Here is a 288358-nt window from a genome sequence, read left to right on the forward strand (position 1 = left end):
CTGGCTAACACAACTGCGCGTCAACGGTAAACATCTTTGGCTAATATTTTAAAGCCTACAAGAATTGTAATCGATCCACTCTCATTTGCTTACACCTACGCCACACACCAGGCCAGGCCCCGCCTTTTAAAGCCACACACATCCAAAGTCATAGATACTACAGCATGGAATTGTCATCCCAAGTGAACTCAAATTTTAAAAATAATACCTAGACCTCACATTCATATTTTGTGTTGCTATTATGCATAAAGCTTGAAAATACATATACATCTCAATAATAATATAAATAAATAATTATCAGATTGAGCCTGTGAATTTTTGTAGCTTTGCACAAGACGTAACGTATTCGCCACGTGTCATTCTTGGAGCCGACAACATCAACCATCCATCCATCCATTTTCTGAGCCGCTTCTCCTCACTAGGGTCGCGGGCGTGCTGGAGCCTATCCCAGCTGTCATCGGGCAGGAGGCGGGGTACACCCTGAACTGGTTGCCAGCCAATCGCAGGGCACATAGAAACAACCAACCATTCGCACTCACATGCACACCTACGGGCAATTTAGAGTCTCCAATTTATGCATGTTTTTTGGGATGTGGGAGGAAACCGGAGTGCCCGGAGAAAACCCACGCAGGCACGGGGAGAACATGCAAACTCCACACAGTCGGGGCCGGGGATTGAACCCCGGTCCTCAGAACTGTGAGGCTGACGCTCTTACCAGTCGGCCACCGTGCCGCCCAACATCAACCATTTCTCTTAAATAAGGCCATGGATGGGGAATACTTTGCGTCTCCGAATCTGTTGCATCATCGTTAATGCTCCTTAGATCTCAACCGCCGTTGACGTTACCTCTCTCTGTTTCAGATGTTGTCATCTGTGAAGCTTGGGGGGGAATAATAATAATTGACCCTGCCTATTTTGACCAAGTAAGTAGTAGAAAGTACACACATATTTTCAAATGCAGGGAGTAAAAAAGTCATCACAAAAATAAGTATTTATGCTTGATTACTTCCCACCACCAGACGTATGCAGGGACACACCACCACATGCACTTTGCACAGACACACATACTCACACACGCACACACTTCCTCATCCTGTGGCGCTGTGGGTAGGTATGAAGAGGAATACCAACACACACTCATACACACATAAACTGTGCGCAGGCAGGACCAAGGCCATCAGCCTGCTAGTATTTTTATAATCTTCATCCTCTCTGACCTGTTGCTCCCCTCCTGGCGCCAGTGGTCTCAGCCCTCCCTCTGTGATGCCTCAATCTTTCGCACGCACACACACACATACACGGTGCTGTACACTCAGCGGCCCCTGCAAGGGTAATTGAGACCAGCTGTTGCAAGGTGCCTCTTCCCTCAACTCTGCACCCCCCCGCAACCACAACCTCCCCGATGCTGCACTTGCCTAGCTTCCCCCCCCCCAAAAAACATGCCCATCCTCTGCTATTTTTTTTTTTTGCTTTGACTTGCAAGCGCAAACTTGAGATACAAGTCCTGTGCGGTGGCAGTAAACTCAATTCAACTCGCTTCACAATGTATGCAGCAATTTGGCAAATATTAAACAATTCTTCCAAAAAGTGGCTTCGAGCTGTTTCTTGCCACTCCCAGCTGAAGTTTATCAAACTAAACATTAAAAAAAGAGAATTAAACATTGTGTATTTAAAACAACTAAATAGCTTTGCCTTATGAAATCTGCTTAGCTTAATGCTAACAAACAATGCAAAACGCCATTGACATGCTAACGGTTAGCAGCGATAGTGGCAACTGAGAAGCAATGGATATTTGAAAACAAACCGATGACACGACACATGCAGACAGATAAGAGCAATACTTGCAGGCATATATTATTTATCAGATACAAAAAAATGACTAATATTCAGAGGTGTGCAAAGGGTGGCCCCTGCCTCCCACCCCCCCAGTCAATGATTGTTTTTCATGGGTCATCACCAAAGCAGCAACACAACTTTGCATGCCACTGCTAATATTACAGCATCTTACAGAGTCACTTAAATGGTAGTAATAGTACTATTTCTCTTCGTTTGTGTCTGCATGACTGTGTTATACTGCCCCCCCCCCCCAGTGGGCAAGGCAGGCACAACAGTAGGAGCAGCACAATGGATTGGATTACAGCATTAAATCGTGATACAGACTGTTTGATTCTTTACATTCAAGTTAATTGTTATTAGTGTATTCTTTTTTTAAATAAAGCACTATTTTATAGACTGCTTTTTCCCTTATTATTATTAGTTTTTTTTTTTTACATCTAGTGACAGGCAAGAATATGTAAATGCTCTTCCACTAGATGGCAAAAGCAAGCTGTGTGCATAATACACATGTTGCAATTCATACCACAGAATAATCGATTTGTGTTCAACTAAACCAGATCTCACATTGAGTGAATACAATTTGTGAGTAAAGTGAGATGAGACCATTATTTCAGGTGACACGACGCGCAAAACATTAGGGATATTGGTCTACTGGGCAAAATTTCTGGGTGATCCTAAAATGTCAAAATCCTCAACAGATGCTTGAACCGTAACTGGACCGATACACTTTCAAGGATGAATAAAATAAAATAACCTTTCGTCAATAAAAATTGGGAAACATTGCTGTAATCCACCATCTTGTGACGGTGTGAGCGAGGTGCACCATGGCGTCGGAATGTGTGAAGTTTTTTTTTGTCGGAACCGGTATGTCAGACTCTCTTTTCCAGCTGGTCTGGGGTTAAACTGTTTGTGGCTGTGTGTGTCACGGCCTCTCATTAGGGGGTGAGACGCTGCGGCTCCAGACCCCCATAGTAGGATTGCTGGATGAGTCTGCAGTGATCCTGCTACTTTGATGCCCCTGACCCCCAGTCCCTCCAGTGGGAGGTTAATGAGCCACAGAGCGCTCTGCGGGCCTGTTGTTGTTGTAAGGTTGGAGGTGGGAGCATTAAGAAGAGCTACAAGGAGCCTCCAAACCACAGAAATGTGTGAGGCGGTCGCTCGCTCTCGTGGGATCAGATGACCTGGCTGTTTAGGTGTGGGGATGGGAGAAAGGATATTAAAATACTCACAATGGCACCTGCACCTCATGCTGGCTTTGCAAATGTTACCGTAAAAGCCAACGCATTGGCGTGAGATGGTTTGAATCTTAAACCATCTCACACCAATGTTTCTCTTTAAACTTTAAGACAACGCGAGTAAAAAAATCAAAAGACTGTTGCAAATGTGTCAGTTTTTATGTTTGAGTAAAACTGTTTTTATAAAATTATTTTATTTTGTTAATAGCCGCCCCCCCCCCCAAAAAAAAAAAATAAAAAATTGTGAATCCGTTTTTAATAGCACTCTTTAATATTTGACTTCGTAGTGAAGTAATATTAGTCATTATTTGCATATTGTAAAAAAAAATACATGCCTGTGAGTGTTGTTATATTGTCTGTCTTCATGTTTGTGTTCAAATGTCCGTTTCCTGCAGCGTGATAACACCGCTACATAGATGCTATTTCTTAGTCCGTCGAGGGAGGTCGCTCCAGCACGGGCGTGTTCTTGGCCAAGAAGTGTCTGATGCTCAATTGTGAGCAGGCACGTTGTCAGTCCATAGAGTGAAATATTTCCACCTTTCATTTCTTATCCACGTGAGTGATAGCATTGTATTCTGAAAATTTGGAACGCCTAGTCTAAATAAATCTCCAGGCAGTCGCTCCCACTTTTCAGTCATGGGAGAATCTTCCCCAAAGCGCCGCTCAGTTTAATGAAAGCGTGGTTAAATTACAGCAGCCATCACCATAAATCAAACAGAAAAGGAAAATTTTAAATCTGCAGGGCCTACAGTTGCGTTCTATCTATTGCCATCTGTAATTACCGACCCTAATTACTAGCCTGTCTTGACTCTTTCTGGTGTCTGTTTGCCTCCGTGGCCTGAAAATTGACCTTCGCACTCGGGCGCATTGCTGAGCAGACGTGTTGATCCGAGCGAGGCCGAGCAAGCCTCGGCCCGCAGGAGGAAAAAACAGGTGCTCGTGCTTTCTTTCCTTCGTTTTCTTATTCTCATCATCATTTCCGCGTCTTTTCTCTGCGCACGCGTTGGAGTGAAAGGAGTCGTGCTGGCTGATCGCACCAGCGTTGAATAAAGCGAAGAACTGGTGTCAATCAATGTGGGTAATTTCCGAACAAGTACAGTGCAACATTTGTCATTTCTTCTATGTTTACATGACTACAGGAAAAACAAACAATTGTGAAACTGAAAATTTCAGATGCAGGAAAACACCTTGACCGGGGATGCACCTTACCACTTTTTTTCAGACCAAATACAACCCTAATTCCAATGAAGTTGGGACGTTGTGTTAAACATAAATAAAAACAGAATATAATGATTTGCAAATCACCTTCAACCTAGATTTAATTGAATACACTACAAAGACAAGATATTTACTTGATTGTTTTTAGCAAATAATCATTAACTTAGAATTTTATGGCTGCAACACGTTCCAAAAAAGCTGGGACAGGTGGCAAAAAAGACTGAGAATGTTGAGGTATGCTCATCAAACACCTGTTTGGAACATCCCACAGGTGAACACGCTCATTGGGAACCGGTGGGTGCCATGATTGGGTAGAAACGGAGCTTCCCTGAATTGCTCAGTTATTCACAAGCAAAGATGGGGCGAGGTTCACCTCTTTGTGAACAAGTGCGTGAGAAAATAGTCGAACAGTGTAAGGATAATGTTCTTCAACGTACAATTGCAAGGAATTTTGGGATTTCATCATCTACGGTCTATAATATCGTCAAAAGGTGCAGAGAATCTGGAGAAATCACTGCATGTAAGTGGCAAGGCCGAAAACCAACATTGAATGCCCGTGACCTTCGATCCCTCAGGCGGCCATGCATCAAAAACTGACATCAATGTGTAAAGGATATCACTACATGGGCTCAGGAACACTTCAGAAAACCAATGTCAGTAAATACAGTTCGGCGCTACATCCGTAAGTGCAACTTGAAGCTCTACTATGCAAAGCAAAAGCCATTTATCAACAACACCCAGAAACGTCGCCGGCTTCTCTGGGCCCGAGCTCATCTAAGATGGACTGATGCAAAGTGGAAAAGTTTTCTGTGGTCCGACGAGTCCACATTTCAAATTGTTTTTGGAAATTGTGGACGTCGTGTCCTCCGGGCCAAAGAGGAAAAGAACCATCCGGACTGTTATGGACACAAAGTTCAAAAGCCAGCATCTGTGATGGTATGGGGCTGTGTTAGTGCCAATGGCATGGGTAACGTACACATCTGTGAAGGCACCATTAATGCTGAAAGGTACATACAGGTTTTCGAGAAACATGTGCTGCCATCCAAGCAATGTCTTTTTCATGGACGCCCCTGCTTATTTCAGCAAGACAATGCCGAACCACATTCTGCACGTGTTACAACAGCGTGGCTTCGTAGTAAAAGTGCGGAGTACTAGACTGCCTGCAGTCCAGACGTGTCTCCCATTGAAAATGTGTGCCGCATTATGAGGCGTAAAATAGGACAACGGAGACCCCGGACGGTTGAACAGCTGAAGCTGTACATCGAGCAAGAAAGGGAAAGAATTCCACCGACAAAGCTTCAACAATTAGTGTCCTCAGTTCCCAATCGTTTATTGAATGTTGTTAAACGAAAAGGTGACTTAACACAGTGGTAAACATGACCCTGTCCCAGCTTTTTTGGAACATGTTGCAGCCATAAAATGCAATGATTATTTTCTAAACACAATAAAGTTGATCAGTTTGAACATTAAATATCTTGTCTTTGTAGTGTATTCAATTAAATCTAGGTCGAACATAATTTGAAAATCATTGTATTCTGTTTTTATTTATGTTTAACACAATGTCCCAACTTCATTGGAATTGGGGTTGTACAAGTCAAAGACTGACAGGAGAGTACTCGCTGATAACAAGTACCAGTAGGGTTCTTGATAATGCCATTACGTCTTGCAATTGTAATGAAAATGTGTTTTATTTTAATCAAATATATACAAACATTTATTCAACATGGCATAAGTTTCACTCAGATATAACACATCTTATACACACATATCACAAAGCCTCTCGACACCATCTGCTGTGAGCACTTTACCGCACTTTATTGACCCCCGCCCCCAGTATTGCAGGATGTTGTCTTCTCGAGCAGTCGTGGTCCCTAAATGCCTCTAGCTGCATTTCGTTAGATGTTTAACCAAATTGCTCGAGTTGAAATGACTAGTCTTCACCACTCCTCTCGACAATTTTGCTGCGCATAGTTTACAGTTGGCTTTAGTGTTGTCATCCGTGTTTCCCTTAAAGTATCCTAAAGTATCCGTGTTTCCCTTAAAGCCAAATGGCTCCTGGCAGGATATGTGCTGCTTCTGTTGTGCGCACCTTGGCCTCCAGTCGCACGCATGCAGATACAGTGGAACCTCGATACAACGCACGCCAATATAACAGATGTCAGATAAAACGGACCGTCGGTGCAGTAACTGTTTTTTTTTTTTTGTTTGATTTGTCAAGCCGTTCTCCTCTGCCAACTGATTTGGAACTAGGAAGCGCACTTATTCCTCGCCGCTCATGAAAGCAACTCGCCTATGATGAGTACTGTACATCAACAATGTCACCATGACCAAGTACACCGGCGTGGTAAGTTTGGATAAAATGTTAAACTTTCAAACATTTTCAAGCTTTTTTTTATATATATTTATTTACAAAAACTTTGCACTTTACTGGGCGTTTTAGGCCACCAAAAACCTACAAAACAATAATTTTGTACTGTACAGTAACGGGTGCATATGGCCACAAAAAAGTGCTTCAATGTAATGGAAAATCGGCTATAATTGACGACCCCCCCAACCCCTATTAGTCCGTTCTATTGAGGTTCTATTTGATACTTTGATTTGATGAAAAGACACAAAGAAGACCGTTGGGACCAATCTGCAGCAGCCTCCTATAGTTAATTTGTCAAAGATTACAGGGAATAGCTGTTTGTGGGAATTTTATATCTTTCTGAATATGTTGTTGTACCTTTTTGTGTTCAAATATTTGTTATATAATGGTTTATAGCGAAACATTAATGCTAATTTGTTAGGTCATTATAGTGTTCCACATTATATGTTAGCATTAGTGGGCTCTTGTAAGAGAAAGTTATGTGTTTGATGAAATATACAACTTACAGTAGAGTCAACTTCAACTGAGTGTATCAAGAATAACTTGAACCAAGCACACATGGCTTATTTTTGGAGAACTGTTCACAATCTCCCAAACAGCACACCACACTCCCAGGGAGGGCAGAATAGTAATATCGGTCTAGTAAATTAGTATCTGTGTTGTAGTATCGAGTATGAGTACTGACGGATAGTATCAGCATCAATATCGATACAGGATTATTTTATGAGTTTTTTGCGACAAAAGAAGAAGCTGTCTCATCAAGGTGCAGAAGAAGAATTTAGTTTACTTTCACATTCACACCTGTGCACAGTTTACAGTCTGCAATTAACCTAACATGGATGGTTTTGGACCGTGGGAAGAAACCGGAATACCTGGTGAAAACCATCGCCAGTTCAAGGAGAAAATGGAAATGATAGCCACACCCACCACAGTACTGCCCCGGTTGACAGGTTCATTTTGAAGATACTTGTACAGTTTACAAAAGCTTTATGATAGTGGAAGTTTAACCCTGGAATGGATTAATTCGGTTTCCATACTTTAAAACTTGCCCTGAGGAAAGTGGCAAAAGAGACACCGGGATCTGATGCGACAGATCTCAGCGGCGACAGCTGTTGGAGCACCTTTCTGCGCCTCATCCCAGCAGGGATCAACCCTGCTGGGATTACCCAGCTGTTTAAGATCTGGGTGTGATACTTTTTTAGTACCTTTGCTTTGACTTAAACGTTGATGACAAGAGAAGGTTAATCATTAGTATGTTTTTTTCCCCCCCACCTCCTACTAAAAGGAGGATTTTGGAAAGCTCCACAAATATACAGCTTCTCATTTTACACTAGACTGTGATGTGATGACACAACACAGATGATGTTTAAAAACAGAAGGTTCACATGATGCAATGTTCAGTGGTAACTGTGTTCCATATAAACCCAGGTTTGCTTTGAAATTCGAAGACAAAATGCATCCTATGTATGGAAAGTATTTATTTGGTTTAGGGTTTGGGCCATCAATAGGCAAGAGCATTGTGCTTTTATATCCCCAGTCATCGCAAACATCCCTTTTGGCAGACTCAAACGTGTCAGAGATGGAGCTGTCTAGGTTCAGTAGATATTGTTCCGGTACTGTACTGTCCATGAGTTCAGAGTATTTCTTATCGGAACATCTGTTCCTGACAATTGGTGTTCCTCAAGGGTGGACATTGGGCCTGATTCTATTGCAAATCTAAATCGACATCACTTGTTGTTGGAAGCTGACACGTTCATGTACAGTATAGACATGAAGACGCAGCTCTTCTCTGACTTCATAAAGCGTTGTGAAAAAGTATTGGCCCCGTTCTCAAATTCTTAGATTTTTGCATAGTCTCCCCACTTTAATGTTTAAGATCGTCAAATACATTTTAATATCAGACAAATATAACCCGTGAACTTTTTAAACGGTGATTTCTTTTATTAAAGAAAAAAAGAATCAACATTACCTGGCCCTGTGTGAAAAAGTAATTACCCCTCTTGTTAAATCATGAATTAATTGTGGCTAATCACAATTTTTGGTTAGTTTTCACTGAAAGCACCCAAGCCTGATTACCTCCAAACCTGTTTAATCAAGAAATTGCTTACACTGAATCTGTCCCGACAAAATCATGTTGGACAAAAGATCTAAAAAAGCTGCAACAATATGACCCAATCCAAACAAATTCCAGAAATAAAGTAATTGACATCTATCAGTCTGGAAAGGTTTACAAAAGCCATTTCTCAACCTTTAGGATTCCAGTGAATCATAGGGAGAGCGATTATCCTCACATGGAGAAAACATGGAACAGTGGTGAACCTTCCCAGGAGCGGCCGCCCTACAAAGATCACCCCAAGAGAACAGCAAAGACTCATCCAGGAGGCCACAAAGGAACTCAGGACATCTTCTAAAGGACTGCAGGCCTCAGTTAAGGTCAGTTTTCGTGACACAACAATAAGGAAGAGACTGGCCAAAAATGGCATCCATGACCGAGTTCCAAAGCGAAAACCACTGCTGACTAAAAAGAACATCAAGGCTCATCTTTTGCAAAAAACATCTGAATGATTCCCAAGACTTTGGGGAGAATATAATGTAGACTGGTGAGATGAAAGTTGAGCTTTTTGAAAGGTGTGTGTCTCGTTACATCTGGTATAAACGTAGCGCGGCATTTCAGAAAAAAACATCATACCAACAGTCAAACATGGTGGTGGTTGTGTGATGGTCTTGGGCTGCTTTTCTACTTCAGGACCTGGACAACTTGCTGTGATTGATGGAACCATGAATTCTGCTCTTTTACAAAATTACTTAAGGAAAATGTTCATCCATCGGTTTGTGACCTCCAGGTTCTGCAGCTGGATAACGATCCAAAACACACAAGCAAGTCAACATTTGAATGGCTTAAAAAAACAAAATTAAGGTTTTGTAGTGGCCTAGTTAACATCCAGACTTGGATCTGTTTGAAATGCAGTGGCATGACCTTCAAAAGGCACTTCATGCTCTGCAAGGGAGAGTGACGCCAAACATCTCCACAGAGATGTGAAAGACTTATTGCCACTTCGAAAAAAACGCTTGATTTCAGTTGTTGATGCTGAGGATGGCCCAATCAGATATTAGGTTTAGGGGGCCATTACTTTTTCACACAGTGCCAGGTAACTTTTCTTTTTTTTTTCCCGCCCTTAATAAATAATTTCAAAACAGCATTTTAGGTGTACTGGGGTTATATTTGTGAGATATTTACAATTTGAGAAGGGAGCCAATACTTTTTCACGCCACATAAACGATCCTACATCCCAATAAATAGTCCCTCACGTACTTTGTAAGACACACCCTGGTCAAAATGACAATACTACTTATTTTAGTTTCTGGAAATGGTATCTAATGTAGTCTCCAAACCGTACGTTGTAGCAGCACCATGCTTTTACGTTTTTGTTTTCATCGGCCATAATAGTGAAAGACACATCTGGAAGGGCTTTAATTGGAGGCTTCCAACAATTATGAATTGTGTGTGTGTGTGTGCGTGTGTGTGTGTGTGTGTGTGTGTGTGTGTGTGTGTGTGTGTGTAGCACTGAATGGGTGCTGATGTGTGTGAATCCTCTCAGCATTCTCCATAGGGGGGGTTGTTTTCATAAGGTTTAAAAACAATACACAGGAAATGACTTCAGTATGTGCAGTTCGTCGCCTTCAGTGTGTGTGGCTCGGCTTGTGTTTTCACCGACGTACACGACCACGCACGCCACAGCTGTAAGGAAATGCATGTCGACAAACAATGTTGTGTGCGCGCGTACTTGGGCCCATGTGCGTGCATGCATGCATGCATGCATGCCACTCTTCTGGTTCTCTTGTCATCTGGTCAGGCCCTCTAGCTGGTAATCTGAGCATTGAGATTAGAAAGAAAAACAGCGGAGAAGAATGTCTTTGGTTGAGCCAACGAGGAATTTACAATGGCCTTCAGGCTGCTATGACCTCTCCCTCCCGTTCCCTCTCCCTCTCCCACTCTCTCTCTATCTCTCTCTCTCTCTCTCACACACACACACACACACAGAGAGATGACAGTTTCATTTATTTTTATAACAAAGGTCTCGTTTCATCATTCTGGCCACCATTGTTCTCAGTGTGATAACATTAGACTCGTCGAGTGTAAACAGTGATGTCAAAAAGGAGTCCGACTCAACAGTTTGGACACTCATTTGTCAACGCGGCCACCTACTGTCTGCATCTCATTTGATTTTCTCATTTTACTTTCATGTCTTTTTTTGTTCTTGAAAATACTGAAAGCGTAAAGGTCTGATAAGAACGTGGATGAAATTAAGATAAAAACAAAATCATCATGATTGATTTTGAATCATCATCGGCATCATGAAAGACCACCAGGAGTTCTGCGTCTTCCAGTAATTGAATGCTGTAATTTTGACATGGTCACTTCAATGCAGGAAAGCAACCGCTGACTCATGGCTCACACACAAAGCATGATTCAACAGAACGCCGGCATGTTTACGTACAACCGTTAGTGCTAGCACTAGCTTGCTAGGCTAAATAACGTTTTGTTGGCCGCTTGCTAGCTGTATCGTATTAAAAGTATGTGAACATACCTCAAGAAATCCTTAAATGAAAGTCCTCTCCCGAGCACCGGTGTCCACCACCACCACACGTTTTTCCCCATTTTGGTCTTATAATACACGTGGCACGATCCATTGTTGTCGTCGTCGCCATGGTAACGAGTGTATCCTGTCGAGTTTGAGTTGACAAGATAAAGCCCAGTGATCGTAAAAGACGCGATGCGGTGGTATCGGAATTTATTGCACTAGTCTGGCATAGTGCAATCATGAAAGAGCAAATTTGTCTTGTAGTCTGATCAGGGCATTACGTGTTCTCTGTCTCAAATGTGTCTGTCCCACACCGCCAACATGTTGTTTTTTTAAATAACTTTATTGGCAGTCAGATATTTACAGTACTACATCAAAAGGCTAAAAATAAACAAGCTTTTGGATTCAAATATACTGTACATGGTGCAGACGCGCATGTCTTTTGCCGAGACATCATTGATCGGGGCGGCACGGTGGCCGACTGGTTAGAGCGTCAGCCTCACAGTTCTGAGGACCTGGGTTCAATCCCCGGCCCCGCCTGTGTGGAGTTTGCATGTTCTCCCCGTGCCTGCGTGGGTTTTCTCCGGGCACTCCGGTTTCCTCCCACATCCCAAAAACATGCATTAATTGGAGACTCTAAATTGCCCGTAGGCGTGACTGTGAGTGCGAATGGTTGTTTGTTTCTATGTGCCCTGCGATTGGCAGGCAACCAGTTCAGGGTGCCCGATGACAGCTGGGATGGGCTCCAGCACGCCCTCGACACGAGTGAGGAGAAGCGGCTCAGAAAATGGATGAATGGATGGATGGATCATTGATCGGATCGGCGAATGATGACATTAAAGCCGATCAGCATAAAATGCTAATTATCGGCCAGTACCGATCGAGCCGATCAGATCGGTGTGAAGTCTAAAAGAAACATGAACAGATTTAACTTCTGTCCATTTTTTGTGACATAATGTAAAAAAAAAGTGTTTTCCTTGGATACTGGACAGTTCGAGATAATTTGATAAAGGTCAGTTGAGAATTGTGACAAGATGGGCGCAAAGACAGACTTCAAAGTGTTTTAAGAAAATAATAATGTCACAAGTATGTTTTGCTTTTTCTTTGGCTTTGTTGTGACGTCAACACAGTAGGGCACCAGTAATAGCGGTGCAGCGAGATTTGCTAACAAGCCAAAGAGTCAGCATCAACATTGATGATCAAAAAAATGAATCAAATCATGCTTGTTTTACTGTTTTACTTTCAACTTCACGTCAAGTCGCTTCACGCTATTATGTCATTTAGCTGGCGCTCAAGATCAGCAAAAGTTTCACAAAGTAGTCCAGAAATGTAAAATGGAAGGATTTGACAGCTTTGCACTCATTAGCTGTGTTAGCATGTTGGCCAAATGTTTGCACACTTGATGTGTCCTTAATTTAATCGTCATTGGCTGAAAGTTTGCAAAGACATCTCCGGGCTTTCTCCTTTGCCTTCGTCCTTATCTGACAACCATTTAAGCTATAAATCATATTGTTGTTTCTCGAAATATGTCTATCTTTGCAACAGTAATGTTAGTCGCTGACTGATGACGCTTAATGGTAAGTCACGTCATGTCCGAAAAGATGAAAAATGAACTGTCGCTTATGGAAACGAGATGTTTGATACGCTCCCATCTGTTTCTCCGACTACCTCCAGCTTGAATGGATGGTACCGCATAGACATTCATTGGAGTTTTAATTTCAAGATGGGACAGCTGTGTGGATACACAAGCCGGACCCGATCCCCCTGGCTCCGTCACAGCCGAGCAACCTGCCTTCCTGCCGCAGCACTAAGTGTACGTTGGGGGGGAGGCAGACGAAGGGGACAGGTGTTGGGGACAGGAGGTGCCGTGTGGCCTGGGGGTGTGGTCAGGTGGTTGCACACCTGTCCCTACTTGCACAAGGGAGTCCAGTTACACGCATGCACCGACAAGTGTGCACATGACTCGGGTTCAGGAAACATGCGTGATGCTTGTAACTAACTCGGGGGGGGAAAAAAAGAAGTGTGGTTTTCTTTCTTTGTCAGCACAAAACCCTAATTTGTATTGCTTAATCCTGAGGGACAAACTCAAAAAGCTCTTTTCAGCCCATTTACTGTGCTGATCCAAATACAGTGGTACTTTGAGATACAAGTTGAATTTGTTCTCAAATACTTACAGTGGGGACAGAGTTTTTCAGACCCCCTTCAATTTTTCACTCTTTGTTATATTACAGCCAGTTGTTAAAATCATTTAAGTAATTTTTTCCCCCCTCTTTAATACACACAGCACCCCATATTGACAGAAAAATAACGTAATTGTTGACATTTTTGCAGATTTATTAAAAATCACACAGCCATAAGTATTCAGACCCTTTGCTGTGACACTCGTATATTGATCTCGGGTGCTGTCCATTTCTTCTGTTCATCCTTGAGATGGTTCTACACCTTCATTGGAGTCCAGCGGTGTTTGATTATACTGATTGGACTTGATTAGGAAAGCCACACCCCTGTCTATATAAGACCTTACAGCTCACGGTGCATGTCAGAGCGAGAGAATCATGAGGTCAAAGGAACTGCCTGAAGACCTCAGAGACAGAATTGTGGCAAGGCACAGATATGGCCAAGGTTACAAAAAAAAATTCCGCTGTACTTAAGGTTCCTAAGAGCAGCGTGGCCTCCATAATCCTGAAATGGAAGACGTTTGGGACGACCAGAACCCTTCCTAGAGCTGGCCGTCCGGCCAAACTGAGCAATCGGGGGGAGAAGAGCCTCGGTGAGAGAGGTAAAGAAGAACCCAAAGGTCACTGTGGCTGAGCTCCAGAGATGCAGGCGGGAGATGGGAGAAAGTTCTAGAAAGTCAACCCGACGGAAGCCTCTCCTCGGTGCAAGACACATGAAAGCCCGCATGGAGTTTGTTTAAAAAGCCCGCATGGAGTTTGTTTAAAAAAAAATAAAAAAAATAAAAAAAAAATAAAACTGAAGAACTCCAAGATGGTGAGAAATAAGATTCTCTAGTCTGGTGAGACCAAGATAGAAATTGTTGGCCTTAATTCTAAGTGGCATGTGCGGAGAAAAGCAGGCATTGCTCATCACCTGTCCATTACAGTCCCAACAGTGAAGCATGGTGGTGGCAGCATCATGCTGTGGGGGTGTTTTTCAGGACAACCGGTTCCAATCGAAGGAAAGATTAATGCGGCCAGCCGGAACGATGGACGACTAGTTAGCACACCTGCCTCACAGTTCTAGGGACCGGGGTTCAAATCCCGGCCCCGCCTGTGTGGAGTTTGCATGTTCTCCCCGTGCCTGCGTGGGTTTTCTCCGGGCACTCCGGTTTCCTCCCACATCCCAAAAATAGGTGTGGTTTGTTGATTGAAGACTCTAAATTGCCTGTAGGTGTGAATGTGAGTGTGAGTCAATATGGAGTGCTGTGTGTACATGAATGTTTTTTTTTTTAGCAAATGGCTGCAATATAAAAAATTTTTTACGGGAGTCTGAATACTTTTCATTCCCACTCTGTATCTCAAATAATCTTTAGCCATTCAAATGAATGGAAATGCCATTAATCCGTTCCAGCCTCCAGAAGCAACAACAAATGTGTTTTTAATGAGATAAATAGCATTCTATAATATTGTACTTTGTTACAAAAACACGCAGTAATGATATAATTTCATAGGACTAAAATTAATTAAATATTTGTTGTCAGACTTTACATCAATTGAATGTCCTTGTTGCTGCTGCCCGCCTTGTCCACCTTGGGGCAGTATAAGACAAAAAGACAGATATACTGTACATGGACGTCTGCACAGTATAGTTGCTCAGGTCCTGGCAGAGGATAAAGAATATATTACTGTGAGTACTGTTATATTGAATCTCTAAATGTTTTGCTGCAGCCATTTCCCATTACGTGTTAGCATTAGCATCAAACTCGCTGACTTAAGGCTAAGCTATGTTGTTGTTGTTGTTGTTGTACTATATATTTTTTTTCTGCCACGCTGAAGTGATCTCAATTTACATTTGTATTATTTGAGGTTAAATATATCTGAGGGGAAATCGTGTGCCCCTTTTAAAGAGTGTAAGCGGACACCAGAGTGTGTGGCACATGCTGGGTTTGTGTAAAACGGCCGAGACGGAGGAGACGGGCGTCTGGCCCTGGGGTGTGGATTTCAAGCAGGTGCATTTGCCTGCCCCGCAGCTCCTCAAGGGAAAGGATGGAACGAGACCAGGCGGGAGGAGAGAGGGAAGACGAATCTGTGCTTTCCGCGCTCACACACACACACACACACACACACACACGTAACGGCAAATTCAAAGGTTGATCTGCACCCGCCCCGGCACCTCTATTGAACACCCCTCCACTCACTCGCGACCGTATTCTTGGATGAGTGGAATGTGTCAGGACAATAGAACCGTCCCCCGTCTTTCGGTCGCCGCCCCCTCGGGCCCACACAGGTCCTGACAGGAGAACAAAAGTGCACCTTGCAGCTCTCAGCGCCACCATTAGCACCTCAGGGGCAAATACCGAAATACCTGCAAGTAAATAAGCAGGAGAGACGGACTGACAGAATGACACAACGCGGGGGTGAAAAGCAGGAGGGGGCGAATAAAAACATTCAGCTCAGACGCTTCTCTGCTACGAGCTGCCAAGTGTAACACAGACTCACTCAGAGGTCCAAACTAAACACAGGCCAGCCTCTGTCCCTCCTCCTCTTTGCATCATAACAGAACCATCATCTTTATTGTGCATTTACTGTGAAATGAAATCATTCACATCCGTTTGTCCTGTTAATGTTTTAAAAGGTTCCGGACGGTATAGAATTCTGGTATACTGTAGGATGCGCTGGGGTCGATGTCGCTATCAAGTGCCTTTGGTGTCCTCATCGCAATTACACAGTCATCGTGAAAGTGAAGCAAAAAGAATGAAACTCTGAAGTCTTCTCATAAGTTGACAAACATTTGCACACATACCTATACAATAACAAGTCCCTTAAAATGTGTTTCTTCATTAAAAAAAATTTTTTTAATTTTTTTTTTTAATCGGACGTGCGTCATTTTTAAGAAACCTTCACCAGTGGAAACATCCATCCATCCATTTTCTTAAGTCTCCAATCAACCTACATGTTTTTGGGATGTGGGAGGTAACCCGAGTGCCCGCAGAAAACCCACGCAGGCACGGCGAGAACATGCAAACTCCACACAGGCGGCGGCGGGTTTCGAACCCCGGTCCTCAGAACTGTGAAGCAAATGCGCTGAACCAGTCGCTCACCGCGCCGCCCAAGTGGAAACAAAGAGAGTTAATTTAACATTTCTTCTGGCTGAATTTGCCTTATTTTATGTTAGTTTAGAAAGCTTTAATTGGTTATTGTTTTAATTAAAGTGATGCCATTGAGCAATAGCTGAAGGTGTCGGAATCTATTTGAGATTTTTGTCTTTTTGATGTTTATGCTCTGATTAAAATTAATAACAAATCGGAAATTACCAGTCACTCAGTACTTGAGTAGGACTTACTCACGTAATTATTTGGAGGACTCATTTTTACTTGAACTTGACTCATATGATTGTAAAGAAAATTTTGCCTACTCTCCCAACCTCTTGTTTTATCAGACCTATGCATTTATTTGTCTATTTTACATTAAAAATACACTATTCGGACAAAGATAACGCCAAACAAACTGCGTACTCGACTGGGAAGAATTTCTACAGGATTTTGGCACGTGTGTGGGGGGGGGATTTCTGGCCATTCATTTATAATTAGAGGTCAGAGGTCACTGACGTTGAACATGAAGGCCTGCACAAGCATGTTTGGATAATTGAAGGCCCCAACTTGACCCTCGGTGCGAATATGACTTTCTTTCTACATGTCTCCTGCGGAACAAAAAAAAAAAAAAAAAAAGAATTGTCCAAAGGAAGATTTGGTGCAAACTAAGAAGTCTTCACTAATCCCCGACTGAAGAATTCATTATTTCGGTGTTATGTCACCTTGACCTAAATAGTGTGTCTCCCTTAGATTGCAATGCAGCGAGTTGTTGGAGACAATTCAATGGAAATACAATTCTGCACTGACACGAGGTTCCTCCTTTTCACACATCATCTGTTTACTATCACGGCCAGGCTCGTCGTCTACCCTTTGACCCTATGGGACAGAAGAGGCCTGTATTGAGAAGGAAACAGCACACACACACACACACACACACACACACACACAGCCCGTTGAAGGGGACAGCAGGAGTGCAGAGGTGGACAGGAGATGGTGTGTACCCCCTCCGTGAGGCCATATCCTGTGCTTGGGTGGAACTATTCTGGATTGGTATACGTGGGTTCGAGTTTGTATCCAGGTTTTCACGCATGCATATCAGCGCCATCAATGCGTGCTTGTTAATGCTTTATCAAGTCCAGAATTCAAATGGACCCTCGCGAGGACGACGCGCCAACGAGCATCTAGAGCATCATTCGTTGCAGCGTTGTAAACGCTTTAAGAAACAGATATTTGACCAAAAACAGTGCGGCAACTCGTAAACCCAATATTATAATACTCGCAGGGATGCATCTATATTTCATCCGCTGCAAAAGAGCGATTAATACTACTGGAGATTATTGAGTCACTTGCAGTCGTTGAGTAAAACTCTTCGTTGGCGTGCGTGAGTGCATTATACTGCTGCCTGGTGGCCGAGCCTCACACACCAAAAGGAGCGCCAATGAATTACTCACAATGCACGAAATGTTTCAGTTTTGACATTCTATTTAATTTGGTTATTACTACAGTGGACCCTTGATAGTGTCGGGGGGGGGGGGGGGGGGGGGGGGGACCGGGCCGGAAGCACGAATCGCGAGAATCCGCAGAAAATTGATGCCCATTATAATTCCGTTGATTGATTAATTTTATTTCGACCCAATCAATTCTTGAATATGTGGGGATATAAGAGAAAAACAATTTTGAAAAATAAATGGGGTAATTTGCGGCGGGGGAATAAAAACAATCAGCAGATAGGAGAATGCACGGGTGCCGAGCTGCGAGTATGAAGGAGTCCACGCTATATGTTTTTAGAACGTACAATATTGTAGAGTGATATTTTCTCATTAAAAAAAAAAAAAAAAAGCACCTTACAAAAATGTTTTTGGGGGGAGGCTGGGACTGATTAATGTCATTTCCATTTCAATGCCGAAAGGCGATTTGAGTGTTTTGAGTTACAAGCGTGTTTACGGAATGAATTAAAAATCATATCTCAAGGCCCCACTGTACACTGAAAAAGGGGGCCAATGGGAGGGGGAGGGGGGGGGGGGGGGGCTGGCACGGAATCTTCAGACAGTGACATTGTGTGACAGCACTACAGCTTGGAAAGAAAGCTTGAAACTTTAACCCAGTGACTTAACAGCCCCCCCCCCCCCCCCCCCCCCAGGTCGAATGTGATCCTGCAGTCAATCAGTGCCACAACCCTGCCTGTCGTGCAACATACTGTACTCTGTGGGCAATCGGCTCAGCATCCCTCCAAAAAAAAAAAAAAAACATTATTTAAAAAAATAAATAAATCATCCAGCGTGTGCACACGCATCCACAACAGCAGCCGCACCCAGGTGCTTCATATCAGCACTTTTTGGGGAAGCGCTGTGTCCAAACACTGCTGACAGACCACTTCCTGTGATGCAAACATGACCACGAAGTATGAAGACTGAGTGGAAGTAAAAGTGCTCAGAAAAGTTAGTGTCATCGGAGTTTACGGTTTTGTGATTCGGGTTGTCGCTTACATGCAAAAGCTTGCTTAACGACTTGAGACAATTGAGGAGTTCCAATGCAAAAGCTGACGTTTGCATTTTTTTGTGAAGTGAGTGAAATTAGTTTGATCCGTTTTTTGTTTTCAGATTTTACGCTAATATTTTTACGTTCAGGGGTATTCGAAGTTCATCTAAAATTCAGCAATTAAGAGGCTAATTTGGCCAGGGGGAAAAAAAAACTAAATGTTTATAAAATCTCTTGAACACTTATCCTCAAAAACTTACAGGAACCCTTCATCGTATTGACAGTATTTGTTGTATCTTCATGTGGATGTTAAATTAATTGAAGACTTTAAATTAGTGTGAATGTGAGTCGTCTGCCTTAATATTGGTTCTGTGATTGACAGGCGATCGTCTCAGCGTGACCCCGTAACCCCCGCAGAGGTTCAATGATACGGCTGGCCGGTGATTGCAATCCTTCATTGCGAACATTCTCAATGAACGGCAATCCCCTTTTTTTTTTTTTTTTTTTGTCACAACCGCTTCTGCGCAACGTGATTTCGTGTTTGGGGAAAATCACCTTGTTACTTTTGACTCAAGCGCAGCAGACGGAGCGGCGGTTCTCTGTGTGACGCAGCGGTATTATATGTCTGTCACTAATGGCTCGGGAATGTCACATTCGTCGGGGGGGGGGTTGCCAACAATAAAGCACTTTGAGGCAGACGACACGATATTCCAAACGTGGCCGCACACCCACACGGCGGTGACTTCATCGCCTCAAAGCGACAAGGTGATAGATTCCCTCTTATTGCGCGTTTCGAAGTGTCAAGAGTACGATTCTGGTTTTCATTGGAAAAGATGGCACTCAGATAATGCAAGAAATTGTTTTTTTTTTTTTAATTTTTATTTTAAAGTTCATGACGATCAAGTCAAGCACTTGCTTCAGCTGTGAGTGTTGCATGCGCCCAGCCAGGCACATGCATGTATAATCTTTCCGGGGGGGTGTTTACATTGGGCAAACTAAGTCATGCAATTTGAGAAGCAGCTTTCTGACTGTGAAGACACACACACACACACACGCATCCACCTCTCATCAACTGGCCGCTATTGCAGGAAACACATTGTTACCTCACCAAGACACGCTGGCGTCAGTGTGTGAGGGTCAGGAGGGCAGCGGGGGATCGCAGACACATTGCTGCCATATGTGCAGCTCGCATGTTCGCCCTCAGTGTGCACGTCCTCCCGAAGTTCCTCTAAGGTTACGTGAGTTTGTGGAGCAGTGTTTTCTCTAGTGAATGCTTCACCTTACACATTCTGCCAGGGTGTGTAAACTTGTAAATAATCATGCACGAAGCAGATTATAATCACGCTTTCAACACGTTTGTACTTGGTATAACGTGGCGGATGGATCATTTGACGGATTGTGCTCTTGGTTTCAGCGAGTAGCTGCATCTAACCGTTATTGTAAAATGTCTTATTTTTGAGCTGAGCCTTAAACTGAATCTTTTTTTTTTTTTTTAGATTTAAAAAAAAAAAAAAAACATAAATCAGTCATGATTTCAGTTTTTGGCATTTGATTGAAAATGGAAAGAACAAATTGCACCATTTACGCAAAAATATCTCCTTCGCTCACCCGCTCCTCTCGTGCGCGTTGCCCACGACGTGTGCCTCGAGGTGCATGCTGACAGCCCAGCAGGTGCGTGCAGGTGTTCCCCCGATCACTCACCATCACGCAAACCCATCCCCCCTCTCCCACTAGCGCACACAACGCCATTGAGAACCTGTCGCCTCCGTCCTTGATCGACTCATTTGGAGCCAATAGAGTCAATACAATGCTTGGTGAAACGTTCATTAATATTGGAGCATGTTGAAATAAACAGGATGACAGGAAGGAGGTGTTTTTTTTTTGTTTTTTTTTTCTTCCCCGTACAGCAAAGCTTTTATTTACTTACATGTGGCAAGGGGGTGCACAAATGTGACTGACAAAATTAAAAAATGTGATGTCAAAATATTAAAAAGTTACACAGCAGTAAGACACCAGAGAAATATTGGGGGGAAACAAACTAGGTCCTTTGGTCAAGCTATAGTGGTCAGGTCATTTGGCGCAGAGGAGGTGGGCGAGTGGAGGTCACCCGTCACCCACCTGCACAGGCAGCTGTCTCAACACACACACACACACACACACACACACACATCTTGCCTGCATAACAAGGAATGGCATCCACACGTATGCACGAAAACACACTCAAGCAGCTGCAGCGTAGCCAGAGTCCCGGACCGGCCGGCACCGATGGGAGTTTCCTGGGGTTCAACCGCACGTTCAGCTCCTCTCGTGTCATACATGCACTCACTGTTGACGATTTTGAATCTCAGCTCTGAAATTGGGAAAAAAAAAAAAAAAAAAGAATGGAGCCAACGGGGAGGCTCCTGGGAATGGGGGCGAGGGGGGTCGGTCTACGAGGCGACGTCGCCGCATCCGGCGGCGTTGTGTTTGTGCAGCAGAGACATGCGGCTGAAGGTCCGCGAGCAGGAGCCGCACTGGTACTTCTTGACTTCCGAGTGCGTCTGCAGGTGCGCCCGGAGGTTGGAGCGGTCGGCGAAGGCCCGGTTACAGTGTTGGCAAGCGAACGGACGTTCACCTGAAGGGGGGCCGGGGGCGAAAGGCTTGAGCTAAGAGGACAACATGTTCTGATGTACAACAAAGAAAAAAAGACCAACCTGTGTGTGTGCGGATGTGTCCCCTGAGCAGCCACGGTCTGGAGAAGGCCTTGCCGCAGGTGGGGCACACGCACGGCAACGTGTGGGAGCGGATGTGCATCTTCAGGGCGCCCAGGCTGGTGTACTCCTTGGGGCAGTGTTTGCAACGGAAGGCCGGCCGGGACGCCGACGCCTCGGCGCAGATTCTGGGCGTCTGGTGGCGGGACAGCGCCGAGACGCTGCCGTAGCTCTTACCGCAGTACACGCAGCCGTAGACGGGTTGGAGGACATCCGGGCTGGGGGGGTCGGAAGAGCGGCCGTTGTCTTCCTCTTCCTCTTCCTCGCCGCCGCTGCTGCTGCTGCTGCTGCTGAGGTCCAGAGGCCCGAGCGGGGATGGAGGGAGGGACGCCGGGGCCTCGGGGGTCAGTGTGCGCGTGGATGGATCCGAGGGGGGGCAGGTGAGGGCTGAGCTCAGGTTCTGCGTGGGAAGGTCAGCGCGTGGGAAGCTTTCCGGGACAAACGCTGCCAACGCGTACAGGAAAGAGATTGTGAAATTCATTTCATTTGAGAGCAAAATAACACACAACCGAGCATGATAACACAGTACAAAGAGCGCCTTGCAAGGAATCTAACAACAAACTCATCTCGTTTGCATTCTTCTGCGACTTTCCCCCCCACCCCACAAGTTCAAACATACCACTTTGGCTCTCCAGGAGGCTATCTCGGTAGCAAGCTTTCTTGCTGGAAAAGTACTTCTTGACAAGGAAGGAGCGAGGCATGTTGTCGTTTTCAATGCAGAAGTAATTCCCACGGAGCGCGCTCAGGTGCCGCAAGCGTCCTCTTCTACTTTGGGAGGCTTGTTGTGGAGTCACACACACACACACACACACACACACACACACACAAAGAAGGAAAAAAAAACAAAAAACAAAAAAGGGGGCCACGCCAACATCCGTGGAAGTTCACAAAGTGTGATCAGGAATCACTGCACGGACGCCTCCTCAAATAGTTGACCAGGGAGGAGAAGCTGCAGCGTGGTGGGTGGGCACGCCCCCCCCCCCTCCCCCCAAAGACACACCCAGTTGTGTCGGGGTAGGCCACCAGCGGCCCCCCCCCCTAGACTGCTGCAAATGGCGAATCGAATTACGCATTTCACGCTCGCACCCTCGGGCTCAACGAATACGGGCAACAATTGAGCATTGAAAGAAAAAAGAAAAAAAAACAAACAAAAACAAAAGTAGTTGCAATGAGTTGCAGCTGGTGGACACGATCCAAGTTCCGTTTAAAGTTAGTTGAAGTTGGAGCGCCCCCTGTCGGCTGCTTTGCTGTAACAACAACAACAACAACAACAACGTGACCGCAACAGGCTGTCGGTGTTTGAGTTGAGTTTTGAGGTTTTTGTTGTTGTTGTTGTTGTTGCTGCTTTTTAAGATGCGCATTTAATGGCGGCTTTTGGAATACATAGCGTGTAATAAACGAGCATTGATTTCTCCCGTAATTTGCAGTCCAAATCCTGAGCCAATCGGAGTCGCTGTAACCTCGCATTTCTGTTAGGGCGCAGCATTGTAAACTTGCAATCGGGTGCTAATGTTGTTGGAATGCCCCAATGGTCGTTGGTCCTGCGTGGCATTGCAAAGGGAGCCCAAAGCTGGTGGTAGGCTGAGCAGTGGGTGAGGGGTTCGGTGGTGGGGGTTAGCACCTGTCCATGGGTCTAAACTTTTCTCGCCTGTTCATATACAGGAAAAAAAAAATGGAAGAATGAGGGCACTTCATCTTGTGTTTAGGAAAAATGCTAAAAGCAATTCCGAATACGACAGGTCAACATTCGCTAAGTACTTAAACATCAATCCATGCATTTTCGCTTATTTTAAGGAGCAAAAAAAAAAAAAAAAAACAGTCTTAACCTCAGTTTACTGGTGACAAAGCACATTGTTAGTGTGATATTTTCAGTAAAAAAATTTTTAAAATAAACTGGGATATCTTGTAACATTCAACTTTTTAAAAAAATAAATAAAGAAATAAAATCTCGTGTGATATCATAAAAATAAGGAATTATATGAATGCTGTAGATCCAGTTCATTTCCACTTTTACATTTAAAAAGATTTCCATTAAACTTTTTTCCCCCCATTTAAAAAAAATGTTCAAATCCGTTATCTTGTAACGTGCAACAAAAAAAAAAAAAATTAGAAAAAATAATGTGATACCTTCTAACAGTCAAATTTATTTCCACTTTTAAATAATAAAAAAAAAAAGTGTCACAAAGAAAAAGTTTCCATTCAACTTTTTTTTTACATTTAAATAAAATGCAAAATAAAAATCAATTGTTTTTTTGTTTTTTGCTGCAGTTTTATTTTCTATTAAAAAAAAAATTGTGCGCTACATTTCAACATTTGTACTTGGTCTCGGAGGCAGGTCGTGTTTAATTGCTGTGCGTCTAAAAAAAAAAAAAAAAAATGTGCAGCAGGTTACTCATGGTCCGCAGACCAAACTTTTAACACCAATGGGCGCTGCTTTTAACACCAAAGCAGCAGTCTTCAGTTGCATTCAAAATGTGTTTTCCTCGCGAATACTGTATGGGATTTTTCTCAATAAGGAGAAAAGTCAAAGACAAAGTGGATCGTTGGCAGGAAGTTGCACCCAATCATTTGAACCGATTTCCCATGCAAAACAACGGATGGCTCTTGAATAATCAAGTGCATCGTTAGCATTCGGCGCATTCAGGTAGATGACCTTTCAGCTGCATTTACATTTGCCAATTTGTCTCTCAGATTGCAGCAACGTGATTGCCCCGTTGAATCTGAAAGAAGACCAAGTGAGCCCGGGAATGTTTTCATCTTCCGGCCTTTTCACGGGGGGTCAGTCTGAAGACTTCTCATTGTTGACTGTGTGTTCAACTGTAGCTCGGTTGGACGCCACCTAGACTGAGCCAGAGCTTGACTACTGTATTATTACGATGCTGATTGCTCGCTGGTTTTGCATATGCATGTCTGAGTGCGGGTCTGCGATTGCGAGGCGTGTAAACCCAGCAGGAGCAAGATAAGGTTATCCCCGAGGAACGCCGTGCACACTCCCACATGCAGAGTGTAACCATCGCTCTCGTCCAGTGATTTCCAACTTTTGTCTAGACACAGGGGTGTCAAACTCATTTTAGTTCACCCCAATTAGATCTCAAGCAGGCCGAACCAGAATATATATATATTTTTTGAGGGGCTTAAAAATCCATAAATAGCAACTATTCCAAATGTTCCCCATTCGTTTTGTGCGAATGATTACAAGTACTTTCGGAAAATATTCACATTTGTTCATTATTATCTTGTTGCAAATCATCAACAGTCTGCAATTTGTTTTGCAATTTGTTTGCAGTCTGCAATTTGTTTTTCACCAAAAATGATCTCAACAGTGTTATGAATCCTGCAATTTGGCAGCGTTTGTCCTTCACAGGTGCGTCAATGCACCCTCAGTCAGTGCACCCTCCAGTCGACAAAATTAGCAACAAATGTTACTTTTATTGAGAAATAGCACTGAATGTGTTCTCCATCCCCTCGGGCCGGATTGGAACCCCTGACGGGACGCGGGCCGTATGTTTGACACCTTAGAGTCCCCCCATACATACAGTATGTGTGAGCGCGTGTGCGTGCGTGCGTTGTCTGAATTAACGTCGATCGGAGATTATATACCATCAACACTATTGAAAGCAACGCAGAATAATGTTGTCTAATCGTATATGCAGTGGTGCCTTCATTGGCCATTGACCATGTAAATGCGGGTCTTTTTGGGGGGAAAAAGGAAAAAAAAGAAAACAATGAAAAAAAAAAAAAAAACTGCTGTTTTTTTTTTTTCGGACCCAAACCTGATGTTGTAATTTTACAAAGGTGGCCTTACAATATGTGTTTTCTCTATAAATAGATTGTGTGACACTAATGCACCCCTTGAAAGGCAAAACGTGGCCTTTATAGTGTCGTGGTACCATATGATACTAGTTCAAGTGCAGTAGAGTGGTTAGATTTGTGCACATTGTACCGCTAAATTCTCGACAGGTGCGACATACGTTGCGCTGTGAATTCAATGAACTCCATTTGGACAAATGTCACAGTCACTAAAGGAGATTCCGCTTTGTATTTCGTCACATAAAACATTTAACCTACCATGCATAGACAACATTCGGCCACAATGACATGTTTCAACAGTCGAGACGAGCGCACGCCGCCTGCTAACTTTTACAGTGCATACAAATAGATGAGCATATTTATCTCCAAATATGTCCGTCAGCAGCAGCTCATTAAACGGCCCTGTGTCATGTTTGCTATTTGCTCGTTCTGCCGCTTCGCCGAGGCCTAAAACAAACAGTCTGCGGGAATATTGATTGTGTTGCGTACGTCGCAGCAATCATCACACTTCAACTTTGTCCCCCAAGGAAAAAAACCTTTTTAGAACACGATGACGGTTATTTCTGTTATGAAGGACTTGCAAATAAAAAGTAATAGTGTCTCGCACCTTAATCTTAACACATTGGTATGTCCTATTATTGTAGTTGGCTTATCTGTACACACCCCTGGAGTCAAACCACAGCACTCCCTGGATGTTAAAGGTCATCTAGTGGTCACTTCGGTCTATCTATCCATAGATCTCCAAACCACCTGCAAACATATCCAGCTTGGAAATTCAGTTATAACAACAATTTCCAGCTTCAAAGTATAGCATGGGCTTGTCTGTGTGCTTGAGTCCCTTGCAGGTCAACCAGATTGGGGTTAGTAGTCATTTGGTGCGAAAACACGAATTTCACAAATTATAAAGATATTTTATTTCATATATTCAATTTCAAAAATTCATTTGAACAGACAAAGGTTGTTCCTATTTTCAATTACCTATTGTCATTATTTCTTTTGCTTCTGACATGCATGCCACGTGTATAAATTGTTCAGTGTTGAAGGTAACGAAATAAACGAACAATCAAAATAAAATAGATACATATGTTTTCATTTGTTTTAGGTTTCTTATTGTTCGTAGACCCCTCCGTATTTTGTTGTCTGCCTAAGTGGCGTCATCTAGTGTTCGGAAAGGGTAGCGCATCCACAGAAACAAATAATAGGTAAACTAACCACAAGAGAGCAGCAGAAGACCGCGTTTTTTTTTTTTTTTTTTTTTTTTTTTTGTTTTTTTGTTTGTTTTTTTTTTGGTCCTTTTTTTAAATTTTCTGATAAGTTTTTTTTTTGGGCAAGCTGTCGAGTTCAGCACTACTGATAATTAGAATCACTTTTGGATCCATATGTACGGAAGCGTATTGCATTCACCTGGATAAAAGTTTTTTCTGAGTAATTTTTTTGAGGGCTTTGTTTTTCTGACCATTTTTTCGGTTTTTCTGACAATTTTTTTTTACACCTGTTTTTCTGACATATGAAACAAATTCAACACCATTTCACAAGTGAGCTCTTTGAAAGTTAAGACATTATGAGATTATTTATAAGCATCATCCAAAAAGTGAAATTGCGTTAGTGTGGACTTGCTTATTTAAAATAATAATAATAATAATAATAATAGCAATGTATTTTTGGGCCAGTGACGATGGATGTTCTTATTTGTAGGGGGGGAAATTGTGAATAATCCAACTCTGAGCAGATGACACATAATAACATCTATCATTTAACCAGAGATATTTTATTAATATGATTTTGCTGAACTACTTTTGTGTTTCAGCTTCAGCTTTTATTGTGGATGGATAACTTTACTGGATGGCCATATTTCCTTTTGTGTTGTATAAGTAGCGTACTGCAACAACTAAATTGTCTTCACAAAATCTCTTTACAAAGATAATGTTTAGTTTTGATTGGCTCTATTAAAGACGCATTCATGTATGAATGTTTAAGATAGGTAATATTAAAATAATAAGAACCACCTGACAACCACAATCATTTTGCATTTTGTAAATTAATAGCCCTCTGATCATGTCAATCAAAACTAGTGATAACTACAAAGTATTAGAAAAGCATTTTCTTTTCTTTTCTTTTCTTTTTTTTAATGAATTAATTATTGATCTTATCAACCCTTTTTACTGGATATTGTTACACTGAGGAAAAGGTGCTTCATTTTCGGTTGCAATTAATAAAATGTGGTTAATTGATGTACCTCTCCCCTCTATTCCTCAAAAGTTAAAAAAAAAACTATATATGTTAGTTTTACATATTTTAATCACGGACTAAAGACTTTTTTTTCAGTGTGGACTTGCTTTACTTGGTGCGAACAGTGAAATAATTTGTAAATGTAAAAAAAACATGGAGAAGCCGGGGATTGAACCCGGGGCCTCATACATGCAAAGCATGCGCTCTACCACTGAGCTACATCCCCTTCAGAACTGTATTTGAGTAGCCGGAACCCATGTTTGGGTTACTGTACTGTATTTATTGCAGACGGACACAGTGTTGGCCCATTGATAAACTTTGCCAAAACGACAAAGGAGCACCTGTAAGTGATTTTTAAGACACTGTCACGTTTAATGTACATAATTAACACATGTTAAGAACGAGTGAGCTGAATGGTAGGTAGTGTTTTTTTTTTGTGGTTTTGTTTAAGTTAGCGTTAATGCTAATCGCGATTGCTAACCATTTAGCATTTTGCTGTCTCAAATTCTGTGCGCTACATTTATAACACTCATTACCAACATATGCAGTTTGAGGATTGAAGTCCTTCCCTCATAAATGAGAATAAAATGCATGTTAGTAATAAAAAAAAAAAATCTTTCTTTTTTAATATTTTAGTAATGGTGGGGGAGATTATAATTCGATTATTTGATCAATGATCAACAGGAGAATCGATTCTAAAAAATAGTCGATCATGACACCCCTAGGAGCTCCTGCACATGTCAAATTTAACACGAGTCAATGGGCAAATATTTCTGCGTCCAAGAGCGAATCTTAGTTCACTAAAACAGACAATAGTGATAAATGAAACAACTTCATCCATTCAATACCTCTATAGACCATTTATGCCGCTCAACCTAAGATCTTTTCTAAATAGTAGCATTATACTATCAGTAGTGACCAGCCGCCACTGGTTTGAATGACAAACAAAAGCAGAATATTTTCCAGATCGAGACCCGATGCGTTCTCATAATCCAAAAGGACCTCATCCTTTGGGAAACTGAAAATAGCTCCCTTGTCAAGTTTTATGGTATCCTCCTGGGGACTATGAATTAGAGGCTGCGTTCCCCCTCTGCACAGCCTGTCCTCACTTTTGCAGTGTTTATCAGCTCCCCCTTGCCAAGGACACCTCCGGACCCTGTCCGCTCTAGCCTTGTAGGGACAGACCGAAGGGATGCATGGGGGCTCTGGGAGAGCTCTGGGAGGGGGTATGAAGACGGAAAGGAGAGAAGGTGGGAAAAGCTGACACGTTCCTTTTGCTTCCCTTCAGTCTGCCAAATGAACTGCGAGGGAATCTCCCAGAATATGAGTAGGGGAGTGTTGTGGAGGGGGGAAGGGTTGTACTTACCTTATGCCAGCTTTGTTGTGTAATGTGTAAAGAGGACAGGAAGCTATCATATGGAGTCTGGCTAAGTGTTATGTGTATTTAGGGGTTATCTTAGGACCACGGAGTGCAGTTGAGGATAACCTTTAAAGAAGAAACTGTATGTAACATGATGCCCAGAGCAGTGCAGTGCAGCGCGTCTGTTGGACATCATGGACATCACTTTAACGCAAAATGCGGGTGAAAAAAAAAAAAAAGAATCAAGCTTCTAAATGTTCCCCTTTTGCGTGTCCTATTTCATTAAGCGTATGCTGAACGTTCACTCATGTAACTGGTACATACTCAGACGATGTGGCCTTCTATACAGTTGATCTAAAAAGTCAACACGCCACTGTTGAAATCTCTTTCTTTTTTTTTTTGTGATATAAAAATATGAGATGAATATAAATCATTTTCCAATCGTTTTCCATCATTAACGTGATCTTTAACATGTATAACTAAAGTTAAACATTTGAATCTTTTTCGACAGGGATAGTAGAAATAAACAACTGAAGTAATGTGGTTGCATAGGTGTGCACACCCACTTAAAACTGGGATGTGGGTGTGGTTCAGATGTTTTAGTAGGCATTTCCTGACATTTATTTTTCTTTCTAGCAGAAGTCTGATAACGCTGACTGACATCTTGAACTGTTCACAATTCCTTCTATCTTCAGGTCCATCTGAAGAACTGTAGCTACGGTGTTCTTTTGTTGACGAGCAGTGTTGTTTCCACACTGTATGTACCTTTTTGTAATTTTGGCAACAAAGTCCAAGCTTGGTTTCACTGGAACTGTAACAAAATCTCTCCAAAACATGTGAGAAATTGTGTTAAGGTCTGATGACCGAGATTGAATTTTTGGCCATCATTCCAAAAGGTATGTTTGTCACAAGCAGAACACTGCTCATCACCAAAAGAACTACAGTGAAACATGGTGGTGTTTTACTTTTTTTAGTTGGAACTGGGACCTTAGTCAAAGTGGAAGGAATTAGGAACAGTTTGAAATAGCAGGCAGTGTTAGCACAAAACCTTCAGACTTCTGATAGCAAGCAACCAAAAAGTGCTAGTAAAAAAAGCTATTAGAACAGCTGAAATATATTTGGGGTATAAAAAGAGGCACTTTAAATGGTGGCAGCAGTTGTGTCCCGACTCCCGTTTAAAAATGAGTTTTAATGTGATTGTTCCATTGGGAACACAGCCACATCCCACTTATAAGAGGGTGTGCACACTTGTGCAACTATAATTTTTTTGTTTGTTTTTTTATTTCTCCTTTGGAGTTGTACAGACTACAGGTCATATTAACGGTTGAAAACGTTTTGAAATGAACCTGCCATTTGAACAGGGGTGTGTAGACTTTTGATATCCACTATATGTTGTGTCAGAATTCAAATCGTTTGCCTCTTGGCATCCAAAATTGTGTCACATGCAGCCCCTCGACACGGGTTCGGGCACTTCAGGGCGCATCTAGCTCACCACACTTGACACACGCTCATCGTACGCCACAACAGAGAGGCCAGGGTGGAAAGGAGAGGCACTAAAAATAAAAGCTGCAGAAGATGGTGGAATCAAAACACACGACAAGGTCACCATGGTCAAAGGGACGTACAGTGCTGTTCCATTCATGGTGCCTTTTGTTACATAACATGGTCAAAGAGGGGCAGTGCTTTTTTTTTTCTTTTTTTTTAATTGGCATGTTTCCAAATAGTCTCTATTAAAAATACACTACCACAAACACTTCTCCTCATCAGACACAACAGCCATAACAATATGTTTAGATGTTTACGCTTCAGGAAGGGCAATTAAAAGAGCAATTAAAAAGTGCCAAACAAGAAAGGACCAAGTGTTAACATGCAACAAGTCTGGAAGTCTGAGTGAACCTTTTATTGGCAACACTTCAACCTTCAAGCACTCACAAGCAGTGCTTTTGTTTTTTAAGCAATTAGCTGTGTCGGCTGGGGCAGGGACAGGCATGCCGGTAGAGTGGCGTGTCACATTTGTGAACATCAAATTGCGTGCGGGGAGCAAGGCCGGCTCTGAACTTTCACCTATTCCTTCAGCCGGCTTGGGGAAACTGTGAGAATCCTGTCAAAGCTCTGGCTTTGTGTTGTGGAGACTTTCAAAAAAGAAGCCGTAAACCAAACTTGTATTTTACACGGATTAAAAGAAGGTTTTGCAATTATTTGTTAGGGTAACTCCACCACAGCTAGGCTTTGTGATGAGTTTGAGAACAAACTCAAAATTAAAATTGAGCGCATGCACAAACTCTTCTTGTAAAACACGTCACTCACGTAATAATCTCTGTGAGGTGAATGCGCGTGTTTGAGTGTCTGCGTGAGTTGCCTAGCACCTGGTAACCGTATACGCCGAAACCTTATCATCTTGCTTTAACGAAGCTCAAACAGTACAGCACCCTTTTGCTACCGTCTCTCAGCAGACAGATAAAAGCATAACAACAACTAGCAGACAAAAAGAATCTTAGTTCAGAGTCGGAATGGAAGTCGGGCGCTTGTAGACACAACCATGCTGGGTGTGGTTCATTTGTTTCCATTTTGAGACTTCCGCTCATGATGCGGCCAGGTGTAATTACTCGCATTCTCACAGATCCTCACACCATGCTTTGCCTATGCGTCAAGTGTTTATATTTGACCATTAAGTCCAATGCAGTCTTGACTTTGCACACACAAAAAATAAAATAAAAAATATTATACAATAGTACAGTGTCAGCTAATTTTTTATTATTATTTTTTTTTATGATTGGTGTTCTGTATCGGCTTCAAAGCTTTAGAAATACAAGTATGATGCATAGATGGCGGGTGTTTGAGTTCATAAGTATAGTCACCACTGCAACACAAACGGTGGGTTTAAACATATATCATCAGATAAGCGTGAGATCTGTTATTTAAATGTTGACTTTTAGTAGCAAGTAAATACTAGGATTTAAAGACCCATTAAACAAATTGTCATGTTTTCTCCCCCCCTAAATACATTAAATATGTTTGAAGATAAGTGCTGAAAACGTGCAAAGACTGAGAAGAATTTAGTACTGAATTGCTGAGATATTACCTTAAACTCTTTTTCACCTTCTCAGTTGACCGGATTTTTTTGGGGCGGGGCTAAAAAAAGGCTAGATGACGCAAGCAGGCCTCTGGCATGAGTCGTCCCACCCCTGACTATATACTGTAAGTACACAGTGCCCTTATTCCAAGCAGTGGCTATTATGTGCTATTGCCAGATTGATAATAACATAGGTCATTTCTACCACTGTTGTTGGCCATCAAGCTATCTCTGCAACGCGAAAAAAATACTGTACATCTTTTCTGAAGTGCTGTGTTATTTGGGCTACATTGTGTCCGCCGTATGCACCCACGCGTGGCACGTAGCGAGGCAGCGACGAACCGGATGGCTTCGCCGCCGCGCGCCAGTCCCCACGGGACCTCACACTTCAGAGCAAACGAGCTCGCCAGTACGGCGTCGGCTCATCCAATGTCACCGCCTCGCCTTTTGATTTTGGAACCTTATTTTTAGGCTTTACACGATCAGGATTTTTGGGGCCGATCACCAATCAGCAAGTTTAAAAAACTGATAACCGATCACAAGATGGAGGAATGTGTATATTTAAATGACCCTTTCATTTACTGTATATACTTGTGTTCTTAATTGCTCCAAAAATTATAGTTACAATAAATAATGTATCTTTGTTCCTCGATTTATGCCAGTGAGGCATAATGACAGACAGAACAAATGAATGGTCTTCAATTAGATGGCAGGAAGTAAATAAAGTAATTAATATATCCACTTTTTTGTGACATTTTTGTTCGTTGGTGTGACGTGACATTTTTCAATTGTAAAATATGTTCCTTGGCTCCATAAATTTTGGAAATCACTGCGCTAGTCAGGTCATGTATTCTAATCAGTCAGGTCAAACCAACATTACAACATGACAGAAATAATGGGTGCTAAGTTACTGTAATTAAATTACTTTATTTTTAATTAAATGACTTCACCCACCCTGAAACCTTAGAGCATGACGGCGGCATGTTTACGTCCAACCGTTCGCACTACCACTCGCTTGCTAGGCTACATAACGTTTTTGTTGCCTGCTTGCGAGCCGTATCGTATTAAAAGTACATGAACATACCTCAAGCAAGCCTTTAACGAACGTCCTCCCCTGTCCTGCGCACCGGTGACCACCAACGCACGTTTTCCCCCCATTTTGTCCTCACAATATAGTCGCCGCGATCCACTCTTGTTGTCGTTGCCACGGTAACGAGTGTATACGGTCGCATTTGAGTTGACAAGCTAAAGCCCAATGATCGTAAAACATGGGATGCGGTGGTATCGGAATACAAGATTTTATTGCAGTAGTCTGACAGGGTGCAATCGTGAAAGAGCAAATTTGTCTTGTCGTCTGATCCGGGGAATTACGTGTTGCCTGTCTCCGACGTGCTGTCTGTTCCACACCGCCGACATGTTTTTTGTTGTTGTTTGTTTTTTAAATAACTTTATTGGCCCTCAGATATTTACAGGACTACGCCAAAAGACACGCGACAAGGCTAAAAATAAACTAGCTTTTGGATTCAAATATACTGTGCACGATGGCAACATGGAGTAAATGTCTTTTGCGGAGCCGATCAATCGGCGAATTCTGACATTGAAGCCGATCAGCATAAAATGCTAATTATCGGCTGATACCGATAAGGCCGATAAAATCGATGTAAAGTCTACTTATTTTATATACTTGCGGATTTTTTTTTTTATTCATTCAAATTTGACAGACTTGTTAACAACACTCTTCTCTGTGGTGTGTCAAATTTACAATACATTTTTGGGGTCAGTTTACTGGTTCTTTCAAGCTATAATACCCAAGTTATGTCGCCCCCTATGTTGGAATTCAGTATTACAACAACAGAACCAACACTTTGACATAGGCAGCCCCTTGTATGTGATGATTCTACAACATTCTGCAACAGTTTTATTCTGTTTTGAAGGCGAGATGGGGATTCTTCGGAATAGGCAATTGTTTTAAATTCCATATTATTGCTGCTTCATTTATTTTACGTCAGGCACCTTGTTGGGCAACTAAGGGGTCCTCGGAAAGAAATATTTTTTTCAGTCTTTATTGAACATATCAGAATCATCTTTATTTGCCAAGTATGTCCAAAAACACACAAGGAATTTGTCTCCGGTAGTTGGAGCCGCTCTCGTACGACAACAGACAGAAAGACATTGACAAAAAGAACAGTCACTGAGCAGCAAAGGGTTGCTAGTTATCTGGTAATGCCGGTACATTTTGATTTTATTTTTTTGACAATTGTGCAAAAAGATGCAGAGTCCTCTAGCACTTAGAGCAGTTCGAATGACTAACATTGCAATAGTCCGGTGCAATGACCATTGTGCAAAGGGCGCTGAGACTTCAAGGAGTGTATGCGGTTTAAAGTGACGAGTAGTGCGATCATCTGGGACAATGTTGGTTGGGCAAATGTTACAGGAATCAGTGTGCAAATGGAGCAGATGCTACTCTGGCATGAGTGGCCAGTATATGCAAATAGTGCAGCATGGCGAGACAACTACAGTGAGTGCACGAGTAATACTTAATTGGCCCGAACTCAAGTCAAAAAATTGCCAGCATGTTGTAATGGAATTGTAGGTTAGGTGTTTAAGAAGTTGATCGCAAGAGGTAAGAAGCTGTTGGAATGTCTGCTAGTTTTAGTTTGCATTGCTCGATTAGCGCCTACCTGAGTAAAGGAGCTGGAAGGGGTGGTGACCAGAATCTGGATGGTCCAAGTGGATTTTGCATGCTCTTGTCTTAGTTCTGGCAGCGTGCAAGTCCTCAAGGGTCGGTAGGGGGGTACCGACAATCCTTTCAGCAGTTCTGATTGTCCGTTGCAGTCGGAGTTTGTCCTTTTTTGTAGCAGCACCGAACCAGACTGTGATGGAAGAACACAGGACTGATTCGATGACCGCTGTGTAGAACTGCCTCAGCAGCTCCGGTGGCAGGCCGTGCTTTCTCAGAAGCCGCAGGAAGTACATCCTCTGCTGGGCCTTTTTGAGGACGGAGTTGATGTTGGTCGCCCACTTCAGGTCCTGAGAGATTGTAATTCCCAGGAACTTGAAGGTCTCGACGGTTGACACAAGGCAGCTGGACAACGTGAGGGCCAGCTGTGGCGAAGGATGCCTCCTGAAGTCCACGATCATCTCCACAGTCTTGAGCGTGTTCAGCTCCAGGTTGTGTCGGCCGCACCGCAGCTACAGCCGCTCCGCTTCCTGTCGATATGCAGACTCGTCACCGTCCTTGATGAGGCCGATGACAGTGGTGTCATCTGCAAACTTCAGGAGTTTGACAGTCGGGTGCGCTGAGGTGCAGTCGTTCGTGTAGAGAGAGAAGAGCAGCGGAGAGAGGACACAACCTTGGGGCGCCCCAGAAATGACATTGAAATGACAAAAATCAAAACCAGACAAAAAGACACCATCGGAAAGACATGTTGAGTTTGTTAGCAGCAATTGTTTTTGTTTGTTTACGCTGTAATTATTGTATGATTATTTTGTGCTCCAAAAATGCAAAATGATGTTTGATAGCTTTTTACAAACGGGAGACAAGGGGAAGCGCTCCACCGACTACTTGGTAAAGTGCGTAATTTCCGTACATCATTTCTGCTACGTCATTTCCGGTGCGCCATCAAGTGGACCAGCGCAGGAATGACTATGGTAGTCACTAAATATAAAAGATCAAATACTGAGCTAGAGGAGCTGATAGGCTTAATCAGCATTGTGTCATCTCCTCTGTAATTGCTTGGGTGAACATTACTTGTTTTTAAACAAAGAAATAGTTACATCTTCTAGCTTTAAACTGGTACATATTTCGCAACACTAGCTGCAGTGTATATAGGAGCGTTTCTAAAAATAATATATTTTTTTTAAAAACAGTAGTGTGTTTGAGAGAATTTCTGGAAATTGTATTTTATCTTTTAAAATCAGTTTGCTGTAGTTCGAGGTCAGTACCTGAATTGTGTCCCTCGCAGGCCCTCGTCGTAGCTGGCGTGTACGTCCAGACTCAGAGTCAGTTTACCATCCCCCAGCTTTATATTGTGAACAGTGGCCGCGGGGAGAGCTGCTGCTGATCAGGGATCAGTCAGTCAGTCAAAGTGCTCCTTTCTCTTTGTGGTGCACGTTGACGTCTCCGTGGCCCCGCCCCCCACCCAGCCCAGTTTGTGGCTTGTGTACGATTCTGATTGGCCCGCTGGCGCTTGTGGGCGGGGAAAAGGCGTGTCTCTGGGTATTGCGACCTCACAATCAGCTGTTTTGTACGTTCTACATACTGATCTGAGGATCAGCTGGACGCAGCAATAAACAGGAGGCCAAACGATCGGAGAGGCTCTAAATGATCTGAATGATCTGAAACATCGGTGTAATATTTTTACACCAAAGCCCTTCTTCTGAGAAGAAAGCCTTTTATTTTTGATACGATGGTGTTTTAACTACCTCTCTTAAAGGCTATTTAAAGCTATGCTTTAAGAATTGTCGTTCCTACTGTGTGTGATCTCGTTTACAACTTGAATATTGCAAAGGCAGGTAAGCAGGATTCCGTTGTTGTTGTTGTTGTTCCCCCCGATCCCATTCTCTGCCTCCATCTGGCGACAGTAACCATGTTAGATGCCGCAAAATGAAATAATCCCGTCGCGCATCGTCACAGACTACTTGTGTTTCAAAGTGTTTCGCGACGCCCTTTCGCTCGGAAAATGACACCAATCTTCATTGTGCAAAACTGCACCAAATGCTCGCAGTGGAGCCGATGGCGGATGTTGATGTTTTTCCGAGAGCTCGGGGGCCTCAGGTTGCCGCTAAACATCGTCGTTTCTATTTTCCCGATCGACGTCTTGTTGTGGGCGCCGCTGTCATTGCTTTGACCCTTCAGCTGGAGGAGCTTACACGGATAATTAGTCTGTAGCCCGGATACCATAACCCACACAAAGTCAGCCGCCGGCTCTTCTGCCGTCGAGTTTGACTCATTTTACGACGTTTTCGCGGAACATCGTCGTGGCGTTCAGAATATTTAAAATTCAAGTCTTTCTTGTGGCGTCACTGTTCTGCGGCTGGGTGCCCGAGATGTGACGTCACGGTGTCTTGTTTTCATTCCTAGACCACGCCCACACACTGGGCCCCGCCCCCTACAGGCAAACGCTCTACTTGACATCATGATAAACGTTCTGTGGGGATAGTCACTGTGGAATTGTATTTTTAATCACGTCAGTCATCAATTTTACCGGTGCGTCTCAATAAATTAGAATTAGAAAACGTCGTGTTTCTCCAGTTTAATTAAAAAAACCCCTCATAGATTTTAAGATTTTATCCTTTTTGAGGATTTTAGCTTACAGTTAACAAAAACACACATTTTCCCACATCTCGATGAAATCACAATGTTCCAAAAGAAACAGTCAAAAAGATTTTAATATGGAAATTTGGTTGGAATTGACCTGAAAAGAGTTTCATTTTGGAATTGCAATGCTGAAATACAATTAATTCTCTGAGAGAATTCAGTTATTTAGATGCAACTGTAAGTGCACAGTGACTTTCTGAACACCTTGTAGAACAAGTATAGGGGTGGGCAAACGTTTGTGCTCAAGGGGCACAGTCGATTTTTTTTTTGTAAACCAGACAGCTGAGCCAGGTCAGAGATGAGGTTAAAAAAAAAAGTTAAACTAAATATCTAAAACAATAATGATTAATAATATTAATAACATTTATTTTATCCTAAAATACAGAGGTACCTTGATTTATGAGTGGACCCGACGTCCAAGTTATTTGAGATACAAGCCGTCTTTTGCCCAAGTCTTTGCTTTGTCTTGCGAGCAAACATTTGAGACGCACACGCTGTATGGTGGCAGCAGGGAACTCAACTCGCTTCACAAACAGCACGAATATCAAAGCTAGTGCAATGAATACTATAATACAAACACCTCATTCAATGAGTAGATATGATTGTTATTGTTGCAGAAATAATGAAAACCACAAAGTACACGTCATCCTAAGCTCTCTGTTCTGTGTGATTAGGTGTCCTCTGTAGTTAATTTTCAGCATTATGTTCTCCAAATAAGGACAGTGCGTCATACCTCATGAATTTGCACCCTTGTCAGCAGACTTATTCAACTTCAGTTGAATGTTATTACATCATTGTTACAATTTAGGCCAGGCCTCATCCCTTCTGCAGTATTTTCCATTTAATGTTCTGTAAATCTTGTGCTTTCTAGGTGTTGACCAATTTCACCACCTCCTCTTTTTCTGTTCCTAACACCCGCATACATTTATTGTCACATTTCAAAACCTCCAAACGTAACGAGATCCAGTACAAGAGCTGAATCGAAGCTTCCTTTCTACAGATTATATTGCTCTGGAGTGACACAAGGAGGCAATAATTTAACAATTTACTGTATATGTCATAGATTGCAATGGTATTGAACTACTGAAATGGGTTGCATAATTTTGTCAAAAGTTTGGACACACTCTCTCATGCTCTTAAATGAGGAACCTTGTCCAAACGTTTGACTGCTAGTGTAAATGAGAGATGCTAAATATTGGAAAAAGCTCTGCACAGGAACGTATCATTTTACATGTTTCTTTTTGTTCGGAGGAGGTCACAAATTTAGATTATTTGGAGAAAATATGTATTGCCAGTGAAGACTTTTTAAGCAATTATCTAATACCTACCTACCTCTCTGCTCTCTTTTAGGCCTTTGCTTCAAACCAAGTGAAACCTTACATTTGCACGACTGAAGCCCACCCTCCCCTTGTCCAAACCAAGATAACCGCAAAGGGCTCAGATTGAAAGCAAACAATAATAACATACAGCTACAAGTCCTACCTTAAAAACTAATACCATTCAAAGGCAGCTACAGCTTCTTTCCCTTTTTTTTGTTAATCAATTTAAAAAAATTTAAGGCCAAGCCGTCATGTTTCAACGTCTGAGCAACTTGCTGTTTGGGCAAGTAGAAGAAGTGGCATCTGAGCTGAAGGGACCTAATCCCTGCGTGACAGAGGCCGACGAAGAAGGATGGATGCTTGTCAACCTGTCTGGTGAGTCTCAATCGGGAGTCTGACTGACTAATAGCTCGGAGAGTTAAATAAAATACATATTGAAATCAAGTTTAAAGAGTGAGTGCAAGTGCTGTCCCCACTTGCGATGAACTAATAATAATGCTATGAAGTGAAATGAAGGGCATGATGAGGTGGAGTCAGGAATTGATCAGGTACAGGCTGACCTAACCTGAGCTGTTTTCTGCCAGACAATGGAAAGACGCAATTCATTTTGAACATACAACTCACTCCTCCTCGTTTATGATCTCAATCACAACAAAGTGGATTGTTTAAAAAGAAAAAAAGTCAATCAAAGACAGAAAAATAGGAGAAACAGTCAAAACCCAAGAGGGTCAACACAACTAATGATGTGACTCTTTTATGTTTTGTGTCTCCTTGCCCCTTCTTCTCCCCCTCCCCTCCGATTTTTGTACACACCCTTACATTTCCCACACTGGTATGCGTGCGCGTGCGTATGTGGTGGCCACAAAATGATCCCTTCTACCTGCATGGCATTTTGAAAATGTACCATATTTGCATCAAAACCTGCCACCTCCACCATATTGGCATCCCAATCCCTGATCTCATGTGTGCCATGCGCTTAGATGAATCTGGCTGCATGATGCAGGCTGACGATGAGACACAGGCCCAACTTCTAATTGCACATCCATTTCCAGACAGTAACCAATCAAACCTTGAAGACACTCATACACGGACCCAATGCCAAACTTCTATTCCCCGCCCACCAAACAAGCGACGGAGGACACGTAGCGGCCGCACGCAAGGGGCAGTATTATTGCCGGACCCCGTGGCTAGTCCAAACCCATCAAACACGGGTGTCACTACATTGTCGAGACGGGCCAGACTGTCCGCAGCCTCCTCCACCCAGTCGACCTCCCCTGCTGGGAGCGAGTGTGGGGGCAGCGGGGATAGCAGTAGGGCAGGCTCAGAGAGAGGCTGCATGGATGAGAGCTGGTTTGTCACCCCTCCCCCCTGTTTCACTGCAGAAGGAGCCACGGCAGAGGCCAGCCCGATGGAGGATCTGCTCATTGAGCACCCCAGCATGTCTGTGTATGTCTCGCCAAGCAACCTGTCCATGGTCTCCAACAGCAACCTCTCCGTGGTGGGCGAGGAAAGCATTGTGAGCATGACGAGCAGCGTGAGGTGAGAAACACAAAACATTTTTTTATCTCCCCCCCCCCCCCCCCCCAGCACCATCTCAAAAAACACTGTTTTGCAGAGTGGCTGAGCCAGCTGCTGCTCCGGCCACTCACACCCCTGGGCCATTCAGGGTGAGTTTTGGACCTCATGTCCAGCCTAAGGTTGCCCAAGTGGCCAGAGTCCAGCGTAGCAAAGCTCGCATCGAGAGGCGCCAACTGAGCCGCAACCGCATCCAACGCCAAAATCGCACCAGGGAGCAGATTCCTCGCCACGCAAGTCACGCTCGAAACACCTTCCTGCACCAGCCAAGCAAGCGTAACTTCTGCCACTAGACCCCAAGAAAATGGGGGGCATTGTTTACTCTTGAGGGCATTACAAGAGCATAGTCAGCTTAACACGCATTCAGTGCATTTAAGCATCTGGGTTATTTTCGGCACATTCTGTTTCATTGAATTTTTAGTAAAGACAAATTGGATTTTCCCTATTCTGCTATTAAGCCCTCAGAGTAAATCTGAATAGAACTTAACTATACTTTTCTGCGGTGCCCAAACAACAACAAAAACAAAACAAAAAAATTGCTATTCATTTTCTCTTCTTTAGTAAAATATCTTGGACTCTTTCCCAAGGTGTGTTTGGTTGAACCATAACCAAATGACAACCCTGACATCAATTACAATACATTGGTGAACTTCATGACAGTCATTTTACATTAATAAGCGATCTTCTCTGACTGAACAGAAAAGAAAATTGTGGGAACTTTGTGGAGCTGCGACATGGCTTAACTTTATTTACAGAGAAAGCAGCTCATCATTTCCTCACAGCTTTATGTTACGTTAATACGTCCACATGAAACTAAAAAAATGGGATGGAAATACCGTGTGTGTTGACGATGATGATCATGATGATGAAAAGCACAGTAACCAATTGCATTTATTTGCATCGGGGCAAACAATTTTATCATAGGAACTCAACATTGTGTGATTCCTCACATTTCACTTTAAGGATGAGAGCAAGTAGATGATGGTGTGAGGATGAGAGCAAAACAGACTAAAGAGTAAATGAAACGATCTTCGTAGCAATGACTGTGATTAAGAAGAATAGCGTGACGGAAACTGTTAAGTGACCCACAAATGCAGGCTGTGTTTTCTAACATCAGTCATTAAAAAGCATTCAACATTTCATCTTATATGTACGATAATGGTAAGTTATGTTTTGTAATATGAAAACATGTAGAGGTTCATGAATGCAAGCGAAATAATTAGAAACAGGCCTTGTGTTTGGGTCACATGATAGGATAGGATAAAGTAAGTGTATCGAGCGGTATTGATGGTATAGCTCTTTATTTTGTTTTGTTGATTTTATAGTCTCTGCACAGTTCCACCAATATCAAATCTGTTCATAAAGAGAAGGTCAATCCATTCAAAGTTGCTGGTTGCAAATTGCACACCGCATGATAATGAGCATTAAATTGTGCGATCTGCCAGCGGAAGCAATGTGCCCAGCGCACACCAGCCAGAGTGTGTGCTGTGATTCTCCCCATTTACGAAACAAAAAAAAAAAAAAAAAGGAAGAATGATGGTTTTATACATCAGCCCTTTTCTTTAAAAAAAAAAAAAAACAAAAAACAACAACAACTCTGAAGCAGTTGGAACTTCTAGTTGAGTTTTCTTAAAACTCAACTAGAAGTTCCATCACATCTTTTGAACATCAACATCCGCTGTTTGTTCCTGTATGCACACCAAACTCTTAACATTGTCCAATTAGAGGTTCAGCTTCATGATATGTATTAAACAACAATAGTAAACAATGGTGCTGAAGTGTAAACTAATGTTTGTATATTATTGGAGACATGGATGTACGTTTGCACTGTCTTACATTTTTGTGAGTCGAAAGTTTTAGCAGTGTGCTGTGGGCTTGTGTGTTTTATTTTGTGACCCTTTCCCTTATTTTTTGCTCCAAAACATTCATTATGATACTCCTGTATTATTCCTGTAAATATTCTCAAAACAAACTTATAGTACTCTGTTAGATGTCAAACCCTCTCAAGACCCGAGTCCACACTTATGAGTTCAGCGGGACTGCGGTGAATCCTCTCTCTGCCTCGTTTCGGTGCTCCTTCTCAATTTGCCAAGATGGCATTTTGCCCCATTTTGAGTCACATCTTAGTGAGGAGCACAATGAAAAATCACACCAGGCTCAAGAGTCGATGTGGCATAGGCTTACACTGCCTCCCAGGGCGTCCGTCCACTCGGACTCTCGTGAGGACATTGACATGGTTGTAATACAGTCTATACTGCTGTGTTGAAAAGAAATTGTGGCGAACTGGTGATGCTTTCACAATGGAATGATGAATGAGAGTGTTTTTAAACCATCCATCCATGTAATTGATTTTTCTTTCTTTTGATTTACAAACCAAAATTGTTTTGCTTCTCTAAGTAATCATGAAAGTCAATGTTTTATTAAAATATCTATTAATTTATGATGTTATCCCCCCCCCCCCCCCTCTGTTTTCTATATTTGTGTTGTGCAGGGTAGACATGAAATGACGCGCACAACTGAATTGTTGATTGTGGGTGGGTGTATGTGTATGCATGCAAAATGCAAAGATCAAGCTGCAAAACTGTCCTGTTTATTTAGATTTTTCTCCTCACCTGTGTCATATAAGAAGGAAATGTACTACTCTCAGTGTGTTGTGTGCAGCATTGGAAAGTGTGCGTTCAGAGTAAAAGATTTACAACTGTGTGGTGACATAGTGGTCGTACTATGTGTTGAACACTTAAGATGAAAGCAAGTGGACAGGTGAATGATGAGGCAGGAGACAGTTTATATTGAAAGAAATCAAATGATGTATCTTATCATAACACAATATGCTTGTATTTTCCTGGTCTAGTAATTAGCGCTGGGTTGTTTAAATGAAAAACATTGAATGTCTGGGGAGCTTCTGATGTTTATGTTGTGCCCTGAAATGATGGCAGCTTACCAACACATGGGGTTTGGCTCATGTTACATCTCAAGTTGTACTCACCTCCCCATGAAATGAAATATTTAGACACATAAAATGTGGTGTATCTGATATCTGTGGTGATTGTGCCTTTCACTTTTCCTGCATGGTTTTTGTGATTTGTTTTCCATCCCGAATGTGGACAGTTGTCCACAGACAGGCGAAACCTATGCAAAACGAACTGATGGGTATTCCAGCATCCAATCAGAAAACACAGGTACCCACCCACCAACCCACTCTCAAAACAAGACAATAAATGCTCAGGTTAATGCCTGAATCTATGTGTCATTTTTTACATGAGAGGGAGTCAGATTGAAGAGTGCAATAGGAAGGGTGGAAGAAAATAAACCACCTTTATGAGTGTCACCTATTTACACTGCAAGGTCAATATTGACATAGACTAGAAATGCATGTGTGCACAACCATGATCCCATGTACATCTTTGGATAGTCTGCTGGCATGGTCGCGTTAGAGTGCCCTTGTTACGAGCAAAGCAGAGTGAGGGGCGGGGGAGTCCGACTTGACAGCCAGCATGTGGCGAGCTTGCGTGGCCGCTTTAGAGTGCCTCGTGGTGGTGGTGGTGGTGGTGGTGTGGAAAGCCCACAAAAACCCAGTGGGATGTGTTCCAGCCACCGGAGGCTTTATGCTGATACATGTAGTTATGTGTAAGTACAACCCCAATTCCAGTGAAGTTGGGACGTTGTCCATCCATCCATCCATCCATCCATTTTCTGAGCCGCTTATCCTCACAAGGGTCGCGGGAGTGCTGGAGCCTATCCCAGCTATCATGGGCCAGGAGGTGGGGTACACACTGAACTGGTCGCCAGCCAATCGCAGGGCACACATAAACAAACAACCATTCGCACTCACATTCACACCTACGGGCAATTTAGAGTCTTCAATTAACCTACCATGCATGTTTTTGGGATGTGGGAGGAAACCGGAGCACCCGGAGAAAACCCACACAGGCACGGGGAGAACATGCAAGCTCCACACAGGCGGGCCCGGGAATTGAACCCCGGTCCCCATAACTGTGAGGCAGACGCTCTAACCAGTCGTCCGCCGTTGGGACATTGTGTTAAACATAAATAAAAACAGAATACAATGATTTGCAAATCATGTTCGACCTGTATTTAATTTAATCCACAACAAAGACAAGATATTTAAATGGTCAAACTGATCAACTTTATTGTTTTTAGCAAGTAATCATTAACTTGGAATTTTATGGCTGCAACTCGTTCCAGAAAAGCTGGGACAGGGTCATGTTTACCACTGTGTTACATCACCTTTTCAATTAACAACATTCGATAAACATTTGGGAACTGAGGACACTAATTGTTGAAGCTTTGTAGGTGGAATTCTTTCCCATTCTTGCTTGATGTACAGCTTCAGCTGTTCAACAGTCCGGGGTCGTATTTTACACTTTCAATGGGAGACAGGTCTGGACTGCAGGCAGGCCAGTCTAGTACCCGCACTATTTTACAACGAAGCCACGCTGTTGTAACACGAGCAGAATGTGGTTTGGCATTGTCTTGCTGAAATAAGCAGGGCCCATGAAAAAGATGGCAGCATATGGTTCTCCAAAACCTGTATGGACCTTCCAGCATTAATGTTGCCTTCACAGATGTGTAAGTTACCCATGCCATTGACATTAACACAGCCCCATACCATCATGCTGGCTTTTGAACTTTGCGTCCATAACAGTCCGGATGGTTCTTTTCTTCTTTGGCCCGGAGGACACGACGTCCACAATTTCCAAATACAATTAGAAATGTGGACTTGTCGGACCACAGAACACTTTCCCACTTTGCGTCAGTCCATTTTAGATGAGCTCGGGCCCAGAGAAGCCAGCGGTGTTTCTGGGTGTTGTTGGTAAATGGCTTTTGCTTTGCATAGGAGAGTTTCAAGTTGCACTTACGGATGCAGTGCCAAACTTTATTTACTGACATTTGTTTACTGAAGTGTTCCTGAGCCCATGTGGTGCTATCCTTTACACGTTGATGTCAGTTCTTGATGCAGTGCCGCTTGAGGGATGGAAGGTCACGGGCATTCAATGTTGGTTTTCGGCCTTGCCGCTTAAATGCAGTGATTTCTCCAGATTCTCCGAACCTTTTGATGATGATATGGAGCGTAGATGACGAAATCCCTAAATTCCTTGCAATTGTACGTTGAGGATCATTGTCCTTAAACTGACTATTTTCTCACGCACTTGTTAACACTTCTTTGTGAACAAGTGCCCATCTCAACCCTCGCCCCATCTTTGCTTGTGAATGACTGAGCAATTCAGGGAAGCTCCTTTTATACCCAAGCATGGCACCCACCTGTTCCCAATTAGCCTGTTCACTTGTGGGATGTTCCAAACAGGTGTTTGATGAGCATTCCTCCACTTTCTCAGTCTTTTTTGCCACCTGTCCCAGCTTTTTTTGGAACGTGTTGCAGCCATAAAATTCTAAGTGAATGATTATTTGCTAAAAACAATAAAGTTGATCAGTTTGAACATTAAATATCTTGTCTTTGTCGTGTATTCAATTAAATATAGGTTGAACATGATTTGCAAATCATTGTATTCTGTTTTATTTATGTCTAACACAACGCCCCAACTTAATTGGAATTGGGGTTTTACAAGAAAGAGGCTCGACGAAGTAGCAGCTATTTCGTCGTCGTGGTATTTCATTAAATTCGTGCGGGCTGTGGTTTCCGTGCGTTCAGCCGAAAATCACACGGCAAGAGCGGCTTCATTCTTTACTATTTTGAAGCGTCAAATTTTTTTAATCATTTGTATTTGCAAGGGTCGTTAACACAGTCAACCCCGAAGATTTATTTTCACTTCACAGGGACTTTAAAAAAAATCTAAATGTTTGCATATAATTTTGGGCGACTATAACGTAGTTATATTTTGTCTTCTGGGTGTCGTCGGAGGATGGGAAAGACACAAGAGGATGTAAGCGACCGGAGCAGGTGATCACTTGACATTTTCCATCCAGTTTGCTCGCTTAAGCTTGTTCTTCCCCGGACCTCGACACGACGCGCAGGACTCGCGGCTGCTGTTGTGTTTCAGAAACAGAAAGGTGTGACGTTTAGCAAGACAATTCCTGTGCCTGCGTGTGACCATCCCGGCGCTGCTTTGGCAGCCCTGTGGTTGAATGCTGGACATGTACGGGCTTTAATTGTAAAGCAATAACGTCAATAGTGAGGCATTGTTCCGAACCAGTTGTGCCGGTTGGGCACCTTCTTCTTCTCCTCCCCACCCGTGGAAACCGATTGTGACCGAGAAGGACGACGACCGCGACACTTGAGCTCTTAAAAACGGGTAACATCCCCATAAAATAATATTTTATGCTTCCTAATAAACTCACCGGGGCGCTATGTAAAAATGGAGTACGCTTGTCTTGTTTTCGGGCCCGTGGTTTCACAGAATTAGCCGGAGGCGAGAGCTAGCTTGTGCGAGGTCCGCAGTCAACAATTAATGTTAGCACCTTCGGACCACTGACGTCCTAGCAATGATAATCGTTGAGATCCCAGTTGGATGACAAAGCGTACAACGTTAATTGTTATGGCAGCGAAGATGACAAGATGACCTGCACGTATTGTTTATGTTCTGCAGGTTCCTGTTCGCGCAGTTGTCGCAAAATGCACCAGCATCGGAGCAACGCACCCATTTGATCAAAACAACTGGGGGCGTAGAAAGGTCAAAGCTGTGACCTAATTTGATAGACAAGTCAGCAACAGAAGTGGGCCTCATATTTTTCACCCAGTATACACAGTAGTCTTGTCCCTTAAATGTTTTATTTAAAGATAGCACAGGCTGAGTGTGTGGGACCCACGATCAAGAAGAATGGCCATGCACAGTCCATCCCCTGAAGTAGGGTCAGGGTACCCTGACGGGTTCGCGGTAACTAAAGATGCCACTCCCGAGACAACGCTGGGCAGTGCCTATTCTCCGGTGGACTACATGAGCATCACAAGCTTCCCCAGGCTGCCAGAGGACGAAGTGACGCAGGGGGACAACAACGTTGTCAAATCTCGCAAAAATGATGACAACAACTTGGGCGAGCAAGAGACTGGTGAGTACAATTGTGTCACATGGTTTCTCCTTTGAATGCTCGCGATAGGACGATATGTTATTTTCAGGGACGTTTATTTGTTGTCGTGGAGGCCGATAACCGTTATTTGGCGCCGATAATCATTTGCTGTAAAAGGGAAAAAACTGGTGTCAGAACTCCAAACACTTTTTGAATACCTTCAAGCCAAGTTATTAAACAGCTTTTCAGATTTGCAACATGTAATGTTTTCTTTTTTTTTTGTAATCTTAGACAGTAGGCATCTTTGTAATAATATTCAAACAGAAAGTCCAGGGAGCTCCCAGGCTCAGCAGCGTGTCGTATAAAGTTACATAAACACGTAATCAAATAAATAGCTCGCTAAAGTTTTCTGCAGCAAATAAAGTTTTCAAACATTTCAATAAAAGTGAAAATTTAAATAAACAAGTCTCTAAAGTTTACCCTGTTTTAAATTGATCTCATCTGCCGTTGGATTTAAAAAAAAAAAAAAAAAAAAAGATTTTTAAAAATATTAAAAAAACGGATGCCGATATGCGTCAAAATGCCGAATATATAATACTGGATACATAATCAGTCTTTACCTATTGTATACCTTCATAAAGGATGTTTTAAAGTCACTTTGGGTTTTGCATGGATTAGGAATTCCGAACGTGTGTTGGTAAATATGTTCTTTATATTTGATATTCCAGACCCAGATGTGTTTTTGAAGTCTGCACGTCTCCAGCGTCTCCCGTCCTTGACGTCTGACCTGGCCTACCACGACGCCGTGTCCTTGAGGGAGACCACCCGAGACCCTTTTACGCAAGATTGTGCTTGCCAGCGGGACGGGTTGACAGTCATCATCACAGCCTGTCTCACCTTTGCCACGGGCGTCACTGTTGCTCTCATCATGCAGATCTACTTTGGAGACCCCCAGGTGGGAATTTGCATTAGCATATGCGAACACAGCGTCGATGGTCTTACGAGTGATGTCGGCAGCTCTAGCGCTCTCACAAAGCGGCTCATGTTTCTTGCTAGGTCTTTCACCAAGGAGCGGTGGTGACAGATGTGGCACGGTGTACATCCCTTGGGTTTGAAGTTTTGGGGAAGCAGGGGTCCAGTGTTGACGCTGCCATCGCTGCTGCCTTCTGTTTGGGCATTGTACACCCTCATACCTCAGGTTTAGGAGGGTGAGTTGTCTGATGAGAAATCCTGTATGCATTGGGGAAACCTTTGTAAGACATTTGTCTCTATATACCAAGATGTCTTGTGATATCTTCAGAGGGGGAGTTATGTTGGTGCACGATATCCGGAAAAACGAGACAAGGGTCATTGACTTCCGAGAAACAGCGCCAGCTGCCATTCGGGAAGAGTTACTTCAAACAAACCTTGATCTCAATGTGAGGCATTTTATCCTAGTTAGCTGTTATACAAGCCATACTTTTAAGATTATTTAATGATATGATTCATGTGCCTTTCAGCCTGGTCTGCTTGTTGGAGTACCAGGAATGCTCAGTGGGATGCATCAGGCACACCAACTTTATGGCAAGTATGTAGAATGCATTTAAGACTGAATTCAACCTCAACACCTTTATAAGTTTCCATCCTTATGCGGTGTCCTCACAGCTTCTGCGTTCTTCTCTGTAACATGCTTTTACTGTCCTGTTATTCTTAGTTGAGGCAGAACTATAATTGGTCGTAATACCTTATTATTTATCTCGCAAGCTACGTGTTGGACAGGCCTGTTATCTGAGGCCGAAGCAGACAAGCGTTTTATTACGATGATAAGACCCTGTAAGGTTTAGCTCTCCAAAGCAGTCAAGCCACACGGTATGTTTGACGCAAACTTCTGTCATCAGCCAAACTGAAATGTTAACCAAATGAGGGTGCAGTGTGCTGATTTCTGCCCCTCTGACCTCGGCAAGTTTATTTACGTATAGAGCGCATTTGGTACACAAGGGGACTCAATGGGCTTCACATGATTCAAAGCATTTAAAACAAAACAAAGTAGATTCAAAGCATTTAAAACAAAACAAAGTAGAGAAAAGAGACAGCTTACTAAAACTACCGAAAAAGTACAGTGCAAGAAAGATAACAAGAACATGGAAGTGCTCAGTCATAAGCGTAAGTAAAAAAAAAAGAGTTTTTAACCTGGACTTAAAGACATTCACACATGGGACTGACTTTGCTTCTGTTGGCAGCTTATTCCATTTGTGTGCAGCATACTAAATAAACAAAACAAAACTGTACCACTTAATGTAAATTTTGGTACTCCCTGTATTTTTGCCTTTGGGGAGAGTATGCACACAGCGGCCAATTCAGGCACAGCACCAGAGGCCACTATTTGAGAATTTTTACGTATTGTTTCCATTTGTCATAAGGAGCTTGTAGTCAACATGTTGTCTTGCTGAGGTTTTGTAGTGATAAAGATGAAGAATGTTTTTTGTTGTTGTTGTCATGGACCTAAATGTATGAAACTGAATTCATCATTGTAGTGAACACAGCAAGCAGACAACATTAATAAGCTGTAATTAGCACCTCAAAAGAGCTGCTGTCTTACTAGCGTCTACTAGGGAACGCAGCATAGATGACAAATGGCTGAATCGTTTTGTAGCCTTTTAAACCTTGGAAAAAACAGTCTTTCATGACATGAATCTCCTAGAATAACATGGAAGGAAGTGATTACCATGGCAGCAGACGTGGCCAGAAATGGATTTAATGTCACTCATGAGTTAGGTAAGTAATGATATTGTATCATATAATTCACTGAAATGAAATGAGATTTAATGTCTTCTGTTATCGTCTTGCATCCCTAGCTGAAGCGCTTGCTAATGTTAAGGACCAGAACATTTCGGATGCATTTCGGGATCTGTTCCTCCCCAATGGTCAGGCTCCCCTCTCTGGGTTGTTGAGCAGACGACTGGATTTGGCCAGTTTCCTGGATGCTGTCGCAGTTAAAGGGATATCAGAGTTCTACAGTGGAAACCTGACACAGGAAATTGCTTCTACGGTAAACATTTTTTACTAGACCAGACTACAGGATTTTAGCCCCGATATTGGCCCAATTAGCTATCACGGGTGGTTTCCCAGATCAAGCTCAACATATTTTGTTGGGAACGACAAAACCTCTTCTAGTGTGACATAATCCACGACCAACGATTTGCCCCTACGATAGCCCTACGACGCCAAAATAAAAACTCAAATATGTTTGATTTTTGGGGGGGGATATCTTCCACGTAGTGTGACATATCAGCGACAACTCTCCGACAGCGCACCTTGATGTCGACCAATTGGATTGCGTATTGTGACCGGCGATTCGCCTCTCGTACTTGCCGTTGTCAACATACTCGATTACTGTTGTCACCATTTATTCATGTGCGTGCACCAATGTTTACCAAAGCTTTAGAGCATGACTCGACAGAATGCCAGCTTGTTTACATACAAACGTTAGTGCTAGCACTCGCTTGCTAGGCTACATAACATTGTTACCTGCTTGCGAGGCGGATTGGATCTCTTTTTGTTTTCGTCGCCATGGTAACGGGTGTATCCGGTCGTGTTGACCGGTGACATGCTTTCTGGTTCCGCCTCGCCGACAGTTTTTGATTTGACAAGATAAAGCCCAGTGATCGTAAAAGACGGGGATATGATGCCCTCAGATTACATGTCGTGTTGTCTTGCCACTCACTGTCTGCCCAAGATACGGCAAGATTTTATGGCAGTAGTCTGACAATGCAATCATGAAAGACCAAATTTGTCGTCTGATCCAGGCATTACCCATCTCCAGATATGATGACATAAAAATGCATTCAGTCTTCACATGCTCCCAGAGCACTCGTACTGCCCTAATTTATGAAGAAATTTCTTTTTGCATTCACAAAAAGGCATTTTGGGAGAAATGTGTGACTATACACTGCACATCAAAACTACTCATACGAAGGATAGTCTAAAACGGAATACAGTGGTTCCTCGAGATGCGTGTTTAATGTTCCATCAAATAGTTCCCTGTTGAAATGAATGGAAATGCACTTAATCCATTCCAGCCTCCCCCCAAAAAAACAACATAAACATTTGTAATGTATTTTTTTCCATCCATCCATCCATTTTCTGAGCCGCTTCTCCTCACTACGGTCGCGGGCGTGCTGGAGCCTATCCCAGCTATCATCGGGCAGGAGGCGGGGTACACCCTGAACTGGTTGCCAGCCAATCGCAGGGCACATACAAACAAACAACCATTCGCACTCACAGTCACGCCTACGGGCAATTTTAGAGTCTCCAATCAATGCATGTTTTTGGGATGTGGGAGGAAACCGGAGTGCCCGGAGAAAACCCACGCAGGCACGGGAAGAACATGCAAACTCCACACAGGCGGGGCCGGGGATTGAACCCGGGTCCTCAGAACTGTGAGGCTTACGCTCTAACCAGTCGGCCACCGTGCCGCCTAATGTATTTTTTAATAAAGAAAATATAACTATAATTGTACTTTATAAAAACATAGTAAGAACATAAAGAGAATGTAAAGTAACAAATAGTTTGTGCACCATGATTAATTACTTGTGCTTCCTTCTGGTATGGGCGACTGTCATTGGGCGGAAATATAAACAAAGAAGAACTTTGCTCAACTACTATAAGGAATCAGTAATCTGCAGTAATATTAGTCTTTTTCCAGAGGATAAACTATAGATGCCGGTAAGTATTATGGGTCTGTCCACATGTGTTGCTGCACTGTTTGTGTTCAAATATCGGTTCCTTAAAGCATTATAACACTGCCACTTAGGTTCTATTTGTTAGCTCCTCTATGGCATTTCGCATCATGTGTTAGCATTAAGCTAGCGGACTTAAAGACAAGTTATGTGGGTGGAATTGTACTGTTCACATTGACATGAAAAATGTCACATTGGGCGAAAAAGTTGGCATTGATTTGCAGTCTGAACATACAATAGTCTGTTGTACTCATTTCTAAAGGTGCAAGCAAGTGGTGGGGTGTTAACAGAAGATGACTTTGGTAACTACAGCACAGTCCTACAGCAACCAGAACACATCAACTATCAGGGTAAATACTAGTTTAAGTCCCCATTTCCTTTATTAACTTTTGCCACCCAATTTCATGACAGCAATGAATAAAATAGACATTATTGTTCTTTGTGGATGTTTCTGAAGGACACCATGTGATGGTGGCGCCAGCGCCTCATGCAGGTGTTGGCCTGATCGCAGCACTCAATATCCTGGAAGGTTACAACATTACCAACCAGGTGCCCAGGAACAACACGTATCACTGGACTGCAGAGGTGATATAGTGACCCTTTCACTAAATCTTGTTTCATGTACAGTACAGTAATTCATCTATTGTTGTCTTCCAGTCTGTGAAAATCGCTCTGGCTCTGGTGAGTGGCCTCGGGGACCCCATGTATGACACTTCAGTCTCAGAGATGGTCACCAAGATGTTGAGGTATACATTGCATTGCCCTGTTTTTGCATTCAAATATGTTTTCTCTTGGGGTCAAAATAAAAAAAAAAAAAAAAAAAAAAAACCTGCCATGTCCAATCTCTAAGCAAACAACAAGCATCCTCGCTCCGCCAAATGATCAACGACTTTCAGGCCTTTCCTGCCAGCCATTATGCGCCCTCGTTTAGTTTGGAGGACGGTGCAGCAGCTGCCCAGGTCATGGTGATGGGCCCAGATGACCACATTGTCTCAGTTGTAAGGTATGCTTTCATACATCTACATGCACGTAGATGTTTGATTTTAGCTAAGAGAAAATAGTTACATAACGTATTTTGGTATTTAGCTCCCTAAATAAACCATTTGGCAGTCGGATAGTGACTCCTTCTGGAATCCTGTTGAACAGCCAAATAATGGCCTTTTCCTGGCCTAACAAAACCCAAAGCTTCACACCTAATCCTGTAAGTATGTGTTATGCTTATATTTTGTAATGTTGGATGTTGTTGATGTTTATTTTCCCCTTCTGAACCGTGGTTGATGTCATTAGCATAACACCCTCCAGCCTGGGAAAAGGCCGTTGTCCTTCCTGATGCCCACTGCAGTGAGGCCATCTAATGGGTTTTGCGGTACATACATTGCGGTTGGATCCTCCAATGGAGCGAAAGCTCTTAGTGGCATCACACAGGTGATTAGCTTACATGACAAGTCTGAATTTTTACAACCGGGGTGTCAAACTCATTTTAGCTCGCGGGCCACATTTATCCCAATTAGATCTCTAGCGGGCCGGACCACAATATTTGTGACTTAAAAATCCATAAATAACAGCTATTCAAAAATTTCCCCATTGTTTTGGCGCAAATAATTACAAGTACTTTTGGAAAATATTCACATTCATTCCTTATTAGCTTGTTGCAAATCATATGAGCAGTTACAAATTTTTATCCAAAAATTATTTCAACAGTATTATGAATCAGTGAGCGTGCACCATTCAGTTATGCATCCTTTGTACAACCCCAATTCAAATGAAGTTGGGACGTTGTGTTAAACATAAATAAAAACTGAATACAATGATTTGCAAATCATGTTCAACCCATATTTAATTGAATACACTACAAAGACAAGATATTTAATGTTCAAACTGATCAACTTTATTGCTTTTAGCAAATAATAATTAATTTAGAATTCTATGGCTGCAACATGTTCCAAAAAAGCTGGGACAGGGTCATGTTTACCACTGTGTTACATTACCTTTTTGTTTTAACAACATTCAATAAACGTTTGGGAACTGAGGGCACTAATTGTTGAAGCTTTGTAGGTGGAATTCTTTCCCTTTCTTGCTCGATGTACAGCTTCAGCTGTTCAACAGTCCGGGGTCTCCGTTGTCGTATTTTACGCTTCATAATACGCCACACATTTTTAATGGGAGACAGGTCTGGACTGCAGGCAGGCCAGTCTAGTACCTGCACTCTTTTACTACGAAGCCACGCTGTTGTAACACCTGCAGAATGTGGTTTGGCATTGTCTTGCTTAAATAAGCAGGGGTGTCCATGAAAAAGACGTTGCTTGGATGGCGGCATATGTTTCTCGAAAACCTGTATGTACCTTTCAGCATTAATGGTGCCTTCACAGATGTGTAAATTACCCATGCCACTGGCACTAACACAGCCCCATACCATCACAGATGCTGGCTTTTGAACTTTGCATCCATAACAGTCCGGATGGTTCTTTTCCTCTTTGGCCCGGAGGACACGACGTCCACAATTTCCAAAAACAATTTGAAATGTGGACTCGTCCGACCACAGAACACTTTTCCACTTTGCATCAGTCCATCTAAGATGAGCTCGGGCCCAGAGAAGCTGGATGCGTTTCTGGGTGTTGTTGATAAATGGCTTTTGCTTTGCATAGTAGAGTTTAAAGTTGCACTTACGGATGTATAGGTTGAACATGATTTGCAAATCATTGTATTCTGTTTTATGTTTAACATAATGTCCCAACTTCATTGGAATTGGGGTTGTAAATGTATACATAAAAATATAAGTAGTGGCAGTGCATGAAAAGAAAAAAAAAGTTCCAACAAACCAACCTCTTTTGAAGTGAAGCTTTTGAATGAAATTTTGTAATATCCAATGTCTTAAAACATTTCTACAGGAGGTATTTATTTTCACAGTTTGAACATGGCTCACCGTTTTATATTAGTGGGCTCCTGAAACTTGGCATTGTTTGGCCTTCACAAGTGCATCAGTCATTTAAGTGTTGTCAGTGTACTCTCCAGTGGACAAAATTAGCAACTGTTACTTGTATTGAAAAATAGCAGCGAATGTGTTCTCCATCCCCATGGGCCGGTTCTGGCCCGCGGGCCATATGTTTGACACCCCCGTTTTACAATACATTTGGGTATTTCAAACCAGTCAGGATATACCGTGGTGTTTACTTTTTATGGTTTGGTGTTTGTTTGTGATTTTATTCATGCAATGGCCTCGTTCTCTTATTCTTCACAGGTGCTGCTGAATGTTTTGTCCTCACGTAAAAACATGAGTGATAGTTTAGCATATGGTAGACTCCACGCACAGCTGGAGCCAGACATCCTACTCGTGGACTGTAAGTTTTTTTTTTTTTGTTGACTCTTCAAAAACTCTGCAATGCATTTTGTGTGTGTGGTTTTTTTTGTTGTTGTTGTCATTTTCAAGTTCAGTCGCAGTTGTCACTGTTGAATTTAAACATATTTTACAACCTCATTTGTACATTTCCCACCATCCTCTCTTGCAGCTGAATTTCTAGATGAAGATGTTGAGATGCTGCAGGCCAAAGGTCACAAGATTGAGAGAACAGATGTTTTGTCATTGGTGGAGGGGACCCGGAGAAGTAATGACCTTATTATTGGAGTGGCGGACCCCCGTAGTGCTGATGCCTCAGCCCTCACAATGTCCAGGACTTAGCAGTTGTCCTAAAACACTGCCGCTGATTAATTTGGACACTGAACAAGTTGAATAGCTATGTACTGTTCCCAGCGAAACCAAACTACACAGATGTGCAGTTTGAGATCATTTTGGACCTGTTGCGAGACAGATTATTTTAAGGCAACAGTCGAAGAGACCATTGTTGGCACACCTATCACAGTGGAATACCATCTGTTCTCCCCCACACAATGACATTCATCAATGTCTGCTAGGCGGATACTACAAAGAAAAATGCATGTATCCAATTAGATTCAGACCAATACATTTAATCTGAAATTCATCTCAGACTGCAGAAAATAAATGTGTAATTTTGCAGATATGAAACATTTTGCGAACAGGCTTCTTTGAAACCGCATGAGCCTCTCTCTCTCTCTCTCTCGCTCGCTCTCTCTCTATATATATATATATCCATCCATCCATCCATTTTCTGAGCCGCTTCTCCTCACTAGGGTCGCGGGCGTGCTGGAGCCTATCCCAGCTGTCACCGGGCAGGAGGCGGGGTACACCCTGAACTGGTTGCCAGCCAATCGCAGGGCACATAGAAACAACCAACCATTCGCACTCACATTCACACCTATGGGCAATTTAGAGTCTCCAATTAATGCATGTTTTTGGGATGTGGGAGGAAACCGGAGTGCCCGGAGAAAACCCACGCAGGCACGGGGAGAACATGCAAACTCCACACATTGAACCCGGGTCCTCAGAACTGTGAGGCTGATGCTCTAACCAGTCGGCCACCGTGCCGCCTTCATATATATATATATATTTTTTATATATATACATATATACATATATATATATATATATATATATATATATATATATATACATATACATATATATATATATATATATATACATATATATATATATATATATATATATACACACACACACACACACACACACAACATTGATGCTGTCCAATGCTCCTCCCTGTCTTTGACTATTCTTTTTAAAAGTATTTGACCCCTTGAGATGCTAAAGAAGCTAATAGGTTTTTGTTTTTTTGTTTTTTTTAAAGCCAAGCGGTTCAGAATTGTTGCACCATCGGTTGAACACACTAAATACAACCCTACACTTCTGCTTGTTACAGTGCTGTGTAACATTGGTTCGTTGTTTGACTCACAGAATTAACAGAAAATTTTAATTCAAACAAGTTACTATATGTAGATGTACACTTTTTTTTTTTTCAGTCTATGCGACCAGAGATGATATTTATGTTTTACAATTATTTCAGGTTCCATACTTGAAGTTAGAATCAACACCTGTTGTAAATTTCTTTCAAGTGGTTTTATATTAGTGTGCACTGGTGATCAACTTAAATTGTGCAATATGGCTTTGTTGCTTGTTATGTTCTGGAGAGTGCCACACACTCATTTGAACAATAGTTCAATGATTTTTGTGTGATTTTATTGTTTATACAGATAAACAATCAATCATTCTGATAATAATAAAATTGCATGTGTGTCATTTACATATATTTTACATATAGTTAACAATGATTCTGTAGTTTTCTGTTCTGAAGATTCTTTTGTGAACATTCCTGAAAACTTGTGTACAGTATGTTTTGTACATTGACACATTACTATTATTTCGTTTACATTGATGATTTAGCACCTTTGAATAATATCCATATAACAATTAAATGCTCATGCAAACGGCCAAACTTGGGGAAGTGTGCTTATTTTATTAAATTTAAAAAAATGTATTTATTCTGAAAAGTCTCGCCGGAAACGCTTACCGTGCTTAATGCCGTGTCTTTCGTTATCCCTGTTTTGTTAGCTAATTTAGCTAGCAGATGTCGACAGGACAATTTTATTTTAGGATAACTATGTGCGGTAAGAGGTTTTCTCAACTTAAAAGTAACTTGCCATGAATAACACACAACTGATGTGCGAGCCTAACAAGCATGGTGAAGTCATTATGTGCCGTTTCAAAGCATCCGTGGTGAATTACCTGCATGTCGCTAACGTTTGCTTATTGAAGCTCGCCTCGATGTCCGAAGGATCCGCCTGGTTATAAATGTGATCCCTTCTTAATGTAAACATAATCTTCCAGAATCTGTTACCTTTGTCGTTAAGCAATACAAAATAGATGAACGCAGGATATATATTCTCATTGAACTGTTTTTGACCTGTACCGAGGCTTTGCGCCAAGGCCCGCAGGGCCGATCATGTCATCCGAGCTATACATTGTTTTAATTTACTGCTTGCCTTCGACAATAATGTCTGCCTTTGATTAGTTAGTATCACCTCAGCGTTCCACCCACTACAGTGCAACAACTCGCCGCTTACGCTCCACAATAGTTCATGTTTCCGAATGTCAAATGACGCAAGGAAAATATTCTGTAACCCTTCTTTATTATGAGTGCTCGAATATGTCATACTGGAGCCTTTGGTGTATGTATATGTACACACGTGGACTAAATTGTTATTACCCATTTGTAAGGAAAGAAGAAAAAAAAAAACAATGATCACTTGAAACTGACAAAAGTAATGGTAAATTAAAAAAAAATACTGAAAATTAACCAATGAAAAGCAGGCATTGCTTTGTTTTCTTATCCAACGGAATTATCTTTAAAAAGCAAACTAATGTAAATGGCTTGGACAAAAAATGAGAGTACCCTTAAATTAGTGTTTTATTGTAAAAACATTTGAGGGAATGATTGCAATCAAACGATTCTAATTTGATTTAACACGTCTCAACGGCTCTTTGTGAATACTGTTTGACATCTGCGAAAGAAGATAAAACATACACTGAATGAACAGTGGGCCAAAATACCTCTCGAAACGTTAAAAGAAATCGTTTAATTGCAGTGATTGTGCAATAAAATATTACATTATAAGGTACCATCAGTTTTTACAGACCATTTTCAGTAGTTTTGTTGTTATTTAATCCTGTAGGACCACAAAAATATTACAGTACCTGATTTTCATTGTTGTTGTTTTTTAAAGTATTTACATGATTAATTATCACTTTTGTCAGTTTCAAGCTATTTCAGTGGTCATCGTGTCATTAACGGGGGGGGGGGGGGGGGGGGGGGGGGGGGAACCAACAATTTTGTGCATGTGTGTATGTCTATATTTTATTACTAAGCTATATGACGTTAGTTTGGAGCCCAGGTGACAATACCAGTGATCCACAGGACTGAGTCATAATCTCAGGTTTTTTTTCCCCCTCGTGTGGAATTTCAGCATAAAACCGTTCCAACCCCACTCCCAGACAAAGAGGAGAATGGCTCACCGAGTCACTCCACCTCAGCTGTCCCAACGGACGGAGGACCTGGAGCTTGACAGCGACTCCGACTGGGACTCTGGTGTCGGCGATGACGCTGGCAGTTGCCATGGAAGCCCTGAGACTGAAGAAGGCAACCACCGAGAAGGCACAGAAGACAGCAGTGGGGCGGGAGCACATTTTACCGTTTTTGTCGCTTTTCAAGGGAGCATGGAAGATGAAGACTTCTTGATTAAACTTGACACTGTCCTCAGTGGTATACCCAACATGCTTGATATGGGTTAGTACACTTTATTCATTTAAACCCATCTTTCTGATCAAACAATGCACTTGTCTCCTTCCACCTTCTGGCCATGACACCTTAAAATGACTGCATGTGAGTGATCAATAATTGGATGTCATTACATTGTGTCCATGTACAATTCCATTCATCATACATCTCTAAACTGGCTTAATGATAGTCATGCTCACTGAAGGTGGTGGTTGCACAATATTTTCCTCGTCTTATGTTTAAACAAAAGTCACAACGGAACTCCACTTGCGATATACTGAAATTGCAAGATGTATTCTGCCCTCTTCCAGAATCAAAGACGCTTCAGCCACAGCATGTAGAGCCGTGGAACAGCGTGCGTGTTACCTTCAACATTCCACGGGATGCCGCTGAGCGACTGAGGCTGCTGGCTCAGAACAACCAGCAGCAGCTCCGAGAACTGGGAATTCTTTCAGTGCAGATCGAAGGTGGAGCACATTGATCTTATAACACAGTCATTGTACATAGGTTTAATCCATCAAACAATCTGAATATGAATAAAAAGTCTTCATAAATAAATGTTTCCTCTATTGTTTAGGAGAGGGGCCCATCAATGTTGCGGGGGGACCAAATCGAGGACAAGAAGTCCGAGTTAATGGACCAATTGGAGTAGCTGGCCAGATGAGAATGGATGTGGCTTTTCCAGGTCAGCCTGGTCCAGGTATTGAAACATTGTGAGAATTTTGTTTCAGACGTTCCTGTTGAGCTCAGTTATGGAATTCCCCCTCAAGACTTTTACTGAATTCATTTTCTATTGGCTTGAATTAATTGTTATGCGTAGTCTATATAAAAAGACGACACGCCCCTTTTGAAATGCCAGGTTTTTGTGATCATAAAAAAAATTAGACCACCATAAATCCTTTCAAAACTTTGTCCACCATTATGACCTATAACCTGTACAACTCAATTGGAAAGAACAAAATCTTTTAGCGACGGGAAGCAAAAAATAAACAACTCAATAGCGTGACTGCACATCCTCCTTTAATTGGGGATGTGCCTGTCTCCATAATTAACCAATCACATTCAAAATCGTGTTAAATGGCAGTCAGCACACATCTGCCACCATTTAAAGTGCTTCTAATTAACCCCCAAATAAAGTTGAACTGTTCTCGTCTAGCCTTTTCCTCACATTTATTTCTGTTTCTAGTAGGGATGCGTGGTAACGTTTTTTATTTTTTTGCCACCGCTACCAATAACTTGCTACTTTTTCAACTCAACACCAATAACCGATATATTCTGAAGGGACAAACTGAATCTGTACATAATGTGTGTCACGTTAACTAATGCACTCTAATATAGAATACATATGTTAAAAGATGCCTATCTAAAACAACAGATTGATGAGAAACAACTGAGTAGTGTTAGGAATGTGCTAATGGATATACATTACGTACTACTGTATAACTGGACATGAAATGAAATTATTTTAACTTAAAATCCGGCAGGACTATTAATCTGCTCAATACTACTGTACATTGATATACAGGTAGACCTCAGTAAACAACTGAACAATTTATTTTCGACTGAAGCTAGTATAAACTGTCAAACGAATAAATCGGAGAGGGAAAAACAGAAATGTGTCCTGCTTTTCACATGTTTCAGATGTTGTTATGTTTTCCTGTATTTTTTTTCATACCGCAATATATATCGCCGGGTAAAAAAAAAATTAAAAAAAATCAGTCATTTTAAATAATTTGATTCCTCGGATGCTGTGGAAGCTTTCTGCGGACTGAGACTTGTGCTGTAAGATGTGAATACAAAAATGTCAGGAAAAGCATACTATAACTTTACTTGGGGTTAATCAGAGGCACTTAAATGGAGATCGGTGGATACTGACTCCCATTTAACATGAGTCGGTTCGTTCATTCTGAAAACAGCCACATCCCCACTTATAAGATGGTGTGCAGACTTTTGCAACCGCATTATCACAGTTGTTTATTTTTACTTGTCCTCCCGAAAATATATTTTTCTTCCCCCACCCCCCACCCCCCCAAATTGTGATATACAGGTTATTGGTCACCTTAATGGTGGAAAAATCTTTAAATGATTTATCTTAGTCTCATATTTTTATATCACAAACAAAAAAACACTTTCATTTGAACAAGGAGTGTGTAGACTTATATCTGCTACAATTTACTTAAATATGCAACTTTTCCGCAAGGAGGGGTAAGGATTGCAAATCCTTCGATGGTTCCCCAAGGCTCAGGCATGACAGGCCAAGCTCTAGTGCCGGGCAACAGTGGACAGATGCATCCACGTGTTCCAAGACCATCTTCACAGACAGGTTTTCAGTCTTTAAACTTCTTCAATGCCAAATGAAATGTATGTCTATTATATAAGGCACATTTTATGTACAGAAGTAAAATTGGTCAAATCATATATTCTCTCAAAGATGTCATGGATCCAATGATGCCAGGCATGTCAGTTCAGCAACCTGGCATGTCAATTCAGCAGCAGCAACTTCAACACCAACAGGCTGGTCCCCATGGCCCCATTCCTGCCCAGGCTGCCCATCATATGCAGGCTCTGCAGGCAGGTAGACCAATCAACCCGGCTGCTTTACAGCAACTGCAACAACAACATCACCAACAGCAAGCTCAGCTCTCTCAGCTTGGACCCAGACCTCCATTCAACCCACCGGGCCAGATGGCTGTGCCTCCTGGCTGGAACCCCTCCGGAGTCCTCCAGACATCAGCCGCTCAAGGAGGCCCTGCCTGGAGGAAGCCTCCGCCTCAAGCCCAGATGGTTCAACGCCCTCCTTCCCTTACTACAGTTCAGACCCCTAGTCACCCTCCACCCCCTTATCCATTTGGTAGCCAGCAGGCAGGTCAGGTATTCAATACAATGGGACAAGGACAATTGCAGCAGCAGCAACAGACAGGTATGGGTCAGTTTGCTGCACCCCAGCCGAAAGGTCCACAAGTTGGCCCCGGTGGGGTAGTAGGAACACCTAGACCTCCTCCGCCCCTTCCACCGACAACAGGGCCACAGGGAAATCTCACTGCCAAGTCCCCAGGATCGTCGTCATCTCCTTTTCAGCAGGGTTCACCGGGAACTCCACCCATGATGGCTCAGAGACCTACAACTCCACAGGGTTTTCCACAGGGTGTTGGCTCACCGGGAAGAGCTGTCCTCAATCAGCAAGGTAACATGCAACAAGGATTTATTGGAATGCCCCAACATGGACAACCTGGAACACAAGTTCATCCAGGTTGGCAACTTTTTTTTTTTCTGTGGGTATAATTGCATGTCTAAATAAAGAAACTCCTATACTACTGTTTACCATCAGAAATATTCAGCATTGCTTTATATGAGATATCAAGTCAATGAATCTTGACCACAGGTATGCCAAAGCGGCCAATGGGCTTTCCAACCCCAAACTTTGCCCAAGGTCAGGTGGGCACCAGCACGCCAGGAGCCACCAGTGGAGGATCCGGTCAGCAGCTACAGAGCAGCCAAACATTGACTCACACAGGTAAAATGCCCTCAGTGGAGAACTGAAATAAAACAGCAGTTTTTAGTCTGAATTGCAGATGACACTACAAAGTGCAGAGTTATATTCTGAAAAAAAATATATATACACCCTACGCATATGACTAGTGGTTCTGTTTTAATCTGTTTTTGAAAATGAAACTTTCTCAAATTTGACTAAATTTATTTATATAGCGCATTTCATCCACAATGTGCTCTACATGAATAAAAGCATTTAAAAACAAAGAAAAAAAACATCTTATAAACATTTAAAACAAAGAGAGGGAGAGAAAAATCCATAATGTTTGAATTATCCATCTTTCCAATGATATTTAGTTGTTGTTCAATAACATGCAAAATGTTGCCTTTGCGGTGATAACCTAATGCATATGTGCAACTGCATTCCTATAATACAAAGTATTTTCACTCATTGTGTCCCACTTTGTGGCCACTTGGATTTTCACATGTTCAAACAAGCACAACTTAACATTCCGGTAGGTGGAGGCAGCCTACTAGCTACGGTTAATATCATATATGTAAACTGTCTATGTTTTCCTTCTCTCTTTGCACCAGGAGTCCAGCAGTCATCTTCCACACCCAATTCAATCCATGCCCAACCCAATGTGATGAGTGTACAAAGTGGCATGCCAGGTCAGTCTCCTGGCACAACTACTGGGCCTAGCATGACCCAGCAGCAGCAGCAGCAGCCAGGCCTTCAGACCCCGATGATGGGCCTCCAGCATCAGGCCCAACCCGTGTCCTCCTCCCCCAGCCAGATGGTTCAAGGCCAGGGTGGAGGTCAGACTGTCCTCTCAAGGCCCCTCAGTCAAGGGCAGAGAGGAGGGATGACCCCACCCAAGCAAATGATGCCTCAACAAGGCCAGGGGGTGATTCATGGGCAGGGTCAGATGGTTGGAGGTCAAGGGCACCAGGCAATGCTCCTGCAGCAGCAACAGCAGCAGCAAAATTCCATGATGGAACAAATGGTTGCCAGCCAAATGCAAGGCAACAAACAGCCGTTCGGGGGAAAAATACCTTCTGGGGTCATGCCTGGCCAGATGATGCGTGGCCCCTCACCAAACGTTCCAGGTAACATGACTCAGTTCCAGGGTCAGGTCGGCCCACAGCAGATGACGCCACAACAACAGCAGCAAATGGCTCATCTTCAACAACAACAATTACAACAGCAACAGCAGCATCAACTGCAGCAACAGCTTCAGCAGCAGCAACAACAGCAGCACCAACACCAACAACAGCAGCACCAACAACACCAGCAGATGAATCAGCAGCAGTCTCAACAGGTTCCACTTACTGGCAATCCAAATCAAATCATGGGCATGCATGGGCAACAGTTGAGGCTCCCTGCTGGTCACCCTCTTATCCAACAACAGTTGCAACAGCAGCAGTTACAGCAACAGCAAAAACAGCAAGTAATGTTGCAACAGCAGCAGCAGCAACAACAACAACAGGCAGCTCAACCACACCCACATCCATTGGGGGATCCCAATAGTGGAACAGGCGATTTGGGGGTCCAACAGATGGTCCCTGATATGCAGGTACAGCAGGCACAAGGCATGATGGGGGGCCCTCAGCACATGCAAATGGGAAATGGACACTTTGCAGGTCAGGGCATGAACTTTAACTCCCAGTTCCCAGCTCAGGTTCCAATGGGGGGACCTTGTGCACAGGCAGGTGGTTTTCCTGTCAGTAAAGATGTAACATTGACAAGCCCCCTGCTGGTAAATCTGCTGCAGAGTGATATCTCAGCCAGCCAGTTTGGACCAGGAGGAAAACAAGCAGGTGGGGGCAATCAGGTCAAACCAAAAAAAAAGAAACCTGCACGAAAGAAGAAACCGAAAGATGGAGACGGACCCCAGCAAGTTGAGGGACATGGGTAACCAGTTTTATTGGAAAAAAAAAAGAGCCAGTTCTCAAAAGCAAGTTGTATATTAACATTTTCAATGATCTACGAGTTGATTAATTTATTTTAATTTTTTTAGTGGTCTGGATGTTACTGGTACTATGGAGGATTCTGAACTTCAAAACTTTGGTGGTGAACAGAGTTTGGGCCTGGATAACCCGGGCCCAAAGATTGCTGACTTTCCCAACAGGCCTGCAGGTATTTAGGAATTGTTTTGTTCGTATTAGTAGCAACATTTTAAATTCACTTTATGGAGTAAATATTAGTAATTACAACACTGCCTTGTAAACACATTTTCTAACTACCTTTAAAAGGTGTATATGGATTGAGATATGATCTGATGTAACTGCTCCAATCGCAGTTGCGTTTTTTGCAGACACACAAATGAATCGTGTGCCTAATTGGCTTTTTTTGTACTGTCCATTGAGTTTAGCAACATCTCGAAGCAGTGAATAATAAGTGGCTTGATTGCTAAAATTAATGCATATTTGGGATGAATGGTTGTAGAGGAAATGCTAGGTTTGCTCAGTTAAATTATAGTTTTTATAGTTTTATTTTTCAGATAAGTCCTAGGGTTGTTGCTCTTCATGTAGTCAGTGATGTTAAGTTTCTTACTATGTGCAGTTGTAGCAACTTTCTTTGCTTCAACAAATGTTGACATGTTTCTTTTTGCTCCAAGTATTCCCTGGTCAACCTGGTGATCAAAGGATATTGCAGCAGGTACCAATGCAGTTCATTCAACAGCAGCAGCAGCAGCAGCAGCAGCAGCAGCAGCAGCAACAGCAGCAGCAACAACAACAGCAGCAGCAGCAGCAGCAGCAACAACAACAACAGCAACAACAGCAGCAGCAGCAACAGCAACAACAAATTCAGCACATGCAACAACAACAGATACAACAACAGCAAATTCAGCAGCAACAACAAATGCAACAACAATTGCAACAGCAGCAGATGCAACAGCAACAGATTCAGCAGCAGCAACAGCAGATGCAACAGTTGCAGATGCAAGGTCTCCAAAATGCGCAAGGGCAGCAGGGCATGACAGGACCACAGACCGCAGGGCAAGGCCAACCCCAGGTACACCATCAGCTGCAACAGCAGCAGGGGCAGCAGCAGCAGCAGCATCTCCAGCAGCAGGTCATTTTATTAAATTACTACAACATTTGTCAATATGCAGTAGAGATCCAATTTTCTAATCATGCTTTATTTAAACCACAAACCACACCAACAGCAGCAGATGTTGATGATGCTTAAGATGCAGCAAGAACAGAAAAATCGCATGTCCATCGCTACTGGAGGTCAACTCCCTCCACGTGCCGTTGGCAATCAACCTGAGGCACAGAGACTCCCAGTCTCACAGCAGGGGAACGTGCCTGTCATGATCAGCCTTCAAGGACATGCAGGATTAACACCATCGCCCGACAAAGCTAGAGGGATGCCCCTGATTATAAATCCTCAGGTGAGGGCAAGTGGTGAACTCATGAGAATTGTAATTCAATAAAAGAGGAGACTGAACTATTTTAAAAAAAGCTACATTTTGTACTTTCATTTTTAAAATATCATATTGACATTTAGAGCTAATTATATTGTGAGTGCATTTTTTTAATTGAGTAAACTCAACTGTATTTTGCCTTTTAGCTGGCAAGTGCTGCACGACGAATGTCCCTTCCAGATTCAGGGCAGGCTCCCCAAGGCAATGGCTCTGATGAGACAACTTCTGGGATCCACCCAAAGCCGGATAGGCCAGGTGGTGCAGAAATCGGCATGCAGCCTGGAAATGGTGCCCAACAGATGATGGCCAATCAGGGTTCGACTACACACGTGATGAAGCAAGGCCCTGTTTCGTCATCAGTGGCCCAGCACACTGGAGCCAGTCCCCAACAACAGTTGCCCACTCAACCTCAACAAGGAGGACCCATGCCCGGCATTCATTTCCCTAGCGTTCCCACAACTTCACAAAGTTCCAGACCAAAAACTCCCAACAGGGCCAGCCCCAGGCCATACCATCACCCCCTTACCCCAACTAATCGTCCACCGAGTACTGAGCCCTCAGAAATCAACCTTTCACCAGAAAGGCTTAATGCTTCAATTGCAGGGCTATTTCCACCTAAAATTAACATTCCTCTGCCACCTAGGCAGACAAATTTAAACAGAGGATTTGACCAACAGGGCCTTAACCCAACAACTTTGAAAGCCATTGGACAGGCCCCTCCGAGCTTAACTTTACCAGGCAACAACAGCAACAATGGAAGTGGCGCAAATAACACTAGCAACAGTCAACAACCTTTCTCTACTGGTATTGGAGGGGGAGGCACTAAACCGGACAAGCAGTCTGGAGGACAGAGCAAAAGGGCAAGCCCGAGCAATAGTCGTAGGTCAAGCCCAGCTTCTAGTCGCAAATCAACCACACCAAGTCCTGGAAGACAAAAAGGGTCAAAAGTGACTATCACATGCCCTCCCCAAACTCAACAGTTAGTCAGTGCTCAGGGGCAAAGTATGATGCTAAGCCCTACCACAGTAACACCAAGTCCAGTATCTTTGGCATCACAATTAAGTGGCAGCATGGAAACACAATCGACCCAGAGTCCCTTTCATGGCTTACAAGGTAACCCTCCTGAGGGCACCAGAGAGAGTCAGATAATGATGACAGCAGAGCAACGTCAGATATCTCAGCCTCAACCACATCATCAGCCTTTGCGGGAGTTATCGGCTCCAAGAATGACAAGTCCTCATCTGCCCACTCCTCAGCAGCCAAAATCTGACTTGGAGTTGCAAGCTGGGGCAGTCGATAGGCAGCCAACACACAAAGCACCGCTGCAGGACTCTGGAGGATCAGTTGCTGTCAGGCCTGCTCCCACTTCCCTCAACCAGCTTCTAGACGTCCCGAACAAGCCTCTTCGGCCTGTGCATGGTAATATGGTAAGGGATGTTGTGGGAAAAGACAGCCACAAGTCTGCCATGAATCCAGAGAAACAACTTCACTCTAATACTCAGAGTACAGACATGTCAGCCCCTGTTGCTACGTCTGCCACTCTTAATGAATCAGAAGCCAAACCCAAAACTCCTGTTTCAACCTCTATTAGCAGTCACAGCATGCATCCGAATGTGACCCTCAATACCACTCCCGGCAGTAACCAAAACCCTTTACCCTCTCCTGTGATCACTTCCAGTCTAAATACAACTACTACCCTTTGTTCTACCTTCACTAACACTAATGTTGTCCAGAGTGTAAGCCCTAACCCAGTTACTTCAACTCAGGGCAGTCATTCTTTAGCTGTTAGCAGCAACTCTAATATCAGCAGTAGTCCAAGCCAAGCCAGTGTGACGCTCAAGCCCGGCATGGCCCCGAAACCAATAACAAATGTTCACTCGGTCATACAGATTCCTGCTTCATCTAGTTCGATTTCTCCCAACCAGATCACCGTATTCGTCACGCCAAACCCAATGACCTCTGCACCCACAGCTCAAGTTCCTGCATCTAGGGTCTCCACAATGGTGACTCTTCCCAACAAGAATATTCGGGCACAGGATATTCGGCATCAGACACCCGTCACTAGACCACCTCAGTTCATCACCACCACCCCTGTTTTTATCAACCCGATTTTTCAAGTCCCAAGTACATCTGTGTCGCCCAATACCACAGTAGTATCTCAGTCTGTCACCATGGTGGGACCTATCCAAGTATCTTCGACAAACATCCAACTTTCTACTGCCCCGAGTTCCACACAGTCCTCAGGGGCAAACAATAGCACATCTCAACTTGCTCGAAGCACTGTTGGGCATCTTCAGACCGTCACCAGTGTGTCCTCATCCAGCCCAATTGGCGCTCATTCAGCTCCTCAGCAAATCAACCATGGGGTAAATGTAGTTCAAGCTCAAAAATCAAGTCCCCCAGTCAGCCAGCCATCTCTTCCAAGACCTCCAACGTCCTCCTCCTTTCAGTCTCCCATTCCGTCTCCTCCTTGCTCAAGTCCTAGCAGTATGAACGCACTTCGAAAAGGCCTCACATATCCAACTCCCACTGCCCAGTTGAAAAGTAAGCCGACGCAGGTAACCACAGCTGTCTCTGGAACAGCTGATTCACAGATCACTGCTCAGGCATCCAATGTGGCTACTCCACCACGTGTCTTCCACCCTTCTGCTAGTCCTGTTATTCCAATTGAAGCAGTAGCGGCCCACACCACTATTGCCACTCCAAACCTTACTACACCAGCAATCTCCTCTTTTATCTCAGTTCCTAGTCAGGTTACTGTTTCTACCCAGCCTCCATTGCCGTCTACAGCTTCATTGTCAAACTTCAGCCAGGCTGCAATGTCTCAAAATCCCGGTGTCACTGTAGTTGGTACCACCACTGCAGTCTCCACTTCGACCTTGCTCTCTACAGTCAGTCCGGTTCAAAATCCAGTAACATCCGTGGTTCCAATTGTTGCCATGCCTGGACCGATTCGGGAGGCCCCACCCACAAATTCGTCCGTTGCTCACGTCAGCAGAGTTGCTCTTTCTCAGACTGGACCTGTGTCTGCCGTTACACAAGCAGTGGCTCCTGCTGAAAATATTCAGATCATGCCAGGTAAATACACGTCTTAAATTAATTGTACCGGACACTAGGTACCTCTACATCCACAAATTATAGCCCACATTTTGGTGTAATTAATTATAACTCCTATATGAATATGTTGTGACTCCATGTATCCATCTTCCCTTAGAATCTGTTCAGCAAGATGTTTCACAAGAGCCCGTTGCTGGTGACAAGACGAGTAAGTGTCATTTGAAATATCCATGGTTATTAGGATGAAGGAATTTGATGTGCTCCTCTTTGAAATTAGGTGGAATACATTTTTTTTCTTTCTATCCCTTCCAGGTGAAGAGGTCTTGACAAGTCCTGACCAGGGGTAAGATTCCTCATACCATAAGTGTTGTTGTTGATACCTCGATAATTAGCTGAATACTTATGGAACTGGGATTTACTATGATATTGCTTATTAATGATCATCTAAGTTGGTCGAAGACATGTGCTCTTGAAAAAGAAATGCTTAGACATTTCTAACTCTGCTGAAACTCAGGTAGGTCATGTGTTGGCCAAGGGGGTACATGGTGAAAATCAGTGAGCCTCGTATCCTCGGCACTTGGTATGTATGATGTGCATGTAACAATTTACTTATACTACAGTAATGCATGTCTCAGGTTGAACCAAATTGCAGGGTATCTCCAAAGGAGTTGTACAACTCCGCTGACTTTCATGGCCTCATCTCTTTTCTGGGGATTGTATTAATATGGTTTGGAAGTGAAGCCATGTTTGTTCAGCACAGTTGATAGTTTACAGCTGTTTTTCCACTTGTATCACAGATGGGCAAAGAAAAGAAAGACGCCCATCAACTTAGTTCCAAGGTATGTATTTGAACATGTTTGCGCTGCAAAGACACAAGCAGTGGTCATGTTGATGTAGTGGAGCTGTACGGGATGAAGATGGACAGTATCTGTGGTAGATGAGGAAAAACAGCAGAGTCCTGCGCGGTATTTTATCTTCCTGAGTAGTGCAGTTTAACTCACCCGCTCTTTAATAATGCTGTATTTTATTGTCTTCTCTCTCTCGTTCGTTCGCTCTTCTTTCTGCTATTCCCAGGGCTGCTGTGGAGAAACCCAAGGGGCCGAGTAGACGCAGCTCCCGAGCAGAGAAGGAGGTGGAGGAAGAGCCAGTAGCAGAAAGCGGTGCTAGGAAGAGATCATCACGGCCTGCAACAACAACTGCCGCTGCTGTTAAAGGTAACGCAAGTAAATAAATACCGTGAACTAACATGAAATCTGAATGTTCACCGCCACACTACGCCTAAACTACATGGCATGTATTATTTAAATTTCAACAGAAACTGGAGCCAGCCCCACCCAGGCGAAACGAAGAAAATCAAAATAGGAACCACTGTTTTGACCACTTACGAACTATACTGTTATGTGTCTATTTTCTGCTGTAAATCACTTGATTTTAATTTCTGTCTCCCAGCTTATGATTTTTTTAATTGGGGAGGAAATCATGTACAGATTGTTTTAAAAAGAGTAATGAGGTATTGTCCATCCTGTACTGTGAGATTGTAGTTAAATGTGTGCATATATGTGGTTGTTTTTTATTTCGTGCTGGATTAATTATGTTTAGACTGATAATGGAGCTTGTCATCTTTGCAAAATGTTGTTAAAACTGAAATAAATTTTCTACTGCTTTAGCCAGCGTGACAAATGCTAGTGAACAATCTGCGTTTAAGCCACAACAAATGTTATCTTGGCATTGCTGGGAGCAGGTTGGCTCATGAGTGGATGCTCCTTATTCTACATTAAAGCCACTCCTCTATAGAATGTTCAGATGCAATTGCTTTACCCCCTATCGAGACTCCGGTCAGAATACTGTGCCGTCTGTATTTTTTTTTTCAAGGATCTCCAAAGCAGTCTCTGGATTGCAGCAACAACGCTTTGATAAACTCAGCCGTTATGTAGTTTTGGAGGCGCATGCGCAAACAGTGCCCTAAACCATTACGTAGTATTGGAGGCGCATGCGCAAACCGTGCCAGGTAGGACATAGGGAACCTTCGCGTCACAGCTGTTTGCACTCACAACTTCTTCACCTGTTTTACTAGCAAAAACAAAAGCGGACCATGAGCGAGAACAATGTGCGTGGAGACACACAGGTACCACTCGTTTAAAAATATACGATGTAGGGAGTGAGTGTAGACCCTCCGTTACTATTATTTGCTAAAAAGCTATGTAATAACGACAAATAAACGCTTAAAAAAAGACACGAGATGCCCATAGCTAGCCAATTAAGGGCCTACCTTCTATGCAGTGGTGTTATAATAATATTGTTATGATCCACATGACACGTGCAACTTTAAAAATTCCCCTATTAAAACTGGGTTTCCACAAATTGCAGGTCAATTCAGCCTCTAAAGAAAGCGGTAGGTCCTCGTGTTTTATTGCCCCCCCTCCCTCCACACATACACACACAACTGCTTTTGATTTCATCTGCTACTTTTGAGCTGTCTTCCATTCAGTTTAATATGTAGAAATACCACAAACTAAGTCTCCTCTCCTCTTATGCAGTTTTTTTTATGTTCAAAAAGGGGGTCCTAAGAGCACATTTCTAAACCTCGGCTTTCCGATAGCGCACGACGTCGCGTTTATTATACTTGCCTCGAAGCGGCAACGGCTAATTTGGGAGGCAAAAAAATGTGTACTAAGCACTGAGGACGTAAGTCGATGCGCCATTTTCTTTTCCGGAACGTTGCAACCCGAGCGCCGACCAGCGGCCCGACTCAGCCGGGTTGGAGTGCTTATAGTCGGCTGTACGGTGCATCTGTCCCCCCCCCTGGCTGCCTTCCAACTTTGATTGTTGAGTACACGTCACACTAAATAAAGTTGAGTAAGTTACACATCACATGGGTCATTCTTGGTTATCCGTGACTTATCAATGTATAAATAATAAAAACAAAATTGTAGGTTTTGAGAGTTTCGACTAATTAACGAGATGACATGTTTAAGCTTCAAGAAATTGTTGTGTTGGTAGAGCTCAACCACCCCCACAAAAAACCTTGATAAAATAATTCTGTGATAAAATAAGGTAAGCCTAACTTTTTCATTTTTTAGCTGGTTATCGCTACCGTAGTGTGGGCTTATATATCAAAGTTTGAGATTTTTTTTTTTTTTTTAAAAGAGTACTTTAATCTTAAAGTGGAATTTGAAGTAAAGGACATACAGGTTAAGATCCTAAAACTTAGCAAAAAGCTAACTATAGTTCCCTCCAAAACAGTGATCTCACATCTAGAAGGTGAACTTTTTTTTTCTTTTTTTTAGAGAGAACAGGTGGAAATTCGATATTAATTAAATCTAATCAATAGTGGTGTCTCTTTGAAACTGAGAACTGTTCCATACATGGTATGGTAAATGGAGTGAACTTACTTCGTGTTTTATCCACAACATACGGTGCCCAAAGCACTTTACAGGTTCACATTCACCTATTCACGTACATTCATATGGACAGCCTTCCCCTGTGGCGTGTGGTGCCCGAGGACACTTTGACAGCACCCAGATTTGAACCGACAACCCTTCGGTCACCGGATGACCCACTCTACCGACTGAGCCACAGCCGCCCTTATATGGTGGCATTGACTAGTATCACTAATTACTTTTCGCATGAAGGCCCAATTCATTGCCCGGTGTGACTGCAATGGTGATGAATAATAAAATAGAATTAACAATATAATCAAAATATTTATCTGTAATTCTATAATATAATAACAAATATTTGTCATTTCGTATTACATATTCTATACTGCTTTCCTGTACTTTATGAGTCATTGTTGTCTCTTAGGAAATTATAGACATACGGACAAGCATAAAAACAAGGAACACAGACATAAAGTCCACAAGAAAGACAGGGAGCGAGAGAAGCTCAAGCACACACACAGGTAAGATCCTTCAACTGCTTACTTTGACGACAAATAATTGAACAACACAAGACAAGAAAATGTGACTGACGGGAAAATAAAATAGAAGAAAATAGTACAACCCCAATTCCAATGAAGTTGGGGGGTTGTGTTAAACATAAATAAAATCAGAATACAATGATTTGCAAATCATGTTCAACCTATATTTAATGGAATACACTACAAAGACATTTAATGTTCAAACTGATAAACTTGATTGTTGTTAGCAAATAATCATTAACTTAGAATTTTATGGCTGCAACATGTTCCAAAAAAGCTGAGACAGGTGGCAAAAAAAAGACTTGAGAAAGTTGAGGAATGCTCATTAAACACATGTTTGGAACATCCCACAGGTGAACAGATTAATTGGGAACAGGTGGGTGCCATGATTGGATAGAAAAGGAGCTTCCCTGAATTGCTCAGTCATTCACAAGCAAAGATGGGGCGAGGTTCACCTGTTGGTGAACAAGTGCGTGAGAAAATAGTCAAACAGTTTAAGGACAATGTTCCTCAACGTACAATTGCAAGGAATTTAGGGATTTCATCATCTACGGTCCATAATATCATCAAAAGGGTCAGAGAATCTGGAGAAATCACTGCATGTAAGCGGCAAGGGCGAAAACCAAAATTGAATGCCCGTGACCTTCGATCAGGCGGCACTGCATCAAAAACCTACATCAATGTGGAAAGGATATCATCACATGGACTCAGGAACACTTCAGAAAACCAATGTCAGTAAAAACAGTTCAGTGGACGTTGTGTCCTCCGGGGCCGACGAGGAAAAGAACCATCCGGACTGTTATGGACGCAAAGTTCGAAAGCCAGCATCTGTGATGGTACGGGGCTGTGTTAGTGCCAATGGCATGGGTAACTTTACACATCTGTAAAGGCACCTTTAATGCTGAAAAGTACATATAGGTTTTGGAGAAAGATATGCTGCCATCCAAGGAACGTATTTTTCCCAGGACGCCCCTGCTTATTTCAGCAAGACAATGCCAAACCACATTCTGCATGTGTTACAACAGCGTGGCTTTGTTGTAATAGAGTGCGGGTACTAGACTGGCCTGCCTGCAGTCCAGACCTGTCTCCCATTGAAAATGTGTGACGCATTATGAAGCGTAAAATATGACAACGGAGACCCCAGAATGTTGAACAGCTGAAGCTGTAGATCAAGCAAGAATGGGAAAGAATTCCATCTACAAAGCTTCAACAATTGTCTCCTCAGTTCCCAAACGTTTATTGAATGTTGCTATAAGAAAAGGTGATGTAACACAGTGGTAAACATGACCCTGTACCAGCTTTTTTGGAACGTGTTGCAGCCATAAAATTCTAAGTTAATGATTATTTGCTAAAAACAATCAAGTTTATCAGTTTGAACATTAAATATTTTGTCATTGTAGTGTTTTCAATTAAATATAGCTCAAACATGATTTGCAAATCATTGTATTCTATTTTTATAGATGTTTAACACAACGTCCCAACTTCATTGGAATTGGGGTTGTATTTTCAATTTGCGGCATTGAAGTGATATTTTTTCCAAGTTGCACCAGATCCCTTGGCACATACAACAAGAACGAGTACAACCGTTACATAGTAAGTAAGTCAGTAAGTAAGTAAGTAAGTCAGTCATTGTAATGCATACTGTACGACATACACAGTATATGCCTCTGGACCACTGTTTGTTGTCAACAAACAGACCTCACTGACCTTTGCGGTGTCTGTTCCAGTGAACCCAAGGAGCGGACTGAGAAGAAACACAGAAACAAAGAGAAGATGAAACACACAGAGAGTGGATCAGACAAGCATGGGGGCGAAAAACACAAAGAGAAGCAGAGAGAAGAAAAGGTAATAAGTACAGTACTGATTATTTTTAAGATACTATTTTCTGTTGTAAATGCTTTCTCATGGTTATTATAGAGTGAATGTATTTATATATATATAAAGACAAACAATGTTGTAACTCTTTCTGTCAGATCAAATCATCCCAAACAGACAAACCTAAAAAAGAGAAACGGAATAGACACATAAGGTGAGCAGCAGCACTGAATGGTATATACTTTATTATAGCGTAGCCCTACCTCAAGTGTCCTTTTCTGTGCTCTTAACAGCTGTCTTGTATTTAATGTTTGATTCAGAGATGAAAGCCATACAGTCATTAAGAGTGAGCCGGAAGACAACAATGGCTTCTACACGTCCACCCACCTCCAGAACACACCCAAACAAGAATATGACGTAGAAGAGTATGTGTCGTACAAACTCATCCAGATTTTATGATTATGTTTTTTTGGGCACTGAATTTACATTTTCTACAATTCTCAAATTTGATATACAGTATCTTATTTCTTGAAGATATAAACGCAAACCCCAAAAAGTCAAGACAGAAGAAGATAAAAAGGTCAAGAAGAGGAGACATGAGTACAAAGTCGATGAGGATGATGAAGTATTTACAGTTCTGAATCTATGAATTGTCTGAATGCGCACATTCTCCAAACTGAAATGACTGTGGTTGTTACCACTTCATTTCAGGACTTGAAGCCCAAAAAGAAGAAAGTAAATCATAAAGTATCTGGAGGAAAGAAAGTTGAAAAGGAGGAAGAGGAGAAGTGGAAATGGTAATTCCAGAGGAAATGATTTCTTTATTCCTTAAGCTGTGCACGGAGGCAGTTGTCACAATTTCTTCGTTTTGGTGTTTGCTGTCGTTTTGAGGTGGGAGGAGGAAAGATACACTGATGACTCCAAATGGCGCTTTCTTGAACATAAGGGGCCAGTGTTCGCTCCCCCATATGAACCATTGCCCAGCAATGTCAAACTTTACTATGATGGTGAGCCTAGGAGCAAACAAAACTTTAAACGTTTTGTTGGCCAACATTTACTAAGCTATAATCCACTATAATGTGCCTATTTATGTTTCTAGGTAAACCAATGAAACTTAATGCCCCCGCTGAAGAAGTAGCTACATTCTTTGCCAAAATGTTGGACCACGAATACACTACAAAGGAGGTCTTCCGAAAGAACTTCTTCAAAAACTGGAAGAAGGTTTGGCCAAGAAAAATGTTGATGCAACAGATTTTTTTTTTAAGTAGTCTTAAGTTGAGCTTTTATTTTAGGAAATGACATCCAAAGAGAAATCAAAGGTCACTGACCTGAACAAGTGTGACTTTAGCCAGATGCACGAGTACTTCAAGGCCCAGGCCGAAGCACGCAGGCTGATGTCAAAAGCGGAGAAACAAGTACAGTAGGCCTGCGTCAATGCACAGTCCACCAGACGCGAAGCACAGAATAATGAGCGTCATGTTAAAAAAATATTCGCAGAAAATCAAAGAGGAGAACGAAAGGGTCGTGCAGGCGTATGGGTACTGCATCATGGACAACCACAGAGAGAGGATCGGAAATTTCCGCATCGAACCTCCAGGCCTCTTCCGAGGGCGAGGCGACCATCCAAAGATGGGCATACTGAAACGACGCATCAGACCTGAAGATATCATTATTAACTGCAGCAAGTGAGTAACATCAACATTAGCGTCATTTAGGGTTGGGCATCATTTTAATTTGAGCGATTACGGTCCCGATTACGGTTCCAAGGGATTCTCGATTCTGATTCTTTTTAGGGGGCTGGGTCAAAAATGTTTGGATGGTTTAAATAAAGGGTCCAAATTATGAACATCCATTTTCTTAGGAGCCCGCAGCATCGACTAAAATGAACATTTGACTCGTGGTTCTTTATAACAAGTGTCAATATGTGAACTAAAAGGCAATGTGTGTGGAACTAACCCAATTGACATATTATTTATTAAGTAATGTTGCAGCTAAAAGTTAAATGCAGCATTGTTAAAATCGTTATTGGGGACTGTTTTATCACGTCCAATGGTTTATATGTTCAAGTTTTAAATTGACCTCCTGTTTTAAAGCTTGTAGCCTTATATTTTGAAGGGTAAGCACCGGAACGCAGCATTTTGACACGAAAAGTAACTTCACAAGGCACCAGGGATTTATGTATTTTTTATTTTTTTAATGCTATAAAACGTTGATTCCTTTCCTTACCCCCGATGAGGCACAAGGTTCGTGATAGTGTGAGAGAACGTTTATGTGAACTTTGTCCCAATTCATTGTGATGTAAAGTCTTAGCTCAATGTTAACGTTAAGCTTTTTATTTATTTATTTATTTATTTTTGTCATCGGCTCTTATGTTGGTTTGAAGACTAAAATAAACGCTAAAAGCCATCAGTGCAAACGTGCAACCAACCGTTTGCCTTGATAGCTGTCTCAATGTTGGCATACACGTGTTTCACTCACCCAATTGGCTAAGAGTTGACTTCACTGGTGCTCCGCGCGTTGCAGGCTGAAGCTCAGAACACGTCAGACACGACACACCGTGAATTATATTGTGAAAAGGATGTTTGCACAATATAATCTTATTCCAAGTGTTGCACTGAGGTGACTGGTCATCAATTTTAACAAAGTCAAGACACACTTTTGTCCGCCACTGCCGCCGTTGGGCACAAGCATGTCATCGTGCGCTTTCTTCTTTGTTGGTTTTCGCTACTTCTTCTTCGGGGTCGGCCGACTAGGCATCGAAACTAGGAACCGAAATGTTTAAATTTGAACCATTTCGGGATTTCAGTTTCCAATCGGTTCTCTATTCATTGATGCCCAACCCTGGCGTCGTTCTCTTCGCCGTGCATACTTTGAACAGGAAACCGTCAAGCCATCTGAAGAGTCTCCTTTTTGTACATCATTCTGCTATTTTTAGGACTCTTTGACTTTATGATGGGTTATTTCTAGTCTTTGTATTTTTTTTTGGTGTACACAGAGGTGGAGGACCAATTGCATGAATGAAATGACACGTACCTCGCCCGCCTGTATGTGCACTTTGACAATATGGTCAAAAGTATTGAGACATACCTTAATCAGTTAATCATTGTATTCATCAGTTAAGTCAGTGTGCGAGTTCTGCCAGAATCTTCTTAAGACTTACTGGATCTCTCCTTCCAAATTTTGGGGAAGAGTATGGGGAAAGGCCCTTTTCTGTTTCACTGGGGACAAATAAACAAACTTCAAAATCCAGAATAGTGTGGTCTGACTTCCTATCTTTCAACTTTTGTCAATTCTGTCGGTCTGATGGACAGGTGTCTGGAAACATTTACAAATTTAGTGTATTCAAAATTGGTTCAGGTGTGAATGATTGTTTAACACGACATGTTTTATTCCTCTATAAAGCTGCGTTTTCTCCTTTAGGGACTCCAACCATCCTAAACCTCCCCGGGGAACCAAATGGAAAGAGGTTCGCCATGACAATAAGGTAACCTGGCTTGTATCTTGGACAGAGAACATTCAAGGCTCCAACAAGTACATCATGTTGAACCCAAGCTCCAGGATCAAGGTATCTGTCCTTCCAGCTTCAATCTTGATTCACATGAACTTCATCGAGACTTACACAATGACGTGTGTGCAGGGTGAGAAGGACTGGCAAAAATATGAGACAGCTCGCCGTTTGAAAAAATGCGTGGATCAGATTCGGAACCAGTACAGAGACGACTGGAGATCCAAGGAGATGAGGATCAAACAGAGAGCAGTCGCCCTTTATTTTATTGATAAGGTGAGACCAAATGAAGGTAAATGAGCTTTTTCATTTCAACAATTTTGGACACAAATCAAATAAAGTAAAACGGAGCGTCAGAGAAAGTTTCCACTCAAGTTGCGGAATTACAGAACTAAATATGATACAGCAACTGTTCCACTCGCAAGCGTCGACGTTGGTGATAATATGTTCCGTCCCCCGTAGCTCGCACTTAGGGCAGGTCACGAGAAAGAGGAAGGCGAGACCGCAGACACCGTCGGCTGCTGCTCACTGCGGGTGGAGCACATCAACCTGTACCCAAAGATGGATGAGCAGGAGTATGTGGTGGAATTGGACTTTTTGGGCAAGGACTCTATTCGCTACTACAACAAGATCCCTGTGGAGAAGAAGGTAAGGTAGCAGAAGGGCAGCAAAGAGAAGAATATATGAATGGAGAGAGAGTTAAATATGGACGAGGTGCAGCTTGGGCAGCTTCCCTTTACAAAAACTCTGTCAATGTTTTTTTGTCACAGCTTTCTTCTTGCGTTTTCAATAAACAAATAAAAAGCACACCAGCTGCACCCCTCATTGTGGACAGATTCAAGATGACACAATTTTCTGGTAAACGTGACAATGCCGTCATGAATACTGACCAAATATATCTTCACACCTGCAGGTGTTTAAAAATCTCAAGCTGTTCATGGAGAATAAGCACCCTGAAGATGACCTCTTTGACAAACTGAATGTAAATACATAATCCGTATCCAGAGATCTAATTTAAAAACATGATTTAAAGCGTGCTTTTTTCCCCCTCCAATCTCGCCCCCTCACATCTTCACCCTGCTTCCTACAGACATCTATTTTGAATAAGCATTTACAGGAGCTGATGGACGGCCTGACCGCGAAGGTCTTCCGCACCTACAACGCCTCGATCACACTACAGCAGCAGCTCAAAGAACTTACCTCCCGTGAGTGCCCCTTGCCTTTCCCTGTAGCTTATGAGCCCATATATGATGATAAATTGTCCACAGGTGTAGTCGTGCCGTACACAACAACAGAAACAACTAGGACTCCTCCAAGTCCCTGGAATAATTTCAAGTGAGGGGCAAGGTTTGCAAGGAAGAATGTACAACCCCAATTCCAATGAAGTTGGGACGTTGTGTTAAACATAAATAAAAACAAAATACAATGATTTGCAAATCATGTTCAACCTATATTTAATGGAATACACTACAAAGACATTTAATGTTCAAACTGATAAACTTGATTGTTGTTAGCAAATAATCATTAACTTATAATTTTATGGCTGCAACACGTTCCAAAAAAACTGGCACAGGGTCATGTTTACCACTGTGTTACATCACCTTTTCTTTTAACAACATTCAATAAACGTTTGGACACTAATTGTTGAAGCTTTGTAGGTGGAATTCTTTCCCATTCTTGCTTGATGTACAGCTTCAGCTGTTCAACAGTCCGGGGTCTCCGTTGTCGCATTTTACGCTTCATAATGCGCCACGCATTTTCAACGGGAGACACGTCTGGACTGCAGGCAGGCCAGTCTAGTACCCGCACTCGTGACGTGCAGAATGTGGTTTGGCATTGTCTTGCTGAAATAAGTAGGGGCGTCCATGAAAAAGACATTGCTTGGATGGCAGCATGTTTCTCTAAAACCTGTATGTACCTTTCAGCATTAATGGTGCCTTCATAGATGTGTAAGTTACCCATGCCCTTGGTATTAACACAGCCCCATACCATCACAGATGCTGGCTTTTGAACTTTGCGTCCATAACAGTCCGGATGGTTCTTTTCCTCTTTGGCCCGGAGGACACGACGGCCACAATTTCCAAAAACAATTTTAAATGTGGACTTGTCGGACCACAGAACACTTTTCCAATTTGCATTGGTCCATCTTAGATGAGCTCGGGTCCAGAGAAGCCGGCGGCGTTTCTGGGTGTTGTAGATAAATGGCTTTTGCGTTGCATAGTAGAGTTTCAAGTTGCACTTACGGATGTAGCGCCGAACTGTATTTATTGACATTGGTTTTCTGAAGTGTTCCTGAGCCCATGTGGTGATGATATCCTTTACATACTGATTGATACATCTTGGGCAGCTGTCCCAATGGTTAAGATCATTGCCTGCCACCGTGGGGGACCTAGATTCAAGACCCTGACTGGACCATCCGCCAACATCCCCCGGACTCACGGCTGTGGTGTCCTTGAGCAAGACACTGATACCCTGAAATGCTCCCCGGGCGCTTCAGCTGCCCCCTGCTCCAGTGTGCCCCATGCTCAGTTTACCATCGTACTTACTCTTTTTCTTGTGATTGTTTTACATTTATGGTTTAGTGATTGTTTTGCAAGTATTTACTGTGATTATGACTGTACTGCTTTAGCATGTGTTAGTGATAGACTACGCGTTCCGATTTGCATACAAATGTGGGTTATGTCACAGCATTAAGAAACGGAACTCCGTCCTAAACCGCCGTACTGTTCCGAACTGAATCAAACTATGCTGCGTGGTGGTAATCGGAGCATTGATGAAGGTGATCTGTTTGCCTCACAGTGGAGAAATGTACATACTCCAAGTGATGCAAAATATGTCCAGTAATGTTCATCTCTCCTTCGGTGTCTTCTTTTTCATCTTATTTTCCTCTTGTATGCTTATTTTACATGTGTCAGCTGATGAAAGCATGCCAGCAAAAATCCTGTCGTACAACCGAGCCAACCGAGCAGTGGCCGTCCTCTGTAACCACCAGAGAGCACCACCGAAAACATTTGAGAAGTCAATGCAAAACCTCCAGACTAAGGTTCACGCTTGAGTTTTTCATTATTTCCTCCCTGTGCCATTGTCCGTTGATTATACTTGACCTCAACAAGAGGTAATAACTGGGCACCATTTTGTTTGTTTAATGTGTTGATGACTAGATCGACAATAAACAGAATCAACTTTCCGCAGCCAGGAAGCAGCTGAAGGCTGCTAAGGCTGATCACAAGGCTTCCCATGATGAGAAAAGCAAAATGTAAGGAATCTCCATTAATAAGCAGAAAGAATTTGTCATAGTTTGCTCACTACATCCAGCGTATTCTCACATCGAACTCTGTGTCTGTTATGTCCCCGTGCTTTGTCCAACTCCAATTCCAATGAAGTTGGGCCGTTGTGTTAAACATAAATAAAAACAGAAAACAATGATTTGCAAATCATGTTCAACCTATATTTAATTGAATGCACGACAAAGACAAGATATTTCATGTTCAAACTGATAAATTTTATTGTTTTTTGCAAATAATCATTCACTGAGAATTTTATGGCTGCAACGCATTCCAAAAAAGCTGAGACAGTGTCATGTTTACCACTGTATCAATGTCAGTTTGACCAGGAAAAGTAACTCCCTATTTTAAAATATTTACACTTTTTTTTTTTTTTTTTTTTTTTTTTTACACTATTTCACTTTCTGCTCATGTTCATTTCTTGTAAGAATTACATTTCAGAAATAAATTACAAGTACTTAAAAATAGGGAGTTACTTTTCAATCACCTGGTGTGGACATTTTATAAAGGTACTCACTCATAAGTATGAGAAAAAAAGTTTTTAACCTGGATTTAAAAACATTGACACTTGGTGCTGACTTGACTTCTGCTGGCAACTTATTCCATTCGTGAGCAGCATAGCAGCTAAAGGCTGCTTCACCATGTTTGCTGGAAAGAGGATTTTGCGTCTTGTGAGCGCACGAGTCAAACAATCACTTTACTGGGGTACAGAAAATAAATTGATCACCCTGACCATTTGAGGGAAACAGGCCAAAGCCCAGAGTGCAAAATCCAAAAACCGCGGTCCGTAATGTACCCTGCAGACCGTACCGAACAGTAAGTACCCTTCCAGGCCTAATGTATACAATATTTCTTCCTCTTCCTCTCTATCAGGGCTGTGGAGGTGAAGCGTAAAATTGTGAAGAGGACAGAGGAGCAGCTGATGAAGCTTCAGGTGCAGGCCACAGACAGACAGGAGAATAAGCAGATTGCTCTGGGCACCTCCAAACTCAACTATCTGGATCCACGCATATCTGTTGCATGGTAATCCGCGGTCATCATTGGTTGTTTTTTTTTTTGGACTTTGTGTGGATTTTCACTGGTACATGACATCTTACCTTAGTGACATGAAGGCAGGATATTCCCTAATAGTGTCAGGAAAGGAAAAGAGAACAGCTGCTATATCAACAGAGGAGCCAGGGAGCGTCCAGTCACCAAACAGCACTCCTTCCTCCGTGTGGGAAGTCAGAAGAAGTGCTCCACCCTCCCTAACAGATGGCCCTACTGCTATTTATGGAGAGCCTCCTCCTCTAGCACAATGGATAAAGGAATGTTCTGTGTTTTGCCCGGTCGTAAGGCTTTCACCTTTCAGGGTGGTGCCTGGGAAACTGGCACACAATGTAGCTGAACACGTGTGAATCAAAATAAAAGAGGTCAAGAAGACACGAACCTGACAGCGGCTGAGCTTGTGTGTTTATGTTATCATGCAGCTGTCGTAAAGATAGTGTCACCTTGGTGGAATGCGATTACAAACCGCAACAAGCTCCCTCGATAAACAAAACTAGTTACCAGTTTCATGATGAGCTCATTTCATCAATTTCTCTTCCACAGGTCCAAGAAATGTGGTGTATCTATTGAGAAGATCTACAACAAAACCCAGAGAGAGAGGTTTGCCTGGGCAATTGACATGGTTGACCAGGACTACGAATTTTAAAACTTACACAAGTGTTGCACCTTTTTCGATCGATACTCGTTATTTAAAAAAGAACTTTTAATGAGGATAAATAGCTCTGCTGTGCAATCACTGCAGATTCATGAAGATAGAAGCAAACCTTGTTGGAACCGCGGCAAAAGTTAATAATTGACCTATAATGGTGTTGTTAATATTGACAAGTTACTTGTTACTTCCGTTTGTCTGACCAGCCAAAGGAACACTAAAGACAATAGAAAGCCAAGCACTGAATAATGAGAAGACAATGACTTATTTTCATGTCATTTGATTTTTCCTTTTTCATTTCAGGGATATACATAATTTTCCCAGTGTTTCTAAAAGTGTTTTGTATGCATCGTTATTTATGGCTGATGTTATACACTTTATGTGTCTCCAGTTTGCAGTCAACAAGATGTAGCGTTCGATTTGGTTACTTGAAACTGCTGAAGTACAGCACTTAAAGCTTTTTTTTTTAGTAAGTCCTGAAGCAGGATGTCAATTTAGCCCCAAAAAAAAGATCATATGGTTTATCACTGTATGTGCTTTTTTTTTGTTTTGTTTTTTGTATTTCTGTGAAAATGAAACAGGTGTCATCAAAATGTGGAAGGATGTGTTTTTATTAATGTCATTTGTTCAATTTTAATGACATTTAATTTCTCATTGTTCAATGCCTTTTGCAAGTGTGTAGTTTCGAGAATAAAAACAAAGTCAAACTTTTTCTTCATTGCTTCATTGCTCTACACTTTTTTTTTATTACACTTATGTTGTATTTTACTTTCAAGGACAGTAAAATACATTTGCATTGGAGTATTTAATATTGGTCATTATTATGGTACTTGGAGAGCTAAGTCATTTTTGAGATGGTAGTGTAAAACGTTTTACAATCACTGGTACAGGGTAAAGTAAATTGAATTTCCACGTGAGGGAAAAAAACTTTATAGAGCACCTAAAAAAACAACGGCTAGTGTAACAAAGTGCTGTTCATAAATAAAATGGAACATAAAAAACTAGTAACAAATAATAGGCAAGCAATTGTTTTTTTTTTTTTTAAATGAAAAATACAACATAAAAACCAGTAAAACCAGTAGGTGACGTTGAGACACCCTTGCAGCGTTTTCTGTGTCCAAAACTTGTCACAGTCCTTATGTTGGCTGCCTGCTGTTTCACGAGAGGCCTACTGGTGGTGTCATGTATCAAGTTTGAATAATAATAATAATAATAACATCGTGAAATAGGAGCTCACTATTTGTCTGGCTGAGCTTTTATTGTGAAATACGTCACCGGAAGAGGTAGGTTTTCGCATTGACGCTGCTGGTGGTCGCGGGGAGGAGAATCGCTTGGGCTGCTGCCAGTCTCCCGACTCGACTCAGGCAGGCTTGCGTACCTTTGCTCTGGCTCTCGCAGTCTGCCTGTCTCTATGGACGGCCACAGGGGAGACGAGGAAACTGGGCGTTTTGTTGACGGGAAATGGTGAGCCTTCCCTGGTGCTCAGCGGTGCTCACATCTCGGAAAAGCAGAAGGCAAGGTAACAAACGGGAGAGAGTAGCAGCCACTAGAGATGTGCGGTCAGGCCGAGATTGCGGTAAGTCCAGCACAGCACAGCACAGCAAGCTACTGCGACGTGTTGTTTTTATTTTTCCCTCCCCCCTCACTTTTTTTTTTTTTTTTTTTTTTTTTTTTCAACGAACATATGAAAGCGGACACGTCAAGACGGGGAAGAGTAGCTAGTCGTACCTGAGCCTATTTTGAAGGTCTAACAAAAACTGCAGCAGCACCATGCCTGTGGCCCAGCGACATGCTAGCTCTCACCGGCCGCGGTGGTGATTCCGCGCTGAGGAAATAAATAGCAGCCAGGCGTTTCTTGTTCTCCCATTCGGCTGCTTCAAAGTATCTCGCCCCCCCCCCCCAAAAAAATAAAATAAATAATAATAAAACAAAATGTGTTGCCTCACTCAACGTATTGTGCAGTGGGTGCGGATACTGTCTATTGTCTTTTTTACAAACTCCGAAAGGTTTGAATGTCGAAACTGTTCGGTCAAATTTTGTGGCGAAAGTTACTGTATGCGCTGTGGGATTAGCTTGAAGAAACATTAGCTTCCCTGCCAGGTGTTTTTTTCCCTTTTCTTTTTGTCTCTTAAGTTTGATTTTATTAAGGGCACTGGATGTTTCCAGAATTAAAACGATTATTTCACGAAAGTCAAAACGCTGTTGACTGTTCTTGCAGCGACCGTGTCGCCTTACATGATTATGACTATACTTTCGAGATTTTCTGTCTGTTTGTTTGTTTCTTTTATTCATCAAATGAGATTTGTGGCATTACCTTAAAGACAAATTATTTAATGAATAGCTTTGCCTTTGCTGTGCATCAAACTATGTCTTGGTTACAATTAGAGGTGCAACACTTAATCCATTATTTGAGAACAGGAATTTTCAAATTAATCGACAACTGTTTCGATACAATCGGATGATCGTTTGGAGCCACTGTTTAACTTGTTTAAAAAAATGTCCAGATCCGCTTGATTTCAACAGTAAATATTGTCTGATTTATGTAGTCATCCATGAAACCAGACTGATTATTTTTGTGTTTGATCAAAATATTTACATGCATCTGCTTTTTTTTAGATAACAATAATCAACATTTTTGTCCATTTTCTGACATGTTACGGACCAAACCAGTAACTGAACCATCATCAATTTGTGGAGAAAATAATAGTCAGTTTAATCTATTACGAATAAGATGTATGAATAAGATGTCATTGACATGCCAATGACCATGAAGCAGCCTCAGAAATGTATATCAAGCTAGTAGCCCTTCACATTAATCAGTACTTAAGAAGTGGCTCTCACTTTCAAAAAGGTTAGCGAGTACAATGTCACTTTCTCGTGTGATATTGCTTAATTGTTGCTTATTTGGTTTTGTTTACTCATTAAACAATGCCAAATAAACAACAACAATCAGTTAATAAACTGTAATCGGGGATGGGGGGAATGATTTCCAATAAAATAGGAATATTAGATAGCTGCAGCCCTCGTTATAATACCTTGAACAATGACTATAATCTGATTGATAATATAGGTACACCTGCGTATATCCAAATTTGAATAGGAAATTGTAAATATTCAATGAAGCTGCCAAACATTCCACCTGGCTGCCTCAACTATGGTCGAAAGTATGTCTAGGTCTGACAGGTTTGGAATTGTTGTTTCATGGGCCTCCCTCCTCCTCCTCATGTTGTAGGTATCCCTGTCTAGGCCCGGGCTGAGCATATTGTTCTGAAAGGAAACAGATAACAAACAGGGGAAGTGAACATGGCTGGGACCTCGGGCTTCTTTTCCAACGGACCCGTCACGTGGATGGACAACAACGCAGAGATGAACAACCTCTACCGAGACCTGGAGCTGGGCACGGTGCTGACGCTGTTTTATTCCAAGAAATCTCAGCGGCCAGAGAGGAGGACTTTCCAGGTCAAGCTGGAGACGAGGACCGTTATTTGGACTCGCGGCACAGACAAAATAGAGGGCGAGAGTGAGTACCCACTTACACACTTAAGTGTTGTCACGAAACCAAAATTCGGACTTTCATACTCGACCTGCATAAAGTACCTCGATACCAATACTGAAACAATATCACAGCAAAAACCTAAAACATCTGTAAAAGCAGTGGAATCGTAGATGCCAAAACATGGAACTTTACATTATTTGCATTTTTCTAAAATAAGGAATATATATATATATATATATATATATATATATATATATGCTTTACACCGATTTTATCGGCCTGATCGGTATCGGCCGATATTTCGCATTTTATGCTGATCGGCTGATCAACTTTAATGTCATAATTCGCCGATCATTGATCAGCTCCGCAAAAGACATTTACTCCTCGTCGCCATCGTGCACAGTATATTTGAATCCAAAAGCTCGTTTATTTTTTATCCTTGTCACGTGTCTTTTGACGTACTACTGGAAATATATGACGGGCAGTAAAGGTATATAAAAAAAAAAAATAATACATGTCGCAGTGTGGAACAGACAACACGTCTGAGACAGGCAACACGTAATTCCCGGATCAGACTACAAGACAAATTTTCTCTTTCACGATTGCACTATGTCAGACTACTACAATAAAATCTTGTTTTCCGTAATAGAAGACCGTTGAGTTGTTCTGTCTGTCACTATGCCTCACTGGCATAAATAGAGGAACAAAGATACATTATTTATTGTAAATATAATTTTTTGAGCAATTTAAGTACACAAGTATCATTTAAATAGACAAATTCCTCCATCTTGTGATAGGTTATCGTTTTTTGAAAGGGCAATGTGGGCAAAATAGTCAAAACGTTTACATATACGACGTGATTTTTTTTTGGGTTAAAGCAGATCTATGCCCTCCTTGCAAAATGAATCATTTCGTTTCACCACCTTGAAGCATGGGGTTTGTGGGGACTTCCAATTGAATAATCTTCATTTCTTTGCTGCCAACCATCTCAACCTCGATCGCCTGCTTCTGGTGGGGAGGAACCAAATATGGCTAATTTACTGTCAGCACGAGTACACATTGCTTAGAAAAAAAAAAAAACATTCAAACATTTCAGACCAAAATGTGTTCAATTGTAGGACAGAACCAAAATATGTGCAAAAGTGAGCCTTATATAGATATTATGTTATACATATTATGCATATATAATACTGTGTATATGTGTGCGTGTGTGTGTGTGTGTGTGTGTCTCTCTGGCAGTTGGAGCCGCTCTTGTATGACAATATGCAGCTATTTTGACAAAAAAATACTTTTGAGACATAAAAACACAGAACAGAGTCACTGTTCTAGCGTGATTGTACTTTATTTTTGTCAAACTTGACAAAACAGATGGACTCAACTGCATGACGCCAGTCACAAAAGAGACATTTCCAAAGTTCTGTGTTCACAAAAGGTGTGCAATACCGGCTGAGAGGTCTGCTATATACATATGAGTTATTATTAGTATTATTATGATGCCAACTCTAATGGGAACAAAAATGGATAATAGAAAAGCCATCTTGGTTTTTGTGTTTTAGAAACACTCATTACTTTCATTTGTATCCACAATGTCTTTGTATACATTAAAGTTGCTGCTTGAATTTAATAGTGTTATGATTACTTTTGTTCAAGCATGTTTGTGTGATTTGTTCTGTTGTCCACAAGTTGATGGATCGTCCTTTGCTTTTGTAGGCAAAGTTGCCACAACCCCCCCCCCCCCCCCCCCCCCCGGAACGCACTTTCGATGATGTCAGTTCAAGTAGATTCAATATTTACCTCGATTACAGTACCAGGATGCCAATGGTGCACCTAACTAAGGACATGCGGTCCTTCACAGAGTAGTTTAGTTGTCTACCTCTGGCGTAGCAGGATGTCTTGTGCACAGCTGCACTCTGATCCGGATGCAACACACTCACAAGCAGAAAAAGAAAAAAAGACAGCCCTTTTGTTTTTGTTTTGTTTAGTTTTTTTCCACAGTAGTATCCTATCCTATTCCCTACAAGCAAATATCTCATACACACGAGTTCATGATTGCAATTTGATATTCCTGTACAGGTGAAATGACGCCTCATTTATGTACAGGAATAGAGGATGAGGTTTTTTTTTTTTTTTTTTTTTTTTACTGGAAGTGTGTAATCTTGTAACAAGTGTGTTTGCTGTGTTCATACCTTTTATCAAAGGCACTGAGACAATTATATCCATTAGCTTTGAAACAACCCGTAATTTGTGGTTAAGTATGCAGTGCATGGATGCTTCAAGAGGCATTTTGCACGTTTTCGCTATCTCTCTAATTGATTTCCTCTTTGTGGTCTTGATAGGCTGAAAAACTTGAATCAACTGTAACCTCGGTCTAACACAAGCAACTGGCAGACACTGGGTGACTTTAAATTTGTTGAAATTTACAAAAAAATACAAAACTTGTTGCATCATTCCCAAAAAGACTCATGGCTGTATTAGCTCAAAAGGGTCTTAATACTAAATACTGAGCAAAGGGTCTGAATACTTAGGGCTGTGTGATATTGCAGTTTTTCTTTTTTCATAAATCAGCAAAAAAATTTCAACAATTCCGTTTTTTCCCCCTGACAATATGGGTGGGGTGCGGTGTGTACATTCATTCATTTATTCATCTTCCATTCCGCTTATCCTCACTAGGGTCGCGGGCATGCTGGAGCCTATCCCAGCTAACTGCGGGCGAGAGGCGGGGTACACCCTGAACTGGTCGCCAGCCAATCACAGCGCGCACATAAACGAACAACCATTCGTACTCACATTCACACCTACCGTGCCGCGCGGTGTGGACAATAACGAGGGGAAAAAAATAACTTAAATGATTTTAGCAAATGGCTGCAATATAAAAAAGAGTGAACATTTTAAGGGGGTTTGAATACTTTCCGTACCCACTGTATATTGTAAATAAATTCAAACACTTATACATCCATCCATCTGTTCTCTGAACCACTTATCTTCACTTTAAAAACTCTTAACTTTAATAGCGAGTGATGAGGGTACAGACGTTTAGCATTGCAGATGCACCTCAGTTCTCATTTTTAACATAGTCGCATAATTGTAAACTGGCCAAAAAATGGCTAATGGTACATCGATGTCATCCCAACTCCCTCTACAATGTTCACTAGGCTCACTCATTTGGTGGCTACCATCAACTCCTGGCTTCACATAATTTTCATCTCCAGCTGTTATAGAAGCCAAATAGTCAGTAATGGCGGGCACTCTATTAAAACACATGCTGGATTCTTCTTATGTTATTGCGTAACGGTTGCTGAACAACATTAGAATGATGTGGGTTACAACCAGCCAGGCTGGAGTCTGTCACTGCTTGCTTCGGGTTCACTCATTCAATCGTCCATTCATTAGTTCACTGCTACTTTTGAGAATAGTAGAGCCAGAGTTTTTTCTTGCTCAAACAGAGGCAAGAAGTGGTACCATTGTGATAATTTGCACTCGTGCGTATGCGCTTACCCCCACTGGGTCAAGTAAACACATTTTCTATGTAGTATTCAGTGCGTTTTATTTTTCTTTAAAGTTTTCTTTTTATCATGCAGTTGAAACTAGACGTTTACATACACTATATAAAAAGACCTAGGCTTTTTTCATTCTCACTCTGACATGAAATCAGACTAAAAGTGGTTTAGGTCAATTAGGAATACCCAAATGATTATAAATTATAAAATATGGATGTCTCTTTTTGTATAGCGTATGTAAAGTTCTGATTTTAACTGTATATAGACTATTATACTGAAATACAAAATGAAAATACAGAACCCTATTTGATATTAAATACAACAAAAGTTCACGTGTTTACAGTTAAACAGTGAAGTTAATCAACTTCAACTTGGCGATATTCAGCCCAATTAAAATATTGGAATATCATTTTGATTCAGTGACACATTTCAATTTGGTAAATTTTCCTCATGCACTTCTTGTAATCCAGTGCACTGTTCTCCCCAAAAAGTAAAAAAAATAAAATAAATTAAATAAAAAATCAAGCAAGCAATTTAAAAAAAAAAAAAAGAAAGTTTTTGCTTTAATTTATAGAGTTTTATGTGCTACACCTTGTATGCATTTTCCTTATTCTATTGCTGCCTTATTGATGGATAGCCATCATTTTATGAACGTTAGCCTTAAAGCCTCATGAGATGTCGGATACCCAGAACAATACCTTCAAGTCTGAGGTATCCAGCCTGTACTTTATGCACGGTTGTTTCATCCGCAGCAGCAAGTGACTGCTGCTTCGGGCCGTAATGCATCTGACATATTATAAAACAAAGCATGGCTTCCTTGGTATGTCTGAGCCAGGTGAATTTGTCCATTCACTTAGGATCAAAACCACTGGCTCTGTGTTTTTGGAAAAATCTGGAAAGATTAGTAAAATTTCTTTTGTAAAACTGTTAAATAAACTGTTTGATAAGCGACAAAACATTTTCAGCAGGAAATAGTCTTTCGTTCATGGCGGTTCATCTTCGCCGGTTTTAGGAGCGACTTCTAACTATTTCTGACACAGCGCTGGGCCATTGTCGTGGTGTAATACCACAGTTTCGGTTAAAAATGACACCCAACTGGTCAAATAATAAGCTTTGGGTATGTCAGAGACTGTTTAGAGCCAGCGGCTTCCCGAAATTGGGCGGAGGGAGCCGCCTCTAAAATGTATATGGAGGAGAAACCCTGGCACTGTATTTAAACTTATTGACACTGTGATCCTCTTCACGGTTCTGGCATGATTGCTTATTCATAGGACATGTGGACACATTTAAGATATGCCAGTCTTCTCTGGCTGATCTCATGCAACACAAGACTAACTGGACCAGGCAGTTAACTCAGCTGTGACAGACTGACAGATGTGACACTTAGTCACAGCGAATAAGTGAGTTATGATTATACAGTACTGTATTGAGCATGTCTGAAGGATCTTTGACACATTCCTTGCTCACTCTGAAATATGATGCAGAACAACAGCCATATTTATCTTCAGTCACATTAATGTGAAGGAGAAGTGACGTTTGCTTACTGTACTAAAGTAAGCAATAAACATTTTGGTTTAAGTAATATTTTAAAATTGCCAATTTCTTGAATATTTGACCTTCTGTCTATCTTCAGTTTTTGGGAAATGAGACATGAAGATACTGTGTAAATTGTCTACTATTTTTTTTCTTCTATTTTTTTTTTTCTTCTAAACAGAAAGATTTGGTCATAGTGGAAAATTTTCCTGGTTGGTGAAGTCCCATTCAAAGTGCTGTTGCTAGTGTAGCTTGTTTGCCATTTACACTTGGCACTCAGTCTTCTTTTCGAGTCGCGTGCATGTCAAATATAACTTTGGTTAGTAGCTGTTACTATTGTGACTATTTCAGAAATGTAAATATGGAGGCTCACCTGTCACCAGTCCTGCTGTGACGGTACACATTTTTTTTCCTTTTGCACGTCACATATTTGATGCCATTTAAGATTTGCACTTGCCTGATTTGGTAACATTTCCCCCAAGTGGAGAGATGTGAAATAGAGGGGGTGAATAATTTCGTGTCTGTGTTTACATCACTGGTGTATGGAAACTTCTTTTGTTTCCAGTATGTGTCGCGTGAAGAAAATGCTTACGAACATGACAGACATTTGTTCTTATCTGATTCCCCGAAGCTGTTTGTTGAATCAGCTGACGTGGAAGTGCACACTGAAACGACCGCTGTCGCTTGTATAGTTGTCATGGCAAGATTTTTTTAATTATTTTTTTATTTTTTGCTGCTGTTGCCTTTTACTGTTATCTTTTTTTATACACAACATAAAAGAGGTATTTCAGCAGAACTTTGATAAAAATGTGTTTTCCTTGGTCTACTGCCTGAATAATCCCTGAGGCACCAGACATCTTCAGTTTAAACTGAATTTCTCTGAATTGTTTTTTCATAAAGTACAAAAGAGAAGTGGAACTGATTATTTCTCTTTGTTCTGAGCTTCTGAAAATACTCGGGATGGGTACAAGAACTGGTACTTACATTTCAGTTAAATGTAGCTCGTACCAGAAGGCATTTCAGTTATAAAATAAAACTGTTATCAGGACAACTGAAGTGATACATTATCACACCATCGTTGACTTTCATGCCGCAGCTCATCGCCCAGCCGCCCCGTAAAAGACGCGGTGGCGCACTGTCCAGCAAACATTGTGTTTCTAGAGCTCCGCTCCAAGATGCTCAGATCCGGGACGGCTAGTGTTGTCATCCATGTTTACCTTATACCCCAAAGCTGACATGACTCCTACTCTGCTTGCCTGAAAGGTATATGTCAGGCTGGTAAAATGGTATTGGAGCATTTTTTTCAAGTGCGACTACAGACGTGGCATTGTGGCTGCAATTCTCGAATGTTCTCAAATTAAAATCTTCGTGTCACTCACACCTTGACCATGTTATTTCGCATACGTTCTGTATGCCTATTGAGGTACAGGCCGAATACAATCAATAAGAAAAGAAATACAATGCCGCTTCCCAAATATCTGCAATTGAGACCACAAAATGTAAAATGAAAAAAGAATGGATATTGGGTAACTGAAAACCAGAGTGGACCCTATTGGTGACAAGCGTTATAGAAAATGGATGGATAGTTCTAAATAAATGTACACATTGTTCATGGATGTTCAAAGTGTTTGCGGAAGGCAGGATGGAGAGCTGAAGGAAGCGTGGGAGTGTGCTGCAGGGTACATCCTCTCATCTCCTTTAATGAGGATATACCTCTGGCTCCCTCCTTATTTCCGGTATCTACGCAAGTAAGCCCCGAAAGGTTTGACGCAGAGGACTGAAACAAGTCAACCCGTCTTTCTTTTCGTGCAAGTCTATTCGCACATATGGTGAACTCAAATATACACAGTTTGTGGAAGGGAATGGGGGGAGGGGGAGTCAGGTGGTACAGACAATGTGTGAAGGATCTATTAGTTTCTTATGACAATATTCATCAGAGTTAATTATTGTGTCAGTGGGTGAACAAGGTGACAGGTGTAAAAAGTATTTTAAAGATAGAACTGTGCTATACAGGTGAACCCTGTTGACCATTTACCATTTTTGCTTGGTGAAATTCAGTGTGAGAAGACCTATGTGGGTTTTTTTGTGTTTCAAAAAAGCATGTACACCTCTACACGATGTGGTGTGTAGGCGACAAAAGCACAGGAAGTGTGATGCAGGAGCAGGAAGAAGGGCACGAGCTGAAAAAAAAAAAAAAGTGTGGCTCGTGTGTGTGTGTGTGTGTGTGTGTGTGCGCGCAGGCATTAGCAGGAGAGTCCCCTCGCTGCCAAGGCCTTTGAGTTACCTCAGCCCACACGTGTAAACTTTGTGTGCGCTCATAAACAGAGGCAGGTTACAATGAGGCAGACGTGTGTCTTTAATCTCTAAAGTTCATTTGAGTGTAAAAGCTTCATCATATTTGAACTTGGTAAGCAGCAGCACCTTGGTAATTTACACATTACCTTTTATAATGGAACACTAGGCTATTTTTGTATTTTAGATGCTAGAAATAAAACACTTTAGTCAATTGGCAGTTTCTTCAGTGGCAGAAGGGCCTGTTGCAGACTCACTCATCCAGCCAAGCATTAGCTATGGTATACTACGTAGTTGGCAAATAAGTAACACTTGCCTGGTTGGTAGCGTGGCCCTATCTTTGCTAATGCAGAGTCCAGTCGGCTTTATTTTTTATTTTTATCTAACAGTTTTTTTATTTAATTGTAGCTTTTGCGTCTTTGATATAACAGTGTGCAGCAATTGTACATTTTTCTTCTTGTGATATTCAGGACTAACCCTCCAATTTGCCATTGCAATTGTGCCTTTTCCTTAAATATAAGTAGTTATCACTCAGGCTGTACAGTTTATTTGCAGTTGTTTTTAGGACTTAAAAAAACCAAAACGTGTCAGTGTAGACATGCTAAATTTTTTCAACACTTGTCATATGTGTGCCGTATCTCTAGTCGACATCCGAGAAATCAAAGAGATCCGACCCGGGCAGAAGTCCCGGGACTTTGAGCGCTATATGGAGGACTCTGCAGCCAGGCTGGATCAAGCTCACTGCTTTGTAATTCTGTACGGGACAGAGTTTCGCCTTAAATCACTCAGTCTAGCAGGTATGACGTTTGACTGTGACTTAGTGACTGTGTATGTATGTTGTGTATGTGACTTTATTATTGTTTATTGCTTGTATCACAATAGCAACGTCCGATGAGGAGATGACCATGTGGGTGAAGGGGTTGAACTGGCTTGTGGCTGACACGCTGAAGTCCCCAACACCCTTTCAAATAGAGAGGTAAGGAAGTATAAGGCTGGACATATACCACGACCACGTCTTTGCATTCACTGTAATTATTTCAATGTGCCACGTCCATATTGTCTCTATTTAGGTGGTTACGGAAACAATTCTATGCTGTTGACCGCAACAGAGAAGATAGGTAAGATAAGTTGTTCAATTAAAAATGTTGTCATTAGTTCATCATTACTTTTTCAAAACAAACTTGCGTGTTGTGAGATGCCGTAAAGGAACTAACCTCTCAGCCACGCCACCAGTAACTTTTCCTGCAGCAGGAAACAGACTGCGTAGGATTTGAGGAGATGCACAGAGCAAGTCAGTTTGAGGCTGCGGGGGTTTTCTTCCCTGGCCAAAGCTTTCTGGGACGTGCGTCTACGTGCATCTTCATATTTGTGTTTCATTTTTTGAACCAAGCATGTGCTCGTGTTTAGGATATCCTGTAAGGATCTGAAGAACATGCTGAGCCAGGTCAACTACAGGGTGCCCAACATGAGGTTCCTCCGAGAGAAACTTCCGGTAACCTCCCTCTGCTTAACAGTCTGGCTGACACTTCTGTTCCCTTCCCTGGTTACTTCAGTGTTTAGCATGAAACTTGAGGTGAAAGATGATGACTCTCTCATTTGTAATCTTCTCTTTGTGATCTGTTTTTCAGGACTCAGAGTTGAGGAATGGCGAAGTATCCTTCTGCCAGTTTTCCCAACTTTATCGCAACCTAATGTTCGATGCTCAAAAGAACGTAAGTTGATACGATGCATCGTGTTTTGTGTCCACTATTCACAGACACGTCTGTCTGAGTTTGTGCATCCGCTCAGCAGTCCACCCCCACAGTCCGATGCCATTGCCAAGGCATGCTTCCTCCCCCATCTGTCTGTTGTCAAATGGCAACAAGATCAATACAATCCAGTTCAAAACTCGCAAGCCCTTCTACTTAAGGCCATTAGGACACACATGAGCACACTCACACATGAAGAGGAGGCAGGCGAGGGTATATTTAACATAAATGGATGACCTCAGAGCCTTCCATGAATAACCACACTTACACAACACCAGTTTGTGCCCATCCTCAGGCCTCCAATTCACTGACTTTTTCCGTCTTTCTTTCAGCTGGAGATCCCATTTTTGCAGAGGTAGGCCAAAACTAAACAAATACGCCAATGCTCAGCTCCATCCCATATGTGTGCTTACTGAGGCATTACTTTCTCTGCCAGGTTCATTGACAGACCAGAACAGAGGATCTCCCTTGAGGATTTTAAGAGCTTCCTCCTTGATTCTCAAATGGTAATAATATCTCTAGTTTATTGCAGCTTCCCCTAATGCTTGAATATGTATGTGTTTTGATACACTCTCTGTAAATGCAGGATATGTGGGCCACAGACAGCAGCAAGGTTCAGGAGTTTATATTTGGCTACCTGAAAGACCCTCTGAGAGAAGTTGAACAGCCTTATTTCCTCCAAGATGAGGTACACATGTTCATACATTCTTTATTTTCCTGATATTATTTTTGGAGCTTTTTGCTAAATAGTTGTCATATTATGTTATCCACTCACCCCACCCCTCCAAATTCCCATATTGCTTGTGTAGGTAGGTGGTGCTCAGTGATTGAGACAAGAATGCCCAGTGTTGGCCTTAAACACCTCCCATACAATTAGATTAGGTTGGCTGTGGCGTCGTGTGCGTAGTATGCATAAAGTGACTGATGCCCTTTGTGGTCGCCATAAAGCGGTGATTGACTAAACACAGCAGAGAACAGAGAGCATTTATACTAACCGGCCTGGAGGAGCTGGTACCATCTCTGAATGCACGAGGTCCTATTATGGCACTTAATACGGCTTCATGCTAGGAATCGCACATTGAAACAAGGCTTATGTTGCTATGTATTCCATGAATTCTTAAATCTCTTCATTGTTTTCATGATGGATAATTTGCTAGTTTGAGGCCTATGGATAGCCTACAGTATATTTGACATATCGAGCAAGACATACTCTAACTTTGTTTATATAGTGTAATTTAACTCAAATTTCTTTGAAATTTTAAGTGCAGTATGTGTAGGGGAATCGTATTTAATCTACTTCGTTCTTTTACAGATTCATGAGGATCTAAGTCAGGATGTTGGCCAAAATTTGTTGCCTGTATCGAACCTTTTAGATTCATATTTGATCAGTAAAATATTTTTGTTGTTGCTTTGGCCTCACCTGTCTAGTTCCTGACGTACCTATTCTCCAAAGAGAACACCATCTGGGGTTCCTCCTTGGACCAAGTGTGTCCAGAGAATATGAACAACCCCTTGTCCCATTACTGGATATCCTCTTCTCACAACACGTAAGGGTCCGGCTTGTTTCTGTCTCCACGAGTTGTTGGGTCTTGGGAATGCTAGTCTAGCAATTCAGTGTGAAACGTCCACTTGGAACAGAAGAGCTTTTGAACTGACGTCACCTATCAGATAAAAGTGGATTATTCAACAATAAAATTCCAGAATGAGAGGCCTATATTTTGCAGGAAAATGCATGTTTTCCTTCAATTGAAAACTGTGTGAAACACTGTTCAAGTGTGAACCTTTTGTGCCGGTTGCCAAACAATACTCATTGAAAGAGCAGAATGTCAGCTTCCGATGTTGCTTTCATTGTGGTTGAAATGAGTGGCAGCATTACAGTTGTGTGTGAGCGATGCCGGTGTGATTAGAGTGTCAATGCTTCGGAATGAAAGGGGTATGCATGTTTTGACTCTTCACGTTTATTTTTAGGTACCTGACAGGAGACCAGTTTTCCAGTGAGTCGTCTCTGGAGGCGTATGCTCGCTGTCTAAGGATGGGTTGCCGCTGTATTGAATGTGAGTAAACACCGTCCTGTTCAACTGCTACCGTAAGATGACACACCCTCGCGCGCGCACACAGTAGCAGTTTCAGAACTACTGTACATTACGTTACACGGGAACTGGTCAAGCTGGTTTCTTTGAATTGCGTACAAGTGTTTGTTTATGTCACAGAAAAATAAGTAAATAACACATCACACAATGACTTTCAATAGCAAGTCGAGTTAAGAGTGTAGCTCTGTAGTACTTTTCCAATTCCTTTTTGCTCCTTTTTTTGTAGTCTAGTTGCTGAATGTGTTCTGTTTTTGCAGTGGACTGCTGGGATGGTCCAGATGGAATGCCAGTAATCTACCACGGGCACACCCTCACGACAAAGATCAAATTCTGTGATGTGTTGACCACCATCAAGGAGCACGCATTTGTTACGTCAGAGTGAGTGTCCAGAGGCTGTCAGCCATCTCAGTGTCTTGTTCCAGACGTCCCCGGTGATTTATGACAAAGATAATTAGGCTGCACACATAAAGTGTGGAGAAACAATGTAGCCTGAGTAAATTCTTCTGTGTGAGAAAATAAGATAAGAAATGGCACCCAAGTGCAGTGAAAAGGGAAGTTGCAACTTTTAAGTCTGATCACTCCCGCAGCTTTCCCATCATCCTGTCCATTGAGGACCACTGCAGTATTGTCCAGCAGAGGAACATGGCCACTTACTTTAAGAAACTGTTCGGAGACATGTTGCTGACCAAGGCGGTGGATATCGCTGCGGATGGCCTGCCCTCACCCAACCAGCTCAAGAAGAAGATCCTCATCAAGGTTGAGCCTCCCATGTCATTTTTTTCAATCGGCATTGTATGCTTGCCACTGAGCGCTCTCTCGCATGTTTGGGCTCATTATGCGCACTTTGTATTGTGGCAAGTTGATTCTGCCGTATGCTCTAGGTTAATAATAATAACAATCATATGTTTTTGACTGGAAAATTGCATTTTTTTCATTCATACTGTGATATTATTGGAATTGCAATTGATTTTTCATCCTTAATGTTAATCTTTCACCTCAATGCTCTCCTTTTATGCACGGCAGCATAAGAAGCTTGCTGAGGGCAGCGCCTATGAGGAGGTGTCCACGTCTACTCCCTACTCGGAGAACGACATCAGCAACTCCATAAAAAACGGAATCCTATATTTGGAGGACCCCATCAATCATGTAACTGCATTTGGAACAGTCTTAAATTCAACATGTAACTTCTGGGACACACAAGTCTGTTCACTGTTTGTTTGTGTATTTATATTATTGTATAACCTTATCCTGCTTAGAACCAAATATCCTAGAATTGCTTTTCCTGGTTAGATGGTGATCAGATTTCTGTGCAACACATGGATGTTCTAAATAATTAATGTAGCTCACGCATCCTGCCTTCTCACATCCTGTCCCTCTTGCTGCAGGAGTGGTATCCTCATTTCTTTGTCCTGACCAGCAGTAAGATCTACTACTCAGAAGAGACCTCGAGTAATCAGGGTAATGATGAGGAGGAGGAGCACAGAGAGGTTAGTAGTCCTCACTTGATTTGAATAGAGACTTCCCGGTGCTAGAACTAGATCTTTGCAACACTTCAAATGTGAGGTGGCAAGTACTGTTGTTGGTGGTGGATTTGAGATGTTTATTAGTCCCTCCCTCGAATCGACAGGTTTCCAATGGGATGGATCAGCATGTTATGGAAAAGTGGTTTCATGGGAAGTTGGGTGCAGGGCGGGACGGGCGACAGATAGCTGAGCGGCTGCTGTCGGAGTACTGCCTCGAGACTGGAGCACCTGATGGCTCCTTCCTGGTTCGAGAGAGTGAGACCTTTGTGGGAGATTACACACTGTCTTTCTGGTATGTTCCACATGGGGCATTACATGGGGTTTCTGAAAACTGATATTTAACACGGATAGTTTTTTTACGTTACATTTATCAACTGAGGACTGCAGTGACACATTGATGATTCATTCAAGTGAATGTGCATTTCAGATACACATGGAAAGTTAAACCACATACACCGCTTTATATACTGCAATTCTCCTAATAATCTGTCTGCAATACTTCCTGGAAAGGCCCTGAAAATACATTTTTCAAGACAGTAAAACAACAACAACAACATTCTAATAAATGAAATCACTAATTGACTGAAAACAGTACTTATTGTTACATTTTTACCCTTTACCATTCCCATTTGTTTTCCAGGCGCTCTGGACGAGTGCAGCACTGTCGCATTCACTCCCGTCAAGAGGCCGGCAGCCCCAAGTTCTACCTGACTGACAACCTCGTATTTGACACGCTATTTGCCCTCATCAACCACTACCAGCAGGTGGCGTTGCGCTGCAATGAATTTGAGATGAAGCTGACTGAGCCTGTGCCGCAGACCAATGCCCATGAGAGCAAAGAGTGAGACTCACTCACATATTAAGAATTGACACATTGTTAAGAGTGTTGACTGCGTGTATTCTCATTCACCTGAATGGGAATCATCATGATTGGCCAAATATGTTAAAACACACAAATAATTTGTCTCCGGTAGTTAGGAGCCACTCTAATACTGCGGCGAACAATCCACTTTAATGAAATATACCACTTTAAAGAAATATACTTTTTTTTTTTTTTTTATGTATGCATGTGTTAAAAAAACCGCTTACGTGACATGCCAAGCGATGGCGGTAGATAAAAGTGTACGTGCGCTGTAAAAATGTCAACCATACAGTTTGTAATTGTATTTTTATCTTATATTTCCCTCTCACCGCTGGTTCATTTGCGGGGAAGGCAGCGCCACTCGCCGCGGGCTGGGCGGACGGGCTCACCCGCTTTCATATGCGGGGAGCGGAGCAGCTCGATTAACAGCTAACAGCCTTCTTAATCAAAGCACAAACAAGTGATCCACCATGCTGCCACAGTTTATGGCCTGGCTGTCACTGGCTTATTAGCACAGTGGCGTAGTCTAAGGAAAACTTAGTCGAACTGGGCCTTTCACATCCACATGAACTCAATGAGTATTGTACTTCAGTTCAGTTTAGACAAACAAAAGGGTGAGTGCTGTATGTCATGAAGGCCAAAGTTTTCCTGGCTTTTAAATCTGTCACAATTATCTGACAGCTTAAGTTACTGTACATAACCGCTTTTATAGTCTCCTCTCATCCAGTGAATAATATTTACCACCCTAAATATTCAATATTAAAGTTGATTATCAACTAAAAAGTGTGAATTTTAGAAAATTCTCCTTTTTCCAGAGCTCAATAAAGTCTTTAAAATCATTTTGTGTAAAAGTATAACTGTCCTTTTTTTCATCAGATGGTTATCTGTTTATAAAGTAGTTATTTATATGCTAATAAATTGGTTATCCATTCATAAACTGACGATCTGTATGCAGTGATTCCCTCCCCCCTCCATGGGGGGAGGGGGGAGGTTAAATTCTAGTCCACCTCAGCAATAAGTGAAATTTGTGAAATAGAAATGCCCTAAATACACCCGAGGCATGTTTTTTGTTGCATTTACGGCACTTACATTTTTTGAAAGACCTATTAACACATAAAACAATACAAACACATTTAAACACAACACTGAGAGAGCAATGGATCACACAAAAATATTGTACAAAGTTTAAAAAATTGAGTAACAACTGTAATCAAAATCTGCAACATAGTGGGACCGCAAAGCATGAATAAACACGCACACACACCAGCCACAAAGATTGTACCCCCGCTCCCGTAAAAAACAAATACAAAGTAATTGGGGTTCGCCACAACTATATTAAAAAAAAAAAAAAAAAAAATCATGAAACTGATTTTCACTGCAATCAAATGATTTTTTTTTTGTGACTTTCAATGAGACTTTGTGCAGCAGGTAGGGGGATACCGATGATAAGGGGAAGATTGGATTATCTGCCCTCAATTAAAGTGCTCTGAAGAAAGTGTACCTGTTCTCATTGGCCCCTTTTTTTTTTTTTTTGGTTGTTTGTTCCAGGTGGTACCATGCTAACCTATCCAGGAGTCATGCTGAGAATATGCTGATGAGGGTTCCTAGAGACGGGGCATTCCTTGTCAGGAAGAGGGCTGAATCCAACTCATTTGCTATTTCCTTCAGGCAAGTTGCCACGACTTAAGGACATTTAGAGAGATTGGAAAGATAGATAGGCTATTAATCGTGTGGCACTTAGTCATTTATTCTGTGTCTATGTTTGCTATGCAGGGCTGAGGGCAAGATTAAGCACTGTCGTGTACAGCAGGAGGGTCAGACTGTGGTGCTGGGCACTTCTGAGTTTGACAGCCTCGTAGATCTCATCAGCTACTACGAGAAGCACCCCCTGTATCGCAAAATGAAGCTGCGATATCCCATCAACGAGGACACACTGGAAAAGATCGGCACTGCTGTGAGTAGCACACTGGACTGAGCGGATACTGATAATTACAAATTGTTTGGATTTTTGTGTGGTTCTTTAATGTTGAATAAAACAATGACAGTCCAGGTAAGAAGAGTTGTGTTGTCCGACAGGAGCCCGACTATGGGTCACTCTACGACGGCCGAAATCCTGGATTTTATGTGGAAGCCAATCAAATGCCTACCTTTAAGGTGAGTGTCCCCTCTGGAGAGGGTCAGTTGAGATTCCTCTGACATTTCCTTAACTTCCTGTCTGCCCCCTAACAGTGCACAGTAAGAGCCATGTACGAGTATAAAGCCCAAAGAGATGACGAGCTCTCCTTCACTAAAAACGCCACCATCTCTAATGTGGACAAACAGGAAGGAGGATGGTGAGTTTGATGTCCATTATGGCCGTAGATCTCATCCTTTTAAGCAGAGTGAGGGGATGAGGATTGGTGGGGGTTTTCGGATTGGCTGGCTACGTTATTTTCGTCAATATCAGTGTGCTGTTAGTAATAAAACTACACCCCCACCATTCACATCGGCCAGGTGGAAGGGCGACTGTGGAGGGAAGAAGCAGCTGTGGTTTCCTGCGAACTATGTTGAAGAGATCAGTCCGTCAGCCGCAGAGCCGGACAGAAGTGTGAGGATCAAATCCACGTGGCGCTCTCTGCTTCCTCAGCTACACTCGATTCACCTCTGCTCCTCTTCCCTGTCCAGCAGGAGATGACAGAAAACAGCCCTCTCGGAGATCTGCTGAGAGGAAGTGTGGACGTCTCCTCCTGTCAGATTGGTGAGCGACACCCCCACCTTCCAGACTCCATTTCCTGTTCTGGTGTGTGCTGTTGCTGCTGCTGTAGCGCACGCTGGCAGTCCCCTTGCCAGAGGGCAGCTTTCGTCCATAATTACACATTTCCGACTTGTTATGCTGCTTTTTGATTTATCTAGCTCTAATATAACAATAGGGCTTTTTTTTTGTTTTATTACAACCCTTTTTTCCCTCACATATTGTTTGTAATGTAGGCCCTCGGGCCAGGCAGGGCACACCCATTGGCATTGTGGCCTCAGCTCACAGCCGTTACGATCCTAAAAGCTGCTTCCCTGCGTTTAGCTGGGATTTTGGCTCCCTCTAGTGGCAATACAAATTTTTACATTTTGTGCATTTCCCGGCACGTGCAGTATTCAAATAACGTAGTATCAAAACAATACTTTTTGAATTTTGAAACAGATCACGTGAATTCAAGAGAAAATCTACCATTGTCAAAATAAAATTGATCAAAGTGATTTTGAAAAGTACAGGGAAACAATGTACTAGTATAGTCTATTATTTGGTTTGATGTACATATCTGTAAGATTTCTGTGCTAGGTTTTTTGATATTGTATTTTAACTACACCATTAAATATTGCAGAATTTGTCCTCATCATTCTTCTTCACGCTTTCAGTAATCAAACATACATGTGAATACAGAAATTGAAATTAACAGAGGGGATGCTGTCAAATTTTGAGACCGGACTCTCCACTTTGTTATTGATTTGTATGTCTGTTTGTATCCGTTACAGTTGTGCGGCCCGACGGAAAAGGAAGCAGGCCGCACGTCTTCTCCCTGGTGCCGACCACGGCCATGCGGACGGGCCTGGTGCTGGAAGTTGCTGCCAGCACTCAGGAGGAATTAAAGGAATGGGTGGTCAAGATCCGAGAGGTGGCGATGACCTCGGAGGCCAAGGTGTGTGTCACATGGCTGTGGGGAGACCCTCACTTTGATGGGCAGCTCTTTTGCCACTGTACTAATCTGACTAGGTTTTTTTAGCCACTCTGTGATTGCAAAGTGACAGACAACCACCTGAGCTGCATATACGTCAGGCTGTGTGTCATTGTGCAGTTGGCTTCGGCCGTATGCTTATGTCAACTGTGTGTGTGTGTGTGTGTGTGTGTGTGTGTGTCTGCACAGCTGGAGGAGGGAAAGATGATGGAGAGGAGGAAGAAGATTGCACTGGAGTTATCCGACCTGGTCGTCTACTGTAGACCTGTGCCATTTGATGAAGACAGTAAGTCGTACACAACTTTACATCAGTGATGATACAGTGAACTGATTCGTGGTTCACTAGTCACAAATTCACTTATTTGTGTTTTGTTTTCTATTATAACTATCCTCAGCAATTCCCCCCCCCCCCCCAGTGTATTTTGTGCTCTTTCTAGTGGATGATGGCACACCAAAGTGAGGATAAGCAGTACAGAAAATGGATGGATGAGTGTTGTAAGATGAGTTGGGAATTACGTTAAAGAGTTTTGGGGGTCATAGGGCAGCTTACACTGTTAAAAAAGGCAATTCTAAACATTTTCTTGAGGTGTCAATTGCTCACAGTTTTTCGCTATACGGGATTCCGTCCCTATCCTGTACCAACACCAGTCCAAGCGAGTGTCCTTGTTTCTCTGCATGGTGTAGAAATCGGCACGGAGCGCGCCTGTTTCCGGGACATGTCGTCCTTTCCCGAGACCAAGGCAGAGAAGTACGTCAATAAGATCAAAGGGAAGAGGTTCCTGCAGTACAATCGACTGCAGCTGTCCAGGATCTACCCGCGAGGCCAGAGACTTGACTCCTCCAACTACGACCCTCTGCCCATGTGGCTGTGCGGCTCGCAGCTTGTGGCGCTTAACTTCCAGACAGCAGGTATGCACCGTTTTTTTCCATCAAGTTGCTCAATTGCGTCACAATCGACGCGTGTCACTATATTTTTCCACGCGTGCTGTCTTCTGTCCAGACAAGCCCATGCAGATGAACCAGGCCTTGTTCATGTTGAACGGGCGCAGCGGCTACGTCCTCCAGGCCCCCATCATGAGGGACGATAACTTCGATCCCTTTGACAGGCACACAGTGCGGGCCCTCGAGGAAGTTACTCTTCAGATCGAGGTGCGTCTTTCTGTGGGATGTCAGGAGGAAATGAGATTTAAAGGGGCTACTTCTTCACCTTGTTCACGTTCTCAAGATGTGCCCCCCAGTTTGAGAAACTTTGGGGTCATATTCGATGTGGCCATTCTTGCACTGACATTGTCTTTGTCTGATATTTACATTGGTTTGATGATCTTAAACGAAGTGGGGAATCTACAAAAATATAAGAATTTGAGAACGGGGCCAATACTTGTTTTCACAGCACCGTATTTATTGCATGTTTGTTCATCTCTATTTAACATGCAACACACTTTGTAAGTCTTTTTCGTGAGATACGAGAAAGTATTAACTAACTTCTCTTTTTACAGGTGTTGGGTGCAAGGCATCTACCCAAGCACGGTCGTGGCATTGTTTGTCCTCTAATCGAGATTGAGGTGTGTGGGGCCGAGTTTGACAGCGTCAAGCAAAAAACGGACTCCGAAGGTAAGTATGGAGTTGTAACTCAAAAGATGTGGCTTGTTCTTGGCTAGACAAAGACATTGTCCCATTGCTCCTCGCCTGTGTGGAGTTTGCATGTTCTCCCCATGGCTGCGTGGGGTTTCTCCGGGTTTCTTCCCGAAAACATGCATGGTAAGTTGATTGAAGACTCTAAATTCGGTGCGAATGTGAGTGTGAAAAGTTGTGTGTCAATACTGTATGTGCCCTGCAATTGGCTGTCGGCCAGTTCAGGTTGTACCCTGCCTCTTGCCCAGAGTTAGCTGAGCTAGGTGCCAGCACGAACGCCACGGATGGGTGGACCGTATTACAAGCAGAGGAAACATCAGAAGTCTAGCAAGAGAATATTGATTCTGAAAAGAAACACAAGCTTTTCTAAGAAGTCTGTTGGGGTGTGCTCATTTGTCTAACTCTGTATCGAATAGTGAGTGGTTCCGCCCCCATCTGTGCCATATTATTGATTGTAACAAAGAACTACAGTAGCGGTCATAAAAATGTATGGGAGCACTTTTTTTCAGACAAAGTACTTGCATTTGAATAGTCACCGATACCAAGTGCCGCTACTTGTTAATGCTGTTACCGACTGCTGTTCTGTGAAAATCTTTACATTTTTCAAACAAATATAGGTATTCAAAAACACAATATTTTTTTGAGTGTGCCATCAGTTCTACTCAAATACAACACTTTTTAGAGTAACAGCTTGTCATTGCTGAACCTTTAACATCCAACTGCTTGTTTTTCGAAGTCTTGCCACACGTTTTACCGAAATGCGGCCTGTAACACAAAGCATTTCAGTTTTAAAGTACAACTGCGGCAGGGCAACTGAAGTGATGCATATACTTTGGAATCTTTTTATAAAAAGTTTTTTTGTATGAAGAGAAGCCTCTCTGCAGTATTTTCTATAACTTGGTTATTGTTTTCATCTATCTATCGTCCCCATGGTAGGCACAGAAAACCTGATCGGAAGTTAATAGCACAGACACTCGAATTAGACTTCGCCGCCACGGAGCGCCACCAGTTGAGGTTATCTCTGGTCACCGCCCAATCTGCCGAGGCCACCCCGGGGCTTGGCGCTCGTTAGCATGTCTTAGCTCTTGAATTATTCAAGTCACGGCGGCGCGATCAAACGAACCTTAACCGATGTAATGAGCCATTAACAGTTTGACTGCAGCATGAACCAGGTAGCTTCCGAGGCATCGACGTGGAGGAGGGCGGCCGATGTGCCGCAGCGCGTCGCTGCAGGCCCGCCCTCCTCCACCACGGTTTGGAACGGGAGCAAGGTTGGCTTGGCCGACACCGAACCGTGTGGAGCGAGGCTCGAGAAACTGTGCTTGCAGGACAGCCCACCGCCGAAACCTGCAGGGTGGCTGCCTACAGAGTTCATCATCCATTTTGCCTAATTTTCATGACTGTCGACTTAAGCGTCCTTTACCTTAAAGAATCTCCACACAGCTGACATCGCTCTTACTCGAGCTGTCCTGAAAGGTTTATGTCAGACTAGTAAACAGGGCTGGGGGATTAATCGTCATTTCGATTTTGGCTTCTCGCGATCATAAAAACATTCTAATCGAAGAAAAACTATTGTGCCGAACGGCGTGTTGTGTATGTAGTCAGTTCCTGTGTTGTGAAAACACCCTAAACACACCTTGTGTTGCTTGCAGCAAGTGTGACATTTTTTATTCTGCCCCCCTTGAGTGTGCTTTAAGCTGTTTATTTACACCCCAATTGGAGGTTACTATAAAACCAAACGCGCGGCGAAAATAATTACATGCATTGTATGTTTAAAAACAACAAATAATGTTGTTGTTTATGACAAAACACTCAATGATGACACTCAATGAAAAACGCTATTGACGGGCTAGCAAAAATCCGCATTAGAAGTCACGAGGGATTTACTTTCAGGTAACGAATATTCACAAACAAACACTGTAGTAAGACACAGACAGGTAGTGTAACAATACTAAAAAGCATGAATTCTTCCTAATTTGTGAAAGTTATATCAATAAAGGTCAATCATGTCATTTTTTTTCTTCTTAATGTAAGTGTGTATCTATGGCTTCTATATTGTGAAAGGCCAAGGCACACACAACAGGAACAGCAGATGTTTTTTCTTCTTTAGTATTATTTTAATATGTTACTATTTTACTTGTTAATAACACACAAGCAAGAATTCTCTCGTCCTCAATCATGGACACCATTGTATTTAGCTCCTCCCATTCATCCATTTTCTTTACCGCTTCTCCTCACGAGGGTTGCGGGGTGCTGGAGCCCATCCCAGCTATCTTCGGGAGAGAAGCGGGGTACACCCTTAACTGGTCGCCAGCCAATCGCAGAGCACGTATAAACAAACACTCATTCACACCCACATTCACACCTACGGGCAATTGAGAGTCTTCAGTCAACCTACCATGCATGTTTTGGGGATGTGGGAGGAAACCGGAGTACCCAGAGAAAACCCACGGGGAGAGCTTGCAAACTCTCCACACAGGCGGGGCCAGGATTTGAACCCCGGTCCTCAGAACTGTGAGGCAGATGTGCTAATCAGTCATCCACTGTTCCATTTAGCTCCTCCCATAACTCCAAAAAGAAACTCTTCAATAGCAAGTTCCTTGAAATTAACGCCTAGTACTCTCTGCTGTTGAGGAGACAAACTTCTACCCGCACCTGCCATATTTGTACTGTTGTTTTATCCAAAACTGCATGTGGGATTCCTCATTGGTTCTGTCTGTCTTTTTTTTTTTTTTTTTTTTTCTTTCTTCCCCCCTGTTCCAGCTGATAATGGTCTGAACCCCACGTGGCCCAGAAAACCATTCCGGTTCGCAGTATGCAACTCAGCCTTTGCCTTCCTGCGCTTTGTGGTCTACGAGATCGACATGTTCAGTGATCAGAACTTCCTGGCTCAGGCCACGTTCCCCATTCACAGCCTGAAGACGGGTACGCACAGCAGCGCTGCCACCGGTCCAGTTCCAATCAACTGCTCCCATTCCATCGCGTAGTCATCTTTCATCTACCTTGTGCCAGGTTATCGGTCAGTCCCGCTGAAGAACAGCTTCAACGAGGATCTGGAGTTGGCTTCGTTGTTGGTCCACATGGACATCGTCAGAGGAAGAGTAAGCATTTATTGTATGCTGCTGAGCCAGTTAGTCTGGATTAATGCTGCAGATCTACACTTTCGTTTTAGTGCCAATATCTATTGCCCGTGTCTTCATCCACGTTTGAAAGAGGCCTGATTTGTATTTGTTTTTTTTCCTCTTCACACTGCTATGACGCAAATCCAAATTGCAGGATAGAGCTCACGCCGACCCCCCGAGCAGACAAAAATCCTTCAATACTTCACAAAAGCAAACGACTGCGGTTACCATCCTCTTTCCCAAACTGTTTTTCAAAGGAGTGATGCAGTAAATAAATCGATGAGCTGACTATAGTCTTATAGGCGGAAATTCATCTGCATGCAAATTTACCTTCATAGTTTAGTACCCGAAGCATTGGAGTGGAATTTTCTAAAAAGAAAAAAAAAAAAAAAAACTCAAAACATCTCTAAAATCCTCCATAACGTACAACTCCAATTCCAATGAAGTTGGGATGTTGTGTTAAACATAAATAAAAACCGAATACAATGATTTGAAAATCATGTTCAACCTATATTTAATTGAATACACTACAAAGACAATATATTTAATGTTTAAACTGATAAACCTTATTGCTTTTAGCAAATAATCATTAACTTGGAATTTTATGGCTGCAACACGTTCCAAAAAAGCTGGGACAGGGTCTTGTTTACCACTGTGTTACATCACCTTTTCCTATAGCAACATTCAATAAACGTTTGGGAACTGAGGACACTTAATTGTTGAAGCTTTGTGGGTGGAATTCTTTCCCATTCTTGCTTGATGTACAGCTTCAACTGTTCAACAGTCTGGGGTCTCCGTTGTCGTATTTTACGCTTCATAATGCGCCACGCATTTTCAATGGGAGACACGTCTGGACTGCAGGCAGGCCAGTCTAGTACCCGCACTCTTTTACTACGAAGCCACGCTGTTGTAACACTTGTAGAATGTGGTTTGACATTGTCTTCCTGAAATAAGCAGGGGCGTCCATGAAAAAGACGTTGCTTGGATGGCAGCATATGTTTCCCCAAAACCTGTATGTACCTTTCAGCATTAATGGTGCGTTCACAGATGTGTACGTTACCCATGCCATTGGCACTAACACAGCCCCATACCATCACAGATGCAGGCTTTTGAACTTTGCGTCCATAACAGTCCGGATGGTTATTTTCCTCTTTGGCCCGGAGGACACGAAGTCCACAATTTCCAAAAACAATTTGAAATGGGGACTTGTTGGACCACAGAACACTTTTCCACTTTGCATCAATCCATCTTAGATGAGCTCGGGGCACGAGAACCCGGCAACGTTTCTGGGTGTTGTTGATAAATGGCTTTTGCTTTGCATAGTAGAGTTTCAAGTTGCACTTACGGATGTAGCGCCGAACTTTATTTACTGGCATTGGTTTTCTGAAGTGTTCCTGAGGCCACGCGGTGATATCCTTTACACATTGATCTCTGTTTTTGATGCAGTGCCGCCCGAGGGATCAAAAGTCACTGGCATTCAGTGTTGGTTTTCGGCCTTGCCGCTTACATGCAGTGATTTCTCCAGATTCTCTGAACCTTTTGATGATGATATGGACCGTAGATGATGAAATCCCTTGCAATTGTACGTTGTGGAACATTGTCCTTAAACTGTTCAACTATTTTCTCATGCACTTGTCCCATCTTTGCTTGTGAATGACCGAGCAATTCAGGGACGCTCCTTTTCTACCCAATCATGGCACCCACCTGTTCGCAATTAGCCTGTTCACCTGTGGGATGTTCCAAACAGGTGTTTGATGAGGATTTCTCAACTTTATCAGTGTTTTTTTTCACCTGTCCCAGCTTTTTTTAAACGTGTTGGAGCCATAAAATTTTAAGTTAATGATCATTTGCTCAAAACAATCAAGTTTATCAGTTTGAACATTAAATATCTTGTCTTTGTCGTGTATTGAATTAAATATAGGTTGAACATGATTTGCAAATCATTATATTCTGTTTTTATTTCTTTAGCACAATGTCCCAACTTCATTGGAATTGGATAAGTAGTTTAAAAAAAAAATGAGGAAAGTAGTTTGTTCAACTGTTTGGGTTTGGTAACAAAAAATGCTTCCAGTATCTCAACATTTAAAGTGAAGACAATTTGCAATTAACGTTCCCATTTTAGCAAGAAACCCACGAAGCAGACGCACGATTTGCTTTAAAGCGGGCCCCATAAAATGATGCAGCGAGCCGTATCTGGCCCCCGGGTCTTGATTTTGACACCCATGTCCTTAAAGCACCTCTTCCCTCAGAATGAAAATGGCGAAATCGTGCTCCCGTTTTCCGTGGGCTCGTCGAGCTCCGCGGCGGCCCAAGCCGCACGGGAACGATTCGGGGACCGCAGCTCGGTGTCGTCCACGTCCTCCAACGTCTCCCCCGTGCCGCAGTCGCCAGGCCAGGCTGTGGCGGCGGCGTACAGGGGCAGGGACGCCTCCTTCGACTCCCGCTACCAGTCGGCCCTGGACGACTTCAGGGTGTCCCAGGAGCCGCTGCTGGACCACATGGACCCGCAGAACAGAAGGTACGTGCTGGAGCGGAGGAGGTTTAGAAAGTTCCAGAGGTGACTCTTGTCTTCGTCTCTTCCTCAGGATACTGCGGCGGACCCGAGTGGGTGGAGAGAACCGCGTCTAAGTCCAAAAAGCCAGCCCAACCCCGCCCTGAGCTGTCCCCTTCCCTCATCCGCATGCCTCTGCCCGTACTGATGATGTCACTGACTGCTGTGAACACTGTTTCCATGGAAACGCCCGCCACCGCTTTGGCCTACATTTCAGGCAGCACGCACGGAGCCCCAACCCCCCAACCGTGACACCAGAGCGGATACTGGCTGCTGCTCACAGGAAGAAGAAGAAAGACGTTCCAGCTGCTCTCGCTCGTGTTTCCTGAGAGCGAAAGTTTGAAACTGCTTTCTGTTCCAGGTTGTTTACTCATCTCCGTATGTAAACAACAACAATATGAACTCAATGTATTTATTCCTGCTGCGCTATCGACTAGAGGACAGCGGCACTCCTCCTGCTCTCAAAGAGCTCCCGTCTCCCTTGTTTTTAATTATTCCAATTATTTAAGCATTCATAATGTGACCTTTCCGTTTCCTTTTTATGTATATGTATAAAACACGAGGGCTCTGCGACTGTTTTTAACATCTCTGCGCTTCGGAGGACATTATGCACCTCCCTCTTACATATTTGACTTTTCATTTTGGGGGAAAGGAATCAGGATGAAGTCATAGCTGGTGAGACAGCAGACATAGCCATTTTCTTTTCTTTTTCATTTTGTTACATTCCAAACAAAAATTGCACATGATTTCATTTTCACATGTTACAAGGCAATCTGGCACATTCAGAGATCGGCCTCGGGGCTCGATCGGGTGAGCTTTCGTTTGCCCAAATTATCCGGCCGGTCGCGCATTAGAGCAATGGAGATGCCGGTATTAGATTCATGTCAGCAAAACGTATTTTTATCATCACGTCTTCACGGCCAAACAGTGAAAATGTGGTGATCAGAAAACCCTCCACTATTGTGAACGTGTTGCCGAAGTTAGTTAATTTTTATTTTTTTTTGGTTTACCACCTGGAAGTGGGGAAAAATATGCCGTGTTTAATATGTTTCACCACTGCCATCACGCGTTTTAGAGATTCCAAGTTGCACTGCCGCTGTGCTTTCATTTAAATGTAAACAAGCGTCTTCATTCACGCCTTCTGCATGTTTGTACACTCAAAGGATGTCAAGGTGCCTTCAGTGGGTCCACTCGGAGCTTGTATACGACGTTCCCCGTTTTGTTTTCTCTCTGTTGTGACGTAAACTCAGTATTGTCGCTCGGTGTCTGACCACGGAGACGCACCCAAGCCATAAGGTATAATGAGGCGAGAGCAGGGATGCTCGGGAACACTTGTTGTCCCACCGAAAGTTTTCAGCATCATGCGTGTGTGTGACTGCGTACCCCGTGCGGCCTCTCCCAACCAGCCGTCTGCTGCATTACTGCAAATGTCTGCCTACAGTCCCCAACATTCACCTGCAGCGACATGGTAAACACCTGTTTTGACTGACCGGGTCTCAGCAATGCGCAATGTCGACAAAACGTTGCCTTGCGCCCTCCAATAATTGTTTTGTTTGTCTTGCCTTTTTTATTTTTATTTAAAAAAGGTTCATACAGTTTAGGGTTGAAAGAGGTCAAACTGATGAGAGTCCCACAACACCTGCGATGGATGTGTGTGTGTGTGTGCAGGGCCCTTAAGTGTCTTTTTTTGTTTCCTCACTTGACAGTCTCGCCTTTCTGTTATGTGCCTAAACTATGGAGAGGAAAAGTATTCATTTTAATTTTGCCTTTCATAAACATATTCAAGCCTGAGAAGTAAATAAAATACTTTATACAACGCTGTTCTATTTTCTCTGCTTGAAAATGCTATTTAGTCAAGACTTGAGTTGTGATTTGGTAATCTTGTTTATCGGCTTCAATTTTGAGTAAAGAGACATGGAGTAAACCTTTCATGACATTCATTTATTCTGCAAATACCACCTGTAAAAATGATACATTAAACCTAAGTAGGGAACTCTGGAAAAGTTCTGTTCTTTTGCAGTCAAATGTACGTAATGTAAAAACCCTCCATAAAAATAAACGTTCAAACACGTCAAGGATGTAAAGGAGCACTTGTGCCATACAAACGCTCCCCCACTTGTCAGTTTGTGTTCTTGCCTGCTTAAGATGCATGCATCTCATCCTTTTATATATATTTTTTTACAGTATGTACAAATGAATGGACAATGTCAGAAAACCCCCCAGTGCTTATTTTGTCGTTCGATGCAACGATGAGCCCCACTTACACGTTTCGCGAGTCCAGAGTGTGTGCAAGACGGCGATGTTTTTACTTTAAAGGCTTCAGGAAACGCATCCAGCAGCAAACTACAGTGAATGACACACGCGGCTAAACCTCACAAATTGTGGGTCCCCACCACACTAGTTATTGTACCGTCACTTTTTCTTCCACTACTACTCAAACTGCCATTAAGGAACATGGTGGACAGCAGGATCTTGGAAGGGGCATGAAGAAAACAAAAGGGTGGGCCGGAGTTTTTTGTGTCCCATCTCACGAAACGGCTGAGGTCACATCTGCCCATTGAGGTGGGGGACGAAAGGTTTGAAGGCCCATTCCCATCCGGCGATCCTGTCATGTTTTTAAATCCACCACCTCAATCTGCTCCTGTAGTCGTTCAGACAGTAAAAAAAAAAATATAATACCATTAAGAGTGGAACTACATCTTAAATTAGATTTGAAGACGCAGAAACTACCTTCAGTACAAGCAACAGTCTTGGGAGTATCGCCCTCCCCGGCTTGTCCGCACAGTGACTGCTCTATTTTCTCGTCACGCCCTGCTTTCGGGTGCGGCTCCAGAGGGGAGGAGACTGCCGACGGCGGCTCGGCTGTGACGCCCGGCGCCGGTTTCGGCCCAGACGCTTGCTCCGGTCGAGCCGCAGATGCCCTGGTGACGAGCCAATGCCTCACCAGATCTGTTGTCAAACCGGTCGCCTTTGACAGTTCCTGTAACTGCAGCCAGAAAGATGCGTTCAGTGCCACTCATCCCAACCAAGATTTGCACAAAAATGAATCATTTCAATGTTATTATTATTATTTTTTTTTAATAACACGAGGAAGAAATTCCACACAGAAACCCTCTGAAGTTCCTTTCAATCTTCATTTTAGTGAAATGAAGTTGACACACAAGCTTGTTAACAACCCTGAAATTTTTATATTTTTTAATTTGGGGGAAAAAAAATAAAAACATGAATGCTAAGTACGCAGCCCCTGTCCACATGCTGGCTTTCATATGTGAGCCCCTCCCCCCCACTTGCTCTTTCGCCTTCTCGCCGCGACGTGGGCGCACTCACGGCCGACAATGAGGCCCTCTAAAGCGGCCACGCAAGCAGACATTTTTGGGTTGTAGGGTAACAAGTTGAAACTGTGGCGAATAACAGCTGATGTGAACGAAGGCGCCCAAGTTCTTCTATAGTGGGCGAGCGGCAACTCCTACCGGACGCCCGAGTCCGTCACCGGGCGCCGTTTTAGACGCGCACCCCCAAAAATCCAGGAAACCGAGATGAAAACAGTGTGAGTGGAAAAACAGTTCAATAGCCACAGTTGAGTAGCACATATCTTTGCACGTTTTCAGCAATTATCTTCAAACATGTATAACTATTGTAATTTATAACTTAACTAATTCCTGCCACTGTGAATGACCTTTGACCCATTGTGCAAATTCTCTACTCGTTCGTCGTCAGTACCTGCGACTCTTCCTGACTGCCGTGGCCGTCGAGGTGGGCCTGGAGGAGGTGCCCCTTGTCCTGGTTTAGATCTTCCTCCAGGGCCATGTTCTGGTAAGCCTCCAACCACTTCAGCTGGCTGCTCTTCTGCATGTAGCGACAGTCCCCGAACCAGCGCACCACGTCGGGCCGGGGCAGCCCCGTGCCCGAGAGGAGCTCGTCGTACTGAGCGGCGCTGGGCCACTGCGTTCGCGCGTAGACTTGCTTGAGCAGGTGCAGCTGCTCTGCCGTTTTCTTACCTCGCAACGCGACGGGTTTCGGGTTGGCAGGAGCGCTGGACTGAGCGCTTCCGCTGGGGCCGTCCGGCACCTCATCCTCCGGTTTGCCGTTGGCCTCGGTCACCTTCAGCATCTTCAAATTGATCTTAATGGGGTTGACTTTGAGTTCTCCAGAAGCGTCGTCATTTAGTCCTTCCTCTCCATAAGCTTCCGTCCCGCAGCCCAACGCCCGCGCCGCCTCCTCTTTCCTTTTTTCGGCCGCTGCTGCTTTCTTCCTCCTCTCGGTGAACCAGTTATGGATCTCCCTCCGGGTCATCTTGGTCTCACGTCGCAGTCTGTCCACTTCTTCTCCTGACGGCTCGGTGTCCTGAGCGAAGCTGGCCTCTAGCGCTTTGATCTAGACCAAACAATCGGGCAAGAATAGTCACTTTCTAACCAAGTTGAGCAGACAAAGCATCGGCGGTCGCGAGCAGCAGCTGTGATTCCGTGACAAACAACCATCGTGTATTCTCATGGTTAAGATTTGTGTAGCAATTCCTTAAACGGTTATCTGCCTGACCTGCTGCTCCTGCGAGCATGAGGCATTTGGCTAACAAATGAACATGAGCTACAAATTATACTCCGCAACAAGAGCGCATGCAGAAACACAAAGTACAGCTTTTCCATTGAAATTCATATTCATTCTCTGAAGTACTGTAGATGCTATGCTGTTAGAATGGCCACAGTTTGGGCCTCCATCGAAGAAAAAGAAATGTTGGCCGTAATGTCACTGAAAACGTTAGAGGGTTTCAGTTACCCCATAACGACAGGGCGGGCAGCAATTTGAGGGACACATGCAAAATGTCAAATATGATCATGAAAATAGAATAGACGTGATCAAAATGACTCGTTTGACTTGTTTTTGACTTTTCATGAGAATAAAAGACAGACCTGTTTGTCTCGTGTGCGGCGCCAACGTGGCTGTAATGAAAGCTAAAACACCAGTGGCTTCTTAACACGCTTTCTCCTCCAAGCCGGGGGGACCGTGAATAGTTTGAAGGTTGGATTTTCATTGAAAGGCACTCTTATTTTACGTTGTTGGCCTTTGAAAAAAAAGATTTGCATGAAAAAGGAACTCAGCTAGAGAGACATCTTTCATTTCAAATGGGATTTTCCTCCGTGCGGTATTTTTACACGAGTGGCAATTACTCAGTTTTTCGCCATGTGCTGTAGTTTTCCTGGGATGCAAGTTGCCCAAGTGGCTCGCATCGTCTTTTTGTGGCCATGCTCACCTGGTGAGGTTCTCTCTCCTTGTAGCGGACGACGGTGAAATCGGGAGAAGGTGATCTGGGCAGTCTGCGCGACGGCGTGACGGGAGACGTGGGAGTGTGCGTTGACGTCGGGCTCAGAGGAGCGGAACTGTGCTCCGCCGTTTTTGCGCCAGAGTAGGTGCCGCTGCCGTTTTCCGACAGGTCGACGGGTCCGGGGCTGCCCGCGTCGCCGCCCGCCGCGCCGCTCCCTGCCGACGACTTGTTCGGCGCGCCCGTGCTGGAGCGCGGGCCCTTGAGGTTGCGAAGGTGGTAGCGTCGATCACTAAACCACTTGCGGACTTCCCGCACCGTGAGCCCCGTCAGAGAGATGAGGCGGTCCACCTCCTCCTGGTCGGGGTACGGGTTGCTCAGAAAACTGTCCTTGAGAGTGCCCAGCTGCTCCTGGGACTTCTTGCCCTTGCAAAAGCTCGGGTCCAGGAACGCGTTGATGCTGCGGGAGCTCAGGGAGCTGCCAGAGGCGCCCGCCGCAGGAGACGGCGACGAGGATTTGGAGGAAGGGGACGAAGCCTCGTCCATTTTGAAGGAGTTGCTTGCGCTGAGGTCCGCGTCATCTGCACCGGCGCAAGAGGCGTCGTTTTTGTTCCGACTGCCGCTCGGGTCTTTGCTCTTTTGCCCATTGTAGTCTGTTGCGCTGCTGCCATTTGAAGGCTTGCCGTCTACATTGACTTTGGGGGGGTTTGCACTTTTGCCGACATGGGTTTTGTTCTTGCCGTTGGCACCGCTGTGGCATTTCACAGTGGCGCTACTCACCTTTGCATTGCCGTGGTTATTGTTCCCCAGAGTGAGATTGATGACGCTAGCTTGGCTGCTGCTGCTAATGACGTTGCTCGCGGCCCCTCCTCCACTCCTGCTGCTCTTACTGCTGCCGATGATGTTGCTTCCCGTACCGCCGCTGGCCACCGCCCCCACCATCATGCCGGCGCCCTTGTCGGCCACTAGCGCCGCGGCGGGTCGGGCCTGCATCATAGGTCGGGCCGCCGCCTGGGGCTTGGGTGTGACGGCCAGCGCCACAGGGGTGCCGTTGACCTGAAGACCGTTGGCCATCACGGGCTGCGTGACGAGGACACCCCCTTGGCTGACGAGAGAGCCCTGCAGGATTTGAGGGATCCCCGTGGCCCCCAGGACTGTGATTGTTTGCTGAGCGGGACTGTGCGACTGATTGTGCGCGCTGCTTTGGATGATAGTGTTGAACATTTTCCTCCTGGCTTCCTCGATCTCCTCGGGAGACCAGCTGATGCCTTGTTTGAGTCTCTGCGCTGTGAACCAGATCTTGATCTGCTCTTCGGGGAACTTTGTGACCACAGTCAGGTAGCAGAGCTCCGCCTTCGTGGGATACGGGAATTTGCTGAAGGAGGTCTTCAAAAAGGAGGAGGAGTCCATGGAGGCATTGTAGGTGGGGATGCTGCTCAAAGGAATCATCACCTGGATGCGAACAGTTGGAAAGTGAAGAGGTTTACATGCTGACAATCATCCATATTTAATAAGATCTACATCCAGAAATGCCTTGAGATACAAGTGACCTGACTTTTGCATTTTTTTATTTTATTTTATTTTTTTTTTTAGATAAGAGCCGCCGATCGATCGGACGTTTCGGCGGGTAGTTCATGTTTTATATTGCCGAGGCCAAAAATACAAATTGAAAAAAGCTGAAATGAAAATATGCTTATTTAATAAAAGGAGCACAACCGTGCGCACAATTTTTTATTCGAGCTGAACACTCGCTAATAACAAACATTTCTGTAGTCTTGATTTAAGTGTGTTGTGTAGGGATAATTGACATCTTAAATCATTGTAAATCGAGTTCAAGTAAACTTAAGCATGCCATAGTCATCTTTAATAACACAACCCGTTTTATGTAGAATTTCACCCGACCAAACCCGGAATACAGGTTAGCGGACGCCCTTGTGTATGCTGCGATAAACTTAGCAACTAGGAACTGCTGTGATGGTTTGAACTTAAACTTGGTCAAATTTTGTTTCGTGATGTCTTTGGACAAAAGTGAAATACATGTGCATCATGTATTTCTACAAATATATGTTAACACGAAGCCTAAACATGGGATATGGTCATCTTTAGCAGCTCCTGAAGACATTTTGTGTAAAACACAAATGTCCATGTCTCCTGCCATATAGGGCACTGCCAGTCATCTGAATCGGAAGGAAGTGCTTGATCGTGTTGTGCCGAATGCGCATAACCTCCATTATCCAATAACAAAATTGCAGCTAGTGAAAATGCTGAGTGGCTAGCAACTCTGGGAAGCCACTAGCCACAGTGGCTGGCGAGCAAAACGTGAACGTCAAGCGCTGCGCGCGCACACCAGATTGAGCGGCACAACGTGCATTGCAGGAGAACGAGCTGACTGAATCATTTTCAAATTGTATTCAATCATGTCAAAGTTTTTATAAAGTATAATATTAGAGCGCTACAAGGAACGAATGAATCTCTCATCTCGAGGCACCACTGTAATCAAAGCGAGAATTACCTTTGGGAGATTCTTGGAAGTTGAGGCATCTGAGGAAACTGTGGTCGCAGAGGACTGATGCAGGCTTTTGTTCTGAACAGAGACCGCCTATATTATAAATGCACTGACTTTTGCAAACCAATCGATCAAACAGGAGAAGAGTAAAACTAAGGATGGAGTGAACCTACCTGGGCGATGGGGCTCTTGAGCACCGGCAAAGCTCCAGACCCATTGACGATCTGAATCGCTGAGGGTAGTGTGACCTTGTTTGTTCCATTGTGGACAATTGTGGGCACATGGGCCATTGCAACAGTCTCCTTGGAGCCATAAATGGAGAGCGCATCTGACGAAGGCTGGGACACTACAATTCGTTTAGGCTCCGATTTGCCCTTCAGCATCCTCATGATTGGTGTTTTGGTGATGGAAATCTCATTATCTTTGCCCTCATCTGTCCCAGGTACTATAGTCTGCTCCACCACCGCCCTCCTGTCCCTCCTTCTCAGCTGCAGAGGGCAATTAAACATGCTGGGGTGAATCCTGGCATTGTGCAGGGCCAAGCCCTCAAACTTAAGTGCCGAAAAGCCACAGTTCAGACAGACGAAGCTCGGGTCCGAACGAAATTCCGGGTGCCCGGCGTACACGTGGTCTAAGAACAAGTTAAGGTCGTAGGTTTCGAAGTTGCAAGGCTTGCAGATATAGGTACCTGCGTCGTCGACGGGAGGGTCTGCTGCCTCCAGTAAGGGAGAGTCTGCGAGGTTCGGCGGGCTGTGCGCGCCCCCTCCGGAAGTTATAGTTTGCCGCTGAAGGACCGGCATGTCCATGTCCTCAAAGTGGTGTCTGATTTTGCTGGGGATCATACAAGGTATCGTAGACTTCCTCTTGCTGGCCATGGTGTGGCCACACGGTGGGGAGCGTCGCTGGAATAACTGCGAGTAGGGTGCGATTGGGAGGATGGCTCGTTGCTGGCAGCCTAGAGGCCAGGCGCCGAGGGCGGGAGTGCGCACGGCATGCTCATAGGTCCGCTTGGAGCTCTCATGGGCGGCCTGGAGGAGAAATGCGGAGACAACAAAACATAAAAAATAAAAAGAAAATAAAAAATACAGTAGCCTCATAAATAGATGCGCTTGATTCTAAAAGCAAGGATATTAGCAATTAAGATGTGGTGACTTTCTCCACGTTGAAACGAATCAAACCCCAAAACATGATTGAAAGGCATCCTTACGCCATGAGGCTCATGAATGAGAGTTTTTCAAGCCCACTCTGCTTCTTCACTGAAGACTTTTTGAGAGTGCTCCTGCCTGACTCCCTCTTTTCCCCTCCCCCGTGCTGCTATGTCTCACTGCCCCTCAATCATGACCCCCCCCCCCCCCCCCCCCCCAAACACACAGTGAGAGAGCATTTGAGAAAAAAAAATAAAAATGAGCCTCTGTCCCTTGCACACCTTGACAATTATTGTGACAAACACAAGTCGAGTTGTCAACTGTAGCTCGGAATATTCTTCAGCTTTGGGGTGGGTTTGATGATACAAATCAGGGAATAGTTCCCTCCATATCCTGCGCATCCATACAAAATGGCGAGGCTTCCTGGGGAGGAGTTTCACCATCCCTCCTTCTTTCGCTCTCCCTCCCTCAGGCGGAGAGCGGAGGAGGTGGGTAGAGTAGCCAACAAAACCACTCAAGTACGAATAAGGTTACTTTTGAATAATGGGACTCCAGTCAAATTAAACGTAGTCCTCAAAATAATTGACTTTGGGTAGCTATTGAGTGCAAAGACGACAAGTACTGAGTAAATAGTAAGTAACCACAGACTTATTTTTGAAAGAGCATGAATGTCAAAATAATAGGATTATGCAAATTCAAATATTTCCCAACAACATGACTTTATGACAATCCTTAAATACAACCCCAATTCCAATGAAGTTGGGACGTTGTCTTAAACATAAATAAAAACGGAATACAATGACTTGCCAATCACGTTCAACCTATATTTAATTGAATACACTACAAAGACAAGATATTTCATGTTCAAACTGATCAACTTTATTGTTTTTAGCAAATAATCATTAACTTAGAATTTTATGGCTGCAACACATTCCAAAAAAGCTGGGACAGGGTCATGTTTACCACTGTGTTACATCACCTTCTCTTTTAACAACATTCAATAATTGTTGAAGCTTTGTAGGTGGAATTCTTTCCCATTCTTGCTCGATGTACAGCTTCAGCTGTTCAACAGTCTGGGGTTTCTGTTGTCATATTTTACGCTTCATAATGCGCCACACATTTTCAATGGGACACAGGTCTGGACTGCAGGCAGGCCAGTCTAGTACTCTACTAGGCCAGTCTCTTTTACTACGAAGCCACGCTGTTGTAACACATGCAGAATGTGGTTTGGCATTGTCTTGCCGAAATAAGCAGGGGCGTCCATGAAAAAGATGTTGCTTGGATGGCAGCATATGTTTCTCCAAAACCTATATGTACTTTTCAGCATTAAAAGGTGCCTTTACAGATGTGTAAGATACCCATGCCATTAGCACCAACACAGCCCTATACAATCAAAGATGCTGGCTTTTGAACTTTGCGTCCATAACAGTCTGGATGGTTCTTTTCCTCTTTGGCCCAGAGGACACGACGTCCACAATTTCCAAAAACAATTTGAAATGTGGACTCGTCGGACCACAGAACATTTTTCCAATTAGCATCAGTCCATCTTAGATGAGCTCGGGCCCAGAGAAGCCGGCGGCGTTTCTGGTTGTTTGGCTTTTGCTTTGCATAGTAGAGTTTCAACTTGCACTTACGGATGTGGCGCCGAACTGTATTTACTGACATTGGTTTTCTGAAGTGTTCCTGAGCCCATGTGGTGATATCCTTTACACATTGATGTCGGTTTTTGATGCAGTGCCGCCTGAGGGATCGAAGGTCACGGGCCATCAATGTTGGTTTTCGGCCTTGTCGCTTACATGCAGCGATTTCTCCAGATTCTCTGAACCTTTTGATGATATTATGGACCGTAGATGATGAAATCCCTAAATTCCTTGCAATTGTACGCTGAGGAACATTGTCCTGAAACTGTTTGACCATTTTGTCACGTACTTGTTCACAAAGAGGTGAACCTCGCCCCATCTTTGCTCGTGAATGACTGAGCCATTCAGGGAAGCTCTTTTTCTACCCAATCATGGCGCCCACCTGTTCGCAATTAGCCTGTTCACCTGTGGGATGTTCCAAACAGGTGTTTGATGAGCATTCCTCAACTTTCTTAGTCTTTTTGCCATGATCATTAGCTAAAAACAATAAAGTTTATCAGTTTGAACATTAAATATATTGTCTTTGTTGTGTATTCAATTGTTGTTTGTTGTGTATTCAATTAAATATAGGTTGTAAAATCTATAATTATATATAATTTGATTATATAAAACTGATTTACTCTCATATCAGCAACACCGACATCCGTTTCATTACTCAAAAACAACGCAAGTCCTGCTGCTACTATTTTTATATACATCGAGTGCTTTGCTGTGCATACATCGCTGACCATTTTTTCCCCCCTCTCTGCTCCTTTATGATGCGCCCAACGCTTTCGACAGCGAAGACCAGAACACTCCAACTGGTCTGAGTGGGTCGAACCAACTGGAGTTTTCATTCACGTGCTGTGGTTGACCCGCTGGTTTGTTTCACTGTTGCAAACACAGATCGAGAAAGTCTGTTGCAAGTTCCTAGTGGAGTTATTGTAGGCTGAAATATTGAAATTTTTAGGCAGACACAGAAGATGGGTGTTCTCTTTCTATTCTGTATCGCTCATTCTCACTTGGGTCGCGGGTGAGCAGGAGCTGAGATTTCTGCCATGTTCCATGTAAATAGTCACTTGAGGAACTTTGCTTCCGTATGCAGTCATGAGACAACCTGGCTTTATTTGATTGGTCAGCAGGAGTCAGATGTCACGAAGTTATGTTGGCTTCGCAAAGCAATAATACCTGTAGATAAAAATACAAGTAGCAAGCGGAATGTAGCTCAGTGTAATGGAGTAAAAGCACCGTTTCTTCTTGACCAAAATACTGAAGTAAAAAGCGTGTTGCATTCAAGACGTTGACAAGCACAATACCTGCTAAAGGTTGCTCGTGTAAATGTAACAGAGTATAAATGTAACTCATTACTACCCACCTCTGGTGATGAAGTACTGGAAGATGGTTCCTTCTGTGGCCTGGACGTGATACCTCACGCACAAAGTGGCCACACCTACCAAACGCTCACTAGCTCACCAGTTTAAATGGTAAATTCAAGAGCCTCTTAAAGTCCTGCCCCTTATGACTCCAGGCACAATTGCTGGTAGATATGCCAAATCAAAATGTTGACTAAGTGAGAAACCTGCCTTTCTCCAAACACCAACAAGGCCTTCATTCTCTCTCTCTCTCTCTCTCTCTCTCTCGTGCCCACACAGTAAACACACAAAAAGTTTGTACAAACAACAGAAAGGTCACGGTAAGTTAGTTTCAGACAAGTTAACGCTCACTCCACGGGGACGCTACACTTTCACACACCAAATACGCCAACATCAATTCTTTTCATTGAAATGCTAGAACTTTGGTTCACAGCACGTGAGGTGAGTGAGGAACTGAACTGTCTGCCACTTACGAAGAACCTGATGATATTTTCTTCACCCGTGGCTTTAGGCATTAGCTGCGGCACCGCGTGGAACGTGAGGGGTTAACTGGCAACTGAGATTTGTTACTGTCGAAGGAACGCGATGCCCCTTGTTCCTTCGAGCACCCCCAGGGAGAGTTACGACCCTCGATTTGGGCTGTCGTGCACCCCTCCTACTCCTCTGCCATTCAATTCTGCAACAGGGGGCATCGAGCTGCCAAGGCGGACCGGTCACATGACCGACACAAAGGCTCATGGGTGAACAGTCTCAGTCATCCATTACGTGGCTGCGTCGGGTGACACGAACGTGAGCGAACGGGACGTGGGGGATGGGGAGTCACTTCGGGGTGTTAACAGTCGTGGAGGAAGTGCAGAGGTGTTTCAGAGAGGAATTTTCCCTACCAGATACCCCCCTCCAAGCGCCGTACCCTGCCAACCCCCGCTCTTCGACGCGCCCTTCTTGCTCCAAACTACAATCCCGCAGTGCTCCACCCCACTTCGCCACCTCACCTCACCCCCCCACCTCCACCCCTTCCCTCCTCACTGTGCTTGCTCAGACTGGAATGTTCCAAACCATGAAGCTCCTCAGTCAGTGGACGGAAGCTAAATTTAGGCTTTTCACATTGTCATGCAAATATGTTTGGGATAAAAAAAAATAATAATAAAAAAATAAATGTAATGAAGATTTAATTGTGTAAAATTCAGCGCAATGAACGGCGCTACAAAGTTGTCCCACAAAGTTTTGCCTAATCAAGCCCAGTGCTCTAGGCCTGATTCAGGTGAGGATGCAAACAAAGGATGCCGGCTGCGCTATGAACAAAACACTCAGGCGGCTTGTTGACTCACGGCGTACGAACACAACGGTGTCAAACTGGATGTCACATGTTGTGGCGGATGGCGAGTCTGCGTCTGAGTGTCAGCATTTGCATGTGTGGGTTTCCTGTGAGATTTCGAGTGAAGCAATGGAGGTGCGGCTGGCTGAGCAAGGGCGCATATGTGCTTGCGTTCGTATGCATGTGGGGTGCGGGGGTGGGTGGGTGGCCGGCTGCCCGCCTGCCTGCCTGCCTGCCTGCGAAGCTTGTTTACGGCGGTGCCGAGGCAGCTCGTTTTCCTGCGTGCGAGAGTCACAGATCTCCCGGTGACACAAACGAAAACGTTTTTGCCCTCCTGGTTCATAACCTCCTGTTCGGCGGTTCTGCACAACGTGACCTCCTTTCATCCCTTGGCCTGACTTTTGTGTAGGCCTGTGCTGAATCCACAGAGTATTATAAGCCAATAATAGCACACGCACAGGGTACCATGGAAAGTAGGCTGCATAACATGGCCGCAAAAATACCAGTCACTAAGCAGCGGATACACTAGTGCTGATGACAATGCTCTCCTTAAGAGATGTATGCACACCGTTTGCTTGTTTACTCGGTTTCAAGCTTCCTCGCTTGTCTTTTTACGTCACAAACACCCCCCGTGCCGCCATACTTCCCCCTCTGGCCCGCCTTCTTTCCCCACTGCTCCTCCTCCTTCTCGTAGCACGTTTGGCCGAGGGAGACAGGTCGGCAGTGCCACTGGTGTGTTACTGTCCCCATGGCAACCACCTCCTACCCAGAGGTGGGTAGATTAGCCAAATATTATACTCAAGAGTACTGTTACTTGAAAGTAATATGAAAGTAAAAAGCAGTCCTCCCAAAAACTAAGAGTAACAAAGTACTCAGAGGAAAAACTACAAGTACTGAGTAAATGGTGAGTAACTTCTGATTTGTCAGAGCATGAACGTCACATAAAATACAACTAAAACTATAACTAAATCAAATGTGAATGCGCAGTGTGTGGTGCACCCGCTCTCGTGAGCAATATTAGCACGAACTCCAAAAGATGCATGTTTTACAGTTATGACCATAAAATAGGGCTAATGTGGGTTAATATGCACGGCCGAAACAACAACAAAAAACATCGGAAACTTACCGCAAGCGGTTTTCCCAACTTAGAACGGGGCTGGGATATCCACGTTTGGGCAGACAGTGCCAGGCAAATAATACATGCATGACAGCTGTTGTTTTTGTCGACGGAAATGTAAAGACAGTCGCGCACCATTAGCTTCTATGAGAACGACGACCTTCCCAAAATGGCCACCACGCAAGCACGTCGATTAGCCGGGCTGGCGTATCTACCGTTTATACCCATGCCCGCGAAGCCCAATGGAAGATGTTGTGTGAGGTCACGTGACTCTCGTGTCGTTTGATTGGTGAACTAGAGTTAAACATCACTAGCGGTTGCGTTCTATTGGCGCAAACAGCGCCCAAAGCGGAAGTCGTAGTCAAAACAGAACGCACACGAAGAAAATGATAAGAAACGATTGATGAAAAGGTAGCGAGCGGCATGAAGATCATTGTAATGGAGTAAAAGTACCGTTTCTTCTTAACATAAACACTTGCGTAAAAGGAAACATTATACTGCATTAAAAGTACTCTGACTAGTACAATTTATCCAAAATGCTACTTGAGTACATGTAGCATGTTCCTACCCACCTCTGCTCCTACCCCTACACCTCAACCAGTTCAGGAACACAAAATGTGTGTACCGTTCTCTCTCTCACACGCACACACACACCATTCAAGTTTGTTTGCTTCTAGGGGCATTCGGAGCATCCCTGGACTGCTTCTACAACACCAATTCCAATGAAGTTGGGACGTTGTGTTAAACATAAATAAAAACAGAATACAACGATTTGCAAATCATGTTCGACCTGTATTTAATTTAATCCACAACAAAGACAAGATATTTAAATGGTCAAACTGATCAACTTTAGTGTTTTTAGCTAATAATCATTAACTTCAAATTTTATGGCTGCAACACGTTCCAAAAAAGCTGGGACAGGGTCATGTTTACCACTGTGTTACATCACCTTCTCTTTTAACAACATTCAATAATTGTTGAAGCTTTGTTTTTTAATTTTTTTTTCAAACTGATAAACTTTATGGTTTTTAGCAAATGATCATGGCAAAAAGACTGAGAAAGTTGAGGAATGCTCATCAAACACCTGTTTGGAACATCCCACAGGTGAACAGGCTAATTGGGAACAGGTGGGTGCCATGATTGGGTATAAAAGGAGCTTCCCTGAGTTGCTCAGTCATTCACAAGCAAAGATGGGGCGAGGTTCACCTATTTGTGAACAAGTGCGTGAGAAAATAGTCGAACAGTTTAAAGACACTGTTCCTCAATGTACAATTGCAACGAACGGCGCTACATCCGTAAGTGCAACTTGAAACTCTACTATGCAAAGCAAAAGCCATTTATCAACAACAGTCATAAACGCCACCGGCTTCTCTGGCCCCGAGCTCATCTAAGATGGACTGATGCAAAGTGGAAAAGTGTTCTGTGGTCCGACGAGTCCACATTTCAAATTGTTTTTGGAAATTGTGGAGGTCGTGTCCTCCGGGCCAAAGAGGAAAAGAACCATCCGGACCATTATGGACGAAGGTACAAAAGCCAGCATCTGTGATGGTATGGGGCTGTGTTAGTGCCAATGGCATGGGTAATTTACACATCTGTGAAGGCACCATTGATGCTGAAAGGTACATACAGATTTTGGAGAATGATATGCTGCCATCCAAGCAACGTCGTTTTCATAGACGCCCCTGCTTATTTCAGCAAGATGATCCCAAATCACATTCTGCATGTGTTACAACCTGTCTCCCATTGAAAATGTGTGGCGCATTATGAATTTAAAATACGACAACAGAGACCCCGGCCTGTTGAACAGCTGAAGCTGTAAATCAAGCAAGAATGGGAAAGAATTCCACCTACAAAGCTTCAACAATTGGTGTCCTCAGTTCCCAAACGTTTATTGAATGTTGTTAAAAGAAAAGGTGATGTAACAGTGGTAAACATGACCCTGTCCCATCTTTTTTGGAACATGTTGCAGCCATAAAATTGTAAGTTAATGATTATTTGCTAACAACAATCAAGTTTATCAGTTTGAACATTAAATATGTCTTTGTAGTGTATTCCATTAAATATAGGTTGAACATGATTTGCAAAGCATTGTATTCTGTTTTTATTTATGTTTAACACAACGTCCCAACTTCATTTGAATTGGGGTTGTATTTTAGACAATATTGGTGCTTCCCAGCTGGGTGTGGTCATCAAGGAAAAGTTATTGGTCAGGGGTGACTCTTGCTGTTGAGCGCACGTCTGACTGCCATTCCAGACATCTGCCTTGATTACTTCTCGTTCGCCTCACGGTATGACTGAAATATCGATCTACCTAGCGATCTACCTTTGGGCTTGGCCCGAAGTGACCGAGGTACTGCCGAATCCCAGTCATAAAAAATAAAATGGGGGGGGGGGGAAAAAAAAAAAAAAAAAAAGTTGAAGCACAAGTCTATCTAACCTCCCTTTGTCCACCAACTTAAGGGTTCATTTGCTCCGGTGCGGACAATCACAACTCTCTGAGAGATCCGCCCATGACTGGCTCGACACTGGCAACAGTGGGAATACTTCATGGCAGTTTCCTACTGGGTCAGCCCATCCTCTCAGGTCACAGAGCAGATGGCTGTGTGGCTCGCAAAGGGCTGCATTGCTGTGGCCTCTCTGAACCGAGCTGCTGAATAGAGAGCGTGAGGGAGAGACAGAGAGAGAGCGAGAGGAAAAAATGGCGTCGCATCGTGCTCTCTGCTGTCCGACCTAAAATGGCTGACACCACAAGCTGCAGGCCAGTCGAGCAGAACGCAGGCTGCCCCTGCCGCCTCCGCTGCTGACCCAAACCTGCTTGCGCCGGATGTGGGACTGAATCAGTGCGCTCTCGCAAAAACTGTGAAAAGGCTCCCGGCTCGCATTTCCTACCGAGCCGCTTGTCAACTCGGTAGAGATATGCGAATAGATTGTCGTCATGACACAGTGGGAGGGAGGGTGACGTCACCGAACGGATGGCGCTCGGAGGAGCAGTGAGTGAAGACCGAGCGTATCAAATGAACCAATGTAACAATTCAAAAGATTACAGAAATAGCTCTCATTCGCTCATCCCCTGCCAGGTGAAAACCTGACCCAAGGACGCAAGTGCAGAGAGAGTCAAGCAGTCGGTATTCTATTGAATTCCAGCAACACAAAACGCTGCTAGCTTGAGGTGCGTCCGTGTCGTTTAAATTTGCTTGTTTTGGCCTTCGCAGCGGCAGAGCCAGACTTCGACGTCGAGTCGCAGGCCGTAATGCCGTCGTGGCGAACTCTTAAATCCCCCAGAGTTACACACTCATGACATCGCGACATGACTCACCAGCGGGCCGACATGCCAACTTGTTGACTGTTGGGCATCACAATCAAGCTGCTGTGAAAATATTTCACCAAAAGCAAAGGATGACGACAGACAGCGCACAAGGTCAGGAGCCGATTTGCAAAACTTTAAAAAGCTCGTTCTGATTGGAGAACTGGAACAATTTTATTCGTAGCACATCGAAGAATTGTACAGGGCAGTGCGCGGGTTCGCTCTAGCGGTATGTGAAAAATCACTGAATTAAATGGAGTACAAATACATTTTACAAACATAAAATACAATCAAAACATACTAGAATGAAGCCTGTAGCTTTGCGTACAGGCTATTTAAGTTTTTTTTTTTTTTTTAATCCAGTATTTTTTTTTTAAAGCACAATTCACGTTATAAAGTTCAGTTGTATTTAACTTTTTAGCACAGTACAATACATTTGCATTTAATCTTTAAGAACTCTTCGTTTTTAAACATTTAAACAAAATGTTTATTCTACTTCTATGTGCAATACGTTTGAATTGAATCATTATGTTGTTGTTTTTCCTCATCTTCTATAGGTAGCTTTCGATGGCATCAGTATTTGACGGTGAACAAAACCACACGCACGACGTTACGGGAAAATGATAGCGCAGGCGCAGCGCTAACGTTTATACTGCATAATGCCACAGTAGTTTACAATAATAAATATAGGTATATTTTTTTAGGACTTGAACCTCTGTCTCGGTTTTTAATGAACACTTAGGCCTACTATGTTTCTGCATTTTAATGTTAGTTATTATGGGAGCACTTTGAGCTAACTATTTTTTTGTGGTGGTACTCTGGGTAAAAAGTATGAGAGGCACATTTAATATAATGCAAACATATTTTATCAAAAAGCAGTCACGTATTTGCAAAACTTTTAAAAGAACTGATTAGAAAATTGGAACAATTCTTTTGATAGCACACTGAAAAATTGTATCGGCAATTTTTTTTTTTTTTTTTATTGTTCACAAATAGTCAAGTGCAACTAATTAACTGGGTGCGCGAATAATAATAATCATTCTAAATTGAATTGTAAAAAAACAAATGTATAAATCTGTGGAAATAGGAACAGCCAGCTGGGAACGTCATCGCCATCCGACATTTCTCACAACGATGCGTGTTCATCTTCCTTCCGCTCAACTTCGCCAGGCGGAGTGAGTCCCAACTTCATGGGCACGACAATTCCACGCGCTTTCGAACCTCCGTACCGGGGGGAGCGCCGACGAGTCTCCGGCCCGAGAGCAACCCCGAGTCTCCGCCACCTCCGCGACGGCTGTCGCCATTTTAAAGCAGGCGACGTACGGTGCGGCTGGCCGGCGAAGTTGGGCGGAGGGTGAACCGGGCTCTCTACAAATGCACACCAGGAAGCAACACTCACCTCACGTTGTCGGCGCACAAAACAAAACAACAACAACAAAAAAGCAAAAAGATATAAAAAAATAAATAAAAAAAGTTTTCAATGATTGGAGCTCGGCGGAAGGAGAAGCACACTGCCCGGAGGTCTGCGCCTCATTGACGGTAACTTCAAGGTGGAAGCTGCTCGGTCCATCGGCCGGTTGTCTTGACGCCTGGAGCCCGGCGGCTGCTCGCGACCGCGACCGCGACCCCTCTCCGGCTCGGCCTTGCCGATTTGGTGCTGGTTCCAGTGTCGGCGCAGCCAATGGACGCGCGGACGGAAGGAAGGGAAACACGGCGGACGTCGAGAGGGAAGAGGCGAGCACGTGACGCCTACGTCACTGACGGCGGAGTTGGCGTGAAGAGCCCGACAGAGAGAAAGCGACGTGCCGCATGTCAATTTAACCCCGCCGCCGCCCAAAAGGAACATCGGCCGGGCAGCCCTCCGACGGCCCCGGGGCTGTTCAACCGCGTTCAGTGCCACTTAAAGGCCATTTACACACCTGTCTCCTCCAGGTGACCTCTCTTAAAGAGGCAGGCCCGGTTGAATCCGTTTAGCGTTCGTTCTTCCTTTTACAATTGATCATAATCAAACATCGAAAAACAAATAAGTGACTCATGATTGTATTATTATTACTATTATTTTTTTTTTATTTTTTTAATCAAAACAACCCACGTAAGCCGTACACACTCACAAAGGTTCGGCCTTGGTTTCACTGGACTATGACACATTTATTTTCCACATGCGTTTGGGAGATTAGAATGTGTTTAGTGAAATCAAGGTTACACTTGTTGGCCTTTCCTCCAAAAGGAACGTTAGTCATCTTCATAAGAAGTCGAAACTTACACACTGAAGCGTGCTGGTGGCAGCATCCCGCTTCAGGGATGTTTTTCAACTGGAACTGGGGATGAGTTATGAACAGTTTGAAATAGCAGTCAGTCTGAACGCAAAAAAACGGCCAAAAAAGGACATGAAAATGGATGGGAAAGCCTACTAGAACATCTAAAATGTATTTGGGGTTATAAGAGGGACCTAAAATGGCAGGGTGGCAGGGCTGTGTGCTGAGTCCCATTAAATATGACTTTGAATGTGACTGTTGAATTACGTTATGACACAACAGCGGTGTGTACACTTGTGCAACTACATTATTTATTATGTCCCGTCCCAAAAATATACTTTAAAAAAAAATAAAAATTATTACAAAATTAAATTGAGTTGGTATTGAAACAAGGGTGTCTAGACTTTTTACATCCATGCTAAATATGTGGAATAAAAAAGTTACCTTTAAAAAAAATAATAGTCGTAAAGTTACGATGAATTCATATTTTTTGAGTATATATAGTAATGAAAATTAAAAAAACATTTCAAGAAATTTTAGGATTATGATAACAAATATTTTTGAGAAAAAAAAGTTTTAACTTTATGAGGTTAAAGTCATTTTTTAAAGAAAAAATATGTATTTTTTATTCAAGAAATATGTATTTTGTAGGGATAAACAGTTGTGATCTTACAAGAGTTAGGTTGTATTTTTCCAAGATAAACTGGCAATATGATATAGATTAAAGTCAATGTTTAACAATGTAAAAGTCACATTTTAACACATGAATGTCAAAAATACAACTTATTTCTTATAATGTAGGAATATATTCTAAAAAATAATGCACATTTTGTTCTTGGGTGGCTGCAAACAGGGTTTTGTTCCGATAAAAATACAACCGCAATTCCAATGAAGTTGGGACGTTGTGTTAAACATAAATAAAAACAGAATACAATGATTTGCAAATCATGTTCAACCTATATTTAATTGAATACACTACAAAGACAAGATATTTAATGTTCAAACTGATCAACTTTATTTTTTTTTAAGCAAATAATCATTATCTTACAATTTATGACTGCAACACGTTCCACAAAAGCTGGGACAGGTGGCAAAAAAGACTGAGAAAGTTTAGGAACGCTCATCAAACACCTGTTTTGAACATCCCACAGGTGAACAGCCTCATTGGGAACAGGTGGGTGCCATGATTGGGTATAAACGGAGCTTCCCCGAATTGCTGAGTCATTCACAAGCAAAGATGGGGCAAGGTTCACCTCTTTGTGAACAAGTGCGTGACAAAATAGTCGAACAGTTTAAGAACAATGTTCCTCAACGTACAATTGCAAGGAATTTTGGGATTTCATCACCTACGGTCCAAAATATCATCAAAAGGTTCAGAGAATCTGGAGAAATCACTGCATGTAAGCGGCAAGGCCGAAAACCAACATTGAATGCCCGTAACATTCGATCCCTCAGGCGGCACTGCATCAAAAACCGACATCAATGTGTAAAGGATATCACCACATGGGCTCAGGAACACTTCAGAAAACCAATGTCAGTAAATACAGTTCGGCGCTACATCCGTAAGTGCAACTTGAAACTCTACTATGCAAAGCCAAAGCCATTTATCAACAACACCCAGAATCGCCGCCTGTTCTCTGGCCCCGAGCTCATCTAAGATGGACTGATGCAAAGTGGAAAAGTGTTCTGTGGTCCGACGAGTCCACATTTCAAATTGTTTTTGGAAATTGTGGACGTCGTGTCCTACGGGGCAAAGAGGAAAAGAACCATCCGGACTGCCATGGATGCAAAGTTCAAAAGCCAGCATCAGTGATGGTATGGGGCTGTGTTAGTATCAGTGGCATGTGTAACTTACACATCTGTGAAGGCACCATTAATGCTGAACGGTACATACAGGTTTTGGAGAAACATATGCTGCCATCCAAGCAACGTCTTTTTCATGGACACCCCTGCTTATTTCAGCAAGACAATGCCAAACCACGTTCTGCACGTGTTACAACAGCGTGGCTTCGTAGTAAAAGAGTGTGGGTACTAGACTGGCCTGCCTGCAGTCCAGACCTGTCTCCCATTAAAAATGTGTGGTGCATTATGAAGCGTAAAATACACCAACGGAGACTCCGGACTGTTGAACAGCTGAAGCTGTACATCAAGCAAGAATGGGAAAGAATTCCACCTACAAAGCTTCAACAATTAAGTGTCCTCATTTCCCAAACGTTTATTGAATGTTGTTAAAAGAAAAGGTGATGTAACACAGTGGTAAACATGACCCTGTGCCAGCTTTTTTTGAACGTGTTGCAGCCATAAAATTCTAAGTGAATGATTATTTGCTAAAAACAATACAGTTTGTCAGTTTGAACATTAAATATCTTGTCTTTGTAGTGTATTCAATTAAATATAGGTTGAACATGATTTCAGAATCATCTTTATTTGCCAAGTATGTCCATAAACCACACAAGGAATTTGTCTCCGGTAATTGGAGCCGCTCTAGTACGACAACAGACAGTCAAATGACAGAGAGCACTTTTGAGACATAAAGACATTGACAAAAAAAAAAAAAAAAACAGTCACTGAGCAATAAAGGGTTGCTAGTTATCTGGTCATGCCGGTACAATTTAAAAAAAAAAAAAATTTGACAGTTGTGCAAAACGATGCAGAGTCCTCGAGCAATTAGAGCAGTTTAATGACTAATATAGCAATAGTCCGGTGCAAAGACCATTGTGCAAAGGGCGCCGAGGCTTCAAGGGGTGTATGCAGTTTAAAGTGACTAGTAGTATGATAATCTGGGACAATGTTGATTGTGCAAATGTTGCAGATACTCCTCAATCAGTGTGCAAGTGGTGCCGATGCTACTCTGGCATGAGTGCCCAGTATTGGTCAACAACAGATATGCAAATAGTGCAGTGTGGCGAGACTACTACAGTGAGTGCACGAGTAATATATAATTGGCCCAACAGAAATGTGACAACAAATTCAAGACAAAACAATTGGCAGCATGTTGCAATGGAAATATAGGTTAGCTGTTTAAGAAGTTGATTGCAAGAGGGAAGAAGCTGTTGGAATGTCTGCTAGTTCTAGTTTGCATTGATCGGTAGCGCCTCCCTGAGGGAAGGACTGATTCTATGACCGCTGTGTAGAACTGCCTCAGCAGCTCCCGTGGCAGGCCGTGCTTCCTCAGAAGCCGCAGGAAGTACATCCTCTGCTGGGGCTTTTTGAGGACAGCGTTGATGTTCAGGTCCTGAGAGACTTTATTATGTTTGTTTTTTAATTGCCACACGGCTCACTACATGTAGGCCATAGTTTATTGCAAATTATTTTGCGGACCTCCATGCTACGGCGCAGGGACCCCAGTTTGAGAACCACTGGCCTCTGGAAAAAAAATACAATAGGAAAAAAAGAAAGAAAAAAGAATCAATACAATGTATTTTGTCCCAGACATAAGTGTTGATGTGTTAGTAAAGGATGAACAAGCGACGTCTATTTTAAGTTAACTTGTCATGCGCTTTCAATAAATTCTATAAATTAGTAGTGCAAATCTAGAAATAAGTAGTGCAATTGGGATGCATTTTTAAAGATCTATAGAAAAAAAAAAAATACTAAGGCCACCTAAAAAAAAAAAAACTCTTAGACAAGGATGCAAACGGGGAACAGGTTTAGGATGTTTTGTCAGTGGTAAAGTATTCCAACAAGCGAGCAAGCTGGAACAATGCCTGAACACCAAATTAACCAGCCAGTCTGTTTTACGTGGACTCATGTTTCCCTTCTCATTTGCAAGTTAACCATTTTAAATATCCCTGAGGCATTGCATATATTTTTTTTTTTTTCCGGCCTTGCTCTTAATATGGTCTGGCATGTCCCCTTGTATAATATTCACAAATGCTGTGACATATTTCATCGTCACCTGCACTTAATATTTATGTTTAAAACATTTTATAGTTTAATGATCTTGTTTGGTGTAAAGGTACCACGTGCAGTATTCACATCACCACGTATCCAAATAGCCCTTTTGCCAATTTATTAGATAAACACAGTCTAATGAGATTCTAATATTTGCCTCTTTTCTTTTTCCAACTGACGGGATGATACAGTAAGCATTACACGACTACTTAAATCAATAAAAATCAATAATTGTGCGTAATGCAACATTTGAAACATTTAATCACTTGGTATATGTCCTCCACAATACAAGCAATGTCAATCACACATGATTGTAAAACATTCCAATACCGGACAAAATATAAAATAGGTCTGTTGAGATCAAACAAGCATGATTAGCATGAATTTGGAAAACATGAATAAAAATGAGACTCTCTGCTAAACATTAGGAAGTAGGGAAATACATAAATAAATAATATAATATAAAATAGTAAATAAACTCCTCTCTTTGATTCTTCTCTCTGTGTGTTCTAGAAGTAGTAATAATGTTAATCGGCTTCCAGTCTTTTCATTAGCACCCCGGCTTGAATATTATTACTAGTACATGGGACAACTAACTTCTCTTATTCCAGTTCAAGCAGAGGAGAGTGGTACTGGTTTAAGGTGTTTAAATTCTTAAATTATATCAGTGGAAGGCACTTTTGGTCTGTGCAGGTAAAGTTGCGAGAGGATGGGAGGGATTGTGTGGAGCAAACCATTTTTGGAGCAATAGGGGGAGTTAAATTTTTTTTATTGTCCAAATATTACGTTTCAACCATGTAATATATGATTTCACACTTTTCTACGTTGTTCAAAAAGGATATCAACACATTTGAAAAATAGAGTAAATGAATTCATTTATTTAATCGAAAAGATGACGTATCTTATTTGATCGGCAGAGAGCGTTTATGGGGCTGGCCTGAGCTTACATCTGTTAACCACATGGTGTCGCTGTATATATTTTATGGTCCATTGTAGCAACTCAAACGTAGGGACGTCGCACTCTCTGATTGGCTGTTCGTGGCCGGGGTCAAAATACCTTGCGCATGCTCTGTCGTCCTTTTAATGCTAGCGTCGGAAATCTGTCTGATCAGCGGACCGTTGGAACAGAAAGTACCTTCAAATATACGTGACGACACAATACTTATATTTAGTTTGAGCTACTTTTTATTTTTTTTAATTGATTTTTTTAAGTTGGCCAAACTTGTTTTTTTTTCTACGAGCGTGGCTAAAAGAAACAATAAAGAATGACGAGCAGCTCGAAGCGGAAAGAAGAGAGTCATTTGCTGAATGGGGGTGTGAAACATTCCACATGGAGCAAAGCGTTCAACAGTAATGCCGTTTGGGAGGAGAAGGTCAGTGGGCAGCGCTTCGAATCTAAAACCCGTCGTGGTGTCATCGTTAATGGTGCTCAAAACGCCTGCTTTTGTAGTTGTCCGCTGTATCCGAGAAGGATGCCGATTTTTGCGGCGATTCGCAAGATGATTCGTAATCGACTTAAGTCGGTTTTAAATGAACTGTTTTGAACGTGCCGATTGCAAGTTTATCTTTGCATCAAAACCAATGGCTTAAAATATTCTCGGTTTTTGGAAGTGTGAATTCCCATTTAATAATCTGCAAATGTGACCAAAGGTGAATTTGTTCCAGATGTAAACATTTCAATGAAATGACGACAGACTCAATGACGTAACAATCCAATGAGGTGAAAAGGTACAAAAATGACAGTATGTGACTACAAATGAGCTCACACCGTTCTTATGTCCTCGTGCTAGTCGTGATCATAAGGCGATGATGTAATGTAACTTAATTTTAAAACAAAAGACAATTGAACATCATTTAAAAATAGTAAAACAATCAAAACAAATAAGGCAATAATATGTTGACATTGCACTGTTGGGATTTACCTGAAAATGTACCCTAACAGTTGTTCTTTTTCTTCTTCCTCTTTGAAATCTTTGCAGGATGAGTTTTTAGATGTGATTTACTGGCTGCGGCAAATAATTGCAGTGATCCTCGGTGTCATTTGGGGGGTCGCCCCACTGAAAGGATTTCTGGGAATAGCCATGTATGGAAGCATTCTTCCCCAGTTTTGACCACAACCTGCCTCTTCATATTTATCAACTCAAATTAACTTTTTCTCCTCCCGTTTTTTGCCTCGTTAGATTCTGCGTCATCAACGCTGGCCTTCTCTACTTATACTTCAGCAGCTTTCAGCAGATTGACGAGGAAGAGTATGGTGGAACGTGGGAGCTTACCAAAGAAGGCTTCATGACATCTTTTGCGCTGTTTCTGGTGGGAGAATATTTCACAAGGCGTGCATAGACTTTCTGAAAAACATCACTCCATCTTGTAGTATATGATCTTGCTTGTATTTATAAAAGCAGGATTATTTCGTGTAATAAAAAAATATATATCCAATGTGTTGGGATTTAGGTGTCTACAGTCAGATTGAAGATTATTATTATTTTTTTTACATTTGATGTATTTTAATAATAAAATACATTAATTTTAGACGACAAGTCTTTCTTAAGTAGTAATCATTGTTTGTCCTTTCCAGGTGGTGTGGATAATATTTTACACAGCGCTACACTTTGACTGAAAGGATTCCATCGGACACTTGATACGAACATTTGTGTCAAAAAGCAGGAACTCCGCGGCTTCAAGGGTGCTGACCTACCCACGCAGTATGACTCCTCAGTGCACGGCATTATGGGAAAATTAGTCTGAAGATGGACTTAATTAAAATCAGTTTGTGTTATTGCTGGGCTGCTTTTTACAGGTGATAAACCTTGCCATTTGTCATTCTTCCTCTCCCGTGTTGTCGTCATGTCTGACAAAACACTAAAGAATACAGAATTACAGTGGCTCTGGTTCGACTTCTAATGAATCAAAGCCTTGGTTAAAAAATGGACCGTATGCTTTCCTTTTTTCTTTTTTTTTTTTCTTTTTTTGCCTGACATATTATCTGCTGAAGAACATGCCCTCAAGTTTCCAAATGCAGACACTATAACTTTTTTGGTTAGGCTGGACTTAGGTTAATTCACACCAATTGGATGCATTAATATTGACGTTGTGAATTAGTGTCATATGAAGTGTGTCAAAAAAAAAAAAAAAAGTTCCAGCACCGGTGTTGCAAAATGTACACAGTATTTCACATTCATACTACAGGTTTTTCCCTTTGAAGAAATCCCCACACACTTTCCCAAACTTCTCGGCCACATTTTCCAGCCCTCCTGGAAATATTATTTCACGGCAGAAGCCATCGTCACAGTCATCAAAGAGGGGACAAAATAAAAAATACACAGGAACTGTCAGGTGCTCAGGGCATTACGGGCAGGCGTGTTGTCCTGTCACAACTAGCCTCTTCTCATGCAATGAATGAAGCAAATCTCTTTGTTGACGTGCTGATCGATTGATCGTGTTCCGTGGACGTGGAACACGTAGTTTCCGTGTGAAGTATATCCTTTGTGACACCAGTCCTGGAACCTTTTTGACGCACTTTGTGTTACGCCTGTGCAGATTGTTAGCTCTATTTTATTGTGTCAATTGTCTTCTGTGTACGAATCTAGCGAAGTTCTCAGCTGGACAGAAAAGTAAAGTGACATTTATCTGCTTGGTCTTAAGGGTGGATGCACTTTTGATAGCACTGTAAGGTAACCTACTCCAAACTCACTGTTGCCATACAGTATGTAAGTCACAATCCGTTCATTCAACGAGGAGGAAACTGTCGACAGATGTAAGCTAAACTCGCCCTGTGAACCACCGCGGCAAACTCTTCGTATATGTAATCGTATCATTTATTAACGAGTAGTTAAGAGGGTAGAAATAATTTCATGTAGCCTCCAGAGCAGAGTCATACCTCCTGTAAATTCTTTTTCATGAATCTGTCGTATGTACGTACTCGTCTGGCGGGATGTAACATTGCTGAGTATTTTATGGTGGAGAACGTTTGTTCTCAATTCTTGCAAAGTTGTAATGATAACTGTTAGCCCAGATGTGCAGCTGATCAAATCTTTTGGGGATCATTAAACATGGGCTTCATTTGGCCTCCATTTTCAAAGAGATTGTCTACTTTTGTTTTCAACCTTATTTCATTCTTAATTGATGTGAAATGAAAAACGTTGCCTGTTAAACAATTTATTTTTTCAAGAAAATTTAAACTGAAAAGTCACAGAGCTTAATTAACATTAAATAACTGTCTCTTTACCGCAACCTTTATGTCATGTTGTCCGTGGAGGTTGTAAAAAGTAACAAGCCTATATTTTACAAAGTAAGGAGTATAAACTACAGATAACTGTTTTAAAATGTGGGGACTAAAAGTAAAAAGTCGTCAACAAAATAAATAAAGAACCTTGAAGAATCCGTTATTTCCCACCATTAGTTATTTAGGTTCAACTAAAGTAGTACTGTACTGCACTAGATAAATGTAAGTGAAATAGAAGAAGGTTATAAATAAATAGAAGCAAAAGGGAATACCTTATAGTTACCTGATTCGTTTATCAAAACTGAACTTAAAATGGCCATTGTGTCAGTATATTGTAATAAATGATAAGAAAACTGTGCCATGTTGTTGAAATGCGTTTTTTAAAATATTGTTTTTATTTGACTGGAATGATTTTTGTTTTTAAATATTTTGTTGAAATGATTTTTTCGTATTTTGTAATTTTGTTAGAATGCCTTTATATTTGACTTGTTTTATTTTGTTGGAATGCGTTTTTTTAAATGTTTTATTTTTTGCTTTTAAATTGTATATTTCGTTGGCACCGAGGCTAGGCCGTGACGTCACCACCGAACCGATAAACGATGTGACGTCGAATTCAAGATGGCGGGTCCCCGAGCCACGATGAAATTTTGGAAGCCGGGTAAGTTGGTCTATATTAGTGTAGTTGACATCGTTTGGATTATATACGGGTCCAAATTCAATAGCGTATAAACAACTTTACGTGCCAGTCAGCCTTTGCGGGCTTTTAAGCGTCAAATTTGGAAACTGCGCGATATAACTGCAGCCAGTTCTGCGGGAAGTCGCCTTTCGAATGAAAGCAGTGGGGCGCAAAGTATAAGAGGGAGTTTTGTATGTCGTTGTTGTTTATATGTCACGCATTGCGTTGCAAGCATTCGGTTAACGTCAAGCCGCTGTGCGTCTTTCGTGTGCGCAGGGTCCGAAGCGCCTGGGATCTCCGAGGAACGTGAACTCAACACCGAGATCACTGGCTCCACTGTCGTCTTCAACCCTTTTATTTCCCTTTCCATAGAAAAGCAGAGACAGAAGCTCCCCGTTTTCAAGGTGGCCCCAACACCTTCCGACGTGTCTCCCATCTGCCATCTCACGCCAATTGTTTCTCATGGGGCCAAATGTTTGTCTTTCCAGCACAGAAACAACATCCTGTACTTGGTGGAACGCTTTCAGACGGTCATCGTAGTTGGGGAAACCGGATGCGGGAAGACCACACAGATCCCCCAGGTTGGTGCAACATTTCCACACAGTAGCGGTGATTGGAAACAATGCCTTACTTGACATTTAGGCCACGCTTGAATAAATGCACACGTTGTACTTTGAGGCCAAAAAAAAGTGTCTAGTAGATTTTTCAGGTATCTTGCGTATTGATTGTTCTGTTGACTTTTTACTCTACTCCCTACATTTGAAAACAGATAGCTGTACTTTCTACTCATTTTTTTTTTTTTTTTTGGGGGGGGGTCAAAATAGTTACTTTTTTCAACCTTTATGGATGACGACAATGTGAAAGTAAAAAGACCTATTTGTTCAAGGATTTAGGTTGTCCATTCTCTATATATTAAGGCGATAGAAGAATTTCTCACTCTAGGAACAAAATGCGGTGTAAAAATGTATAAAATACAATGTCTAAAATTAGAAAGACAAAATTGGCTATGTACACAATGCTGTAGTTCTGTATTGCACATGCAAAACTATTTAGTGTGTCGAGATTTTTATTTTTTTTCATTGTGCCAAGTTATCAAAATAGATACAGTTTACAATAAATGTATTTTTTGTTTTTGTACCCAAGTACATTTCAGAGTCTGTACTTTTTTTTTTTTTTTTTTAAAACTTTTTCTTAACTATAAGAGTTGAATCCAAGTATCGGTACTTCTGCTTGAGTACAGAGTGTGAGTACTTTTTCCACCTGAGCTTTGCGGCGATGACCTTAACTTGACCTCTCCTCCGCGCCGTGGCCTGGTTTGTGTCGCGTCAGCTCTGCTGCAACCCAGTCTGCCCCGCTCATTGTGCAGCTATCGTTTTCAATTGATCTCCCCTCAGTACCTGCTGGAGGCCGGCTGGGCGGCAGAGGGGAGGGTGATTGGCGTGACGCAGCCTCGACGTGTGGCTGCTATCTCTGTAAGAGCTCTGCGGAAGTCCTGCAATAGCCTTTTTCTCATTTCACTCAAGGAAAATCAGTTTGACACTCAAGGACACGGCCGCTTCAAGAACTTTTTCCACTTCCTTGATGCCAGGTGGCCGGCCGTGTTGCGGAGGAGAGAGGCGCCCGGTTAGGGCATGAGGTGGGCTACACCATTCGATTTGATGACTGCTCTGACCCTCAAGCTACAAGGATCAAGGTATTCATAAACATATGGTAATCTTTTTATTTTTCATATAGGGCCCAGTCGATTACTTTGATGTGGGTAAATGACAAAAAAATCAGCAATTTTTTCTGCTGATATTTGATGTTTTTTACAAATTAATTAAAATATATATATTTTTTTAACACATTAACACGTTACAACATAAGACAAAGATAATGGCCTTCAAACCAAACAAGTTTTCGGTAGGTTTCAGCGTTTGTGTGACTGTGGACACGCATTTCTTGATGGGAAACTGTTTTCAGGTTACTTTCTCAAGACGAATAAGAAAAAGATTGGCTCCTATTCCAGTTCATGTTTTGCCAGTAACTTTCACTCATTACATTGCCTAATATGGCATACATTAATGGCCTAAATCGTTTGCATGTTTTTGTGCTTGAAAATTCCGCTCCGTGGTATTGTTAGTATTGTAAAACAGTAAAATGGTCTCCCTGTAATTCAAAACCTAAGGGACCAAAAAAAAAAAAAAAAAAAAAAAAAATTTTGTATTCATTGTAATTAAAAAAAAAATAAATTAACTAGACGATTAATCGGTTAGCGGAATTTTATTCTGCCAAATATCGAAATCGACATCGACCTAAAAAAAAAAAATCCATATCTGTCTGACCCTAATATACAGTATACTGTCCATAACCCGCGCATTCATCTATTTTGTGTCACTCTGCCCGTGTGCTTCAGTTCCTTACAGATGGAATATTAGTCCGGGAGATGATGGCTGATCCCCTGTTGAAAAAATACAGGTATAGAGCCATTCAGCTGTAAAGCTCATCTCGCTTAATGGCTGCTGGCAGCTCTGATGTTTTCTGCTTTGCAGTGTGTTGATGCTGGATGAAGCGCATGAGAGAACCCTGTACACGGACATCGCCATCGGTCTGCTAAAGAAGGTATCACAGCTTCGCAATTTCAGTCTCGGGCGCCTAACTTATTTTCAACGTGGGGCACATTATAGTTACGGTTGTCCTGGGCGCGGGGGGGGATTTTAATCACTTTTCCGACTGTACTTTGGTTTTCAGTTCATAGTTTGGTTCATGTTGGGTACAGTAAGGGAACAAAATGCAAAACTGCTTATTTTTTTCTGTCAACAGGGATGGATTTAATGTAAAATGAGACAGCAACATCTTTTCTTTTTGGGAAAGTGCGACATCAATCGTTGTTTTTAGGAAATGACAACTGCAGACAAGTCTAACAGTATCAGTTCAAAGAGTCTGAATGATTATGCTTTAAAAACACAAATAATAGCGTTTGTTATTGCGTTGGCTCCATCTGAAGAGCCTGGAAGAGGCTGTTCATATTCCGTTATGGCTAGCCGTGATGTCCGCTAGCAAGAACCTGAGCTGCACTGTGTTTGTTTACAGACTAGGCTTGTGGCTATAGCGGGGAGGCAGTTACATTTCTTGTCTTCGACCTAATATTTTCCACGTTGGAACCCTAATAATCACCCCATTATATAACATAAATGTCCCTGCATTATGGTTTTGAAAAAGCTTTCGCAGCTCGCTGGCCTTGAGTTTATGTGGAATCTTTTTCTCCTATTTCACTTTGACGAGCCTTCTAGCAAATAATCTCCCCCCCCCCCCCCCCCATCAGATCCAGAAGAAACGTCAAGACCTGCGGCTGATTGTGGCCTCTGCCACTCTGGATGCCAAGGTACCTGCGTCATTGAAATGAAGAGATATGCTGAAGTGGCGAAAAAAAATGCAAGTCCTTGTCGGGTTAGATTGCGGTGTACTGACAAACACGATAGAGTGAGTGCAGCGTTCAATGTCATCTGAAATGTCAGTCTAGTCAACACATGCACATTACTCCGTCCTATTGGGTTGGTAGAGTGGGTTGTGGGTTGAATCCCCCGCTTCTGTTTCACCATGTGTGGTTGCTAGTGAGTCCCGCAGTTATCCTGGTGCTGTGTTATCAGTGTGCGAATGAGCTGTTACTTTCCTATCGTGACTTTTTAATGAATCCTTGTGTGGCTGGATGAATAAAGTGAAAGTGCTCAGTGCTGGACAAGTGAAACATGGTACAAAGTGACAAAAATAGTTTTTCTGATCAAATATTTCAATGATATCTAATCAAATGGAACATTGAAATGACATTGTGGTGGTGCTAATATAATTTCAAAACTCGAGTCTTGTTGTGGATGCCAGGAATGAATAAGGGTTGAAATCTAATATTTGCAAGTGTTACATCACCTGATACGCATATTCATATAAATTCCCTATGTAAAAAAACAATGTGATAAGAAACAGTATATTTCCTGCAGATCTCCGTTGATCAAATGACTACAAAATTGTGCGAGCAACCAGTGAACCCTGCTACCTCAGGACTTGTTAGATTATTTATAAAAGGATGAGGTTTTTATTTATTTATTTTTTTAACACAGTAGAATGGTCAATAGCACCTGTTAAATCACAGACTATAATAAATCTAATGATATATCCTTAAATTTCCACCACCTCTAATGTAAAGTAATCGAGCTGTCCTTGATTCAGTCTATGCGGATTATGTCACTCACAATCTCCCCCCCCCCCCCACCCCCATGAGGTCAAACAAGAAGTTCTTTTGTCTTGCCAACGATACAATTCCTCTTCCCGAAAGAAATTCCATGAGTTCTTCAACCTGAACGAATCTGGAGATCCCAACAAGGACACGTGTGGCATCCTAACTGTGGAGGGCCGCAGCTTCCCGGTTGATATTTTCTACACTGTCAGGTAATGAAGCAGGCAGTGTACAACCTTCAGATTTGACTCTTTCCACTGAAGTCTCTCTGCTCTGTCCTCAGCCCTGTACCCGACTATTTGAAGGCCGCAGTGGAGACTGTGATGAAGATACACGAGACAGAAGATGCTGGAGATGTTCTGGTGTTCCTTACCGGGCAGGTTTGAGGCTTCTGTTCTTGATTCCAGTTACATTGGTGCCCCGATTTGTCTCGGATAATTAATTTTTTTGGGGGGAGAATGACAATTCTCATTGACGGGCTAACAGACAGAGCATATAACAATACTCAGAGGCAACTAGTGAAGTTTTGCAAGTTGAAAGATTCTAAATACACTGGTGCTTTAGATTCTTTGTCCTCTGCAGCGAGCAACTATTATTATTGCATCTAAGTCTTCTGTGTTTCGTTATCAAATCTACGTCTATGTCTAAAGAGTCCTTGGGCACTGAACCCCATTCATAAGCGCCCATGGATGTGTGAGCCTCTATAAAGCGCTTTGGGCCCCTTGATTGTGTAGTTAAAGCGCTATTTAAATCTAATCCAATCCATTTACTGTACTGCCCCCTGGTGGTAAGACAAGGCGCAACTGTACAACTATTTACTTGGCTTCCAGAATGTGTAATTTGTGCTCATTCTCTTGATAAAACCTTTTGTCATGGTCCTGCTATGGAAATGTTCCCCCAGGAAGAAGTGGAGAAGGTGGTGTCCCTTTTACAGGAACAGGCCAGGTCCATGTCACGACAAGGGATGAAGAAACACCTGAGAATTTTGCCAATGTATTCCGGTTTACCTTACGCCGAGCAGATGAAGGTCTTTGAGCGGGTGCCCGTCACAGTTCGCAAAGTAAATATGCTGCAAAAGCCGACATTTTTTGTTACCACTGCATTTGTGCAATTTTGGATGGTTGGCACGATTATTTTTTAGGCAAAAACTACCCAATTGATTTCTGTGGCGCATGGCCAAACGAGAAATTATGACTGGTAATTTTGGCTGTGGATCCAGTTAAAAGTCTGCATCAAGGAGTTAATTTTTTTTTCTCGAGTGCAGTGGTGTTCTCAAACTTTGTATACCAAGTACCACCTAAAAAAAATACTTCATACACATAACAAACACCCTCCATCAAACAACCCAAATATGAAATCGACAGAATTCTTAATAATGATCTAAAAAAAAATTATTGTAATGACAATTTCTACCATTCTAGATTATGTAAGATTATCAACACTGGTTATAGTTGGTCTAATTGTAGTAGTAGTATAATAATGAATGGCTTCTGCAAAATGTCCTGCTTCTTTCAGGTGGTGGTGGCCACTAACATAGCTGAGACATCCATCACCATCAATGGTATGGTTTTTGTCATCGACTGTGCTTTTGTCAAACTCCGTGCGTATAACCCCAGCACTGCCATTGAGTCACTGGTGGTGACTCCCATCTCCAAGGCTTCAGCAAGCCAGCGAGCAGGGAGAGCCGGCCGGAACCGACCGGGGAAATGCTTCAGACTCTACACAGGTGTGTGTGTGTGTGTGTGTGTGTGCGCGCGCGCGACTTTACAGGAAAATAACTATTATACGACGTGCACCTGTTAACGTTTCTTTTCATCAGAGGAGGACTTTGAGAAACTGCCTCAGTCTACTGTGCCAGAGATGCAGCGCACCAACTTGGCCCCAGTTATCTTGCAACTCAAAGCTTTAGGCATTGACAATGTTCTGCGCTTCAGCTTCCTTTCGGTGAGTAGATCACTTCGCATCCACATACGGCGCTCCGACGAGACGAGGAATCGTTTGAGTTCAAACGTGAATTAAATGCTAATGCTCGTGTATTATTATTATTATTTTTTTCAAATTTAAAGTGCTTAAATACAGTGGTGCTTTGAGATATGAGTGAGTTTTCAAGATACGAGTGGTTGCTCGGCCAATTTTCTTTGTCTTGCGTTACGAGTTAGCATTTCTGTGTGCGCTTCAGACACCCCACCGCTAGATGGCGGCGGCAAACTGAACAACATCCGGCCACCATCATGTCTCATTGATTTCAGTGCTTGGACGTTTCCGGGAGTGGTGCTAATGCACCATTAAGCTGGTTTGCCAACCACTAATAAACACAATAGAAGGAGGACAATACATTAGGTACCATCGTGCTTTGTTTTGTGCTTGTGTTTTCCGTGTTGGGGTTAGCAAATGATTTTACGGTCTTTTTTTTTTTTTTTTTTTTTTTTTTTTAATAATATTGAGTGCAATTTTTCTTATTAAAAAATATTTTTTGTTTTTAGTCTGGAACGTATTAATTGCATTTCCATTCATTTGACTGGAGAAAGAGGATTTGAGATAAAAGTGTTGTGACTGCACCAAATTGAACTTTTATCTCAAGGCCCCACTGTTACTGGACAGCAGTTTCGCATTTTTTTTGTGATTCCATAATTCGGATAAACAAGCTTTCCCGCGCTCATTCCCACTTACGGGAAACTTGGAGTCTCCCATTAAGCTAACCTAAAATGCACACAGAATTATAATATATAATTTAAATTGTATAAACGCACGCGGATGTTCTTTCCTTTGCTAATTGTGAAGTACAGTTTTATTTGTTAGTAGCCTAATACGATGTCTTTTAAGGTAATAAGTTAAATCATCAGTAAGGTATAAATATGTCACTTGCAACTGTTGCAAGGTGCTGGAAATGCTTAAAAAGTATATCTTGAAAGTGGTTGACCTTTTTAAATTGTGGAATTTATGATATCCTTTTTTTTTTTTTTTTTTTTTTTTTTTAAAAACGCATTCCACAGCCTCCTCCAGCCCAGAGTATGGTTCAGGCTCTTGAGCTTCTTTACGCTCTGGGAGGTAAGAACCGAAAGTGCACTCGGGAGCTGCGTGGCTTGTGTTTACCGGATGTTTAATTGTAAATTGGCAATTGGCACTTTTTTGTTTGCAGGCCTGGACAATTACGGACGTTTGACCGATCCCATGGGCGTGCGCATGGCGGAATTCCCACTTAGTCCCATGTTTGCCAAGATGCTCCTGGAGTCGGGAAACTTTGGCTGCTCCAAAGAGATTGTCACCATTGCGGCGATGATGCAGATTCAGAATATCTTCGTTGTACCTCCCAATCAGAAGAAAGCAGCTGTGAGGATAATAACAACAGTGCCATTTGTTAAAGTGACAAAGCAATTTCAGCAATCTACGCTTTTCTGACACCTCAACCTGCAGGCACGTCAGCACAGGAAATTTGCCGTTGCTGAAGGAGATCACCTCACCATGCTGAATGTGTACGAAGCTTACATGAAGGTACAGTGAGCGTATATTTCCTGCAGGTCAGGAAGTTGTGAGAGTATTGTGTTTACCCCCCCCCCCCATGTTTAATCTGCAGCACCAGAAGAGCTCCAAGTGGTGTCAGGAGCATTTTCTCAATTACAAAGGTCTGCAGCGCGCCGTGACAGTACGAGAGCAGCTGCGGCGTCTCATGGCCAAGTTCAAGGTGGTGTGGACTTCCAGCGAAGGTACAGCAAGTTTATTGGAGCTACTGTATTTTGTATGCAGCATTTTCAAGCACATGTTCCCTATTTTTAATAGCTAGCTCGTCACTTGTATTGACATTATTTTCACAAAGGTGTGCCGATTCGCCCCATCATTGCCAATTGTTTGCTTTCTTGCAGGTGATCCTGATGTCATCCTGAGGTGCATTGTGTCTGGGTTTTTTGCTAATGCAGGGCGCATTCACCACTCTGGTTCCTACCGGTAAACACTGTATTTCTAATGGCCCACCGTGATACTTTGCCAAAAATCCCCTGCAAATAAATCTGAAATACGATTACGTTGTGTCAAAGAAAGCACATATGTATATATATATGTATCTCGAAAGCCTCAGTTGGGACACTCGTTAGTCGAGGTACCACTGTGCTACGTTAATAATTATCTTGTGTAAATACACTCACAAATTTACTAATGTGTGAAATCTGGTCTCATTTAGTTGGACACAGCTGTTGTTCTGTAGTTGTTTTTTTGGCAGTTGGTCTGAAAAATACTATTTATTTAAGTGAAATTGGATGATTTCTCATGGCACACCTGAATCACTGACATAGTATATGACCCAATACATATTCCCCCCCCACCCCCTCTGCCAGGACTTTACGGGATGATCGCGAGCTTCACATCCACCCCAACTCTGTACTGTATGGAGAAAAACCGCCAAAATGGTTAGGACATTTTTGTTGACTTGACAAGTGTGATGTCCTCTACCCATTTTATTATTTTCTTTTTCTACAGTTTCTTGTGAATTTACACGCATGAAGACCCCATAAATGCAAATCTTACCCAGTGAATTTGATTTCTACTGAACACATCTTACTGTACTTATTTTAAGGCAGCTTTGTTTTTCTTTCTACATTTTAAGCAAGACAAAAAGACTTGTTTTAAGTGATCTTATTTTAAAAATCTTATCAAGTCAATTCATACTAGTTCCATTGGCAGAATTATTATAATTTTTTTTTACTTCAAACAAGTGTCCCTAAAATAAGTAAACATAATCTGCCAGTGGAGCTAGTATGAATTGACTTGATAAGATTCTTAAACTTCACGAGAAATAAGATACATTCACTGGGTAAGTTTGGAGTTTTGGGAGTTTCTGTGAAGTTCCAATAGGATGCATTTCTGGTAACACTCTCCTATACTACCGCAGGGTTGTCTTCAATGAAGTGTTGCAGACAAGCAAGTACTTCATGCGAGATGTGACTGCAGTGGAGTCGTCCTGGCTGGTTGAGTTGGCCCCTCACTTCTACAAGCAGGCTAAAGTAAGTCAAGGAAGGAAAATGTCTCGCTTTCTTTCCAAAAAGCGTACCACAAGTTCTCGTGTATGATATCGTTTCGCCTGGCACCTTCCATCTTTTCGTCAAAGAATTGTACCCATCATTCAAATTCTGCCGGGGTAATCAAACATATGAGCACAACTGTGTGTTTTCTAATTTACTAAATACAAGTAGGGCTGTGAATTTCAAAATAAGAGCAAGTAAATTAAAAACGTATTTCGTGTTCAATAATTTCTTTTGGGGAAAAAACCCCAAAACAAAATACAGATAATACTTCGTTTTGATCATATGGGTAGAAGCAAAATCATGCATTGTAAAAATGCATTATACATAGAAGGGTTTTCCACAATTTTGAGGTCAACTTTGGGGGTGCGTATTATACACTGGTGCGCATTATACACGAGAAATTACGGTAGTCATATTATAAATTAGAATGAGTTGTAATTGTATCAGCTCAGGTGTGACCCTGAGCTGGATAAAGGGTTGATCCTTGATGGATAGAATTATTACATTTCTCATCAGATCAGTCTGTAATTTGTTGTGCTGATGTCATCCATTTTGCAGGCGAAACCTCAGTTGGGGGTCTGCTACTCTTGTCGTTTTCGTCATCTATTAACAGAATGACTTCTGTCTCCTTTGTCTTTCAGCACGGTTCACTTGGCAGCAAGCGATCCCGTATCCTGTAAACCTGTTCATCGTTTCGCCCTCTCAGTGTATACAAAGATGTCATATTTATTGATCATGTCCACATGCACAACTTTGATCATGCTCGACAGCATTTGATTTTTTTGGTAGAAACCTTTAAATTAGATCCGTGTGCGCGGGATTGTTGATGAATGTGAGAAGAACTCATACTTGTACATAGTCAGAGAAGGCTCAGGTCCGGGGAATGCTTGCAGTCATACCTGGTTTGAGGCTTTATTATTTTTTTAGAAGTTGTATTCTTTGATTGGTGGATGACAAATGGATGGAAAATAATGAAATGTGAGGATATTTTCCCATTTTGACCCTTGTTTTCTTTCTCAATTCATTTGTCCTCTCATAACCTAGGTGCCTTTAGGAATGTAACTGATAACTTCCCCTCCGGTTAATTTTTAGTTTATTAGTCCTGTGATGACACTGTGAAAAGACCTTCTTTACCTGTTGTGTAAACATCCTACTTGAAGTCCAGATTGTGCAGCCTTTTCACCGTTCAGTGCCAATTTCCTTCCATCAGCCTGTTTCTCATTTCATTCCTCAATGAATTGTGCAAATACACGCAAGCGTTGCACACGGAAATCTGTGAAAACCAGACAATGTGACGTGATGTGGCTGCTGACGTAGCGACTTTAAATGACATTAAATGCACTTGGATGTAGCCTAAAGCCTCAAAAGAACTAACATTTATAAATCCTTTACATTTTTTTTTAATAGCGCTTAAATCGTTCTGATCTTATCATCTCTACAGTACTATAGTTCAATAAATAGGCTTGCGACAGTGTGACTTACTATACAAATGCTTTTGTCAGGTTTCCCTCCATTTCAGCTAAAACGTCAGCAAATCGTCCATGACAAGTTTGTGATTATATTACAAGAATTGCTATTAATCCAGCGCATTCAGTAATTTAGACAGACTTAGATGAAGTTCCACTGCTGTAGATCTGTAAAACCAATCGCAGCCCACAGAAGCACAAAATACAGTAGCTAGGCAACCCGACCGTTGCATGTTTTAAATGGTCTGATGCATATTCATAAAGTTATTGCCGGCATAAACGATTATCACCTTCCATTTCTTCCTCACATCCTCGATTAAAAGCTTAACACTGCACCAGGCATCAAGTGTCAATTCTGTTGTCGGCATTTGAGTCAGTTGTGCAATCTAGCCACTGGGTGTCGCTGTTTGTCCACAAATGACATGCAAATCGCATGAAAACATTTTTAAAAAGTCAATTTATTTCAGTACTCATACATTGACTAGATTTATTAAACGCATGGGAAAATTATATTCTAGTTTTTATAGATGGTGAATTTTGGGGTTTCGTTTGCTGTAAACTATAATTATCAAGATTTTACATATTTAAAAAACAAAATCACGGAATATTTCATTCTGTGTGTAGTGCATATGGATAGTTTCACTTTTTGAATTGAACTATTTAACTAAATTAAGCTTTTGACAATTATTGTGAAGCAACGATAAGACAGACAAATAGACACGTTTGTGAATGAAACGGTTTCAATATTAAACATCTATATAAGGTAAAGAAAAGCAAGTGGTGAATAATGAACTAATCCATTTGGGTTGTAGGCCAGTCCCCGCCCATGCTTGAATTGAGAAGAATTCCTTTGTAAATCTTGTAACACTAATACATCCATGATACATTACACATGAATATAAAACACCACATTGAAGTCACTATATGCAGTTAATGTTAACATTTCTTCTGTGGAACATCCAAGTTACTAAGATCACATCATCATCATCAGCTCGACAATATTTAATTATGATATAGGCAATATTTACGATAATTGCATGATTACTTGTGTGCAGATGGTAATCATATAATCGGGGTGAAACCGTCACATTTGACAATATGGTAAGTACATAAATTCATTTTTTCCACAGCTAGGACTCACAAATTAATGTACTGTACATAGTTAAAATGCACAAGGGAAACATATATATAATATATATGCACAATCAAAACAAGTAAAACATAATCAATTTTAGTCACACGGTGGACAGTTGTAGAAAAGAATCGTGAATAAATGCTATAAAAGATAACCTAAAATAGTAAATAAAAAAAAAAAAAGAGCTCCTTTAGTGCCGGTTACATAGCGTCATGGAGAAGGTGATAAAACCGTATTCTCAAAATCTCTTTGCCTATATGGTGGGCGTGTGTGTGTGTGTCATATATTCACATATTACATACATATTTTTAAAATAAAATCGTGTTTTTCGGGCGTATTCACACTGAAGCGTGTTGAGTGAATTCCAGCAATGGCCACTAGAGGGCAGACGAAACTAAGCTAGCCTTAAAAAAAAAAAAAACTTCAGCAATTCACATCGTAACGTAGAGTCCAAAGCGTGCTGCTTTGTTTTTGGTTTAGTTTTACATATATATATATATATATATATATATATATATATATATATATATATATATATATATATATATATATATATATATATATATATATATATATTAAAAGAAAACAGGCAAGTGGTTTGCAGTCATGTTATTGCTTGAGTCTGACGTCACAAGTGTTCCCAGGAGGAATCCAAAGTTAAATGCTGGTAAAAACTCTTAATATATATATATATATATATATATATATATATATATATATATATATATAGTTTCACGCCTCGATAACCCAAAGAGTCAGAGCAAACCACTGTGTGAGTTTTTCATGGTATGGGTGAGTTAACTCCTACCGCTTGCTTGCTTGTAAAAGCTAGCTAAATGTAGCTACATGGCAATCCTACACTTGCCGCCTAGTTTATTATTTTGTGAGATTTAACAGGGAAGATTAGTTTTACAGATACCTGGAAATGTATAAACATAATATAATATAATTTTTGAATTGTGGGAGAAAATGTAAGGTTTCACCTTACATTTTCATTTTTACATTTTTTTTTAAGGTTTTTTTTTTTGTTGAATCAGAGTTTTAAACTTCACAACTATGCTAATCTTTATCCTGTTTCCCCAAGAGGCTGCTAATGAAAGCTTGCTCAACACAGAAACAGACAACATATAATAATGATGAACTTAAAAATAATTATAGAAACACAAGAGGCCAGGTTTGTATAATAAAGGTCGAGAATCGAACAGAGTTTGTAGGCGGTGGTCAGGTGATGTTATGTGGTTTAATTTGCCAGTCAAACATGCAGATTAAAAAACAAGTCAAGAATGACTGAATGATCTTAATCACCAAGAGGTTTTTGAGGGTCCACTATAAGTTTGGGCAAAATTGTCAGAGAATTGTAACACGTGCACTTAATCTATAGGAACATTTCAAAGTTGTGGATAAAACTAGGATGTGTTGTCGCTTAGTTTGTTGGTGTTTAGCAGCCTGTCATTTGATGAAAAAGGTATTACACAGTAGTGATGGCAACGGCAGTTGTTTTGGTTGTCCTGAATCACTAGAATCAGTACATAAGATTCATTCAGGGAATCGTTCAGCTCGTCATCATTCAGTTCATGTTTCAGGGCTGAGGCTTACGTTTACCCTGTGGCGCGTTCGCTTACCGAGGGACGGTGTGTTCGTTGACCATAAGAGTCGTTCGCAAGAGACTAAAATTACAGTAGGATGAACAAGAGTCCTCTTTCTTTAAATTCAATCAATCAATCAATCAATTGCAGTTAAAAGCGGCACCCCTCGTGCAACGCTGGTCAGCGCTTTCAGAGTCGGGGGTGGTTGGAAATTGGGCGGAGGTGGCAGCTTCCCAATATTATATGAATGGAAAAACCCTGTTCATAAATGTGATGGAGAATGGTTGTTTGTCTACATGTGTGTTGTTACTGACTGGTCACCAGTCCAGGGCCCACCCAAAGTTAGCCGGGCTCACCCACGACCCTCATTAGGATGGTGTAGAAAATGGATGGATGGAATGTTCTAAGTATTTGTATGATTCACACTGATTGGAATCCTTGCAATCGATATCTATTTTTAAGATAATGATTCCCTGTCTATAAACGCTGATATTCTGCAATCCCAGTAGTTTCTTTCTTTACAGAAAGAAGAGTGTTTGTTTAACTATTTGTTTCAGTAACGCTGAGCCTTGTGACTTTTGTTCGTCTCAGTGCGGAGAAACTGGATTACGCTCCACCCAAAACAAAAGTGCCAACAAGTAAGAGCAGATCCTGCGACATTTGTATTTCTTCTGCCGACCACTATTGCCTTTTCGAGTTGCGTGATCGCGTACATTTTATGACATCCGGAGGTATCAGTTATTAATGGCGTGCATGTGAGTCGGAAGAGGCAGCTGGTGAAGTGTTGGTGTGGGTGAATGTTGCTCGTCATATTTCACTTCGGCCCCAAAAATCATTGACGTGCTTCCGTCCACTTCAAAGAATGTTTAACCTGTTTTCAAGGGCCTGATGGGAAAACAAGTCATGTGTGCGATGTAATTAGCCCCTGTTCAAAGTTTGGACATGTTTTGAGAGAAAATAGCATCGTTAATATTTCTCCGCTGAGCGAATTTAAAGTTGGAAGTGTTCGCTCTCGTCGTTTGACCGCTTGGTTCTGCTTAGGAGCTCTCTTGAGAAATCAACAGTATGTTGCAATATGTCGATTGGCTTTGGTCCTACGATATGATAGAGATAGAGATTAGCAGATGTGCTGCAGGTAATTTTCCAATTGAACATAATTGGTCCCTAAATGTATTATTTATTTACTACAAATAATGTATCTTTGTTCATCGATCTATGCCACAGGTGTCCAACTCAAGGCCCAGGGGCCAAATCTGGCCCGCCAACTCATTTTATGTGGCCCGCGAAAGCAAATCATCTGTGTCAACTTTGAAAGTTGACATAGATGATTCTTGCTCAAATTCTCATATAATAAATAGTATTGATGAGCAAGCATTTTATGTTTACAGTAACTAAGTTGAACAAACTATTATCCTTGACTTCTGACTTCAAAACTAGGTATTCATCAATTTGTTGTGTGTATGTAATAGTATTATGAAGTGACTAAACAGTTACATGGTTTCACAGTCAACGGCCATCCATCCATCCATCCATTGTCTTCCGCTTATCCGAGGTCGGGTCACGGGGGCAGCAGCTTCCGCAGGGAAGCCCAGACTTCCCTCTCCCTAGCCACTTCCTCTAGCTCTTCCGAGGGGATCCCGAGGCGTTCCCAGGCAAGCCGAGAGACGTAGCCTCTCCAGCGTGTCCTGGGTCGTCCCCGGGGTTTCCTCCCGGTGGGACGTGCCCGGACCACCTCACTAGGGAGGCGGCCAGGAGGCATCCTAAACAGATGCCCGAGCCAACTATTCTGGCTCCTCTCAATGCGGAGGAGCAGTTGCTCTACTCTGAGCCCCTCCCGGATGACCGAGCTTCTCACCCTATGTCTAAGGGAGAGCTGTGGAGGAAACTCTTTTCAGCTGCTTGTATCTGGAATCTTGTTCTTTCGGTCACGACCCACAGCTCGTGACCATAGGTGAGGGTAGGAACGTAGATCAACCGGTAAATCGAGAGCTTCGCCTTTCGGCTTAGCTCCTTCTTTACCACAACGGATCGATCACTGCAGACACTGCACCGATCCGCCTGTCGATCTTCCGTTCCATTCTTCCCTCACTCGTGAAGAAGACCCCAAGATACTTCAAATCCTCCACTTGGGCCAGGATCTCATCCCCAACCTGGAGAGGGCACGTCACCCTTTTCCAACTGAGGACCATGGTCTCAGATTTGGAGGTGCTGATTTTCATCCCAGCCGCTTCACACTGCTGCGAACCGCTCCAGTGAGAGTTGGAGATCACGGGTTGATGAAGCCAACAGAACCACATCATCTGCAAAAAGCAGAAATGCAACACTGAGGCCACCAAACTGCCTTCTACGCCTTGGCTGCGCCTAGAAATTCTGTCCATAAAAGTTATGAACAGAATCGGTGACAAAGGGCAGCCTTGGCGGAGTCCAACCCTCACCGGAAACGAGTCCGACTTACTGCCGGCAATGCGGACCAAACTCTGACTCCGGTCGTGCAAGGACCGAACAGCCTGTTTCAGGTGGTTCGGTACCCCATACTCCCGAAGCACCCCCCAGAGGACTCCACGAGGGACACGGTCGAATGCCTTCTCCAAGTCCACAAAACACATAGACGTAGACTGGTTGGGCGAACTCCTATACACCCTCGAGGACCCTGCCGAGGGTGAAGAGCTGGTCCACTGTTCCACGCCCAGGACGAAAACCACACTGCTCCTCCTGAATCTGAGATTCGACTTCCGGACGGATCCTCCTCTCCAGCACCCCTGAATAGACCTTACAAGGGAGGCTGAGGAGTGTGATCACCCTGTAGTTGGAACACACCCTCCGCCTTCTTAAAAAGAAGGCCACCCCACTCTGCCAATCCAGAGGCACTGTCCCCGATGTCCACGCGATGTTCAAATCTTGCCACGCGATGGCAAATCTCATCCACCCCTGGGGCCTTGCCACCGAGGAGTTTTTTAACCACCTCAGTGACCTCAACCCCAGAGATAGGAGAGCCCGCCTCAGAGAACCCAGACTCTGCTTCCTCAAGGGAAGGCGTGTCGGTGGAATTGAGGAGGTTTTCGAAGTATTCTCCCCAACGATTCACAACGTCCCGAGTCGAGGTCAGCAGCGCCCCATCCCCACTATACACAGTGTTGACGGTGCACTGCTTCCCCCTCCTGAGACGCCGGATAGTGGATCAGAATTTCCTTGAAGCCGCCCGGAAGTCGTTCTCCATGGCCTCACCGATCTCCTTCCACGCCCGGGTTTTTGCCTCAGCGACCACCAAAGCTGCATTCCGCTTGGCCAGCTGGTACCCATCAGCTGCCTCAGGAGTCCCACAGGCCAAAAAAGGCCCGATAGGACTTCTTCTTCAGCTTGACGGCATCCCTCACCGTTGGTGTCCATCAACGGGTTCGGGGATTGCCGCAACGACAGGCACAGACTACCTCACGGGCACAGCTCCGGTTGGCTGCCTCGGCAATAGAGGCGCGGAACATGGTCCACTCGGACTCAATATCCCCCTCCTCCCCCAGGACGTGGGTGAAGTTCTGCCGGAGGTGGGAGTTTAAACTCCTTCTGACAGGGGATTCTGCCAGATGTTCCCAGCAGACTCTCACAATACGTTTGGGCCTACCACGTCGGACCGGCATCTTCCCCCACCATCGGAGCCAACTCACCACCAGGTGGTGATCAGTTGACAGCTCCGCCCCTCTCTTTACCCGAGTGCCAAAGACATGCGGCCGCAAGTCCGATGACACGACTACAAAGTCGATCATCGAACGGCAATCTAGGGTGTCTTGGTGCCACGTGCACGTGTGTTCGTTCGTCTCAATGACAGTGAGACCTGGAAGGGCGTGATTGTGTGAGTGGTGAGCATTGAAGTCCCCAGCAGAACGATGAAGTCCCCAGCGAGAGCGCTCTCCAAGGACTCCAAAAAGGGTGGGTACCCACAACTGCTGTTTGGTGCATAGGCACAAACAACAGTCAGGACCCGTCCCCCCACCCGAAGGCGGAGGGAGGCTACCCTCTCATTCACCGGGGTGAACCCCAACGTACAGGCGCCGAGCCGGGGGGCAATAAGTATACCCACACCTCCTCGGTGCCTCTCACTGTGGGAAGAGAGTCGAACCCCTCACAAGAGGACTGGTATCACAGCCCAAGCCGTGTGTGGAGGCGAGCCCGACTATATCTTCTCAACCTCACACACCAGCCCGGGCTCCTTCCCTGCCAGAGAGGTGACATTGCACGTCCCTAAAGCCAGCTTCTGTAGCCGGGGATCGGATCGCCAATTGTCCCCCCCTTCGGCCACTGCCCAGTTCACACTGCACCTGACCCCTATGGCCCCTCCCACAGACGGGGAGCCCATTGGAAGGGGGACCCATGTTACCCTTTTGGGCTGTACCCGGCCGGGCCGCATGGGTGCAGGCGCTCGCCTTTGAGCCCCACCTCCAGGCCTGGCTCCAGAGGGGGGCCCTGGTGACCCTTCTCAGGGTAAGGGAAACCTAGATCCATATATTTTGTTCTTCATAGGGGTTTTTGGAGCCGTGCTTTGTCTGGTCCCTCACCTAGGACCTGTTTGCCATGGGTGACCCTACCAGGGGCGTGAAGCCCCAGACAATTTAGCTCCTAGGATCATTGGGACACACAAACCCCTCCACCACGATAACGTGACGGCTCAAGGAGAGGCAGTCAACAACCCTCTGAGGGAAACCGTGACTACAATGTGGCCCACCTGTGACACACCTGATCTATGCCATTGACTTATATTCACAGGCAGAACATTTAAATGCGCTTCCCTTAGATGACAGAAGTTACAATGTGTAAACCTGTGTATCCAACTTTTGCGATTCACACAACAGAAGTAGTCTGGCGAGTATATCTGCTTTGGGTTCAATTAAACAGGCCCAGATCTCACATCCAGAAAGTAAATTTGGGAGTAAATTGACTATTCAGTATTCATACTTTTTGTGACATTTTTGTTGGTGGTGTGCTATGACAGTTTTATTGTGTAAAATGGGCTCCTTTGGTGAATAAAGGTTGGGAAACACTGAATTGCATGATATAAACATTGATGCAATTGCGCAGTATTCACTGATATAACAACCCTGTTTTGGAAAATTCAAATGATAAGTGAGGAAACAGGGTAAAATTCCCAATAGCTCTCTGCATATTTTCAAACAATCGAACCTTTGAGGTACTTTTTATATTTGGAAGCGATGCAATCAGTAGCCTGAGACTCGCACAGGGCTCCACGGGTGACAAATTGGAAGTGTCTCGGTCTAGTTTATAGCCCTGATCAGGTCAAACGAAAAATATTGGAGGTCTGCGTGAGGAGACAGGCCCGCCTGGTGCAGATAAATGGACTGATCATTTCTTATTGAGAAACAATTCCTAAAAGGTAGTTTACTGTGTGACTGGAGAAGCGGCAAGCTGAGAGCAGAACACGCAGCCGCTGCTCCCACCCTGACCCTTCCTCCACTGCCGGAATTAAATGGATAGAGAGAACGTGCGTTTCTGATGGCACTCCTCTGCCAGAGAGACACTCCATTTGTTATAAAGTAGGGGTTCTGATGAAGTGTAGAGAGCTCCTCTTTCTTTTTTCTCCCCCCCCCCCCCCCATCCTTCCTTTCTCAGGCACTACAAGGCCGGCCTTCAGCCTGCTTCACGTGAAATGGATGGAAGGAGCCGATTGAATTTTACACTCCCCTGGTCATGATTAATGTGTTTGGTGTGGAGCGTCTTGGGAGTTAATCGCCACTGCCGCTAGCTGGTGCTCAAATCCCTCCGTATGTGCAGTGCGAGAGCTCTGCAGAGAGATGAGTGGGTCGTGGTGGCCCACGACCCTTCGAACTTCTCTCCTGCCGTTAATAGAAAATATCTGCTCCTGCCCGCTCACTACTTCACGGTCAGTTTCTCTCCGTGCGCGGTAGCCTGTGTTACTTGTCAGGGTGGGCAGTGAATGTCAGATTATCACTTGTTAAAGGGGGAGGAGCTTAATAAAAAAGTATCCGGTCATGTTAGCCAATTTCTTATCACATTCTCGCAGTGCAGTTCGAATGTTTTACTATTGGCACTTCAGGTCATGCGTGTGCCTTAAATCTGTATTTCCCAACCTTTATTGAGCCAAAGCATATATTTTACATTTGCAAAATCTCACCACCAAACAAAAATGTCACAAAAAGCATATATGGCTGAAATAATGACAATTGTGTCTGAATTTACTGACAAATGTACTCAGTGTGAAATCTAGGCTTGTTTAGTGCAACACATCTTTTTTTCTTCGCAGGAAATTATGACTTATTCTGTCTTTTGAATGGCAACAGGTGGAAACAAAAGATTATTGTAGCGTCTGCCATCGAGTGGAAGAACATTTAAATGTTCTGCCTGTCACTATACGTCACTGGCATAGATAGATGATGTTTGTCGAATTCCAACTCCTCCAAGGGAATTCAGTTAAAAAAGACTGACACAAAAGAGCCAAAATTGGAATTAGGAATACTAGACATTTGGGCTAAAATGAATAGCGAAGGTCGTTTAGCTTTGGGCGGAGGGTTGAATGATTCGCTATGCAACACGAAATTGAAATAAGAACCCAAAAAGCCGGTGCTTATTGTGTAAGTGTATGTTGTTGGCCCAGCGCACCCTGCAGATGTTGTACTCTCTCGTTTCCGCGCATTGTGTACCAGCAGCGAGGGCTCGCAGCTTTAATAAACGATGTTGTTTTTATAATGTGTCCTCAGGACAAACACTTCAAGCAGGTGATAGTTATAGTTACCCTCGCAAATTGGAAAAGGAAGTTGGTATCCCGATCTCGGCGTGCGGCCGATCCAGACGGCTTCAAAGTGTCTGGTGATAAGGTGACGCATATTTAATGGCATTAATGGCCGGGAGGAAGAGACTGGATTTACACAAGTGCCTCAGATGAGAGATCAATAAAGAGGTAACTGAGTGGATGAGCCAGACTAAGCAGGAAAGCTGGAGGTTTAATTTTGCATAAATAATGTACTCGGAGAAAGAGTAAGAGGGAGATAAGGAGAATGCAGCCTGGTGAAAGTTTGTTTTTTTAATAGTGTTTCTCAGCGGCACTGTTTATTCTTAATCATCATCATCATTATCATGGAGTAGTAATATTATAGCCACGCAGATCTGTGTTCCAACATTCTTGAATGAATGTGAAAGGAAATTATGTTTTCTTGAGGAGGGAAAAGGCTTTAATAGTAAACCAAAGGTTGCGTACAGTACATTTTCACTCATTATTGTTTAAAAAACAGAAAAGCGCTTCTTACTAATTGCGACTTTCAGCCTTGAGCAGACATAATGCCACGAGGCAAGAAGAAAAGTTAGACTTATCAGACGAGAGATTTGCTCTCAAGCTATTTTTAATATATATATTAAGAAAAAAATATATATATATTATATATATATATATATATATATATATATATAGAGACATATATATATATATATATATATATATATATATATATATAAATAAATAAATATTTTTTTGTCATTAATTTGTCAAAAACAAACAAACAAAAACTTACCAAGTGGGGACTGACCAAAGATATTGGTTTGTAAAAAGAATATGAAGTTAACCAAATTTAGACAGGAGGTTTCTGCCTGACTAACAATATTTCCATTTTTTTTTTAGTGTCATTTGTGTCTGATATAATCCTTCAATTAGTGTATATTTCCTCATTACATTCACCCCTCAATGTATTTCCACAGGTATAATATTTCTGCAGTTGAGTTGTGTTGATGTTTTGAATTTTCTTTCCAGTTAACATGACAACAACCAACATTTGCACTCATAGATGCACTTAGGAGGTTTTTGTGTTTCCGTTTTAACGGATCCAGCTTGAAATGACGTTTCGTAGAGACTTGTGCGTCTGTGGTTGAACTAGTGCAGTTATTATAGGTGCCATAGAGGCCTGTCTTTAACCTAACATGGGTGCATGGGGGTTGGGGGAGAGATATTGAGGGTGGTAATGTGAGATAAAAACAATGGAAGAGTGACGAAGGAAGGGATGGCCGAATGAGAGGGAAATCGATACGAAATCAGTGTTTGGGGAGGACCTGTCGTTTATCAGGTGACTCGGTTAAACAGTGTTAAGGCACTAAAAGTGAGAAAAATATGGGCTCTCCCCATACTGGTATTGATCAGGGAGAAATGAGGTGGCAGAAGGCCGAAGCCACTAATAAAATAAGACATATCTGAGGAGGAATCCGTCAGGGATCGATGGGCTCGTTGATCAAGGCTACATCTTCACTGGAATTTAAGTTTCTTCTGCTGCCCTGTAACCCTTAACAAAACTTGCTAAAAGCAAGAATTGACATGATGCCCACAGCTGGGATACTTCAAACTGAACTATACTTTGACCACTTTACAATGCAGTATTTCAATTTTATACTTGGGCTATTGTTTGAGAGTTTAGGAAAATATATTTTCTTGCAGAATGTGCCAAAAAATACACATGTAAGAGCTTTTTATTTATATTGGCTATGACAAGACAATTTTTTCCCCTCTTTTTCTCAGCTTTAGCATTGAGCTTTTGGGAAAATACAAGCTTCCTGTCCATTACACTGTATAGCTCAGTTTCCTAACTCCTTGCCAGTCTCTTTCCTGTTCTCATTTGTTCATTTATCACATCATGTGGCACAACAAAGATTCTCTGGAAAGACAGTTAGTTGTCAAAAGGCGGCATCTCCACGGCTCTTTTGTAATCTGTAAATCTTTCACCATCACTTACATAACACTACAAAAACAGGCCAATTAGTCTTTTCCATTCGCCCGCCGCTGTAGTTCCTGGATGGTTGTGGTCGCTGCTGTGCATTCAATCCATCGGCATGTTGATGTATGAGGAGTTACAGTATTCATTGGGTTGATAAAGCAGTTTCCTGTGTCAAGTAAAAATGCCAAAACTGGCAAGTGTTGTTCATTAGCAGTGTCACTGCACAGTGGACCGAGGACCCGATAAGGAGAGAAAAAAAACCCCAATACAAAACATGGCGAGTTCAGCTTTTGTTCAGGACAGGGAGTTCACAAAGACGCGAAAGTTGGAATGAAACGCCAAATGTCGCCAAATCAGAATTTTCCGGGTGACACGATTTTGTTTTCTCGTCACTTTTTTGTTTAACAAGTGCTGCAAGTGAGAACCGACTGAGGAGGGAGAAGTGTGACAAATAAGCAGCGCATCATGCAGAAAATGTGCAACGCTAAACATCAGTTATTGCATGTGGGGGAAAAACAGTCATGGCTTCATTTTCACAGTTGAAAAAAAAAACATGTTGAACTGGCAGAAAATCTTGCCGGTTTTGAGTTTCTTTTTGATGTGTCCTGATGACAACTATGAAATCCAATAAAAACTAATTAGGAAATTAGGGGGCAGATCAATAAGATTTGCTCTGGTGGACACGCAATTTGCGTGTGTCTTTGTGTGTGGCGACTCACTTCTGCCCAGGAAGTGTTGCAGGTCTGACCTGGCCAAAGCAATTGTTTTTGATACTCCTCTGTGTATTAGGTCTGCCTTACTCTCATATGGCTGTATTTCATATTTTGTTAACTGCAGGCTTCATAGTTTGTGTGTGACATGACTCTGTTGGTTCGCATTGTTTGCTAATTCCACCCTTCTTATGTTACAACTAAATGTATCGCCTCACTGGCTTAATTTATTTACTTGGAGTCGGTGTGACCACCACAAAGTGACATAATGCTATTGCAATGAAAGGGATGTTTCACAATGAGCATTAAGATTCAGTATTGAAAACAATAATGTCCATGACTTTTACTATCGCAGCAACTCTGGCAAAGGACTAAAGGAAAAACTTGAAGTTTAGTCCGAAATGACCCCCAGCAAAGTTTCATTTGTTGAATTAGTATCTTTTCGCTGTGAATGATACAGAAAGAAAGTGTCAACCGATTTTATGACTTAGTATTCGGACACATTAGATTAGATATACTTTAGGACAGAAAGACCAAGTTCACGAATATAAGCGACCAAAATAAAAGCGAAATGAGTTTCCACTGCAAGATATCCAGGCTCTCCCTTAAAGAACTCTGGTTGGAAGCTCAGCGTACAGATTAGGTGGCTCAGGCATCTGGTTAGGATGACTCTCGGACACTGACCTAGTGAGGTGTTCTGGGGTTTTTTCACTGAGAGGAGGCACCGGGGAAGATCCAGGTCACACCGGAGATTGTCTCCCGGCTGGCCTAGAAACGCCTCGGAATCCCCTCAGAAGAGCTGGGCGAAGTGGCCGGAGAGAAGGAAGTCTGGGATTCCCTGCTTCAGACACTGCCCCTGCGACCCGACACCAGCTAAGCCGATGGATGGATATTAGATATACGGAAAAATATTGACCCTAATCTTCAATTTAAAAAATAATTTTTTTTTGCCAACAATCTTTTGCCATCTGTGTCATTTCCAACTAAACGAGAGCCAATCAACAGATAAAAATTCACACAACTTGAAATTTGACCAGGGTAAGAATCATTTTAATTTTAGCTGCAAACAAAACACCAGAAATAGGACAACGAAAAGCGGCAAATAAAAAGAGGAGAATGCTACAACTCAAATAATCATTAAAAGAAATAAGAGGCTCGCTAAGTCTGCCTTGCACACAACCAGTTTGCAACCTGGAATAGAGTTGGGGGGGGGGGGTGCATGAGGAGGCGTCAGAGCAGCGGCTTATGTCAGGCTGTAGGGTTGAGAGGTGGACTCAAACCTTAGGTGTGATATATTTAATAAAGGAGTCACTGTACCAGGCCAAGAGGATTGCAGGGAGTATTGGACAGTACCAGTCCACCTACCTGCTACTCCAACCAACACCTCTGCCTCATCTGGCCCGACTTGCTGCCCTTTGGTCGGTATGGAAACTGGCCCTTATTTAGCGTCTGCACCCATCCTTGTTCATGGCTGGTGATTTGTCCTTGTCTAATTATGGCTGTTGGCTCCTGCCCATGTACACATGACTAATGGTGGGGCTAGGGACAGGGAGGGGCGAGGTTGGGTGTTGGACGGTGGGGGTGGTGTGAGGAGGAAGCACTGGACGAGCAGGCCAGCCACTAGTGATTTGTAGAGCAGGCACTCTGTCATTGCCTTGGGCCCATTTGTCTTCAAGAGGAGATGGGAGGAAGAGGAGTGGAGATGAAGGGGACGGTGGTGGGGTTAGTGGTGGGGGCTCCGGGGCAGAAAGTGGTTTACAATGACTCCTGTTTTCCAGCGCGTTCATCTTTGACCACAACAGTGTGCATGGTTACAAGCAATGGGATGCAATATCGGCTGACGTGATGTAGGACATGACAGAAACCTTGACAGTTTGCTGTGGCTATTTCTTTTTGGTGGTTGTCTCGCCTGAGAGGAAGCCTTATCTGTTTTCTCCTCACCCACCCATTAATTAAGTTTTCCCAACCATTAATACTACCACTATCATGTCATGTATAGAAATTAAGGGTGTTGATACTGTTTGTACTCGTACTTTTACTCATAAAAATGCTACGATACTACGACACCGATACCACTTATCTTCTAGGTAGGTGGAGTAGGAACCATGTTAGTCATGTGGAGATCAGCAAAACACAGATGTCAGCCCTTCTAGCCGAATCCAAATAATCCTCTGCCAAATGGATGATGACCTCCGCTTGGGTAGGCCGTTGGGCAATTGTAAAAGGTAATGGCATTATCAAGTATCGGTCTTTGGTATCGGCGAGTAATCAAATGTCAGTACTTTGTAGTCGTTCCTGGTCTGAAAAAAAAAAAAACGTGGTATCTAACATGACAAAAAAAATACAAAATTGAAATGAAAAATATCATACTCATCAGAGATGCTGATTCTTAAAATGCATTCATGTGTCCAGGTCGCTACAGATATGTTTTCCTAGTTGAAGATGGCCGTAGCAGGTTTTGCATTGAAATCTGATTGGTTAAACTGTCCAGTGACATGGAAGCACATGGTAGCAAGAAGGTTCTCTGTCCAAATATGAATTGGCTTGAGGTTACTGAATGATATGCAGTCGTCTCAGTTTTTCGACCAACTGATGATTTCTCCAGGTTTTACTGGGCTAGTTCGAACTATCCTCACTTCATTCCTAACCCCTGGCCTGCTACAAATATTTGAGTACCAAATTAATCAGATAAATACAGAAGAAATACAGAGAAAACCCTGAAGCAGGAATAATTTTTTGTTCTCTGGCTCAAGAAAAATGGATGTGAGGAACTTCTAGACAGGTCTCTACACTTAACCTTTGCACTAATAGCCCTGGAGCGACCAGCTTAAAAAGTTGCAGCACATGATTTGGTCGCACCATTTTTTGAGGAGGTACAGCAAGACCATGGCATACCATAGTTTTGATTAACAGTGACACAAGAGTTTCAATTTGCAAAATATGTTACTATGAAAAAGACATTTGTCCGCAACAAGCAGTAGCAGAAACAAACAGGTAAATTAAAAAAAAACAAAAAAAAAACATGATTAACATACATTTAAAAATGATTGCATTTCAACAGTTGGGGGAAAGAACTTTTGGTTTTATTCCCGTGACAAATGTAGCAGCACTGATAATGTGTGTAAAAATAAAAGCTGTAGGCAACTTGCAGCGGGAGGATTTTACCGGCGCACCGGACTTTACAAGGTCGGTGCGAGCTAGCAAACTTGCTCACAAGTAGTCCGAATGAGTTGACGGCGCGCACTTGTCATTTAAAATGAGTAAGTACCCACTGGACAGACACAAAGGTGTATGTTTGTGTTTGTCTGTGATGCGCATATGTGGGGTGCATGTTTGCGACGATGCTGTTGATAATAGCGTGTCCTATCTGAAAGAAGCAGTCAATTATGTTGCAGCAGGCAGCCAATCATGTTGCAGCGGGTTGCTTTTAACTCAAATGGGATTCATAACAATAACTGACATGGCGTCACAGCGCTCTCTCGTGCATGAGGAGATTGCAGTGGAAAAAAAGGCGACTTTCAACCATTAAAACAAGCAGTCGCGCAAATGCAATGAAATTTGAAATTGCACAAGCTGAAAAATAGGTCGCATTTGACAAAAAATAGACAAGACGTTACATACAGTGGGTACCGAAAGTTTACAAACCCTCTAAATTTTTCACTCTTTGTTATATTGGAGCCATTTGTTAAAATCATTTAAGAAGTTTTTCCTCATTAATGTACATACAGCATCCCATATTGACAGAAAAAAACGGAATTATTGAAATTCTTGCTGATTTATTAAAAAAGAAAAACTGAAATATCACACAGCCATAAGTATTCAGGCCCTTTGCTGTGACGCATATATTTAACTCGGATGCTGTCCATTTCTTCTGATCATCCTTAAGATGGTTCTACACCTTCATTGGAGTCCAGCTGTGTTTGATTATTCTGATTGGACTTGATTAGGAAAGCCACAGCCCTGTCTATATAAGACCTTACAGCTCACAGTGCATGTCAGAGCAAATGAGAATCATGAGGTCAAAGGAACTGCCTGAAGAGCTCAGAGACAGAATTGTGGCAAGGCACAGATCTGGCCAAGGTTACAAACAATTCTGCTGCACTTAAGGTTCCTAAAAGCACAGTGGCCTCCATAATGGAAGATGTACTCTAACTGAACATGATGATGCATGGTCCGACATTTAATGGTGATCCGGTGGCCCGGGCCACTACTCCGCTGTTTCGGGCCACCACCTACCTATAGACACTGCCCTGTTCGTGCCAGTGCAAACTTCAACAAAAAAAGGAACTGAAAATCTTTGCTCTCCAAAAATGTCCCAAAACTGCATATTCAGTGTTGGTCTGAAATTGTTTTGTCACCGAAACATCCCGTCCAAGACAGGATGTTTTTATGATATAAGGAGAAACTGCGACCAGCAGCGACTGACTGGATAATCGGCATGCATTCGGGTTAGCCTCAAGGCGATAGCCGAAGCTAATGCCGCTAGCCACATACTTTGCAGCCTATAGAATGTTACTCTGCCCACCCCGAGTGTTTATTGACCCCCCCAGTTGGAGTTTACTGTAATGCTAAGCGCACAACAAAAATGATTACCTTCACTTTATTTTTAAATACAAGACGTAAATCGTTTTAGCAATCGGCCGAGTAATGCTAGCAGTCAATGGAAAATCCTATTGTCGGGCTAGCGAGTATTAGCATTTGATCACCGGAGGGATTAACCTTCAAAGAACGATTATTCACACACAAACGCTGTAGTAACATATAAATCACATTTTTCTTGATCTGTGAAAAACGAGTATATTAACGTGATATCATGACTTTCTTCTACTGTCTTTAAAAAAAAATAACAATATTTTAGACTTCCCTCTCCCCAGCCACTTCATCCATCTCTTCCGGGGGGATCCCGAGGCTTTCCCAGGCCAGCCGAAGGATGTAGTCTCTCCAGCGTGTCCTGGGTCGTCCCCGGGGTCTCCTCCCGGTGGGATGTGTCCGGCACACCTCACCAGGGAGGCGTCTGGGAGGCATCCGAATCAGATGCCCCAGCCACCTCATCTGGCTCCTCTCGATGTGAAGGAGCAGCGGCTCTACTCTGAGATCCTCCCGGATGACCGAGCTTCTCACCCTATCTCTAAGGGAGAGCCCGGACACCCTGCGGAGGAAACTCATTTGGTGAGGGTAGATCGACCGGTAAATCGAGAGCTTCGCCTTTCGGCTTAGCTCCTTCTTTACCACAACGGATCGATACAAAGTCTGCATCACTGCAGATGATGCACCGATCCGCCTGTCGATCTCGCGTTTCATTCTTCCCTCACTCGTGAACAAGACCCCAAGATACTTGAACCCCTCCACTTGGGGCAGGATCTCATCCCCTCATCCCCGCCACCCATTTGAGGACCATGGTCTCAGATTTGGAGGTGCTGATTCTCATCCCAGCCGCTTCACACTTGGCTGCGAACTGCTCCAGTGAGAGTTGGAGGTCACGGCTTGATGAAGGCAACAGAACCACATCATCTGCAAAAAGCAGAGATGCAATACTGAGGCCACCAAACCAGACCCCCTCTATGCCGCCTAGAAATTCTGTCCATAAAAGTTATGAACAGAATTGGTGAGAAAGGGCAGCCTTGGCGGAGTCCAACCCTTACCGGAAACGAGTCCAACTTACAACTTATGCGGACCAAACTCTGACTCCGGTCGTACAGGGACCGAACAGCCCGTATCAGGGGGTTCGGTACCCCATACTCCCGAAGCACCCCCCACAGGACCCCCCGGGGGACACGGTCGAACGCCTTCTCCAAGTCCATAAAACACATGTAGACTGGTTGGGCGAACTCCCATGCACCCTCGAGGACCCTTCCAAGGATGTAGAGCTGGTCCACTGTTCCACCACCAGGACGAAAACCACACTGCTCCTCCTGAATCTGAGATTCAACTTCCCGACGGACCCTCCTCTCCAGCACCCCTGAATAGACCTTACCAGGGAGGCTGAGGAGTGTGATCCCCCTGTAGTTGGAACACACCTTCCGGTACCCCTTCTTAAAAAGGGGGACCACCACCCCAGTCTGCCAATCCAAAGGCACTGTCCCCGATGTCCACGCGATGTTGCAGAGGCGTGTCAACCAGGACAGCCCTACAACATCCAGAGCCTTGAGGAACTCCGGGCGAATCTCATCCACCCCCGGGGCCTTGCCACCGAGGAGCTTTTTAACCACCTTGGTGACCTCAACCCCAGAGATAGGCGATCCCGCCTCAAAGAACCCAGACTCTGCTCCTTCATCGGAAGGCGTGTCGGTGGAATTGAAGAGGTCTTCGAAGTATTCTCCCCACTGGCTCACAACGTCCTCGGGTCAGCAGCGCCCCATCCCCACTATACACAATGTTGGTGGTGCACTCCTTCCCCCTCCTGAGACGCCGGATGGTGGACCAGAATTTCCTCAAAGTCGTCCGAAAATCTTTCTCCATGGCCTCACCGAACTCCTCCCATGCCCAAGTTTTTGCTTCAGTGACCACCAGAGCTGCATTCCGCTTGGCCAGCCGGTACCCATAAGCTGCCTCAGGAGTCCCACAGGCCAAAAAGGCCCGATAGGACTCCTTCTTCAGCTTGACGGCATCCCTCACCTTTGGTGTCCACCAACGGGTTCGGGGATTGCCGCCACAACAGGCACCAACCACCTTACAGACACAGCTCCGGTAGGCCGCCTCAGCAGTGGAGGCGCGGAACATGGTCCACTCGGACTTGATGTCCCCCACCTCCCCCGGAACATGAGCAAAGTTCTGTTGGAGGTGGGAGTTGAAACTCCTTCTGACAGGGGATTCCGCCAGACGTTCCCAGCAGACCCTCACTATACGTTTGGCCCTGCCACGTCGGACCGGCATCTTCCCCCACCATCGGAGCCAACTCACCACCAGATGGTGATCAGTTGACAGCTTCACCCCTCTCTTTACCCGAGTGTCCAAGACATGCAGCCGCAAGTCCGATGACACGACCACAAAGTCGATCATTGAACTGCGACCTAGGGTGTCCTGGTGCCAAATGAACGTGTGGACACCCTTATGCTTGAACATGGTGTTTGTTATGGACAATCCGTGATGAGCACAGAAGTCCAATAACAGAACACCGCTCGGGTTCTGATCGGGGGGCCGTTCCTCACAATAACGCCCTTCCAGGTCTCACTGTCATTGCCCACGTGAGCATTGAAGTCCCCCAGCAAAACGATGGAGTCCCGAGCGGGAGCGCTCTCCAGCACCCCCTCCAAGGACTACAAAAAGGGTGGTTACTCTGCTGTTTGGTGCATAGGCACAAACAACAGTCAGGACCCGTCCCCCCACCCGAAGGCGGAGGGAAGCTACGCTCTCGTCCACTGGGGTGAACCCCAACGTACAGGCGCCGAGCCGGGGGGCAATAAGTATACCCACACCTGCTTGGCGCCTCTCACCATGGGCAACTCGAAAGTGGAAGAGAGTCCAACCCCTCTTGAGAGGACTGGTACCAGAGCACAAGCTGTGGCGAGTCTGACCACATTTAGTCGGAACTTCTCGACCTCACACACCAGCTCGGGCTCCTTCCCTGCCAGAGAGGTGACATTCCACGTCCCTAGAGCCAGCTTCTGTAGCCGGGGAATTTGATCGCCAAGGTCCCCGTCTTCGGCTACCGCCCAGCTCGTACTGCACCCGACCCCTATGGCCCCTCCCACAGGTGGTGAGCCCATGGGAAGGGGGACCCACGTTACCCTTTCGGGCTGTGCTATGGGTGCAGGCCCGGTCACCAGGCGCTCGCCTTCGAGCCCCACCTCCAGGCCTGGCTCCAGAGGGGGGCCCCGGTGACCTGCGTCTGGGCAAAGGAAACCTGAATCCATTAATTGTCTTTGTCATAGGGTTTTTTGGAGCCGTGCTTTGTCTGGTCCCTCACCTAGGACCTGTTTGCCATGGGTGAGCCTGCCAGGGGCATAAAGCCCCAGACAACTTAGCTCCTATGATCATTAGGACACACAAACCCCTTCACCACGATAAGGTGACGGCTCTTTTTGACTTGTTACAAATGTATTTTCTGGTTGGTCTTTTAAGGTATAATTATAGTTGAGATTTGGGTGTTAAATAAATATACATTTTTGAAATAAATTAATCATCTTTTTAATCATGATTTCAGTATCAGTCAAAAAAATCACGCAGCCCTAGTGTAGTGTGCCCTCATCCCTTCAGGCGCGCAAGAGCGTGAAGAGTGAAGCAAACACAAACAAACATGTCAAATCAAAAAGCCAATAGTATTCATCATAAATTGAAAAATGTACAGCTCATCCATATGATCGGTATCGGCAGTGATCAGCAGATGTCACGGATTGATTTTTGATACCGGAATCAGCAGCATAAAACACTGATTGGCGCACCCCTTATTATACATAGTGCGCACAACATCAAAACACAATGTCTTTAAAACATTGTTGGAATGTCAATGCTAAGTAAATATTTTAATACTTTTGAAATGTATTTATTCTTTTAAGCATTAATATTAATTTGTGCAATTACAATGGCTTGATTTTAGTGAGGTTAGTACAGAGTTATCGCCATGAATGCAATTGTACTAATATTTTCTTAAAGGGGCTTTGACAAAGACGCTAAATATGAAATCATTAAAATCGAACATATATCATGAAATATGTACGGGGCCAGTACAAGTTCTGACAGGGCCACCACAACTTGGCTCATCGGGCTACCAATCAGAAAGGCTTAATGTCGGATCCTGTTACGACTGGAAAGAAGCCAGGTTAACACAACAACCGCAATGCTTTTTTCATTAATTGATCTATTTTTACTTGGAATAAGTTGGTGTCTACGTAAACTTAGCCAGTGGTTGCAAAGCATGTTGTGGCCAACTGTCCATTTACCATCCAGGCTTTTTATTCTCATAGACCAGTGCTTCGATTCTGTTAGGAAAGGGCAGCAGAAGGGCAATAACTACAAAATATGCATTGATTTTACCATTTTATACCCCCCATGCTCTTTCTTCAGGTCTTTTTAAGTAAACAAACACCAGAGTCGTCATCTTTGTCCAGTGAGAGGAAGTGTTGATTGAGGGGATTGGAGGTGGGAAAAAAAAGTCTTGAGGTGGGTCAGTCATGATTCATTCCGCCATCTCATGGATAAGGGATTGGGTAGGATTGTTGAAAGGTGCCCGTGGAGCCTCTCCCTGACCTTCCTTGCTCCTGACCCTCCCCATGCGCTCTTTGGCAACCCTGGTCTTAAATCAGTGCCTGTCATTGTGTTGGCAGAACAATGGTACAGGCTCTTCTGCGCCATCTCAGGCTCCAGCCGACTGGACACAGTTTCCTCCATCGTTAGTGTGCTCATTCCTCCCATGGTCCTTCCTGGCCCCAGAATCCCACAGGTCCCGAAAGAGGCTCAGGGTTAGGATCAACCCGATGGTCTGAAAGGTTTTCACTTGCAGAGTGGTGTTGCTGCTAAGATAGTTCCATGTAGACATCTAATCCTATTTGAGGAGCACAATATTGCTTCATCAAAGTACAGTTGATCTTGTTTCCCAAAATGTTTTGTTACTATGAAGATGTTGCATTGGGCAAAACTGTAGCAGTTATTTTTCACAGCTTTCAATATTAAATAAATTTCATATCAATGTACTGTAATAGATGAAATGCCTAACTGAACATCAGTCACTGAAACTTTTACCCTTTAGCTATTATTTTTTTTGACTCCCCAGTTTATTTTCTTCTTTTTCCCTTTTAAAGTCAAGTCTGAGGTCAATCTATCAAATCTCCTAACCGAGGGTCGATCAATATGTCAGCAGCCCAACACTCCCTCAGTAGTTATGATGATGTCCTCGGTACTGGGCCACCCTCAGTTGCTGTTACTGCCGCTATGGCGTGTTGAGCAGGGGATCGAACCCAGCCTGTCAGAAGGCCCGACGGACATGAATCACTTTTGCTGCCGGGTCGCTTTGGTCGTTAGACGTGCGCAAACTCGGACGCACGGTAAATAGTATGCCAGATTCGTTGCACAACCCTAACATATGCTAAAGAAAGTATTTGCAGATACATGAGTCCACTCACCCCTGTTCAAATCCCAGGTTTTTTGTGATATAAAAACAAATAGACCAAGGTAAATAATTTAAAAGCTTTTTACACAATTAATGCGACCTGTAACCCGTACAAAATCATTTGAATTCGTTTTGATCTTTTCGAGAAGGCAAGTAAAAATGACTGCGATTTTTGTGGTTGCAAGTGTGCACACAAGCTGATAACTGGAATGTGGCTTTGCTCAGAATTAACCAATGACATTCGAACACGTTAAATGGCGGTCAGCTGTCAGTGTTAGCACAAAACGTTCAGGCTTCTGCGAGGAAGCGAAAGACATAACATTTCAAGAAAAGCATAGTAGAACATCTTAACTTTATTTGGAATTAATCAGAAGGACTTTAAATGCCCCCTCCTTGAGCCGTCACCTTATTGTGGTGGAGGGGTTTGTGTGTCCCAATGATCCGAGGAGCTAAGATGTCTGGAGCTTTATGCCCCTGGCAGGGTCACCCATGGCAAATAGGTCCTAGGTGAGGGACCAGACAAAGCACGGCTCCAAAAACCCCTATGACGAGTACAATAAATGGATTCAGGTTTCCCTTGCCCGGACGTGGGTCACCGGCCCTGGTGGCCGGGCCTGCCACAATGGGGCCCGGCCGGGCACAGCCCGAAAGGGTATCGTGAGTCCCCCTTCCCATGGGCCCACCACCTGTGGGAGGGGCCATAGGGGTCGGGTGCAGTGCGAGCTGGGCGGCGGCCGAAGGCGGGGACCTTGGCGATCCGATCTCCGGCTACAGAAGCTGGCTCTAGGGACGTTGAATGTCACCTCTCTGGCAGGGAAGGAGCCCGAGCTGGTGTGTTAGGTCGAGAAGTTCCGACTAGATATAGTCGGACTCGCCTCCACGCACAGCTTGGGCTCTGGTACCAGTCCTCTCGAGAGGGGTTGGACTCTCTTCCACTCTGGAGTTGCCCACGGTGAGAGGCGCCGAGCAGGTGTGGGTATACTTATTGCTCCCTGGCTCGGCGCCTGTACGTTGGGTTTCACCCCGGTGGTCGAGAGGGTAGCCTCCCTCCGCCTTCGGGTGGGGGGACAGGTCCTGACTGTTGTTTGTGCCTATGCACCAAACAGCAGTTCAGAGTACCCACCCTTTTTGGAGTCCTTAGAAGGGGTGCTGGAGAGCGCTGCCGCTGGGGACTCCATCGTTCTGCTGGGGGACTTCAATCCTCACCATGTTCCGCGCCTCCATTGCTGAGGCGGCCGACCTGAGCTGTGGCCGTAAGGTGGTTGGTGCCTGTCGTGGTGGTAATCCCCGAACCCGTTGGTGGACACCAACGGCGAGGGATGTCGTCAAGCTGAAGAAGGAGTCCTATCGGGCCTTTTTGGCATGTGGGACTCCTGAGGCAGCTGATGGGTACCGGCTGGCCAAGCGGAATGCAGCTTTGGTGGTCACTGAAGCAAAAACTCGGGCATGGGAGGGGTTTGGTGAGAGAGAAAGAGTTCCTGACGGCTTCGAGGAAATTCTGGTCCACCATCTGGCGTCTCAGGAGGGGGAAGCAGTGCACCATCAACATTGTGTATAGTGGGGATGGGGCACTGCTGACCTCGACTCGGGTCGTTGTGAGCCGGTGGGGAGAATACTTCGAAGACCTCCTCAATTCCACCGACACGCCTTCCCATGAGGGAGCAGAGTCTGGGTTTTCTGAGGCGGGCTCGCCTATCTCTGGGGTTGAGGTCACCGAGGTGGTTAAAAAGCTCCTCGGTGGCAAGGCCTCGGGGGTGGATGAGATTCGCCCGGAGTTCCTCAACGCTCTGGATGTTGAGGGGCTGTCCTGGTTGACACGCCTCTGCAACATCGCGTGGACATCGGGGACAGTGCCTCTGGATTGGCAGACTGGGGTGGTGAGCGCCCTTTTTAAGAAGGGGGACCGGAGGGTGTGTTCCAACTACAGGGGGATCACACTCCTCAGCCTCCCTGGTAAGTTCTATTCAGGGGTGTCGAGAGGAGGGTCCATCGGGAAGTTGAATCTCAGATTCAGGAGGAGCAGTGTGGTTTTCATCCTGGCCGTGGAACAGTGGAGGAACTTTACACCCTTGGCAGGGTCCACGAGGGTGTATGGGAGTTCGCCCAACCAGTCTACATGTTTTTTTTGGACTTGGAGAAGGCGTTCGACCGTGTCCCTCGGGTGCTCCTGTGGGGGGGTGCTTCGGGAGTATGGGGTACCGAACACCCTGATACGGGCTGTTCGGTCCCTGTACGACCCGAGTCAGAGTTTGGTCCGCATATCCGGCAATAAGTCGAACTCGTTTCTGGTGAGGGTTGGACTCTGCCAAGGCTGCCCTTTGTCACCGATTCTGTTCATAATTTTTATGGACAGAATTTCTAGGCGCAGCCGAGGCGTAGAGGGGGTCCGGTTTGGTGGCCTCAGTATTGCATCTCTGTGTGAAGCGGCAGGGATGAGCATCAGCACCTCCTAATCTGAGACCATGGTCCTCAGTCGGAAAAGGGTGGCGTACCCTCTCCTCCTCTCTTGGGGATGAGATCCTGCCCCAAGTGGAGGAATTCAAGTATCTTGGGGTCTTGTTCACGAGTGAGGGAAGAATGGAACGGGAGATTGACAGGCGGATCGGTGCAGCGTCTGCAGTGATGCGGACTTTGTATTGATCCGCTGTGGTAAAGAAGGAGCTAAGCCGAAAGGCTAAGCTCTCGATTTACCGGTCGATCTACGTTCCTACCCTCACCTATGGTCACGAGCTGTGGGTCGTGACTGAAAGAACAAGGTCCAGGATACAAGCGGCCGAAATGAGTTTCCTCCGCAGGGTTTCCGGGCTCTCCCTTAGAGATAGGGTGAGAAGCTCGGTCATCCGGGAGGATCTCAGAGTAGAGCCGCTGCTCCTTCACATCGAGAGGAGCCAGATGAGGTGGCTGTGGCATCTGATTCGGATACCTCCCGGACGCCTCCCTGGTGAGGTGTTCCGGGCACGTCCCACCAGGATGAGACACCGGGGACGACCCAGGACACGCTGGAGAGACTACGTCCTTCGGCTGGCCTGGGAACGCCTCGGGATCCCCCCGGAATAGCTGGATGAAGTGGCTGGGGAGAGGGAAGTCTGGGCGACCCTGCTAAAGCTACTGCCCCCGCGACCCGACCTCGGATAAGCGATAGAAAATGGATGGATGGATGAACTTTAAATGCTGCCAGGTGAGTCCTGGCTCCCATTTAACGAGTTTGGACGTGATTGGTTACATCTGAACACAGCCGTATACCCAGCTAGAAGAGGATGTGCACACTATCGGTTGAACAGACGAGTTGGAATGCTGACTTTACTACTTCCCCTTTACAACTTCCCATTTTGAAAAGATTAAAAAAAAAAATCCATTGTACAGGTTATAGATCACAATAATGGTGGAAAAAGTTTTGAAATGTTTTATCTTGGTGTCATTTCTTTTACATCGCAAAACTTGGCATTTCAACAAGGGTGTCTTGCCTGCAACGCACGCACATACGTACGCATGCACATACATTCACACGCAACTAAATGTGCACACTTCATGCAATCAAGTGACACTCTGTATTTGACCCATTAGCTCCTGGAATATGATCCAGACAGCACACCAACTTTGGACTTGTTAACTTTGTGTGAGCTCAGTTCAGTGAGCTGGCATGGGCTCCGATTACCCCTCTAACCTGGTTGGAGCTCTTTAGCCACAGCTATCAGATGTCTGCCTGTCGGACAAACAATCTGCACACTAATAGCACCGTGCCATGTGTATTCTGTCTGTCAGGGTGTTAGTTGCTGAGCAGTGAGCAATTAGGGGATATGATATGTTAAAAATGTTTTTTGTATGTGTGTTTACACGAGCAATGTATGTGTGTGAAAATCATTTTCTAGTTTACAGGATGCAATTTCTCCTTAATATGCTCACCCTAATGTAATTTGGCGTCTGTGTATTGGGCCTGGCTGGTGTGTGTTTCTGCTGACTGGCCTTGTTTTCTGTTCCTTCGCATGAGTGGCGCACTGGGAGAACATTATGCATCCTTTTCAGCATTTAAATGATTATGTGCACGTCTGCAGAGGCATTAGACCAACTAGGAAATATGGCTTTGATTGAGATGTCTTATATCTCTTTATTGATTAAAAGGCATTGTTTGGTCAAGGCACCCTAATCCCTGCCCTTTGACAATTTTTATAATAATAATAATAATAATGCATTACACTGATAGAGCACTTTTCTCGGCACTCAAAGACGCTTTACAATTTCATGGATTATTCATACACTCCTCTGTCACACCCTGGTGGTGGTAAGCTACTTGTGTAGCGCATAGCTGCCCTCGGGCAGTCTGACGGAATCGTGGCTGCCTTTCTGCGCATACGGCCCCTCGGACCACCACCAAACTTCCAACCACATTAATTCGTAGGCAATCTGGGTTAAGTGTCTTGCCCAGGCACACAACCGGTAACGCTCCAGTTGCAGGGGGTACTCTTACCCTCTGTGCCACACAGCCCCATTTTTGCTTCCTTGTGTTTTCTTTTTTTCCAGTTCTCTTTGTTCAGTATGAAAAAAACCCATGCATCTATACTTAAAATCAAGGCTAAAAAATAGTGTGTGTGTGTGTGTGTGTGTGGCGTGGGGGTTGGGGTCGGGGCCGGGGCCCTGCTCAAGGGCACAGTTGTCAGGATGCAGATTAGCAGTTCTACAACTGCTACTGTTGCAAGAAAAAGTACAGTATATGTGAACTAGGCACGTGCACACATAGCCACTATGTGGTGTGCAAGCGCCTGCCCTTTTGCGCTGAACCAAAAAAGTGCCCTTTTTGCTACAGGTCTTTTTTTTTCTTCATTCATCAATATTACAAAAAACAACTCTCTGTCATCAGTTTTACCCAGTGGTTTAAATTCTGGCGATCGTTTATTATCATTTATTTGAGAATTGTACATATTGTACCTTGCCCCCAGCCTACCTCCTCCTCCTTCCGAAAACTTTAAACATTTGAACAGGCTTGATTTTATTTAGTTTTTTTTTTTATCATTGTTAGCCTTCATTAAACTCCTTTTAAAAAAAAATAGTTTTACAATGGAACCTCAATACAATACCCCGGTATAACAGATGTCGGATAAAATGGACCGTGGGGACTGAACAATATGTCCAAAAATAGTTTCCATTTGTCGCTTAAACTGCTGTTGCCGAAGTCAGTTAGTTCCAGAATTGGCCGCTGTTGTTTACTGGCGCTGTGTTGCAATAGAGGCAGAGAATGGGACATACGTATTTCCAGGTCACATATATACAATATGACTAGATCCAACTATAAGACTTCCCTCCCGTTCCTATGTCGCGGTTGAATGTGGCACATTTCCAGGCCAGGCATTTGACGTGGCGGCCATGGTGATGATGATTCTATTGTCTATTGTGCATAGAGCGCTGCGCAGAGAGAGAGAGCGGCATGGCACCGGTTTTAACTCTGAGGAATATGAAACAAGTCTCTGGAGTCTGAAACCCGGTATTTTTGGCACAGTAATAATTTTTTGGTTGAGCCATTCATCTATGGCAACAGATTTGCAACTAGGACACACACTAATTCCTCGCGGCTAATAAAAGCAACTTCCATTCTCCTATGAGGACTATGTCAACAATGTCACCATCAAGCACACCAGCATGGTAAGTTTGGATCAAATTTAAAACTTTTCAAACATTGTCAAGCTTTTTTATATTTATATCTAATAACGTTGTATTGTTCTGAGTGTTAAAGGCCAAAAACAAAAGTACAAAACAATTTTGTACTGTACAGTAATATGGGTCCATTACATTGAAGTTCCACTGGATTAACAACTGTGACAATTAATGACTATGTTGATTGTGTTAACAGAAATAAATACATGACTTAAATACATACTACTGCTTTTTTCTTAATTGTATGATTCATTTTTGCAGTGGGTGCCCTTTTTGGCTAGAGCACCTGCCCCTCAAAAAATGTCTGTGCACATGCCTGATGTGAACCTTTTGCAATTGACAAACAATTGATGGAGGCTACTCTTGGGGACTTTAACAAAGCTAAATTCAACCACGAACTCCCTAAATACAAGCAGCACATCGACTGTCCTTCCAGAGAAAACAACATTCTAGACCACTGCTACACCATGCTAAATGACGCATACCGTGCTATCACCCGTGCAGCTCTGGGCTCATCTGATCACTGCTCAATGCACTTAATACCAACATATGCAGGCACAAACTTAAATGTGCGACGCCTAGAGTGAAAACAGTGAAGAAGTGGACCAATGAAGCAAAGATAGAACTTCAAGGCTGCACAGACTGGAGGGTCTTTGAAATGTCAACTGGCAGCCTGGATGAATATACGGACAGTGTCAAATGCTCTAGCAGTTTCTGTGAGGTGTGTGTACCAACAAAGACATTTTGCACGTTCAATAACAACAAGCCGTGGTTCACTGCCAAATTTAAGCAACCTCGTCAAGCTAAAGAGGACGCCTATCGTAGTGTGGGCAGAGCCCTGTACAATCGCACTAGAAATCAGCTGACAAAAGAAATTAACATCGCAAAGAGAAATTATGCAGAAAATATGGAAAAACAATTTACTGCCAATGACTCTAGCTCAGTCTGGAGAGGATTAAAATCACTAACCATCTACAAGTGACCATCCCCCAAGCGGAGAACAAAAGAGGACTAGCTGATGAACACCTTCTACTGCAGACTTGAAAAGAACACTTTCACTCCCCACACCCACCATCTCACGTCTGACTTCTGCGTTGACCATTCACGAATGCATCGTGTTGGACCACCTCAAGAGCGTCACAAGACCCCCCCTGCAGTTTGCCTACCGAGCAAACAGGTCTGGGATGATTCAGTCGACATGGGACTCCTCCTAGAACGGCACAGGGACCTATGCGAAGATCCTGTTTGTGGAGTTCAGCTCTGTGTTAAACACCGTCCTCCCCAAAACCTTCAAGTTCCTGGGAATTACAGTCTCTCAGGACCTGAAGTGGGAGACCAACATCAACTCCATCCTCAAAAAGGCCCAGCAGAGGATGTTATTCCTGCGGCTTCTGAGGGAGCACGGCCTGCCACAGAAGCTGTTAAGGCAGTTCTACACAGCAGTCATTGAATCAGTCCTGTGTTCATCCATCACAGTCTGGTGTGGTGCTGCCACAAAAAAGGACAAACTCCGACTGCAACAGATAATCGGGACTGCCGGAAAAATCATACCCCCCTATCCACCCTTGAGGACTTGCATGCTGCCAGAACTAAGACAAGAGCATGCAAAATCCTCTTGTACACTCCACATCCTGGTCACCACCTCTTTCAGCTACTTCCCTCAGGTAGGCGCTATTGATCCATACAAACTAAAACTAGCAGACATTCCAAAAGCTTCTTCGTCTTGCCATTGATTTGCTAGGGGCTAAGTGTCTCTCTGTATTTTTTATTATTTTTTTTAATGTTTTTATGTCTCAAAAGTATGTATTGTCAAAATGGCTGTCTATTGTCATACTACAGCGGCTCCAACTACCGGAGACAAATTTGTCGTGTGTTTTTGACTTACTTGGCAAATAAAGATGATTCTGATTCTGCTAGTTTTCCTAAACTAAGACCACACAAATAATTATATTTCCACAATTTTTTTGCTAAAAACTTCTACTGTAAACATCAGTGTGCAGAGTAGAAAACGTATACAGTATGAACCTTTGGATTTTGAAACTGGTTGAGCCACCTTTTGACAGCAATAACCTCCACCAAAGGTTTCCTATAGTTGCAGATCAGACCTGCACCAGGAATTTTTGACTGTTCCTCCTTGCAATATTGTTTCAGTTTAGCAATATTCTTGGGATGTCTTGTGTGAATCGCTCTTTTGGGGTCATGCCACGGCAGGTTGAAGTCAGGACTGTGAATGGGCCACTCCAGAAGGCGCATTTTCTTCTGGTGGTGCTACTCGACTCCGCTCGACTCAATATATAGGGCAGTCAATCCTGGGCATTATTAACAGCAGTTTGTCGTCTGGTGCTGTTCCCTGAAGTTTTTCACATGCTGTGGTGCAACGTCTGCTTAAGAAACCTGCCCTCAATCGTAGTGTGTTGTGATTTATTGCTGTACTGTCATACAGACACTTGGATGTTTTATGTAATTTAGTGCCTTGTTGTTTTTGTGGTGGCGCAAGATACCTCACCACATTTATTTCTTGGAAGAATAATAGCATGTTGTACTAATAATCATCTACACTCTTGGAATTTGCTTTTCCCCTCTCAACTTCAACTTGGTAGTGGAACATTTCTGAAAACTATTTCAACTTCCCTGAAAAGTCAGATGTGATAACAGGGCCTGACAGACACACTTGGACAGTGATGAACTGGCATGGCAAGGGCTTTGCATCCTCTGGTGGCTTTTAGGCCTCAGGATCAAGCATCACGTCATTAGTCAGGTCACAAAGGAAGATGGGTAGGAGTTCAGATTATATCCTATTTCCTGGCTCTCTATTATTTACACACTTGTGTTAAACTTTTCAGCCTTCTACTGCTGACAAAGAGCAACAAAGGAGGGAAGGGTAAGTGTGATCCAGTGCGTTTGTGTGTCTTGTGTGCTTGATGAGGAGTGAGTGGGCTGAGACTGAATGAGAACAGATGGAGATGTGCTCTTTAATTAACCCTGAGAATCACAGGGCTGAGAACAGGCCTCAGTCCGTGAATAACATCCAGCACATTCAGGGTTTGTGTAAGGTGCTATGTTAGTGTGTGTGTGTGTGTGTGTGTGTGTGCGTGCGTGCGTGCGTGTGCTGTGGACTAGCCAGAGCATCGACCCATTTCCCCCACCTCCCCTTCCCCAGAGCAGAGCGTTTTATTTCTCATTAGTAGGCAGCAAACTGCTGGGGGATGAAATTTGCTAACTGGAATTAAAAGTGCATTAACACATCTGAGAGATTCATTTCTGATAATAGTTTTATTAGTGCTCTGACCTTTCAGTTCATTAGAGGACTGCAGGATCGGTGGAAAGGGTGCATGCAGGGGGCATTGGAGCACACTGAACAAGACCTTTTGAAAGCAGCTCAACTTTAAAAACAACAAAGTTTGTAACTTTCAACTTTTTGGGGTGTTTTAAACCTTGCACTGCTACATCCTGCATTGAATAACCTTTTCTACCTTTACTGTCATTGTAAGAGAAGTCAGTTTTGTGATACTCCCAAAAATACTTTTTGAAGCCCTCACTCTGTGTACTGATGCACATTTCTCTCTCTTTGTCTCTCTCTCTCTCTCTCTCTGTCTTTCTCTTTAATTACCAGGATTTATAACGCAGTGTTTTTCAGGTCTATTAGCGCTTAAGTGTATCACTTATTCAGGCGGTTAATTGTTTATGAACTGTGCCCTCCCCATCTCCAAAACAAGGTGAGGGATCCAAGAAGGAGCAATTGTGACACAATATTAGCACTTTGAAGAGAGGGGGGGGGGGGGGCTTTGAAAAGTCAAATGGTTTTTTTATAAAAAGGTCAAGTGTAGCAGTTGTTAACAGAGTCCTCTGGAGCTATTGAGAGACAAAGATATTGTTTGGCTTTACCCTACAGGGGAGGCAATCTTAAAAGGAATGAATGTTGTTTTCATTGGGTTTTATTGGAAAGCAAGTGAGGCAAGTTACAAGACAATTTGCTCTCTCCTGTTCCCTATAATTAGCACCGTACAGAAATGAAATCACATTGACGAGAAGGTCAATAATCCTGGTCTATAGTGAAATGAATCCCGCTATCGACACAACAAGCAAACAATATAATTAAGAGAGCAGAGGAAGGTGACAAACAAAAAACAGAAGTAAAGGAGCAGCTCAGAGGAAAAGGATGCGTTTTATCTCCTGGGCTCACTGTGCAGAAACCCTATGAAGGCTCCTAATGAATTCATCCATTGTTAATGAGGGCAAAGCAAGGAACCAGGGATTAAATGTGAGAGGAAGGAACACAATTAGCGATACCAGGCTAATGATTGCTTTTTTAACGTGCTCTTGTTTCTGCCTTGTACTTGGCTTCCTGGCGTATGTTTATTAGGCATTTAAAACGAGACTTTACGCCGATCTAATCAGTGTTATCGGTATCGACCGATAATTAGCATTTTATGCTGATCGGCTTTCATGTCATAATTCGGCGATCCGATCAATGACATCATCGATCGGCTCCGCACAAGACATTTAACTCCGCCTCGCCGTTGCATATGAATCCAAAAGCTAGTTTATTTTTAGCTTTGTCACGCGTCTTGTGGCACAGTACTGTAACTATCTGACGGCCAATAAAGTTTTTGTAAAATCTTGTCGGTTAAAAAACACATCATCTGTGTGGGACTACTTTGCGGTGTCTCAGACAAACAACACGTAAGTTATTTGCAGTCTGTGCACAACTGAAGTACGTCGTGGGGAATGTCATCTAAATGCTTCAACACAAATTTGATCGGGCACCTGAAGAATGTACACAAGGAGGAGCATGCCGCCTTCAAGCAACGCAGCGTGAAAAAAAAAAGGAAAAGCCAAACGGACGCAAACACTGGACAACACCCGTCATATAGCCGGGACAGTGAGAAAGTTAGAGTAAGCATTTCATTAACAGTATTTATTAAAGTAATTTAATTCCAACAAAGTAATTTGATAACAGTAAGTTAGCACCCATTATTTGTGTCATGTTGTAATGTTGATCTGACCTAAACCTATGTCAGTGGCCAATCCTTGAATGTCCCCTAAAGGTCATTGATGTTTTACCTTTTGTCTAAAGTGCTAGAGAATAATTTTGAGCTGGGATGGGCTCCAGCACGCCCGCGACCCTATGAGGATAAGCGGTAAACAACTGCAATATGGTTGCAAAAGTGTGCGCTAGAGTTTGCACGAGTAACGATTTTTTTTTTTTTTTTGTAGTTGACACTAATGTGATGAAAGTTGAATCAAAGTTCATTAGTCAATTACTTCATTAAAATGTTTTTTTTATGTGCAGTACAGCTGTCCCCAAACTTTTTTGTGCATAAAGATGTAATCTATGAGACAGAATTCCATTTGTTTCCCAATCTTTGCAATAGTTTTAAGTTAAAGCCAGATTGTTCTGGTTCCCGCTGAGGGAACTGGAGACCTATATGGTCATTAACATATTATCTTTGTACAATTGTAGAAATATTTTTGAGCTCAGATATTTGCTGAGCCATCAAAATACCATGTGTACATTTCCTTTTTTAAATCATTCTGGTTCTCTTATCACTAGCCAAACTATGCAAACCTATCTTCGCTCGTACCACTACCCATGAATCCCGTCAACCTTTTGCAATCTGATGCCAGTGACAGAAGGCGCGTGGTGCTGTTTCCAGCTGAGCAGGTATAACTTGTGTTGGGACTGGCCTGGGGATGCAGAGGGGAGCAGAGGGCAAGCATGGTGGGCTGCATCCAAACATCCGAGGGCGAAGAAGGATTGCCTTTCAAGAATTACGAGCCATTAAATCAGAGCTCGGAAATCTCAAGGTTCCCCAAGACCGCTGCACAAGGAAATCTGGGCTGGAGAAATATTGTTTATGGTTTGAAAGGCTTGGCGATGGATTTATAAAAGAAACATTCATCATTGCAGGAAAACGGAACAAAACATTCTTGAAATAAATACTCACTCTATAGGTATACTTGTCACCCAGACAGCACAATAACAAGTGAATTGGGAGGGAGATCCTTCATTCGTTGGCAGCTACAGCACCAAACATACTCGGTCTACATGTGGGGCCTCAAGGTAGTTTGATCTTAGACTGTATATTGGTGAAAAGTGAGTTCAACGTGTGCATGTATTATATGATGGCCCAATTTGCATCTTTATAATTATGATCCTGTGTTCATTTCAATCAGTCAGTACGTTTACATCGCATGAGAGAAAATCTAATTGTTGTGTTAGTCCAGTTGCTACCAGACTGTTAAATACAGTGCATGTGAATAGCTTATCCTCCTTTTCCACTGCAACATATCTATTCTGCTTGGTTCTACTTGCTGGCGAAGCTTTTCCATTGGCAAAAGCTTGTACTGCAAGGTACTGTTTCTAGTACCTGGCAAGCCTGGCAAGCTTCAGCCATTATTCTCCACTCGCGCTTGTATAATGGGACAGCACATCCGATAACATGTCTAACATACAGTATGTACTGAGTGTTTTCATTTTAAACAATCATAAATCACTAGAGAGTTTCTACTACTAGGCTTCGACATCTCCGACTTTTCCCATCATTTCACATTTGAAGTATCAATGTGAGTGAGTTCTCCAGTAAACACAATTAAGAGTATTGATCATCCCAGGCTGTCCCATGAGTAGATAAATATGGCTTTAGTGTTGTAGCCGTTTACAGGAAGGTGATTGCTTTCGGTCAGTGACCTTGAGATGGTGTGGAAAATCTATGCCGATGTCTCACCACTGTCCAGCACAAGAACAAGTAAACCAACAAGGAACACAGTTTATTACCAGAGACCACTATGACACTTGTCAATGTATTTTTATAATAGTCAAATTGGTTGGTTAACTCTAGCAATGAATTGTGATCTCCATTTAATCCAAGCTTTCCGTAAAATGTATAACCTATTTACTGGACTACGCTTTAAATTTAGAAATAATCTAAAATACATCATAAAAGACGCTCTTACTATACCTGCGTGCTTTCAGTCATTGACCTCAAACCTCTACACGTCGAAATGCAATGTTTTTGTTTGTCTTTGACTGACGTGCGTTGTGCCCCAGCCGTTATTTGGCATTGTTGCTGCTGTGGATTAACGTCTTGTATTGTTGTACATCAGCAACCAGAGAAAATCCATTCTCCCCAATGTTTTTCTTGTACATTTATCCATATAGTGAGAAGAAAAAATAAATCATTAAATATTGACACATACTTTACATACAGTCTGAAAATAAATTCTTTTAGTTTTAAAATACTTTGTGTGATATTGTTTTAAACCTAATAGGCCCCTGTATTAAACAAAATATTTTTTTAGTGTTTTAATAAAAAAAAATTCCCCCAGGGAATTTCATTAGGTAAGTTCCCTGAATACATTCAATTCAGTCATTCACAAGCAAAGATGGGGCGAGGTTCACCTCTTTGTGAACAAGTGCGTGGGAAAATAGTCGAACAGTTTAAGGACAATGTTCCTCAACGTACAATTGCAAGAAATTTAGGGATTTCATCATATACGGTCCATAATATCATCAAAAGGTTCAGAGAATCTGGAGAAATCACTGCATGTAAGCGGCAAGGCCGAAAACCAACATTGAATGCCCGTGACCTTCGATCCCTCGGGCGGCACTGCATCAAAAACCAACATCAATGTGTAAAGGATATCACCACATGGGCTCAGGAACACTTCAGAAAACCAATGTCAGTAAATACAGTTTGGCGCTACATCCGTAAGTGAAACTTGAAACTCTACTATGCAAAGCAAAAGCCATTTATCAACAACACCCGGAAACTCCGCCGGCTTCTCTGGGCCCGAGCTCATCTAGGATGGACTGATGCAAAGTATAAAAGTGTTCTGTGGTCCAATGAGTCCACATTTCAAATTGTTTTTGGAAATGGTGGACGTCGTGTCCTCGGGGCCAAAGAGGAAAAGAACCATCCGGACTGTTATGGACGCAAAGTTCAAAAGCCAGCATCTGTGATGGTATGGGGCTGTGTTAGTGCCAATGGCATGGGTAAGTTACACATCTGTGAAGGCACCATTTATGCTGAAAGGTACAAAGAGGTTTTGGAGAAACATATGCTGCCATCCAAGCAATGTCTTTTTCATGGAGGCCCCTGCTTATTTCACCAAGACAATGGCAAACCACATTCTGCACGTGTTACAACAGCATGGCTTCGTAGTAAAAGAGTGCGGGTACTAGACTGGCCTAGTTTACGTCAAAATAATGTTCGTTTATTTGGGCGAAACATCCTTTTTTGAGTTAACTCCTGATTGTTAAAGTAAATCAGAGGTTTCGGAAGCGAAATAGCTCGTTTTACACAAGAGAATGAAAGATGCTCTTCAAGCGAACTTGTTGACGTGCATGTCTGAATGGTGTGTTTATGAATGAATATGTTTTTCTTTTTTGTTCTTCACAATTCCCCCGAGGATTGCGGCCAGGAATTTGTTAAGTATTGATGAATGAATCCATTAGATTGCACAGAATTGGCTGATATTGATGAGTCAGGTTTTGTTCAGTGATGCGCTCTTATACACTTGGTCTCTCGGGGAATGAGTATGTCTTCAATGTGCAGGGAGAAAGTGAACTGAAGAACCAAAGACTTATGGGATGACATGTTTGAAAAAATAAGCCTGTTTGAGCTACACATTCAGTATGTGCTGTTGTTGCAGCACATGTAGTTGAAGTGTCAGACAGCTCTAGTGAACATGAAGGTTGTGTGGAAGCGTGTGTCCCCATGTCCGGGAAGGCGAGGTGCTGACTGTCAGCGAGGAGAAGCGCGTCTGTATGTGAGCCCGAGTGTCTGTGTTTCTTTGATGGATGAGCTGGCAGGGCAAGGCCGTGGATAAAGTGCAAACAAACTGGGTAATAAATGAGTGCGACAGAGGAGCAGTGATGAAGCGCACTCCCAAGCTCTTGATGCATGCCAACCAGCGCACGACAGTCATTTGTACTCGAGAAATAAGGAGGCTTCTGCTGCTCAGATGAAGAGACAGTGTTGGTCCTTAGCAGAAGAGTAGTATCTCTTCCACTTCTTCTGTGTACACACATGCCACGAGCAATGTGGATTTCAACTCATTGGGGCCTCTTTGAGACACAGTGGGGTGCAAATGTTGTCGATAATGCAGGGAATTATCAGACACCTCACACATACACCACTATGCTATGCTTGGATGAAAGCATTATGTTGGCGCGGCTGCTCTTGTATGTACACACAAACGTAAAAACAGAAACAAAAATGTTATGCTGTGCTGCTTACCAAAATGCATGCTATGAAACTTTTTAAAGTCCAAAAACTACTCGGTCATGCAATTTGGAATTCAACCACAATGTTTGTCAAAAATGCCCCACTACCGTACCTCCTGAAACCTTAGCAGGCAAAAATGAATGAACTGTGGGTCTACGTTTTGTTTTTACGTTTGGTTTTGAGAGCATTGTGCTGCTTATTTCAAGAGAGGTTCCAACATCAGTAAGGGTTTTAAATGTTGAATTTGCAGTGTTAAACCCGCTAGCAAGATTTACCGTAATTTCTCGTGTGTAATGCGCAGCCATGTATAATACGCACCCACAAAGTTGATCTCAAAATTCTGGAAAACCCTTCTACTATAATGCATGTTTACAATGCATGATTTTGCCTCTACCCATATGAAGTATTATCTGTTTTCTAGTTTTTTTTCAAAGAATTATTCTGAAGTGAAGCACTTTATTTGATTTTTTTAAAATTCGCAGCCCTACTTCTATTCAGTAAATTAGAAAACACACAGTTGTGCTCATATGTTTGATTACCCAGGCAGAATTTGTGAGCTGGGTACAATTCTTTAAAGAAAACATGAAGGGCGAGGCAAAACACATTAAGTTTTATTTTAATTAGGATTCAAATTAAACTGTAAAGCATTTCAGAAAAGCATTATAATGAAACAAAACATAACCATAAAGAAATTAATGATGGTTGTTGTTAAGTCATCAGTCGTATTTAAAAACAAAAAAACAAACAAACAAAAAAACAACAACAACAATATTTCACAAATTCTGCCACGGTATGTGAACTTAAGAGCACAACTCTACATATATGCAGTCATATGTACCCTTGTCATATTGGAATGGAAGTGTAGGCTTCACCTTTCTCATAACCTCGAGGTGGCAGTGGCATATTGGAATGAAAGTGCACAGCTTTTTCATAACCACTAGATGGCGGCATACATTTATAATATGTGAACGTTTTTTTCATTTTCCCCGATACCTATGTATAATGTGCACCATTGCCGTTTGACAATTTTTGGGGAAAAAAATGTGCATTATCCATCCATCCAAGGGTCGCGGGAGTGCTGGAGCCTATCCCAGCTATCTTCGGGCAGGAGGCGGGGTACACCCTGAACTGGTTGCCAGCCAATCGCAGGGCACATACAAACAAACAACCAAACTCAAACTGATGAACTTTATTGTTTTTAGCAAATAATCATGAATTTAGAATTTTATGGCTGCAACACGTTCCAAAAAAGCTGGGACAGGGTCATGTTTACCACTGTGTTACATCGCCTTTTCTTTTAACAACATTCAATAAAAGTTTGGGAACTGAGGACACTAATTGTTGAAGCTTTGTAGTTGGAATTCTTTCCCGTTCTTGCTTGATGTGCAGCTTCAGCTGCTCAACAGTCCGGGGTCTCCGTTGTCGTATTTTACGCTTCATAATGTGGCAATTTTCAACCCATGCCATTGGCACTAACACCTCCCCATACCATCACAGATGCTGGCTTTTGAACTTTGCGTCCATAACAGTCCGGATGGTTCTTTTCCTCTTTGGCCCGGAAGACAGGACGTCCACAATTTCCAAAAACAATTTGTAATGTGGACTCGTCGGACCACAGAACACTTTTCCACTTTGCATCAGTCCATCTTGGATGGGATCGGGCCCAGAGAAGTCGGCGGCGTTTCTGAGTGTTGTTGATAAATGGCTTTTGCTTTGCATTGTAGAGTTTCAAGTCGCACGTACAGCTGTAGCGCCGAACTGTATTTACTGACATTGGTTTTCTGAAGTGTTCCTGAGCCCATGTGGTGATATTCTTTACACACTGATCTCAGTTTTGGATGCAGTGCCGCCTGAAGGATCGAAGGTCACGGGCATTCAATGTTGGTTTTCGGCCTTGCCGCTTACATGCAGTGATTTCTCCAGATTCTCTGAACCTTTTGATGATATTATGGACCGTAGATGACGAAATCCCTAAATTTCTTGCAATTGTACGTTGAGGAACATTGTCCTTAAACTGTTTGACTATTTTCTCACGCACTTGTTCACAAAGAGGTGAACCTTGCCCCATCTTTGCTTGTGAATGACTGAACAATTCAGGGAAGCTCCTTTTATACCCAATCATGGCACCCAACTGTTCCCAATTAGCCAGTTCACCTGTGGGATGTTCCAAACAGGTGTTTGATGAGCATACCTCAACTTTCTCAGTCTTTTTTGCCACCTGTCCCAGTTTTTTTGGAACGTACTGCAGCCATAAAATTCTAAGTTAATGATTATTTGCTAAAAACAATCAAGTTGATCAGTTTGAACATTAAATATCTTGTCTTTGTAGTGTATTCAATTAAATATAGGTTGAACATGATTTGAAAATCATTGTATTCTGTTTTTATTAATGATTAACAGAACGTCCCAACTTCATTGGAATTGGGGTTGTATTTATTTGTGTGTCTGCGTGTGGTGTGTATATACGGCAGAAGCAATTTAGGGCTGCACCTGCGTGTGGATAATTAATGTGGACCGCGCGGTACCTAAATAAATCAGTGCCTCTCCCAGACTTTGCTGTTGAGGGTCAAAATCTTCTCTCAATGCACTGGATTAATCATGTCCCCAAGCAGAGGCAAGCTGTATTTTGGCGTGTTTGTGATTTCTTTTTTTCATGTCTTCTTCCAGAGAAGCAAGAATGATTATTATTATTTTTCCCCCCTCCCGCCCACCCACTCCAACCCCATGTCCTTTGTATTTGAATCTCTTAGAGGACAAATACAACAACAACATCATAATTTTCCTACTTGTATAATTAGCCACGCCATCTTTGCTACAGTGATGAATAGGTGAACCTTTTGTTTGCATTTATCCTGCTGCGTTGGCATTGTCACAGATGTGGAAACGGGAGAAAGCACAGGTTAGGGGGGTCAGCGCATGCAGGGATGGGTGAGGATGCCGCCTGGTAATGACAATGTTTAATACTCATTGTCAGTCTTCTTTTCACGTACTCTTAGACTTTTGTTGTGCTCTTTTGATTTAAGTTTCACAGAGAGAGATTGCAAGTGTAGTGAGAATGGTGTGCTTGTTTATATTTAGGTGGCTATTTGGCATGTCAAGTCTGCTCTAAGTTGCTCATTAAATGTGGCTTCAACTACACTCATTTAAGTTATTTTTTTTCATGTTGATGACATCATTCTGTAACTTGTGTGACGTATATTACCAAGTAATGGATACGATTAAGCTAATGCTTTTTTTTGCTGCTGTGGATAAGTGATCTTCCTGCCACTTGACAGCAGCTGAAAGTAACTAAAAAGTTACTTTTTTCTAATTTAGTTCCTTTAGAAATCAAGTAATCAGTAAAGTAACAAAGTTACTTTTAAGCTCAAGTAATCAGAAAAGTAGCTGTTCATATATGTTTCAGTGACATATAGGCCAAGGTACAGACGACAGTACTGAAAAGTCCTGCGTGGGTCTTTTTTTCCTACTCCCCACTGCATAGTAACCATAATAAAGTCGTAGGTATATACATGGAAATCCTCACCTCTTGTCTAATTTATTTCCGTAATTTCTTGTGTGTGTGTGTGTGTTTATATATATATATATATATATATATATATATATATATATATATATATATATGTTTAAAAAAACATTTTTTTTTTTTTTAATCAACAGCGATAATATGCATTTTATAAGACTTTCGAGGGAAATGTTGGATTTTCCAAGAGGGATATTTCCTAGTTCCCAGCAATGTGGCCTGTTATTTACCCTGATGCCATGGCTTTCTGTTCATGATTTGGCTTTGGAACTTTTCAAACCAATAAGTCTCTGGACAGAGAAACCCAATCGCTCGCCCAACTGGAAAAAGCTGCACCCATTGTTTATTAATGAAGTTTAAATCCATGGCTTTGCTGGCTAATGCAAACCTCGGTGGCCATCTTATATAGTACTACTTATCTGCAGCACCATTTGCTGCTATCTCTGACAGCAGGTCTCCTGTTTTAGTCCAGCACAGAACTCTGTCCTGCTCTGTTCACGCAAATATGTCTGGCCAATTGATCTCATCACCTCCCTCATCTATTATTGATGCTTTTTTTCATGTTGACGTTGGCGGAAGGAGGCACTCACTACCTGTACGCTGGGACCTCTGATTAGCTTGTAGGCAGCAGGAGTCCTTTTGTCAGGATCAGGAAGTTTTCTTTTTTCTTTTCTGACTAACACAGCCTCAAACATATTCTCTGATTGATCTCTATAATGGAAGGGAATGACTTTGGAATTTCCGCCCCATGGGGGTACACAGAGACGGGCATGGGGACGGAGTGATGTGTACTTACGGCTGTTTGGGGAGGAAATTAATGGCGCATTTTTTGTTTTTATAATGTGATTTAATGATGCAATTCGTCTAATAATAAGAATTTTTTTTTTTAAACATTTGTACGTTCATTGACACAATCCCTCCGTCACAGAAGGGAAACCCAGTGGGCCAACACAAACATCTCACTCCTCGTCTATTCTGAGCGCTGGAGGCCTTTTTATTGCATCGTGATGGATGATTTCAGTTTGGCATTTTCCTCTGCTGCACATCTAAATACACCCCCTCCTCATTCAAGCAAATGTGAAGGCCATCCTATATGCAGAAAGCTGACATCTAATGCATATTGAGTGTGTTTTGTAAAGGATCATTTGATAGTCTTGCAAATGAATCTTTGCCCCTCAGCTGCTAATTTCACCACATTCCATCTCATTAGTGAGAGGAACAAATGACAAAGGCATTTTCTGTCTCTCATGTGATGTGATTTTCAAGATGCCCTCTTTTCATTGACATGACGTATCTATGTTTAAAACAAAGTGTATCAGAATTGGAGTCATAAAATTATTTCCTCAGTGTCTGTCTTGACCTCTACCTTTCTTTTTCTTTATTCCTCCCAATGCCCCCCCCCCCTTCCCACCTTATCTTTCCATCTCTTTAGAGGATGTGCATGTGTATCTGGTTTCCTGAAGCATTTAGCACCTTAGCCACAAAACCCAGACAGGAAGCCCACTCTATTTGTAGTGTATCAATTGCTCCGAACAACACATTGCTCACCTCCACCTCCCTCAGTGTGCCGCTGGCTCAGCACACGCTTTGTCACATACCTTCACGCGCACACACTTGCGATCAAGTTCGCAAAGCAACATTAAGTACCGCCACTGTGCTCTATCAAAGCCTGCAGACCTCATCAGCGTTAGCGCTACAAGCCAAATGGATACATGCATCCCCGTGCTCTCACATTCACGTACGGGGAATCTGACCTTGGCACCAGTTAGTTGCTGGGTTCATCCTGAGTTCGGACTAGCATGTCAAATCTGTCTGCAAGCAAAAGGGTGACCATGCTGCTGTGATCGGTTACCATTGAGATGGTGTAATGAACAAAAGAAATAGGAGTTAGACTTAGCTTAGGTCCCCCTACATGCTAAGCGATGTGGCCGGAACCGACTGAACTGTCGCGCGGTAGGCAGGGTTCGGCAACTAGTCGTCATGAGTGGCCGACCGTCAACCAATAGGTGTGCCGAATCACCCGTGAATGATGTTGCAACGTCACAGATGTAACACAGGGGCGGAGCCGGAGTGTGGCCCGGGGTGGCAACCGTAGACTAAAACTCAGCCACCCACATGGAAGGTGTTTTTTGTCACAAAATTTCGTGTTGTTTCTGACAAGCCACAAGACAACAAGGGAAAACAGGAACAATTCCATGTGTGCAAACCACCCCAAAACCCCTGTTGCCAATTGGTTTTCATAGGAGAACATTTTTGATCAGCACCAGTATTGGTATCTGGTACTAAGAGTATGCGACATCCAGCCGACCACCGCCGCAAATGGAACTATACTGACAATTTCATATGCACATACATGGATAAAATTGTCCAAACGACATTCTCCCAGAAGCCTTGACAAGCCACGAAGCTTTGAGACCAGACAAAACTGGAACTTTTTGGCGAACTCTGTGTTCACAGATGCAAAAATTAAGCATACCAAGAAAAGAACACTGTCCCTACTGTGAAACATGGATGAGGCTCTGTTATGTTCTTGGGCTGCTGTGCTACATCTGGCATAGGGTGTCTTGAGTCTGTGCAGGTTACAATAAAATCTCAAGACTGTCAAGGTATTCTAGAGAAAAATGTGCTGCCCAGTGTGAGAAAGCTTAGTCTCAGTTGCAGGTCATGGCTCTTGCAACAGCAGAATGACCCAAAACACACAGCTAAAAACACCCAAGAACTGCTAAGAGAAAAACATCGCACTATTCCATGAGCCCTGATCTAAAACCTATTGAACATCTGTGGAAGAAGCTGAAACATACTCTCTGGAGAAAGCACCCTTCAAACCTGAGACAACTGGATCAGTGTGCTCGAGTTTGGCCAAAATACCTGCTGAGAGGTGCAGAGTTGGCCAAAATACCTGCTGAGAGATGCAGAAGTTTCATTGTAAGTTACAAAAATCATTTGATTGCATTGATTGCCTCAGAAGGTTGTGCAACAAAATGTTAAGTTAAGGGTACCATCATTTTTGTTGAGGCCTATTTCATGAGTTTGTTTTTTAAAATAAATCAGTTCCATTTAATTTTCATGAACGTCTCATTACTTTTGTCAGATTCAAGTTATTTTTGTGACCACTCTGAGTTTTTCTTTCATTAACAGAGGGGTACTAACAATTTTATCCACGTGTGTACCTGTGGCTTGAAACCAAAGAGGGGCGAGTCTCTGCTGCCGAAATGTACGGTGAATGGGCCAGTCAATTATTGCCAACAGCCTCTCAAAATATCCACACTCTCTCCTTTATTCTCACCTGTTTCTCCCGTTTTGTGGCCATCCGCTCCTTCCTTGACAATTTTTGCGGTTTAAAAAAAATTAATTCAGTACAGTATTTTGTATGCGGAGCCTCAAAACCGGGTACAGGGTCGCCGTTTTCCCGTTGAAGTGCATCAGTAGATGTGCGGTGCTCAATCACTCGGAGCGCGGGTGTGAGTCGCCAACTGTAATCTTTCCCGGGCTCGTACGGGCGCGTCGCCCAGTGTGCAGTGGGCCTCAATGTTTGTGTGTCTCTGCAGGGGTTAAGCCACCTCCTTTTACCATTTCTTGATGTCAGCACGAGAACATCCAAGTTCAACATACTATGTGTACATGCGGACGCGCTTGGCTACATTCTTCGTGTCTGCGAGAGCAGGAGCAAGGCGCCTGAGGTGATGCCTCTGAAAGGCACTTTAGAAATTAAGGCAGTGCCACTGTTCTGTAATGGGGCTTAAATGATCCAGAAAACACAAGATATATTGAGCATTTAATGAAACGCTATGCAGTTAATTTTGCCCTCACCAAAGTATCTGCCAAACCTGCTCCTTGCCTGCATAACACAACAACCATAGCCATAAAGCGATGCTGTTTTTCTTCTTCTTCTGTAATATATCACAAATACTGGAAATCTCCCTTCTACTGAAAATGAAGAGTAAGGGAATAGTGGCTAGACCTGATGAAACAATCAGCATTCTATAATTTCCACTATGTAAAACTGCTCTTCTGATTGGTCTGTTCAGTCGTGTCCTTATGTGACCACCGGGTAGGCTGCTCATAACATACTTCAATCCAACCTTCCCAATGCGTTTCACTGCAGAGTCCCTGTCTTCCTCTTTGTCTGAGGAGTGTCCTTTGCGGTCCGACAATACATTAATAATGTAAAGGTAATGATCCCCCGACTAAAGGTCCTGTCTTGTCTTGCCCCCCCCCCCCCCCACCTTCCCACACTTTGACCCCTTGTCTGTCAGTTGTACAGCTAAATGAATCATTGAAGGCTTCGGCAGAAGGTAGAGTGAAGGTTTGTGAGAAAAAAAAGAGGAGCAAACACTGCTTTGTTTCGTTGATGAATTGAGGAAATGGAAAAGGAAACAAATAAAACCTCTCTTCTCTACCTTTCACTTGAGCCTTTCCTTTTGCTTTTCAAGTTGGGATGATGGACGAGCAACTTGCACTGTGGCTTCCGATGTCCTGTCCTCTTCCTCTGTCCTCATCCTCCTCTTCTCCCAGACACACTCGCTCTGTGTTCGCCGGTGATGGATGGGGAGTTGGCAGTGTGGTGGTAATAGCAGACACCATGAACCATATCTTTATCTTTCGTCTGTCCACGTCTGTCCGACATCTAAATATAGAAATATTTGAACTTTATTTTGTGTTCCATTGGATTTTTTTCCACATACAGAATTACTGTTCACCAGTTTTACATGTAGGGGAATTCCATTCATAAGACTCTGTGACAATGTTTGTTTACTAAAATCTCCCCACAAATAAGGGAACAACTAAAATTAACACAAACAAAACCGTTGAACCTGTTTCTAAAATCTAAAGCAAATAGAACCACACTTAATATTGCTTCTGATTGACTGAAAATATAATTGAAAGAATAAAGACATTTCAACTTTACCGCCATCAAAGTCTCCAGTTTTTGATATAATAACCAAAGATCTGGCATTCTAACTTTAGCCTAATACTGTAAATTGCCCCAGTCATTTTTGAACTTTTTCAGAAAACCATCCATCCATCCATCCATTTTCTGAGCCGCTTCTCCTCACTACTGTCACGGGCGTGCTGGAGCCGATCCCAGCTATCATCGGGTAGGAAGCGGAGTACACCCTGAACTGGTTGCCAGCCAATCGTACGGCACATGCAAACCTCCCTGGTGAGGTGTTCCGGGCACGTCCCACCGGGAGGAGACCCCGGGGACAACCCAGGACACCCCGGAAGAGGTGGAGGAAGTGGCTGTGTAGAGGGAAGTCTGGGCTGAAGCTACTGCGCCCGCGACCCGACCTCGGATAAGCGGAAGACAATGGATGGATGGATGGATATTGCGACAATACTTAATTTCCGAGTGACCCTCAATGATTGACCTTTTGAGGAGGTCAGGCATAGATTGTTGGACAACAGACGTTTAATTTCCACAAAATTAAACATTGTTATTCATGTTCTTATGTTCTGAGACGGAGGAAAGCAGAGAAACAAAAATGAGGGCTAATCAGAGGAAGACGAAGAAAGAGGATGAAGCAGTGGGGAGGGGGGGGGGAGAGCGGTGGTTGGGGGGGGGGGGGGTGCAGACAAGGGGAGGAGTGTTCGAAAGCCACAAATAACTACCATCAATCATCAAGCAGTCAACAATTTAACATGTTAGGATTGCCTGTTATTGGCGGCGGCTGGGTAGCTGCGTGTCTCGCCCAGCTTGGGCGAACTCCCCCCCCGCCCGCCTTTCGCCGCCTCGTCGTCTCCTTAAAAAGTGACGCCATAAACGACAACGAGTCGCGATATTCTCCTTGTCAGCACCGGCCTGGCAGGTGTGTTAAATCCCCCAATGCCAAATTAAGATGTGCAAGATTGCAGAAATGCCTCAGTTCTCATATCTCACTTTTTAATCACAAAAATTTAAATGAGTGGAGACGGACACATAATTTGGCTTTGTGACTTTGTAAGGCCTCAGATCACCTTTGAACCTGACAAAGGTAGGGGCGTGCCTCTGAGAAAGACGATTGGTTCGTCTTGGTCTGGCATTCTCTACTTTTGTATCTTGTGTCTTGATCGTAGAATGAATTTTAGTACGCAGTTGGCGTATACTCGGTGGTAAAGAACATTCCGATCTTTGTTTGGGGAGTTTCACAGATCTGACTTGCTGTGATTTATTTACTAGATGACTTGGGCAATTTTTTATGTATATAGGATTGATTTTTTCTTGTAATACTGCAATTGAAATGTGTGTGCTTGTGTGTGTGTGTGTGAGATACAAAAATTTTGAGTTTTGCTGTTTTGTGGATTATTGAGAATTGACACTAGGGGGTGCTCTAGGTTTGCTCTTTTGCCTCACTGGCCTGTGTGTGTGTGTGCGCGCGCGCGCGCGCGTGTGTGTGAGCATCCTGTGCACTTGCTGGACAAACAATTTGAAAGCCACAAGTCATCCTTCCTTTCGTCCCATTAAAATCCCCAAACATCCTGCCACGAGACTTCTTTATCATTAACTCTTGTCTGTGTTTAAGGTCAGAGGTGAAGTTTAGTAACAAAGTATTGCCTGATAATAGAGTTAATAGATAAGGTTTGTCAGGAGTTGGCTACGGCACTTCAGTGTTGCTAAATATGCTCAACTTCCTGACTAGACATGATACAGTTCACTAATTGGAGGTTTGAGTGCAGTTTTATTTATTTATTTAAAAAAAAAAAATCTGTTTCGCATTTAGCAAGATGCTCTAATTCTGTCATTAGAGATGCACTTGTTGTCCCGTGTTATTCTGCTCCTCGAACACGACACACACACACACACGGACTCACAAAGCGGGGGGGGGGGGGGGGGGGGGGGGGGCGATCGCACAGGCTCTAACTCTTATGTGAAATGCAAACCATTCTCGACATGTTAATAATGCGTTGCAGCAAGTTGCAGTCATTCAGAAAACAAAACGTTATTTAGAGGTCCTTGATTTTCCTTGTGGCGCTAGATCTGTGAGTTAAAGGAGGATTTCACCCCCCCGCCCCCCCAAAAAAATAAATAATAACACTATTGTTAATAGTGTTATTATGCCACTAAATGTTTTCCGTTTAACCTTTTATTTTAAGAGTACACGACAAATGATTGACACCCCATAAGTCACGCTTTCGGTTTCTGATTGGTTGGGTTTCCTCACGCGCGATAGTTTCGTGCTTGTATATCAAAATAGAGGGCCACAGATCATGTTTATCATGTACTACTGTCAAGGCATAATGACTGTTTACCAAATATGACAAAAAGTGATTATTTATTTATCTATTTATTTATTCAAGTTGCAACCATCCCTTTAATATAAGCAGTTCTTCTATTACTTCAACTTTCTTGTGAGTGTGGAATTGTCCGCCTCGGATTTGGGAGTCATCACAAGAATCTTTTGACTGACCTTTGGCACTATTTTCATGATGCTCACTTCCATATCCCTGATCAGATTTGAATGATTGAGATAGGGTCGAAATTGGCACATGCTGTGTTGTGAAGTCATCTGGATGTTTTTGTTATTTGTGGCGCAGACAGTGTGACTGGAAGAAAACAAATGAATGGCATTGCAACAGATAGGACAGTGAGACACATTGTTGCCTCTGTGCTAAATTATTTGTTTTCCACATTTGGTTTGGTTTTTCTAAGAAGCACTGGACACAACCACAACCTTTAACATGCCAAATACTTTGTGCCTTTGTGTTTTATTGTTGATATGTTTTCTGTAAATTATTATTCGGTATTTTCTATGATGGCAAATTAGAAAGAGAAGCAAATATTTCTCTAATCACATTGGTTTTACGCTGTCTAGAAATGCCTGGTGCTCGTCGCTCTCCCCAGTAATTCACTCCAGATGAGGTACTGAATATATTCCCTGCAGTGTCTTTCATCGAAATATTTCATCATTACATGAAGGAGTGGCATTTTGTAGCACTTGATCATTTCCACTCACCCTGCATCGAGAAGTTGTAAAATCATTGAGCGTGTTGTATCTGGGGCCGAGCGCTCATGGCGGAGACGAGTAATCCCAACCTTAGATGTGCTGCAGACGTGCACGCATCTGTTCATTTTTCAACCTGTGAGGATGCTGACTGATGATGTGTGTATCTGCTCTCATCATCCCTCTCCGCCTTCGCCTCCTCCATTGTCACGTTCGGACCACACACACACACACACACACGCACGCACGCACACACACACACACACACACGCCGCAGAACATGGGATGGCGAGAGAGGGTGGGGGTGTGGGTGGGGTGGGGTGTCTGGGTTATGGAAACACACAGCCAGATTATTCACCACAAACCCGTTATTGAATATGTGACTAACACACTGAGAATTGCTCTGGGAAATCAGATTAAGAAATGAATTATTTATGAGGACATGGAATGCTGGTCCGACCGGGTGGAGAGGGTGGAAGAATACACCTCCAATATTCTCCAAACAACATTATAAGTTTGAACATGACACTTCCCACAACAGCTATTCATTTCTATAACCCTCAGCACTGTTCCGGTTTCCTGATATTAAAATATGACTCATGGTGAATAACATGGTAAAGATGTTTATTATTTTGGTTCAATGTTATTACCTATATTTTCCCACCTCACACGGTCTAAAACACAGTGCGATATATTATCATCGGAAGCCATAATGCTTTGATATCATATCACACTTATTGCTATTTCTGTTTCTGTGGAAACTCTCTCTGGTCTCGGAGTCCCATTTGAGCAAAATGTAAATGAAAAACAATCTTTAAATCCCTTCTTGATAAACCGGTAGTATTAATAATTAATTCTTTTCGTCATTCAAATTTCCAATTTAAAATAAAATGAGACAAGGCTTCTGTGCTCAGACTAAACATTTAAAAGCAGAATATACATTTTAGTTATGTTGTATAGTAAATAGAATAGAGACATTTATAAGTAATAAATCCATATTTATTGCTGTCTTGGTTTTATCACTAACAATTAAATTCAGCCTTATATAAGAGCTCTAAATGACCAATTCCACAGTGTCCACTTGATTTAAGAGATCTTATTGAAATACTTCACTATTCAGAAAATGATACAATATAATCCAATATAAAAACATCATTACAGTCTTTATTTTGTGACTTCTTTTCATTAAAAAGTTTTCATTATGATAATTTCCTTTTTGTTTTTTAATATAGATTGCTGAGATGAAATCACAGCGTGGCAGGCAATTTGACTTCCCTTTCACTTACCACGTGAAAAAAGGCTGCAGATTCTGCGTACAGTACGTCTTCTCCTATTTGCTAAAGGGAGTTTCATGTCTCTGCGGTTGATGGCACTCACCTTTTCACATCATCTGAGATAAAGTGTAAGAAGGACGATGAGAGCAAAGATTGCTCTCATCCCGTGTCGGCTGTTTTTACAGATGTGAATCCATCCGTGCGTTTGTCTGTTGCTGCCTTTGCACAGCGCCCTCTTTCTGTTCTTTAACAGGAAGCCAGTGTGCTGTCACGGGAAAGTGTGAGGCCATACGAAAAGCGATCCATACCTCATCATGCACTTTCATCATGTCATTTCTTTTTTTTTTTTTCTCGCTTCCTGTTTTTTTTTTTTTTTTTTTTTAAATTCAAAACCTGATTATTTTTTTTTCGTCCAGGGCTCTGGTGGGCAGGTGTGCCGCTTAAGCCATGCAGGATTTTGCAGGTGAAAGTGGGAAAGAGAGGTTATGTCAATACCTTTCACCCCTTTCACACCCCTCTCACCTCTCCCTCCTATGCCAAACCACACATTTGGCTGCAGCTAGGGGAATAACAGGGAGTTTCCACTATGAAAATACTGAGGTGAAGCATAGAAAAAAAAAAATCCAAACCCAAGCCACCCCTTCACCAGCTTCTCTTGCAACTTTTTAACGCAAGGTACCCGAAACAGCGGTCATCTTATATGCCGTATCAATATAATATCATTTTCAAAACCTTCAGACACAGATGCAACTACTTAAAAATGTTGCACGTCTCCTGACAAAAAAAAACAAAAACAAAAAAAAAACACCCAAAACCCTCCGGATGATCTTGCAGCCCACTCACATGTACGTAATGTCTATATCGGAGCTCGGGGAGGCGCATGCTTATCAGCGTTGCCCATCAGCGTGTTTATGTCTGTGATGTGAGTGAGAGGCAGAGGGGAGAGATGGGAAGGGTGAAGGAGTAGTCGCATCAGCAGAAAGTTGTTTTTCCGCGGCCGGCTGTTTCTATTTAAAGGATGAGGGGAGATGGAGAGGTAGAACTGGAGTGGTCCATAGCCTGGAGAAACTGAGAGAGACTCAAGGAAGGGTGTATGGCTGCCATTAGTTTTGTCATGTAGAAAAGGTAGTAAAATAAAATCAGTAAGACTGGGTTTATTTGGGTAACGTGTCTACTTCCTGTTTTCTTTTGTTTCATTTGGCAGCCAGATCTGCTTTGTCGATTTACCGTTTATATGAAATGAGCTGTTGGTTTCCATCTTCACTTATGTGGCAGTAAATGTTGCAACAAAATGTGTGGGACCCTCCTCATTCAGCCTTAAAATCAATAATTTTGAAAGTCAATATTTTTGGTTTAACCGTATTATTATTGCAGTGGTTAATTTCTGTTTACACGTGCACGCAGTATGCATGATGGTTAGGAGTTTACAATAAATTGTACAGTAGGGCCATTCATGAATCGGTGGTGACTCAAATTGGCATCTGAGTCCGCCGAAACAAATGAATGCCGAATCAGAAGTTTTGGACTTGAATCAAAACGAATCAAAGAATATACTACTACTACTACTAATACTACTTACTTTATGCCCACAAGAGCCACAACTGCTACCATGGCACATTTACTTTCAAAAAATATTGTTATTGTTAATTAATTATTGTTTTACTGTCTGTCTGTCTATGCTGTGCCACCGTTTGTGTTAAAATATCCATTGCTTAAAGGTTATAACACCAGAATACCGATGCTAGTTTCATTAGCCCGTCTATGGAATTTTTCTTTGTGTCTTAGTATTAAGCTCGTGGACTTTTGTCAGACAAAGTTATGCGGTGTTTGCTGAAAATTGCAATGTAATTGTCTTGGTTTTATGTTTCGTTTGACATCCAACTTCAAGTGGGAGTGGCAAGAAATGGCTTGAAAATGTTGGTCATGATCTGCCGGACTGCTGCTGCCCGTCTAGCGCTTGTAACTTACATTTTAGCTCACAACTCAAGACAGCGAAAACGGCCAAGTGACTGCTCGTATCTCAAAAAAACTCTTTAGTTGGGTCACTTTTAAGTTAAGATGTCACCGTATCAACAAGCAAAAGGCTGATGCCCAGCACTTTTTCTGGAACTATTTTTATTCTGGTGTTGCTTTGGACTTAATTTTACCAGAAATTTTTGTTAGGCTTCTGAGCTGTTCGACTATTAAACCATTCAGTGTGCACTGTACCCAGGCTTGTGTTTTCTTTTGAGGTATTCATCTTCCTCACCAGTGGAGCCCAGATGCAGGCCACAAGCTCACACTCAGCAGTCAGCATTGGGCTTTTTTGGCACGTTTGAAAGTGGGGTGGCGGTTGTCTGATGCCTCTAGATGTGTTTGTTGATGGTGGGGGTGCCGCTCTGATGGAGGGGCCAAGGGGACAACACACAGCAGATTAGCTAATGATATTAGCCGGAGAAGACACTCCAGTAAAGCCCGGTGGTTGCAATTAGGAGAATTTTTCAGAGGTTGCCCTGTGCCCCCAACTCTCTCACTCACTCTCTCTCTGGACTGATGTGCTTCTCTCTTTCACTCGCTCTTTTTCCTGTCCACTCTGCTTCTGCTTTTTATTTACCGCAATAAACACTTGCAGCCGCCTGCACCGTGCTTTGATTCCAACTCAACACGCTTTGCGCGCCACCCATTCGCACAGCTTCACGCGCCTCCACTGCTGTTGCCCCACTGTGAGAACAGACGGACCGACATGTTTGCTCTGCTGGGGGACACCACCCGACACGCACATGCGCACACACACACACACACACACACACATACCTTCAGTAGTATGTACACATGCACACACAGGTGCGCTGGAAATCTTTTGAATCTCTTTCTGCAGTTGTATTGCCAGGACGGCGTCGTGACGAGAGGCGGTGCCGCGTGTGTGCCGACGAGAGATACGAAGGTCTCACCGAAGCCGAGTTGATTTCAAGCATATTATTCACTAATGATGCTGAGCTGAGCACATGCTGTCGCTGACGCCTGGGTCGGTCATCAATCACATTTCCATCTGTAAACCATCCGGCAAGAATGATTCATCTTAATCTGATTGAAATATGTAATTTTTTTCAGCTACTAATGAGGATAATTATTGAACATGAAAACCTTTTGTCACAGCACATAGTGTACATAACCGCTGCAGCTCATGGAAAACTCCCTGCTCTCTTTCTACATTTGAAGAGTGCTTACATTTAATGTAAAATGATGAATTCAAATAAATAAGTCGCAACGTTCCCACACAGTTCTCTGCAGCATTAAGTGTTGGAGGACACAGCCGTTATGAATTTGCGATCCCTGCTTAGAATTACTTGCAAACTGTCTGGCCTCTGACAAAGTGATGAATTGTATGAGCTTCCCAAACATCCCTCTGACTCTTTTCTGTCTGTGGCTCCAAGGAGTCTGTCTTTTTTTTTTTTTTTTTTTTTTTTTTGTATTGAGGTCAGTCATCTTCCTGTATCAATGTAATTCGCGTTGGAACACTCGCCAAGTGTCCCACGATGAGGGAAAAAAAAAATATATATTTTTTTTACATGAATCATAGTTAAATGGCCAATTTCTACAGTATTTGTGCGTAAAAGAGGAAGCAAGGGGGACCTCTATGTCTGACTAGCAATACTGATTGCTACTCAAAGGCCATCAACGGTGGACTTTTAATTTAGGTACTGCATCCTTGGAAAGGAGGGCGATCTGTCCATTTCTCCGTGAGATTAAACAGAGCCCCCCTCCACTTTTCTTGCTTCTTCTGTCCATCAAAGTGAAAAATTACCGTTTAGTCTTCTTCCTTAATCACACTGGCCGTGGAGCAATCAGGAAAGGAATAACGGCTCGGCATCTGGCTGTTCGTGCGGCGTGAGACTGGATTGAGGTGAGAATGGGAGGAAAGCTCATGTCAAGAAATCCGCGTTTTGTAGACGTTGGCGCTGTGGAACCGTTGCGAAGACACACTTGTAAATGTTCTGCCGCGTCTCGGGACACTCTCTTCTTGCAGACGTCCCCTTGCTTGCCTGTGCAGTCGTGCTTTATTCTCTCTGGAAAAAACAAAACAAGTTTATGTCAGTTGGACTCTGTAAGCAAAAGTTCAAGTATTTATAATCAGACGTGGGTAGTCAGAGCTACATATACTCCGCCATATTTCTTCATTAAACTTTTTGGATTAATTGTACTTGTTTAAGTTTGAATGCAACCTACATTTTACTTTTACTTGAGTATTTTTGTGAAAGGAGAAACACTACTTTTAGTCCACATTCAATACATTCACTACTTTTTAAAAAAAAATCTACAGTTATTTGTTTATGCTTGCACCACATCATTTTGATTCGTCAATGACTTGTCACTTGACTCTTTCACCAATTTAATATAACTACGAGTGACATTTGACTCAATTTGACCCAAAAAAAAAAAAAACTGAGCCAGGGAGTCACATGGCCGCATTCAGTCTCCTCATACAGAAGTTTTTTAAAGTAATTTACATGAAATATGGCAGGAATCTATAATTCCCTTACCGACAGGCTCCAGCTTAACCACGACTGGAGTGAGAATAAGCGTTATATCAAATGGGATGGGTGGACTTTGAAAAAAGAACAGCTGTATCATGTGCTGTCATCTGTGCCCGCCTAAAAATGTCGGCATTTCAGCCTACAGGAACGCCGCTTGGAACTTGAAACTGTTCTGAGGACCCGTGTTCAAATCCGGTCTCCCCTGCGTGTAGTTTGGATGTTCTCCCCGTGCCTGCGTGGGTTTTCTCCAGGCACTCCGGTTTCCTCACACATCCCCAAAACATGCAAGGTAGGTTAATTGAAGACTCTAAATTGCCCATAGGTGTGAATGTGAGTGCAAATGGTTGTTTGTTTGTATGTGCCCTGCGATTGGCTGGCAACCAGTTCAGGGTGTACCCCGCCTCCTGCCCGAAGATAGCTGAGATAGGCTCCAGCACGTCCACGACCCGTGAGAGGATAAGGGATTCAGAAAAAGGATGGATGGATGTTTTAAGATGATATTTTTGGGCAATAGAGTATTTGAATTTGCATATTCCCATTTTCATTTTTTTTGTCGAGTTGACATTCATGTGCTATTTTAAAAAGTAAGTCAATTTAGAAGTTACAAGTTACTTACTACTTGAGCAGTTTTTTTCACTGGAAACGTAATTATTTGCATTGAATCCAAAAATTCATTACAACCCTAATGCTACCCCCCCCCCCCCCCCCTACCCTAACCCCTGATGACATCCTTATTGAAACCCGATCATTTTGTTTTCGCTTACTACACATACAAAGCAAGTATAAAACAATTTGAGGATGCCCGGTGGGGTTCATTTCATGACATTACATTCCCACTTCTAAATTATTTCACAAGTGAGGAATGCTTCAACCTCGACTGCACTCTCAATTGACCTTTGTTTTGCTTTGTGCTTTTGAAGGGACCGCGCACGCATGCACACCTCACTCTGCTCTCTTGCACTTTGATTCTGTCTGAATTAATTGCTCCTCATACGGAAAGAGGCACACGATTAGTCTCAATCGTGATAATGGCGCGCGACTAGGCCACGGGGAATACATTGCCAGTTTGCTCACGGAGCATCTGCCAAATGATTGGTGTTTACATGCCACATCCCCTGAGGAGAGTTTGTCGCAACTGCACTTTTAACATCTGAATAACAAATCGGATTGGAAAGGAGATGAGAAGATGCGGATCTTCAACCGCTGACAAAACACGTCTGTAGCGTGTTGAAATGTACAGTGAATGGATGGTGACCTTATGGATGGATGGTGACCTTTGCAATAATATGTTAGGCATTCATGGTCTCCCCCCGACCCAGCCCGTTTTTACCTGATCACTTTTTTTGCCCATCCCAAACAATTTGCGTCCTCATTTCACTTTCCCCTCTTGCCTCCCCTCTCCCTCGCACCATGGCTCCTTCTCTGCTGTACCATTAATCACCTCTCTCTAATTAACAGTTCCACTGTTCCCACTCCTCCGTCAGCTCCCACCCCACACCTGGCCCAGCCCTGTTGCCCAGCAGGCATGGAGTCCTGGCCAAAAGACACGCACACAAATGCAATATGCAGCTGGTGTGCAGCTGCCAACTGACCAGTGCAGGAACATGCTTGTAGAAGCAGAATTATACAAATGAAAGTTTTGTTTGTGTAACTGCATTGGAGAATGTTGGTGGCCAAGTGAGCGACTGCTTCCTTGCACCTTATGTTCAGACGTTTTCCCCGCCCACTGCCTCCTTGTCCTTCAAACTTAATTTTTTAATATATTTTTTAAACCAACCTCACATGTCCTACTCTTACTCTTCCTTCTCATCCTCTCCCATCTTTTCACTGTTTTCCTCCTGTTAGCCAGGGTGGCCCGACTACCGCAATGCCATCTGGCAGCGCAGCATGCCGAAAGCCTCGTGACCACACGCACTTGCCCGCAGACGCACACAAACACGCACAGCTTGGCAAGGACACTTTCCAGTGCAGGATATACGATATCCAAGCTTCCAGATCATTGTGGTCCCGTGCGTCGGACACCACATAATCGCACATATGCAGCCCTGTTGAGTCACCTGCTTCGTTTGTCTCCCACTAGGGGGAGCCGGGGAGCATCTTAGAGGCTACACAGCTTTAAGAAAGTCCAAGATCAAACTGGGTAGAGCTGTTCTCATTTGGGGTGGGGGGTCATCCACATTAACTGCAAAGGAAGGGAAAGTCTCTCAAAAAGGATAGTGAAACAGCAATTACAACCCAATTCCAATGAAGTTGGGACGTTGTGTTGTGTTGTTTAATGTTATAAATAAAGAGGAAGAAAGCAGGCAGCCGCAAAAGAAAACTTTATGCCTGTGAAGATTTGTGTTTGCTTTTAGTTTATTTGCATTTTTTCTAAATGAGGGAACACAATCTTTCAGTGAGGTGACGGCCTGTGTTCACAGCGTCACCCAGTTGCTAGCAAAGTAACGACTGGAAAGGCAGTGGGGACAGGCGGTATGCACTTGTTTCATTTACAACCCCAATTCCAATGAAGTTGTTGACGTTGTGTTAAACATAAATAAAAACAGAATACAACAATTTGCAAATCATGTTCGACCTAGGTTTAATTGAATACACTGCAAAGACAATATATTTAATGTTCAAACTGATAATCAAAAACAAATAATTATTAACTTCAAATTGAATGGCTGCAACACGTTCCAAAAAAGCTGGGACAGGGTCATGTTTACCACTGTGTTACATCACCTTTTCTTTTAACAACATTCAATAAACGCTTGGGAACTGAGGACACTAATTGTTGAAGCTTTGTAGGTGCAATTATTTCCAAATCTTGCTTGATGTACAGCTTCAGCTGTTCAACAGTCCGGGGTCTCTGTTGTCGTATTTTACGCTTCATAATGCGGCACACGTTTTCAATGGGAGACAGGTCCGGACTGCAGGCAGGCCAGTCTATTACCCGCACTCTTTTACCACGAAGCCACGCTGTTATAACACGTGCAGAATGTGGTTTACCATTGTCTCGCTGAAATAAGCAGGGGTGTTCGTGAAAAAGACATTGCTTGGATGGCAGCATATGTTTCTCCAATACCTGTATGTACCTTTCAGCATTAATGGTGCCTTCACAGATGTGTAATTACCCATGCCATTGGCACTAACACAGTCCCATACATCACAGATGCTGGCTTTTGAACTTTGCGTCCATAACAGTCCGGATGGTTCTTTTCCTCTTTGGCCCCGAGGACACAACGTCCACAATTTCCAAAAACAATTTGAAATGGGGACTCATTTGACCACAGAACACTTTTACACTTTGCATCAGTCCATCTTAGATGAGGTCGGGCCCAGAGAAGCCGGCGGGGTTTCTGGGTGTTGTTGATAAATGGCTTTTGCTTTGCATAGTAGAGTTTCAAGTTTCACTTATGGATGTAGCGCCAAACTGTATTTACTGACATTGGTTTTCTGAAGTGTTCCTGAGCCCATGTGGTGATATCCTTTACACATTGATGTCGGTTTTGGATGCAGTGCCGCCTGAGGGATCGAAGGTCACGGGCATTCAATGTTGGTTTTCGGCCTTGTCACTTACATGCAGTGATTTCTCCAGATTCTCTGAACCTTTTGATGATATTATGGACCGTAGACGATGAATTCCCTAAATTCCTTGCAATTGTACGTTGAGGAACATTGTCCTTAAACTGTTCGACTATTTTCTCACGCACTTGTTCACAAAGAGGTGAACCTTGCCCCATCTTTGCTTGTCAATGACTGAGCAATTCAGAGAAGCTCCTTTTATACCCAATCATGGCACCCACCTGTTCCCAATGAGCCTGTTCACCTGTGGGATGTTCCAAACAGGTGTTTGATGAGCATTCCTCAACTTTCTCAGTCTTTTTTGCCACCTGTCCTAGCTTTTTTGGAACATGTTGCAGCCATAAAATTCTAAGTTAATAATTATTTGCTAAAAACAATAATGTTGATCAGTTTGAACATTAAGTATCTTGTCTTTGTAGTGTATTCAATTAAATATAGGTTGAACATGATTTGCAAATCATTGTATTCTGTTTTTATTAATGTTTAACACAATGTCCCAACTTCATTGGAATTGGGGTTGTACATGTAAATTCACATTATTGGAGTCGTAATCTCAATTTGTTTTGGACGCTCTTCAAGCGCTCTAATACCATATGCTTTAAAATGTTTCTGATGTGGTCATTCTTTTGGTTTGAAGCGAGATGAATTGATGCATATGTAGGAGAACAAAAATAGAATATTTTATGCAAATAGAAATAGTTGTTTGTATCATACGTCCATCCGTCCATTTTCCTTGCCACGTCTCCTGCTCAGGGTCGAATCATGGCTTGGAGCCCAACCAGCTGAATTGCAGAGATGGACTACACACTGAACTTGTTTCCATTGTGAATGGAATTGAGTGGAAATCAATCCCATGTCAATTCCTTTGAACTGCAGGTCTACCTTTGTAAAATAACAGTATGTAGACATCGTTGCAAAATTTAAAAAAATTAAAAAAATAAATCCAAAAATCTCACTCCGCTTGTTATTGAACAAGGCTGAAACAAAACTGCTGGCAAGTGCAGCAATTAGCAAATGAGCACCGGAAAGTGATATTGTTCGAGCTCTGTTTGGTGCTGTGTCGGGGTGCTGTAGGTGGTGATATGAGTGTGTATGGGGTGCGGTGGGCGATGGGGTTTCGTGTGCGTGTGTGTAAATGTGGTGCGCTGCCAGGTGCGAGTGGGGGTCTGCGGCATTATATTTATTAGCGGCTGTCAGGGAGGTGACAGTTTGATGAATGGTGCAGAGTAATCAGGGCTGGGCTGTGACAGGCTTGCACGCACAGCCTTCTACCTGCCAAACAGCCCAACCTCACGCACACACACACACACACACACACACACACACAGACACACACAGGATTCTACATATACACGCACATATAGTGTACAGCACATGAACAAATTTAGTCACCTGTAAATTTCCTTCTCTTACCAGATAAACTACATCATCAAAATGTCTTCATCCTCTCCTTTTATCTGCTTGTTAAATGACACATTGACTGGCGATGGATGAACAAACATGATACATAAGCTTTGATAGAGATTTGTGCGGTGCTTTTAACTATTTAATACAATCTTTAAATGAGTTCCTGCCATTTGGAAACCTCCCCAACGACTATTTTATGATAGTTATGATTCTGATTTTTTTTTAAGAACGTTTAAATGTGTATGCATGCATATACAGTGGATACGAAAAGTCTACACACCCCTGTAAAATGCCAGGTGTTGAGATAGCAGAAAATGAGACCAAAATCAATTATTTCTAAACTTTTTCCAACATTCATGTGACCTATAACCTGTACAACTCAACTGAAAAAGGGAAGTTAAAAAATAAACTTTTGGTTGCAGAAGTGTGCACACCCTCTTATAACTGTGATGTGACTGTGTTCAGAATTAATCAGTGCTATTCAAACTCCTGCAAACCTGCCAAACTCCTGCCACCATTTCGAATGCCTCTTATTAACCTCAGATAATGTCCAGCTGTTCTAGTTTGCTTTTCCTGACATTTCTTTCTAGCAGAAGCCTGAAGGCTTTGTGCTAACACTGACTGCTATTTGTATCTGTTCATACTTCCCTCTACATGGACTGAGGCCCCAGTTTCAGCTGAAGAAAAATCGCTCCAAAGCATGTTGCTGCCACCGCCATGCTTCATTGTAGATACAGTGTTCTATTGGTGATGTGCATTGTTGTGTTTACACCAAACATATCTTTTGGAATTGTGGCCAAAAAGTTCTACCTTAGTTTCATAGGGACATAATACATTTTACCACGTCTTTGAGAGATTTTTTTTATGGTCTGATAAACTGAACTTTATTTGGGGCTAACCAGAGGCACTTTAAATGGTGGCAGATGTATGCTGACTCCTATTTTTCATGTGTTTGAGTGTCATTGGTTAATTCTGGACACAGCTGTATCTCAGTTACAAGAGTGTTCATAATTTATCTATTTATTTTTACTTCCCATCTAAAAAAAGAAACAAAAATTTGAAATGAATGGAACATTTTTTTTTCAAAAATTATTTATCTTGGTCTCCTTTTTTAAGATCACAAAAGCCTGGTATTTTGACCTGGGTGTGTAGACTGTTCATATCCACTGTCATATCATTTTACCATTCAACTACATTGAAAACAACCAACCTGTTGTTTCTAAAACATCCATCCATTTTCTGAGCCGCTTATCCTCACAAGGGTCGCGGGCGTGCTGGAGCCTATCTCAGGTATCATCGGGTAGGAGGCGGGGCACACCCTGAACTGGTTGCCAGCCAATCGCGGGGCACATATAAACAAATAACCATTCGCACTCAGATTCACACCTATGGGCAATTTAGAGTCTTCAATTAACCTACAATGCCTGTTTTTTGGGATGTGGGAGGATACCGGAGTGCCCGGAGAAAAGCCACACAGGCACGGGGAGAACATGCAAACTCCACACAGGCGGCGTCGGGGATTGAACCCCAGACCTCAGAACTGTGAGGCAGACGCTCTAACCAGTCGCCCCACCGTGCTGCCTGTTTCTAAAACAAAAACCAAAATTAACTCTTTCACTTCAACTCAAATGCGCAGGAAAATGGAACTCATTACTTCTCTGTGAGCTTCCAATGCCACCAAACCAGCAAGTAATAGGAGAGTTGTAATAATTCAACTTAGGTTTGGTTTTCCAAACTGTTTTCCAAAGATTCTGTTGACAGACCACAGTCTGGCCCTTAGGAGATGAGCCGAAGTGGAGACAAGAGGAGTGGGAAAATGTGAGGGAGAGGAAGGGAAAGAAAGTGATGGAAGACTGGAGAAGATTACCGTAGTATGAGTATGCCATTATTATATTAACATGACAGGACCCGCTGACACTCTTGTCACTCTACAGTGGGTGGAGCACAGCTTGATAGCACGCTCCATTTAGGATTCCCGTGAGATTAAAAGATGTTACTAATTTCTAACTTTCCATGTCTGGTTTGAAGACACCTGCTTCTGCAAAACTCACAATTGTGACATGTTCAAACAAAATGTGAGGCACATCCGTAACACGACTTTTAATAAACCCTCGTAATTTGCCATTAATGTTGAGAGTGTTTAGATAATATTTTAACATCTTAAAAAGTTTTTTTTTTTTTTTTTTTTTTTTTTTTTTTTAAGTGTATGACAGTTAACAATGTTGGTGTTACTTAAAACATTGGCGATTGAGTAGCAGTAGTAAACGGCAACCGGTGTTCGACCTCAGAGGTTTCCCTGTGTGGTGGAAGCCGTTTTTAATTTGTCGCTATTACAGAATAGCTTTTTTGAATGAATGAATAAAGCACTGATGGACAATAAATGAATGCCCTTATTAATGATTGAACGAATGGACTATTAAAGTTGATCTGTTTCTCCAGAGGAGGATTCCCTGCTGGGTTTAGTAAACACTGACACAGTAACACTTATCACTCCTTCGCACCAGTGGAAATCAATTGGGCTGTAATTGCAGTATTTGACTCATCTCCTGTCTCCACCGCAGCTCATCATTCCTTCTGGACAGACATCCTCTGCAGTTTGAACATAAACGAGCCACAGGCAGTCAAGTCCTCTTTTACAACCCCCAAAAATGCATTTGACATTCCGCTATTTTATCCGAGTTGGTCACTGATTCCCAAGGTTTGTTTTAAAATACTTAACATTTCAGATGAGCTTTTAAGTCATGTGAAATATCAGTTATTATCTTGGGGGACATGTTACTAATAAGTTATTGCTCCCGAACAAATTACTGTAATTAGAACAATTTACAGACATTCTTTAAGAGCTAATAAATCAAGTGGAAAAAAATCTCATTGGCATCCTGCAACAAGCCCATTTTCCCCCTGCTGGACACCTCTATGATTGTACATTTAAAGTACCTGTGAAGTGAATTAAATGTCTTCTAAGGTTGACACAGCACAGAGAAGAGTGCTGTAAACAACCGTGTCAAATTTGAATGATTAAGAAAAACGCATATAAAATAAGGCTTTAAAATGGTGAAAAGTCAGGCCGTTCTCTCTGCTGTCAAACGTTGTAGTCGTGTCTGCTGAATGCACTGAAAGCACGCCCCCACTCAACTGTACGTTTGAGTCGCAAAAATAAAATATATCTGCTTAAAGCCTCCAGTGTTTGGAATATAACCCGCGGGGCCGTCATGGGACTTTTCCATGCTGCAACAACGAGGCGCTCTAAAGGGCTATACGGGCGGTCAAGTCAAAAACAAAACAAAAAACAAAAAAAGGGGGAATCCCTTCTCGCTCTCCTGGCTTTTGCTGCGTGATGTGCAAGCGCTCACGGCTGACAACAAGGCGCTCTAAAGGAGCGCAAGTGGATCTTCCGAAGGGTAGCTGTATTTCGGGGTGAATTCACTTTTCACTGTCTTTACTGATCCATGGTTAATTGTAGATCTTTTCTTTTTATGTGCCCCTCTGTCATCTGGTGATGGAAAGCTAATCAGCCTGTTAGGTTAACATGACATGACAGCAATAAACATGTAGCTTGACTGCACACGTTTGGCCGACGTTAATCACTAACATATTCTTTCTCTCGGTTTAACATTAGCCAGCATATTGGGGCAAGATTATGTCATCTGACCATTTTGAAATGGGAGCCAGGAAGCGCTTGGTGCACAACAGCTGTGGAAAACAATTCGCATTGAACTATCTTTTCAAAATATTAAATATTAATCGAAGGAGGTTAACCATACACACATCGGAAACACGTTTTGAGACCGTAGCTGGTGCTGAGCTGAACATATTTACTAACAGCCTAACCTAGCTCGGAGTTGATTTAGAAAGTTTTGCTTTGCTTGTTGATATGAATGCTTCTTTGTGTGTAAAGTATTTACAAGCCAAAGTAATGTGGAATGGCACAGGGTTGTCAACAAACAACTTTAAGACAGTTTGACCTCTTTTGAGGAATTGTTCACTATCTTTCAAACTGCTTCTTGCTGGGAAGTTCCCTGCGGCCATCCGGCGCTCTTATCTCAAATTTTTGCTCTCAAGTCAAAGCAGGGAATCAGCCAAGCGACGGCTCGACTCTCCAAAACCTCTTAAGTCGGGCCACTCGTAAATTGAAGTACCACAGTAATTGTTACGATCCTGTTGGGTGTTGCCATGCGGGCAAAAGTTCATGTTGATCCTACAGGCATGATTTTGTTTAGGAATGACTGGTCAGATGGGTAATGAGACATCTGTGTCCAGTGTTAATCTCCCTACATGACTTCCACATGAAAGTGACAGAAAGCCTCACGGGAGATGCACAAACGCACGTGGACATGCGCATGCACACGTAGTCTCACACAGAGGCAGTGATGCATGGGCGGGGTGGCAATGATGAATGATGGAGGTGTTCATAAGATCTGTGGATTAAGTGTTTGGAACATCCCCTGTGAAAACAATGGCCGAAAGAGCCGGACTCACTGGGGCCTTAATTATCAGCACATTTATAGGGGCGGAACAAAAAAAAAAAAAAAAAAAAAGCAGAGCTACTATAAATGCGGAATGGGAGTGTGGAGAAAATATTTTCAAATTGGCAAAGTTGCATTGAACGTGACTATTAACTGACCGTGTGTGTCAGTTAATAGTCACGTACTGTGTGACAGGCTAGATTGCACCTGTTGCGTTTTTGCTTGGCGCAGGGGCGGGGATGAAGGGTGTGAACATTAGGAGTCAACTTGACAATGTGTCAAAGCTATCAAGACAGAGGTGACATCTCCAGCATCCTGCCAGTGTCACTTTGTGCTGCTTATGTGGCATTAACACATTCGTGTCATTCAGTGTTACAGCCACTCACATTATTTTGCTACCACATCAATCGCATTCTGTGCTAATTACACATACGAACTGGTGACACGTAAACCATTTTGTCGACCCCAGTCGGATGATAAAATTGGACTAAAAAGAACAGTGAACCGTCATCGGAATTGGACCGCTGGAATGGAATAATATATTTTGCTGATGCATTTAATGAGTGTGTATTAATGCTCAGATATTACTCAGTTTTTCCTCTGACAAGCAAATTGCAGAGTTTGTAAGACCGGTGCAGGAAGGCAGTCGTGGTTTAAAAAAAAAAAAAAAAAAAGATACAAGCCCCATAAAGGAACTCCGTACGTTACTTACCATATAATCTTGTGTTGCTGGTCTTGGAGTCTGGCATGAGTCACCCCTCCCCCACTATTGAAGAACATGAGCGCCTTTGTTCGCGTCAGCACTTATCCGGCGCAATTGTGACATGCACTTAGCTAGCTAGTTATGCCTGCACCCCGAAAATGCATCTTCCATTCGGCTAGACTGCTGGAATGTCCGCTTTAGAGCGCCTCGTTGTTCCGACGTGGAAAAGCCCTACAATGACAGCCACCGGTAGGCAGATGTATTTTCTTTGCAGCTCAAACATGTAGTTAGGTTGTCAGCAGAAAAAAAGATGCTAAATAAAGTAGTAGCCGTTTCTCCAGGTCATTGAAATGGAATTTGACTGACAGTTGAGCTGTGCGTGTTGTCAGCGCTTTCAGTGGACACGCTCACCGCATTCAAGGGCTGAGAGAATTACTCGATTTGTCTCACTTTTGAAAGCAAATTTTGATATATTTAGCGATTTTTATTTATTTATTTATAATGATTATTATCTTTTTAATCATTCGAATTTGGCTTCGCGCTTCCCTGTGGTGTGTCAAATTTAGAAGACAGTCATTTTTTTGCTTTAATGCGAGTTTAGGTGCAAGTCTGGAGTACTATAGGGAGATTTAGGTTAGGTTCAGTCTAACTGTAATAATAAGTGATCTATCAAATTAATAATATTCTTTTTTTTTTTTTTGCCCAGGTCTTTTTTTTTCATACAAAATGAATGTGCTACCTTATATGTCAGCATCACTTTCCTGTCAAGTAATTTGTATCTGACACTTGGATTCTCTCCCCCTCCCCCCGCCAACACTGGCCCCTCACTCCTCTTTTGAACATGCGTCCTCATTTCTTCACCATCAATCATGCTGCCAGGCTCACTGGGGCCTTTTAAACTGTGGGATTGACACTTTCTCAGTTGCTGAGCTGGAAAAAGGTTTACAAGCACACAGAGATAAGCGGTGGGCCGGCCAACTTCAGGCAGGTGGAACACGGCGGAGGGGTCTGTTAGCACAATCTGACGACTTGCCCCTACCAAGAAGTACGTTTTCATCATGGGGCAAAACGCTCTAAAACGTTTTGGAAGAGTGTGACATGAACCATTGACGAAACTATAAGATATCAATCTGGATTCTCGTGCTCGGAAATATTTCAAAACATAAAACGTAACATTTCAAGAGGTCCTCGTTCTTCCACTGTTGATATTCTGTTAGTCTTTGACTAAAAAGTTTCTGATTGTGCCAAGTTTAAGTTTGAGTAAATGGAGCGGAGGCGGGTTGTTTTGAGATGGGACTGTAAATTAGATGTGTGGATTTTCAGGTTGATGGATGTTACAAGTCGACAAAGTTTCTCTCGCTTGAGAGTGAGATGTGTCTGTGAAGATGGGAATTGCTGACATCTGTGTGCACAGGCAATCGTGTTTAGGCACATGTGCGTGTGGATATGCCACATTTGGCAAACGTGAAGGAATAACAATGCACGCTTGTCAGCAGGTCTTGTCCCTGCCAGGAGGTTGGAAGCGAACATGAAGTGTGAATGTCTCAGACGAGCAGAGAACCTGCGATGACGCCCCATATCGATGCACGCAATCACGACACGTACGTGCGTTCCGACCCACTCTGGCTTGTATTGGATCTGTTTATTTACCATTAAACTTGCAAAGTTTGAAACTTTCTATGAGAATTAATGGAAAAGAAAAGCAGGAATTTACAAAACTGTAGGTAGGGAAATTAAATATCCGTCTATCCGTTTTCTGTACCGCTTATATGCTTATGCTGTATGTCCTGCGGATTAGTTGTGCTTATCCCAGCTGACTTTGGGTGAGAGGCGGCATACACCCTGGAGTGGTTGCCAGCCATTCGCAGGTCCTCGTGCGCATAGACAAACAACCATTCAAACTGAAATTCAACGAAATTAGATTATTATAATTATTAGTAATAATTATTAATTATAATTAACATGATTTTGGAATGTGCATGAGAGGAAGCCAGAGTACCTACAGAAAAAACCCAGGCGAGCTCGTGGGGAACATGCAAACGTCACAAAGGAAGGCCGGAGCCCAGATCTGACCCCACGACCTCTGAACTCTAAGGCAGATGCACTAACCACTCTTTCACCATGCCACCAAACTTAAATATAGTATATATATATTTTTTTTCTTAGCGCAATCCTGACTAAACCAGATGTCATGTTGTACAGTGAAATATAAAGACCCCCAAAGTGAAGAAGCTTGAGGGAACATGCTTTAGATATTTATTTATTTATGTATTATTTTTTCGCATGTTCGAATCAGACGGTTTTCATTTTACAATTTGAATGGGGCTTTGTTGGGTTTTTCTTTTTTTGGATGGCGGTTGCCGGTTTTGAAGTTTTGAATGCATCGGGTCAGGGGATAAATTATATTTAACTCAACATTCACGTTTTAGTTCTTACATGAGACCAATGATTGTTCGATAAAATATTTGACTGAAGTTCAACATACGTATGTTGAAATGTCAGTCGCGTCTGCTTAGGACTGAACAAAATGTTGACAGCTAAATTGTAATTCCCAAAATGTCCCATCTTAACTTCCCATGGAAACGAAGCAGAAACTTTCCACCCCTTTGCAATCGTCACCCTTACCCGTCGTCACTAAGCCCGCTCAACACACCCGGTGCCCCCCCCCCCTGCACCCGAGCGGCCGCAGCATCCCACACAAATCCGAATCCCTTCATTGTCGCTGTCGACAGTTGACCTTTGGCCTTTGGCTGTCCCCGTGTCCTCCAATCACAATCAAAATAATGGCACTCAGTGAAACGTTACAGCGGCCTCATAAGTACTTTGCTGTAATCGTTCGTCTATTGTCTATGAGCTTAAATCATCAGTCTAACTTGACTGAGTGTTTAAATCATAATTAGAGCTAATAAACCTCCTGCCTCTATTCTTTTCTCTGAGCAGCTTCATGGCACTGGTCCCAAATAATTTAATCAAATTCAAGTTTCCCCTTTTTTTTTGGTGGTGGTGGTGGTGGTGGGGGGGGGGGGGGTGTTTGTCAGTAGAGGGCGCTCTATCCCAAGTGGTCCAACAAATCTGTGCGCGTGTGTTTTAATTTCCCAACACTGCTGCTTGTTCTCTCGTGTTACTCAATGGAAAAACAAGCTGATATTCTGGCTTTGTTTTACTTTTTATATGCATAATAAAACACATGTGGATTACAACTCGACTATCAAAAATGAATAATAGATAGAAGACTGAATTCCCCCCCCCCCTTTTTTTTTTTATTGCACTCATCTTCATGTTTAACTTGTAAATCCCACTAAAAGGTATGCATATTATTGTCAATATTGTATTCATCAAGGACTTTTACCCTGCTAGCATCTGCTGTAGTTTTAGGCTAGACTAAACAGCTGTCCGGAAACATTTATGCAAAACATCTGGATGAATGCAAGGTCTTAGTCGGCAGTCGTCATTAAATCGTCTAATGCAAACTGCACGTCTAGTTCACACAAAAAGTGAAGTCTGATTACATTTGTATACAAAATGCAACCCCTCGTCCCCTATTTTATTTTATTGTTTTGCGCCAAAATAAAATTGTAACTTTTATCTGCGTTAGAGCTCATTATTTTTTAAAATTATATTTAATGTGCTCGAATATGACAAGGGAAGTGTCTAATATTTTGGAGTAACCTTTGCACAACCTCAAAATGTGCATCGCTTTAAAGAATTTGTTATATTTGCAACATCCATCCATCCATTTTTTGTTACGCTTATCCTCACGTGAGTCGCGGGCGTGCTGGATCCTAACCCAGCGAGAGGCGGGGTACACCCTCAACTGGTCGCCAGCCAATCGCAGGGCGCATACACAATACTGTATTTCATACTGTAATACTGTATAAAATACATCATGTATTTTTTGTGTTCAATATCATTTGTTTAATTGATTTTATTTGTCTGATTCATTTTTTTCTATTCCATCACCGCAAGTTGCATTGGAAAATTTACATTACTGTGTAATAAAACGCATGGTTTTCACAAGTGCTTGAAATTGTAGGATATGCGTATGTCGAATGTCTTGTTTTCAAGATTTGGAAATGCTGGAAATTTTTTTAACACTTTTTAAAGAAAAATTAAATAGCGTTACCAGAGCGAATAGTTTGCTCGTTAGATGTTCTCTTATCGCCCCTCTGCTGTTAGGAAAACAATTGATTGGTTGTTGCTTTTATTGTGATAAATTCAAATATAAATATGTAATTTGCCAGCTTTTTAAGTTGCTGGCAGAGCTTGAGGACTGATCTTGACTCACACATTTGCGTTACGTTGCCAACAGTGTTATTGTCGGTCGTGCCTTTCCAAAGACGACTTTAGGGAACTATTGTCACGGGATTCGCTTTTCAACATGGTCTTCTCACTACGCTACAAATAGTTTACTACAGTTCACTTGCAATAACCATGACTCAGCTTGCTCAGTCTGTCAGGTCATGAAAACATTCTCAGATGGGATTGTGATCACACCATACCTCTATTGTGCCTTTATGACAGTGTATTAACGAAGCCGTAAGAGGTTCTAGACACCGCTGTTTACAGTAAACCTGGTTAGCTGCTATATCTAAGATATAAGATGCAGGTCTCCAGCTGTACGGTAGCCTCGTATAGCCTCCCGCTGCCATCATCTTTGGTGACAAAGGTGAGCTTCCAACAGTTTGCATCCACGTTATTTGAATAAAATACTTGTGTGTGTGTGTGTTCATACAGGTGTTCTGTGTTCCGAATGAGGGAGAGCTGAGATAAGAGCATTGAAGGCACGTCGAGATTGCCTTCAATTAGCGTGCTCCCGGAGAGACAACGGGAACAATGAGATATAGATTGGAACGTAGCCGGACAAGAGAGATGGCACAAGCTGGAGAACGTGTGAAAGGTTAATGACGGTCTACTCACAAGACAGGTAGTCTCGCTCACCTTCTCTCTTCGGGTATAATCAATTTGGTCTCTCCTGTCCCGCAAGCCCTGGTAATTACTTGAACAATTAACTTGCTCTCTGTCTCAGTGAACTTTCTCACTGCTGCCTCTTGCTTCAATCGCAGCCAGGTGGTTCTGCCTTAATTGCCAGTCAATATAATTATTATTTTTTTAACATTTTATAATTTTTTTTGTAATTGCATTTTAGTTTAAAACATCACCATGATAAAAAAAAAAAAAACAATCTATTTTGGGTACTAATGAGAAATTACGAACTAACTAACGAGTCATTTAGGCCGCAACATCCGCTTCAACCCAATTTTTTTTTAGGTCTTTACTTACTGTATATTAAGAAAAAAGCCCTCTGCACCGCGGTCGTTTTAAAATGCTTACAATCATTACAATTAATTGAGTGGGGTTCTTTTTATATGCGTAAAGAAGTTGACAATATTGATTTGGTCTGTGCTAACAGATGTGTGTCCACAGCTGAGGTGTGTAACCAGCCCTGTTCAGTTGACGCCCGGTACCGTCAATCACAGAGGGTGGTGGTGGGGGTTAGTATGCAGATACTACTAAGCTGTCAACAGGCCCCAGGAAAATGGATGCCTAAGAAAGCCATAACTATGATAAATTTACTCAGAGTAGCCCCCTCCTCTCTCTTCCTTTGGCTCTTGCTCCGCACATTCTGATAGACATGCACACGGTTCACACACTCACAACGGCCACCCCCTCCTCACTTCAAACCGCTATACACTATCTCACCAGGGCTCCTTTTCCATCAGCAGCCTGCGCGTGTGTGACTAATGTATGCGCTAACGCTGCTCGCTAACATGCCGCTCACCAGCCCACCACCGGCCCATCCATCCCTGCGATCTCACCGGTAGACCGCATTAAAATAAATGTGCAGTGTACATTTCTGATATACGGTCGGTGGGTGAGTGAAAGGGTTGCTTAGGGACCGATCAAAAACAATCTGCTCGATTGCAAGAAGGACGGGCTAAGTATTAAAAAGGGGGGGGGGGGGTATGTTTTTTTTTTTTTTTTTATAGATGACGCCATGCGATGCTGCAAGAAAGATTTAAAGTGTTGCCTGGATTCACAGCGGACAGTATATTAGCGAGGTCCAGATACCTTTAAAAAAAACAAAAAACAAACTTTTTGTCTCTTTGTAAGCAATTCACATCTGTTGATTTGTTTGTTTGCCAGCAGATCATTGAACATTTTCAGTGTGATCTAGAATCAGTTGTTTGATTAAAAGCAGCAATTTTCTTTTCCGCGTGCTACTGGTTAAAATTCTTAACCAAAAGACTGCAAAGTGTTTTGGGATTGGTGTTCACTGTCCCGGCGGCACGGTGGATGACTGGTTAGAGCGTCAGCCTCACAGTTCTGAGGACCCGGGTTCAATCCCCGGCCCCGCCTGTGTGGAGTTTGCATGTTTTCCCCGTACCTGCGTGGGTTTTCTCCGGGCACTCCGGTTACCTCCTACATCCCAAAACATGCATCAATTGGAGACTCTAAATTGCCCGTAGGTGTGAATGTGAGTTTGTTTGTATGTGCCCTGCGATTGGCTGGCAACCAGTTCGGGGTGTAACCCGCCTCCTGCCCGATGACAGCTGGGATCGGCTCCAGCACGCCCGTGACCCTAGTGAGGAGAAGCGGCTCAGAAAATGGATGGATGGATGGATGGATGGATGTTCATTGTCCCAGTTTGAAGCTTAATGGCATTGGGATCTGCTTGGTGGGGTCAAAGGTCTTTTTTTTAATTAATTTTTTTTTTCAATGCTCGACCACAGTGGTTCTCAACTTTTTTACACTAAGTACCACCTAAAAAAAAATTCACCTGAATAAATGTTAGAAAACAGTTACTAACTTAAACGTTTAATTTCACTGAACGATACTTAACACTTGTACTGTACTGGATTAAAAAAAAGGTTTAAGCCACTGTAACATTATGCATTTTCAAAATGTAATTCAGTGATTATTTTACTTATGAGTTGAGGGGGCGCATGTACCACTCATGGTACTTGCACCACACTTTGAGGACCACTGCTACCGGTTTCAACTCTCAGTGAAAACTCTCCAAGGCATGCTTCGGTTAACTGGACAAAAAAGAACAAGAACTTTTTTTTTTTTTTTTTTTTAAAAAAGCCTGTTATCAGTGGGAACAGACTGTACCTTTTGAGCAAACCTTGACTTTCTACTAATTAAAACTGCCATCATTGGCGAGGTCCGACTCAAGACATCCTATTCCAAAGGCTGAATTTGACTCACACCAGCGCAACGTGAATACTTGTGTGTCGCATACCAGCAGACAGCGATCACTGACTTCCTGAAATGACCAGGAATGATAATTGACAGTTCATTTTTGCTTGATTTCAATATACAATTCAATACATATTCAATTCACATGTACCGTATCATTGACATTTCTTCATGATTAGTGTGTTTCAGCTTTGTGATAAGCCATGCATCGTCACTTGTTTTGTCATAATGACGAGAGGAGACAGAAGAGGCTGTCAACAATATTGACTCATCACTTCTTTCTCTGACCTTTCTTGTAAACATACACCTTGTTTTTTCCCCTCCTCTGTCCTGCCTCCAAAATCTCCAGTATTTAGCCTCCCTCAAGCTCCTCGCTGTTTTCCAGCCATCTGTCCCTGAGCCCATCAACAAGATGAGTCACAGGCCCGTCACGTTACGAGTCACGTTACGCGACGTTTAGTCATTTGCGTTTAACCCTCCAAATATATTGTGTATGTACAAAATAAAAAGTGGACAAACATGTTGGAAACTTTTCACCCTCATCCTCAGCGGTCCCATGATATATTTAGTCAGTGATTAAAACAGTGTCAACAAAATGGGGGAGAGCTTCTATGCTTATTGCAGTTATCATTGCCACAGCGATAAAAACAAAAGACACACACAGAAAAAAAAAAAAAAAAACACTTAAAAGAAATGGCTTCGTGGCTCGAGGCGTGCTTTATTTTTATGACATTAGTTGAAAAATAGCACTTTTTGATGATTCGGTTGACCTTGGCGTAGGTTGACTTATGTCACACTTAATATTCAGAACTATGCAGCACATTTGTGATCTGATAATACTAACCTCCCCTAGTCACCGCCAGCAAAGGGCAATTTTTATTTACAAATCCTTTAGCCTAATAAGATTATTCTGGTGGTGTTTATTTATTTCTTTATTTCTTTATTTTTCACATTCCTGCGCTCAGTATTTCACTGTGGTGATGATAGCACTACATCATCCTCCCCCCCCCCCAGCCCTCCCATATTTCACCAGAAACACACAACATATTCCATGAAGCCATGCGACTCCAGAATGAGGCTTGGCTCACAGCACGAGGGTTACTGTGACCTGCACATCGCTATCTGCAGCAGAGCTGCCAGACGTTCGCTTCTACAGCATGCAGGCCGTTCACTTTGTGGGATATCGGAAAGGAGCCAAATGAAATTTCCATCCAGATGAGGTCTGCCTTAGTTATTGCACCTCCACAAGTAATGAGAATGCTTTGAATTTTGCATGTCTGTATTTTTTCTTTTTTTTTTTTGTCTTGTCATTTTGCTTTTAATGGACGTTACCCTACAGATTTTCAATGACATCACTATGAATAATGCCAGAAGTGGATAGGTTCAAAGTTCACACAGTGCATGCATTTTGCATTATTAAAGAACAAAATACGCATGTGAGGTGCAGGTATTATTGACCACGTTCTACAGTGTATTATTTGTGACTTGGAGTGTGTATGGCTTTAAAAGGTGGATCTGGTGAGTGACATGGGCATCAGTGAATGAAAGTAGAGTTACATGTTTGTTTATTTTGTTCCTGTTTATTCGATAAAGAAAGTGAACCGGCGGCTGTGTCTATCCTTGACCGCTTACGCGGATATTACAATATGTCCTAACTACTGGTGGTAGGCTGAAATAAATTAGCTAACATCTACGCATCACCTTGTGTCGGCGATCGTAGACTTGCTGTTGTGTAATCCAAGTCTGCTTTGCACTTGATCTTCTTTTTCAATGTGAAATAATCCCAAACTTTCTTTTAATTTCTTAATAAAGTCTTTCCGCCGCCATCGTGCCAACTTATATCTACACGCACTGGTAAGTGCAGTAAAGCTTCGAGGCAGAGATTTTGCATTATCGTTATGTTTTTAATAATCAAATCATTGAAGCTATTCAATGAATTGCTTCGGCCATGTTACTTACTAAAATGAACCTAGGTTGTAAGGTCACACTGTATGCAAGATGCGATGACGTCCTGTGAGATGAAAATGCTGGTCTATTGATGTCATACATTTTAAACCATCAGATTCTCCGGAAACTCTGGCTCCCGGCGATCCAGATATAAATGTTTCTGCTCTACCTGAGCGACAGCGTGGACACTCACAGGTCATGGCTCTCCGTTATCTAGACAAGGTCTCTGTCACAACCCGTCTCACGCTTTCTTTACACTCCTTTATTTATCCCCGCTTACCTTTTTATTTATCCATCTCTCTCCCGTCCCTCGGCTGACACATACACAGGCGTCCCAGAGTCTTCTGTAAATCACTCCGTGACAGAGGGAAAGAAAGGGAGATGGTAAGAGATAAAGGGGTAGAGCGATAGAGAGAGGGGGGGGGGGAAGAGAGGGATGAGGGCTTGAGCATCCATGGAATGAACCTATCAATCCAGAGTGCCTATTATCCCGTGCGAAATGCTTCTCGCCAGTAGACGCCTAGTTAGTGCGCCTGTTCAAAATTAATAAAACGCCAGCTGAGTCTAGGCGGAGAGTGCTACAGGCCCGGTTATTGATTAAGTCATGTCACAGGAATGGAAGGCTCTGCCATTAAAAGTACAAATTATGCAGCATGTTTAGCCATGCCTCTTATTCCTGTAATAGTCAGTGGAAGAAAAATTGATGCCTCCTCCATATTCTGGCTTTTAAATGGATCAAATGCAGGGCTGCAAGTCTTTGTGGAAGGTTGGACGGTGGGTGTCTGGGAATGGCTCGAGACAAAACGAGACAAAGAGGAGCAAGACAAAGAGTGATGGGACAAAGAAAATGCAGCGCCGGAGAGAACGCTAAAACATAAATGATACACATTGCCTGGAATTGCTTTTGGAGAGTCAAATCTGCCCGGTGAAAAGAAGCCATTTAATCACTTAACAATTTAAATGATATTATTTTGACACACAGCCAGATGGCATGGCTCCTCTCCTCTTCGGCGAGGAGCAGTAAGAGGCTGATAGAGATTCAGTCTTGACGAGTGGGCAAATTGAATTTTTGTGGCGTGTGAATGTTGCGAGTACCAAAGCCTGAGTAAAGCGAGCGGCCTCAAACATGACTGAAACACTCGAGTTATCATTTGAAGCGATTCTACGCTCTGCGAGGTGGTGGGGTGTACACAAGAGGTATACCGTAGTAGTAGTAATACACAATAAGCGATCATTGAGAAGATAGTTATTGAGTGTCAATCATTTATAGCCGAGTTCCTGGTGTCAAAAAGGGCAAAAGTCATTCTGCACTCGCATCCACACAGCCACTGCCATGCTCGGAGCACAGGCCCTCGTTACAAGAACGAATGTGGCACGCACATCCATGCAGACAACCAAAAGCATTATGCAAAAGAGCATTTGCGCGCGCACCCACCTTCGTAGGCTTTCACCCACAATCAACAACTCGCACGCCACAAGACCAAAAAAACAGCTTCACTTCAGTCAACTGGCAGGTCATTAATTTCACGATGCAAAACCGAACGCGCTCGAGATGGAGACGGGGAGAAGAAAAAGAATATCACGGTGCGTAACCGTGTGTGTCCTGATTCATCTAAGAGGCTCCGAGCCCTGCAAGAACCCCGCCATTGCGCATTCCAAAGTCTTTTTGTTGTTGCGGTTGTTATTGTTGTTTTCCTGAAACCATTGTGACGACCCTTCAGATACAAGAGAAGGATTTTGGTGGCAGCCACTTTGTTGTATGATTTATTACTCCAAAAGTAAAGATGAAACGCTGAATGCATTCTACTGTGACTCAGATGGACAAATGCTATAATTTCGCCATCACAGGTTTGTCTTGTGAATTTGACAGACCTTTATTTATGTTGAGGCAACTTTTCCAGACTTTAAGCAGCTTCAAGGATGCCATTGATTCCTCCTCAGGGCAGCAGGACTTACTACATTTACATTGCACAGTAAAGTCAAACTCACGTTGAATTGCGGAAGAGCGGCTTGGGCTTTTCCAGTTTTAGAAATACGCATTATTCCACACATGGTGTTTACACAACTTGCCTAAACAAGCAATTTAGAGAAGGGCTTTAACATGTACGCCTCAAATATACTGTATAGGTTATCAATATGCTAATAAAATATCCCGGTTAGTGATTACGCGGGCATGTGTCATTGTTTTAATGATAGTACAGTGAAACCTCGATTTAACAGACTAATAAGGGGGAGGTTCAATTTGATTGTCCGTTAAATTGAAGCACTTTTTTGTGGCCTAAAAACACCAGTACTGTCATATACAGCCCTGCAGTTCCATTATCGTAGCCTGGAGGGCTCTTTGCGTCCTCTCTCTCTCTCCCCCCTCCCCTCTGTATTTTCAGCACCTGTCTCCAATCAGCCTCATCACCACCGGTATTTAAGCCTCCCTGTTCCATGAAATCCTCGCCAAAGTATTGCAGCCTCTCATAGCAGTACCACGGCCCACCGTACTCAAGTAAGCCACTCAACTCCTCGTTCCCTTGTTAACTCTTGTGTCTCCTCGTTCCCAGTGTTCCTGACTCACATCATTCCTGCCAGCCGCCTGTTCTGTCCACTGCCTGCCACCTGTCCACGCCGCCGCCTTCTAACACATCCAGGACCACCTCCATAACCTTTACTCAATAAACTGTTCATCATTTTACATCAGCCTCCGCCTGCTCTTGGGTCCAGCTACTTCCTACATGTGACAGAATACTTTGGCCACTATGGACCCAGCAACTCCGGAGGCACTGAAGAACACACTCACCCTCCAAGGCGCCCACATTGGACGACGGGACAAAATACTGCAAGAAATCACCGAAACGCGCCACTCCCTTTTGCAACAGGTCTCCCTCCTTTCCCAACAGATGCAATCCATTCAATCCCCTGTAAGTACTCCTCCCGAGCCCGCAGCCTCCGAGCAACCCTGCTTCCCGTACAAAAAACCTCAGGTCCCTCCGCCCGAGCCCTACTCCATCGACCTACGTGGATGCAGCCAGTTTATTCTTCATTGCTCACTCATATTCAATCTCCGACCGTACAGTTATCCCACCGAATGTTCCAAAGTAGCATATGTCACTAACCTCCTCCTCCACAACGCAGCAAAATGGTCCACTTCATTATGGCACAACTCTTCCCCGGTCCTCCTTTCGTTCGATTCCTTTTCCGCTGAACTCCGTAAGTTTTTCGATCACTCCGTTCAGGGCAAAGAAGCCACCCGTCGTCTCCTCACACTCACTCAGGGCGCTAAGTCCGTCGCGAAATATTCCATCGACTTCCGGATCCTGGTGAATGTGGGTGGGATGACGCAGGCCTTAGGGGAATCTTTTCAAACGGTCTCTCCGAACAAAACAAAGGCGAGCTTGCGGTATGTGACGAGCCCTCCTCTCTCGAGGCTCTAATCGCCCTCTCCATCTGTCTGGATAACAGACTGCGAGAGAGAGATCGAGAGAGAGGGCTGTGCTCGCGTAAACACTCTCCCACTCTGAGCACCACGCGGTCAGCTTCTCACTCGCCTTTTGCACCGTCTTCCGCACTTTCGTCACTCCCCATTGCATCCGATGAATCCATACAAATTGGTCAAACACGTTTAGATCTACAAGAACGTCAGCGTCGTGTCATCAAGTTCCAGAAGAATATCATGACCTCTCCCCAGTATTCAGCAAGGACTTGGCCATCTCTCTACCCCCCCACCGCCCGTATTATTGCGCCATAGACCTCTTGCCGGGAGCTCCACTTCCCACCAGCCGACTCTACAATCTCTCCCGTCCCGAAAAAAAAGGCTATGGTGGATTACATCTGCGACTCCTTGACTGCTGGCCTCGTACACCCCTCCTTGTCGCCGGTCGGGGCTGGATTTTTTTTCGTAGAGAAAAAAGACAACACTCGCCGCCCATGCATCGACTACCGAAGACTCAATGACCTTACATATGACATATAATTAAAAATAAGTCACTGCTACCACTGATCGACCCGTCCTTTGAACCCCTCTGCAAAGCTCAAATCTTTACCAAATTGGACCTCCGTAACGCCTACCACCTCATCCGTATGCGAGAGGGGGACGAGTGGAAGATCACCTTCAATACTCCTCTCGGACACTTCGAGTATCTGTTCATGCCATTCGGTTTAACCAATGCCCCTGCAGTTTTCCAAACATTAATTACTGACGTCCTCCGTGACATGCTTAACCGGTTTGTGTTTGTGTACCTCGATGACATCCTCATTTTCTCCCGTTCCCCTGAAGAACACTGCATCCGTGTACGCCAAGTCCTCCAGTGCCTCCTCGAGAACTGCCTATACGTCAAACCGGAAAAATAAGAATTCCCCCTATCCTCAGTACATTTCATCGGCTACATCATTGCAAAAGGACAACTTCAACCGGACCCCCCAAAATCCAAGCCATCATCGACTGGCCATCCCCGCGACCCGCAAAGAATTGCAACGTTTCCTTAGTTTCGCCAATTTCTACCGCCGATTCATCCGTAATTACAGCAAGGTCGCTATTCCCCTCACCATTCTCACATCCACCAGCTCCTCCTTTCAGTGGAACCCAGCAGCCTCACAAGCATTCAATAAACGCAAATCCCTGTTCACTACTGCTCCCATTCTGCGCCACCCTGACCCTTCCCTCCAGTTCCTGGTGGAGGTTGACGCCTCGGATGCCGGAGCTGGAGCAGTCCTCTCGCAGCGAGATCCCACCCACAAACTCTACCCCTGTGCTTTTTTTCCCCGTCGCCTATCTTCAGCAGAAAGAAATTATGACGTCGGAAACCGCGAGCTGCTGGCCATAATATGGGCCCTGGAAGAATGGAGGCACTGGCTGGAGGGGACTAAACAACCATTTCTCATTTTGACTGACCACAAAAACCTTGCTTACCTCTGTCGCGCTAAACGTCTCAACCCCCGACAAGCACGCTGGGCACTATTCCTCAGCAGATTCAACTTCAATATCTCCTTCCGTCCCGGTTCCTGTAACACTAAGGCAGATGCCCTCTCCCGTATTCACTCACCACCTTCGAGCACAGCAGAATCCGAATCCAACCTTCTGGCCTCCTGTTTCATTGGAGCGGCCACGTGGGAGATCGAGCTGGTGGTTAAGGAGGCCCAAAAGACCCAACCTGATCCCTAGACCGGGCCTCCTGACCAACTGTTCGTCCCGGATTCAGCACGTTCAGAGGTCTTACAGTGGGGCCACAACTCTAAATTAACTTGTCACCCTGGCATCACTTCTACTACCCAGTTCATTCAACAGCACTCCTGGTGGCCCAGCCTCATCAAAGACAACCGAGAGTTCATTCAAGCCTGCTCCGTCTGCGCCCAAGGGAAGTCTTCTCACCGACCTCCAGCTGGCTTGCCGCGCCCCTTGCCAGTTCCCAGCTTCCCTTGGTCTCACATCGCTGTGGACTTCGTTACCGGCCTGCCCACCTCTGAAGGTAACACTGTTATTGTCACAATGATTGATCGTTTTTCCGAGTGTGTCCATTATTTGCCCCTCCCCAAACTCCCGTCCGCCCTGGAAATCGCTAACCTCCTTGTCTTACATGTCTTCAAACACCATGGTATCCCCATCCACATAGTCTCCGATTGAGGTCCCCAGTTTTCCTCTCTGGTGTGAAAGGAATTCTGCAAGGTGTTGGGCGCAGCAGCTAGCTTATCATCGGGGTATCACCCGCAGACCAATGGCCAGACGGAGCGGGCCAACCAAACCCTGGAATCGGCACTCTGCTGTGTGGGCGCCCGCAAAACATCCTCATGGAGTTCCTTCCTCCCATGGGTTGAATACGCTCATAATTCCCTCACCAGCTCCGCTACCGGTAAGTCCCCCTTCATGGCTTTCTACGGGTTCCAACCTCCACTGTTTGACCTACAGGAGCAGGCTGTGGCAGTCCTCTCCATACAAGATCACCTCCAGAGAGCCCAGGTGGTTTGGAAGGATGTCCGGGCAGCGCAACAAGCACCTCGCGGACCGTCATCGCTCCCCGACGCTCGAATACAAGGTCGGTCAATCCGTATGGCTTTCTTCCTACGACCTTCCCCCTTCAAACAGAGTCCTGTAAACTCGCGCCGCGCTTCATTGGTCCTTTTCCCATCACCAAAATCATCAATCCCACTTACATCCAGTTAAAACTGCCACAGTCCCTAAAGATTCATCCCACATTCCTCGTCTCGTTGCTCAAGCCTGTCTCCACCTGCGCCCGGATTATTGGCAACCATCTGGCCTTCACGGTGTTGGGCATCCTCGACGTGAGGCCTAGGGGGAGGGGGTTCCAGTACCTGGTCGACTGGGAAGGTTACGGGCCGGAGGAGTGGTCTTGGATTTCCCGGAAGCTTATACTCTCATACCCTTTTGGACGACTTCTGCGCGGCTCATCCGTCGAAGCCTGGCATGACGCCAGGTGGTGTCCGTTGGGAGGGGGGGGTACTGTCATATACTGCCCTGCAGTTCCATTATAGTAGCCTGGAGGGCCCTTTGCGTCCTCTCTCTCTCCCCCCCCCCGTCCCCTCTCTATTTTCAGCACCTGTCTCCAATCAGCCTCATCACCACCGTTATTAAAGCCTGCCTCTTCCAGGAAATCCTCGCCAAAGTATTGCGGCCTCTCCTAGCCGTACCACGGCCCACCGTACTCAAGTAAGCCAAGTCAACTTAACTCTTGTGTCTCCTCATTCCCAGTGTTCCTGACCCACGTCATTCCTGCCAGCCGCTTGTTCTCTCCACTGCCTGCCACCTTTCCACACCACCGCCTGCTAACACATCCAAGACCACCTCCATAACCTTTGCTCAATAAACTGTTCATCATTTTACATCAGCCTCCGCCTGCTCTTGGATTCAACTACTTCCTACACGTGACAAGTACAGTACACAATTATTGTAAATAATTTTTTAAAAAGTTTAAAATTGTTTGAACAGTTTTAAAGTTGATCCTACCCTACCTCGCAGGTGCATAGGAGGGGTGATTTTGAGTTCTGACTGGACACTATTTTTTTGTCCGTTAAATATGAAGTCCGTTAAATGGGGGTCCATTAAATCGAGGTTCCACTGAATGAATATTTCATTATTTGAGCAGAAATTGTGTTTTATCAAGCTTTTTTTTTTTTTTTTTTTAAATCTGTGTTTGTTATTAGAGCGAAATAAAGACAGAAATGGGAAGTGTACAGGCTATCTGCTTCAGATCCATAAAGAAGCATGAAAAAGCTCACACTGTAAATTTAGGGCTGCTTAATGTTGTAGGTATTTTCCCATCTTACTTTAATAGAAGCAAAGGTCATCCTCGGCTCTGGTGAATCTTTGTGATCCAAATGTGGAGTTAGCTTTTACTTTCTGGTTTTTAGTTTCTTTCCATTTAAACTTTCATGTGCCAACGTGTCCAGGAAAGCCGTTTCTGTGGCAGACTAATACATTTAATAATGAGTGCGTTAAACTATTGGGAAATCATTGGTTGGTTAAAACACCATTGAATTCGAATGACGATTTGTACATTGGAACACAATAATATTCACAGTATAGTTTATGTTGCGTTTGGAATAAAATCTATCTTCTATAAGGCTCATACTCGTCTGATTACTCGACTATGAATATAGGGCTGTCGTAGCTTGGAAAACCGGAAGAGAGTAACCGCTAACATTTTCAGTGTATGATGACACGGTTGTTGCGGTTTGCTGTCAAACTAAACATGAAAAAAAGAGAATTACACATTATGTATTGAAAACAACCACATCGTTTTGCCTTAGGAAAGTCTGCTTAGCTTAATGCGAACAAAAAATGCACAACGCCTGATGTCACTGTGTTATAACCCTTTCAGAAAGGAAAATTTTAACACAAATTCCAGATATTAATGACCAGATTCAGGCATATTTATATTATTTATTTATTCTGTGAATATGCGTCATTTGGGGCTGCTCCAAATGAGGGCTGCACTTGTGGTTGTCTGCCCTCCACAGAGAGCTATTTTACTCTGTCCGCTCTGTGATTTTAGAGGCGTACTAGTCAGACAATGCATGTTTTTTGTTTTCTTCGTGGCTAAATAGCCTGCCGTGGCTAATTGCACTATGCACGGAAGGTTGACTGCACCCCCGACATTGCCTGCTGGAGGTGCAACTTGGTTGAATAGGCACTGCGGGGAGCCGTAGATGAAGTTGGACTCCTGTGTCTACCTCTGCGCTTAACCTACTGTGACTTCAGTGGCAAACACTGTTGGGAAGATGACTTTGGAAATGTAGTTGGTTACAACTACAAGTTAAGCTAGTTCAATTACTCAAAGTAAGATAATTAATTAATATAACTCAGTACATTTTATTACATGGTATTAGCATTAACAGTACCCTTTTTCCTCTATAAAAGCGATTAAAACAATAGATCATTATTTTGGAATTAACCACATGTACAGTATTTCATCTTTACACATATAATAAACTGATCACAAAACATGATGAACTGTAAATACATAAACACAAAATGTTTGCTGCATTATATGTGTACAGAATGTGGAAAAGCACCGTACCATACCATGTTGACCTAAAGACAAATGTGCACAATTTAGGCAATACCTACCTCACCTAATATGAGAATCCAGATAAATGAATGCTCCATAAAAAGTCAGAAATTATAACAATAACGTTTTCCAAAAGCCAATGTTCTTTTATGTGTTCAAAAGTCTGACTGTGAGTCTATCCTTTTTTTAAAAAAAAAATCTCACACAAATTAATAGATTGCGCCACAAGGTGACACTTCGAGGTCACACAGTATGTGGAAAAATATGTCATGTTTGAGACTGTGCAGAAATTCATACGACCAGAAAGAGACAATCACAAATGTTGGCTTTAGAAGAAGTCATATGAAAAAAAATCTGAGCTTTGCTACTTTTTTCCAAATATGACTAAAATTGTTATAATGGGAATTTCCAAAAAGCAACGTTAATTTAATTACACATTTTCTCCCAGTAATGAAATCGTTTACAATTCCATCCATCCATTGTCAACACCGCTTATCCTGGTTAGGGTCGAGGGGCGCTGGAGCCTATCCCAGCTGACTTCGGGCGAAAGGCGGACTACACCCTGAACTGGTCGCCAGTCAGTCGCAGGGCACATATAGACACGGACACCCATTCGCACTCACATTCACACCGTCACTGAGTGGGAACTCATCCCACGCTGCCCGCACCAAAGTCAGGAGGGTGCACCACTATCGTTTACAATTACATACATGAATTAAATGAATTAAATTAATTAAATTACATAATCTAGTTACATGCAATGAGTTACTCCCCAACACTTGTCGAGATAAAAATAGTCAAAAGTGTCAGCAATTTTTATCACACTGGTATCATACGGGCAACTTTGCACATGCAAATATACATCCGTTGGTGTGTCTGCTTTGGAAGGAGGCAGCGACGGCGCAACAGAAGGGGGAGAGGCGAGAAACGGGGTGGAGGGTGGCAGCGTGAGAGCTGAATCAGCGGGAAGCTTCGCTAATCGCCGTGGCTCATCTGTTAATGGAGTTAATGAAGAATGGGAGCAAACCAAATGCGCTGAGATGAGAGAAGTTCCGGCACACTGCTTAGGCGGCAGCTCTTTCGGGCTGCTCCACTAAGTCACGTAGACACGGCATCAAGATCACACACGCATCGTGTTCTTTTTTTTAATTTCTGTCTCAGATGTACCCTAGTCACCACATCTTCAGCAACGATTGACACAAAACACTTTTTTTTTTTTTTTTTTTGCACTCCCTCGCACCTTCATCCGCAATCTGTTCATTTCACGCGAAGCACACGCGTTCCTCGCCTGTCCTCTCCGCATATGTTTGTTTCTTTCGCCTTGTGAAGTGCGCAGCCCCCTCTTTAGCCCCTCCGCAGTCCCCCCTGGGAGGACAATGGCTGTGACACCAGCATGTTTGTGCAGGAGGTGAAGAGAGATTCAGTGACGCCATGCGGACCTCTCACCCACGGAATATGCCTGATGGCTTGACAGGTCCCCGTGGAGTCGCACTCACACGAGCTGCTGCTCACTTGTTACAGCCTCACATGCATCCTCATTAGCAAGCTTTCAAACACGCCACAGCTACAAAACGGTTAGCGCTCAATCAAAATGGATCTTTGGACAGCACCAAAGATTCAGTGCATCGTGGAAATGCACAATATTTTGTTTGAGCGTCGTCGTCGCAATGTACGTGTGTGTGCAATAGTCACATCGCAGGGTGTGCTGCGATGTTGGTGCACTGTAATATCCAGTGAATTGACTGTAATTTGAAAAGTGACCAGCAGAGGGACCTGTTTGGACACGCTAATGAGATTACCACCCTTGTTATGGTATATTATAACGCTATAACAACAACCAAAGGAGTCAAGCCAAGAGCAATGTGATTAGCCACCCCCCACCCTATTACTATGGTTACCAGGTCCCCAACTGGCAAACATTATCCCTGTATCGTGATCGTGCGTGCTGCGGTGTCATGCATTAAAATTAGGGAGACTGGTGGGGGACGAGGGCGGCACGGTGTCCGACTGGTTAGAGCGTCAGCCTCACAGTTCTGAGGACCGGGGTTCAATCCCCGGCCCCACCTTTGTGGAGTTTGCATGTTCTCCCCGTGCCTGCGTGGGTTTTCTCCGGGCACTCCGGTTTCCTCCCACATCCCAAAAACATGCAATAATTGGAGACTCTAAATTGCCCCTAGGTATGAATGTGAGTGTGAATGATTGTTTGTTTGTATGTGCCCTGCGATTGGCTGGCAACCAGTTCAGGGTGTACCCCGCCTCCTGCCCGATGATAGCTGGGATAGGCTCCAGCACGACCCTAGTGAGGAGAAGCGGCTCAGTTAATGGATGGATGGTGGGTACGGTCATAGGACATTGATGACCCGCAAACGTCACCCCACCCAGGCCCACCAGCTCCCCAAAGGATGTGTGAATCTATGTGGTGCATTAAAAAGCCGCAGGGGAAAGGCATGGCGGGACAGAGAGCAGGCCGGAGTGCCGGAACACCAGGCCGAGATATTATAACGGTTCAAACAACACACGGAGCAGCCCAGAGCCTTGTATATTTATCTCCTTGTATAATAACTATGAATGAGGACATGGGAAATAAGTAACATTTCCTATTTTGCTCTTCAGAATGAAACGAAGCAAGCACGCGGCGGCTGCGCGAGTACACAAGGTGCATTCATGGACACTGCGTAAATGGAAGTGAATATGTTCCTTGGTAATGCAGTACATAACTGTAAAAATGCATTACAAGGAGGGCTGCACGATATTGGAAAAAAATTACCCTGCAATTTTTTTTAAACCTGCGATATATATTGTGATGGGAAATAATACAGGATCAGTGTTGGGAAAGTTCATTTTCTACGCTAACTAGTTCAAAGTTCAGTTCATTGTTTAAAAAATGAACTAGTTCATACAGGACCAATTCCAATGAAGTTGGGACGTTGTGTTAAATATGAATAAAAACAGAACACAATGATTTGCAAATCATGTTCGGCCTGTATTTAATTGAATACACTACAAAGACAAGGTATTTCATGTCCAAACTGATAAACTTTGTTGTTTTTAGCAAATAATCATTAACTTAGAATTTTATGGCTGTAACACGTTCCAAAAAAGCTGGGACAGGGTCATGTTTACCACTGTGTTACATCACCTTTTCGTTTAACAACATTCAATAAACGTTTGGGAACCGAGGACACTAATTGTTCAAGCTTTGTAGGTGGAATTCTTTCCCATTCTCGCTCGATGTACAGCTTCAGCTGTTCAACAGTCTAGGGTCTCAGTTGTCGTATTTTTTGCTTCATAATGCGCCACACATTTTCAATGGGAGACAGGTCTGGACTGCATGCAGGCCAGTCTAGTATCAAACACGTTGCTTGGATGGCAGCATATGTTTCTCCAAAACCTGTATGTACCTTTCAGCATTAATGGTGCCTTCACAGATGTGTAAGTTACCCATGTCATTGGCACTAACACAACCCCATACCATCACAGATGCTGGCTTTTGAACTTTGCGCCCATAACAGTCTGGAAGGTTCTTTTCCTCTTTGGCCCGGGGGACACGACGTCCACAATTTCAGAAAACAATTTGAAATGTGGACTCGTCGGACCACAGAACACTTTTCCACTTTTCATCAGTCCATCTTAGATGAGAGAGAGAAGCCGGCGGTGTTTCTGGGTGTTGTTGATAAATGGCTTTTGCTTTGCATAGTAGAGTTTCAAGTTGCAGTTACGGATGTAGCACTGAATTGTATTTACTGACTTTGGTTTTCTGGTGTTCCTGAGCCCATGTGGTGATGATATCCTTTACACATTGATGCAGGTTTTTGATGCAGTGCCACCTGAGGGATCGAAGGTCACAGGGATTCAATGTTGATTTTCGGCCTTGCCGCTTACATGCAGTGATTTCTCCAGATTTTCTGAACCTTTTGATGATGATTTGGAACGTAGATGATAAAATCCCCAAATTCCTTGCAATTGTACCTTGAGGAACATTGTCCTTAAACTGTTTGACTATTTTCTTACGCAATTGTTCACAAAGAGGTGAACCTCGCCCCATCTTTGCTTGTGAATGACTGAGCAATTCAGGGAAGCTCCTTTTATACCCAATCATGGCACCCAACTGTTCCCAATTAGCCAGTTCACCTGTGGGATGTTCCAAACATGTGTTTGATGAGCATTCCTCAACTTTCTCAGTCTTCTTTGCCACCTGTCCCAGCTTTTTTTGGAAGGTGTTGCAGTCATAAAATTCTAAGTGAATGATTATTTGCTAAAAACAATAAAGTTTATCCGTTTGAACATTAAATATCTTGTAGTGTCTTCAATTAAATATAGGTTGACCATGATTTTCAAATCATTGTATTCTGTTTTTATTTATGTTTAATACAACGTCCCAACTTCATTGGAATTGGGGTTGTATTTCATAATTCCGAATTTTGAACTAAGTTCACCGGTTGAAAAATTAACTAGTTCATAGTTCCTTTTTTCCCCCGACCCCCAATATGTTGCTGATTTCCCTCAAAATACTGGCATTTCATTTCCGCATTGTTGCAGCTGCAGGTTTCGCCTTACAATCTCTAAAACATGCTGAAAAACGTGTTGCTTGAATTATGTTTTTTTTCCAATGAGGTATTAAAACAAAAACAGGACTTTTGTTCTTAATGTGCAAACAAAACACACAATACAGTATGACAGGAGCGATACTGAAAGGACTGATAACTTTACATTCCTCGCAGCTCTGGTTGTCCATATTAACAAAATCAATTGTCTATTCTTATACTCCAAAACAACATAAATTCCATATTATCACAGTGTTTTAAGTAATAATTTTTGTAGTAATCCATTTTTACAATTACGTATTGTATGACAAAAGAAAACATTCGCTCCCATTTACGCAGTGTCCCTGAATGCAGCTCGTGCACTCACGCAGCTGCCCTGTGCCTGCCTGGTTTCATTCTGAAGAGTGAAATAGGAATTGCAGCAGGCATTAAATTTTTCCCATGTCCTGATTCAGAATCCTCATACAAGGAGAGAAGTATACGAAACTCTGGGCTGCTCCGTGTCTTGTTTGAAGCGTTAGAATTCACCGTAACATCAGTGCTAACAAACAGGTCGCACTACTTTTGGTAACATCCACCATACTCTTATAAACACTTTCTATACTCTTAAAAATCTTTTCAACTCTTAAACATACAATAACACTGTACATTATCTAAATTTTATTCCTTGTAATATGTGTTCTCATAATTTTTTACTTTTTTTTAAATGTTTAAATTTTTTTTTTTTTACAGTTTTAATGTTTTTGACTAGAAATTTTTTATTTTACCACAAAAAGAGATACAGTAAACACTGAAAATCCCGCAATAAATTGAATAATACGTGAAATATGTAACGGAGTAAATGTAGCACGTTACTTCCCACCTCTGCTGAAAGGAAACGATAAGTCAGAATTATCCTTTCCCCTGCTGCGATGGGTTGCGTTCTTTGGCAAGCCTGCCAATCATTACCCATTATAATCGGCCCTTTGTGAAAGTCTGCCAAATTCAGCTATCGCTAACATTCATTTCCTCGTGTATTAATATTTCTAGCCAGGTACTTTGACAGTTTATTGGTGGGGGGGGGGGGGGGGGGGGGAAGTTCCACTCATGTATCAGGAGATAGAGTCATCTCCGTCATTAACACTTTTCTTCTTGTATCCAGAAAAACAACATCACAAATGTTAGACCCTCACCAAACACACACACACACACACACACACACACGCACATGCACGTGTACAGATGCTGGTTAATCAGCTGTGTAAAGTACCATGTCTATCTTTCAATTTCCTCCCATTAGGGCAGACGCTAGCTTGATTAGACCCTTAATCTCCTGCGATTGAGCCATTAAAGCATGAGAAAGATGTATTCACACATGCTTACACACGCTCGCACCTCGCCAGATAAAATGACTGCATGTTTTTGTGTTGTTTTTTTCCCCCTCTGGTGTTGAGGAGTTTATTGTTCATTATTGTCGTATCCTCAGTCTAATTTGTTGCACCTTTGGGCCTTTTCTGGTAAACTCTGATATTGTTTACAGTATGTTGCCATGCAAATTAAGGCCCAGTCATTAAAACAGGCTATCGGAGGTTGCAGAGCCTTTCTTGTAATCTTTCTTCATTCACTCGTGCACACAGATGGCAGATTTTCAGCTGTGCTCTTGCCTGTTTTCCGTTCAGCAGCGTGCTCTTCCATTCTGTTTTGTTTACTGTGATATTTGTTTAAGCTTACAAGTGTGTTCTTTTCTTTGAAATGTAGTTTGTCTGCGAGCCATCCATTCTCAATTGGAGGCATAACAATTTGTGCATTACTGTTGGTTAATTACGACAATTGTTTGGACGGGGGTGCGTGGGGCAGGAAGTGCAGGTGAATCAAACAAAAGAAGAAAAACGTCTTGAGTTCTGGGCCATTTCCTCCAAGGACAATAACCCCCATCTTGTTTAACAACTCACCCGTTAGGGACTATTACACTCATTTTAATTGGCTTCCGCTTTAATTGCCCAGGTGGAAGGAGGGGGCCTCCTTATGCTCTTAAAGTTAGCCTTGCCAAAATCAGCTTCAGACGCTCTATGTTTGTCTGTGTGTGTTACGCTACAAGGCGGTGCTGTTTCTGAGTCGTGGTTGGAAATACATAATTTTTGCTATCACATGAATAAAGTTTACTCGCTACTTTGTCAGATTGGTGTGTGTAAGCAGCGGGAGAAGCCGTGCTGTCCTATTGGATGTTCAATCAACGCACATTATGGCCTGAGACAATTAGCCTCCTGCTATTAGTACATTGGTACCAACGTCCTACACGGTCCCGAACATCTGGTGGAGACAAAGGAACTGATATGGGGCAGTGAGTTGGTTAATGGGAGCGAAGTGAGACATTGATGGCAAAACAAACCACTTAAAGAATCCTAGAGAGATTTCTAGCAGAGGGAAAAACAAATGCCAAAGTTGCTTAAATGTTTTACAGAGCTATGGTGGGATGAACTGACAGCTTTGTGGCCCATCGGATTCTGTCTAGAAAAAAAAAGCTGACGTTATGTGTTTATGCTGTAAAGGTCTAACCCGTGAAGAAGTTTAAGAGTAAAGTCACCCAAAAATAAGTGATTTTATGGTAATGTGTCTGTGAAGGACAATGATTTAAGGAGCGCAAATAAAAGAGATGGGATGTCATGTTTGTTTGTCTCCTGTACGTCGCCTGTCGAGCCATCCAACTGAGAGTTGATTACGCCAATTTATTGGCGAGTGTTATTCATTATATTCATCAAGCACTCACTTCTTACCCTTACTCAGTCTTGTTTAAATGGCTGTCTTTCATGCTTTATATCCCACATTGTTTTTCAAGATCTACTTTTTGAGTCACCCCACCCACCTTTCTGTTCATTCACTTCTTACACCAAACCACACAGCATCAGTGTCCATGTGATTTTGTACATGTGTATGTACAGTATGCGTGACACTCTTAGCTTTAATGAAGACCCGAGGCAGGAAAGTGTGTCCTGTCCTTCACCCGCTGGCTCCTTGGCTTCATAAATGTTGGCCGTGGCGAGAAAGGTTGACAACATCAGAGATCATGGGGATACACAGGGCCTCATATCCGAGTGTCGGGATTCCCCAAGCCTTTTACTGACAATAGGACAGGAAGGAAGGAGTGTGCCTGCCTTGGGGCTTCAGCCAGCCTGTATATGGGAGAGAAACATGGCTTGCCAAAGGAAGTTTGATTAAAAAGCATCTAACATGCAGAGTGTGGGCACTGCAGATAGCAGACAAAGCACTACAACATTACTTCATGCACACACTGGAAGGTAATGTGTTTTTATTTTTGAATTTTTGCTTTGAATATTAAAACATATTCATTCACGACAAGAATACAGCCCTATGGGGGGCACAAGCAAGTGCAAACTGTTGGCCGGTCCCAAGCCCAGATAAATGCAGAGGGTTGCATCAGGAAGGGCATCCGGCTAAAAACTTTGCCAAACAAATATGAGCGTTCATCCAAAGAATTCCATACCTGATTGGTCGTGGCCCAGGTTAACAACGTCCGCCACTGGCGCCGTCAACCTGCTGGGCGCCGGTGGAAATTCAGCTACTGTGGGTCGAAGTGGAAGAAGAAGAAGAGGTGGAAAGCGGGGTCTTTGGCAGAAAGAGAAGAGGAAAGCACAGAGCCTAGAACTGAATGTGGGGACTTTGAATGTTGGGACTATGACAGGAACATTTCAGAAGTTGGTTGACCAGATGATTAGGAGAAAGGTTGATCTATTGTGTGTCCAGGAGACCATGTGGAAAGGTAATAAGGCTAGAAGTTTAGGGGCAGGGTTTAAATTATTTTACCATGGTGTAGATGGGAAATAGGGGTGATGAAGAAGTGATGGGAAAGTACGGCATCCAGGAAAGGAACTTGGAGGAACAGATGGTGGTAGACTTTGCAAAAGGGATGCAAATGACTGTAGTGAACACTTTTTTCCAGAAGAAGCAGGAACATAGGGTGACCTACAAGAGCGGAGGTAGAAGCACGCAGGTAGATTACATCTTGTGCAGACGATCTAATCTGAAGGCGGTTATCGACTGTAAGGTAGTGGTAGGGGGAGAGTGTGGCTAGACAGCATAGGATGGTGGTGTGTAAGATGACTCTGGTGGTGGGGAGGAAGATTTGGAAGACAAAGGCAGAGCAGAGAGAAAACCATGTGGTGGAAGCTGAGACAGGACGAGTGTTGTGCAGCTTTTCGGAAAGAGGTGAGACAGGCTCTAGGTAGACAGGAGGAGCTTCCAGAAGACTGGACCACTGCAGCCAAGGTGATCAGCGAGGCAGGCAGGAGAGTACTTGGTGTATCTTCTGGCAGGAAAGGAGAGAAGAAGACAGTGGCAGTGGGTCCTGACGACATTCCTGTGGAGGTATGGAAGCATCTAGGAGAGGTGGCTGTGGAGTTTTTGACCAGAATAGAATTCTAGCACGTGAGAAGATGCCTGAGGAATGGAGGGAAAGTGTGCTGGAGCCCATTTTTAAGAATAAGGGTGATGCGCAGAGCTGTGGGAACTACAGCGGACTAAAGTTGATGAGCCACACAATGACGTTATGGGAAAGAGTAATGGAGGCTAGACTCAGGACAGAAGTGAGTATTTGTGAGCAACAGTATGGGTTCATGCCTAGAAAGAGTACCACAGATGCATTATTTGCCTTGAAGATGTTGATGGAAAAGTACTAAGAAGGTCAGAAGGATCTACATTGTGTCTTTGTAGATCTAGAGAAAGCCTATGACAGAGTACCCAGAGAGGAACTGTGGTACTGCATGCGGAAGTCTGGAGTGGCAGAGAAGTATGTTAGAATAATACAGGACATGTACGAGGGCAGCAGAACGGTGGTGAGGTGTGCTTTAGGTGTGACAGACAAATTTAAGGTGGAGGTGGGACTGCATCAGGGATCAGCCCTGAGCTCCTTCCTGTTTGTAGTGATGATGGATAGGCTGACAGATGAGGTTAGACTGGAATCCCCGTGGACCATGATGTTTGCAGATGACATTGTGATCTGCAGTGAAAGCAGGGTGCAGGTGGAGGAACAGTTAGAAAGATGGAGGCATGCAGAGGAATGAAGATTAGCCGAAGTAAGACAGAATATATGTGCATGAATGAGGGTGGTGGTGGGGGAAGAGTGAGGCTACAGGGAGAATAGATAGCAAGTGTGGAGGACTTTAAATACTTGGGGTCAACCGTCCAGAGCAATGGTGAGTGTGGTCAGGAAGTGAAGAAACGGGTCCAAGCAGGTTGGAACAGGTGGAGGAAGGTGTCAGGTGTGTTATGTGACAGAAGAGTCTCTGATAGGATGAAGGGCTGATAAAGGCCAGCCATGATGTACGGATTAGATACAGTGGCACTGAAAAGACAACAGGAAGCAGAGCTGGAGGTGGCGGAAATGAAGGTGTTGAGGTTCGCTCTCGGAATGACCAGGTTTGATAAAATTTGAAATGAGCTCATCAGAGGGACAGCCAAGGTTTGATATTTTGGAGACAAAGTTAGAGAGAGCAGACTTGATGGTTTGGAGACGTCCAGAAGAGAAATAGTGGGTATGTTGGTAGAAGAATGATGAGGATTGAGCTGCCAGGCAAGAGAGCTAGAGGAAGACCAAAGAGAAGGTTTATGGATGTTGTGAGGGAAGACATGAGGGCAGTTGGTGTTCAAGAGGAGGATGCAGGAGATAGCTGGGGACAGACAATTTCAATTGGATCTGCTTGCCATTACAAGATACTTTTTCTTTTTCCTTTTTAATGTACAGGGGAACGAACCTCTAAGGTCACAGGTGGAAGAAAATAAATACTTGCATGTTTTTCAAGTTACGAACCTACATTTTAGTCACGAGTGAGCTTCGGGTACGCTGCAGCTCGAGGAAATTGAAAATAAAGAGCAACTGTCGCTGTTGCACTTTCAGCCGTTTGTTGAATGGTACAAACAGTCACACAAATACAGAATGAGAACACTCACAAATGAGCTACACTTAGCCAAAGCGTACGCCAAGAAACTCACACAAAGACTAAACAGCCACGCTTCTGGTGTCACTCACTAGGCCACGCCCCTAAAGGCACACATACAACCGGCAATTAGGCTTTGTAAGACCACTTTACAGTGGGGGGGGGGAAGTATGTAAGTCCTTTGGTATTTCTTACATTTCTGTATTGGTCATGAAATATGTGGTCTTGTCATAAAATGTAGTTTGATCAAAACATGTAAAAATTACAAAAAGTAAGTGAACCCTTGGATTTAATAACTAGTTGACCATCCTTTGGCAGCAAGAACTTCAAGCAAACATTTCTTGTATTTGCAGAGCAGACATGCAAAATTATCGGGATGCATTTTGGACCATTCCGCTCTGACAAAACTGTTGCAGTTCAGCAAGATTCCTGGGTTTTCTTGTGTGGATAGCTCTCTTGAGGTCATGCTACAGAATCTTAATTGGGTTGAGGTGAGGACTTTGAATTTAGCCATTCCAGAACATGTACTTTTTATTTTTTCTTCTGAAGCCATTCTGTTGTTGATTTGCTTCTGTGTTTTGGATCATTGTCCTGTTGCAACACCCATTCTCTTCAACTGTTGGACAGATGGCCTCAAATTCTTTAGCAAAATATCTTGATAAACGTGTGAATCAATTTTTCCATTGATCATAGCAAACTGTCCAGGCCCTGAGGAACCAAAGCACACCCATACCATGATGCTCTCTTCACCATGCTTCACAGTTGGAATAAAGTTTTGATGTTGGTGTGCTGTGCCGTTTTTCCTCCACACATGGCGTGTGTTCCTCCCAATCAATTCAACTTTGGTTCCATCTGTCCACAGAATATTTGCCAGTTGTGCTGTGGAACATTGAAGTGCTCGTTAGCAAACTTCAAACGTGCAGCCATGTTTTTTTGTTTTGTTTTTTGTTTTTAAGAGAGCAACAGCTTCCTCCTTGTTGTTCTCCCATGAACCCCATTCTTGTTTAATGTTTTTCATATGAAAGATTTGCCAAGAGATGTTGACATGTGCCAGTGATTTCTTTAAGTCCTCAGTTAAAACGCAAGAGTTCTTTTTTCTTTTTTTTTTTTTTTTACATTTTTTTTTAACATCATTGAGCATTCTGACTGTGCTGTTGCATTTTTTCCCCCACTTCTTGGAAGAGACGCAACAATGCTGAACTTTGTCTATTTTTAGACAATTTGTCGAACCGTGGACTGATGAACATCAAGACTTTTCAAGATACTTTTGTAACCTTTTCCAGCTTTATACAACTCTTTTGATTTAGATGATCAGACCACATTTTACGACCAATTTATGCAGAAATTTAAGAAATTCCAAAGGGTTTACATACTTTTTCCTCCCATTCTATGTAATTCTCCTGTATATTTTTTAATGCAATACCGTGCTATTTTCTTTATTAAAAACATAACAAAATGTGGTGTTCTTCTGGGGGCTGAAACAGATTAGTGGCAATTGAATTCATTTCAAAGGGGAATATTGATTTGAAGTACGATTAAATAAAGGTACAAACTTGGTAATGGAACAAATTAAACTTCTAAGTCAAGGTACCGCCATAAAAGGAAATAGGAAAAATAAATATTGGTCGATTCTATGTGTATGTGTGTATGTTCCATACAGTGTGTATATCAATGCGGGAGTATGAAGAATTGTTGCCCAGCTTTGTTGTTATTTCAAATCTCCTCCTCTAGCTACTGTGTTGACCTCAAATGCAGTTTTAGGTCATTGAAGTAGCTCACAAAGTGTCTGCTTTCTTGCAGTTTGGTTCTCGCTGTGTGAGAGTGCATGATTGTGTGACATCCATCACTTTTTTACCATAACATGACTCATGGATACAGAATAAGTGTTTTGACAGCCCTCTGTGGCCTTGAGGGCTTTCTTGTCCTTAAAGGAAAGACAGCTGGGTCTGTTTTGAGTCTTGCACCTGATGGAAACACCGCATAACTATCGCGTCTGTGGGATTTAACCTGTGAAGAAAAAAAAATATATGAATTCATAGTTAAAATCACTTTTTGGCGGGGTTTGTCGTTCCCAAAAACAGTGTTATAAAGGAATTTCCATTCTCTAATATCTGGCCTCACTGTCCATCCTTGAAAAGAAAGTGAAGGGAGCCAAGAAAGGAAGGAAAAGGCCACAGATAAAGTTGCCGTATCTAAATTGTCTTGGCCCTGACCCTAACCTTTCATGACTATAGATAGTAAATCACTACCGTGTCCTGACCCGTGACCTCAGTGGTATCTGACAAGTTGTCAGCTTCTGGCAGAAAATGAATTGGATTCTAAGTAGAACGTGTATTACAGTCACCGTCATCATCATCATCATGTCAGGCTTAGACACTGAACACATTGAACTATTGTACATTCTATCCAGCAGACAATCATCAAATGTAATGACAGCTGGTATGTTGAAGTAGTGATGAAACACAGTGTACTGTGTGTAATTGTCTGTGTGTGCGTGTGTTTATTCCAGAGCTGCAGAGGATGGGATGCAGCTGGATCCTGCCTACTTTGCCGAGGTTTTCTACCCTATTGACCTTTGGCACTTTCTGTTGTGCTGTCAAATGATTTCATAATGCATTTATCCTGGATTCTCCTTAGGTGTTAAAAGCAAACCATTGTTAAAATATGAAAAGAAATCAATAAATCACAGTTGCGTTTTGGACTCATTCCCGAGCCTATAGAACGCTGCAATTAAAGTCAAATAAATTTTTGTCGGATTTGTTAAAACATTCAATATGACTTGACAGTAGGACATGATAAATGTGGGGGAAAAAAACCCCATCTCTGGCCCCTTAAGTACAAAATGAGCTGGTGGTAACTGCTAGCGACTTAAATATTTCCGCAGAACTCAGTATTTGTATGCCTGTGCGCTGGTCAAATTCACCAAAATCACGTGAGACTTGCTGCGCCAAAAGTTAGATGTGGTCTGAGCAGGCGTAAGTTCAGACAGACATTGTGCAACCAAATTGTCATTGCCGACGGCCAACATGTCGAAGTACACACCTTCGCTGCACCGGTACGCCCATGCTGGCACAGACGGGGCTGCCACATGCGCAGTCCACAAACATGCCCTTGGTGTTATAGGAACTACTTTATTATGAATACGTTGCTTTGTGGGGGTAAAAGGTCAGCATGAGGCCGCATGTTTTTTGTTGTTGTTGTTGTCGAATTAGCTATGTTTAGCTTGGCCCTGGCATATATAAAACAGTGATCTACATGATGTCTGCTCTTGGCACACCATATCTCACAGTCAAGGTGGGTGTGTTAGGGGGTACAGCGAGACAAAGATGTACAGTACGCTGACACACAAACACACGAAAATTAAAGCGGACAATGACTTATGACCGAGTTCTTTTTCTTCTCCCCACAGTCGGAAGTTTTTATTTTTATTTAAATTTTTTTATGAAGACCGCCATTTCTTTTTGTTCCCTTTCCCATCTCTCACGGACTGCACAACTGCCCCCTAAGTCACGGCGATGTCAACACCGACACACGAAAAAAACTAAAGCGTGCCCGCGTGCGCACACACACGCAGCTCATCCCCCTTCCCTGTCACTCCCCCAAAGTCTGGCGTCCCCCCCAACGTTGCCGCCAATATTTCTCATGAGCTCTCGGCCACCGAGCCCTTCATGAATTTTTATTAAACAAAACTCTAAGCAGATTGATTTCGCACTGACTGCTTTATTGCATTTTTATTTAATTCTTTCTCTTCCTCACATGCGCACTTGCTCCTATGTGCCCTTGCCTCCTTTTCACCACTTTCCTTTTCCTTGTATGCTCATCCTACTTTTTCCCTCTGGATTTGCCGCCTGTTTTTCCTGCTATATAATTTCTCACTTTTTAAGGTGTCACTGTCACTTTGGCATTTCCACTTCTCTGTCTTTCACCCCCCCCCCCCACACACACACACTTCCTCAAGCTTTATTTTCCTGCCGGGTCTGATTTATGTTTCTGGATTAGCATGGCGGTTGTTAACGGGCCGATGAGCTTTGTTTTGACTCTGTTTGCGTGTGTTAGCTTCTGCATGTGTTTGCACTTACTGTATGTGTGTTCAAGCGTGACCTTGGTAAAATGCAAGCTAACACTCATGGGACACTCATTACAATATGTAATAAGATCCAGCACATGAGCTGTATCCATTGCCTGGCTGGTATCAACAATATGTTTATTATTATGATTAAAATTAGCGGTTTGTGTTTAACTGCACTGCATCGTGATGAAGGGTGTTTCTATTATTGTTAAAGAAAACAAAAAAAATTATACTCCGACAGTGTAGATCTTGGTCTTTTGTGGGCTGCATCTGCATCTTTGACTTTTTTCCAGATATGAGCCATTTAAAAAAAAAAAAAAATTTTGATTTTGTACTTGTGAGTAAACGTTTGAGATATGCACACACACTGTATTGTGGCAATGAATACAACTCAACTCACTTCACAACAAGCAGATAGTGGCAGATAGTGAACAATTCTTCAAAAAACAGGCCTCTAGCTGTTTAATGCCACTCCAAGTTGACATTTACTGTTTAACTAAACATAAAACAAAGAAAATTAGACATTCTGTGTATTTGAAACAACCACTTTGCCTTAAAGTCAGCGCGCCTGATGCTAACTCATAATGATAAATGCCATGGATGGGCTAACGAATGGCATTGTTGTGGTGTTATCATTTAAGCAACAGATATCTGAAAACAACACATTTAGACGGATAATACAACCAGATTAACAGGCATATTATTTGTCCTCTGCGAAGAACGACTAATATTACTGCGGTTTACAAAGGAATAACTTGTGACCATCTCCGTGTACATTATATCCGTATGACTGTGTAATACTGCCCCCAAGTGGACAAGGCATGCACACCAGAAGGAGCAGCACAATGTCTCTTAAATTGAAGCAGAAAATGTGGCAAAAACTGTTTAATTTCTTTATATTCTATTTCAATTTGTCATTGTCATTGTAAGATTTTTTTGGGGGGTGGGAGAAGCACCGCTGTCCATGAATGGAACTAGCTTTGCTTTACACTGAAGTGTACAATGGGTCAGCATAATGTTGAGAAATTGGGACTCTGCTGAGGGGTGTGCGTGCCCTTCAACCAAAGCTCCTGTTCATCTTCTTTGCCAACATTCTATGTGAGTAGTGTGTGTTTTCGAGTGTGCAGTAGAAATCGGCAGTTGCTCCCATTGTAGCCTGAAGTGATTAAAAAAAAAGAGTGTGCTTCCCGCGGGGTGTATTGAGGCCCCCTGCAGTTCCATACAGCCTACGCAGTGCTGCGCTTCATGAGCACAATCGCCCTTAAGTTTCTCCTAATCATTTTTATTTCTTTCTCTTCTCTAAGAAAGTTTAAAAATGACACTTTTTACCTTCGGTGCACCTTGTCTCATTCCTCCTAATCGCTCAAGTCTTAACCCTCACCCCATCGATCCCCATCACTTCTCTCTCAGCTGGAGTTGTGTGTAATTAGGCAGTTGTCACCAGCGCATTAACCACTAGTCACTTGTGGTGGATGCTGTTGACCCCTCAAACAAGGGTCAAATCAGCTCATGAACAGCTAACAGGACAGTCAGCTGCAGGTTCGTCAATGCGTTTGTTGTTGTTGGAAGTGTGCGTCTATTCCTTACCCTTATTGAACAACTCTCGCTACGTGTTCGTTGCTTTTCCAAAGAAAGATAAACAAAGAATGAACTCACAATCATTGCAATTTGATGCATATTTACATTTGTTTGTGATGAACTCCTTCTTTTAAGCATATTACGAGTACCTTGCCAATACTAATGAGGGTGAGGTGAGGTGGCTGAGTGACATATTTTTGACAAAAATCGTAGGAGTCGCCCGTTAATTGATCACTCAATCAGGAGAAGGGCTCAACATTAGTTCTCTTGCTTCTAAATTCTCCAGCATTCCTTGACGTTTGTGCCACAGTGCACAGAGCAAGGTCCATAACGGCATGGTTGGGTAGAGCCCCACCGCACACCGAGTGATGCAGCCCAAAGAGAGTGAACTGGACAATTGTGAAATGAATACAGTTGGCATTTCTTCGCTGCACTCCAAGTGGTTGTTAGCACAGCACAGCTACCGACATGCAGCAATAGATAATAATAATTATAATAATAGAGGCAATTAGGATTCACGCGCGAGTCCTCTTGAAAAAAACGAATCAAAATGTCCATTGATAAACTACAATAGTCTTTTCAAAAAAGAGCTGCAAGCATTCTAGTTTCTACAGATGACCCGGTACTTTGTGTATTTGGGTTGCAAATTGGTTGATGTAGTTCCTTGCGCAGTGCAAAGTTCCTGCAGAGTGGCAGCTTGTCACTCCGTACCCCTCCCACCAACTGCTGTCTCTCGCTCTTTGCGTTTGTTTGGTCTGTCCTGTCACTGCGCTCTGACGGTGGAGGTGGGCACATGAGCGCCGCCAGGGTCAAGTGCACCGTAAGCGAGGTGCTGAATGTCTAACGGATCAGACGAGACGGCCCCGAGGTGACTGCGTCTCAAGCGGCCGTTCTCTCCGTGTTGCTCTCACTGAGTGAGAGGAGGCCTTATCGCTGTTGAGTCTGCGTGTCTGTGTTTTCCTTTCTCCTTAAACCCGTGGCCTTGAACAGTACATGACAATGCAGGGAACTCCGTGTTTCAGTAACAGGCCCAAGTTAAAGTCTATAGGTTACGTGAGTGGATTTTTTTTTCTTTTCCATTGAAACTGCGCTCGCAAATATGTGGTCTCTGCTGTCTCTCAAGACCTTTTGCACAGCTCCAGTTGCAGCTTCCTCATTTGTTTCAACGACGGAGTCAATTTTATTGGCGCCCCAAGGCTGACAGAGCAAAGCTAAGGAAAACAGAGTCCATGTCTAGGACGAGATATGGAAATGAGCCCTCAACTATATCTAGTGCACACTTACTCCCGTACTTGGAGAGCGGTGCGAGAAGAGGAGACACTGGACCCCATTATTCTCTCTGCCCAGTTTAGTGAGAAATTAATGAATTATGAATAAGTAAGTGAGTTAAGGAAAGGGGGTTTGAGGTTCTATTGGTGTTAACATAATTGCAATTCTCTTTTTTTTCTTTCTTTTTTTTTAAATGAATGGACTGGGGCCATTTCTCTTGCCTCTCAAATGGGTTTTTATCGTTTTCAATTTGGAAAGGAAAAGCTGATAAAAGCCTTTATAATGCTTTAATTTGGCATCGATTTGCATGAATCTTCCCCAGTAATTATCAGCGTACCCCTCCCCTCACGGTCGACGGGAACAGTAGATTCTGATAAGCGCGAGCGTGTGTCCGTCTGCGTGTGTGTGTGTGTGTGTGGTATCTTCTGGTTCCATCTCCCATTTTTCTATTTCCATATCTCATCCCTCGGTCTTTCATTGGAAGCGGTGTAAAGCGAGTGATGGCAGTGCCAGGGGGGGAGAGGGAACAGCAAAATCCTAAATCAAAGCACTCAATTATAGGCCTGCAGTAATTATGGGAGCCCTTGAATTGAAGTACTCTCGGAGGAGAGATGGCTAGATATATGGATGATGCAGGAGGGGGCGGGGCAGATAGGTAAATAAATGAATACGCCACACAGAAATACTATGTAGCCTCTAGGCCGAGAACGAAACCATTGCAATGCAATTAAAAGGGTATTGAGTGGAGCGGACCACGCTCGGGCGTGGGCTTTGGCTTGTTGTAGTGGGTCAGGACCCTGACCTGCGGGGGGAGGAGGGTAAATGCCTCCCTGGCTCTCAATCGCCTGTGGAATATGCGTGTTGAAATGCAGAGGGTCAGTGTGGAAAGGGACCGTGGTCTCTTTGGCCCCCTTTGCGGCTCAATAAGACAGAATGACTTCCATCATGAAGCCCTGTGAGGACCTTATAGCAGCATTGATAACAACGACCACAGCTTCCACTACTCGGCTTTTTCGACATGCTAAGTAAGCTGTATGTCAGGAAAATACTTCACACGTCCCTTATGTTGTGTTCATTTCAGCAAACATAATTTTGTTTTGTTTCTGTTATCGAACAAGAGTTGAAGCGACAACATATGGTCAGTTATTTGGATGTTCACATGCGAGCGAGCGTGTGTATTGAGCTCGGGATAAATGTATTTGTGTGCCAGCGATTTATTGGCTCCTAATCCCGCCTCATATTAGCACATACAGGAAGTTTGTCCTGGGCCCTCTGCTGTGCCAGAGCTCATTTGGTTCAATGTGAAATGTAGCACAGATGTTCCTCTTCAATAACCAGGCTCAGCTGCCTGAGGCCACAAACAAAAGACTTCTATGCAAACATGCGGGGAACAAATGAAGAGCAGTTTTCTGTTTGCAAAGACTACATGTGTAAATTAGATCTGGTCGATAGAAAAAAGGGGAAAGAAGAAGGTTTTTAAAGAGTCGCCTCAGACTTTTTTTGTGTAGGTACGTATCATGGTATGCATAAAACCATTGAAGCCAGTACAAACAGATGGGAAACTGCAACACGTGCCCCACAGTGTTGGGTCTCTGGGTTTGTGATTAATGTGTTCCTGTCCCAGCTGACTGTGTCAGAGGGGGGTGATGCCTTGGGACGAGTGCCGCTTCAGCCCGCTGATTTACTGGCTTCCATTTCCAACCGTGTAAAGTCAATCTCTGTGGAAGGTCAACAGCCCCCGCGGTCACATTAGCGTCTTTTAACACGAGAAAACCCAGGGTTTTCTTACTCCTGCTGCAATGCCTAGAGGACAGCCCAAAGGCTCTGTGGTTTAAAATTAACAACTCAACGGTCTACAATTAGGCACCTTTCTATTGTAAATGCGGCCATTTTTGCCAGATTAGCGGGACACAGACGTGATACGCGTTAAGTGCTTGACTGATTGTCTAACAGGGACATCGGAAAGTGGTCGTCCACAAGAATGCTCAGCTTGAAAAAAAGGTTTATCAAAACAAGTTTGGGTCAACACAACCTTGTGTCTTCTTCTTTTCCTTTCGGCTTGTCCCGTTAGGGGTCGCCACAGCGCGTCATCCTTTTCCATGTAAGCCTATCTCCTGCATCCTCCTCTCGAACACCAACTGCCATCATGTCTTCCCTCACGACATCCATCAACCATCTCTTTGGTCTTCCTCGAGCTCTCTTGCCTGGCAGCTCCATCCTCATCATCCTTCTTCCAATATACTCACTATTTCTCCTCTGGACGTGTCCAAACCATTGAAGTCTGCGCTCTCTAACTTTGTCTCCAAAACATCGAACCTATTTTCATTTGCTGATTACGGCAGTTGTGTTTTGGGAAAAGACGAAAAACAATGCTAAATCAATTCAGAGGAAGCATACTTGATGTTTTGGAATTATAATTCAAATGATATCTTTGCGTCGATTTCTAACCTTGGTTGAGGTTTTTACAGCTCACATCATATTTCATTGCTCACATCTTAAAAATATGATCACCCTACAGATGAAAAGACTTCACCGCCACCAGAAAAGAGAAGTCGACTGGAGACAGACCAAGACAGGAGAAAGACGGCACAGTGTGGCGTGAAGAACAGCTTTCGGTGCAAGAACAATCACGTCACTGTGCGCTGTGTTGATTGCTACAAGTACACATGTGGCAAAGGCAAAAAGGAGATGGCGTGGCAGTGCCAAGTATGTTCAGACAATGTAAAGGGTTGCAGAGCACACTTTATCCACATGCTGCACAAATTTGTGTGTTTGTATATTTCATTGCAGTAATTTATAAGACGTCTTGTTTGAATCTTGTACATCAGCAATAAATCTCAACAATAAATGAAAAACAAACTGTCGACCTCTTACGAAGAAGGGAGGGGGAAATATTTGTTTTGTCGTGATCACAAAAGTGGAAATATTAAAAATTTTAGCCCATTGAACACAATGCTGTGAGAAACTACTGTACACTAGTTCTAAACGGCTACCTCTCTCTCATTACATTACAACACACTGATTTTGATAGAATTTAAGGGCTGCACGCTTACACAACACTGAATATTTTTTCGTTTGATACATCTCATTACAGATACACGCCCAGGTCTCCTTCTATATTATATTCAGGTAAAGGCAAAGCAATATCAGTTCTCTTTCAGTAACTGTGTAGAGAGTAGAGAGTAATTGCCTCATTTACAGAACAATGGTGACAAGATGGTGAAGAATGGTGAAAAAACTGAACGAGCCAGCCCTTTGGACATGAAAATGAGAAAAGCCAAATTGCTGGGCTGTTCACCCCTGAGTTGGGATATTAGTTCAAACTAATCCAGCCACTTGGCTCCTCTTGAGGCATTATAGGTAGAACAACCAAATGTCAGGGCTTTGGGCATTCTAGTGTTAATCCCCCCTTCGCCAGGGCAGGCCAGGCCTGTCATCAATATAACGCGTTAAATGGCAGGTCAAAGATCCAGCTGTTTCTGAACACGGGGAAAAGGTGAGCGTTCAAGCCACTTGGGAATTCTGGAATTTACTTTTTGGGAACATTCAGTTTCCAATTTCACAGCATTCACATGTTGGTCCACAGCGTAAAAAAAATAACCAGCATTACATTAGTTTAAGTGAAATACTTCATTATTCATCTATGCTGATTAGTGTCAGTAAATTTAGAACTGTGCGTGTGCCGTTTGTGTCTCACATGTGTCCATCTTCTTTTTGCCAGCTGATCAAGAATCAATCCTTGTTGAGTACCGTCTGATTGATTGCCCGACCAACTGATGGACTTGGGAATTTCATGGCGAAATTGAATGATTAGCTACTTTTGCTTTTATTTCCACCTCACTAATTACCTTTCTTTAAGGAGTCATCTAGATCTTGATTTCTTTCCTTGACTTTTTATCTTAACAATCACCTCTTCTGATGTTGCGCTGGGGTTTTCACTCTACCACACAGTCGCTTGACTCCTGAGGGATGTTTGCATTGAAGGGAATCTGTAAGATCCCTAGATTTTACTTTACTCACTACTGACACATTTCATATCATTAGCCTTTTGTGTAACTAAGTCCATTTTTCCACTGTCTTTTGTGTGTTGGTTTATTTTCCTCATTTTATTTGAATTGAAATTAATTTTAAGTATCCTGAACACCCTTCCTTCTTCTGGCTTCTTCCTCGACAACCCCTTATTCTTCCTCAACCCCCTCCTTCATTCTTTGCAGCATTCTTTGCCTGGAGGTTAGCACTAAACGTGCATCATTCAGCAAAAAAACAAAAGCAGTGGATTGATTGGGTTATCAGATGCTACTCTGGCACACCCTTTGATCAGAACTGAAAAGCAGCACTACATGTCAGAATTCTGCATCAGCAGCTCTTTCTGAGTTTTACAATTACTACACACCATGGTCGCACCCCAAGTTTCCCTTCTTTTCACCTGACAGTCTTAGGGTGAGAGCCCGAGGCAATGAGCATTATTATGGTTCAGTCTGCTTCCCCGCACTGAGTGTAATGTTGGCAGATTTTGCATGAATGCACTGCAGTGGCCGGCAGAGCATTCGCAGTACTTATTGCACTTATTGACTCGCTTTTCTTTTGCTACCACAAATCTTGTCCTATGCATAATTTTAGATATCTTCAACCATTCAGAAAGATTTGGCATTCCAAGATTGGTTAACCTTTGATGCCCGGATGAAGGAAGGGATAAAACCTGCCAGTTCATTAATAACCAAACACGAGGTCATCAGGTCAATATGAAGGAACACAGTTTGTTTCGTTCTACTTTTCTCATGCGCTGACATAACCTGCAAGGTCAAACTGTAACAATAGAGAAGGAGAGCGAGCGGCTATTGTCCTGATGATCGGCGGGAGTTCACAGCTCAGTGTGAGCTTCATCGCTGTAAATCTACTTTTGAGGAAACTACTTTGCAATAACAATGAAACAAAGCCTCGCAAAAATTAGAGGAAGTTCACGCTTTGCTCAAGATTACAAAAGAAACACGCGCACTCACAGAGAGGCACACGTGCTCTAAAACAATAGAATACTTAAGTTTTTATTTATTTATTTATTTTGCTCTACAGAGAGCCTGAAGGTTTTAGGCATATAAACAGTCAGATCGCTTCCTCTGTAATTGGCAAGCTGGTACTTAAGGCCAACAGCTTTTTATAAGCAATAGAGGCAGGAGCCAAACTGACAATAACTGCTGCCCTACATCAATTATTGGATACATATCCATCACTTGCTGACTTATATGTCACCACAGGCACCTGCCAGCTGAGGTATTGATTGGCCAGCTCTCCCCAGTGCAAGTGACAAGTTCCATTTGCAATCACATTTATTAAACGGCTGTTCGAATGAATGAAGGTCCGGGCCAGCCCTCGTTGCTCCCCCACATTCAGCTCTGATTAATCTGAATGCCGCCGAAGAATGGATAAATGTGTGAGGTGGCTAGATATGAGTAACGATGTAATGGATGCCTGCTTTACCGAAGATTTGAGTGCATTGTACCTAGCAGCAGAGGGTGGGGTGGGGTGGTCCTCAATTGCTTTTTCTTGCTGTCATCTTCTTCCTCTTTTGATAAGTTTGCCGCCAGAGGTTCCGTTTTCTTGTTCAAGCACTAATGTGCAAAAGTATAACTGATGGCTCGATACCATTAGCAGAGTTTGCAAAGAGTTGTTTGTGCCTGTGTGGCAGCTCCTTCACAGTAGTTTGATTAACTGACCATTGGAATCCATGTATTAAAAAAATATTTTTGGCTTCTTGACTTAGTTTTTAGGGTCTGGATGTAATTCTGGGTCTCTAAAAGAAACAATTAAACACATCCATAATTGCTTGTTGTTATGAACTTTTGCATGGAGGCTCTGCCAGGCAAGTGGCTGGCTGACCGCTGTCCTCTGCCCCTGCCGTCGTGGCTAGTCGGAACGTGTGCTGGTCACAACGGGCTTATAGATCAAAGCAAACTAAAAGAAGCAGACATTCAAGCAGCTTCTTCCCTCTTGCCATTAAATTGCTAAATGACGCTGCATTATTTGCACAACTTTAATTGTATCAGCATTAGCACATTACCGGTAACCTCTCTCAATGACTCTCCGTAGTTTGTTTTTATGTCTCAAAAATATGATTTTTTTTTTTTTTTTTTGGTCAAAATGGCTGTCTATTGTCGTCATCTATCAGAAACAAATTCCTTGTGTGTTTTTTACATTCTTGGGAACTAAAGTTGATTCTGATTCTGGTTCCTCCATCAAGCCAGGGAGTGGTCATGCTCATCAAAAACAATCGGTATAAACTGCAGATTTCCACGATATATAGCACATATTTTGCAGATAGAAACTGAAATATGTTTAACAGAAAAATCTGCGATTATAGCAGTCCTGCGATAGTTCAAGCGTGGTATAGTCCTTCATTTAACCAGGTAAGCCAATTGAGCTCTACCAATTGAGCCACAGCCGACTGTCATGACTTGATCGAGTTAGTTTGGCGACGATAATTTAAAAACATATTCAGGAAATAAAAACTTAATGACCAGTATATGATTGCATTTACAAGTAGCTGCTGATGTCCACTTGTCTCCTGGGCTTGTCAGGCAAACTGCATGCCAGGCTGTAACACCTTGTCTGGCGAGAGTCGTGTGCTCTATTTGTCAACTCATGTTGGGTTATTTGGGTAAATGAGAGGACAGAGCAGGGAATTGATGAAGAGTCTTCTGAAAAAGCTGTGTTCACTCCCCTCCTCTTTCCCCCAGCACTCCTACTCTCTTCATTCGCTGCCCCATTGAATTATGCCTCCCCTAATTGGCTTCAGTGGCGCTTAAAGCAAACAGTTTAAATAAGTAAAAGGCACATGGATGAGGAAGCAGGGCCTTGCAATTATTGGAACTACATCAGTCAGGGTGACTGCGAGGAAACCAACTCCAGGTTTCTACTGGAGTTGGTTTCCTCTCTTCTCTCACATCTCTCTCGGATGTTTTCATAGGAAGGTGGAAGGAGAAAAGAAGATGCGTTGAAGTAGTACATGTCTGTCCCTGTGTTGCCAAAATGGTGCAAAGCAGCCTGGAGGGTAAAGTGATAGCAAGCCCCCAGATAGAAGATCCATTATCTACTGTCGCTTAATCACGCATCACACTGACATGTTTATATGGCTGAACTTTGCAGCACTATTAGAGGTGCAGACAAGAAGAGGGCCAGAACTCCAGCCTCAAGGCCCCGAGGGCAGGCCTGGCCCTTTAACTTTTCTCCTACACCTATTATATGCTAATTACAGCCATCCCTAAACCATGCTTACAAGGAGTTAATTTACAGGGCCATTACGTCAGCCTATATTACAGGGTACTGTGTATGAGGCCGTTGTGGGGCTTCTGGAAACATGAGGATGTGATGCTGGTAGAAGTGCAAGATGGGTCTTTTATAGGGACAAATGAACAGGGATAAGTTTCCTAGCAGTATGAAAGGGGGTGCATAGGCACTTTTTGAAGATTGTGGACTTAAAATTTTCACAGCCATGATTCTTACCCATCATAACAATCTCCTGCATACTCAGAATTAGGGCTGAACAATATATAGTTTGAGCATCGTCACATCGCACAACATTCACATTGAGGGTCCCAGGCAATGCTGCCGTATTAATATGAAGTTAATCAACTGGAATATTAATAAGTGACCAGCAAAGGGACCTGGTTGGACATGCTAATACCAATGTTACAGTAAATTAAAACCCATCAAACAACACACACGGAGCAGCCCAGAGTGTTCTATACTTATTATTATTTTTTTAATGATAACTATTTATGAGGACACGGGAAACAATTACACACCTGCATTGACTGTATTTATCTTCAGAATGTGACAAACGAATGCATTTTGCAACAGATTACAGTCGGTGGGAGGGGGGAGAGCCATGGCATTATTGAAGGGACGAACTTCAGGTGTAGACAACGTGTTTTGCTTAAACTAATGCACTCAAATATAGAAATACTATTGCATATGTTCAAACATAGGTGTGAAATAACAGATTGATTAAAAACAAATGAATAATGTTAGGAATGTGCTAGTGACTCTACAGTATAACTCGGCATGAAAAGAAATAATTTTAATTGGCTGGCTGGCTTGAGTATTGCTCAATACTGCAGTGCATTTAAATACAGGTAGACTTCATACAAATGACGATATACATTTATGCTCTCCTAAGCATAGTTTTTCTTGAGAGGGGGAAAACAGAAATGTTTTCACGTTACATGTGTCATATACTGCCTGCAGTTCCATTATTGTAGCCGGGAGGGCGCTTTGCGTTCTCTCTCTCTCTCTCTCCTCCCTTCTCTGTTTTCAGCACCTGTCTCCAATCAGCCTTATCACCACCAGTATATAAACCTGCCTGTTCTAGGAAATCCTCGCCGAAGTATTGCAATTACTTTCAGTGGTACCACGGCCCATTTACCTCCCGTAAGTCACCCTATTCCTCGTTAACTTTTCGACTCCTGTCTCCTTGTTCCATTGTGTTTCCCCCCCGTGTTCCTGATCCACGTAATTCCTGCCGCCAAGCCAGCCGCCTGTCCTCACCACTGCCTGCCACCTGTCCACACTGCCGCCTGCCAACCCACCTAGGACCATCGCCATTACCTTTCATCAATAAACTATTCATCCTTTTACATCTGCCTCCGACTGCTCTTGGATCCAGCCACTCTCTATTCGTGTCAGAATACTTCGGCCATTATGGACCCAGCAACTCCGGAGGCACTGATGATCGCACTCACTCTCCAAGGAGCCCACAAAGGAAAACAAGAAAAGACTCTCCAAGAACTCACGGAATCCCTACACTCCCTCACACAACAGGTATCTCTCCTTTCTTCGACGATGCTAGCTAACACTCCACCTGTAAGTATGCCTTTCTGAGCCCGCAGCCTCAGCGCCACCATGCCTCCTGTATAAAGAACCTCATGTTCCACTTCCTGAGCCCTACTCCGGGGACCTAGGTGCATGTAGCCAGTTTCTACTCAATTGCTCACTCGTTTTCAACCTTCAACCATACAGTTATCCCACCGAACAATCCAAAGTAGCGCATGTCACGAACCTCCTCCACGGCAAAGCAGCTAAATGGTCCACTTCCTTATGGCTAAACCCCTCCCCGGTACTCCACTCATTCAATTCCTTTTCCGATGAACTTCGTAACATGTTCGATCACCCCGTTCAGGGCAAAGAAGCCACCCGTCGTCTCCTCATGCTCACGCAGGGCGCTAATTCTGCAGCGGAATATTCCGTAGAGTTCCGAATATTGGCGGGTGAATGTGGGTGGGATGACGCAGCACTTCAGGGATTTTTTCCAATGGCCTTTCCGAGCAGCTCAAGGATGAGCTAGCAGTCCGGGATGAGCCCTCCTCTCTCGAGGATCTTATCGGCCTTTCCATCCGTCTGGATAACAGACTGCGAGAGCGTACACGAGAGAGGGAGGTTCGCTCACGCAAAAAACCCTCCCTCTCTGAGCGCTGCGCCGTCAGCTTCAAACCCGCCTCCTGCACAGTCTTCTGCCTTTCCGTCACTCCCCATAGCCATTGAAGAGCCCATGTAAGTTGCTAAGACACGGTTAGATCCACAGGAGCGTCAGCGTCATATTGCCCAGCGGCTGTGTATCTACTGTGGTCAAACCGGTAACTTTATTTCCTCATGTGCCCTCCGGCCAAAAGACCAGGCTCACCGCAACCTGAGAGCGTCGTAGTGAGCCAAACCTCCATCCCCTCAAGCTGTCCTTCTCGCATGACCATTCCCCCTTGCATTATAGCTCTTAACACCTCCATCACTGCACTGATTGATTCCGCTGCCGATGACAATTTCATTCATAAAGCCATAATTCACAAGCTCCAAATTGCTCTCCAACTGCTTCCGTCTCCAAAGAAGGTCACAGCCCTGGATGGCCGTATCGTCTCCGCTGTTACCCACCAAACTGTGCCATTCACCTTGCTTATTTCAGGAAATCACCGCGAAAACATTTCCCTTTTTGTTATCCCTTCTCCTGATACCCAATTAGTCCTTGGAATTCCCTGGCTTAAAAGGCATTCTTTTTTGTTGCAAAGACACCACTCTCCGCCCATGTATTGACTTCCGTGGTCTCAATGATATCACCGTGAAGAATAAATCTCCGCTTCCCCTCATCGATCCCTCTCTTGGGCACTTCGAGTATCTGGTCATGCCATTCGGTTTAACCAACGCCCCTGCAGTTCTCCAGGCATTTATTACCGACTTCCTCCGTGACATGCTCAACCGGTTCGTATTTGTATACCTTGATGACATCCTCATTTTCTCCCGCTCCCCCGAAATACTCCCCCTCCATGTACGCAGCGCGACCCCACGACCCAGAAACTGCACCTCTGTGCCTTTTTTCCCCGTCATCTGTCCCCTGCCAAGAGGAACTACGATGTCGGCAACCGAGAGCTACTGGCCATTATATGGGCCTCTGAAGAGCGGAGGCATGGTTGGATGGGACTGAACAAACCATTTATCATTTGGACCGACCACAAGAATCCTGCTTACCTCCGCACCGCCAAACGCCTTAACCCCCGACAAGCTCGCTGGGCTCTCTTCTTGAGCAGGCTTAATTTCAATCTCTCCTTCCGTCCTGGCTCCAAAAACGGCACACCTGATGCCCTGTCTCGACTTTACTCACCACCCACCAGCCCTGACAAACCGGAACCCATTCTTCCTTCCTCGTGCTTCGTTGGTGCTGCCACTTGGCAAATTGAACTGGTGGTTAAGGAGGCCCAAAAAAACTCACCCGGATCCCAAGACTGGGCCTCCAAACCACCTGTTCGTACCAGATTCTACACGCTCTGACGTTCTTCAGTGGGCTCCTACTACCAAACTCACCTGTCATCCTGGCATCACCCGCACCATTCAGTTCATGCGGCAGCATTTCTGGTGGCCCAGCCTTGTTCAAGACACCCAGGAGTTCGTCCAAGCCTGCTCCGTCTGTGCCCGAGGGAAGTCTTCACACCTGCCCCCAGCTGGGCTGCTGCGTCCATTGCCTATCCCTAGCCGCCCTTGTTCCCATATTGCTCTGGACTTTGTTACCAGTCTACCTCCTTCTGAACTCTGTCATTCTCACCAAATCTGTCCATTACATACCTCTTCCCAAGCTACCATCTGCCTTCAAAACTATTGACCTCCTTGCCCGGCATGTCTTTAGACTCCACAGTATTCCCATCGATATTGTCTCTGACAGAGGTCCTCAGTTCTCATCCGTGGTGTGGAAGGAATTCTGTAAAGCGGTGGGCGCAGCAGCCAGCTTGTCATCGGGATATCATCCACAGACCAAGGACCTGACGGAGCGGGCAAACCAATCCCTAGAATCAGCCCTCCGTTGTGTTGCCGCACGCAACCCCATCCTCCTGGAGCTCATTCCTCCCGTGGATTGAGTAATCCCTAACCAGTTCCGCTACCAGTATGTCCCCATTCATGGCTTGCTATGGCTACCAACCTCCATTGTTCAAGGAGCTTGAGCGGGCAGTCGCAGTCCCCGCAGTCAAGGATCATCTCCAGCGGATCAAGGCTGTGTGGCATTGACCCGGTGGCATTAACCACCATTGACATCCGTGTGGCATTGACCCGGTCCGCCGCACGCAACAAACAGCTCGCGGACCGTCGTCGCTCACCGACGCCTGAATACAAGGTGGGCCAAACTGTCTGACACCCTCACCCCCCCGAATTATTGACGACCATCTGACGTTCTCGGTGTCGCGCATCCTTGACGTGAGGCCTTGGGGGATGGGGTTCCAGTACCCAGTCGATCGGGAAGGGTATGGGCCGGAGGAGCGGTCGTGGATTTCCCGGAACATAATTCTCGATCATACCCTTTTGGATGACTTCTACGCGGCTCACCCGGGGAAGCCTGTCAGGACGCCTGGAGGCATCCATTGAGAGTACTGTCATATACTCCCTGCAGTTCCATTATTGTAGACGGGAGGGCGATTTGCGTTCTCTCTCTCTCTCCCCTCCCTTCTCTGTTTTCAGCACATGTCTCCAATCAGCCTTATCACCACCAGCATATAAACCTGCCTGTTCCAGGAAATCCTCGCAGAAGTATTGCAGTTACTTTCAGTGGTACCACGGCCCATTTACCTCCCGTAAGTCACCCTATTCCTCATTACCTTTTTGACTCCTGTGTCTCCTTGTTCCAGTGTGTTTTCTCCCCGTGTTCCTGATCCACGTAATTCCTGCCTCCAAGCCAGCCGCCTGTCCTCACCACTGCCTGCCACCTGTCCACACTGCCGCCTGCCAACCCACCTAGGACCATCGCCATTACATTTCATCAATAAACTATTCATCCTTTCACATCTGCCTCCGACTGCTCTTGGATCCAGCCATTCTCTATTCGTGTCATGTACTGTATGTCATCCTGTATTTTTTAACATCGCAACATGGTTAAAGAAAATCGCAATGTAATTTTTTTCCCAATATCGTGCTACTCACAATGACGTTTAAAGGGTAGCATGGTACACCAACATACTGTATCTATGATAATCTAACCTCACATAGCTTGTAAGTAAACATAACTTGGTTAAGTTGTGAAGTCCTGATGTAAACTGCTGCTCTACTCATTTGATTTCCTTTGGGTTTACCAGACTCTTCCTGCTGACAAAATAGCTCAGCATGTCGATTGGTTAATTGGTGACACCAGCGTAAATGATTGTCTCTGTTGGTCTGTCTCTCATAACGTCAGCTCTGCAGTTTACTCGTGACCCGTGCAGGATATAACTGGCCTGTTGCTCAATATTCTATTCTAGCAGTATCTGAGCTCTTTAACAACTAATCCCAACATCCCTAGTTTTCTTGGGGAGCGGGAGTCGAGCCTCCAACTCTCCAGTCTGACTGCTTTCCAGCATGATGTTTTTGACATCAAACGATTAGTTTCACTATTTTATTACTACTTTAGATAATAGAATAGTTTCCCCCCATATAACATAAGAGGTATTCTGTATTTTTTTCATGTACTGTACTGTTAATACTCTCTTTCTTACTCTTACGGTGTTTTGCCACATTTGAGTAACTGATTTGAGGATCTGCTACTGGCTGATCCTTGGCGAGGAGGAGAAGGGAAAAAAAACTGTCATGTGTTTGGGAAAGCAGTTGAAAACTGGGGAGGTATGGAAGTCCGGGGACATAAAATCAAAAGAAGGAAGTGATGAGAAATCTAAGGGGACACGAGGCCCTATGGAGCGGTGGAGAGGAACAGTTGAAATGGAAGGAGGGAGGTTGGGGATGGGGGGGGGGGGTGGCTTGAGATGCGGAGGGAAGTCGGCTAAATGCGATAGCAGAGACAGAGCGGTGATAGAAAAGCAGGTTCATGCTCCGGGGGGTAATTAAAAGGGTTTCCTCTTATCTCAGCCAGTGGCACAACATGCAGTGTACAAAGGACACATGTTGACATCTTACACATTAAAAGCTTGTGTTGGTGTCTGTCTGTGTACATGAGAGGATTGTGTGTGTGTGTGTGCGCGCTGGCTGTTTATCTGAGGCCATGGCTCTGCTGTAACTCTTCGTCCAGGAGGCTGTAACTCCATCACCTCCCTGCCTATCGACTCCTCTACGGGGGGGATCGATAGTGGAATGATGGCCCTCCTATGTCTTGGCCATCCATTCGCTGGGGCATTGAGTGTATGTTAATGTTATGAATTATTGAGAGAACAGTTACTATTGATTGTCTGAGGATTATTGGTGGGTTTCAAAGGGGGATGGGGAAGGTTAGATCAGGCTGGGGAATGACGAGCTAGGAGGAAAGGACAGGTCAGGATCCTTTAGGAAGGTTTAAGTATCTACTAAGACTCCTGACCCCTGAACGGTGCAGGTCAAGGGTGGACCGGAGGGCAAGGCTGCCTGTTTGATGTTTCCGAACCCCCCGCCTTCCCAAACCAAACCAAAATTCAGTACTGACCCTGGACTCATCACTCTTTCCTTTCTTGAGCGTTCTGCTCAGCACTTGACTTTTTTGAGTCTACTGTGGCAGACTGTTATTGTTTACAGTAGCATGCATTAGCCAGATAAGACATACAGATGCCTGGGGCAGATTGCTTATGTTAAGGGCTGAGTTTTGGAAACGGGTTGTCCTCTGCTTTTCAGACGTTTATTTTTGCTTTCTTTTTCCCCGTGTCTGCTCAGATTCCATATGACCGATGCATGAGTTGGCGAGAGAGCTGAAGAGAGAGAGATTAAAGCCTGTACACCTGAGACTGTCCAAACATTGGCCTCCACCTTTTTTGGGAGGCCTCTAAATATTCTTACATGCATTCATACACGCAGACACGCACACACACTCATGGGCAGTTACAGTCACACTCACAGTCTCCAGTTTGTATAGCTTGGAATGGCCTCTCGTTCTCACAGAGCCTGGGGGAGAAGGAAAACTCTTTCCCAGGCAAATGCTAAGCTTCAGCTCAGGGAAATTCTACATGCCGACAGTGCCCGTGCCATACGTGAGGAGGGAAACGATGTAATTCTTTCAGTGACATTCACATTAGTCACTGCACTAAGGTAACGATGACGTCTATACTAGGTGGTGGCAAAGTGGGCTCAAAAAGAAAGAAATTTAAGTGGGCACCACTCTGCTGGCATTGCATTGTGTCGCGTTTAAAATAAATAAATAAATCAGGTAATGTGACACGCTGGCATCCCATTTTACATAATTGTACTGTTAACAGCATCACTCCAGATATGGCATCGTTGCTGTATTTATTTTTTATTTTTCCCCCAGCACACCATTTATACCTTTATTTGTATTATGTGCTATGTCTTATAGTGAATTAGTGAATCAATGCTATTGCTGTTATTACCATCGCAAGACCATCTGGTGCAGTCTACATTATTACAGTGGTCATCTGTTGTAATTACCTCAACTAGTGCATCAATAAATGCAATCACCACCAGGGGCTGACTTAACAGTAGTTAAACACAGGCAACTGTATGGGCCCCAGATTTTTAGGGGCACCCAAACGTCTCATAAATACTGAAAAATAAAATTCTTCAAATTAAAGAAACTATTACTGTTTTTTTCTGAAAGAGACATCAACATACTTAATCCAGCATGATCATTTCGAGTGCAGCCCCCCCCCTCACTTCTCACGGAATGGACTATTCCATTTTCTTACTCTTTCTTCTTGATTCAAGAAAACAAACTTCTTGGCGCGGTTGTGAGGAAAATGAAACAGAGTTACCCCAGTGGCGTGCAGAAGAGGAGAAGGCGAGAGGATAAAAACGTTTTTGTCAAAACTACCACAAATTTCGAACCTTTTTCCTGGTGAAACCAAATGTGCGTAACCGACAACAGCAGGAGTCAGATGCTCTTTCCAGTAGCACTGCGGTCAGTTTCAGCTGAGTAGGATGCAATAGAGATGGAGTGGAGAATTACACGAGTGATGCTTTTTATCACTTATTCAAGCCGTTGGAATGGTAAACTACAGTATATTAAATATTGATAAATGTTCTGATCAATTGCAGTAAAAGCGTTGAGATAATTCACTTGTCAGATAATAATACTCAGACAGGATTTTAAGGACTAACGTAGCTCAGGAACTACAGTAAATACTTTTCTCAAATATACACTTTTTTAGTTGATGGTAACCATTAATGCTATTGTTTTTAATAGATTCCCAAAGGTTTCATTTAGTCACAATCTGACATTCACATCAGTTTAAAGACCTCTAGACGGGAAAGACATCGCACATCACCAGGCGACAGTGCGAAATCATAAAACTGGCATTCAAACGTGTTTTAAGATAATGTTTTTTTGAATAATTTAGATTCCATCACACATTGTGGAAATAGTAATTTCATTAGACAGTGGCAGAACCGCGGTTTGCGGGCACATTTTGAACTGTACGAATAAGTAGTGAGCTTTTATACAGTATGAAAGGGAATTAAAATCCAAATGACCATTACACTACTCTAAGCATGATGGAAATGAATGAAGGGATTGGAAGTAACTTCAAGGCATTTATAGTGAAAGCGATCCCTACTCTAAAGTGTCCTCCACTCTGAGCTTATGGACATTTCCCGGCAATTGATCCTGTGTCTTAAGTGTTAGTCATAAATTAACACTGCTCTATTCTCCACCTACGCGTGACTGTATTCCCATCTAGTTCATCCAGTCACGAGGCTAGACACATATATGGACGGTGTAGCTGTGTGGGGCTCAGGATATAGCGAGGTCACCTTGTATTAGGAGAATTACCAGTTTGACTCTTTGTTACCGGTTTGATCCTCTGATACCGACAAGGGCGTCATGATCCTAAACTCTTTAGTGTCTGTTTGATGAAAATCACAGGTGGATGGACGGGGCCTCGAAATGGGCAGTCGTTCGGTCAAAAGAACTTCCCAAAAGGGCGTAGTGATGTCACGCTGCCGGACCGTGATGAGTCAGTCTCTCCTCCGCTCGCAAGTGTGTGCTTCATTACTCTGCAACACATGTCTGTCCAGCAGTGTTCAGCTCACACGATTTATTAATCTCTTCAAGGACTAGCAAAATATGTCCACTTGATCTGAACTTGTTCTCATGACAATGTTTTCAGTGGAGAGCTGCACGAATACAGTGCTGCCTCAATATACCAATTTTTCCGTGACTGCAATCATAACTCAAAATCAAATCATTTTAGCCCATTCAAATGAATGGAACTGTTATTAATTCGTTCCAGCCTGCCAAAAATAACTTTGTTTCTTTTTAAATAAGGAAAATAACACTACATAATACATTATAAAAATATATAATAATAACATTATGAAATAAAATGTGAACAATTAAGCAGTTTGTGCATTATTATTAATTCTTTGTGGTGCCTTATGGTGGTGACTTGGCCACTGGGGAGGAGTATAAAACTATAATGCAGACAAATACTTTTACAACTAACTGTAAGTGACTCAGTAACAGCAGTAATATTGGTATTTTTTTTATGCAGGGGATAAAGAATACATGCCTGTAAGTATTGATATATTTTCTGTCTACATGTGTTGCTGTATAGTTTCGGATGCTTACTGCGTTATAACACCGGCAAATAGATGACATTCGTTTGCCCGACTGTTTTCCATTATGAAAGAAAGCAAATTTTAAACAATGTGGAATTCTCTTAGTTTGATATTTAGTTTGAGAGTAAACATCAACTGGAATGCGTCAAAACAGCTTGATTATGTCTTGCTTGTACTGAGGATGAATACCGTCCCTGATGAACCCCAAAAAAAAAAAAAAAGAACTGCATTTAACAAGGGGCTCCTAAATACGCTACACGAGGGCATATATCAGGAAGTGGCTATAAAGCTTGCCCTTTAGGGTGAAGAGTAGTGAGAGTAGTTGACTCCTGTCCTGATATGCAACCCTAAATCACTCAGTCCCCCAGCCTTGCCACTCTCGCGCACACACTCCCATCGTAAATGTCACCTGTTAATCTGGCCTCAAGTGCTGCTCAGTGCACACTGCCTTCAACAACTTGAGCCCCTTTAGAGTAATGTCACCAGGTATGAAGATGTATAAGCGCAATTGGTTGGGAAAAGACTCCTTTGTATGCATCTCAGTTGTTACAAAATATGCAGCAAATTTTCAGTGTGAGACAGTAGACCATTAGTTTTTTTTCTTTTTTTGTTCAATAATAAACATTAAGGGAATATAGTTAGTTTATTTTGCTGTGAAAGCATGTGTTAATTGTTCTTTTATTGTGAGGTGTGTGGCATTGTCTCCAAACGTGCAGCTGCTGCACTTGTTGAAGTCTCCTCATGCTATATGAATGTCTCCTCCATCCATCCATCCATTTTCTGAGCCTATCCCAGCTGTCATCGGGCAGGAGGCGGGGTACACCCTGAACTGGTTGCCAGCCAATCGCAGGGCACATAGAAACAAACAACCATTCGCACTCACAGTCATGCCTACGGGCAATTTAGAGTCTCCAATTAATGCATGTTTTTGAGATGTGGGAGGAAACCGGAGTGCCTGGAGAAAACCCACGCAGGCACGGGGAGGGGATTGAACCCAGGTCCTCAGAACTGTGAGGCTGACGCTCTAACCAGACGGTCAACGTGCCGCCTGAATGTCTCCTTTAGATGTGAAATTTCAATGTGATTGGTTTGGTAAACTTGTAGACGCGATAATGCAAGCAAAGACCGTGGTCGTGTTTAACCGCGCGTGTTAAATAAAAAAAATAAAATTGCACGCTATTTCGTGTTACCTCAGCTACCAAAGAGCTACAGCTAACGCAGCTAAATACGTTGTTGAGCCCTGGAGGTTTGCTTTGCGTCTGGTGTCAACAGAGTGTAAGTCACCGATCAGCGCCTTCATGGCAGCGAATAAGCTAGACTACTAGCAAGTATCGCTATCACGAAGGGAGGACGAGGATCAACTAACAGAAGAAAGACGGAGGAGCCACGTTAATTGTCAAGCTATCGGGACATGACGTTGCAAAACACCAAAATCAGTGATTGGGTGATGCAGTACACTTGTCACATACGTCTGGCTGGAACTGTGTTATAGCAGACAGTAACCAACTTTAAACAGCAAAATAGCAGGCAAATTAATAAGTGTCTGGAGAGAAAATGTTATGTACACACCCGCTACATAAACACACAGAGCCGAATTAGTACGCCATTCGTCTTCTTCTTCTTGATTTCCAGCAGACTGGCATGTTTAGTGCGTTGTTGCCCCACTGGTGGAGTGATGAACACCTAGAACAGAGCAAAACTAGAGTGGTGCTAAAGGTTGTATTTCTTAGGAAGTTCAAAACATCCTTTCCTGTCTCTATCAGGGAATATTAGGATGTCACCTGAGAACAGGAGTCTATAAGGTTGAAAGCACTGTATATTAATATAATAAGTATTTATATCTTTTATTAGTCCCACAGTGTGGAATTTTGCATCGTTCCAGCAGCAATTGGACACACGAAATACAAAAATAGCATGCGACATAAGACATACTGTAATATCTGTCCCATGGTAATGTTATTATTTCAACAACATTACCATGGGACAAATATTACAGTATGTATGTATATATGTAACAATGTGGAAATTTAGACAAATTGTTATGAAACTGAATTTCTTTCGGTGGCAGTCACAGTTATAAATACAATATTACTTATAATTCTGTTTATGTGTTTCATTCTTCAGTTTCGGCCATGGCTTTTCATTCTGGCGCATCACTAATGATATGCATAATGCACGTGCCGGCCAATCCTGTGCAGTCTTTCCGATGAGCGGTAGTGAGGCGAATGTGCATACAGACATGAGAGTCCTTGTATACGTGTCGTGTGTGTTTGCGCATAATACGTGTGTGCAGCGAGATGGCTCCAGGACCTCTGAAGCAGCTCTTGTCTCATTAGCATGTCAATTGAATCGCTCTGCTTTGCAGATGAAAGGACCAGGATGTGTAGGAGGACAGCAGAAAGGAAGAGACAAGAGGTACAGGGCCCAATATATTTATCTCCACCTTGTCGGAATTTGTATAATACAGTAAGTTCACTTATTAAGTGAACTTGCTACAAAGGACACGCACACGTGCACATACGCACGCATAACACTGTAAGGACTGCCGAAAGTTTTTTGTGTGTGCGCATAACACTATTAGGACTGCCGAAAGTTTTTTTTGAGTTTGTTTTCAAAGCATACTTTGTTCAGAATTGAAACTCCCATTCACATCATAAACATATAGAGAGTAAAGAAAACTAAAAGAGCAGTATTGAGGAGGAATCAAAAGAATTGTAAATCTAATCTAAATTTGTTTGCACCAGTGTCGGAGCTGAAGAGTGTGTCGAGATGATCATTTTCATCTCGAGACACCGCTGAAGTTGTGCTGTTCTCCTCACGTAGCAGTCCAGCCTTTTCGAAATCCGTTGGTGATTGTAGATTCTTTCACACTGCTCCACGCTTTTAATATCCACTGGCAGACCTCAGAAAAGGATGATCTTCGCATGCGGCCAGTTTTTGTGAAAGATTTCTCGCCGCTGGTCGTCCAAGCCTCCCACTCACCTCGGAGTGCCGCTTTAAAAGCACCATAGACAAATCGATGGCTTTCAACTTAAAAGCTGCATCGTACACTTTTCTTCTTGTACTTTCCATGATGAGGGTGTGAAAAATAAAAACATATTTTGCGTTTGTGCATGTCGTGCTGCGTTTTGCGTTGAGTGCTCCAAAAAACTAGCGTCGTCTGCACATGTCCAAACCCAAGTGCATTGTGGGAAACGGTCATGTTTTAAGCATTTATATATTATCTATATTTTAGCCCCATCGCTGCACAGGCCGCTGGGAAAAAAGTAGCGGTTTATAGTCCGGAAAATACGGTAGTCGATTAATTTGATGATCCATTAGTTGCCGATTAACAATTTTGAAACCTGTGGTATATATATTGTTTTAAAATAATACTCAACTATTTATAAATTCATACCTACCTGTGGCTCGAAAGCAAAGCGCGTTGAGTCTCTGTTGCCGAAATGCACAGGTGCAGTCGGTGAATGGGGAGATCGATCATTGGCGACACTCTCGAAATATCCACACTCTTTCTTTTATAGTCTTTGTAGTCATCTAGTTCTTCCTCGACAATCGCACCATGTTTTTGTGGTTTGATTAAAACCATAATAATACTAATAATTCAGTTGATTTTATTGTATGTGGAGCCTCAAAGCTCGTCAGTCGATGTGCGGTGCTCAATCGCTTGGTGTGTGGCGAGGAGTCGGCGTCCGAGAATCTTTTGCGGCGGTCCACTTCAGTCGCCACGTCGCTCAGTGTGCGGCAGACCAAATCAATCAAAGCCCAAGTAAAGAATTCAGCACTTCTCTTCAGGAGATGGTGCGTTCACAATAACAAATCTTTGGATTTTTGTCCAAACTCTTTTTGTCTCCTTGCAACATTCAACCATAAAATGTTTTGAAATTGAACAATTGATTGTGAAAATAGTCGCACAGTAAAAAGACCAAACTATTATTTCTATGTGAGTATCTTTAGCTTGCTGCTCTCCCGGATTCATCTAATGAATCCAGGCCACCAAGAAATGTCCCACGTCCCAGGGAGATTGTATCGTCTTGGAGCCGTGGTAAACTGGACTTAATGTGGTGCCACTCTCTGGAGAAATGACGAGCTGTCTCATCCTGCCCATGTGGTTTGTGAGAATTCTACAGAGAGAGCTGCTGCAACTTGTGTTGAGGGGCACTGGGGCAAGCCAAAGGGGGAAACAGGTAATTAGTCAGAAAGTTGTTCAATGGGAATGAAAAACAGTGAAAAGAGGTGCATGTAACAAGATGTGGCACAGACATTAGGGGCAAATAATCCATCCATCCCTTTTCTGAGCGGCTTATCCTCACAAGGGTCGTGGGAGTGCTGGAGCCCATCCCAGCTATCATCGTGCAGGAGGCGGGGTACACCCAGGACTGGTTGCCAGCCAAGCGCAGGGCACACATAAACAAACAACCGTTCTCGCACACGTTCACACCTACGGGAAATTTAGAGTCTTCAATTAACCTACCATGCATGTTTTAGGGATTTGGGAGGAAACCGGAGTGCCCGGAGAAAAGCCATGCAGGCACGGGGAGAACATGCAAACTCCACAGAGGCGGGGCCGGGAATTGAACCCCAGCCCTCAGAACTGTGACGCAGACGCTCTAACCAGTCGCCCACCGTGCCGCCGGGGCAAATAATGTCCTACTAAAAACTAAAAAGATTGGCATGTTTTGCCTATTCTTTCTTTTATAACATGAACATATTGACCATTTGGTACAACTACAAAATATAATGAGAGCAAACGCTTTATGGAGATGATGAGGGTCAGTTGGCATTGAGAGGTATTAAGTAAACATATATTGTTTGTTCATTGGTAGTGTTGTAAATCCACTGCATTATAGTGCAGTTGTTTCTTATTATGTGCTGCGCTCATGCAGCTAAATAAGGTTACCAAAATGTTACAATTGCCTCACACTATGATGCAGCGCTTTGCCCTCTGTTGTGTTTGGTTGCTATGCATTCGGGTCTTCTGGCAGAAAGTGTTAAGTCAAAGGAAAAAAAAAATATGTTGGTTTGGGGATTTTTGACCACTTGAGATCAAATTATTCCAATTTCAACGTTGTCTGAGTGTTTGTGTGAGTGTCGGGTTCATTAATAGGGCATGTGTTGCTTATGTGAGCCAACATGACAGTCATTGCTCACTGAAATTGGAAGAGCTTTTCTTGAGTAATTTCTGTGTATGTTTGTGTAGATTCTATGTTATTTCTGAGTTAGTCCTTATCCAAATGTAACTGTACTGTTGACCCCACTGTCTGAAGCCAATCTGTTCCTGGACTGAGCTGTGTCACTGCCTGGAATACCTTTATGCTGCCTCCCCTTAAACTGAAACTTTTGATTGGACAGACATCATCATACACGCAGGGCTGAGTTGGCAGGAGGCGGATGCTGAGGGATGTGTTGTTTTTCCTGATTTTGTTTCAGTATGGTGGAGCTTGGCTCGTGATGACCACATCAGTGTTTTTTACCGGCCTTTCTGAAGAAATGAACACATAACTGACACAGCAACAATGAGCTCTGCTTGTGATGTCTCCAAATACTCACAGTGTACTGTGCCCACCTGAGTCACACACAGATGGACACTTAACTCGGGCATGCTCAGTGTGCGCATGCTGTTACTGAATACACACAACACACTGACACACTCAGTGGTGCCCTCCTTGCCTCTTCTCTCTGATGTTACTTGTGAACAACTTGCAGGGGTCATATTATAGAAAAGTGACTTTTCCAGTGACCCCCCCCCAGCCCCCACCAGGTCAAGCAACAACTCCCAGAAAACCTATTAGTAGATCCAGGATCCTTAAGAGTCCAGTTAACGATATAAAATACCGCAGGTAGATGCCACTGGGGAAGCGGTCCTCCTCAGCTCCTGTCCTGGTATGTCAATGCGTAATCCTCCACAGCAACACCTCGAGGGAGGGGAGAAGAGAAGTGGCAGTAAAACAGGCCAAAATCCAGATGTCAGGAGGTGAGGCAGGGTTAGGGCAAAATAATAGTTGCACAGCAGGTGGACATCACTGACCTCGGGCCACACAAATATTATTCACGACGAATAATCTTCCACTTCTGCGCTTCCACTTCGCTTCTTATAGGCCAGGTGTCCCAATACTTTCATCCATTTTGTGTAACTCTCAAGCGGAATGCTGGAGTCAGCAGTAGTTCTCACTCTTGCAGGTGCGGGTTCTGCTGACCCTGCTAGTTCACCCGCTCCCAGGGGAGCTGCATGACCTAATGGTCATCTGATCCTTCTCATCACCAGCGCCACCTTCATTCTTTTCTCACTTTCTCCCCCCCCCCCCCCCTTTGCATTTCACTGTCCTTCTGATTCCCACGGTCCCTCTTGAATTCTCATCATGAAAGTCATCAGCGTGAGTCAACAAGTAGGTGCTGCACCGTCCAGCTGAGTCGGCGATCTCCTTTCATGGCAGGATGAGATGCCGTGCCTTGTTGCCAATGCCGTTGCCGTCACGTTCGCTTTTCAATGCCTTGGCGGGCTGAGTTGTGACAACTATTTTGAGTTTATGCTCAGTATCAAACATTTTATCCTTTTTTTAAAGCTCACCCTGAGTAGGATTGCTGTTGTAATTGCTGATCAGTGTCATGGGTTAGTGAGAAGGAATGATGGGTATTACATGGGGTTAAACAATACGGTACTTTTTGCAATGATTAAATTTTCCTCACAGATCTGAATTGACCCCGAGGAGGAATTTGATTATATAGATTGAATTCATGTTGAAATCAAGTGCAGAGTAATTTTTCACACGGGGCTCAGCCCACATGGGAGCATTTTTCTCTCTTCTGCTGTTTGTGATGTGCGCGAAGACTGTTCTGCAGAGGTCAAACACTTTATTCAGTGAATCACTGCTTTTTTTTTTTTTCAGCATGACCCATTTTATTCAGGGAGGTTACACATCCCATGTTTTTTTGTAATTATTATTTCCCTGTTGGTGTGTCGTGCGCTTTAGCTTTATTTCCATTTCGGAATGTTCTCGATATAGATGTTATTCTTTTCTTTGAACTCGTCTCACCTTTGAGTATATGAAGTTATACTGCGTGAAATTCTTATACTAATTCCCACATCATGACACATATCGAAAAGTTTAAATACAAGTTTGATGATCCACAATTAGAATCTGATACAGACCTGTCTACACACGTGTACACATGAGTTAGCGAAACCGCTATAGTAGCTGCAATTTTACAGCACAATTTTAACAACTTGACTGTTTTAGCATCAAGTTTATAATGACAGTGGGTAAAAAAGTGCTTACTGTCTCAGAACTAAGCACAATTAGAGGTTTTAGCAGGATATTGAACAAACCCTAATTCCAATGAAGTTGGGACATTGTGGAAAATGTAAATAAAAAGAGAATACAATGCTTTGCAAATCTTTTTCAACCTATAAACTACAAAGTCAAGATATTTAATGTTCGAACTGATAATTTTTCTTCATCTTCCACCATGGCCAACTGTCCAAAAAAAAATAAAAAAAAGTAGGGGACAACAATCTACTTACAGAGCACACCAAAGTGCATCAGGCTTGTGTTCTCACTACCCTACTCTGTGCAATGAAATTTGGGTGACATACTTGACACAGGAGCGCCACCGCAACGCCTTTCATATGGGATGCCTAAAGTGCATCCTGGGTATCAAGTGGCAAGCAGCGCCATACTACACTGTGCCAAGATCCCCAGCCTCCATTCTCTTCCAAGCCAGCGATGCTTACGCTTGGCTCGGCCTTGTCCGACGCGTGTTGGATGGAAGAATGCCAAAAGACATGCTTTATGGACAACTGTCCCAGCGTATCAGGCGCGTCGGTCGTCCTCTCCTTCGCTTCCGGGATGCGTGCAAAATAAACTTAAAGATCTACGGAATCTCTCCAGAAAATTGGGAATGGTTGGCTCTTGACCGCGCTGCCTGGCACCACAGTATACTTTCTGGAACATCTCTTGCAGATACAACAAGATCCACGAGGACTGCCGTGAGACCTGTCCGAAACAAATCAGCATTCATTGCGGAAGAGACTGCCACTCAAGCATCGGTCTGTACAGTCACACCAGAAAATTATCAAAAACTCTTGAGTGAGCATGAGAAAATATTTGAAAAACAAAAACAAAACACTAACGGTCATCAGTTTCAACATTGTCTTTGTAGTGTATTCAATTAAATACAATTTGAAAAGGATTTGAAAATCATTGTATTCTGTATTGATGTACATTTTACACAATGTCCCAACTTCATTGGAATTGGGGTTTCTATTAAAGAAGTATGATTGGGGGACTTAATGTGCGCTCCCCACCATTTAGCCATCATGAAAGTGTTACGATGCTCTTTAGTGCTCCAGTCCAGCTTGTGCACATCAGTGCTTCATCGCAGCACCCCCATCTCCCACCAGCCAGCCCACCCCAACATACATACACACAACCCCCGAAACACAATAACCCCAGGCCGCCGGTTATTAGAAAATCACCCAATCCTGTCGCACTCTCAGTCTGGGAAGAAAGGGGAAAGATTTTCCTGACTATATTAGAGGAGAGAGTAGTAGCCTCTGTTGCAGCTTCCCTTCATCTCCCCCCGTTTATTCTAATCATGCTGCAGCTGTCTCCCCTCCTGCCTTTATTTTGCTGTATTTCTCCATCTCTTTGTTTTGTTTTTCGCCTGACACTGACTGGGCCTCCTCTGCCTCAGGGGAACAGAGTTATGAGCCTGATGTCCTTTCATAGTCAATTGTATAATATGTGCGTGTGTGTGCGTGCGTGAGAAAGAAGCACCACCACACTGGATGTTTCCGTGCCAATGTGGGTGCGTCTTGTTTACAGATCAGGTCCCTCGCGGTGATGTTTTCGTCAGGTCTTTCCAGGATGCTTCTATCATGCTGACCTCCTTTGTCCAGTCACACTTGACAGAAAGTGCCGGAACGATATGAACGTCTCCATTGTGACACCCACAGCTCCATGTACATGAACTAAATGTCCTATCAAAGGAACAGAGCATATGTTCCAATATGTTTTGCTTTGTGCGTAGAAAGTGCCTTTGTCAGGTGTTTCTCAGTCAATGCTTGAGATAAGAGTGATGTGTCAATGATGCCTGGGGGCTGAATGTTCTAAATGTCCTCATGTCAACAAAGCCTCCCCAGTTCAGTCAGGGCAGTGTAAGGGAGGCTGACTTGGTATCTTTCCCCAGTTTCAGGCCCCTCTTTTAGGCTGGGAAGTGTGTTGTTGCCTCTTTCACCTGCCCCTGAGCGGGAAGCCCATGGTCTGTGGCTTTTGTTTGGTCTTTGTGCACTGAATTCGGATAACATACATTTGTTTACTTTATGGAGGCGGCACGACGGGATTTATCACCACCAGGATGAGGACAGCAAGTTAAAATAGGAAACGGTCAGGAATGGTTCTGACGTGTTCACATTGTGGCGACTTCAATGTAGTCACAGCTCCTTTTAGAAATAGGTACTTTCCCACGTAGTTGTTTTAGCATCAGGTAATTCTTCTAAAGTGACGTGTGCCTGATTTTGAAAACATTATGAAACATTTTGTCTATTTCCGAAAATGTCACTCTTAAAGATTCCAAACACTTTATTGTTACAATCTGGAAAGAAATGTTTGAAAGAGATTTTGTTTGGAGCAGTGCTGCAGTTTCGGGCACATGGCTAATTTCAGGTAAACGTATGCACTAAATAACTAAATATAACTAACTAACTAACGAAATTCAGAAATACTGCAGCTGTACTTTACTGCACATAATTATGATGTGATTTCCAGCTCTTATGAGTGCTGTAATTGATGAATTTGACACATTTTCTTTTATTGCTATGACACCTCATATTCTCTAAAGAGGAAGTGTGGACTTATGATCTCACCTGTGTTGCTGAGTCACACAAGCTTAAAGAGCTTTAATGCAGAGAAATATTTCAGAAGGCCACTTTGTACTTTTGATGAGTTGGACTTCATTTGATCACGTTTTGACTATGAATCAACATTCCCCCCCCATCTAATGCTTTTAATTGGTTTCTTTGATTTTCTTCATTAAAGAACTCATGTACCCCACACATTCTCACAAGGGCTCTATGAGTTCTACACTGGTCACAGTAGCTTGATTGCGCTCTCCCAACTGGGCAGAGCTGCTCTGGAAAGTCCCTGGCTGAGTATGGGGATAGCGGGCTGGGGGGGTCTGGAGTCCTGGAATTGTGTGTTGTTGTTTTTTTTAACCAGAAAGGAGGATGTGGTTGATTGTAGACACTCCTCAGCTCACCTCTTAAAGAAAAAGAAAGAAGGAAAATGCTCCAAAACACCCAAGACATCACATTACCTCTTCCCCACTACCACTAATTAAGGAGAGAGAAATTATTCTTCCAGTAACTGTTACTCAGTTTCAACAACAGATGAGGAGAAACACAACTGGGAAGAGGCAAAAATATGGGAAATGGTTCAAAGGCACAGTGGATATTTTTCCCATCGTTTGGCCAAGTTTTTGCTTTGACTTGCGAGCAAAAATTCAAGGTATGAGCGCTGTCTGGTGGCAGTCAAATAAACTCACTTCAAAAACAAAGGGAATCACACGTGTATTTAAAACAACCAAACAACTTGCCTTCCACGAGCTTAATGCTAACACACAATGGAAACTGATAGACAGGCTAACAAGTAGTAGTAGTAATAGTAGTAGTAGTATATATATATATATATATATATATATATATATATATATATATATATATATATATATGTGTGTGTGTGTGTGTGTGTGTGTGTATGTGTGTGTCTTCATGACTGTGTTTTACTGCTCCCTGGTGGGAGTCGCAAATAATCATCATGCACAAAACGTTTAATTCTCTTCTTTCTGTTTAGTATGTTATTACCATGTTTTATAAAGTACAATATCATAGAGTGCTATTTATCTTGTTAAAAAAAAAAATTCTTTTTTTTTTTTCGTAGGATGGATGGAGCGGATTAAGGGCATTTCCATTCACTTTAATGAGGAAAGATTATTTGAGAATGAGCATGGTCATACAATGAATTAAATTTGTATCTCAAGGCACAACTGTATAGAGAATGGCCTCGGAATGAGCGGTGTCAGTGTGTGTCATGTAAATAGAAATGTGTTGTATGTAAATGGAGATAAACACGAGTCCATCTGGGGCTGCCTGCCCTCTGAGCACGATGTCTGGTTACAATTTATCATACAGACACAAAACGATGAACACACCGTTCTGGATATTTATAACCCAAAAGATGTTTATCGCATGTTGGATCAATTTGGTAAAAGTGCATGAATCTGCCACATCTCTCCTGCCTCGACTACACTGCAGTTGTCTTGTTTTTGTTCTTTCCACCCATTCATACTTTTCTTTTTTTTCCCCCCCTCCATGGCGTCATGTAATCTCATTCCCTCTTCAACTGGGGCGTTCAGCTGTATGGCGCACTCATGTTTCATATTGGCACCAACGCTCTCACTCTGGCACCGGATTCCACACGCTCTTCCCTGCCAACTCTTCCACTGCCTTCCACACCACCTGTAACATGTGCTCACTCCTAACGAGGCTGACTGCATTTTCCAAGACCGCATGCTTCACAAACTGTCATGTACAGTATCTCCGTTCCCTGCTGGTTTAGAGATTTACAGACCATCCTATATCCATATTGTCTCAGAGTTTTATGTGGGACTCAGAGAAAAAGCCACATTTTACTGCAAAAGCGTGCAGTAAAAATGTGGATCCAGTCTATTAACTATTATTGCGCAAGCAGCGATTGTTTTTAAATCAAATAGAGTTGCAGTAAAAAAAAAAAAAATTCAACCAATGATATTTATCCATTTGTTTTTCACAGAAAAGGCTTAAGGAAAAGTGTGTCTTCTCGGGTCCAGCCAGTTGTTATAATTTAAAGTAGCAAAAAGACCATAATAGTTGGCTAAATTAACAATGTATTGGCTGTCATTGGATATTTTCTGCTTGCATTAATACAGGTACAGGTGGAGGCGGTAGGTGCTTCTTTGATGCATAAAACTCTCACCAGACATAATTTCAGTGAACCTGAAAAAGAATAAATCCATGTTTTTTACTTTGTCTTTTTTGTGTGTGTGATTTTTCTTTATATTTATGTTGACATACCGCATAAATCTTTGTCGCGGGCCACATTGTTGGGAGTGAGAGGCCGGTGTGACTGTGAAACCATATAAATGTTTAATTGCCTCATCATATTATTACACATACACAACAAATTGATGGATCACTAGTTTTGAAATCAGAAGGATAATTGTTTGTTGAACTAATGTTCAAGTTACTGTAAAAAGGGGTTTGGTAAACAAAAAATGCTCACGATATCTGAATTTGTTTATGAAATATGACTATTAAAATGTCGGTACATATGTTGCTGTTGTTGTTCATGGAAGTTGACTCACAAGATTTCGTGGGCTGCATAAAATGATGTAGCCTATTCTGTTTTTATTTATGTTTAACGCAACGTCCCAACTTCATTGGAATTGGGGTTGTAGGATAACGTCACAACGATGTCTCTGTCCCGGCAGTTGAAAATAATAGCAGAAGAAGAAAAAAGAAAATTAGGGGTGAGTACACATTTTATTTTCCACGACTGTTAACAGCTGGTAAGTGATATTTATACTTGACAATTAAAAGAAAGCCAAAAAGCGAGATTCATGAAGGCAACTCACCTTCCATTCAGTCATTCTCCATCACTGTGCGTCACCAAGCGTGTCCATGCACTGCATAAATTGCTCAAATCCCCCCCAAATCTGATCGGGTCCCTACTTTGGAGGTTCCACTGTATCGGTTTGCTATATTATGGGTAATAATAAGTCAGGTTATATGAGGGCAGTTTATTGCTCTCTCACTGTAAGTCAGGTTAAGGAGAATGATGAACGGCTGCAGACAGATGGAGGCTCAGTGGTGAAGGTGGCGCTGCCTCCTTAAGAGTCTCCTCATGGGGCTGCAACCTTGGCCCGCACTCCCGTGGCACTGCGGCATCCAACCGGCTGGCAGCTGTTTTTGGGGCGATGTCCCCTTCTGCAACCCCGCTTCTGGTCACCTCAACACTTTGACGAATCTGCCTTCCATTTTAGTGTTCTTATTCCTGGCTCCAAGGAATGAGAACTCAATGTGAAGGTCATGGAGGATAAAAGATGGTTTGACCCTTTGGTTTGTATCGGCACGACAAATTAGTCCACGCGTATGTGAATGCTAATACAGAGAAAGGTGACTTGACAAGTCATCTTGTTAATAGTTGAAAATTTTGCATTTTCAACTCAGTTGGACATTTTTTTTTGAAAGAAAGAAAAGGGCTTTTTGTTTCATTCGTGCAAACCTGGCAAACCACCCTGCTAGGATGTGCACTAGCTTGCGCAGTGTAGCGGCCCCCGAAACACAAACGGTGATGGAAGCAGCGCCAGAGATAATTAAATTTGGATGAAATGATTGTTTTTGATAAAACTGTCAAAAAGAGAACGGCAACATGCAAGGTTTGCAAATCACAGGTTGAAGACAGAACAATGATGACGTCTAACTTCATTCGTCACCGCCAAACCCATAAAAACAGGTAGCCTAAGCTAACTTAACACTTTCACTAGCTGATAGCTAGTCAAACATGAACTAAGTTTCATGTCAATTATGCCTTTAATTGAGGAAACAATAACGTGTGGTAGGAGACAACACAGAGACTGGTTTTCTAACCAGGATGACTTTTTTTAGTCCAGCTAACTTAGGCAAGTACAGATGCTGAGTGTAAATTGGCTAGTGTGCGCATCGTATGTTGTGAGCGAAGTAGATTGTGTAACTTGACTTGTGACTTGCTTAACCCTAGTGTATTGTATTGTACTTATTGTACTCAACTCAACTTGCTTGGAACTTAGTGGGAACCTGACTTGATTTGCTTGATTTATCTTTTTTTCTACAGTAACTTGGGACTTGCTTGAGACATACGTGTCTTCCTTCCACCCCTGCGATCTATAAACGCAAATGTGCGTGAAAGAGAGAGCCGGCATTCTAGAAACCTTGTGCTTGCTTCCGCCACTCTCAGAAAATGGTAAGTGGGAGGTCAGCCACTCGGGCCTCCCAACATGTAACTCACAGCACAGAATAAATAACTTTCACAACCAAGTGTAAGAAACCTGAGGCTTCACCCAAAGTGAGGCTGTTGGAGGCCAAGGCGTCGGGGTGTGGGTTGGTGAGTGTTTACATGTGCGGTGGCTGCCTGTGTGTGTGTGTGGGTGTGTGTGTTTGTGGCTGGATCTTTGGCCTGAGAGCTGAAGAAGCTTCATGGCCGGGTGATTTTTACTGTGTTTTATTATTGTGAAGTTGACGGTGTGAAATCCCCTGACCCTGAGAGTTGTTTTTATGACTGTGGGTTGCGTCCTTGCCGGAACATTGACAACATCCCTCTGTTGCTCATGAGTACAGAATGAGCCTTTATTGACAACTTAATTTTGCTGTTTATTTCTCGAGTCAGGCAGATGGTTTACTCGGCCCGTTTCATCCTCTGGCCTGAACGTGGCCTCCCTGTGGACAGTCGCAGCGTCATTATGCCCTCTTACACCTATGATTATGGCACACCCGGGCCGCCGTTCAATTGTTTTTAATTTTATGACCGACACTACATGACTATTCACAGTCTGAAGCTTATTGTGGACTCGGGTACAAGATAGAGTTAATTAAGTCTCTTTACAAATCGATAGAAATTCATAAACACAGATTAACATACTGAGTAACAATTAAGAGGGAGGATAGATCAATAGCTTGCACAAAAATAAACCTGATTCTATCAAAGCCTCCCCAGGGAGTAGCCTGTGCCGCACTCCGCACTGCTGGGCGCGCCAGGCATGAGTCAGGGAGAAGGGGGCTACACGTAGGAAGTAAAAGTTTGGCACTTTTAACACAAAAGTATATTAAAGAGCTGGGAGATGGGAGGACAATGAAGTTAATTGAGTTGGAGGCCATACAAATTCGGGAGTGAATGATGGGGGGAGGAGGGGGGGGAGGTTGGCTGGAATTAATAGATTTAACAGAGGAAGATAGAATTAGGAAAAGATAAGAATGACAATATATTCAAGAAAGGAGAACTATTGAAGGCTGAGATGATGGAAAGGATTGGACAGGAGAAAGATGGGCAATCACACAGAGGGGGCTCATTGGGGTACTCATTCAACCAATGGCAGCCAAGCCATTCTTATATTAACATAATTAACAGATGGCGTTAGTGATTAGGTTACAAGCCATTCAGGGAACTGGGGGGTGGGGGGGGGGGGGGGTGGGGGGGGGGGGGGGGGTGAGGGGGGGGGGTGTTGTTAGGTTGTGCATTCTGTCCTCCAGAAGAAAAAAAAGAGGATTCAATCAACAATTTTGATTTCAATAACATTTCCCACACATCCTGCATGAATACATATACCAGTAATCAAGACTAGGGGTCGGAATTGTTATGCGATAACCCCTATAAGGTGATGCCCGAGGATACGAGTTTCATTTCTTCCGTGACCACGCACGTAAATTCAAACGAGCATATCGCAAATCATCTTACCCCATTGAAAAGAATGGAAACAAAAACATGAATCCGTTTCAGCCTCCCAAATAAACTCTACCAAATATGTCTTTAATGTGTTTTAATAAGGAATATAGCACAGTATAATATTGTACTTTATTAAAAAAAAAATAGTAAAATGATAATTAAAAAGAACGTAAAGAATTAAACAGTTTGTTAATCCTGAATAATTCATTGCAGCTCCGTCTGGTGTCCACGACTTGACCACCGGGGGCAGTGTAATGCAGTCATGCAGACACAAAGGAAGTATCACAACTATCCATCCATCCATCCATCCATTTTCTGAGGCGCTTCTCATCACTAGGGTCGCGGGCGTGCTGGAGCCTATCCCAGCTGTCATCGGGCAGGAGGCGGGGTACACCCTGAACTGGTTGCCAGCCAATCGCAGGGCACATACAAACAGACAACCATTCGCACTCACATGCACACCTACGGGCAATTTAGAGTCTCCAATACTGTAAGTTAAATAGTAATATTAGCTGTTTTTCGCAGAGGATGAAGAATATATGCCTGTGCGTACCTTAATATCGGTCTACATGTGTTGATACACCATTTTTGTTCAAATACCCATTGCTTAAAGGGTTACAACACCACAACTATCAATGCTATTCATTAGCCCATTTATGGCATTTTAAATTGCGTCTTTAACATTAAAAGAGCGGAAGGCTAAAAATCGTTTTGCTTGCAAAAAAAAAAGCAAAAAGGGTTAAATAAATAAAAAATTAAAAAATAACAATAATAACAATCTGCTGAACGGCGGCTCGTGTCTCTCTCAAGACACCAATGTAATGAACATTATTTCAGTGTTGTCAAATGATTCACATCATATTAAAAGGTCCATCCTCATTTGGTGCCCAACAGGAGGTTGGACAGTGACAGTATCGATATTTGATGTTGGTTTATTGATAATGTACATCACAATGTCGATATTTTGTCCTCACACACGAGTACAACTGCTGACTTAATAAAATCCACTGTGGCCTGCTCTTGGGAGTTTTCATTCGTGTCGTATTCTAGAGGATTTTAATGTGGCCCATTTGAAAGCTTTGTCTGCTCTGAACACAGCTTTGATATGAGAATAGAAACACTGTCAGGCGAAGAGTCTTTGTGACTCAGAAAAATGTCAAAACGGACCAGCTGGCTCACTAATGTTGACGTGCTGAGGTCTTTTTTTTCTTCACGTGCTTTTGTCTGCAATTTATAGCATACTCTATTGTACAGAGCCTGTTTTAATTCTCAAATCTACTGATGTGTTATGCTTTTACAGAGCTCCAGATGAACGTTAACTACTAGGAGCACAGGGCCCGCTGACTTAAAGTTTTTTACAAACCCGACTTATGCGTGTGTACCATTGGGTTTATATTTTGTCTGCCCTTTACGAGACGTTTATTCAGCACTGCTCCCATCATTTGTCATGAGATGTTGCACCTGTTTAATATTATATTGTATTAGTCATTTCGTGATGAGAACGTGTGTCTATGTTTGTGTCTCTGTCTGTCTAATGCTTCCGCCAACGGGGGTTGTTGTTTTTTTATTTGTATTTGTATTTTTGTATTTTTGTATTTTTGTATTTTTTTTTAAGCGTACTAACAGCCGTGACTTGTGTTGTCTGATAAGTCTGTGCGCCATGTGAACGAACAGTCAGACTATACGCTGGAGACAAACAGTTTGCCTCCGAGCGTTGTGTCCACATGTGTCTGTCCGTGTGGAAGATCATGTGTGTGTCTACGTAGCAGTCTGTTTTTAATAAGTGTGGGACAATGTCCAGCATGTTTTAGACCAGCAGGAATGTGTTTTTCACCATTTGGTGTGTTTGTGTGTACGTGTAGTCGTGTACATGTGTATGTGTTTCGGTGTCAGGTTGTCAGGTGATCGTCATCCAGCCAATTTGAAAGTGTCCTCAGCCCTTGGTTTTGAAAATCAATCACAGGTCCTCAAACACAGACCAAAAATGTTGACAGTGACCACCAGTTTCCTGGAAAAATCTTCTCCCCTTGAAAAAAAAAAAAAAAACCTCACATGGTTTCAATGACTTCTGCTGTGTCATCAGGCAAGTTGGCGTGTGATGATATTGCCCATGGCTGCTTGGACAATATCAAATGGATTATTCAATCTTTGTGTCTATCCTTTTGGCTGCAAAGTTTATTGAGTATTGAATATTCACTGGCAGTTGAGGAGATTCATTCGTGGCTGATGGATAAATACTCTATGTTGGGTTTGCTTAAACCTGATGCCTTCACGCAGCCTTACTGGGCATGTAATAGAAGTCACACATTGGATTAGCTGACAAAACAGTGTCGAAAACACTCCAGTTGTTATTGTTGTACTTCTAATCCACATTACCGTAGTTATGATTTCAGTGTAATTTGACGGAAAACTTTTAATTAATTGTCAAGGAGCTTCGTTGGGATCCCAAATGTGCCATTGGTGTGTGAAGTACGTGATTTAAGTTATTGACCACACTTTTTGTTTTGTTTTGTTATGAATGACATTACCAATAAGTTTTACTTTTCAAATACAAAGGAATGTTCACCAGTCCCATTTAATGTGGACGTGTTTTTCTTGGCTCTTGTGAAAATGTATGTCGGCCATTCCACGGATTTGTTGACATTTGCTTGCTGTAACTCTCTCAAAATGTATCTTTTTTTCCAGCTCTAAATCTAATAATGCACATATTGAACTACTCAAAATGTGAAACGGCCCATTTAAGCCAACTTTGTTTTTTTATGTCATTGTTTTATTGTACTGAAACACCACGTTTGAGTAACAGGACTGAAAGTTAACAGGAGTGAGTTTTTAGCATGGAATGAGTAAATACATAAAATATGGCCACATGGCATTCATGCTCATAACATGTAAGCACATTACGGTGATTCAACAACAAGAACAAAATAAAGTCTCTAAAAATCAACAATTAACATTAAAAGCATTTTCATGATTTTACTGTATATACATTTTTACTGTATATAAATTAATCATTTATGTTATATTTATTATATATACAATCAGATCAATGTGCAGAACATTTTGCTCAATAATAATAAAAAAAAAAAATTACAGTTGATTTTGCCATGCATTTATCATATGTTTTTTTATTTCCTGGTGAATCAAATGGCACCGCTTCAGTGGAATGGCCTATGCAGGGTACCCGGAGGAAACCCTTGCAAGCACTGGGAGAAAGCCTCACTTTTGCCCACCCTCAGTGGCCCAACTTAAATTCCCAGAAGTCCAGAGTGGAATCAATGCGGCCTTAAAGAGTAATGGCATAGAGCAGAGGTGCCCAAACATTTTGGCTCAAGGGCCACATTGACGTTAAAAAATTCTCATGCGGGCCAGCATGAATTTTACCTGCTACCGACAAGGGGAATACTTTTTTGTATTTATTTTTATTTTACTTTGTTTTACTATGCTGCCTGCTGCTAGGTAGATCTGATAACTGTCTGACCTGGATAAATGAAGGTTCAAAATAAAAATAATTAAATGCAAAATAAAGTATTTTTAGGAAATTTGACTCAAACTCAAACTTTATTTATCAGAATCAACAAACAACATGTTTGCATTAATGATACTGAGATCTCGACTGCAGTAAATAGGGCAGGTCTGGCTCAAAAGCGGTGGTTTTAATGCGCAAGATGTCACGCAGGTGGGAGTCACCTCGTCTTGTACTCACGCGGTTCTTATTCATGTTCATGACTGAGTATGTCTTCTCGCACAAGTATGTCGAGCCAAACAAGCTGCAGCTCAATGAGCTCCAACTGCAGGTGGGCTGGAACGTCACTGAGATCCACGGAAACGGGACAAGAAAAAAGAAAAAAAATCTCCTTTTCAATCGTTGCGAAATCCCTGAAACGCTGTTGAAACTCCCCAGTCAGAGATGAGATGTTTGCGGCAAACCTCCTCATTTGCGTTGGAAAACAGGTCATTATTTCTTACAGACACTGGAAATGTTTGGTATTGGGCTGCGTTTGTGACAGGTGGGTTTGGAAAAGTAGCAGCTTGGTCCGAAAGGGTTTAATATGTGAATACAGTTGGCTTATCAATGCATTTTGCCCCTGAAGGCTCGTGTTCAGGGTGTTCAGATGTCGGGTTATATCAACTAAAAATCCCAAATCAGACAGCCAAACAGGATCGGTTAGTTCTGGCATCGGTTGTCCCTTTTTTGCCAAGAATTGTCCAATTTCCTCTTTGAGTGAGTAGAAACGCTGCAGTGCAGACCTCAGACTGAACCATCTTACATCAGTGTGAGACACAACATCTCCATATTCAGCATGGATATCCAGTAGAAATTGTTGAAACTGGCGGTGGCACAGGGCTTTGGAGTGAATATAATTAATAGCCTTTATCACCGGTTTCATAACGTGATCATATTTCAGATGTTTGGCACATAGAACTTGTTGGTGAGTAATACAATGGAGTTTTATAGCTTTACCTCCTTCTTCGCTTACTTTGTTACACACTCGGGTTGATAATCCACTGTGCTCGCCAACCATGGCAGGTGCGCCATTCGTAATAATCCCCGTGATTTTATTCCACTGTAATTTTATGTCATCTACAAACAGAAGCAAATAAATATTGACCCTCTTGTTTGGTCCTTAAGGCTTTGTAGGTCAAGCAGCTCATCACGCACGTTCATTTCACTGTCCACTCCTCTCAAAAAAATCAGTAACTGAGCGGTGTCGGATGCATCCGTGCTTTCGTCACAGGCTAACGAAAAAAATTCTAACTCAACTCCTTTTGCCTCCAACTGTCTGTTAATATCAGAAGAAGCTTCTTCAATCCTTCGTGACACAGCGCTACGAGCCAGGCAAACATTGGCGAAGTGTTGCTTTTTCTCAGGACAAATGTTCTCCACCATTTTCATCACACAGTCTTTCATAAATTCACCCTCAGTAAAAGGTTTGCAGTGCTTGGCAATCAGCGTTGCCACTTCATAGCTTGCCTTTGTTGCATTTCCATTCGACTCACTGGCTCTTGTGAAAAAGTGTTGCTGTTCCGCTAAACCAGCTTCCAGTTGCTTCAATTTCTCACTGCGTTCGTTCCCTGTTAGCTTGTCGTAATTAGCATGTTGCGTCTGGTAGTGCCTCTTTATATTGAACTCCTTCAACACAGCCACAGTCTCTTGGCAAATTAGGCAGACGCAGTTGTTTCTAAACTCAGTGAAAAAATATTCAGACTTCCATTTGTCCTGGAAACGACGGCCCTCGCTATCAACTTTCCTTTTCTGACTTCCAGTTGCCATTTTAGAAATGGGCAAAAAACAGATCATGCGCAAAACGGCCCCGCGAGACTTCGCCCACAAGTTTACTGCCATCCTATGGTGAAATATAAAATTGCGTGTGTATTTTGTACTGCCGGACCACATATTATTGATTTTATGACAGAGGCTTCGGGCCAGTGGAAATAAGAACA

The 288358-nt window shown here is 43.1% G+C and overlaps 9 protein-coding genes, 1 long non-coding RNA gene and 1 other non-coding gene across 25 annotated transcripts; 7 read left to right on the top strand and 4 right to left on the bottom strand.

The window, feature by feature from the left end:
- Positions 1–20582: 20582 nt before the first annotated feature.
- snai1b (snail family zinc finger 1b) lies at positions 20583–26725 on the bottom strand. Of its 2 annotated transcripts, XM_061670195.1 has the most exons (4): positions 26193–26725; positions 22339–23367; positions 21663–22163; positions 20583–21583 (listed from the first exon to the last, which is right to left on the bottom strand). In XM_061670195.1, the coding sequence occupies exons 2-4, from the start codon at positions 22418–22420 to the stop codon at positions 21399–21401; spliced, it is 768 nt and encodes a 255-aa protein (XP_061526179.1). In that variant the 5' UTR covers positions 22421–23367; positions 26193–26725; the 3' UTR covers positions 20583–21398. The 2 variants fall into 2 exon arrangements, with proteins under 2 accessions (XP_061526179.1, XP_061526186.1); XM_061670202.1 differs by lacking the exon at positions 26193–26725 and having other exon boundaries at positions 22339–23499.
- A 1187-nt stretch (positions 26726–27912) lies between these two features.
- Positions 27913–27984, bottom strand: trnaa-ugc (transfer RNA alanine (anticodon UGC)). Its single transcript has one exon. It is a non-coding gene; the product is annotated as a tRNA-Ala (tRNA).
- Positions 27985–36428: 8444 nt separating this feature from the next.
- On the top strand, positions 36429–43636 carry LOC133413380 (tumor protein p53-inducible nuclear protein 2). Of its 2 annotated transcripts, none has more exons than XM_061697698.1 (4): positions 36429–36706; positions 38862–39205; positions 39811–40369; positions 40446–43636. In XM_061697698.1, the coding sequence occupies exons 2-4, from the start codon at positions 39082–39084 to the stop codon at positions 40696–40698; spliced, it is 936 nt and encodes a 311-aa protein (XP_061553682.1). In that variant the 5' UTR covers positions 36429–36706; positions 38862–39081; the 3' UTR covers positions 40699–43636. The 2 variants fall into 2 exon arrangements, with proteins under 2 accessions (XP_061553682.1, XP_061553690.1); XM_061697706.1 differs by having other exon boundaries at positions 36432–36706; positions 40213–40369.
- A 2273-nt stretch (positions 43637–45909) lies between these two features.
- Positions 45910–57467, top strand: LOC133413438 (glutathione hydrolase 7). Of its 2 annotated transcripts, XM_061697838.1 has the most exons (17): positions 45910–46325; positions 46426–46677; positions 46972–47431; positions 48118–48344; positions 48446–48597; positions 48690–48807; positions 48889–48956; positions 50070–50143; positions 50224–50417; positions 52370–52457; positions 52565–52692; positions 52765–52853; positions 52958–53110; positions 53194–53308; positions 53395–53532; positions 55346–55445; positions 55614–57467. In XM_061697838.1, exons 3-17 carry the CDS (start codon positions 47203–47205, stop codon positions 55781–55783), a joined length of 2043 nt encoding a protein of 680 aa, XP_061553822.1. In that variant the 5' UTR covers positions 45910–46325; positions 46426–46677; positions 46972–47202; the 3' UTR covers positions 55784–57467. The 2 variants fall into 2 exon arrangements, with proteins under 2 accessions (XP_061553822.1, XP_061553812.1); XM_061697828.1 differs by having other exon boundaries at positions 45910–46677.
- Positions 57468–57548: 81 nt separating this feature from the next.
- Positions 57549–71088, top strand: ncoa6 (nuclear receptor coactivator 6). 4 transcript variants are annotated; one of them, XM_061697716.1, is made up of 17 exons: positions 57549–57645; positions 59002–59321; positions 59624–59779; positions 59890–60012; positions 61513–61635; positions 61744–62562; positions 62695–62826; positions 63396–64716; positions 64823–64941; positions 65423–65880; positions 65975–66202; positions 66382–69313; positions 69450–69500; positions 69605–69635; positions 70090–70131; positions 70367–70506; positions 70608–71088. In XM_061697716.1, the coding sequence occupies exons 2-17, from the start codon at positions 59042–59044 to the stop codon at positions 70652–70654; spliced, it is 7002 nt and encodes a 2333-aa protein (XP_061553700.1). In that variant the 5' UTR covers positions 57549–57645; positions 59002–59041; the 3' UTR covers positions 70655–71088. The 4 variants fall into 4 exon arrangements, with proteins under 4 accessions (XP_061553700.1, XP_061553718.1, XP_061553726.1 ...); XM_061697734.1 differs by having other exon boundaries at positions 65978–66202; XM_061697726.1 differs by having other exon boundaries at positions 57551–57645; positions 59030–59321.
- LOC133413444 (uncharacterized) lies at positions 69929–76662 on the bottom strand. The gene is made up of 3 exons (XR_009769874.1): positions 76355–76662; positions 74919–74955; positions 69929–70476 (listed from the first exon to the last, which is right to left on the bottom strand). It is a non-coding gene; the product is annotated as an uncharacterized LOC133413444 (long non-coding RNA).
- On the top strand, positions 71316–84206 carry top1b (DNA topoisomerase Ib). Of its 7 annotated transcripts, none has more exons than XM_061697757.1 (22): positions 71316–71417; positions 71660–71684; positions 73097–73193; positions 74753–74804; positions 74939–75056; positions 75185–75240; positions 75347–75451; positions 75561–75651; positions 75738–75823; positions 75918–76033; positions 76126–76247; positions 76319–76441; positions 76524–76711; positions 78447–78591; positions 78664–78807; positions 78994–79179; positions 79445–79513; positions 79622–79736; positions 81447–81574; positions 81693–81787; positions 82689–82838; positions 83406–84206. In XM_061697757.1, the coding sequence occupies exons 1-22, from the start codon at positions 71398–71400 to the stop codon at positions 83506–83508; spliced, it is 2334 nt and encodes a 777-aa protein (XP_061553741.1). In that variant the 5' UTR covers positions 71316–71397; the 3' UTR covers positions 83509–84206. The 7 variants fall into 7 exon arrangements, with proteins under 7 accessions (XP_061553741.1, XP_061553778.1, XP_061553750.1 ...); XM_061697776.1 differs by having other exon boundaries at positions 71347–71399; XM_061697794.1 differs by lacking the exon at positions 74753–74804.
- Positions 84207–84815: 609 nt separating this feature from the next.
- On the top strand, positions 84816–113382 carry plcg1 (phospholipase C, gamma 1). Of its 3 annotated transcripts, none has more exons than XM_061697861.1 (33): positions 84816–85087; positions 86744–87031; positions 94974–95126; positions 95212–95305; positions 95400–95447; positions 95737–95821; positions 95958–96041; positions 96410–96432; positions 96514–96583; positions 96664–96765; positions 97506–97624; positions 98046–98131; positions 98425–98545; positions 98755–98923; positions 99191–99313; positions 99553–99654; positions 99795–99982; positions 100331–100531; positions 102101–102220; positions 102326–102506; positions 102629–102706; positions 102782–102885; positions 103046–103139; positions 103217–103289; positions 104057–104220; positions 104446–104542; positions 104941–105165; positions 105257–105405; positions 105753–105867; positions 108652–108813; positions 108901–108989; positions 111260–111528; positions 111596–113382. In XM_061697861.1, the coding sequence occupies exons 2-33, from the start codon at positions 86815–86817 to the stop codon at positions 111636–111638; spliced, it is 3948 nt and encodes a 1315-aa protein (XP_061553845.1). In that variant the 5' UTR covers positions 84816–85087; positions 86744–86814; the 3' UTR covers positions 111639–113382. The 3 variants fall into 3 exon arrangements, with proteins under 3 accessions (XP_061553845.1, XP_061553864.1, XP_061553854.1); XM_061697880.1 differs by having other exon boundaries at positions 103220–103289; XM_061697870.1 differs by having other exon boundaries at positions 84816–84975.
- A 101-nt stretch (positions 113383–113483) lies between these two features.
- zhx3b (zinc fingers and homeoboxes 3b) lies at positions 113484–131120 on the bottom strand. The gene is made up of 7 exons (XM_061697894.1): positions 130597–131120; positions 119498–120352; positions 119331–119402; positions 116810–118270; positions 115282–115935; positions 114292–114547; positions 113484–114202 (listed from the first exon to the last, which is right to left on the bottom strand). The coding sequence occupies exons 2-7, from the start codon at positions 120197–120199 to the stop codon at positions 114192–114194; spliced, it is 3156 nt and encodes a 1051-aa protein (XP_061553878.1). The 5' UTR covers positions 120200–120352; positions 130597–131120; the 3' UTR covers positions 113484–114191.
- Positions 131121–136403: 5283 nt separating this feature from the next.
- rab5if (RAB5 interacting factor) lies at positions 136404–139424 on the top strand. Its single transcript, XM_061670217.1, has 4 exons — positions 136404–136719; positions 137326–137429; positions 137527–137656; positions 137922–139424. The coding sequence occupies exons 1-4, from the start codon at positions 136612–136614 to the stop codon at positions 137961–137963; spliced, it is 384 nt and encodes a 127-aa protein (XP_061526201.1). The 5' UTR covers positions 136404–136611; the 3' UTR covers positions 137964–139424.
- A 740-nt stretch (positions 139425–140164) lies between these two features.
- On the top strand, positions 140165–151270 carry dhx35 (DEAH-box helicase 35). Its single transcript, XM_061697907.1, has 21 exons — positions 140165–140226; positions 140521–140648; positions 140733–140825; positions 141639–141716; positions 141833–141937; positions 142640–142701; positions 142776–142845; positions 143549–143608; positions 144554–144666; positions 144738–144834; positions 145356–145514; positions 145970–146180; positions 146274–146398; positions 147448–147502; positions 147594–147784; positions 147869–147946; positions 148029–148158; positions 148315–148396; positions 148783–148854; positions 149337–149448; positions 150111–151270. The coding sequence occupies exons 1-21, from the start codon at positions 140187–140189 to the stop codon at positions 150147–150149; spliced, it is 2100 nt and encodes a 699-aa protein (XP_061553891.1). The 5' UTR covers positions 140165–140186; the 3' UTR covers positions 150150–151270.
- The last annotated feature ends 137088 nt before the right edge of the window (positions 151271–288358 follow it).

This window comes from Phycodurus eques, chromosome 1 (assembly GCF_024500275.1).
Source record: "Phycodurus eques isolate BA_2022a chromosome 1, UOR_Pequ_1.1, whole genome shotgun sequence".
NCBI classification, from domain to species: Eukaryota; Metazoa; Chordata; class Actinopteri; order Syngnathiformes; family Syngnathidae; genus Phycodurus; species Phycodurus eques.

What these genes read in the sequence shown, in the direction of transcription:
- snai1b (XM_061670195.1), bottom strand. Translation starts at nt 22,420, where the DNA reads ATGCCTCGCTCCTTCCTTGTCAAGAAGTACTTTTCCAGCAAGAAAGCT. An exon ending in CCTCCTGGAGAGCCAAAGTG is followed by an intron (nt 22,164 to 22,338) that starts GTATGTTTGAAC and finishes ACGCGTTGGCAG; the next exon opens with CGTTTGTCCCGGAAAGCTTC. An exon ending in ACACATCCGCACACACACAG is followed by an intron (nt 21,584 to 21,662) that starts GTTGGTCTTTTT and finishes GCCCCCCTTCAG; the next exon opens with GTGAACGTCCGTTCGCTTGC.
- LOC133413380 (XM_061697698.1), top strand. Translation starts at nt 39,082, where the DNA reads ATGTTTCAACGTCTGAGCAACTTGCTGTTTGGGCAAGTAGAAGAAGTG. An exon ending in GATGCTTGTCAACCTGTCTG is followed by an intron (nt 39,206 to 39,810) that starts GTGAGTCTCAAT and finishes CCATGCGCTTAG; the next exon opens with ATGAATCTGGCTGCATGATG. An exon ending in AGCATGACGAGCAGCGTGAG is followed by an intron (nt 40,370 to 40,445) that starts GTGAGAAACACA and finishes ACTGTTTTGCAG; the next exon opens with AGTGGCTGAGCCAGCTGCTG.
- LOC133413438 (XM_061697828.1), top strand. Translation starts at nt 47,203, where the DNA reads ATGGCCATGCACAGTCCATCCCCTGAAGTAGGGTCAGGGTACCCTGAC. An exon ending in CTTGGGCGAGCAAGAGACTG is followed by an intron (nt 47,432 to 48,117) that starts GTGAGTACAATT and finishes TTGATATTCCAG; the next exon opens with ACCCAGATGTGTTTTTGAAG. An exon ending in CGTATCACTGGACTGCAGAG is followed by an intron (nt 52,693 to 52,764) that starts GTGATATAGTGA and finishes GTTGTCTTCCAG; the next exon opens with TCTGTGAAAATCGCTCTGGC.
- ncoa6 (XM_061697716.1), top strand. Translation starts at nt 59,042, where the DNA reads ATGGCTCACCGAGTCACTCCACCTCAGCTGTCCCAACGGACGGAGGAC. An exon ending in TCTTTCAGTGCAGATCGAAG is followed by an intron (nt 59,780 to 59,889) that starts GTGGAGCACATT and finishes TCTATTGTTTAG; the next exon opens with GAGAGGGGCCCATCAATGTT. An exon ending in AAATATTCAGATCATGCCAG is followed by an intron (nt 69,314 to 69,449) that starts GTAAATACACGT and finishes ATCTTCCCTTAG; the next exon opens with AATCTGTTCAGCAAGATGTT.
- top1b (XM_061697757.1), top strand. Translation starts at nt 71,398, where the DNA reads ATGTGCGTGGAGACACACAG. An exon ending in ACGAGTACAACCGTTACATA is followed by an intron (nt 74,805 to 74,938) that starts GTAAGTAAGTCA and finishes TGTCTGTTCCAG; the next exon opens with TGAACCCAAGGAGCGGACTG. An exon ending in GCTCAAAGAACTTACCTCCC is followed by an intron (nt 79,737 to 81,446) that starts GTGAGTGCCCCT and finishes TACATGTGTCAG; the next exon opens with CTGATGAAAGCATGCCAGCA.
- plcg1 (XM_061697861.1), top strand. Translation starts at nt 86,815, where the DNA reads ATGGCTGGGACCTCGGGCTTCTTTTCCAACGGACCCGTCACGTGGATG. An exon ending in AGACAAAATAGAGGGCGAGA is followed by an intron (nt 87,032 to 94,973) that starts GTGAGTACCCAC and finishes CCGTATCTCTAG; the next exon opens with TCGACATCCGAGAAATCAAA. An exon ending in CCGCAGAGCCGGACAGAAGT is followed by an intron (nt 103,140 to 103,216) that starts GTGAGGATCAAA and finishes TTCCCTGTCCAG; the next exon opens with CAGGAGATGACAGAAAACAG.
- zhx3b (XM_061697894.1), bottom strand. Translation starts at nt 120,199, where the DNA reads ATGGCCAGCAAGAGGAAGTCTACGATACCTTGTATGATCCCCAGCAAA. An exon ending in AGGAGAGAGAACCTCACCAG is followed by an intron (nt 115,936 to 116,809) that starts GTGAGCATGGCC and finishes TGTTTGGTCTAG; the next exon opens with ATCAAAGCGCTAGAGGCCAG. An exon ending in GCAGTCAGGAAGAGTCGCAG is followed by an intron (nt 114,548 to 115,281) that starts GTACTGACGACG and finishes TTCTGGCTGCAG; the next exon opens with TTACAGGAACTGTCAAAGGC.
- rab5if (XM_061670217.1), top strand. Translation starts at nt 136,612, where the DNA reads ATGACGAGCAGCTCGAAGCGGAAAGAAGAGAGTCATTTGCTGAATGGG. An exon ending in ATGCCGTTTGGGAGGAGAAG is followed by an intron (nt 136,720 to 137,325) that starts GTCAGTGGGCAG and finishes AAATCTTTGCAG; the next exon opens with GATGAGTTTTTAGATGTGAT. An exon ending in GGATTTCTGGGAATAGCCAT is followed by an intron (nt 137,430 to 137,526) that starts GTATGGAAGCAT and finishes TTGCCTCGTTAG; the next exon opens with ATTCTGCGTCATCAACGCTG.
- dhx35 (XM_061697907.1), top strand. Translation starts at nt 140,187, where the DNA reads ATGGCGGGTCCCCGAGCCACGATGAAATTTTGGAAGCCGG. An exon ending in CCATCGGTCTGCTAAAGAAG is followed by an intron (nt 142,846 to 143,548) that starts GTATCACAGCTT and finishes CCCCCCCATCAG; the next exon opens with ATCCAGAAGAAACGTCAAGA. An exon ending in TGCCCGTCACAGTTCGCAAA is followed by an intron (nt 145,515 to 145,969) that starts GTAAATATGCTG and finishes TGCTTCTTTCAG; the next exon opens with GTGGTGGTGGCCACTAACAT.